The sequence below is a fragment of the Acanthochromis polyacanthus genome, chromosome 12 (assembly GCF_021347895.1).
Source record: "Acanthochromis polyacanthus isolate Apoly-LR-REF ecotype Palm Island chromosome 12, KAUST_Apoly_ChrSc, whole genome shotgun sequence".
Taxonomy (NCBI): Eukaryota; Metazoa; Chordata; class Actinopteri; family Pomacentridae; genus Acanthochromis; species Acanthochromis polyacanthus.
The window spans coordinates 36632618-36920975 of NC_067124.1; the positions used below are offsets into that span (position 1 = coordinate 36632618).

At 38.0% G+C, this 288358-nt stretch overlaps 12 protein-coding genes across 19 annotated transcripts in view; 7 read left to right on the forward strand and 5 right to left on the reverse strand.

The window, feature by feature from the left end:
* Positions 1-416: 416 nt before the first annotated feature.
* adam22 (ADAM metallopeptidase domain 22) lies at positions 417-104916 on the forward strand. 3 transcript variants are annotated; one of them, XM_051956303.1, is made up of 32 exons: positions 417-747; positions 980-1146; positions 12555-12631; positions 35475-35541; positions 43847-43926; positions 52119-52203; positions 69191-69257; positions 69377-69453; positions 70707-70781; positions 71807-71878; positions 74214-74380; positions 74460-74544; positions 75745-75835; positions 76376-76427; positions 81900-81999; positions 82087-82158; positions 83018-83110; positions 85520-85600; positions 85704-85754; positions 85836-85899; positions 85993-86098; positions 86175-86294; positions 87645-87813; positions 88327-88438; positions 89151-89241; positions 90208-90261; positions 92294-92401; positions 92838-92938; positions 93930-93996; positions 96939-97028; positions 101197-101320; positions 102625-104916. In XM_051956303.1, the coding sequence occupies exons 1-32, from the start codon at positions 651-653 to the stop codon at positions 102643-102645; spliced, it is 2883 nt and encodes a 960-aa protein (XP_051812263.1). In that variant the 5' UTR covers positions 417-650; the 3' UTR covers positions 102646-104916. The 3 variants fall into 3 exon arrangements, with proteins under 3 accessions (XP_051812263.1, XP_022051697.2, XP_051812264.1); XM_022196005.2 differs by lacking the exon at positions 96939-97028 and having other exon boundaries at positions 418-747; XM_051956304.1 differs by lacking the exons at positions 417-747; positions 980-1146; positions 12555-12631 and adding an exon at positions 31980-32120.
* On the reverse strand, positions 62282-68024 carry cldn12 (claudin 12). Its single transcript, XM_022196006.2, has 3 exons — positions 67866-68024; positions 65422-65655; positions 62282-65337 (listed from the first exon to the last, which is right to left on the reverse strand). The coding sequence occupies exons 2-3, from the start codon at positions 65638-65640 to the stop codon at positions 64489-64491; spliced, it is 1068 nt and encodes a 355-aa protein (XP_022051698.2). The 5' UTR covers positions 65641-65655; positions 67866-68024; the 3' UTR covers positions 62282-64488.
* Positions 104917-108931: 4015 nt separating the features above from the next.
* On the reverse strand, positions 108932-118784 carry gtpbp10 (GTP-binding protein 10 (putative)). The gene is made up of 10 exons (XM_022196007.2): positions 118641-118784; positions 116936-117129; positions 116736-116827; positions 115154-115298; positions 114983-115056; positions 114853-114905; positions 114645-114752; positions 113025-113102; positions 112810-112933; positions 108932-110290 (listed from the first exon to the last, which is right to left on the reverse strand). Exons 1-10 carry the CDS (start codon positions 118671-118673, stop codon positions 110079-110081), a joined length of 1113 nt encoding a protein of 370 aa, XP_022051699.1. The 5' UTR covers positions 118674-118784; the 3' UTR covers positions 108932-110078.
* A 4007-nt stretch (positions 118785-122791) lies between these two features.
* On the forward strand, positions 122792-132309 carry osgin2 (oxidative stress induced growth inhibitor family member 2). Its single transcript, XM_022196011.2, has 6 exons — positions 122792-123167; positions 126184-126276; positions 126360-126496; positions 126585-126776; positions 126870-126961; positions 128004-132309. Exons 2-6 carry the CDS (start codon positions 126210-126212, stop codon positions 129184-129186), a joined length of 1671 nt encoding a protein of 556 aa, XP_022051703.1. The 5' UTR covers positions 122792-123167; positions 126184-126209; the 3' UTR covers positions 129187-132309.
* nbn (nibrin) lies at positions 132216-154178 on the reverse strand. Of its 3 annotated transcripts, XM_022196008.2 has the most exons (18): positions 154018-154178; positions 152539-152660; positions 147813-147934; positions 146659-146818; positions 146460-146563; positions 144837-144954; positions 142442-142632; positions 142241-142341; positions 142021-142153; positions 141767-141945; positions 140002-140170; positions 138515-139130; positions 137642-137731; positions 137278-137367; positions 135882-136022; positions 135421-135534; positions 135295-135344; positions 132216-132514 (listed from the first exon to the last, which is right to left on the reverse strand). In XM_022196008.2, exons 1-18 carry the CDS (start codon positions 154046-154048, stop codon positions 132481-132483), a joined length of 2565 nt encoding a protein of 854 aa, XP_022051700.2. In that variant the 5' UTR covers positions 154049-154178; the 3' UTR covers positions 132216-132480. The 3 variants fall into 3 exon arrangements, with proteins under 3 accessions (XP_022051700.2, XP_022051701.2, XP_022051702.2); XM_022196009.2 differs by lacking the exon at positions 137642-137731; XM_022196010.2 differs by lacking the exon at positions 137278-137367.
* Positions 154179-155044: 866 nt separating this feature from the next.
* msmp2 (microseminoprotein, prostate associated 2) lies at positions 155045-157086 on the reverse strand. The gene is made up of 4 exons (XM_022195980.2): positions 156891-157086; positions 156705-156806; positions 155579-155687; positions 155045-155501 (listed from the first exon to the last, which is right to left on the reverse strand). The coding sequence occupies exons 2-4, from the start codon at positions 156802-156804 to the stop codon at positions 155327-155329; spliced, it is 384 nt and encodes a 127-aa protein (XP_022051672.1). The 5' UTR covers positions 156805-156806; positions 156891-157086; the 3' UTR covers positions 155045-155326.
* Positions 157087-169308: 12222 nt separating this feature from the next.
* Positions 169309-177561, reverse strand: zgc:174935 (uncharacterized protein LOC796019 homolog). The gene is given in 5 exon segments (XM_051956336.1): positions 169309-173112; positions 173114-173171; positions 174392-174509; positions 174620-174674; positions 177184-177561. Coding segments are annotated over 5 exon segments (681 nt in total). The 5' UTR covers positions 177478-177561; the 3' UTR covers positions 169309-172956.
* A 1603-nt stretch (positions 177562-179164) lies between these two features.
* si:dkey-87o1.2 (uncharacterized protein LOC796684 homolog) lies at positions 179165-186342 on the forward strand. Its single transcript, XM_051956333.1, has 4 exons — positions 179165-179677; positions 182595-182649; positions 183834-183951; positions 185828-186342. The coding sequence occupies exons 1-4, from the start codon at positions 179381-179383 to the stop codon at positions 185844-185846; spliced, it is 489 nt and encodes a 162-aa protein (XP_051812293.1). The 5' UTR covers positions 179165-179380; the 3' UTR covers positions 185847-186342.
* A 1663-nt stretch (positions 186343-188005) lies between these two features.
* Positions 188006-198369, forward strand: them4 (thioesterase superfamily member 4). The gene is made up of 6 exons (XM_022195982.2): positions 188006-188446; positions 191333-191522; positions 193030-193192; positions 195809-195919; positions 197691-197815; positions 197895-198369. The coding sequence occupies exons 1-6, from the start codon at positions 188318-188320 to the stop codon at positions 197936-197938; spliced, it is 762 nt and encodes a 253-aa protein (XP_022051674.1). The 5' UTR covers positions 188006-188317; the 3' UTR covers positions 197939-198369.
* Positions 198370-206353: 7984 nt separating this feature from the next.
* Positions 206354-248893, forward strand: rorc (RAR-related orphan receptor C). Of its 3 annotated transcripts, none has more exons than XM_022196013.2 (13): positions 206354-206760; positions 206851-206930; positions 219866-219895; positions 238051-238136; positions 239228-239369; positions 239457-239816; positions 241234-241335; positions 241416-241537; positions 243204-243336; positions 243426-243533; positions 243630-243740; positions 245749-245858; positions 245941-248893. In XM_022196013.2, exons 2-13 carry the CDS (start codon positions 206879-206881, stop codon positions 246103-246105), a joined length of 1521 nt encoding a protein of 506 aa, XP_022051705.1. In that variant the 5' UTR covers positions 206354-206760; positions 206851-206878; the 3' UTR covers positions 246106-248893. The 3 variants fall into 3 exon arrangements, with proteins under 3 accessions (XP_022051705.1, XP_022051704.1, XP_051812282.1); XM_022196012.2 differs by having other exon boundaries at positions 206355-206760; positions 206847-206930; XM_051956322.1 differs by lacking the exons at positions 206354-206760; positions 206851-206930; positions 219866-219895 and adding an exon at positions 222483-222640.
* Positions 248894-252364: 3471 nt separating this feature from the next.
* On the forward strand, positions 252365-266568 carry LOC110952464 (extracellular matrix protein 1-like). Its single transcript, XM_022196014.2, has 10 exons — positions 252365-252630; positions 254269-254325; positions 254778-254846; positions 255623-255679; positions 256934-257217; positions 258527-258732; positions 262801-263089; positions 264567-264757; positions 265847-265934; positions 266037-266568. Exons 1-10 carry the CDS (start codon positions 252561-252563, stop codon positions 266217-266219), a joined length of 1494 nt encoding a protein of 497 aa, XP_022051706.1. The 5' UTR covers positions 252365-252560; the 3' UTR covers positions 266220-266568.
* Positions 266569-268143: 1575 nt separating this feature from the next.
* LOC110952465 (phosphatidylinositol 4-phosphate 5-kinase type-1 alpha-like) overlaps positions 268144-288358 on the forward strand; it is a 24005-nt gene continuing 3790 nt past the window's right edge. For both annotated transcript variants that reach the window (XM_051956316.1, XM_051956317.1), the window contains exons 1-13: positions 268144-268261; positions 274793-274827; positions 275686-275778; positions 275988-276118; positions 276217-276334; positions 278013-278165; positions 278299-278598; positions 281057-281292; positions 281387-281470; positions 282646-282694; positions 282934-283018; positions 285473-285628; positions 286296-286428. In XM_051956316.1, coding sequence (XP_051812276.1) covers positions 268216-268261; positions 274793-274827; positions 275686-275778; positions 275988-276118; positions 276217-276334; positions 278013-278165; positions 278299-278598; positions 281057-281292; positions 281387-281470; positions 282646-282694; positions 282934-283018; positions 285473-285628; positions 286296-286428 — 1619 coding nt within the window. In that variant the 5' untranslated portion in view covers positions 268144-268215. The remainder of the gene's footprint in view (positions 268262-274792; positions 274828-275685; positions 275779-275987; positions 276119-276216; positions 276335-278012; positions 278166-278298; positions 278599-281056; positions 281293-281386; positions 281471-282645; positions 282695-282933; positions 283019-285472; positions 285629-286295; positions 286429-288358) is intronic.

Here is a 288358-nt window from a genome sequence, read left to right on the forward strand (position 1 = left end):
TTACCTGTTTGTGTCATTTCCAGCTTAAAGAAAGCTATTGAGGAAATAAAAATCTAATTTAGGCATAAATATGAATATGAACATTTGTGTTGTTTAAGACTCAATAAGGGGGGAAACAATCATATGTTTACAGTTAAATGTCCTTTTGTGGTATTTTCAGGGCGGATGTTGTGGTCCTGGTGGATGATGGAGAGACTAAGGAACCAGGATGGCGCTCCTGCGGTGCTTGGCAGTGGAGGAGGATTGTTCTGGTTCTGGTCCGGGTCAGGGCCCGCAGCTCTGCTCCATCCGGCTCATATTTATGCATCGGGCGTTTCTGCAGTGAGCCGCTGGACAGTGATGCGTTTTAAGGAGGTGTCCCCGGCCCTCCTCCTCCTCCTCTCTCCTCCCTCCCTCCCTCCCTCCCTCTCCGGCTCTCTCTCTCCCCTCCGCGCCTCCTCCGTGTCGCCGATCCGCGGGGTCTCGGTGCGCTCAGACGCGCTCGGCGTTCAGACTCGTACGCACCCCCAGATGGCCCCCCAGCAGCGGGACTGCGCTACCCAGACGACCAGCCCCGGCTCCAGGCGTCCCTAGCGAAGGCAGGACCCCCGCAGCCTCCTCCTGGAATACCGCATTGTTTAGATTTTTCCAGCCAGAGACACAGAGAGGTGATGATGCTGATGATGCGCCCGCGATGGTGGATTTCCCTTTTGTGCGTCTGTGGATTGATGCACGTCGGTCACCAGAGCAGCCCAGACGCCCCGAACGGTAACCGATCATATTTTGGATTTCACATCATTTACTGTTGAATCAGTGTTAAATCATCCCAAACAGGCCCCGTGTTTACTGCTTTAACCATCACATCCTGCCGCTCATGATGTGAAATCTGTCCGTCCGGAGCCGCTTATCAAAGGGAACCATTTCAGATGTGCTCGGTGTGTTTTCCATCAGGCGCCTCACGCTGCTGCTGCTACTGCTGCTGTTTTCCTCCTCTGTGCAGGAGACGCCTCGTCGAGCCTGAAGGCGCTTCGTGATGCGAGCAGGTTCGTGGGGAAGCAGGACACGGTGCCGCTCCGGCTGCTCTACAGCCGCCACAACCACAGCCAGATCAGCCAGGACGAGCTGAGCACCAGGGTGAAAGCCGCCTCCAGCAGCGGCTCGGCGCAGGTACGCGGTGTTTTCATGTGGGATGGAGGGAGGAGGTGTCCGCCTTTCTGGAGGCACCTCTCTGTTTACAGGGAGGATTCACGCTCACAGGGAAAACATTTACACAGCAGCAGGCCTCAGCTCTCTGTCTGCAGGTTCTATATGGGTCAATCAGAACCAAAAACACACCGTCCTACATGCAAACTGCTCCTAAACAGCTTCCACTTCACACCGTGCAAACCCCGCATCAATAATAGTGATCAGGTCAGCCTGGGTAATCAATAATGTGTCGACAACTTGCTTTTTGTTCGTCCCAGCAGCTACTCATATCATTAATTAATGCCTCGACCAGCTCCCTTTCAGCGCCTGATTGAACTTCCTTCCGCATAACATGCATCATATATAGTGTACATGTGCATCAGCATTCATGTTAATTGATAATTAGCAGTAAATGAAAGTATAAAAATGCTTCATAGACACACTTAAGGTCATCTGGAAACAGTGTCAGTATCATTTTTACAGTTTGTCCAGCAGAGGGCAGCGAAAATGTTTGTTTTTACCTGGAAAATGTCCCATTCACACTCTAAAAAATAACATTTAGGCTCAACAACAACAACAACTAAAATAACACACATCAGTCTTATGGCAGCTTCTATGGATATTATGTTCAACCAACAAAACATATTGAGTTAAGAGAATTAACATCTCACATCTGGACAGCATCTAAAAGTTGTCCAGATGTGTTTGAAAAAAAAAAGGAAATCCTGAACTCAAAGTGAAGAAAAATGAAGTTACGGAGCCAATTCCATTAGGTTAACACAATTTATATTCAGTTTTAAGTGAACCAACACAGAACATTAAGTTTAAATTACAGACAATATTAAGTTGATGTAATTACCAGTGATGCTATGTCAACCCAGTTTAGTTATATTGAGTTAGAAGAATTAACATCTCATAGCTAGACAACATCTCAGATTGTCCAGATGTGTTAAAATAAAGGAGCAAACTTGAAATCCTGAACTCAAGGTGAAGAAAAATGTACTTATCAAGCCAATTTTATGAAGTTACCTCATCATGAATTTAGTTTAAATCAACTAATGCAGAAATTTGAGTTTAAGTTACACAAAATATCAAGTTGATGCAATTATCAATGACATTATGTCCACACAACTCAGTTATATTAAGTTGAGGGAATTAGGTTTTTAATTATTAATATTAACCTTCAGATATTATCCAGGCATATTTAGTGGAAAAGAAGCAGACTTCAAATCCTGAACTCAAATAATCAAATCAATTCCATTAAGTTACGTCAACTCAAGTTTAGTTTTAAATCAGATAATGTGGTAATTTGAGTTTAAATTATGCAAAATATGAAGTTCACACAATTACAAATAACATTATGTCAATCCAACCCAATTATATTGAGTTGAAGGAATCTGGTTTTCTTCTACAATCAAAGGTAATCTCACAATCTCTAAAATCAAAAAGGTACTATTAATTGTCAGTATTTACCATCAGATATTATCTAGGCATGTTTAGTAGAAAAGAAGCAGACAAAATCTTGAACTAAAGTTCTCGAATCAATTTCATGAAGTTACTTCAACTCAAATTTAGTTTTAAATCAACTAATGCGGAAATTTGAGTTTAAATTACACAAAATGTTAAATTGACGCAATTCATCAAAGATTGTTTCAACTCAAATGTTCATCTGAACCAGTCAATTGGGAGTTTTTTTAGTTTCATTTTACAACCATGCATTTAATGATGTGGTGGAAATAAGTCTCTTGAATTACTTTTCAGAGTATAAAAGCTGCAAACCTTTTATCAGTGTGCTGTTTTTTTTCCCTTGATTAATTGTCTATAAAACATCAGAAAAACTAAATAAAACAGCAATAAAAATTGCCTGTTTGATCCAAGTAATGGTCCCAAACCCAAAGATATTAAGTTATTTAGATATAATTAGAACATATAGCAAAGTAAAGCACAAATTCTTAACATGTGCACTGTTGGGAACTGAGAATATTTGTCATTTTAAACTGTGTCAAATTTATATGCTAATTGCTTCAATAACCAAATTTAAGGACTCATTAAAACCAGCAGTTGTTTGTATTGTTAGTTTACCTATTAGTCTAAAAAAATGCAGTAAAAAACATTTTTTACTGCTCTAGTAGCTAAATATTTCAATATTTTCAGCAATAATTTGCAGGAAATTTGTTCAAAAGAGGGTGGAATCCCCTAAAATACTTCATTAATTTAAGAGTAAAAAGCAATTCTTAAAGAACCAAATTTCAGGACTCATTAATTAAAACGTATTTGTTGGTGTTGTTAGTTTACTAGTCTCTAATAAATGCACTAAAAACAACTTTTACTGATCTGGTAGCTGAATATTTCAATATTTATCACAATAATTTGCAAGGAATTTGTTCAAAAGATCTTTTGGTCCCCCAAATACCTCATGAATTAATTTTTGTTTTTCTACCATGCATTTAATTAAATGGTGGTAGCACCTGAAGTTTCCTTAAAGAGTTATAGCATTTCCTTAATAACCAAGTTTCAGGACCTGATAATTGAAACACATTTGTTGGTATGATTAGTTTTCTCAAAAATACAGTAAAAAAAAAAACTCCTTTTACTGCTCTGGTAGCTGAATGTTTCAATTTTTACTGCAATAATTTGTAGGAAATTTGTTTGAAAGAGGGTGGAATCCCCTAAAATACTTCACTTGTTTAAATAAACATAAGATAAGATGAAAACGTAATTAATTCTGAAGGAAAATCCTACTCAGGAAAAAACCTAAATTAGATAACGGGAGAAGAGATGCAGTTCCTAGTTGGAAATAAAGTAGATACATGACAGAAAGTAAAATAATGAGCTAAAATATGAGTTGAATAAAAAAGGTAAACGGTAACGATAAGTAATATTACACATAATGCTGAAATAATACACCAGAAAAATGAAATATTCCACGTTTCATTAACTAAATGACTAAAGCAATGAATGTAAACAAATATCTGCAGCTATTCTGGACAGTAGACTCGTCTTAGGATCAGAGTGTCTTCCGGTCACCAATCATCTGTGTACAGTAGGTCTTGCAGGGGTTGTTTTGCAGTATCATACAACTAAATTATGCAGGAAGCCTCCTGGAGCCCCTCGGATTGGCTGTAATAGCGGATCCAGTGCAGTAATAGTCGTAATCACTGAGTCAGTTCAGTGAAGCGGCATGTCTGCTGGGCTCCTTTCAAGGGATGAGTCAATTAGCATTGTGCAAACCTGTCATGCGTTTTTAATTTGTGTGGCTGAGGCTGGTGTAGGTTTGAGCGAGAGGAGAGGGCTACAGATGGTGGCAGGCAGGGAGGTGTTAACCCTTTGTCTGCGCCACACCTCAGACCGAGCTGAACCAGCTAACAGAAACCGTCTGCTGGCAGATATCGGTTTGATATTTAGCCTGTTTTTGAAGCTGATACTGATCTGATGGCAGGTTTTGTAGCTAAATGTAGAAGCACATCAGGGCAGTTTTAGACAGATGTTCTGAGGATGATTGCAGAAATCGTGTCGTGCATTGCCTCATGTTTCCCTGGAGTCATTTAACCCTCTGATCTTAATGGTGTTTTTTTTTTGCTCTTGTCTCATTTTTCGCTCACTGTGGGCTCATTTTTCTCTGCAACATGAAGTCTCTCGCCTCTGTGGAAACGGAACAACTATAGCTAAAAGTAGAGAGAACTCAGAAAGGTCTTCTTTGCAGTGTGACACAGTTATGATGCCATAAATCATAAAAAACGAGCCTTGAATTTCTGTTTGTTTTGCACAAATTGAAGAAAAACCTGAGTCAACACGTACAACATTTTTGCAAAGGCTGGAAAAACTGCTATAGATTTTTACTGTTTACTTTTTAGAACCTTTAGAAACTCACACATCAGCTCTAAATATTTATAAACATGTTTCATTGCGCTGAACTCAAAAATGTTTTTAATAATAATACATTTGATTTCAAACTCATTTTTCAGTCGTCTGGGTCTCAGAGTGCTACTGACTGAAAACAAAGACGATTTAAACTACGCTTAAAAACAATTCACTAATAAAATGTACGAATTCAGCAGTTTTAAACAGATAGCTCTTTAGTCCTGCTTTAAAAGTTTCCAGCTTTTTGCGGCAGTATTGCAATTTTAATGCCATAAATCACTAAAAAGGAGAAAAAATAGAGTTGAAATTCTTACATAAAGTGAAAAAAAACCCTGAATCAACATGTGTAACATTTTTCTCCACACGTGTAACCCATTCAGAAAAATTATAGTTTTACATTCTATAGATATTTTGCTACTTATATGTATATTTTAAAAATGTATTTCCATATTTGCCTCCTCTCAAACATGTCTTATGAACAGTCTGAGATGATTCTAATTGCTATAAACCATGTATAAAGAAAAAAAACTCTTTGATTTCTTGTTTTCCAAAATCAACAATGATTACTTTAGAAAGAATTTCTAGATATTTTACACAAATATATTTTTAGAATATAAATTGAGATTTAATTTTAGCCATAAATCCTAAAAAACAAAACAAAACATTGAAACAAAACATGGAGCCCACATGTACAATATTTTTGCAAACACTGGAATAAATGAGGCCTCCACATATTGTAGATATTTGCTGTTTACATTTCTAGAATCGTTAGAAACTGTATTTTTCACTCTCCTTTGCACATCATCACTAGATATTCCTATACATGCTAAACTCAAATATATTTTTGGTGCAGTGTGACACTGTTTTAATGCCATAAATGATTAAAAACAAGAAAAATAGAGTTGAGCTCCTTACAAAAAGTGGGGAAAAAAACTGGTCTCAACATGAACAACTCATTCACAAAACTTCTGATTCTACATTCTATAGATATTTCACTACTTTTACACGACCAGTCAAAAGTTTGGACACACTTTCTCATTCAATACTTTTTATTTATTTATATTATTTTCTACGTTGTAGATTAACACTGATGATTAGCACTTTTTTTTACAGCATATTTCTCAATGTATTCTTTTATAATTTTGATGTCTTCAGTATTAATCTACAATAAAAATAAACCATTGAATGAGAAGGTGTGTCCAAACTTTTGACTGGTAATACATGTACAGTCTATATTTTATTTAAAATGTATTTCCATACTTGTCTCCTCTCAAACCATTCTTATGAACAGTTTGAGATGGTTCTGATTGCCATAAATAATAAAAATATAATAATTTCTTTGATTACTTGTTTTCCAAAATTACAAATAATTACTCTAGAAAGATGCTTCACCGTGCTGAATGTGTCTTCCAGTAAATTGCTCCTCTCCTTACTGTTTTTGAGCCATGATGCAGATATTTTATGATTCTAGTATGTTTTATCCTCTCTGCTCTGTATAAACACACAGCCTGCGGTTCAAACGAAAACTCTCAGAATTTTTAACACGTGACTGTTGGTGGCAGCTGAGTCAGTCACGTCTTTGTGGTTGTGTCAAGGATCACAGAATTTTTTGTTTTTTACAGAATCTGGACAGACCAAACACCTATTTTTTGTGATTTTTTTTTAGAATGAAACATAGAAAAAAGATTTTTAATGAATAATTATGATTTTAAGCTGAGATTTGGTTGAGTTTTCTGAAAGAACGGCATGCTAGCACCTCAAAAATGTTAAATATCCAACGCTTGTTTCTATTTTTACAGTATCCTAATCCAATGAATTGTGTGATTTGAGCATTTTTCTAAAGATAACACGCCTTCTAGGTTCAGCCGGTTTACATAAGCGTGTAATTCCTGAGTTTCCAGCCCAGGAGATGCTTTTTTTGTGTGTGTGTATTGTTCCAGCTCATAGTCTTAAAAGCTCCTTGCATGCAGGCAGTCGTTAACAGCCTCAAAGTCCTAATAAAGCTATAATATGTACATTAGGAAGAAATCCAGGGTAGAGGGAGGAGACGGGCGACGGCATCTTTGATTTGATTTGTGCTCCGAGTCCTCGATCCTCCAGAGAGCCGAGCGTTGTGATGTCACTCAGGTTTGATCACTTATCGGCTGTTTTTAGATCAACAGCCTAAAAACAAATCTGTCAAACGCTTCTGAGAATGTGCGACACGCGGGAGGTTATTTATAGGCTTCTGTTGCGTCGCCTATTTTCAGTCTCAGACACAAACGGCGCTGAATGAGCAGTGGGGAGTTCAGCAAAGTGCTCGTGTTGTTTTGGTGGAAAAACAAAGGAGTGGGGGCAGATTGTGTGTTGTTTGTATGTTTACATGCCTCTGTAAAGAGTAGAGCTGCATGATAGTGGGAAAAATTACTTTTTTCTGTGAGATATATATATGAAAAAATACAGAAATTCTCACCTGAGGGCTTGAAGAACTATATTATGAAGGAATAAATCATTCTAGGAGGATTTGGATGATTTTGGAGAGGAGCGCCTCTGCATAGACCCGATTGTTTTTCAAAAACAAAGCAGAAAAAAATCTGTTTGGAGCCTTCTTCAACCGGTGTATCGCTGGTAGAGACATCCAGGATTGCTTTTTTATTTTTTTTAACATAGAATAACATTAAGAAATGGTTTTCCGTGTAATTTTTGGTCTCGTGCCTGCTGGGTTGCGGTAATTAAGTGGAGACTAGAAGCTTCTCTGTGCGCAGCTAGCTTCCACTGTTGCCTGCATGTGACGCGTTCAGGGAGCATCGGTAAATTGTAGAGTCAATCAATAAGTATATGCTCATTAAGTAAGGTGTTCTGGGTACAAAGATGCTCTGAATTCAGGTGAAAGTTATTTTAGATTTTATTTTGATGTTGATTTGAACATTAGCAGGAAAATAGCACAACATGAAAGTGAAAGCAGCGATCAGTTGGTTTAAATTCAGAAGTATCGCAGTGATAAATCAGATAATCTCACTCTCATATTGATTGAAATTACTGTGATTATCATTTTGGACATAAATGTATGGAGTTAGAACAGTCTCATAATTCACAAATGCACACAGAAGAATTCACAAATGTAAACTGCAATCCACAAATGCACACAGAAGAATTCACACATGTGAACTGGGATTCACAAATGTAAACTGCAATCCACAAATAAATTAAGAAAGTTCACAAATGCATTTCTGCATTCACAAACTGCTTTTGTGTGTGAATCTTTTTTGAGACTGCTCTGCCGTCAGCTCGATCCACAAATGCATTTTTTTCAACACGGAAGTTTCTGTAGCCAATCAGATGTCTCCCTCCTTTCAGCCAATCACAAAAACTCACCCCACGTGGGGGTGGGTGTACTGTTCAGCCAATCATATGAACGCGTCCGCACAGCGTTATACTTCACCGTGTCATTGGGCTGAAGAGTGAAGCTGCCCGTCGGAGAGACCATAGCTTCTGATGGGGACAATAGACCCTTTATTTGTTTAAAAACATTGTGGCGTTTTTTGTGGCCGGGGCTTATGCTGGAGGCAAAAGCTGAGCGAGAAGTCAAGCGGGACTGGGAGTATATAGTTTGCGCTGGGAGTTTGCAGCGCAAACTCGAGCATTTTTAACCCGTTAAACTTCAGTGTACCGCCGGCGGTACACTTACTAATTTGCATAGGAATTTAAAGAATGGCCGAAGGCTGCAAACGCGATTATATAAACATTATACGCGGATGGAAAGCTTAGATTCTCATGAATCCGCCGGTATAAACCACTTTCAGATGTGATTACCACAGCGGATAATATAAACACATTTGTCTGACAAACAACGAATATCCATCCATCATTTCTCTGTACACGGCTTTAACGTACACAGCGCGACTGACATTTCCGGGTTCATTATTACACACAGATGAAAATATTCCACAAAAAACGGCCATAATCTAACCTTGGACATCCAGACGACACAAGCCAGTAAACTATTTTGTCCAAAACATGTCTTGAAGTCGGTATATAATCCACGAATCGGTCGTTTTAAAGGAAATGCGCCTCGCGATGCGCGTCCAATATCCAATTATTTGTGAACTTTCTTAATTTATTTGTGGATTGCAGTTTACATTTGTGAATCCCAGTTCACATGTGTGAATTCTTCTGTGTGCATTTGTGGATTGCAGTTTACATTTGTGAGTTCTTCTGTGTGCATTTGTGAATTATGAGACTGTTCTAACTCCATATAAATGTGCCGCTACGGTTAATTGTATGGAAATATTCTGGCTGCAGAAAAGACGATGTTGACCAAAAGTGGAAATTATCGCCACCATAGGAGGCAAGAATTAGTTCAAATTTGCACCACAAAAGCTCTATAGGATGAGATTTGAATGGCATTTAAAGGAAAAATGGTAGTTTGGATGCTTTTTCCAGTGTTAAACTACATGAGAAAAGTCTCAGAGGTTTGGATTGAAAAAGAGAGTCTCCAGAAAAGTGATTTTTCCATTAAACCGTAAAAAACAGGCCAACGCAGTATTTTTACAAATGATGAGATGATATCACATTGTTTATCAATGGAAGGCTTTGTTCAAATATCTTTTAATGCTATCAGATATTATCAGACAGACTTCTCTTGTAGATGAATCTTGGAAAATGTGACCCATGCTTTCTTTTTGTATCATGCAGCAAAAATAGTTGTAGCATCGTGTTTTAGGTTAATTTACTTTTTTTCACATTGCAGTATTCATGTGTGTTTTTTTATAGTGCACTATATAATAATGACTTTTATTTATTTATTTAGCACTTTCAAGTCAAAGTGCAACAGATAAATTACAATACAATGATAGCTGATAGAAACAGTTACCAAAACAAACTAAAAAAAACCTGTTTAACTCATTTTTTATACAATTTACTGTTATTTACTGATTTATTCATCAAAATTACTAACTAGTAAAATCATAGAAAATAAGTATTCATTTATACGTTGACCATAAAATCAGGCCGATGCTATAAATAACGTCCACATCAAAGATCAGTATTTTTGCAAATGATGCAACAATGTACCTAATTTACTCCACACAGTTTATCATTAGCAGGTTTGCTTTTTTCATGTATTAACTGAACTCTTTTCCTACTCTTATGATGAATTCTTTTAGACGCTATCAGGCCAACGTTTCTTGATTCATGGGAAATGAGAATCCTGTGAGTTTTCTTTTTGAATCAAGCAGCAAAACTGATTTTATCCCGGTGACTTTGAGTTCTCGTCCTCCTTCATGCAGTCCTATCTGGTCCTTTCTGCAGAGCATCGACAGCACTGACAGTCATACTTCGGCGGTCATGAGTGGAAAATCAGGCGAGCTAGAAGTCAGAAATCAATGTGAGAAGAGTCGGTGGTGCTGCTAATGTTGGTCCAGCTCAGTAAAGCTGGGATGTGCTTTCATTAAGGACAATTACTGGTACCTCCTCCCACTGTGGGTCCAATCTGCCGGCTTGGATTTCATCGCTGTGGGGTTGTCGTTTCACACACGCCCTCTTCGCTGCTCATGTATGCATTGACCACGCGTAGACACACTCCTACAAACAAAAGAGTCCGTGGTCTTTGGGGAATCGGTGGGCCGAGGTCGTTCTCGGGTGACGGAGGGCCGAGGAAACACAGAAACTCCCCTCCTCCTCCTCCTCCTCCTCCTGGTTGTCATGCAGCATCCGGTTTATAATGAAGGGGGAGGGAGAGTCGTGTTTGAGACTCTCCTGGACATCCAGGAATTATTATGGGAGTTCTCATTGACCCAAAGGCTGCGTAATGAAACCTGCACCATATGTGACCAGCGCCCGGTTAGACCCTCCTCCATCCAGATCAATCGCACACAAACTCTTTTCATTTCTGTGATTGTGTTCTTTCTGCACACAAAAACATGACAACCAGAAAGATGGGTGGATTCAGGACTGCTGTAGGAATGAAAAATGCTAAATTTACTGTTAAAATTGCTTTTTTTTTAACCAGTGATTGAAAACAAATGGTCAAAAATCTATATTTTTACGCGATTATTCATTCTTTTACAATATTTAACCAATAAATTACATAGTTTTTACTTTTATTTATCATTACTTGAAAGAAAAAAATATATATTAAGGAATAAAAAATACTACATCAAGCTTAGTTTTGTTAAATTAGGGATAAACAGACACACTATGTGCAATAAGGAAGTGAGTTTACCATGACGCTCACTCGGTTGTGCACTGATTCTGTTTACATATTGATATCCTCTGAGTATTTTATTTGTATATAGTGTGCCTTTTTCTTTTTTTTATCTATAACTGGGAGTCACCAATCAAAATTTTCCTCTGTAAAAACATAATGACAATAAAGATTCTTTATTCTTGGTCATAGAGAAAAGCATTAATTTGCATGTTAACCATAAAAAACAGGCCCAAACTGTAATTCATTCTTTTACAGTGTTTAACTGTAAAATATAACTATTTTTACTGTATTAAAATCAACAAAACTGTCATTGTTTTACCGATATTTCTATTGTTCCAAAGGGGAAAAAAATACATTAAAGGTTGAAAATGTTAAATGAAGTTTTTAACAGTTGTTGTCCAGATTTCCCTGCTTTGTTAAATTACAGATAAAAGCATTAGTTTACAGGTTGACAGATTTCTTTTACAGTGAATGTTTAACTGTAATTTTTCAAATCATTTACTGTTATTTTACAGATTCTCTCTATTTTCCTTACACAGAGTAACTAGTAAAAATCTGAAAAAATTTATCGTAAAATAAACAATAAATAACTTTTTTCCATTTTTACAAATGCTAATTCATTCTTTTACAAGATTTAATGGTAAAATGACACTATTGTAATTTTTCTTTAAATGCGTGTTTTACGAGTAGTTTGTGTTTGCAAGAACAATTATGTATATTAAGGAAGAAAAATGCTTTTTAACTGTTATTTTACAGATTTTCTGTGTTCATTAAATAGCAGATAATATCAAATATAATCACAGGAAAAGTATTAATTTACATATGGAGTTTAAAAAGAAGTGACAAAAAGTGTAAATAATTTCCACTTAAAAAATGAGTATTTTACAGATTTGTTTACAGTGAGTGACTAAAATGAATGTGTTTAAATCGGCTAAAAGAATCATTATTTTGCAGTATTTTCTTTTATTTTCACCTTTTTCATACTTTTTAAACCTTACAGAAGTTTTTTAACCACTTTTTCAGGATTTTTTTTAATGCATTTTGAATGTTTCTTATATTTTTATTTTGTTTTTTATTTGGAGGGTTTTGTAAAATATGTGGTGTGTCACAGTAAACCAAATGTCTGATTTACAGCTGAAATGCTACTGTGAGATCTTTAGCAGAAGTTGACATTCAGACAAAGACCTTGATGTCTTATTCTCTCAGAAAAAGACAAAGCGGCGGTCCATCAGTGCAGATGAGAACTGATTTATGATAATGAATCGAACCATGAATATGTTAATGGTTGCCTTTAGTAATGATAAATAACTTCTCTTCCTTGCTGTCTTATTTTTTTCTTCAGATGAACCACGTGGCCCAAGTCAGCTTTCAGGTCGATGCTTTTGGGAGAAAATTCGTTTTGGATGTGGAACTGAATCAGTAAGTTTTAAATTTTTAGCGTCTGTCTGGTTATTTAACTCCAGCATGCAACAGAAGTGAGTAGAGCAGCATTAAAAATGATTTCTCCTTAAGTTAAACAGCAGGTATTTGCACTGATGTAAAATTTAAAACTAACAGTTTAGATTCACTATAATAAAAATACAGACCCCACAGTCAGAACTCAATGCAGCAAAAGTCAGAGTATCTTTCATTACAGATATTCTAATCTTTTATTTTTTCAGTCCGTCATATTTCCACCTTTATTTTGATGACTGTCTCAATCCTCAGCATGGAGGATACCAAATTTCTGTGGAGATGTTCTGACATTTTTCACTTTTCGGTTGTTCTTTGATACCTTTCTCTTTAAAATACCCCAAAAAATGTTCTGTTGGATTCAAGTCAGGCCCCATGCTTGTCCAAATCGTGGCTTTTACTTGATTTTTCTTTAGAAACCTTAGTTCTTTGGATGGTTCTCCTGCTGGGATGCTCCTCTTCTTCCAGCTTCTTTTTAGTCAGTATTTTGTGGAGTCCTTTTAGGAGGACGACCACTGCAGCCCTGATTAGTGCTACTGTGGCTCCTTCTATACCTCCTGATTATTACTGACACTGTGTTTCCAGTGATGTTTAGTTGATCTTCTTGTGTCCTTTTCTATCTTTGTGAAGTCTCACAATCGCATATTTCAGTCCCTTCATTCAATTCTTTGCCATGTGGAGCTATGATGCAGACATAGACAAAACTGAGAAAGCTCTTCTGTTCACAGCTCATTTTAGAACCATTTTCATGCAGTCGGACTGATTTAAAATCACAGATTTCAGTGATCGGAAGTGTATTTGCTTTTGCTTCTAATCTGGGGTGTAAATTTTTAATACAGGCTTCATAAAGTATTTGTTTTTGTTTGCTCGTAAGACGGAACGCTCTACTGCTCAACCTCGACATGATGCAGTAACTGAAACATGATCCAGTTTTGCATCATTTGACGTTGAAATACACGTCTGTTCTCACTTCTCTTGTATACTGTCTAAATGTGTCTTACTGGGGCTGTGGTTGTTCGCTTGAAGCTTTATTTCCTTTCTTAATGTTTAATTAACGTTGCGATTTGCTGTGATCATGAAACGACTTCAGCAGGAGTCTTTCTCTGAGGCCTGAATAACCGGTTTGAGTGCAAATTCACTCTATATTCTTGGGTATAATTCCCTAAACACACACATTGCACATTAAACCAGAGCTGACTACTTAATTGAAGCCGGTCATTGTGCTGCTGCTGCTGCTACACAGGCGTCACATTTTCCTGCTCACCGCCGGCCTGTTTATTGCCCGTTTCTGAGAATGCACATAAATGCCTGCTGCCGGTGTGTGCTGTGACTGAACGTATGCGTACCCGTGTGGTTGCATGTCTGCAGCAGGTCAGTTATTGTGTGTTTGTGTGTGATTTAGAGCTGCCATCATAATAGGAAGTGATTTACGGTAAAGGCTGGAGCGCTGCCCTGTCAGACACCGATATTGATCACAGCTGTGCTGATGGAAAGTGAGCTCCTCTCTCTGCTTATTTCACCCCCCTCCCTCTTACTCTCAATCTCTTTCTGCCTCCGGCTCTTTCACTTTTTTTTTTTGAAAATGACCCTTCTTGGCACCGTCCTGCTGTTTGTCGGGTTTGTTTCTGTTCGCCTCTGTCACTCCCTGAGACCATTTACTCAGACAGAAAATCTGGCGCACTCCTATAAGTGATGCTGCCTGCTGAAGTCGCTCTCCTGCTGAGTAAAACGTTACATCACAGGAGTTCCCAGGTTTGGAGGAGATGTTTCTGCAAAGCTCATGGCATGAAACCTCGGCCAGTCGTCTGTATAAATGTGCTGCTTACATGCGTGCACATTTCTTTAGCGCTTGGTTGGAGCATTTAATGTGGAGTAATTATTCATCTGTGAGACACTGTGGGATTAAAGCGTCCATCTCTATAGCAGCCAGCAGAATATCGAGTGAAAGAAAGCGCAAAATCCAGTTTTTAGTGCTTTTTTTTTTTTTTTTTTTTTAGCTCTTCAGAGATTGAACTAACTGATATATATGTGGACTGGCCTGTGTGACTTTTATCAAAAAAAATCTCATACTGTGATTAAAACTGAAATGATTACTTGATTATTGATTGGCCAATTAGAAGAAAGAATGAGCTGTTTTGAAAAGGGGTTGACCGATCGTTATTTTCCAGCGCGGACACAGATATTTAGTGATGAAGGTGGTCGATAACTGACATTTTGAGCTGATTTATGAACAAAAATTTTAAAAAATAACAAAGAAATGTCATTTTTTATTTATTTTTGATACATTTATGGCAAAAAAAAAACATACTTCAGTTTAGAAATGCTGATCTATTCCTGTGTTTGTGAAGTCACAGCATCAGATTTTTTTTTTTTAGTTCCTCTGGCATTTATGTAATTTTTCAACATCTGGAGCCATGATGCCGACATAGACACAGCTCTAGTTTCTATTTTCGGGCCTGAATTTTCAATATAGTCTTTCTAAACTATTTATTTTTAATTGTTCGTAAGACGAAATTTTCGATACACTTAGGAATAAGGCAGATATATTTTGAATCATTTGACATTTAGCGATCAGATTTTTTTTTTTGCTTGACTCGCAGTTCTTTTCCATGTGGAGCCATGATGCGGACAGACACAGCTGATTGGTCAAAAAACTGGCAAAGTTCTGGTATTCATGGCTCATTTTTTAACCCTGTCTATGTAGTTAGACTGTCTGGAAATCACAGGTTGACTCACTTTTGATACTGAACTACTTGTTTTTGATTGTTCATAAGACAACACACTCGACTGTTGAACTTAGAAATAGGATTTTTTAGTTCCTCTTGCAATTTTTCAACATGTGGAGCCATGATGGAAGTATAGATACAACTAATGGGTCCAAAACTGAGGAAGTTCCGATGTTCACAGCCCATTTTATATCCATGTTTATGCAGTTTGGCTGATTGGAAATCACAGGTGGATTCAGTTTTGATACCAAAGTGCTTGGTTTTGATTCCGATGTGGAGCCATGATGCAGACATAGACATGGCCCATAGGTCCAACACTGCATTTCTGCCTTCATCCCAGTTTTCCTTCCCTCAGATTCGCCCTCCTGCTGCCCTCGTCCCTCCTCGGTCTCGTCTCCTCTATAAACTGATCCTCCATTCGACAGCCACACTGATTTTGTTTACAGATAGCTTTCATTCCAGACAGAATAAACCCAGATGATGTGAGCGTGGGTGGAAGGAGTGGGAGGTGTTTTAGCTGAATGGGCCAGCATTGCTTTGTGGCTCTGAGTAAGACAAACCGAGCTTTCTCAGTCTGATCAATGAGCCTCTGCTGCTGCTGCTACTGCTTCTGTGCATTTTAGTGTGTTTAATTGTTGCCGTGAGCAGAGAAGGGAGGTGTGTTTTCCACTCCTCGGCTGTGTCTCAAGTGCTACATTACATATTATCTTCAGAATTTTCCCTTCTTCACCTGCAGTTAGAGTTTGCCCTCAGACTGTGAATATGGGAGTGTAGGCGTTTTGTTGCCGCCTTGTGCTTTCTGGACACATGTTGGCTGCTACATGTAAATTTTCCGTCTCTCTAGACACAGACTGTATAAGAAGACGGTGACGCCATTTATTGTTTAAAGGACTGCCATTTTAAAGTCTTGAGTTTGGCATTTCGCTGTCATTTTATTGGTGCTCTTGACATTTAGCAGGTTTGTCTGTGTGTCTCTAAGTGGCCCAACCAGGTAGATGAAATCACTTTGTTTCCAGCTTGGATAAATCTGACATTAGAGCATCTTCTTTCAGGCTTGTTATTGGTCATTACTGGCTGTCTAAGCTGCTGCATCAACTGGGTGGAGACTAGAAGCTTCTTTGAGCACGGGGGCATTTTATTGTAGCCTTGTGCTTTTTGGACATATGTTGATTATTGGATGTGAATTTTCAGTCTTTCAAAGACAGATTGTATAAAAAGACTAATGCCGCCTCAGGGACACCACTTATTCTTTTGAGGACTAACATTTTAAAATCTCAAGTTTGGCATTTTATTGGTGCTCTTGACATTTATTAGGTTTGTCTGTGTGTCTCGAAGTGGACCAACCAGGTAGATGAAATCACTTTGTTTCCATCTTGAATAAATCTGACATTAGAGCATCTTATTTCATTCCTTTCAGGCTTGTTTTTGGCCACACAGCTGTCTGACCTGCTGCAGCAACTGTGTGGAGACGAGAAGCTTCTCTGAGCACAGGGGCATTTTATTATAGCCTTGAGCTTTTTGGACACATGTTTGTTGTTACATGTGAATTTTCAATCTTTCAGAGACAGACTGAAAAGATTGCCGCCACAGGGACACCACTTACTTTTTGACAGCTAACATTTTAAAGCCTCAAGTTTGGCATTTTATTGGTGCTCTTGACATTCAGCAGGTTTTTCTGTGTGTCTCCAATAAATCTGACATTCGAGCATCTTATTAAACCCTCGTGTCGTCCTGCGGGTCAAATTGACCCGTTTTAAAGTTTGAAAAAGTGAAGAAAAATATATATTTTCACAGTGAAACTTCTGATGTCCACATTTTCAACATTTTTGGGAAATCTTTGAACATTTTTTGGTGGAAAAAAAGAAATATTAAGAATGTTTTTGCTGGATTTTGGTTGATTTTTTTGTGGATGTTCCTTAAAGAAAATATTAGAAGTTTTACTGATATATATGTAATCATTTTAGGTATTTCTAGGATTTTTTTTGAAGATTTTTCTTCATTTTTTTTGAAAATATTTACAAGAATTTTCTTGCCAAGTTTTTTTTTTCTTTTTATATTTAACTTCTAAGGGAATCTTTTAAGGAATTATTAGAATTTTCTTCCTGAAGGTTTTGCAAATTTTTAGATTTTTTTTTGCTGAATTTTTTGATTTTTTTCAGACAAGTAAACAATATTTTTTGGTGCCCGTAAATGAGGACAGCAGGAGAGTTAATTAAATCAGCCTGATAATTTTATTTTTCCTTCATGTTGAGTTCAGGATTTCAAGTCTTCTCCATCTAGTTAAGACTGGTAATTAAACCGTACATTTGATTGTAGAAGAAAAGCTAATTATTCTAACTCAGTATAGTTTGTTGGGTGAATTTAATTTGTTTGCATTAGTTGTCATAACTAGATATTGATGCATACTGTTGTGCTAATTCGTTTTCTTGAGCCAAAATGTGATCTTTTGAGACTATATTTGATGTTTTCCCCTCATTTTTGCTCATATTTTGTGCTGTTCCCATCCATGCATCCACCCTCTATAATATTCTCCCATCGTGCTCTGTGCAGAAGGGTTTGTTGTCTTTGCGCAGATGAGAAATTTCCCTTTATTGTTTGGTGCTATCCGTTAAGCATATATTTGTTTGTGTTGTAGCGTTTCATCAGTAACATGCTGCTGTATTGACATGTCTGAAGTGTGACAGTCTGCGGGGAGGAAGTGAGGAGGGGGTTGGAGGTTTTTATTCTTTGTCTTCTTCGACTCCTCCACCTCAGCAGCCGCCTCCAATTTGCCATTCATGGGGTTGGAGTGAGCAGAAAACGTGCTCCGGGTTGGGGGGTTGCCTCTCTCATTTTTTTTTTGTAATAATCCTCATCTCCAACACACACCAACAGACCTGCACACACACGCTCCGTTGCCCCACACCCACCCTCCATTCAGCCCCTGCTGCCCCCTCTTACCCCGCCCCCCCACCTGCTCCCGCTGAATAATAGATGGATGCTGGAACATTAAGGAGGAGCCGGCGTGATGGATTCTGGTCCATCATGTGGAGGACGGAAGGGAAGCGTTTGACCGGCGTACAGTACGTGCACTCGTGTACAACTGCGTTTGCACGGAAGTACACGTGCACACACACACACACACACACACACACACACACACACACACACACACACACACACGCATGCATGCACTCCTGCAGAAATAGACCAATTCCAGTCCAGATATTTACTCAGTCTGCACAACTTGTAGTTTCTGCTGTGGCAAAAGTGTAGTTCTGACCTCAATGAGGGAGATATTTTTCAGATTTTACATCATCACAACATCCCATGGGTGCAGTTTTTGTTTGAACACTGGTAGAGGCACATTAAATGGAGGTTTGGATGGTTGATTTAATATATTCTGGTGATTTTTTTGTTGTTGTTGTTGCTCCTTTTCTGCACCAGTCTGCATTGTTGCATCTATGATTGAGCATATTCTCAAAATGAAAGTCCTCTAATTCTTTCTTTTTTTAATTTTGAGTGGAGACCAAATGCAAATATTCTGAGTATTCAGGTAAATGCATCCCTCTATGCAATATCCTACATGATATAATCTAATTAATTAGGGATGAAGTGGCTTAAACGGTAAGTTAATTCACTAAAGCTGCAACCGATGATTATTTCTATTGTCAGTAAATCCCTGAATTATTTTCTCGATTATTCGATTTGTTGTCTGGTCTTTAAAACTGTCACAGAGGAGGAAAGAAAATATTCAAATTAAATAAGCTGCATTCAGAGCATGGATTTTTTTTCTTAGAGCATTATTGAAGCTGATGAACTGATTATCAAAAATGGTGGCGATTAATTTAATAGCTGAGAGAGCACAAATTAGAAATGTAAATGTCTATAGTAAGCAGAGCCAACATCTAATTTTGCAGTATCAGTAACACATATAGGCATTTGGAAAGATGTTGTCATGTTTATTCCAGGTTTTTAAATCAATTTTTGTAAACTAAACATCAAAGAAATTCAACTTTAGGTTTGTCTTTTTAAGGATTTATGTGTTTTTTTCCTTTTTATAGGTGAAAATGCAAAAATTCCCTGCTCTGAAAACATGTAGTTTAATTTACAGAACATAATTTTGCCATTATTAGTTGGAAGTATGGATAAATTTCTTTTTATATATAAACTTCGAGGAACTTTCTAGGGCCACAATGCCACCCTTGGTTGGAAATTTTGCACCTTTTTCCATTTTCAAGGGCCAATAATTTTTAAAAAATGGCCTCAACTGGAGCCATTACATCATTTGGATTTGCTGGAAACCATTTTGTCTGTATCCTCACCAAATTTCAGGGCTGTGGGAGTTTTATTTCTGGAGATATTGAATGCTTAAAAGAACTTCCAAGGTGAAAATACTAAAACAAATATATTCTGAGAGAGCACAAATGTAATTTCAGTATCTTCATTTATTCTGCACAGAAGACATTTCTGAGTTCATTTTTCTTCTACAGTTTGTTTTGTTTCCATAGAGGTGCAGGATTTTGTTAGGGCTGGCCCGAATAGTGGATTCTGGCCTCCGAATATTCGGGCCCTATTAAAGACGAATATCCGAATATTCGTTCCGCCCCGTAACGTCCGAAGGGAGGGGCGTTTGGGCGGGCGGGCTTGTGGCGTAGACGGCCCGAATATTCAGATCCGTTCGTCTGGTCTCCCGGGTCCAAATTTTGCCTTTGTTTTGTCCGAATATTTAGATACCAAAATTAATATCCGGATACCGCCGTAGCAAACGAATATTCGGATATTCGGGATATTCGGGTCCAGCCCTAGACTTTATATTGCAGTGAAAACGGTGACGGGAGCAGAAAATGTCTGGAAACTGTTCCAATTTCAAAGGGTTAATAACTAACTCTGATACAAAAAAAGGAAAAGGGAATCAAAGAACACAAGAAACAGGCAAAAATCCATAATGGCAACAAAAAATGAGGAACAAACTGAAGCAAAATAAAACTAAAAAGCTCAAAAACAAACCAGATTTGACATTAGGAACTGAGGCTGGAAAAAAAACATCAAACTGGCTGCTAAACCAGGGAGAAAAAGGACTGTAAATGGTCTGTAAATGTCTGTGCGATTTAGCATTCAGACGGTATGTAGGTTACGTATGCATGACAATGTGTGAGTGCAGACGGAGAGCAGAACAGGTGGGCAGGTCCAGCTGGGACTCAGAGTTTCATAACCTCGGCGCTGTTATGAAATCAGCGGCAGCATGAAGTTAAGAGGGCTTCTCCTGCTCCTCAGACAGCCTTTTTCACTCTCCACTACTGTCGCTGCTCAAACGCAGGCTCTTTATGCCAACACAGCCGCTCAGTTACAAGCAGCTGAGGACGGTTTAGACGAGGAGCTCACCAAACATCCGACGGTTCAGCGGTTTGATGAATGTGTGCTGGTGTTTGTGTGTCGTCTCGTCGGGTCTCAGGTGCACGAAAAGTGTTGTTTTAATTAGAGATAACAAGAATGGATCGAGAGAAACGAGGCCCAGACAGAAAGAGGGAGGATCAATACTCTGGAGAGCGAATTACTTGTTCGTGTCTTTGTTTTAATTTCACACGCTCGTGGCGGGGATGTTTAATTGAAGTTTCACCTTTAAAAAGTGCAGTAATGTTGCTGATAAATGTGGATGATGGTATAATCCTTATAAATTCAGACAGAATTTAGGAAATGCTGCATCATCTTACGATTTGTTCCGATTTGGGACCCAAAACTAAGATCTATAAGACGTTTTGGTTGAATTTTGAAAATTTCACGTTCTAAGATCTGGAATTTTTTTTTTTGTATTTTCACCTTGGAAGCACTTTTAAGCATTAAATATCTCCAGAAATAGAACTCCCACAGCCCTGAAATTTGGCGAGGATGCAGACAAAATGAGTTCCAGCAGTTCTAAATGATGTAATGACTCTAACACAGGCCAATTTTTTAAATTAGTGGCCTTTGAAAATGGAAAATGGTGCAAAATGTCCAATCATTGGTAGTATTGTGGACCTGGAAAGATTTCTTACCATGAGACTCGTTTTAAGGGTCTAATATGTCCAGAAATTAAACTCCCACAGCCCTGAAATTTGTTGAGGATACAGACAAAGTGGTTTCCAGCAGATCTAAATAATGTAATGGCTCCAGTAGAGGCCAAGGTTTTAGTTAGTGGCCTTTGAAAATGGACAAAAATGCAAAATTATCAATCGATGGTGGTATTGTGGCCCTAGAAAGACATCTTACCAGGGAGCTCATTTAAGGGTCTAATATATCCAGAAATAAGATTACCACAGCCGTGAAATTTGGTGGATGCACACAAAGTGGTATCCAGCAGATCTAAATAATGTAATGGCTCCAGTAGAGGCCAGTTTTTTTAGTTAGCGGCCTTTGAACATTGACAAAGGTGCAAAATTTCCAATCAAAGTGGTATTGTGGCTCTACAGACATACCAGGGAAGTCATTTTAAGGGGCCTTTATCGCCAGAAATAAAATTCTCACAGTGCTGAAAGTTGGTGGGGACACAGAGAAAGTAGCATCCAGTAGATCTAAATGATTGAACAGCTCCAACAAAGGCCAAAATGTTAAGTTATAGACCCTTCAAAATGGAAACAGGTGCAAAACTTCCAATCAAGAGTTATATTGTGGCCCAAGAAAAACATCTTACCAAGGTCATATAAAGGGTTCATTATGTCCAGAAAAAAAGTCTTAAAGTCCCAAAATTTGCTGAGGATACAGACAAAGTGGTATCCAGCAGATCTAAATAAGGTAATGGCTCCAGTGGCTCCAATTTTTCAGTTAGTGGCTCGTGACCATTGAACAAAGTTCAAAATTTCAAAGTTTTGCTAAATTTTGCTAGCTTGAAGTCTGTCCTCCTACAAATATGAGGCAAAACAATTACCCAATTAGAAATATTACCCAGGTCTAAAACTCCACAAAATATACATTTAATAGTCATTTAAAGTCTTGTAAATAACAAAAATAAAACACTAAATGCTGTTTTTTTGTTGTATTTTCTCCACTTTAAAGTTCAAATTCAAAGTTTTCATCATATTGTCAATGTTTTTTTTATATAAGTTTGTTCTTATAAAAATAAGAGTTTCTGGGATTATTTCACCTCATTAAATGGATCATACTGTGGCTGTAAGTTTAATTAATCTGATGTATGTTCTGAAAAATCTCTCTAAATACTCAATGGAATCAGAGCTGCTGCACTTATAAAATCTGTAATTCTGCTGTTTGAGTGCATATTGAAGGTCATTTCTAGCTTCTGTTTGCTGCTGTGGCTCAGCTGGTTGAGTGGATTGTCCTTTAATGTAGAGGTTGGTAGTTTAAAGCCCGGCATGCTGAAGCGTCTGTAGGCCAGACGCTGGTGTTCTGCTGCTGTTTGTGTCGGTGGATGAGACCCACTGTGGTTGTAGAGCTGATTCAAGGCTAAAAGGTGCTCCGTAGGTGCAGGATGTGGACGCACAATTCATCGTTTCAGCATCGCAAATGTGCACATGTGCAATAGTCGCATCACAGGAAATGCTTCATGCTACAACTTTTATTTTTTTGCTGCTTGATACTAAAAGTAAACTTGCACAGTTGACATTTCCCAGGACTAACCTGCAAAAGAAGTCTGATAAAGCAGATTTAAAGGTTCTTGGATATACTCAGGTCCTTATTTTTTTTTTTTAAACTTTATTTAAAAGACAGTTTGTTTACATGCAGGCTCCACATGTGAACGGCAAAATGAGCGAGAAAGAAAAGTTGCATAGAATTTTTTTGGTTAAATCGAGGAAAAACAGCTTCTCTGTCTGCAACAATAAGTTAAATCTGCACCAGAAAACCCAGATCTGAGTGCCATCCAGAGCAAAACCCTATTTTTAATGTCCTTGCCAGATTTCAAACAGCCTTTTTTAAAAACTTTTATTTAGTATTTTCAGTGCAGATGTTCTCCCCTACAAAACCGCCCCAATCTAAATCTTCCTAAACCGAGTTATTCAGGTCATCTGGTGGAAATTAGAGTAATTTTTCAATATAAATCACAGAAAGACACAATATCACTGCCAGGTTTTCCAATAATGTGCAGCTCCAGCATGGACAATTTACCATTGGTGATTGAATTTCTTTCCCTGGATGTTCCTGGAGGTGATTTCTCTCTTTTTTTTCTCAGTTTTTTTCTGTACACAGGCTTGAATCACCCCCTTTTTTCTTTTTTTTTCTTTTTTTAAATCACAGAACCACATATTTTCCAGCATCGTTGTTTGTGATTCAGCGGGAAGAATCTCTCGCTCATCCTCTGGGCCTTGGCAGCGCTCTAAATGCCACTCATCTAACAGCGTCTTTGTGCGACATGAATGGGATTTTACTTGTCTAGATTTCTAAAATATCTCACACGCATGTGGGAGGAGTCGCCGGCGCTTCGTGTGCATTTTACTCGACACTAATGACTTTCGGTTGATTCCTGAACTGTGACTCGGCGTGCAGCGGCAGCAGCTTTGGCGTTGCTGCTGCACGCATCTTCACATGTACATGATTTAGAGCTCTCTCATGTCCCATCCCTGCGTCGTTTATCATCGCTTCCCTGCATCCTGACATCGCTAAAACCCAGCTCCACTCTGCTCCTCCTTTCTCGCAGCTTCGTCTCTCCCTGTCTGTTCCCAGGTCTGTAATTTATTGCAGGGAGGCGTGATCTGATTTACTGTGAACCTAATGAGAAAAACACAGGGACGGGAGCGAAGAGGGACGAAGATGTGATGTCCTTCATGCACCCTTGAGTCCCGGTGGGTGGGTTGAACAGCAGATATAAAGTCACGCGTTTAGTTTCAGAAGAGCATCGTGAAAACAAGCCTCTCCTCTCCGACTTTTTCCTGTCTCGCCTCAGGCAGGGCTTCTCTCTGATCAGCTCCAGCTACCACACTGGGAGTTGTGTTTGCGTGTGAACTATCTGAAAAAATAAAAGTGTATTAGAGCTGGTGTTTGCTGAGAGGCTGACATCCAGGGCTGTTTGTGTACAGTCTTTTCTGGTGGAGGAAAAAAGGCAGCGAGTGTGTTTTTGCTGTGTGTGTCGTGTGTTCGGAGGTGAGCAGGGCGGATTTAGAAGAACAAATAGATGTTGGCTGTAATTGTTTGAAGGAGTTTGGAGGTTTTATTGGCTCTTAAGACGTCTTCATCGCACAATCCTAGTGGAAGTGATGTCTGATAAAGTCCTCATTCTGTGCACAAATGAAGGTAATATGAAGGAATCTGTTCATACCATTTATTAAATGCATGGTTACACATCTCTCTCACTGATTCTAGATTAATTATTTGGTTGCAAACATCATCTTGAGCCATTATGTTGATTTTAAATGTGTAATTTTAACTCTAATTTCTGCATCAGTTGACTTAAAACTGAATTTAAGTTGGGGTAACTTCAAGAAATTGACTTTAACTTAGTTTTTAATCACCTTGGGATTCAGGTTGGTTATTAAACACCTTTTATTGCAGAGGAGGAAGTTTGCTTTATCATATCACAGCTTTGTTTCTTTTTCTCTCTTCCTTCTTATTCCTCTGCCAAAGTGAGAGTTTAGATGCGATCAGTGACCTTGCTGTTGCTTTTTTCCTCACTGTGGGCTCAGTTTTTATTGCAATATGAAGTCCTGTACCTCTATGGACACAGAACAACCAGGGCTAGTAGTATAGAGAACTTAGAAATGTCTTAGCATAGTTAGAATGACAAATCATTTAAAAAAGGACAAAAAAGTTGAATTTCTTGGATTATTTGTTTTGCAAATATTGGAAAAAAGCGAAACTTAATGTGTACAGCATTGTTCTAAGTGCACACAGGTGTTATTAATAGTGAGAAAAAATGGCTTTACATACTACAGATGTTTTCCGGTTTGCATTTTTAATTTGTTTCCTTATTTGTCCATCTGCTCTTTGTAAACACAGCCTGCAGTTCAACCAAAAAGTCTCAGAATATTTATTAGGGGACTGTTGATCACAGTTGAATCAAACATAGGTTTTTGGTTGCGTCAAGGAGGCTGGAATTTTTTCCTTTTAACAGAATTTGTGTAGTGCAAATGCTTTATTTTTGCTTAATTTTTAAAGGGATATATAAAAAGTGTTTTTTTTTAATCATGGTTTTTAAGGTTAGACTTGATTAATTTTCCAGATGAAACTAAAACTCGCACGTGATAGGTTCAAGAACTGTCGGAAAGTTGAAAATCCTGTCAATTTTTCAGTTTTCACAGTTTCTACCTCTGATAAATTGTCATTTTGTTTTTTGAAAAACCCATCCGCAGATTTTGAGGTTCACAGGGTTAAATTGCAGTACAGATGTGGGTTTCTTTGTACCCTCCCAGTATTCCTTTTATTCTGTATTTCCCACCCTTTCATTCCCCCTCCATCCCTCTTCTACCGTCTCACTCTGTGTGGAGGATTATCTGACAAAGAGCTGGAGACAGGAACAGGAGGAAGGCTGTTGTTCTCTCAGCAGGAATAGATACTAATTCCTCTCTAAAGACTATTGTCTCTCGTAGCTTACTCCTTTCCCCTCTGTCATGCTGAATTTACAAAAAAATCACCTCGAAATATGGCTTACTGTCTGCAGATTAACTGTTTAATGATAATGTACCACCCAAACAGAGTCTGATGAGGATACTGGAAGGATTTACAATGAATTTAGGTCCATAAAACTGCTTTTTTTGTCTCCATTAACCCTGTTTACTTGCTGAGGAGTTCACATGTCACAGAGAGACGTCCTCGGTGCTTCGGCCGATACATAATTCAGGAGTTGGGACTGTGCGTTGCGTGTTACGGAGCTCCGTGTTTGATTCCTTCCTTTTTAAGCATCGGCGCTACATGTTTTGCGAGTATTCCCTCTTGGAATAAGCTTAGGGATCCCGGAGAGTGGAACCGCACGTCTGATAAGTGATTGGAGAGTGAATGAATTATAGCCTGGAGACCTTTAATGAGGCCTCAGTGGGAGGGATGAAGGGTGAGGAAAGGGGGTGAGGACTGGAGGAGGGGGAGAGATGGAAGGCAGGTGAAAGCAGCTCCTCCTCCACCTCTTCCTCCCCCCACAACTCTTCATTTCACATCTTTATTTCTGCGAGCCACCTTTCTTTTTCTTTTTTTTTTCCTTCCATGGTGCTCATGCTTTATCCGGTGCACTTATCCTCCCTCAGCACTCCCCCCCCTCTACCTCCACCACCACTACCAACCCTGTCCAACAATCCTCATTACGGAGGCCTGACACAGCACATGTTCAGCCCTTTGTGTGCCGGTGCCCCTTTTATTACCGGGTTAAATGGCAAATCCGTATATGGAGCAGAAGTCCATCTGATGGCTGCGGTTCCTGAGTGCAGATGTGTTCGGATGTATGAGTTGTTTTTTTATTTATTTTTTTGCTAATGTTTGTGTGCTTCCAGAACGTTATTAAGAGTCTTTAGAAAAGGGCCGTGTGAAAGCAGTGAAAAGCCTGCTAGGCCAACACCGGTGCCAATCCGCTCGCACATAAACATTAGTCCTGCCAATCCAGCCTCTCCTTTTTTTTTCTGCTCTTTTTCATCTCAGTGCCTGGCGACGCAGATCGTGAGAGGAATTTTTAGATCGCAGGGGAACTTGGTTGATGTGTTTGTGCATGATTCACCTCAGGAGATCGGACCGAGTTGCCACGGCGGATGTTCTTCGCCCGCAGCAACGCAAAACAAAATGCTTCATCGCCCGTCTAACGTGTTTTTCTGTGCTTTTTGAAGTAGGTTTGGACGATGGAGCGATGCATACAAACGCTTCATCAACAGCAATATGCAAATCTTTCAATAGAATATTCAGTAGTTTTGCTTAAATCCATCAGATCCCTTTCTGGATCATAACAGCCAATCATTTAACGGAGCCTCTTCGCCCTGTGGCTTTAACCCTTTTGGCCTTTTAATTACAGACCACCAGGCTTTAACTTGATATAAAACAAACTGTGTTGTGATTTTTTCTGTACATACAAAAAATAAAACTCACAAACCATATTGATTTAAATCTAGCCTCCATCCTTGCTGAAGTGACTCCTTGCGCAGCGATGCTCTGCTCCCAGTGCTCCTGCAACGCTTCAACAATTCAACTTGAATTTCAGACCAAATTGTGGCTCGTTTCAGATTGAACAGATGCTAGATAACACTAAACACCTGCTAGAGATGCACAGATCCCCTCAACACTGACTTGTAGAAAATAAATTCAAATATAGTTTTAAAAATCTAATAAATACTTAAGCATTTTTGAAGAAAAAACTGAAATATGTAAGATCTCCCAGGTTTGCAGCCTCCTAGTGTTGTGACATCAAAATAGTTTTCTCTGTACCTTGATAAATAAGCTAGGTTGATTAAATTCAAAGTACATTTCTTCTGCTGGTTGTTAGTTGAAATGAGTCATTTAAAAATTTTCACCGATATCAACTGCAATGAGACATTTTATCACGCCACGTTTTTCAGCTATATCTCCCAACCCTATTTTGAAATACTGCATTAGAAAAAGTTAATGGAAATGGCCAAAACTTAACTAAAAACTTTCCCAAGATCTTTATCCTCACTTGGATTGGTTTTTGACTTTTTCGTGAAAGAGTTAACACACCCATTTGGAGATAAAAACAACTTGTTTGAATACGTTTTGACATTATTTAACGCATATGTCTGATCAGCTGTTTTTGTTTATTTTTATTTTTCCTCTGGTCAGAATGAAACGTAACCGATACCAGCTGACATGTAAGAATAATCACATCTTTCTTGAGTAAAAACTATTTCTGAAGACTTATCACAGTTTTCTTTTGGATATATTAATATAAAACGTTTTTTTTTTCTTTAAGGTTATTTAGCAGCGGGCTAGCTTTTTTTTCAACTGTATTTATTGTAACCATGGAGCCTATAGCGCCACCATTGGGCCACACAAGGAAGCGTAGTCTGTTATAACCAAAGCAGTTAAGGGAGACAAGACTAAACCGCATTTATTTTCTGTTTCTGTGTTTTGTGACATTTCAAAAGTTTGTCATTTCTACCTTTTAGTAGACCCACTTAATGAAGTTGAATAAGGCTTTTTAGAGCAGCGTTTCCCAGCTGAAGTTGTATTAATGCTCTTAGCTTTCCACTGCTTGTGAGTGGGTTGGCTGACATTAAAATGTAGATGTAAGCGAGAGCAGGATGTGATTACTATGTAAATGGCTGTTCTGGGTTGGCTATGACACATTGTGAGCTGAAAGCCGAGCGTCTGTGGATCTACCTCCGAAATCTCCTCCAGGCCTGATTGACAGCTGGACGCTTGGCTCTCAAACAGATGTTGCTGCGGCAACAGAGCCAAGAAAACTCTCTTCCAGTACAGTGGAGGATAAGCAGGCTATTTTAAAAAGCAATGAGCCGAGAGGAGGAGTGTAAACAGACGCTGAATGAGACAGAAAATGAGCGAAAGCTGCAGGCGGTGTTTGTTTTGTCTCGGTTGCAGCTGCACATCTGGACTGAACAGAAACCTTGAGGTGACAGATGCTACACAAATGTGTCGGACTTCAGATAGATCACTTATAGGAGCATATAATAAACAACTGAAGTGAGTACACTACTGTGGAATATCACTGAAACCTCAAATGATTCCAATCTGTATCTCTTGCCAGTGGTTGAATCATTTCTAAAGTGAACTTGTATTTCCTGTTTATACTTTAGACAGGATATATTGAAAATTGCAGCCTCAAAGTAGAAACTTAATGCAACAAAATCACAGAAATCTTGTGATGACTGAAACTAAACTCAGAACACCTGTGATTTTAGGTTTATTTGGTTATAAAAAGAGCTGTGAGCAGCAGAACCTCCTCAGTTTTGGAACTATGAGCTTCGTCTGTGTCTGCATCATGGCTCCACATGGAATTAAATTGAGCATAGGAATTAAAAAATCAGATTGTGAGACTTCAAAAAGATGGAAAAGGATCCTGGAAGATCAGCTAAAATCAGGAACACAGTGTCAGCAGTAGTCAGGAGGTATAGAAGGAGTCATAGTAGCACTAATCATGGCTGCAGTGGTCGTCCTCCTAAAATGACTCCACAGACTGAACTACTTTCACAATCTAGCTGTGAAAAACAGATGGTAGCTGCTTCAGACTTGGTACAGGAGTTATCAATGGAAAAAAAAAGAGTTTCTGTAAAGCTCAAACCGTATGAAAGGCACTTCAGAACACCAACTTCTATTGACGATATCCAAGAACAAAACCTTTGCTTGTTTTCTGGCACAAAACTCCAAGATTGTTCCTAAAGAAGATCAAAATAAGCCTAATGAATGTTGGGAGAACATTCTTTGGTCAGATGAAGATAAATGAGTTGTTTTCAGGTGGAGTCCAGCATGTTTGGAGTGAACCTGACCAGGACTACCACAGTGGATGCATCGTCCTGACAGTGAAGCACGGAGGTGGAAGTATGATGATATTGAGCTGGATGAGAGCAGAAGGCGTTGAGGAGATGAGATTTATAGATTAATATCTGAGGGTAAACCAAAATACTGGCTGACAAGATGACTCTGAATCTGCAGAAGCTGGAAGAAGATGAATATTCCAGCATGAGAACCATCCAAAGAACTAAATCATAAGTGATTCTGATGAAGAACAAAGTGACCTGGACAAGCATGTGGCCTGACTTGAATCCAATCGAACACCTTTGGGGTATTTTAAAGAGAAAGATAGAGCAACACAACCCCTCCAGCAAAGAGAAGCTGAAGAAAATGGTCTCTAAAGAACATCTCTGCAGAAATTTGGAGTCCTGTCAGATTTGAATCTCAGAAATGAAAGATGTTCTGACGTTTGCTGCATTGAATTCCTACTGTGGGGCCTGTACTTTTACAACACTAAACTGGAACTGTTAGTCTTTAATGATAAACCTTCTGTTCAGCTTTCAAGTCATGAAGTTACTGTGAGGTGATGGTTAATGTGCCGTGTTTCGATTAAAGTTCTTGAATTTCCGGTTCTCTTTGCTCCAAAGTTAAGTTTAGAATCAAACTGCTGTTGGATATTATGATGATGTGCTAATTTATTGAGCATAATTGCCTCCATTTCTGTTTTCCCTCATCCCTCGTTTTCAGTAGTGAAGCTCCTCAGCTCCGTTTTACAAACCGCCTGCCTTTGATTTTCATTTATGCTGAAAGTCTCGTGTCCGCAGAGAGACGGATCGCATGCAAACGGCTCACGGATACGTTTATTCCTGTCACTTTCTGTGTGTGTCGGCGTACCAGAGTAAGGCTGCAGTTCTGCTTTAATACACGTTGATGTTAACAGGAGGGAGATTGGGGGGTTTCACTATGTAGGGGGATGGGGGTCGAGGCTGAGTTTGCGTCTTTGTCTGTCAAATAAATTATTTAAATCCCACCACAATTAAAGCTGAAATCTGTTATCAGCGTCCTCCATTAGAGGCCCGTGTGTCTGCCGTGCTGCCTCGGTGTTCTTCCCCCCCGTCTGGGCTCAGCGTGGGGCTGGATAAAGATCACAAGCTCTGAATCTTAAACACACACCCCGGCAGAACAAAGGCCAACGTCTTCATCATCACAGGGGCGTATGAATATCTCACTAGCGCTTCTTTTTTTGATGCAAAATGTTGATAAAATGTGTTTAATTTGCACTGCGGAGGCTTATCTGATGTGATCTGAGGTTTAAAGGAGGCCACGTGTTTTGTTCTTCCTCTAAAAAACACTTTATTTATTCATGATTTACACCTTGTTTACGGTTTCTTTAACCCTCCTGTTGGCTTCAATTACAGGTACCAAAAATATAGTTTCCTTGTCTGAAATTTTTTTTTAAAATTCAACAAAAAAATTCTCCAAATTTCTGAAAATTTGCAAAACCTTGAGGAAGAAAATTCCAGTAATTCCTTAAAATTTTCCCTTAAAAATATTATATAAAACAAATTTAGCAAGAAAATTCTTGTAAATATTTTCAAAAAAATCCTAAAAATATCTAAAATGATTACATTTGTCAGTAAAACTTCTAATATTTTCTTTAAGAAAATTTGGCAAAAAAATCAACAAAAATCCAGCAAATTTTGCTGGATTTTGGTTGATTTTTTTTTTTTGTGATTGTTCTTAAACATTTTTTTTTAAAATTTTGACCAAAAATGTTCAAAGATTTCCCAAAAATGTTGAAAATGTGGACATCAGAAGTTTCACTGTGAAAATGTATATTTTTTTCTCTATATTTCCAAACGGGTCAATTTTAACCCGCAGCACAACACGAGGATTAAATCTCGTTGTGTCTTGTCCCTCTTTCCCTTTCATCTCTCTCTCCTCTTTACTCAGATATGTCTTATTATTGCAGCAAACTGTCCATTAGTCATTGTAGAAAGCTGCCTCCTTCCCCTGTGGGTGAACATACTCTGTCAGAGCTTTAATTCCAATAATACATGAGGTTTCTTGGCTTTGGAAAAGTTTTGGATCATAAATGTACATCTGCCTTCGAAAAAGAAATAATTTCCTACCATCTGTCTCTTTTCTTATCATACTAATTTTATTTTATTTTTTTTAATTTTTTGCTGTTAATGCCACAGTCTGTGGGTTGTTTCTGTAATAGAGGATAAAAATAATGAACTAGCTGGATAAAATCGACTCGAAAAATGGACACCGTGAAACTCAAGTGGGTTTAAAAGCAGTGTTATCTCTATAAAAAAAAAGATTCCTGCCTTACTTCCTGGTTCTGTTTTCAGGTGTTGTGATGGGAGATTTCAATCATCTGTCATTCCACCAATCAGAAAAGACAAACAGCAAAAAACTCCACAGTAAGAATGAGACCTGCAAATGACGATAACAAATATTGTGATGTTGTCCTAAACCTAACCAAGTAGTTTTGGTGTCTAAACTTAGCCAAACTTCTAATGAGTAATCATTATTGTTGTCTGACTCGCTGGATGTCAGCTGCAGGTATAAACTTGTCTTTGGTTGCTCGTGTTTAACAGCTTCCTCCTTTAGTTCTGCTGTCTGAGTGTTACTGTTTTCAATCGATCTACTTCTCTTCAAGCAACCACCTTCGAACAGCAACCTACCATGCTCAAAAATTTGCAGAGTATTTGGATCGTGCAGTGAATTAGTCCTGCAAATTTGGAGTTATTTTTGGTGCATTTTTGTTTCACTGCATGCAAATGTTCCACCAAAACAACATTGAACATCACACATTCGATTTCTAGCTTCAGGCTCATCACTGGATCTGACACTCTTTTTACCTCCAGGACATTCCTAACAAACTCCTCCTTCAAGATAACTCCTACTCCATTTCTCTTCCTATCTACACCATGGTAGAACAACTTGAACCCTGCTCCTAAACTTCTAGCTTTACTACCTTTCCACCTGATCTCCTGGACACACAGTATGTCCACCTTCCTCCTCTGCATCATGTCAACCAGCTCTCTACCTTTTCCTGTCATAGTTCCAACATTCAAAGTCCCTACTCTGAGTCCTAGACTCTTGGTGTTCCTCTTCTCTCTCTCGTCCTCCAAACACACCTTCCTCCCCTCCTCCTTCGACCAACATTCGTCCATTTTCCACCGGCACCCTGTAGGTCGACAGCACCGATGGCGGTCGTTGTTAACCCGGGCCTCGACCAATCCGGTTTGGAGTCATACATTTGATTCGCATGTTTGATTTGGCCAAAGTTTTACGTCGGATGCCCTTCCTGACACAACCCTCTGTATTTATCCGGGCTTGGGACCGGCACAATAAGACACTGGCTTGTGTCCCCTTGCGGCTACATTACAATCCCACCTGTCATTATTATCAGGAAACACCGAAGCGTCATCCTTCGCTTAGCTCCGCCCATCACAACTGTGATTGCTGTAAGGAAATGCAAACAAGATGTAGCTGTCCAGTTTGAGATTTCGAGTGCGAGTCCATCCGTCCATTATCTATACACCGCTTATTCCCTCATTAGGGAGTCTGGAGTCTATCCCAGATGACTTGGGGTGAAGGCAGAGGACATCCTGCTACGATCACACTCACATTCACACCTACGGACAATTTAGAATCACCAGTTAACCTCAGCATGGTTTGGACTGTGGGAGAAGCCAGAATACCTGGAGAAAACCCACACATGCACAGGGAGAACATGGAAACTCGATGCAGAAAGATCCCAGGACAGGTTGTAAGCAAGGACCTTCTAGCTGTGCAGCCCATTAACGCAAGTTTGTTTTTATATTCTGTCACAATTTCATAAATGTTTGAATTCACACGGTCATCAAAAGTGATTAAAAATACAATAAATAAGATGTTGGAAAGATAACTTTGAAAACATACAACTCTTAAATGTGTGTAAGGAGTCCCACCTTATTATGGGTCAGATGCAGTACGGCTATAGAGGAAACCATACGGCCCAAACTCACTATTCTGCTTGGTTTGAGAGGCGCACACAGTAAATTGCGACTTTTAACTTCTGTTTGCTTCGTAATTGTTTGTGATATTAGTCAAACTTCCTGTTGTGGTGTTGCAAACTCATACATTTGGACCCGTCTGACTGAAACTAGCTGGACAAACTTACTGTTTAAGTCCATCTAAGTAGAGACGCTTTCTGGGAAACTTTAAAAAACAACTGAACAATGTGTAGTTGAAATGTTTGCTGTGTGGTCTTTACTTTTGTAGTTTTCATGGCATCTGCTGGCAAGACCCATAAAGGTGCAGCCAGACCATAATGTTCTACAGAATGGTCCGATAAATACAGATTTTTTTGGTGTCTAAACCAAACACTGAGCGAAAACCTAGAGTACGAAATGCTGAAAACAAAACTTAAGTCGAGGAATAATTGTCCCGCACGAGATTGGAATTTGTGGCTTTTGCACACTGGAAGGCTTTGCTGCTGTGTCACAGTTTTGGCCTTTCAGGAAGAAAAGGCATTTCTTTTAAATGATGGTGCAGTTTATTTGTACAGGAGCGTAATTATTAGGAGACAGAGATGCCATGGGTTAAATACTTTTTTTGGAATCTGGGTTAAAAACACAAATTAATGCTGACTTTTAATTTCTTTTTTACTGTCTTTGCACATCTGAAACTCAGAATAGAGACGGAAAAGCTGCAGAATCAGGCATGCATTTCCACATTTCTTCCTGCTGCAGCTTTAAAAACGTAATATAGACACTTAAGTAAATCTTAAAAGCAGATTACATCTTCAGTAGCATGTTACAGGCTTTAGGCACAGAGCTCTCATGTTAGTTTTAGCATTTTTTTAATGACACGTCCTGCAGGAAAAGGATATTTATCGGCAGATTTTTGCATTTGTGGGGAAAAACATGTTTTTACCTCCATATATTTTCACCTGAACGAGGTGACAATCTGACCCGCCTACTTGTCTCGAGTCTGGCTTTTCGACAGGACGTTGGAGTAGACTGATGGCTGCTGTTCAGATCCTGTTTCAGCTGCACTTTCATAATGAGAAAAACAACCGAGCTGCTTTGATTGAGCTGTTTTGGAGAAAGTCGCAGCAAAGAGTTCTCGGGTTTTTGTATCGCTGAACGCTTTCTCTTGTGCGTCCATGTTCAGGTCGCCTATCTGTGAGATGAGAGGCTCAAACTTTTCACGGCGTTGTGTAGTGAGATGGGCTGAATAAGGGGCAAACCTCCATTGATGTGCCGCATTCCTGATGCTGTGAGAGTGTGCATTAGAGCTCATTCATCTCTGTCTCTTACTGGCCTGCAGTGGGGATCTCCGCTGGGATTCTTGGGTCCGGCTCTGCTGAGAAAGCACACACAGACTGATTTCCTCTTATTTATGCCACTCTTTCCCTTTATTCCCCCTCCTGCTTTATTGCCTCCTTCCTGTTCTGCCTGTGCTGTTTCTTTTACTACTTACTGACCTTCGCTCGTCCTTCATCCGTCTGATCGACGCGCACACACTCGGCGAGACATTTGCTAGAAGGCTGGATTTGTATAATTGTGTTTGTGTGAGTTTGTGTGCTGGAAATAGCCTCGTCCCTGTACGCTGCTCATAATTAGCCGGGCTGATGCTCTGAAGCTCCGTGCAGCCGAGACGGAATAGTCGGCCCATAAAACAGGAGCCTGCGCCGCTAACTGACTGACACTTGAATGAGAATCACACGTTTTCTGACTTTACTTCCCCCTTTTTTTCCCTCTCCTCTCGTCTCTTTTTCGCAGTGATCTGCTGTCTTCGGGCTACGTGGAGAAGCATCTGTCAGAAAACGGGAAGACTGTCATCACCAACGTAAGATTCTGCAAATCATCTCCCCTCACATTCATGCTGTTGTTTCCTGTTCTAATGGAAGCTACGGCGATTTCACGCTCCTGGATTAAAACCCCAATAACTGCTGATATTAACACACAACCTGCTGCTGGTTATATGGATAATAGCAAGGATATTTATGCAATTAATGGATGTGCACAGCCCCATTTTAACCCCTTTCAGCTCAGCATTTTGGAATTATTACCCCAACTTTCCTTTTAGTATAAAAAAGACATAGAATTAGTAGCTGGTGAATGTGAAAAAACAAATAAATATTGGACTTAAATCCATCAAATCTTCAGAAACATGAATCCGAATGAATACAAATGTTGTAGAACCTTCTGGAGATCTAAGTAGCGGCTACATTTAGGCCCCAAATTACTCATCCCAATGCCAAAATTTGATTTGAAATGGATTTTTGTGTGGCTATAAGGATTCTCGTGGCTGTAAATGACATTGACAAATGACAGTAAGACATTGTGTTAGAGATGTTAATGTTGATTATTCTTACCACAAATACCAAATAAACGACCAAAATAAGTCATTCCACTTGACATTTTCACGATTTTCTTTTTTAAAAAAAGTCATTTTAACCCCTTTCAGCTCAGTATTTTGGATTTATTGCCCCAACTTTCCTTTGATTCTCACTGCAACCATCCACTTTTTTTTTGACAGTAGCTTGTTTTAGTCTAAAAAGGCAAAAAAAAAAAGTAGTTGGTGAATACAAAAAAAGCAATAAATCTATCAAATCTTCAGAATTATGAATACAAATGTTGTAGAATCTTCTAGAAGTCTAAACAGCAGCTACACTTAAGCACCAAGTTACTCATCCCAATACCAAAATTTGATTTTAAGTGGATTTTCGTGTGGCTAACAGCTTTCTTCTGGCTGGAAATGACATGAACAAGTGACAAATGGCAGTAAAACATTGTGTTCGAGATGTTAATGATAATTTTTCTTACCAAAACATGACCAGTATGAGTCACTCCACTTGATCTTGGTCATATCGGAGTGTTTAAGTTCCAGTGTCCACAATTTGAAGTATGATGAGAAAGTCCAAGGAGCTCCACACTGAAGCATGTCAAAGAGCTGCAAAGAGGACAGATGTGAGTCCTGCACTGGAAGAATGGTAGAGGACAAGAAGAATCCAAGGATCAGCACCAAGAGCATCCTGATGAATGTGAGCACTTCTGGTAGCAACATGTCCATCAGACACTCCAGCAGACCAACAACAAGGCTGGTCTCCATGGATCAGACCAAGGAGGACTCCACTTCTCCAATACAGACACACTAAAGCTCAGCTGGACCTGCAGCACTTCTCTACTCACTGACTGCTCAATTACAAGTCATGTCTGAAGGAAACGGCATCATGAGAAAAGAGGAAACATTGAGATTGTGGAGGAGAACATCAGACAGTCTGCAGAAAAACTGCTCCTTGGGCAGCATTGGAGCTTCCAATAAAATAATGATGTGAAACATGGAGCCAATGTGGTGAAGAAATGAAGAGAAAAGAATGAGACGATGTTGGAGCGGCCCAGGCAGAGTCCAGACCTGAATCCATCCAGAATGTGTGGAAGAAGTGAAGAGCAGAGTGATGGAAAGGAAGCCTTCATGGAGCTGGAGATGGACACTTGGAGGAACTAAATCCCAGTGGAGACCTGCAGGAACACTGTTAGACACTAGAACTACTGATGTGGAGGAAAATAAAGACTTTGGATGTGGATTTTTTTGATTAAAAATGAAAAATTAGGCTAGAAATAGAAAATATTGATTAGCATCTCTAAATCAATGTCTTCCTACTTTTATTTACTTATTTGTCATTTCCAGCCTGAAGAAACCTGTTGGTTGAATAAATCTGCCAGATATCGATATCAAAGTAACCACAGCAGCGGATTTGTTCACTTTCTTGAAGCCTCTGCTGCTTCTTTTACCTCCCTGATTCTTTTATTTGTTAATCAATGAGTTCACAGCCCGTCCAGGTCTCCTGGATATATCTTCTGGACTCTCATGGATCTGTGGTCTGAACCTTCAGCTAACGTGAGATTAGCATCGCTCTGATAATCCTCTAAAATCTGGACACCCGCTGAGGCGTCACATAAGTGGGGGGATTAAAATGTTCAGGATTTACTGAGCTAAGCAGCAGATTAATGAGATATAAGATACTTTACAGAGAATGATCCAGATTATTACACCGATGTGGTCACTTTGTAATTATAAAGCGATCCATGAATTAGCTGTAGACGAACATCCAGAACTGAGCTCCATCTGTAGCTTTCTGTCGTTCTAATTGCAGCGAGCAGCAGCTTCTTTCTTGTTATTAATGCTTCTGTTCAGGAGGTTAATAGGAGACGAGGCCCGGTTGCTGCTCTGTTCACTGCAGAGGTCAAAGTTAGAGCTGCTCTGATGGATTCAGGCCACAATCCTTCTGCTCACGAGTGTTCAGGACAAACTGCTAAATACGTGGGAGCAGCTTTAGGTTTCCATCCACGGTTTGGGTTCGGTGTAGTTCATGCAGGTCAAATCCAAAAACCTCCTTTCACTTCTGCATTCAGTTAAAGGCAGCATCAGATAGAATAAAATGAAACAAGCTTTTATTTATCCAACTATGGGGAAATTTGCAGCGTTTGTAACAGCAAAGATGACGATGCAAACATGTGGGGAACATAAAAATAAGCAAAGAAATGCACAAATACTCTTGATATTGTGCAGATTCTTTCAAATCCACAAATTCTGATATTGTGCAGATTTAGATGGATGCAAGAATTAACAATATTGCTCGCATCTTTATATTGAAAAACGATGATATTGCAGATTCTTCCATATCAGAAAAACACTTACCGTATATTGCACAGAAATTGATATGGTACAGTTCTATTTTTGTTTTAAATTAATGATTATTTCTGTGATTTTACAAAATTTTATATGTATTTTACAAAAGAGGAAACTCAGAGAATAATTATGGAAATATTTGCTATTTTTCACTGCCTGATCTTTTATTTTTTTTCAAATAATGGCAAATAAATTGAAAATTATGTTGGATTTTTTTTTTTTGGTGATTTGGTCAAACCAAGTATTTCAATACTCATTTGATTGGTTTAAGTAATTCTTTAAGGAAAAAAAGTCTATATTCTCTGTTTCCAGCTTCTTTAATGCAAATATTTTCTGGATTCTTTCCTCCTCTTTGACAGTAAACTAAAAATCTTTGTGTTGTGGACAGAACTTTAAGGTCAAAAAGTAACTTCAAATGTCAGTTTTCACCCAGATTCAGTTTAAATATCCCCAGAAGCAAACGAAATCTTAGTTTTCTCAAATTTTCCTGCAACCAAAAGTTGGTATTTTTCTTTTAACAGAGGATTTTGATCTGTGCAGCTCTCTATGAACTCAGTGTACAATGGAAAAATGGCAAGAAAACACAATTAGTTGCTTGCTATGTACTAGAGCTGTAATGGTAAATCAATGAATTTATCAAGACAAGTATTTCAATACTCATTTAATTGCTTTAAGTAATTCTTTAAGGAAAAAAAATCTAAATTGTCTGATTGCAGCTTCTTAAAAATGAATATTTTCTGGTTTCTTTCCTCCTCTGTGATGGTAAACTGAATATTTTTTTGACTGATTGAGATTTTTCATCATTTTCTGACATTTTATCGACCCAACGTCTCATCAGCTATTATTAAAAATAATCTAAAGATGAGAACAGCTGCAGCAGAAACTTTTCCTGCGTTCAGAGGGCAGAGCGTCCTACTTGTTTGCTCGATGTCCAGCCTCGACCCTTCATTGTGCATTGTGTTGTCCGGATTAGATGATTAATTACTGCTACGTGAGTCTGGGGAGATGGCAGCTCTCAGATTTAGCAGCGCACACGCTGAGGATGCACCGGAGCGCTGAGTTTTGGGTGTTTCTTGCTTCGATGGGAAGTGGAGCAGAAGGTTCAGGGCGGCAGGAGGAGAGTCGCTGGGATAGTAGAGCACAGCGACGCTTATAAATAGCCTCAGTGTCGCTTCGTTTCACTCTCTGTGTGTCTTTACCCAACCTGCCCCTGTTCATCTGAGGCTCCGCTCAGGTTTATCCAGCAAACATACAAACCTTTTAGAGGTTCCGCTAGTTTAAGTTTTGTTTTGTTTTTTTCACCCTTTCTTGCAAATAGTCAAACCTGTGACCCAAAAAGGTAAACTGCAATCTAATTTACACCTTTAAAGAAATGTGTTTTTGCACCAGAAGGTGAGACTGTAATGTACAAGGAAAGGCTTTTAATTTGAAAGAGGCTGCATGAGGAAGATGAACTTTTTTCTCATGTTTCATTTTTTTCTACACATCCCATTTGTTGTCGTTAACAGCTGAATTCATTCTAGTAGCACTGTGATGCATTTTAAAAGATGTGGTGTAACAAGGCTGGCCCTCGTTTGCATAGAAGTCTAAACTGTAAAATACATTCTATAAAATAGTGCAGCAATGATGCCAGAAAAAATATTTAAAATGATGGAATACTGTAAAAACTATTTTTTCAAACAAGTGAACATAACAGCAAATATCTGTAAAATAAACATTCTTTTTTCAATGATTTTACTAGATATGTGTAATCTAACAAAATATGGAAAACTTGTAAAAAAATACATTTTTTATAATCATTGTACATAACGTTCTTCCAAATAACAGCAAATATCTGTAAAATAAAGGCATTTTAGCTGATTTAAAAACAGTAAACAAACAAATTAGTGTTTGTAAAAATGCAGATTTTTGATGTGGATATTATTTACAATTTAGACCTGTTTTTTTTTTTTTTACAGTCTACGGATAATTTTTTTCAGTTATTTTACTAGGTGTAATTAAAAAAAAAAGGAAAACCTGTAAAAAAAGTATAAAAAATTTATTTTTTAATCTTTAATTTACATAATGTTCTTTCAAATAACAGCAAACATCTGTGAAATAAAGCCATTTTTGCTGATTTAAAAGACAGTAAAATAGTGTCATTTTATCATCACACAAATTAGTAAAAATACAGATGTTTATTGTGGATATTATTTACAATTTTGGCTTTTTTCCCCTCTTTTTTTTACAGTCTACTTATTTTTTCAATGATTTTGCTAGATGTGTAATTTGAAAAAAATATGGAAAACCTGTAAAAAAGGTTTTAAAAATCTTTATTTTTTAATCTTTAATATACATGATGTTCTTTTAAATGACAGCAAATATCCCAAATTATTATACTTTTGCTGATTTAAGATACAATAAAAAAATTATATATATATAAAAATATTATCAAAGAACAAATTACTACTTCTTTTTTTTATACAAGTAACAAACAAATTAATATTTTCATGCTGTTTATCACTTCCTTTGCAACAATAGATTTTTAAAAACATTTTTACTTGTTAACTCACTGAGAGCAGTGGTCAGCCTATCAAACAAAAACATGTATATTCTCTGAAAATAACCGTATAATTGATTTAAAGAAATATGAGTGACATATAAATAGATGCCGACCTAAAAGCTTTCAAGTTTGGCCCATCTAGTATATGATCGGTTGGCTGAAAAGGTCAGTAAAACGACAAAATACGTCACAAACAAACTTAACTTAGCAGAAAATCCATTTCCCTCAAAACATAATTAAGAATGCAGTTTAATATGGAGACATTTCTGAATCAGTTCTTGCTCTTATTGTGAAAACAGAGATTGAGAGAAGCAGACATTCATCTTATTTTCAGCTCTTCATCTTATAAGAATCAGACTGTAAAATGAAGTGTGACATAACTGGGACTGAGAGAGAAAATGTGCAAATTGACTTTCTAAAAAAGCAGAAAACATTCAATCTCGGCATGACTGATGCAATTTAACTCTGATTATTCAACGATGACAGTTTATGCAGATGAATTCCTCAAACTAAAAGCCACATCCAACCCCGATTTCCTCAAACTAGAATGCACTTCTAGGGAAACTAGTTGTATCTCTATACCTGTGAGATTGTATGGAAGTAAACAGTATGGCCAGAAGTGTGTGAATGTTTGCTTTTAAATGACTGTTTCTGTATTTTAGAAGCCCTCAGGTGTATTTCCAGCATGACAGAGCAGAATGACTGTGGTTTATGTACTGAGATCAGCCGATAACCTCCCTGCTGCAGCTCCTCACTTCAAACATGAGTAGCATCGATCCTCGGCTAACTCTCTGCAAGAAACAGAATCTGTGGCCATGAGAGTAAATGGAAAATAATCCTGCAGGAGGTTTTCTCTGTTCCACTGGCCTATGTTTATTATAAAGTAAAGAATGAAAGAAAAAAGCGGAGGAGTGTAGATTAAAAGCAGATGAATTGTGTTGATCTGTAAGTAGCACAGTGAACTTCTCAGAATGTAAAGTGATTCATTTAAGGGGAGTTTTGATGGGATGTGTTTCCATCTTTGCGGGAACTGACGTTTTTGACATGACAATGCTTCTGTGTACAAAACCAGGAAAATAAAGTGTCATCTTTTCAAGAATTTTACTGTAGGCCTGCAAACAAAAATCCTGATATCAACGTTTAAACCCAACAATGCCAATAGTTGCTGTTCAGGTTTTTACATATTCACTAATTGAAGTCAAAATTATTTATACCAAAGATGTTGGTTGCATATGTTTGATGGAGAAGTTGTAGATGGTGGAGCTAGATGTTGGTGTAGATGTGGGATGTATGTATTTGATGTAGATGCTGGATGCAGATGTTGGTAGTTGGATGCAGATGTTGGGTGTAGAAGTTAGATGAAGATGTTGGGTGTAGAAGTTGCATGTGGAAGTTAGATGCGTATGTTGAGTGTGGATTTTGGATGTAGATGTTGCTTGCTGGACGTGGATGTTGGATACAGATATTGAGTGTAGATTTTGGGTGCTGGATCAAGATGTTGGATCTAGATGCTGAATGCAGATGTTGGATCTATATGTTGGATACAAGTGTCCAATATAGATGTTGGATGCAAATCTTGGGTGTAAATGTTGAACACAGATGTTGAGTGTAGATATTGGATGCTGGATCCAGATGTTGGGTATAGACATTTGATCCTGGATGCACGTGACGGATACAGATGTTGGTGATGGATCTAGATGCTGGATACAGATGTTGGATGCAGATATTGATGTAGAAGTTGACGTAGATGCTGGATACAGATGTTTGTTGTAGTAGTTGGATGCTGGATCCAGATGTTGGTGCAGATGTTGGTGTAGAAGTGGACATAGATGTTGGATCTAAATGATGGATGCGGATGTTGGATGCTGGATGCAGATGTTGATGTAGATGTTGGATGCAGATGTTTGGTGTAGAAGTGGATCTAAAGGATGGATGCAGATGTTAATGTAGAAGTGTACGTAGATGTGCGTCGCAGCCTCAGACTGTAGAGCAGAAATTGATCCAGTGATAAAAGCTGCGTTTCCTCGGGGAGCCCGGCTTCCTGCCTAATGGCTGTTAGAGATGGAAGAGCTGCAGAGCACTTAGACATCATCCACGGCTGCAGACAGTAAGTGTGTTGAAGAGACACACAGATGATGGAGGTAGAGTGCAGACCGGGCATGAGTGGTTGATGGAGACGGAAAAATGTTCCCGGTGACCGATGGTGCAGCTCGGTCCTGTGGAGAAACTGGGATGGAGGAGGGTGATTCAGAGTTAGCACACAGATGGAGGACGGCTTAAGCTTAAAGTGCAACAAACGCACTGTTCACAGATCTGCAGTGCTGAAGGGAAAAGTGATGAAAATCTGGCAGCAAGAGGGCCAGAAAAATACGTTATGTTATTACTAATACTGCAATGTTCAAAGACGGACTGGAAATGTCTATAAAATAATTATTTACTGGTAAAATAATGATATATTGGAGGATTCAAATACAGTTAAACAGTGTAATTTTATGGTCTCATTTATGAAAATGTAGATTTTTGATGTGGACATTAGTTTTATTTACTTTAACAATAACAGCAAAAGTCTAAATATTTATATTTTTTTGCTGATTTAAAACATTAAAACAGTGTCATTTTATGGCCTCACATTGTAAAAGAACACATTATTTGTGAAAATGTTGATTTTTAACGTCTTCATTACAGTTTTAGCCTGTTTTTTATGATGAACACGCAACAGAAGATTTATCCCCTCTAATTTTACCAGTTATTATTTGTACAGTAAATTATAAAAACATATGTGGTTCTTTTTTTATTTTTTACCATGTTGGTGTGTATTAGTTGATTGATGGCTGTGGACTCATTTCCTGATGGACTACTGTGATGATGAATGTGGAATATTCCAGTAAACATTAAGTGGTTTTCTTTTGCCCACAGGCAGAGCACTGCTACTACCAGGGGAAGGTCCGAGACGTTCCTCACTCCTTTGTGGCTCTTTCCACCTGCCATGGACTGCAGTGAGTAAAAAACCCTGGTGATCTTTTTCTGTTTGTGCTGCAGGTCTGAGGCTTCGCTCCCATTTATTCATTAGGTCAACGTAATTAGTTTTAGCAGGCCCTCGCTGCCTGTCTGCATTTTACCTCACACAGGTTATCATTCACACAGACAGACAGACGTCTACTCTCCTTTTCTTCTTCTTCTGTCTTCTTCCTCTTCCTGCTCCTCGTCATCTTCCTCTGTCTTCTATCTCCTCATGGTCTTCTTCTGTCTTCTTTGTCTTCTTCTACTTCTTCTGTCTTCTACTTCTTTTTGTCTTCATCTTTGTCTTCGTTGTCATGTTCTATCTTTATCTTCTTCTTCAACTTCCTCTTCATTGTCTTCTTCTGTCTTCTTCTTCCTCTTCATTTTCTTCTGTCTTCTTCCTCCTCATCTTCTTCTTCAACTTCCTCCTCATCTTCTTCTGTCTTCTTCCTCTTCATCGTCTTTTGCTATCTTCTTCCTCCTCATCTGTCTTCTTTTCCTATCTTCTGCTTCTTCTTTTTTCTTCTTCCTCCTCTTCTTCTGTCTTCTTCTTCCTCATCTTCTTCTGTCTTCTTCTTCAACCTCATCTTCTTCTGTCTTTTTCTTCCTCATCTTCTTCTGTCTTCTTTTTCAACCTCATCTTCTTCTGTCTTCTTCTTCCTCATCTTCTTCTGTCTTCTTCTTCCTCCTCTTCTTCTGTCTTCTTCTTCCTCATCTTCTTCTGTCTTCTTCTTCCTCCTCTTCTTCTGTCTTTTTCTTCCTCATCTTCTTCTGTCTTCTTCTTCCTCCTCTTCTTCTGTCTTCTTCTTCCTCATCTTCTTCTGTCTTCTTCTTCAACCTCATCTTCTGTCTTTTTCTTCCTCATCTTCTTCTGTCTTCTTCTTCCTCCTCTTCTTCTGTCTTTTTCTTCCTCATCTTCTTCTGTCTTCTTTTTCAACCTCATCTTCTTCTGTCTTTTTTTCCTATCTTCTTCTGTCTTCTTCTTCCTCATCTTCTTCTGTCTTCTTCTTCCTCATCTTCTTCTGTCTTCTTCTTCCTCATCTTCTTCTGTCTTTTTCTTCCTCATCTTCTTCTGTCTTCTTCCTCCTCATCATCTTTTGCTATCTTCTTCCTCCTCATCTGTCTTCTTTTCCTATCTTCTTCTGTCTTCTTCTTCCTCCTCTTCTTCTGTCTTTTTCTTCCTCATCTTCTTCTGTCTTCTTCCTCCTCATCATCTTTTGCTATCTTCTGCCTCTATATCTGTCTTCTTTTCCTATCTTCTGCTTCTTCTTCTTCTTTCTCGTCTTTGTCTGCCTTCTTCTCTCCTGTCTTCTCGTCTTCCTTTTGTTGGTATTTTTAGTGTCTCTGCTTTAAAGCAGGACTTTGTCAGTGATTTAGGTAAGAAGAATGTTTTCTAGGAGCACACACATGAACATATGTTCGCTTCATATCTGACTCAGTGTTTGTATGTTATTGTATATAAAGTTCATCCCAAAATTCTGTGAATTTTTATTTTACCAAAAGCTTTCTTTGAGCTGGAAATAGCATGAACAAGTGGCAAAACACTTTGAGACACTGTGCTAGAGTGCGTTAAAATTAGCAAAGTTCTTCATATCTCTGAAAATTGTTGCAGACTTTTGAGAAAATGCAATTTTTTTTCTCATTCCCAGCGATGCTGCCGTGTTTCATAGTGTTCTAATACACTATTAACTGAAAACATCTGATGCAGCGGTTTTCTAGTCGGTTACAAGTCATGGCTGAAACCAGAAAGAAGCTGCATTTTCTCAAAAATTTGACCGATTTTAATAATTATATAATAATTATGGACATGAGATTTTCATTAAAAAAAATGTTTAAAATAAACCCAAAAAGTTGTTAAAATTAATTATTAGCACCCTTTGTCACTTGTTTCTGTCATTTTCTGCATAAAGAAATCTATTAATCAAATGAAAATCCCTGTTAGTCTGCTGGTTTCAATAATAAATCCTGTTTTTCGTTGTGATTCATGTTATTTAAGCTCTACATTTTTGCGCCTCTAAGTGTAAATCTTTAGGAAAATTATTTGACTGATTAACAAATTAACATTAGATTAACAAAAAGCTGCTAGTAGCCCTAAAAACAATCACTGTAAATCAGTGAATGAGTGAATAATTAACGGCGTATCGACGTTCTGAGTCAGTGTATTGTTGTTATTGTGTATTTATGTGTGAATAAAGGAGGCGAGTGTCCGTCCTGCAGGGCAGAAATGTAATGTGAGCTGCCGAATGCAGTCGTGTGCATAATAAAAGGGACGTATGAATAATTAAGCGTAAAAAATGTGCATGTATTACATTTTTTCACAGTTGCTTACACACATTTCCTGAATTTTTCCCAAACTGTGAACACAAGACGGAAAAACTCGCACTTCTTCAGTGGAATCTCTCAGCGCTACAGAGGATATTTTGCACTTTGTCGTTTGTTTTTCTTTAAAGCATTAATAATTTAGGCGTCTCACAAACTAAATCCAAAAAGAAATAAAAGAAGCGGGATTTCTTGCTGTGTGTCTGTAAACAAGGAAGGAAAACAGCAACAGGAGTTCAGTCTCACGGGGAATGAAGAGTTGAAGCCTCAGAACTGGAGCTGCATCCAAAAACAACCATTTTTCTGGCAGACTTTTTCTGGCAGAGCCATTTCTTTACAGCTGTGCAGGTTCCTTAGCTATATATGAATTCTTCTGTTCTTGCATGAAGAGCAGGCTTCTTTAGTTAAAGTGAGTCTGATTTGGCTCCAACTGTGGATTTAGCTGAGGCTCTCGTACCGACTCTTTAAGGCTGCAGGGATGAAACCTACTTTGGAGAAACAAACTGCTGATGTCTCGAGTGTCTTATTATCTCGCATAGTTTTAATTGTAATTATCCTAAGAGCTTTATCAACAAATTAAAAAAGCATGAGTTTAGCAACCGTTCTAGATTTTTTTTTTTAATCAATGGAGGGTTACGTAAAAAGCTTATAATAGTGTATGTGAGTTCTGAAGTCTGTGTGAGACTCTCCTGTCACATTTTAATCACTGTGGGTTCATTTTTTACTGCAGAATAAAGTCCTGCACCTCTATGGAAACAGAAAAGCTATGACTAAGAGCTCAGAAATGTCTTCTGTGCAGCTTGACCCCGTTACAATAACAAAAAAAGTTGGATTTTGTTGATTATTTTAGCAAAAAGTAGAAAAAAATCTGACAGCATATATCGGAAAATCTGCATACTGTGGAGATTTTACTACTTATTTTTTGCAACCTTAACAATCTCTGCCTTTTCACATTTTCTAATTTATTTCGAGACAAAGTTAGAGCAGTTTTGGTTCATTAAAATGCAAAATCTGAGTCTTTTGTTTTAAATCTTCACCCTTTATACCTCTGTAAAAGCCTGGGTTGAACAGCATTTCGAGCTTCGCCAGGCTTTTAGTGAGTTTTACTTTTCAGGTTGTGAATTTTAACCCTGACAAGCAGATTTAGGGTGTCTTCTGAACAATATCACAGTTATAATACCACAAATCGTATAAAAACAAAAAAAGTTGAATTTTGTTGATTACTTGTTTTGCAAAAAGTGGAAAAAAAAACCTTGAGTCAACTGCTAATACTCGAAAAATCTACAAACTATGGGGGTTTTCTTTAATTATTTGTTGAAACCGTAACAATCTCTGCATGTTTCGTACTTTTTAAATTAATTTCTATACTCGTCTCCCCTCTGTGCGTCAACACTGCCTGCAGTTCAGCCGACAACTCAGAATTTTTGTCATGTCATTGTTGGTCGCAGCTGAGTCACTTATACCTTTGTGGTTGCGTCACATAATGCAGAATTTTTTGTTTTTACAGATTCTGGTTAAAGAAAAGGCTTTAATTTTTTTGCAATTTTTTAAATTGGACGTGTAAAATTAAGTGATTATAATGAAATATGACAAATTTAGGCTTAAATTTTATTAATTTTCTCGAGTGAACCGCACACCATATGTGATGCATTCAAGAACTGTTGGGAAGCTGGAAAAAGTGAAAATTTTTCTGTTTTTACAGTTTCTGTCTCTGATAAATAGTTTAATTTTAGCTCGTTTTAGAAAAATGGTGACTGTTTTAACCGGTATCATTAATTTTAAGTAGAATAACTGCATCGTCTTCATGAAAACGCCACTTTTTGGAAGCAAATCTTTACTTTTGAGGAGTAAAAATGGAGATTTTACTTTTGATTTAAGCATGTAAGACATTTCACATCTGCACGCTGTTAACTATTTCCCCCCCATTGTCTCTGAAAACATCCTGATTTCCTCTTGATCCGCTGCGTGTGTGTTCCTTTTATCACTTCAGCTAATTAAACGGCTGACATCAGACTGATTCTTGCTCTATAAGTGAACCAACACTCAGGCTTTTTGATAATGCACGCTGCATTTTTCATGGGATTGTTGGGAAATTTGTCCAGCGCAGCAAAATAATGAAAAGAAAGGCATGAATTAATCACATCCAAACACTGTGGAAGTTTAACAGAGAGCTCACATTCTGATTGATCGTTTTTTCTGGTAGTTCTGCTGCTTTATATGTGGCAGCTAATAGGCCCAAATGCCGTGTTGTGGTGATTTTCTTTACTGTTTGTGACAGTAATATCATGTTATTAATAGAATTTGGCTGCAGCCTCAGTTAATATCTGACAGAACACACACTCTGACGTTCTAAAAGTGTGTTTGTAGGGATGGAGACGGCAAGTGTATCGTGGTGTCGACGGGTTTAGACATTAGAGGGAGAGTGTTTCCCTTCTGCTGAGTCAGGTGTTCAGCATAATAAACATCCTGCACACACACACACACACACTGCAGCAGGCCATTAGCTGTGTATGGAGAGATAATGCACGGTTACATCCATCATATGAGATCATGTCAGTTCCTTATTGACTCGTGTTCCCCATTAAAGCATCATTTCAGTTCTTAACTTCTGACTTCAATACAAATATTCATGCTGATTATTATTATTAATGAGTTTTGCCTTCAAGTTCCACAAAAATGTCTGAATTTTTGATGTGCATGATCTATAATTTCATCATTAAGATGTTTTAACCCTCCTGTTGTCCACATTTACGGGCACCAAAAAATATTTTCCTTGTCTGAAAAAAAATCTAAAAATTCAGCAAAAAATTCCCCAAATTTCGGAAATTTGCAAAAACTTCAGTAAAAAAAAATCCAATAACTCCTTAAAAGTTTTATTTAAAAATAATCCCCTTAATTTGGCAAGAAAATTCTTGTAAATATTTTTTAAAAATTAGTAAAATCTTCCAAAAAAATCTAAAAATATCTAACGTAATTACATATATCAGTAAAACTTCTAATATTTTCTTTAAGAACATTCACATAAAAATCAACCAAAATCCAGCGAATTTTGCTGGATTTTGGTTGATTTTTCTTTTTTTTTTGTGAATGGTCTTAAACATTTTTCACATTTCTTTTTTTTCACCCAAAAATGTTCAGATTTTCCGAAAATGTTGAAAATGTTGAAAATGTGGACATCAGAAGTTTAAGTGTGAAAATAATTTATATTTCTTCCACATTTTCAAACTTTAAACCGGGTCAGTTTGACCTGCAGGACGACACGAGGGTTAAAGCAAATTAATGCAAACATGTCAGACTATGACTTCTTTTTCTGATTGATTTCAAAACAAAAAGTCCATCTGATAGAACATAATTTATTTTATTTTAAGGTTTCTTGGATTTCTTAACTTTATAGTGTGTTGACAGGCAGATCTGGAAAAGGGTTTTGTAGAACGTGAAGGTCATTTAGCAGGAAATTCCTGATAATCCTCTCACATAAAATCAGCTGAATTTAGAGTTTTTTTTCATCGTAGACTCTAAAACGTCGTCATCAAACGCAGTGAGTTTATGGAACCAGGACAGTCAATCATTTTAAAAGTCAGAGATCAGTTCGTCTTTTAGCGGCCGGCTGAAGGTCACACACATCATCCGTTAATTAACTTTATCTGAAGCTTTTAGGGGATTGTTCAGGTCAAACTGTGAAGTCAGGAGGGTTAAACACTCCACGAACACACAATCCATCTTTCTCCGTCTGCTGTTTTTAGACGCCCCGGCCTTCAACTCCCAGACGTCACCTTCAGCACACACGATCCTGGTCCTGATCCACCGGAACACTTAGAGCAGAGTGGATTTCACTGTGCAAGCATGGAGCACAAATAAATGTGCATTATTATTTCAATTGTTCAATCTAAGGGCCTTGGATGACTTTATATCTTTTTTAAAACATTCTGCTGTTTTCTAAACTCTAAAAGCCTCTAAAAATCATTTTTCTGAGCCGGATTCGAACTCTAAGTGATTTAATCCCATGTAGATAAATACATTATCAGCTGAAGTCGGAACAATTTTGGTTAATTAAAAAGAAAAATGTGAGTCTTTTGCTGTAAATTGAGATTTTTCTTTTTGTTTTCAACTGATATTTGCCTTTTTCAAAGACAAATTATGATATTAAGGATATATAAATGGTAAATCATTTTTTAAAGTGTTTTTACCGATTTTTCCCAGTTTTGCGTTACAGATTTTAAAATAATGATACAAATAAGTAAAAAAGTAACGTCCTCAACAATAATCTGTATTGCTATGAATGATAATTCCTCCTTTAACAATGTTTGATCAAAAAATTACATATATTAAAATGTTAAAAGTATAATTTTGAAGATATTTGCCATCATTTGAAGGAAAAAGTATGTATATTAAGGATTGAAAACTGGCAAATCATTTGTTAAACTGTTATTTTACTGATTTTTTTCTCTGTTTTAAAATACATATTTAGATTACTAATAATTACACGAACACAGAAATAAAGTATTAAATTTGCATTTTGGCCCTAAAAAAGTCCAAACTGTAAGTAAAGTCCTCCTCAATAATCTATATTATGAATAATTCCTTCTTTTGCGGTGTTTGACCAAAACTATTTTGGTCAAAACAATTTTCACCACATTTAAATTGGTAAAAAAACAAAAACAAAGCATAATTTTTCAGAAATAATTTTCCATTATTGTAAAGAAATATTAAGTATATCATGATTTGAAAAATGGTAGATATTTTTTAAAATGTTATTTTACAAATTTCCCCTATTTTACATTAAAGGTTTTAAAAAGTAATAATAAAAAACAGTCATAAATTTACACGCTAGCCCAAAAAAGGCAAAAACTGTAAGTAATGTCATCAATCTGCAATTTTTAAAAAAAAAACTCGAGTTTTTACTGTATTTAAATTGGTAACAATATAAATTTTTAGATATTTGATTTTTTTATAAACATAAAAATTGTTTATGAAGGATTAGAATGTGTTAAACAAACTTTTTGAGCGTTACTTTACAGATTTTGCCTGTTTTGTTCAATTAAATCACAATGAAATCTAGTAAAATCACAGAAAAAATATAAAATTTTCATGCTGACTGTAAAAGCATCAACAAAATCAGGCCAAAACTGTAAATAATGTCCAAATCAATAATCTGTGCTTCTACAAATAAAATTTTGTTCTTATAGAGTGTGTGACTGTAAAATTACACCACTAAAAAGATCGTAACTTTACAGATATTTACTATTATTTTCACATTCCATTCATATCTGTTGTAAAAATCATTGCTTTAAATACGACTTCTTGATCATATTTGCCTTTTTTGTACTAAAAACTAACATTTCAGCGCAGAAATGTTATTTTTTGTACTAAAAACTAACATTTCAGCGCAGAAATGTTATTTTTTGTACTAAAAACTTATTTTTTGTACTAAAAACTAACATTTCAGAGCAGAAAAGCTGTGTTTTTTTTGTACAAAAACTAACATTTCTGTGCAGAAATGTTGTTTTTTTTGTACTAAAAACTAACATTTCAGAGCAGAAATGTTATTTTTTGTACAAAAACTAACATTTCAGAGCAGAAATGTTACTCCACTGTGGTACTTTTCCTCCATGAAGTATCTGAGTACTTCCAGCGTGGAGGGCCGCAGAGGATTCTGTCCAAAGCGTCACCTTGTGGGAGAGAATTACAGTTATTACTCCGACAAACGCTGCGATAATGCATTAAGGCCGGCGAGCACCAGCGGATGACTAATCTATCAGCCTGATAGCCGAGGAGGAGTTGAATTCAGATGCATTATTCCATTTGCTGATGAATAAAACAGCAGAAACCTGCGCTGATGTGAGCTCTCCCTCCTCTTTCTCTCTTTCAGTGGGATGTTTTTCGACGGCAATCACACCTACATGATTGAACCTGGAGGACAAGGCAGCAGCAGCAGCAGTAGCAGCAGCAGCAGCGTAAGTACAGATCTGTGAACCTGAAGGAGCCGCTGGTGGTTGATCTCAGCAGGGTTATCAGGACGTCTTTTCACGTCCAGCTGCTCCTCGTTGAGTTGAATAATCCGTCATGTTGCGTTTGATGTTCCCCCACAGCCCTCTGTGTCGGTTCCACCTGACGTCTTCATGCGTTCTCTTTTAGTGGATGTTATTTAACGGTTTTAATTATTTAGAATGAAGTTGCCCTTGAGTTTTGCATCTCTCTGGTCTGGTTAGTAGAAAATTTGCACCTCAAATCATCACCAGCTTGAGCTGTTCTCCACCGCAAGAACTTTCCATCATATGAGGAAGAACTCAGTGCATTTCCATCTCTAACTAAAGCTTTAGGGATATTTTCCATGATTGGTTGGACGAAAAGCAGCGACAGTTTAGCAATGAAATAAATAGCAAAGATGCGCTGATTAGAAATGTGTTTGAAGTTACATTTCCTTCAAAACCAAACTGACTGCAGTTTAGCTGTCTAATTTTTAGAAAACTTGCCTGAAGTAGTTCATTAGTTTAACCAGCTCCTACATAAAATGCTGCAGTAATTATTTAGAATGAAGTTACCCTTGAGTTTTAAATGCCCAGGCCTGGTTAGTCGGATTGTTTTCAAGCTGCAGGTGTCTCAACAAAAAGGTCTCTGTGTGGAATTCAGATTTCTAGTTTTATTTCTCATGTGCTCATAGAACAGGTGTTAGATCCAATAGCTACCATTTGAGTGTGCTGTTTTGCAGTCTCGGTTAACTTCTCAGTCAAAGTTGACGGATCCAACACTGGCATTGGAAACAGAAAGGCTATATAGGTAGATTAGAGCTAGTACTGTAAGCAATTAGCCACAGATGTTTCTCCAGAGACTAGGAACCTTTGAAAGAACTTGTCTGTGCAGGTTCTCATTCATCCAGGTCATGGTTATCCAAAGTAGTTTAAATCAATCCACTGGACTTTAAGAAAGTTCCTTGAAGACGTTTCACCTCTCATCCAAGAGGCTTCTTCAGTTCTGGTGGTGGTTGGTGTTGCCTCAGCTTTTAAACCTCTGTGAGGTGTGTTCAGGGATGTTATTCCAACGACCGATACCAAAACTCATCTGACTACTCAACGATGGTCGTTGTATCGGTGGGGGTCATTGAAATGCACAGAGGTTTAAAAGCTGAGGCAACACCAACCACCACCAGAACTGAAGAAGCCTCTTGGATGAGAGGTGAAACGTCTTTGGAGGAACTTGTTTCCACCTTTGAAATCAGGGTCAAGATCCTTGTTTTGGGGCAATGCTTTTCAAAAGTACAGAAACCTTCAAGTTGGGGTTGATTGCTAAACATTTATGGTCAGTTGAGTACTCACAGCATTTAAAATCAGCCACCATTTAAAAAAAAAAAAAACTTATAGCTGTAAACAGCTTTCCAATGAAAAGTAGCTTTAGGAAGAGTCTTTTTTTTTTTGTTTGTTTTGCTCATTCATCAAACAAAATAAGACACTTGGGTTTTAACCTGACTCAGTTCAGTGGACAGCATTATAAAAGGCACTTTATCTGTTTTTATGGTGATAAGGATGCCAGTAAACTCCATCGGAACTGCTTATTGGATCATTAAATAGCTTCAAGCATTATTTATCTGTTCTTTTTCTTTCATTCCTTCAGCCACGTCTCAGATACACACTGTATAGTTATTATTTCTTTTAAACAAACTCTATTTTCTACTTTTACCACTGGCTGCTACGGAGCTGATTTACGAGAACAATTTTTCTCGGCTTCACGAGTCAGTAACTGTCCTGAGACGAGGTCAGGGCGAACCAGAATCAGTTACGGAAGCCTGAGTGCAGCTCTGAGCGCTCAGCCGGCTAACAAAGGCAGCACAGAGGCCTAAAGCCAATTAGATAATAGAAACCCAGGCATTATGATCACAGAGAAAGGACTGATCTGAGATTGTCTAAAGACGCCTTAAGCAGGACAGCGAAGGAACAAGACGCCGATACTGAGAGTGTGATTCTGGTCTAATTAAAACCTCCAGAAGAAGAGTGTGTCTGGTGTTAATCAGGGAAAAGAAGACGAGATAACGGAGGTCAGGGACTCAAGTGTTTCTGTGTTGATGCAAAGCTGCTTAAGATTCATTCAAATATGAAGGTTTTAATGTTGAAAAAGCAAGTAGGAGAGAAAATAACGAGGACGGTCTCGCTGCTGGCAGAGGGAAAAAAAGGCATGAAACTGAGCGACAAAGCGAACAAATCTCTAAATGAAGCGTAATTAGATTGCTTGTGATGCCATAAACTGTAAAATAAGAGGAGATAATTGGTTTGTGATGCTATTTCATGAAAAATGTGAACTTTAATGAGGATTCTGAAAGTGAAAATGGAGGAAATATGAGAGAGGAGAGGAGTGATAACAATTCCTCCTTCGTGTCTCTTCTGCCTCCGTCACTCCTCTTCGACGTTTTCTGGAGATCCTGAATTATTAAAGCGACCAGAGAGAGGCTCAGATCTAAACTCAGAATACAGCTGCAGCACTCCTCTACAGAGATATACCGCCTCGGTCGCCTTTTTTTTGGGTCTCGATGACGTAAAATGCATAAAAATTGGAGGAGTTTCTCGACTATTTCAGTTTTTTATGTGCCAAACCTTCGGCCGAAATGCTGCTGTTTATCAAATATTAAAATACGGCATCTTTTAGTGTCACACGTGGAAGAATAAAAGAGAGACACCAAAGTTCTATAGAAGTGAAATTCACAGAACATGTTTGTGTCAAATAAAACAAACAGAAGAACTGTAGAAGGCTTTGATTATTTCATGTGTGAATAACAAAGTCAGCCATGTTTTAGAAATGTGTTTCTGCTTTTATCTAATAAAACAATAAACTCTGTGATTCCTGATAAAAAGGACCATGGAAAAACTAATTTAACCAAGATAACACATCGGCAATGGAATAAAAAAGTAATTAAAGAGTCCGACTCCTATTGTTGAATTAAAAAAGATCTAATTTACTCATTTAGATCAACCCTTTAGAGCTGCAGACTTTGCTTTAATTAGTTGGGTTGACTTAATAATGTCATTTAAACTCAAATTTCTGCTTTGAAACTAAATTCAAGTCGAGGTAACTTAATGAAAATGGCTTGAAAATGCATTTTTTCTTCATTGTAAAGTCAGGATTTAAACTTGGTTTGTTAAAATTTAAAAACTCCTGTCCCATAATTATGTTATTTAAATACGCAACACTTAAAAATGTATTCACAAAATGGAAATGCTAGTTGGAAATACTTCATTTTTTATGACTAATCTACTCAAAAACTCATGTTTATGCTGCTAATCATTGAGCAAGCAGTAATATTTCCCCTAATTCAGTATTTATTCAGTAATAGTTTGAACATAATTTCATAAAAATTGCAGAAATTCCAAAAAGTTGAGGCAAACTGTTATGTATTTTTTGAGCTCACATATTGTATTTTGAAGCATAATTTTCTTTCCTCGATTATTTTCATTTCATGCTACTTTATGCTTCCATATTTACCAACAGCTTTAGTCATCATTACTTAGCAGATGCAGCTTTTACACAGACAGCCTAAAGACCTATTTTAATTGATTTCATCAGTACATTTGTTAATATTACTTTTGTGCTTAAGTAACGATTGCAAAATGTGTCAGAGCTGCAAAATGTTTGGTTTCAGCCTCGACATTGTGATATGAAGTAAAGAAAAACGCATCAGACAGCACATTTTCTGCAGCTTGATACAAAAAGAAAACTAGCACAGTTCTTATTCTCCATTTACAACAGCAGCGTGTTAGCCTAGCCGCGCTAGACAACCCACGGCAACGAATTTAATTCTCTGCCAGGGTGGGTCTAGTTACCCTCCATAAGGCTCGAGGCTGGATGCTCCTAAAACTGGCCGGACCAATCACCATGAAGTGTAGAGTCAGAAGGCGGGCGTAACTAAGTGACGACAGAGGCGCAACGATTCTGACAGAAACAAACGGCGCACAATAAACAGTTATCTTTCCACTCGGCTTTGGCCACAGCCCTTAAAGATTTGAAGCTAAAATTCAACTTGAAAGATAAACAAAGGATGGCACTGAAGTGTTTCATTGAGAAGAAAGACGTATTTGGACTTATGCCGACGGGATATGGCAAATCCTTAATATACCAGTTGGCTCTGCTGGTTGGGCTCTAATGGGACTTAGCCACAATCCGCTCTAGGAACTACGTCAGCCTATTCGTTGCACTGATTGGTTGTATACCTACCCAATTGCTGCAGAGTGATTTGATAGACAACCTTTTAGCCCGCCTCCCTCCCTGTCGAGCGGCCCTAGGCCCTTGTGTCTTCAGAACATGGGTCTAGCGTGGCTAGGCTAGCAGCGTGTGGTTCCATCGGGAAAATTGACCAAATCTAAGCTTAAAATTGTGACGTTTCAGCAGAAATTGCACTAGTTTGGACCTAAAACGTTTCACTTTCAGCGTGGCGCAAATCTCAACCGCATTTAGCCACATTAACAACGCACTTTGTGTTTTGTGAAGCAGTTTGAGGAAGGAAAATGTGCCAGAAACAGACAAAAGCAAACGGTTTGTTGCTTCCGACTGTTTGTTGTTTCTCTTCTGAGTTCGTTAAACTCCTGCAGCAGCATCCATAGTAGTGACTCTAATGCACATTTCTGAGCGTAGAACAACAGAGATAACTGCAATAAATGCCACATAAAGTCTATTTGTAAGTGCTGACACATCTCTGACAGCTGGTTCGTATCTCTGTTGGCAGCGTTTGTTTTGTTAACTCGGTAACGCTGAGGACTGAATCTTCTTTCTCTATTTCGCTCTCGTTTCGTGTGTCTCCTGCGACGCTCTGTTTGGTGTGCAGGTCGACCTCAGACAAACAGACGTCTGGTCCGCTGTAAAAACCATGAATTTATCAGCCTGAATGTGGAGGCTGTTTGCCTTGCAGTGCTCTAACTGTGGCTCTTCTAATGTGGAGGGAAGTGAAAGGAAAGAGAGAACCTTGTCAGACGGGGGCCGTGATGAGATGGAGCCAGCGTGGCTCCTGTCGGCCATATGGTGAATCCATCTGCCCTTCTTCCGCCAAGGCACTAAAAGTTATGCAGGACATTAGTCCAACGTGTCCTGAACAAGCTCCTCACTGCAAAAACTCCAAATCCTACCAAGTTTATTTGTCCTATTTTTAATCAGAATGTCTCATCCTACTTGATTTAAGATCAATTCACTTAACAAGAGACATTTCAGCAAGATAGAGGGATTTCTTTTAAATATCTTAAGTCAAACAATCTTGAAATGATCTTGTTTTAACCCTCCTGTCATCCTGCGGGTCAAATTGACCTGTTTTACGTTTGTTTTACGTTTGGAAAAAGAAAACAAGAAATTTTCACATTTTCAACATTTTTTGGGAAATTTTTGGACATTTTTTGGTGGGAAAAAATGATTAAAAAAGCACGTTTCTTTACAAACATTCGGGGGGGGGATCAACCAAAATCCAGCCAAATTCACTGGATTTTGGTTGATTTTTTTTTTTCCCCCAAATGTTCATAAAGAAAATAATTGAACTTTTACTGATGTATATGGAATCACTTTAGACATTTTTAGGATTTTTCTTTTTGAAAGATTTGTATTCATTTTTTTGACAATATTTACAATTTTTAGATATTATTTTATTTTTTTAATTTTTATTTCTTTCCAAATTTGAAGATTTTTTTTAAATAAAACTTTTAAGGAATTTTCTTAATAAATATTATGTAGATTTGTATAAATTCGGTGATTTTTTTTTTTTGCTGAATTTTTGATTTTTTTTTTTTCAGGCAAGGCAACAATATTTTTTGATGAGGACAACGGGAGGATTAAGACACCTAAGCTTGACAATCCTGGTAAAATACAGCTTAGAATAACTTTCCCCAGCTAATTTTAAGATCTCAATATTCTACAGATCATATCTTATTTGAAGAAATTTTACCAAGCCATTTTTCATTTGTTCTATTGGCAGATTTTTTCACTTATGTCAAGGTAAAAATTCTTTGAAATAATTTTTTTTTTTGTCCTTGTTTTGAGAGGGGCATTTTCTCCAGTGCTCTTGTCGCTTTCTGTCTGGTCCCGTTTTGCAGCGGTGAGCAAACCGGATCGGCAAAACTAAAGTTCACAAGCTGAGGACGTGATGTTCTCGGGCGCTACGTGGCCGATAAATCTTGCACTCCTTCTCCGCTGTGAGTGTTTGTGCACAACTCGTTGCGAGGACGTGCGATGCTGACTCGAGTATGCAGAGAACGCCATATGTTTGATCCCTCCTGCTTTCTTGGACACCTTCGCAGCTCCACCTGCACCTCGGGGCCGCTGAGGTTCCACCCAAACAGATCTGAGGCTGTCGGGGAGAGAAAACACGGAGCTGTGTTTGTGTTGACGGTGCAGAGTTCAGTGTTGGAGCAACGTTTCAGCTACGAAGGCAGAAAAACCAAAGAGAGAGCAGTGATGTATTCTGTTATCTACTGTGGATTATAGAGCAGAAACCATTTGCTGTTTAACTGACCAGTAGAACAACAAAAGTGTCATACTCGCACCAAAATACAGGCAGATTTGCAGCTTTTCTCCGTCTCAGTGGCATGTAAATATAAATACAGTAAACTGGAGGTGCTGTTTTGCTTTTTGCATTTAAATATTGTCCACTATAAAGCAGATTAAGTCTCAGAAAATGATGCGTTAAATGCCCATTTCATTCATTTTTGGTCCAGCTGTTGGAAAATTGCATTTACTGTTAAGTGAATTTTAGCATTTCATCTCACTGAAGTTTAGTTATTTAGCACTAAACTAAACCGGGGACTAATGGAGATTGGGTTAGCTCTGCAGGTGTTCCAGAAAAAATTCAACTTTGGCCTGATTGTTAAAGGACTATAATAAATATTAAGTGATCAGTAAAGTTTTTGCAGTTTATTCTAAAGGTGCATCAATGTTTGGAGCAAAATTCATGACAAACTACCCCAAATTTTTGCAATATTTGGATCAAAAATGACAAATTTGAACGTCATGATGCCACTAGAAGGGAAGTAAAGAAAGTAATTAAAAGATGCAGGATGTTGGGGAAAACTGGGATTGCAATATATTGTTTTTCTGCTAAATATTTATATTACAATACAAAAAAGTACAGGAATTTTCACTAGATGACTTGAAAAAGTCTATTTGCAAAGAGGTAATCATTCTGGAGTAACCAGAGTGGTTTTGTAGGAGAGAATCTGCATCAAAAATCAAAATAACATTATTTAAAGGTTTATTTTTTTTAAAAACTGATTTTTTTGTCACGTGATTTTCTGTCTCATTTGTGTGCTTTTGTCAGTTTTTTTGTTGTTGTCAGGTTTGTTGTGTCATTTTGTGTCTAGTATTTCTCATTTTTGTTGATTTGCATCTCATTTTGTGTTATTTTTGAGTCATTTTTGTGTTTCAAAAACTCTTTAATGTGAGCAAATCTCATATCAGATTTCTCTCGTGGGTTAGTTCTGGAAAATCACAATTGTGCGAGTTTCTTTTTAGTATAAAGCTGAAAAAAAAACTTGCAATAAGATGTATTTGAGTTCCTTCACATTGCATTTCATACAGTAATGAAATAATATATGGTGCAGCTTGAGAGTCAATATTTGGGTCAAATTGCACAAAAAAACTTCAGTATTTTTGGAATATTCCACTTAAACCCATAAATGGTTACGACAGAAGCATTTATCCTCTTGGAGCATTAATATGTGCACAAAAACTAATCTTAATCCATCCAATCCGGCTTCTTGAGTGAGAATATTTGCGGCTTTTCTCCGTCTCAGTGCCGTTTAAATGTAAAGCAGTAGACTCTGGGGGCAGTTCTGCTTTATGCATTGAGTATTATCCACTGAAGAGCAGGTTGAGGTTTAGAAAATGAAATAATAAATGCTCATTTCACTCTAATCTTGAAATCTTTGGTAAAACTGCATTGTCATTTTGTCTCGAGGCTTATTGTGTTCGAGCAGGCAGGTTAAATCTTTAAAAATGAAATGTCAAAACGCACTTTTGATGAGGTCATGGAGCGGACACGATGAAATGCAAATTGGATTATTGCATTTTAGACTCTCAGTTTAAATAATTATTTGAACAAAGTCTGCTCTGGGCTTCCATAACTCAGTTTAAATACGTAAAATTGAATATTTCTCTTTCCGAACACGGTGACGTTTGTCTGGTTTGTGTTTTTGTTGCTGCAGATGTCAGATCCTGTGTGATGATTTGACCTGCAGGATGAAAATGAGGGAGGTTTTTTGGGGGGGGTTGGGAGGTGAAGGTTGAGGATGGGGGGTGGAGGAGGCAGGTTTTAGGGTTGGGGGTGTTTTCGTGAGGTGCCAAGAGGAGGATTTTTTTTATTTTTTTATTTTTTATCCCAAACAGCAGGGTTGATGCTGTGGAGGTTGATATGGGATTAAAATAAAAACCTGGAGTCTCCCTGTGGCCTGAAGCCAACTTCACGTTGCTGAACCTGGACCGGCTCCTTCACACATGCTCCCAGTGAAAAGCGTGTTATCCTCCCTGCTTTATATTCATGAGCCGGCGGTCTGAGGTACCATCTCCCCTGGCAACCACAAGCCCCGCCCCTCCTCCCGTCTCCCTCCGACATATGAAAGCCATCTGTGTGCAGCCTTAATCTCCCTGCCGAGTCTGAGATTATTAGCTGGGAGTGATGATGTGGCGAACAAAGAGGCCTCGGTCAAGGAAGAAAGAAAACGCTTTGCCGGAGCAGTTAATTCACCGGCAGCGTGTGTGAATGAGCTGCAAGTAAAACAAAAGCGGCCATTTAATCAGGCGCTTATTAATCAACAGCCACTAAACTCCGGAGTGTCGCATCAGAAGGAATCAGTTCCAATTAGGACTGCTGCAGCTCAGGCCGTTAATTCAGCCGCTCGGGTCACATCAAAGACGCGCTGCTTTTTTTTTTTAACAGAATGCACACTGCCGGTAATTGGCTTCAGTTTCTGTCTAACTTCAATATTTATCCACAGAGTAGATCACAGCTCAGGGCAGGGGTTGCTTTAAGCCTCTGAACCCCACTGTTGGGTTTTAAAAGGCCTGTTTTCTTTACAAAATCACCAAAATTACACCATTTCTCAAAGCTGGAAACTATAAAAATGGGGGAAAATCACTTGATTTACTCCAAAATGCAGTTCAGATTTGCGCCACGTTGAAACGGAAATGTTTTAGCTCCGACTTAGTGCGATTTCTGATGATTTTAAGCCTAGATTTGGTTCATTTACCCAATGGAACCAAATGTCACCCATAATAATTGATCAATGACTTTAAAAAAGGTGTAAATCTGAATACGTTTTCAATTTTTTCCGCTTTTTCAGCATCAAAATCACTTTATTCAACATCTTATTTAAAAATTCATCAAAAATCAATAGTTTGTGCTAACTAAATTCTGCAAAAAACAAAATATTCTGCACTTATTGATGTAAATATGAAGCCATGACTCACTCAGCTGTGACTAACAGTCAAGAGAAAAAATTCAGAGTTTTCAGGTGAACTGCAGGCAGTGTTCCTACAGAACAGCAGTCGGTGTGTAGGCTGAGCTAAAGGAAGACAAGCTCGTAAAGTTTAATTATTTTATTACATCTTATTATGTATTTCAGTGTAGTTTACTGAATTATTCTGCTGTCAACTATTAAGTCTAAATAAAGATGACAAACTTCGTCTAGTTCCTGCTTTTGAAATTAGAATGTATAAATTAAACGATGCAGAGTTGATATTAAAGCTGTGATGGATGCTTTCCATTATTTTCTGATAATTCATTTGTGAAAGATTTCTAAATAACTTTTCTAACACCACAGATGAGTGATTCTTCAAGCTATTTATCTAATAATTTGAAACCATCACCGGAGCAGATTCTTTATAAGTCAGTCCGACTAAAACGATGCTCAGTTTTTGCCTGTTTTTTTGTTGTTTTTTTTTGTGAGGATGAACAAATGACTTGCGTGACTTCTTGCAGTAAATCAGCCTGACAGGGTGTCAACTCCACTGATTACCATGAAGCAGTTATTAAATTGCTTTGTCATTCTCGTCCCTGCTGAAACAAACTCACACTTCTGATTCTGTGATTATGTTTTATTTAAAACAAAAAGGTAACAGTGTAAAAAAAAAAAAACAGCTTTCTTTAGACTATTTCATCGATTCCACGTTGCAGAAGATCAAAAGGCAGCGACACTTAATTTGGCTTAAACTTCACTGAACGACGTCACATTTCCAGCAAAGTTAGCGAAAACAAAACACCTCAGACCCTTTATCAGGATCTGATTAATCAGCTGAGAGGAGACAAAAAGTCACAACAATAATAGAATCAAACTGCTTTCATACATCAGATTTAACAGCTCACAGGGTTCATCGTTTTTGACACCAGATAAAGTGTTTGTTACAGTAAATTAGAAGCAATACAGTTAAAAAACAACAACACTCGGTACAGTGAGGGAGCAAAGGTGATGTAAACTGGCACAGTGTTCATACAATTAGTGCATTAAAAAATATATTTATATATAACAGCTGCTGTTATATATAACAACGACGAAAACACAAACAGGTGAGTCAGTAGCCGTGATTCCACTGAACTCTAAAGCGAGGCAAACGTCTGAAATGTGGCACAAAAAAGACAGAAACAAACAAATCTTTCTCCATCTATGCGAAAGAAAATGTTTTAGGGTGTCACAAAAGTCATTATGCGGATTAACCCTTTATAGAAAAAGTAAATAAAAACTATGTGAACTGAGCAAAATTAGCAATAAAAATAAATTACAGAAAGACGGCTTGGTAGTTAGTAGTTTCCCATTCAGGAGCACAGAATATAAAGTAAATAACAGTGTTAAGCTAGTGTTATATTTACCGTATAAAAGAGATGCTAGGATCCTACAGGGCCTGAGTAAATTCCTCTCTAAAGTCTTCATTCAGATGCTGGTGTACCCTCTGATTCTGGAATACATAGTTAGTGATCTAGTGTGTCCATATAGGACTAAAGTAGTAGAACAACCTGTCTGTGTGTCCATGTAGTAGTGATAACAGAAACACCTCCATACTGCAAGTTTGGAATGAGCAAAAGCACATGAAGGTAACATCTCCAACAAAAAATGTAACAGAAATAATAATTTTGCAGATGAGCTGCGTTTCTTTTCTTTAGTGGAATGTCAGGAATTTAACCCTCTGAACCCCAAAACCCGCCAGCAGGTTTAAAAGGCGTGTCGTTTTTTTAATTTTAAACTGACAAAATTAGATTAGACGGAAACAGTTGGCAGATTTTCAAACTTTCTAATGGTTCTTTAAATGCATCGTGTGACGTACGACTCAAATCTAAATTCAAAATCACTTCATTCTACATGTCTTATTTAAAAATATAAAACATTAATGGTTTGCAATTGTCAGATTCTGTAAAAAACAAAAAATTCTGTGTGCCTCACTAAAACTATTAAACTATTAGTGACTCGGCTGAGACCAACAGTAACGTGTCAAAAATTCCTAGACTTTTTGGCTGAACTGCAGGATGTGTTTACACGTAGCAGATAGAAGACCAGTCTGAAAAGAAATGAAAAATGGAAATATTCAAATGAAAACTAGCATTTAGAGCCAGCATTTTTTTTGCAGTATTTGTAAAAAGAAAAAGTATTTTTTTTCATTTTGATTCCAAGAGTTTTACATTTTTGTAAGATTAGATCAACAAAATTCAACTTTTTTTGTCCCTTTTTATGATTTATGTCATTCTGCACAGGAGACAATTCTGAGCTCTTTCTCCTTTATGGTTGTACACAAGTTTACATTGCATTTAAAAATGTGATCAGAGGTTTAAAAAAATGGCCCAGAAATTGCTTGGAGTTCAGAGTGTTAAACAACCTATTAAACGTCATTCACTGTAATTAGTAAGTTGCTTCATTGGCCACGTCAGCAAGTGTGGAATAATTATTTAGTGGTCCTGCTCTGCTGGTAAAATAGTGAAACAAACCAGCTGATCGAGGCATCTTTAGTGTATTTGGCTGTAAATAAAGTTTTTCCTTTCCTCAACAGTGAGCTGAACAGTGTCTGCACTTCAGTAATCAACACATAAAAGAAAATCTTGTCCTTCATAAAGCAGCTCCAGGGCACTTCTGACAGACTCTCATCCTCTGTATTCAGAGCTGATCTGCCTGAAAGAATTTCTGAAAGTATCACTCCGGAGGCTGCGAGTGGCTCCCATGTTATTAACGTTCATACATCACAGTGTATTAGTTTGATCAGTGTGGAGGTTCGTGGACAGAAGCCTTCAGTGTGCCGAGGTCATCTCACTGGGCCTGTGTCAGCACGGGAATGTCGATCTCTATGGCCGACATGCGGGAGCGGGTGGAGTAGCGGTGGCCGGCGTAGCTGGAGGCGTAACTCTGGGATGGAGCATAACTCTGGGATGGAGCATAACTCTGGGACGGAGCGTAGCTTTGAGAGGGAGCGTAACTCTGAGAGGGGGCGTAGCTGTAAGCCTGAGTCCCTCCGACCTCTGATCCGTACCCATCCGGAGCAGAAAGCTGAGACATGTAGACCTGTGTAGCAGCCGGGGCGACCACGCTCTGAGCGTAGCCCTGCGAGGGAACAAAAGGCTGAGTGTCGATCACCGTGGGAGGAAACGTCTGCGGGGGGAACGGCTGCGGTCCGTAAACCGGCGAAGGAGGAAACCCGTTGGCGGTTAGCGGCTGCGTGGACAGAGAGTTGGACATGGACGGTAGAGGCAACCAGAACGGCGACGGCAGCTTCTTACACATGCAGTACCACATGAACATCAGCAGCGCCGCTAGCATCAGGCCTCCAGAGCAGCCGATGGACACGTAAACAGCGAAGTCGTCGGAGAAAATGTGGTCGTACTTGATGTTCATCTCCTTGGTGCGGAACAGGAACCACACTGAGGGCGCCAAGGGGATGGCTCCGCCCAGGAACAGGAACATCCCAGCCACCAGGTGACATCCGGCGCTGTTCACCAGGAAGCGGATGGTTTTGATGTCTGGTTCGGGTTTGTCTGAGCAGCAGCAGGTCTTACACATCCCAGCCATGCACAGCAGCAGGGCGAAGGAGCCGAACATGATGCCGATAGGGAGGCAGAACTGCAGCAGCCGCAGGTCCAGCTGGTCCACTTTAGAATACCACTGGAGAATAAACAAAAACAGGATTTATTTGGATCATTTAGGACATAAAAGTGACAAAAAAACAGCAGATGAGAGGAAAAATACCTCTGAATCATAGTAGTAACATCCTGAATAGCCATCCTGCTTCACACATTTAGCCCACAGCCCATCATACACGCTGATATTCTTGGCGTTGCGATTGAAGGTGACGAGTCTGGTTACGCGCCACTGTGGGATTACCGCCGCCACAGCGAGCCCACCCACAGACACAAAGGCGATGATGAAGGAGAAAGCGTTGGTGGCGTGGATGTCCCGGCACGACATGGCTGAGGCTGTTTCCTGGATAAACACAGGAAGGCAGACAGAAAGCAGCGGCTGCTCAGTCCAAAGGGAACAAACAGTGAATAATTTCTTGCATGCAGAACTCCTGGAAGAAGAAGAGGAGGCCTGGCTGTAAAAGTTTATCTGAATGGCCCCATTACCATTGAAGTGAGCTAACTGTGCCACAGGCTGACCTAGCTGTGGGCTACCCCCCTGTATCTCTATTCACCACAGTGCAGTTGACCCAATATCTGCCGTCCCTGAGAAACAATGCTCTCATTTCATCAGCAAACAAAGTGGGAATGACTCGGTGGCTGAAGCAGCAGGGAGAGACTGTCTATGCAGCAGTGCATTACAGAGACTGCACAGCTCAACAATACGCAATTATATTAGAGGCTTGAACTTTCTGTAAATGACAGCGTGCAACGACGACTGACCACAGCAATGCAGCTTCACAGATACAAGCTGATACAGATGCTCTGCTTATTACTAATGTAAAAAGAAAAGATTATGTTCTAACGGCTCTTTGTTGGTTATCAGTCAGTTCTGCAGGTAATTTAAGTCTTATTTACTGTGTTTAAAGGGCTTTAAGGGCTAGTACTTCTGTCGCTTTTCCAATAATCGGTGTCAGTCATTTAAAAAATGATTCCCAATCATAATAATAATTCAAAAATGTGCTGTTTTAGCTCTATAACAGGTACCTCACCTATCTGTAGTAATTCTGTCGTCGTGAGCAAGTACAGCTGCAACGATTCTAGTTGTCAACTCCTAAATTAATCTTTTTCTGTGAGTGATTAATCAGATTGAGTCCAGCTTCTAAAATGTGAATTTTTTCTGGTTTCTTTCCTCCACTATGACAATAAACTGAATATCTTTGTCATCTTGGGGTTGGGGAGACACAAATGGACATTTTTTTAAACATTTTTGATGGAGCAGAGACAAAGCAACTGAGAAATTAATTAAGAAAACAATCAACAGTTTAATCAACTGTGGAAATAATCATTAATTGAAGCACTAGTCCAAACTGATAACAGCCAAATAACACTTAAGGATAACTGCTGAAATGTTCTCTTACTTTATTTAAAATGTTAAACATGAAGGCATTTCAACACCGCTTTGGATTGGACTTTGTTGTAAAGTTTCACAGCAAGTTTTTCATTTAAATGCAAACATGTATCAGTTCTAAATCTGTTATCAGTCTTTTTGATGCCTAATATTCAACATCAGCCCTGGGAAAAAATGAGTCCAGTTCTTCCACTAATATCATTTTGACAAGTTAATATTTGTGCATTTGTAATTAAGGCTAAATTCTATGCAAATAAAGTCATTATAATTCTATTATTTTTGACAGATATTGCAAAACGAGTCACTATTTTAGTGGTAATGGTCATTTAAGCATTTCTGTCTTCCTGACACAAACGTTAAAATTATGTAATTTTTTTGCTGCAGTCTGCACCAAACAGGCACCACGATGCTTCATTTTTAATGAAGCATTTTACCCTTTTAAAAAATTTACCTCCTGCAATTTGGATATTGCACTAGATGGATAATATTTAGAGTAAATGTTCCGCTCTGCTTCTAATGTCTTAACTTTACTTTGAGTATTTTCATGGCTTCAATTTAATCCACTGTTACAGCTGTGCATTTTATTCTGCTTCACTTTTAGTACTTTAAAGTTTTAGATATGATTGACTGTAACTCACATGTGAAAATGAGCTATTAAGTTGTTTTGTTTTTTTTAAACCAGCACTGGGAAATACAGAAGCAAAATAAAATACAATCAAACAAGCTGACTGCAGTAAAATAACCGTACAAACAGTAGACGAGCTGTAAGTTAAAGCCAGATTAGTGGGAGTGAATATTATGAAGAATAAGTGAGTAATAACAGGCCTTTAAACAACCGTTATTACATCCAAAACAACAGGTTGTCAGCTAGCATAGCAGCTAGCTAGGCTAACTATCGATAGTCTTGCTGGCTGTGACGGGTTGTTTGTGTTGGTACACTCAATTAAAATGTCGATAATCAATACCTGCGCGTATCAATATTTCAATTAGCTAAAATGTATAACCTGAATGTAATTAAATGATTCACAAATGTGATAAATTTAACGCTAACTACTTAGCCAGCTAGCTTATGGCTAACAGTTAGCATTACAGTAACCTGTTGCATCTCGATGTTTTTTTAAACTCAATCTGAAGCTGACTAAATCTAACAGAAGTCACAGTACCTGGTGTTTTCAGATGTTGTACCGGGTTTACAGTGAGGTTAGAGGCATTTTTCGGTTCTCCGGTACAGACTCTAACAGGAACCGGAGCTCGGTTACAGTAACTAACTGAAGGCCACGGAGAGTCTCCGCCCTCAGCGCTGCCTGACAGGATGTTTACCCGTCAGAGCTCCGGAGTCGCTCTTTCTCTTATTCTATTGAACATTTTTATTTATTTGTTTGTGTTTTACCATAAGAAATGCGTCGTTTATCTTAATTGATATTCATAAGTGTTTTTTTATTTTGTTGTTGTTTTTTTGTCTGCGTTTCCTCGAAAATGACGTCATTCGCCTTCAATATTATTAACGTTTCATTTATTTTTTTATTCCAAATGATCCCTAATACAAAGAAATGAGAATTAAATTTCTATATAATTGTAATATAATACATTTGCTGTATTATAATGCTATATTCAGCGTGAGGAAACGTATTGGTTTAAAAATAACTCTATTAATCATCATGTTTTATGGTAGAAATGATCTTTATGTATGTATATATGTAGTTTTTTAAACAATTTTCAGTGTGGAAGTCCTATTTTTTTTTCATAATGCTTTGCACTGTCACCGCTGGACTTTGAAAACACTTGGATATGACTTTATAGCCACAATGTGTAGCTCTCTTTCTGTGATGGACCCTGGATGTAACATTTTTAGTGAAAAGAAACAAAAAAAATAGTTAAAACTCAGCCATTCCTCAGTTTATACTGTATTGCAATTATCAAGGACATTCTAGAAACTGGCAACAGCATTTGGAATGATATAGAAGCTGTATTTTCTCAACGATGTATGACATTTTCAAGATGTACGAAGAATTTTAGACATTTTAATGCAATCTAGCACATAGTCTGACTGTGTTTTGTCATTTTTTTTCATTTCCAGCCAAAGAAAATTTGTTAATCAAATAAAATCTGTATAAATCAAAATTTCAGTATGAATCATGTGTATGATACAAGACATAAAGTGTAAACTGCAAAAATATAACTTTAAGAATCTGTCCTGGTATTATTTGTTTACTAGCTGTATAATAAACCCGTGTTTCTGTCCAGTTTATTTTATGTATTTTCAGGTTTCAGCTCAGGTGAATCGAGCTGCTTTCCTCCCAGATGAGCTCATTTGTTCTTACACGGATAAAATCAGATCTTTATTGTTTCTCTATTCATCTTCTCCAGGGATTCGCTCTTTGACCTGAATGCTGAAATCTTTCTCCTGGATAAATCAATTTGTCCACGATGCAGGAAAAGTCGGTGAAAATCAGAGTCTTGGCTGATCAAATTCTTTTGTGTCTTTCAGGGAGACGTTCGCATCCACATGATCTATAAATCTGCAGGTCAGGAGATCCTCAGCGATCTGCTCGGAGGTAAGGACTTAATGAGCAATGAATATTTATAGAGGGAAAACTGTACTTTAATTCACCTTAATGAAAGTGTGTTTCTGTGTTCCTGAATATCAATAATAATTAATATTCCTGTTTACCAGGTGATCTACCGGAGCCTCCATTTCCCAGCCCTCCATTTCCAGGATCCAGAGTCGTTCACAGGAGGAAAAAGAGACAAGTATGAGTCAGCTTTTACATCTTTATGCTTGTTTATTTATTTTAATATTCTGAATTACAAGCAGTATTTCTACAAGAGTGTTCTTTTCATTTGGCCTGCTTCAGCACATATTAATTGCCAGTTATGTTGGTTTACTGTGATATTTTTTCATATCTACTTATTTTTTGATTAGTTAATGATCTTTTATCTAAATTAAAATGCATATGTGAACAATTATGGATATTTTTCCTTCATAAATTCATGATTTAAACTTCAAAGCTTTCGCTGATTCATTACAGGCTGTTAGATAAGTTAAAACTTTATTCATCCCGAAGTAAATTATTGTGCCAGATATTTCTTGTTGTATGTATTTAGTATTTTTATTATTATTTAATTACTGAGAGAATTACCTTATATGTGAGATTTGTTTGTCTTAATATTTTTGGGCCAATTATTCAACTCAGTAGACTGTGATATTTTTGTTTTAATGCTGTTTTTTAAAATGTTTGTGGACAGTTGTTTATATTTTTTCCTTCATAAGTTTGATTTTTTTATTTTTTTTTATTTAGGCTAATTTATCTTAGGGTTTTTAAAAATTTTATGGCTTGTAAGATTAGATAAAATATGACAAAACCTTGATAATTCCAAAGGAAAATCTTGTGCCAGATCTTGCTTGTTTTTCCATTTTGTAAACATATGTTTAATTATTATCAGTATTTCCTAAAGAATATTCTTTAAAGTCACCCAGCTTTATCATGTCAAACTTTATCTGTATATTTGTTTTGTAATTTTTTTTTGATCAATTTAAGCATTTGTGTATTTATAATATTTTATTATAGTCTGTTTTTTGTACTTTAAGCCGTGTGCATTTATAAATCTTTAAATTTTATCCACATTATCACAGACCTGCTGATAAACTCCTCGCTGTTTGTCCAAACCTGCTGTTTCCTTCCCTCATGTTTTATATTAATTCACAAAGAAAGTGCAGTTTCCAGCTGTCCTCCTACACATCTCCTCCTCTTTTTCGTCTTCTTCTTCTTTTTTCATAAAATATTCATCTGCTGCTCTCAGACAGTCAGATGTCTGCAGCTGAATGTCTCTCACAGCTGCTTTTATTTTTATTTCCACCAGACTAACCTGGTTTAGCTTCGCGGAGTTCACATTTATCGATTTCTTTTATTTCCTTCGTGATGCAGGAGACATGAGTTGATCTTTGCGTTTACTGATATTTAGTGTTTGTCCGTCTTTATAATAAAACTTTTTTTTCTCTTCAGGCTCCACAAGCTTCGCGGAGTGTCGACGATGAGACCAAATACATCGAGCTGATGGTGATCAACGACCACCTAATGGTGAGAATGTGCATTTATTGCCTGCTGTATGTGGAAAATGAAAGGGGGAAAAAAGAAAATCTACTCTTTTTTTAAATAATTCACTGTTATTTCCCACTTTTGGCAAATTACAGATATCTAAATAAAAATCGAGACACAAAACAACCACAAAAACACACAATAAGCCTACAAAGGACACAAAATGGCTACACAGAGGCGCAAAGTTACCATAAAAACACATAAAATGGCTGCAAAATGACCACAAAAACACACAAAATGACTGTAAGAGACACAAAATGCCTACAAGAGACACTAAGCAGCTATAGACACAAAACAAGCACAAAACTCACAATTAGTCTACAACAGACATAAAATTCCCTGCACAAAGTTACCCAGAAGTGACCCAAAGTTAGTATGAAAACACACAAAATGACTGTAAGAGATACAAGAGACACTAAACAGCTATAGAGGCATATAACAACCACAAAAACACACAAAAGGCCTACAAGAGACATAAAACATCTACACGGAGACACAAAGTTACCCAGAAGTGACCCAAAGTTAGTATGAAAACACACAAAATGACTGGAAGAGATACAAGAGACTCTAAACAGCTATAGAGGCATATAACAACTACAAAACACACAAAAGGCCTACAAGAGACATAAAACATCTACACGGAGACACAAAGTTACCCCAAAAAACACACAAAAAGGGCTGCAAAAAGACACAAAACAACCACAAAAACACACAACAAGCCCGCCAGAGACACGAAATGTCTACACAGAGACGCACAATTTTAAAAAGAGCAAAATATAGAATATTAACGGGCTGATTCTGAAGATGATAAAGTGAGAATGTGTCTTTAAATGCCGCCTTTATTGTGAAGTTTTGGCCTAAATCTACCTGCCTAGCATCCACTGAGGCTGGATTTGTTTAGTTTTCTACACCGTAAAGGTGGCATTAGCAGTGAATGTGCAAACTTTTCCACATTGAAATGCGTTAAAGTGAATTTGCTCCATCCCTCTGTGTCTGCTTCTCTTCAGTACAAGAAACATCGGCTCTCCGTCGGCCACACGAACAACAAAGCGAAGACGGTGGTCAATATAGCCGACATGGTAAGAATCCTATCGATCCTCTTCTTGGAAACCTCGCCACCAGCTCTCCGAGGCATCTGCAGCTGATTTCTCATTTAACCGGCGTTGCTCTCTTGCGTTTAAAGCCTCTGCTGACCCACAGCGAGTCGCCACTGAGCGGCCAGTTAGGAGTTTTCAGGTTTCAGGGGCACCGGAGCTGCAGCCGCATCCCGGCGGTTATTTCCAAGTTTGATTATTTGTAGCCCCGTCTGTGTGCTGTGTTCCTGAAATGTGAGCGGCTGCAGGGTCACGTCTGTAAGCCGATAGGACGGTGGAGCCGGAGAAAAAGGTCACGCCGTTTGCTGTGCCCTTGAAGATGATCATATGAAGCAGGCTTGGTTTGGGAAGGACACATTGATTTCTACTGAGCATGCTCAATAAAACATCAGCACACATTATAGTCGGTAAAACATGGTGTTTTTTTGAAAATTGCTTGAGTTTAATGGCGTTTTAATGCACTTATTTGTTCTGCTAGCAAACAACAGGTTGTTATTACGCAAAGAGGAGGAGATATTTCAAGTTCCTGCAATAAAATTTCATGTATTTCTGCACAAAGACGCTGTTAGATGAGTGGCATTTAGCGACTGCCAAGGACTGGAGGGGCAAGAAATCCTTCCAGTTGAATCATCGATGCAAACAGTGAGCGATGTGTTAGAAAGTATGAAGATCTGGGATTTAAAAATAAGGAATGCTCAAGTCTGAGTGTATAAAAATACTTGCTGGAGTTCTTTCAATAAGAAATGCCCAATCATAAATGAGTTTACAGTATGTTTACAACATGAAAAATGACAGGAATTAGGAGCAGATGAACTGAAGAATTTTATTTGGAGCTCTTCAAAGCATCCACATCACAAATACACACTTTTATAAATGATTATTTGTTCTTTTACATTTGAAATTAAATACTGTATTTAAATTGGCAAAAAAATCTTTTTAATTATGTATTTTTTCAGATATTTGGTGTTGTCTTAAAGAAAAATTGTATTTATTCGGAACTGAAAATGTGGAATAATTGTATCTAGTGAACTGTAAAATTACGCTTTTCTTTTTTTCTGAACATTCAGTATATTTTCTCAGATTTTTCTTGGGGTTTTTTTTGTTGTTAATTTTGTATTGTTTTTGCAGTGTATTCTTACCAAAATGCACAAATATTACATTTCTGAGAAGGTAGCATATTAACTTTAGGTGCATAACGCTGGCATTACATGATAATAACTCAAATCACAGGAACCTTTAACCTTTAAAAACAGACAACAGCAATCTGTATTTTTAGAATTTATCCTTTTATATTTGACTTTAAAATGACAGTTTTGCTATATTTAAGTCTATAAATAATATATTATTATTTGAAAATGTATCTATAGATAATAATTTTTTGTTGTGTAGTTATTTAATGTATTTTCACTGTTTTGTAGCATCTTCTGTACCTAATGTATTTAAATTAACGCTGTCCCATTTTTACTGTTTTTTAGTTTATTATTTACATAAATTTTAAGGAAGGTAAAGATGGTAATTTGTTCTTTTACTATGTTAAAATTTTAAAATCACTCCATTTTTCTGTATTTTAATCTACAAAACTATTATTTTCAGACAAATTATAATATATTATTATCTATTCTGTCTGACATTAAAATTACACAATTTATTTCTGCATTTAAATCAGAAAAACATTTTATTTTTTCACATATTTGCCATCATTTCACAGAAAATATCAATACTAAGTACTGAAAAATAATAATTATAGACACTTTCTAGTAAGCCATAAAGTCACACCCTTTAACTGATTTTTTTCTGATACCCTTGCTGTCAATTTTTTTTTACAGTGTATTATTAACAGAATCTACCAAATTTTAATGACGCTAAAGCTGTAGTTTTATGTGCAGAGCAGTATAAAGCAGCACAGGTCTGGTGCACACTGACTGTCTGAAGGTGTCATTGTTCCTTTCACAGCCGTATTATTTATTATTTTTATTATTTATTCTAATCTCTCCACACAAACCGGGATTAAACCGATCATCTCTCTGACCGCTCTTGTCCTCTTTTGCTTCACATCATCGGCGTTGAGTTTTCCGTGTTGTTGCTCTGCTCTCCGGTGTTTGTCTGGCCTGCAGCCCCGACAGGTTTTCCGTCTTATGAAAGCAAACATTATTATTTGTTTGCAGCCGGTTCGTCCTTCAGACTGTAACCTGTGTTGACTGTCTGGTCTCTGGCGGCGGCTTCGCTCCGACTGACTGCTGCAGACGCTCCTGAAGCTTTCAGACGCTTTAACAAGACGCTTCCCTCCTAAAGATCAAGTTTGCTGTTCTGAATTCAACAGATTTTCAGGGAGCAGCTCAACACCCGGATCGTGCTGGTTGCCATGGAAACCTGGTCGGCCGACAACAAGTTCAACATCGACGACGACCCCATGGTGACCCTGAAGGAGTTCATGAAGTACAGGAAGGACTTCATCAAGGAGAAATGCGACTCCGTTCACCTCTTCTCGTAAGTGTGGGAATTAAAAATGTGTTTTACGTGATCGTAACTTTTTTATTAAACACATTTTTTTTTTGTTTTCCAACAGAGGGAATCGCTTTCATAGCAGCTGGGGTGGAGCGTCCTACATGGGGGGAGTTTGTTCTCTCACTAAAGGAGGTGGAGTCAATGAGGTGAGTCCTTATTTTAACCACAAATACTGACTTTAAGAACTCCAAGCTTGGGTTGGTTTTAGTACAGGAAATCCACAAATTTATCATCCTCGACTCCACGACATCCATGACTCATTTTTGGGTTTCTACTGAGGTTTTTCTTACTCATGGCAACATCAAAAGCAATGTGCGGTTATAAATCAGATTTAAAAACAGAAAGGAACAAAAAAAATTCTAAAAGCATAAAATAAACCCAAAAAAAGCTACAAGTTGACATCAAATGCCCACAAAAAGGTAAATAAAATACCTCAAGGAAAATCAAACTGACTACAAAGTGACTCAAAATTACCACAAAAACACAAGAAATGTCTACAAGAGACCAAACATATATACAAAAATACGCAAAATAAGCACAGAAGCAGACAAAATGACTATAAATGGATGCAAAAATGACCACAAAGACACTCAAAATGACTACAAGAGACAAAATGATGAAAAAATTATCACAAATATACAAAAACATGATCTGATACAGACACAAAATGACAACCTAAAGACGCAGAATGACTTCAATAACACACAAAAGGCCTACAAGAGACACAAAATGTCTTCAAAGGGACACAAAATAACCACAGAGACACACACAATTGCTACAAAAAGAATTAAAATGACCAAAAAGTACACAAAAGGGCCTACAAGAGACACGGAATGGCTACACGGAGATGCAAAATGATCCCAAAAACATGCAAAATGGCTGCAAAAGATGCAAAATGACCACACAAAATGACTGAAAGAGACATATGACTACAATGAGGCGCAAAATGACCACAGAACCATACAAAATAACCACAAGAGAGACAAAATTTCAACAAAAAGACCCAACATGACAACAAAAATACACACAAATGACTAAAAGAGACACAAAATGGCTGCAAAGTGAGATAAAAATGACCACAAAGAGACAAAGCGAAATGACAAAAATGTGTGTACAAAGCAGATTAATGAACATATTTTAAATACAGCCATCACTGTTCTAGGATTAGTACTGCAGATCATCCTCCTCTCTTTCAACACTGGTCCCTTAGCCCTTCATCTTAATGAATTAATTAGACTATTTTTTGTACTTTAAGCAGAAATGTCTTCATAACCTCCTTTTATTAAAGTTTCTTTTCTCTCAGCTCATCTAATATTCTGTTTATTCTCCCGTTGTTTCTCCACCAGTACGGGAAAACGGATGAGATGGCCATAACCCTCGCTCAGTCTCTGGGACAGAACATCGGCATTTTCTCTGACAAGAAGAGGATCCTCAACGGTACTCAGATGAACCTTAAAGGGGAACTTCGTTTTTTTTCAACCTGGGGTCTCTTTTCATATGTCATTTCATACATGTGAGTGATGGAGAAATGAATTTTCGACATAGCTCCAGTATCTCCAGAACGAGATTTGCTTTCTAGCGTCCTGAGATTTGGATACAGACCACAACAAAGAGCGATCGCCAGGTAATGTGGAGGTTTTCGTTCACTTCTCATCTCTAGTATGTTGTGGGACACTCGTTGAGACTATCCGAGCCGGTCAGTGTGGGGGAAAAAAAGCACGTTAGGGCGGACTTTGATGTGGGGGGGCCAGCTGCCCTATGCTTTTCGCTAGCCGAGCTGCTGGCTGAGCTGCTAAGCTGCCTGCCTGGCTAAATACTGGAGCTATGTTGAAAATTCATTTCTCCATCACTCACATGTATGAAATGACAAATGAAAACAGACCCCAGGTTGAAAAAAACCGAAGTTCCCCTTTAATGAGGACTTTGTGAATCACAAACTTACTTTATGAATCTCGTTTTCATTCATGTTTTTTCAAGGTGAATGCAAGTGTGATGACCGCTGGACCGGCTGCATCATGGACGACATTGGGTAAGTTAGTTTGAAAGTACATTTCCTCGTCGTGTCACAGATGACGGTGACTCGGTTTGTCATCGGAACAAAATCTGATCAGTTGGATGTTAGTCAGACTACGAGTTAAATTTGTCCACATTTGTCATAAATGTACTGAAATGATAAAAGCCTCATCCAGGCCTACTCAAAACCTGCGGACAGTTCTGCGTTTTAAAGCCATTAAATGTTATAGACTTTAAAAACTGAACAATTTACATCAGGTTTCTGAAATTTTCATCTGTTGACAGTCCAAATATACCGAAACCCGTAGGGCTCCAGAGTGTGACCAAAAATCTGTGCAGTGAGATAAAAAATGATCATTGGTTGCACTGGTACTTCTGACTTTTAGCAAGTCTCTCAATCATTTGTTCTCAAGTGGGATAAATTTGACATTAGAACGTCTTATTTCACTCTTTTCAAACTAGTCAAACACTCGTCTGAGTTGCAGAACTGCAGTATCTAAGTGGAGACTAGAAGCTTCTCATTGCACAGCCACCTATTAGTGTACACTCATGCATGTGATGTGTTCAGGGACAATCTGTAAATTGCAGTGTTGGAGAATAACCTAAGTTACACTCTCCCCATCTAAACTGAGGTAAAGCTGACATTGAAACAACTAATTTTACCATTTCCAAACAAATTTTGACCAAACACTTGTCTGAGTTGCTCTGCTGTGTTGCACTAATGGAGACTAGAGGCTTCTCAGTGCACAGCCACCTAATGGTGTCTACTGATGCATTGTAAAATTCTAGCATCTATTAATCCGTCCTTTATTTTGCATGTGAGGTGTTTAGGAAACCGATAAATTTCAGTGTTGACTGATGTATTCTTTTTTTTTTATTTTTTTTTTTAATCGGTACAATTATAGCATCTAACAATTCATGTGAGGCATTCGGGGTGCATTGCAGGTTTAGTGTAGTCTGCATGCGAACTATTTAGGGGACATCTGTAAATTGTAGTTTCAGAAAACTAACTGGGTTGCACTCTTGCCCTCTAAACTGCATGAGTCTCTTCAGGCAGGCACAGCTATCAAATGGCACAATTAAAATCTGAACCTTGGGGAACCACTGAGATTTCGTAAGACAGAAAATATTATGCATATTTTGCAAACGTGTGGCCAAAACGAGACTGGGAACAGAGCTTTTGCAGCATCGTTTCAGCATCAAGCAACTTACCAAAGTAGTGACGAGTCAGAAATGAGCGTAAAATACAACAGAGGAGGAGAAGAGCTACCTTTGACTAGATCATCCTCATGAAAAAGAATTAAACAGCCAAAACAACCTATATTCTTTTTGAGTTTCCAACCATGTACATAATGTGTATGAACCCTGATAAAGAAGCTAAGGAGCACCAGTGCAACCAATGTAAAAAAATATCTATCTGAAGCCCTGATCTGTTTCCATCCACTGGACTGTTATTGTAGTTTAATAATTCACCACTAGGAGTCAGTGCAGCTTTATTTTCCACATCTCTTGTTTATATAACTTCATTGAGCATCTCAGCAGTACTGTCTTATGTAATGTCTCTCCTGCTAAGATTAGAAAATAGGTTATAAGTCAGACTGTGTATGTTTGTCAGTTTCCTGTAGGAATCCTGCCGCTGCTCGTCTTTAAACGTGTTTGTTTACTGAACCTGCTTGCTTTGGCGTTGTGCCACTGCGAGCATATGGATGTGTGTTTGTGTGTTTGTGAGTGTGTACCCCTCTTCTGAAATACCTCTTGCGTTCCCCCTCTATCCCGAATGGGACAGCAGGTGAGCAGAAGCTTGCTCGAGCGTTGCTTGTGCTGGTTTTGATCCGACTGGCTGCCTCGGAGGGGGTTGTCAGTCACCACAACCTTTCCCATGTCATCCAACAGCACTACAGCCGGCTCTGTGGGCCCAGCTTCTCTTTTTGTTTCACCGATATGAACAAATACAGTTTGATGTCCTGTTTATTAACACACTGGCTGTATTTTTCATAACTTCACATGATGTGTATTCTTGAGTTTTTGGCCGATCCCACCGGCTGATCAAGCAAGAAAATGTTCTTAATTTCTCCTGACTGAAAGGCTCCTCCTCCTCCTCCGCTCTGCCCTTTAACCTCAGGATTTCCCATCACTTATTTTTATTCATGTCTAACCGATTGATACAGTCTGCAATGTCATTCTCATCTTAGCTCAGTATTTATTCGCCTCCTTTAACAACAGTACGCTCCTCTAACCTTCCCGCTCTATTTGGTTACCATAACAACCCTGCTCTGATGTCATGAGGTCACATGACAGAGGACAGGTGACTCTGTGCTTCCTCCACTTCCAATTTGCCTCCACTAAAACCAAGTCAATGGTATTTCAGACGTTTGTATTCAATGAGCGACCTCAGTCATGACGGGAGTTTACTTTTATCCCTCAGCACCTGCATGTCTGATCAATTTAACCGACTGCCACTAACTTTTTTCCACATTTTTTTCACAGGATCTAGTTACTGTGTGTGTGTTTGTGTGGACATGAATGAGTGGATTTGTCTGTTCACATAATAGTTCACAACAGAAGTGAGTATAATATCATCTAAATGTCAAATGTCTGAAAACGGTATCGCCTTACTGCAATTGCAGTACTTAAATAGTAGGTATTTGCTCTTATTTAAAATAAAAAACAAACACTTTAGACTTGGTAAAATTAAAAATAAAGGCCTATTGTGTCATTTTGTTCTTTGATGGTTCTCATGAGGGAATATTCCTCGTCTTCGAACTTCTTGTCAGCCAGTGTTTTGGTTTATCCTCAGACATTCATCTATAAATGTTGTCTCTGTCATCACACACCCACCTTCGTGCTTCACTGTCAGGACCATGCATCCACTGTGGTAGTCCTGGTCAGGTTCACACCAAACGTGCTGGACTTCATCTGAACTCAACAAATCTTAATCTGACAAAGAATGTTCTCCCAACATTCATCAGGCTTCTTTTTACGTTCTTGAGCGAAGTTCTATCTTGCAGTTTTGGGGCAAAGAACAAACAACAGTTTTGTTCTTGGATATCGTTTATAGAGGTTGATGTTCTGAAGTGTCCTTCACTGTCTGAACTTCTCAGAAACTCTCATTTCCATCGAGTTTTCCTCCCTCTTGCTTAACTTGGTGTCATAAATGACAACCACCTTGGCTCTTATAGCTCCTGTACCAAGTCTGAAGCAGCTGCCGCCTGTTTTTCACAGCTAGATTGTAAAAGTAGTTCACCGTCTGTGGAGTCATTTTAGGAGGACGACCACTGCAGCCATGATTAGTGGGACTATGACTCCTTCTAAACCTCCTGATTGCTGCCAACACCGAGCTTCATAGATTTGTGATCTTCCTGAATCCTTTTCCATCTTTATGAAGTCTCACAATCAGATTTTCTTTTCCATGTGGATCCATGATGAAGACATGCAGACAAACAGCGCTCAGAAGTCCAAAACTGAGAAAGTTCTACTGTTCATAGCTAATTTTAGAACCATGTTCATGCTGTTTGACTGAATTTCAGAGTTTCTGCTTTGGGGCTTGATTTTTAATTGTCTTTCTAAAATATCTGTTTTTGATTGTTGAAGAGGAAATACTCTACTGTTTAACTTTTCAATAATATTATTTAAAAAGGTGATACAGTTCAGAATGATTTGACATTAAAGTGATATTGCACAGGAGTGGACTCACTTCTGTTGCATGCTACAGTGCTTGTGTGGCAGCTTTTTGTCTTAAATCCTAACTAAACCTGGAATATGCTTGGTAAAAGGCACAGTCTTTAGAGAAATCAGAACATTTTATTGCATTAAGGTGAAGTTAGGATTTGGAAATGGTTACATTTTGTAGTTTTTTGGGTTTTTTAAAACTTTTTCTTACGGCTTTCTGTTTACTGTTCATTAAAGAATCAGCGTTGTGATGAACAAATCAGGACAAAATATGTATTTTATAGAGTGCAACATTAGAAAATTAAATATTGATATGATGCAAATGAGTACAAATAGTCATACATGTCATAGATTAGTCAGACTGCAGAGTTGAATGACTGTAATTTAGATGCTGCCAAACCTCCTAAGAGCCACCAGGGGGCGACATCGTAATGATGAACTTTTCTCTAGCACATTTTATGAAATAAATCTAGTCTGTAGTAAAGGTAAATAATTACATTAGAGCTGCAGATAATGATTATCTTCATTGGTGATGAATCTGTTGGGTATTTTCTCGATTAACTGATTAGTTGTTTGGTCACTAAAATGGTGAAAATGGTCAAAGTTTTGTCCACAACCCAAAGATATTCAATTTGCTGTCATAAAAGAGGAAGAAACCAAAATATATTCACTTTTAAGAAGCTGCAATCAAGGAAATTAGACTTAAAGTTAACATTTAATTTATTACCTGACAACTAATCGATTAATTAATTAATCATTGCAGCTGTAAACTGCAATAGTGCAGTTTTATTATCATAATGATACATATTTTGATCCTCTGGCTGTATACACTGTGAAATAAACAGTGTTTATCATATTACTACAATTCCACGTTATAATGATTGTGTTTCTTCTGTTTACTGGTGAATCATTGGAGCATGTTTCATCTTTGTTTCACCCCTTATTACTTTTTTTTTTTTTTTTTTAAGGGAATGAGAACTACAAGATTTTAATAAGATTGAGCACAAATTTAGAGTTCAAAGCTCCCACGTAACAAGCTGGGAGAACTTTAAACCTGATTAGTTTAGGAAATCTTTCTGAAATATTGTAGTGCGCTTCATCCATCGTCATTATAAAACCATCATCGTCACTGTAGGCGGCTTCATTTGGCCTCATTACATATGAAATAGGAAATCCCAGCCTCTCTGTGACTCTCACTGTTATTGCATTGTCCAAACTGTTCAAACTAGACAGAAAAATTCTAATCATTACTGCAGCATAATAACATCTCAGTAAATGAATGCGGCATTTAGTTTTGACTTTTTTTTTGCTATAAATGCGTTCAAAGCTTCATCAAACTGTCAGTAGATTATGATTTCTGTTAAATATTAATATGTATGAGTATCAAATGATAATGCAATAACTGCTTTAAAGTGGACCATTCACAATATTGAGGTTCGTTTTCAGGTCAAAGTATAAATAATGCATCCTAGGATCCATTTACATCCCATTTATCTCCACATTATCATCACACTGTTAGCTCTGCTGTGTATCTGTCCCCGTTTTATTATAAGGATCTCCTCTGAACTGTAAGTATGGTGAACCTGTGACAAAATCTTCAATATTTATGCTGTCTTTGGTGTAAAAATGCCATTTTAATTGAATACTATATGATTATTTGCCATGCTCATGTCTGGAAAAAGTGTAAAAATGAACGTGTAATTAAGTTAAAGGGTAAGAAATAGACAATTTTTATGGGTAAACAAGTATTTTTTCCTCACCAGTTGTTATCTTGTTTTACATCTGTGATAGCTGCATATTGTTGTGTTGTGTTGAACAGTTTCTACCTGCCCAAGAAGTTCTCCGACTGCAACGTGGAGGAGTACCACAACTTCCTGAACAGCGGCGGAGGAGCCTGTCTGTTCAACAAACCTCTGAAGGTGCATCACGCTCACACAAACGCCTCTTATGCATTTAAAATGTGCATATTTATACATTTCTTCTTGTTCTTTTTGGCTTTCTCGCAGCTGCTCGACCCTCCAGAATGTGGCAACGGCTTCGTGGAGCCTGGAGAAGAGTGCGACTGCGGCAGCCCAGCGGTGGGTTTAAGTACCGGGGATAAATGCGTGAAATGATGCAAATGAGGAGCTTTAATTTTATAATCATCCAAAGGCAGAGAGATGAGCTGATTACCCGACAACAAAACCACCTGCTGTGTCTCTAAACGCTAACAGGGGCTAATTGGAAGCAGCAACTGGGGAAATCAAAGCACTGATAACACAGTATGAACGTTACATGGATTATATGGCTCATTTTTCACTGCAACACGAAGTCCTGCGCCTGTATGGAGACAGCACAGCCATGACTAGAAGTGTTCTGTGCATCATATTAACCCTCCTGTTGTCCTCATTTACAGGCACCAAATAATATTGTTTCCTTTTCTGAAACAAATCCAAAAAAATCCCCAAAATTCTGAAAATTTGCAAAACCTTCAGGAAGCAAATTTCAATAATTCCTTAAAAAATTTCCCTTTAAAGATTTCCCAGAAATATCTTCCAACAACTTGCTCCTCTGTGTGCCATTTTGAGCTGTGCTGCATTTATTTTGGTAATCGATTAGGTTTTATCTTTCCTCTTTCTGTGGAAACACTGCCTGCAGTTCAACCGAATATTCACTGATCTTTTGTCACATACAAGATCCGGTGCAAACTATTTATGTTTGGCAAATCTGTAAATGAGATTTAGATTAAATAATTAGATTTTAAGCTTAGAATTGGTTGATTTTCCAGAAAGAACTGCACGTCACACACGATTAGTTCAAGGACTGTTGAAAATCCTACAAATTTTTCTGTTTTTACAGTTTGCGGCTCTGATAGATGTTGTAATTTTGATGATTTTTTTTAGGGTTAGGATCTTCACCAACTCAAAGCAGTGTCTGTTTTTCCCGTTCATCTTTTAGGAGTGTGCCAGAGAAGGCGATCAATGCTGTAAGAACTGCACCCTGACTCAAGGCTCCAACTGCAGCAACGGACTCTGCTGCAACAACTGCCAGGTACAAAGCTGCACATTTCAGGGTTAGGGTTCATTTTATTGCACTGTCAGAGGAGGTAAAACAGACGTAGCAGCTGTGGAGAGCACCAAACTGACAAACAAACATGCATCATTTGCTCTCCAAGTGTCACATGCCGTTAACGTTTCTATTAAGTCTAATATCTGTCTGATTTTGAAAGCTGGGAACAAAGAAAAATTGCTCCTAATTTGTGTAAAACTGGAACCAGGGGCGATAAGTTTCAAGTATTTTTTTTGCCTGAACATACAAAACCAAAGCTGCTCTGAGTATCAAAGCTATTCATCTGATCCTAAAAGACAAAATTGCGTACTCAGAATGAACCAGCTCATGAAAGTAGGCGTATTTTGACGAGAAAAAGGACTCGTGATGTGGCGTTTGAAAAGAAAAACTAGACGATGCGACTGAAAGACGGTGAACTGCTGAAATAAAAATGAGTCATTCCATCTCATTTCAACAAATCTGAGGAAATTTTGTTGCATGACCTCCTCTGATCATCTCCAAACTTTTTTTTTAACTATCCCAACATAAGAATAGATTACTTGCAAAGTTTTAACATCATATGATTGCTATTTGCTAAGTTATAAAATATTTAAATCCCTATTTTTCCACTCGGAAATTGATATGTTAGGTAGAAAGGCTTGATTTAGGAAGATAATACTGGGAACTGACTGATGATATAGACTTACAAGTGATCTGAAGGGTTCAAACACCTTAACAATAGAGCAGGAAAAAAAAATTTGGAATGAATATACCCATTTCTCTGTGGTACAGGGCAATTTAAAAATTTGGCGAAAATGGCATTTTTCAAGAATTTAGGCATTTTTTTCACAAATTTTAATAAGTAACAAGGTTCATATGTTATAAAAATCTCAAAGTACCTTAAAAGTTCTCTCTAACCTAAAAATATCCAAGAGCTAGCTAGTCTCCTTAGACCTCAAAACGATGCCTATTTATGAAACAGACTGAAAAACACCATACATATATTGGCACAGAAACCAATGTGGGACATGGAGTAGAAACATGAAACTTTGTCTGTATAACAATAAACATCCGAATAATTGATATCTGAAGTATCAACATTGTTTCTTGAATCCTTCATGGCCAATTTAACCAAGAAATGCACTATGTTTTATAGGCGTTTTTTTAGGAATTCTAACTAATATATTGCAGTTAAAATGAGTTATATTGCCTTAGGTCCCATGTAAAACATGTAATTTGTCCCCAACTTATCACACCACTATTTCTGTCCTTTGAACTGCTTGAATTTCTCTGAAATCAGGCCATCATCTGCACCAGATATGTGGTACTGTCCACCACGGCGTGTTGAAGGAGCAGTGATTGGACAGAGGATGTGGGCTGTAGGCACCCACACTACGTCATCCTTTCTAGGCCATGTGAACTTCTTGCTGGGACCTTTTGGGTGCATGAATTTCACTTGCAAATCTTCAAATTCAGCTGATAAGTCAAATACGATACCGAGGCTGTCCTGAGAATGCAGTCTGGGAGTGATGCCATTTCTTCTTATTCAGTTACTGTATGAAAGAAAAAACAATGTCTATATAATAATTAACTTCAGATATGCCCTTTGTAACTTATACTACGATGCTGATGCTTCAGATTCATCTTTCATCTTTAGTTGGTCATGTAAATGGTTCCTAAAAACAAAAACGAGGATCAAAATGTATAGTAAATTGATTCAGCAGTTGCTCATCTTTGGCACAAGAAACAAATATGAAAGTAAGTTCACACATACTTCACACATACTAGTTCCTCCAAAAAAAATTTGAACCGCGTACCATGTATCCCACATGCACTTTTTAATGCCTAAAGTTAGGCTATTTTGGGTCTACACCTGAGTTCAACAGCCTATAAATCAATAAATAAGCTTTATTTTAATGTTTTAAAACTTTTACCTTATGCAACTTTCATTAGTAAAGAAGAAAATTCATTCTTTCAATGTCTTTTCACAAGAATAAGTCCTAAAATAGAGGCATGAAAAACCCAAAATAAAGTCGCCCATGAAATAATAAGGATATTTTGGGAAATTCCACAGTCCAGTATTTTTTTATTTTCATTCATTTCTATACTTTTCTCACCAGAAGGGTAAAAGTTTTGGAAGGGGAAAAAATTCTGACCATGTAAAAGGAGTATAAATTGCTTTTTTTAGTAGTTTAAAACCCTAAAATCATAGGCGAGGATTAAGTTTGGACTGACTATGGGTATTAGATTAGATCATTACTGCTTATACTGTATGTTTATAACCATAATACTTTGCATTTGTTCATAAAATTACCCAAATAAAGCCCAAAAAAAATTTTGGGAGGATCTGAGAAAGTGGTGCAACAAGCATTTGTTGAATTGACATGGAATGACTCAAATGTGCTGCTGCAGATGGAGTACATGGGCGTCGTGTGCCGAGACGCGGTGAACGACTGCGACATCCCGGAAAACTGCACCGGAAATTCCAGCCAGGTGGGCGTCAGCTTCCCTAAATGCAATTATCTGGAGTTACAAACATTTATTATTAATCAGATTCACGTCACAGAGTTTTTAAGGCCGTGTCTGTTTCTTGCAGTGTCCGCCAAATGTGCACAAGATGGACGGTTACACGTGTGAAAAAGACCAAGTAAGATGTTGTGTTTTGGTATTTGACAGTGAAAACCCAGAGGTGTTTTCAGACTCTTTATTAAGATGTTTGTCTCTGCAGGGTCGCTGCTTTAACGGGAGGTGCAAAACCAAAGACAGACAGTGCAAGTACATCTGGGGAGAGAGTAAGTTGTTATCTCACATGCACGTCTGCAAAACGGATCCCTCACAAGTAAATATAGTTACGAAAGTCCTTGGTTGTGTTGTTTCTCCCTCAGAGGCGACGGCGGCCGACAAGTTCTGCTACGAGAAGCTCAACATCGAGGGGACAGAAAAAGGCAACTGTGGGAAGGACAAGGACACGTGGATCCAGTGCAACAAACAGTAAGTCGGCCCTCTTTGTGAATGCTGCAGTTTCTGGGTTCTATTCTCCAGCTGATCTGTATTTGTGTTCTTTTAGGGATGTTCATTGCGGATACCTGCTGTGCTCCAACATCTCGCCTGCCCCCCGACTGGGGGAGCTACAGGGAGGACTGACCTCCTTCTCAGTGGCCCGGCACAGCGCTTCTCTGGACTGCAGGTAAAAGGAACTCCCTAGAATACTCAAACTGATCTCGCATATCCAGATATATCTTCACAGGGCTGTGTTAGTGTTAGAAAACGATCTATCATTTTGCTTTCTGGCGAAAAAATGCATTTGTTTTGTATTTCTTTTAAACCATTCCCAATGGTCCTGGGCGGAACTAAGCCTGGGATGCAGTGATGGTGCCCCTTTTAGAATAGGTAGTGTCTACAGATACGGACCCGTATCCGTAGCCTGTACTTTCCATTTGCCAGACAGATACGGACCCGTACGCGAGTCTCGCGACTCAAGAAGCTGCTAACCACTGCAAACTGTTGAAAGGTAAGCAAAGGTTAAGGTTAGGGTTAGGTTTAGGGTCCGTACCGCTAGCGTCTACCAGGAGTCACGTGACCAGATCTCGCGTATCTGATTGGCAAATGGCAAGTGCCGTGTCCGTAGTCCACAGGCTACGGGTACGGGTCTGTACCTCTAGCAACAACCTTTAGAATATGTTGTAACAGGTGAAATTGTTTTGGTTGCATCTGCATGCAGGGAACGAGCACTGTCATAAAAATGAGAGAAGCCTTCATTAATCCAGCAGTGGTGACAATTTCAGTCTTATAGCCGCAAAGGAGGCTGTAAAAGGAAACATCAGTAGAAACCAAGAATAAACATAAAAATATACTTAAGTACTGATTCTTTCATATGTGGATATTCAGATTTTGCACAAGAAAACAAATCCTCTAGATGTGGAAATTAACATTGCACACATCAATAGCATATTACAGGTTCTTCCACACTGTTATAAGAAATACTGATATTACACAGATTTAATCTATATTGCACAATTCTTCCACAAGTAGAACAATACAGATTTTACATCGGATTCCTGTATGTGTAGAAGAATGTATATTGCAGAGTTATTGAGCTTGTAAAATTAAAATATCACATGCACTAAAATAAAAACAAGCAATCCTGCCTTATTGCTTAATCCAAGAAGGCGAAAGCTGCAATTTTCAGCATGTAGGTTGCTGCTTGGAGGTTGTTTCCTGTAGTTATGGGGGGGTTTAGGCATTGTAATCTGCTGACAGTGGGGAAAAAAACAATGATGAAAATGAACTTTTAGCTAAAATTATCCATTTTTGATTATTTCATCTGACTTCATACATAAATATGTCATCTGCATAGAAGCGGAGGTTTCTGCAGTGTTATCTGATAATTTTGCAATGGAAAAGAATAGGTCCCAGCACATGGCCTTGCGGAACTCCAGAATTATTTCTTGGATGCGCTGAAAGATCTCCTGCAATCTGACAGAATGAGTCTCATATGATGGGCTTTGTGACCGATTTGTTCATTTTTACCGTTCAGCGGCGCTCATGTTGTGATCGACGGAGACTCTGACCTGGGATACGTGGAGGATGGAACGGCCTGCGGAACCGACAGCATCTGCTTCAACCACAAATGCCTCCCGGTCCAACAGTTCAACTTCAGCACCTGCCCCGGAACCACGGACAAAAGCGTCTGCTCCGGACATGGGGTACGAAGCAACAGCCAACGCTAACATTTAGACGTTAAACTGAAACCGTTAACGGGTTTAGATCAAGGTTATCTTTATTTTTTGATGCAACAGCTTGCAGTTTTTTCTTGTACCAGCCATTTCTCCAGTCCTACTTTTATGTTACTTTTTAAACACTTTTTTTAAGGCAAAACTTGAACAAAAAAGGTGAACTGTCTTCTGCTGTAATAAAGTTTAAGCTGAGAAAATGACAATTCCATTTAGATCCCAAACATCTCGTGACCGCAATAGTTGATTGCTTTGTGAAAACAGTTTTGCAAGGTTCTTTAATTTAGTTTGTTGATTGGGCTTGTTGCACTTCATTCTTCAAATTGCAATTTTTATTCTAAATATTTCATTAACAAGGGTGTTCCTGTGTTTTCTTGTTCATTCCTTAATAACAGCATAATGTTTGGTGCCCAAGACCACAAACACCTGAGAATGAGGCCAAAATTACATGTTTTTACTTGTCTCTGTTGAATCTTCGTCCTGCAGGTGTGCAGCAATGAGCTGAAGTGTGTTTGCCACCTGGGCTGGGCAGGAGAGGACTGTAACTCCATGTCTCCTTTCAGCTATCCAGTGGTGGGACCTACTGCTTCAGTTTCAGGTAGATTTATCCAACGCTCGCTACCTCTTCATACCTCTGCATCCCATTTTCTGTTCTCCCTCCTTCAGGCCTCCACACCTGACCCTCTCCACTCTTTCCAGCCCACTTCGCCTCTTTCAGTTCTTCCTTTATTCTCCCTCCTTCCCCTCACCAACCCACAAATATCTTTTCTTTGTTTGCTGCGTTTCTCTTGGTTTTTAGCGCCTGTGTTCACGTCTGCTCATTGACGACCAGCTGCACTTTGTATTCACTGAACCATGCATGTCATTCTTTTTGTTTGTCATTATTTTCACACTCATTCTTTGTCGACAGGCCGATGTCTTTGACGGAGTGACTCGAGGTCAGATTTGAGTTCATTTTTCATTGTATTTGTCCTGTCTTTTGTGTGATTCCCGGTCCTCCTCCTCCTCTCTCACACCGACTTCAGCTCGCCGCAGTCGGTTGGTTTAGTCGTTTTAAACTGAAATGCTCAGGGTTTTTTGTTTTTTTTGGGTAGTTTTCCCCTCAGAGTAGAGCTCATTGGTGGAAGCAGTTTGGTGGTTCTCAGTTTACTCCCTCGTGTTGAACTCCTCCTGCTCAGTGTGCTGTGTTTTTGTGTTCTGCTGCAGTGTTTTGTGCTTTGTGTATCCCCATGTGTCTGGATCGCTCAGGATACCAGAGATCCAATTAACACACGTCTGTGTTCCCGCTGTGCTCTGCTCCTCTGTCTCAGGTATCACCAGCACCAACATCATCATCGGGGCCATCGCCGGCTCCATCCTCTTCCTCGCCCTGATCCTGGCCGTCACAGCCTGGTGCTTCAAGTAAGTACTTTATGTCACAGTTAAGGCCAAATATCATTCATATCCGAGACGAATTTAGATTCACATGGATCTTTTACTTGATCAGTAAGTTTCTTATTGCTGGAAACAAGTAACAGATGGCAGTAAAATACTGGTTCAGTGAGGTTAATTATGAACTTAAACAATTTAAATGTTTTTTCTATTTAAATTTTTTTTACTAAAAATACTGTGTCTAAAATTCATCACAGCCTTTTAAATCTTGATGAAAAAAAAATGAATTTGGGAATGTCCTGTTTCAATCTCAAATAGCAGGGATAGGAAGAGATAACCGTATTAATCCGAATGAAAGTTCTCCTTCAAAATAAAAATCAAAATAGCATGAGAAAAAAATACAGTTTATTCTGAACAAAGTTTGATAAGTTGCTAAAAAATAAAAACAAGAAAGCTAAAATAAGACTAGAATAGAAAAGTAAGTAGTAATTTTGGTAGTGACACTGAAGTAGTAAAGTACTATTGGACCTGGTGATGAAATACGCACATTAGAATTGTAATATTCACATGAAAAAGAAACGGATTAACAAAATATTGCAAATAAAAATGCAGTATTACACATGATAATTAATACATGGAATGAAAGTATTGCACCCAGAAAAAGATTAATATTCTACATTACATTAGCACGTTGTGCGTGAAAATGAAACGTTGCACATTAAATTGGAATATTGCACATGAAAATGAAACCATACACGCGATACCTGAACAAATACTGCACACCATAAGTCTAATCAGAACTTTCCCATCAGTAGTTAAAAGCATTTGTCGCTCGTTTGTCATTTATAGCCAGAAGAAACCTGTTTGTCAAATAAGAGTTTATTAAATTTGGCATCATTATGAATCAGTTGGGGCTTAGCTGTGTGTGTGATGATGTGACTTTTTACATGACGAACTCCTGATTGGACCATAATGAGGATTTTGTTTTCTTCACAGGAGCTACAAGCAGAAACGTTACGAAGAGTCTGAAGTTCATCGAAGATTCTGCCGGTTTGCTCACTTTAACTCCGTTTTTTTTTCACTCGTTGAATTTTAGACCCGGGACTCTAAAATTCTGTTTGTTTTCCTTGTTTGTTTCCAAGTGAAAAAAATGACTTCCGTAAAGCTTCAGTAGAATGATGGACAGACTGAAGACAGAAATGTAAAAATATGGTAGAATTTCCATTCTATAGAAGTGGAACATTGTAAAAGACAGGATCTATACCAGAGTTAGATAACTAGGCCAAAAAAAGCTATATACAGGTGTTATCATTTACCTGACTTTTAATTTTTTTTAAACATTTGTCTTGAACAGCTTGCTAGTAGTTTTACTGGTGAGAACCTTTTGTTATCTTTAATTGGAGCATCAATGCAGCAGCGGTCTCCAACCGTTTTTTGCACCACAGACTGGATGTAAGCAAGATAGTTTTCTATGGGCACAGGCGTGTGTTATCTATGGATACCGAATCATGTGACCTAAATATGTAGCAGGCGGCGGGAATTGATGGGACTCAGAAACACCCCCACAATTTAGTCGGTTGTTCCTTGTATCATTTCTGATGGATAAGTCCTGATAAGTCCTCAGAGGTGGATTTGTAGTAGGATCACAATCATGTGATCATCAGCAGGCAGCTGATGTAGTGTTCACTTGTTGTCATGGTTACAGTGACGCCATGCCGCTATCTCGCAATGATACGGAAATCTGTGGATCCAGACTATGAGCCGCATCACTGCTAAAATCTAATCACTTGGTCCTCGTGTCATTTCTGACCTTCCCTGAAAGTTTCATCCAAATCCGTCAGTCTGTTTTTGAGTGATGTTGCGCTCAGACAGACAAACGTACGCCGATTGTCACATAATTCTGTCGTGTTCCTTGGCGAAGTAATGATGTAATATCATTTTTTTAAAGAGTCCTAAATAAGTAAAATTGCTTGTTACTGCGACATATTTACTTACTTTTTCTTCTGTCAGCATCACGTCTCTCTTCTTTCAAAAGAAGATCTTCAAAAATGTTTGTTTTTCATTAATTTTGGCAGAATGACAGCTCCATTTAACATCAAGGGCAGGAAACAAGCACAGACGGACGCAACGGGAAGACGACGTAGTCATTTTTCAAAATAAAACACCTTTCACACTCCCCCAGAAATAAAATATAAAATAACTCAACTCAACTTTATTTATAAAGTGCTTTTAAAACAGCAGCTACTGAAACAAAGTGCTGTACAATAAGCAATAAATAATAAATTAAAACATTAAAAAAACAATAAATAAAACATACTCATATTAAAACAGCAGCACAATAAAACAAGAGCAGAGTCTGAAGCTGTGTTAAAAGCCAGTGAATAAAAATAGGTCTTAAGTTTAGTTTTAAAAACCAAAAGTGAGGGAGCCTCTCTGATGTGCAAAGGGAGATTATTCCATAATCTGGGAGCAGCAACAGAGAAGGCTCTATCTCCTCTGAGCTTCTGCCTAGACCTTGGAACCTCCAGAAGCAACTGATCTGAGGGTTCGTGAGGGGGTATTAGGATGGAGCAGCTCAGAGAGGTAAGGAGGGGCCAGATCATTTAAAGCTTTAAAAACAAATAAAAGAAGCTTAAAATCAACTCTAAAATGCATGGGGAGCCAATGAAGAGAGGCTAAAACGGGTGTAATGTGCTTATATTTTCTAGTGCTGGTTAAAAGACGAGCAGCAGCATTTTGAGCCAACTGGAGACGTGCTAGAGCAGACTGGCTGGCTCCACGGTACAATGAATTACAACAATCCAGTCTGGTGGTAATAAAAGCATGGATGACCATTTCAAAGTGCTCTTGTAAACCATTTTTATTCTCTCTATGTGGACCGGTACCAAATGACTCATGGACTGGTATCGGTCTGCAGCCCACTGGTTGGAGACCACTGCAATACAGCACATCTGAGCATAAGAACAAACATAATTTAACTGTAAATGACTGATAAATAGCGTCTTAGGAATACCGGCAGGCTTCTGCTTCCTCTGCTGGTGTTTAGCCGCTCATCATTTGAAAGCTTCTTCCGTATTTCCAGACAAATGCCTCCAGGCGACTACGTCACTAAGCCTGGAGACGCCGACTCGTTCTACAGCGACATGCCTCCAGGCGTCAGCACCAACTCCGGCTGCAGCTCCAAGAAGAGGTCAGCCTGCCTGTCCCACCTGCAGATATGCACCTTGTCCTTCACTCCCTCCATCCCATCCATTTCTCAGAACATCTCAGTGTTTGGCTTCAGGTGTGCCATCATCATCATCATCACTCATTCATCTGCTGGCTGTTTGTATGTTTGTGATTCTCTGAGCTCGACGCGTGTTCATGTCACGCTTTGTCGCTCTCACGGCTTTTATTAAATGCTGCTTTTTCTCGTGAATGTTTTGGAAATGAACCAAAAAGTTCTGAACATTATGAGTGTTTCTCATATCCTGTCGTATTCAGCTGCCATGATGCTGCATCATGGCTCATAATGTCGTTCCATCTTCTCAGTCATTCACCTCACAGCGTTTTCTTTGTCTCCGGCACCTCAGAGGAACGTTTCTGATCTGTTTTGTCTTTTGTTCATGGTGTAATTATATGTGCAGATCTAACGGACTTTCCCACTCATGGAGCGAGAGGATTCCAGACGCCAAACACATCTCTGACATCTGTGAAAATGGAAGACCGAGGAGCAACTCGTGGCAAGGTAACGCACAAATATCGAAACAGCTGAGCTTCTCCTGCATTGGATTTGATGTGAGGGGCATCATTTAAGAGTCTTCTTAGAGCTGTGTCTTCAGATCAGTCCTGACAGTGTGCCGATGTTGAATTTCTTAGAAAAAGCTGAGCACAAAAGATATAACGCTGACCTTAAATCCAGTTTATGGTTTCTGCATGAGCACAGTGCAGATAATCAGCTCAGTCACAGACAAGATAAACCTCACTGATCCTTCACCAGGGTTAGTCATAAATATCTGTGTCATTTCTATAAGCAAAGCCCTTGAACATTTTATATATAAAGCACAAGTGAGGGCTCAGTCGGAAAAAAGAGAAGAGCAAACTGTTTGGAAGATGAATTAACAGCGACTGCAGAGGAGACTGAAGCCAGGAACTGTGTATTATTTAATGAGCTAATTAGTGGGTTGACAAACAAAGTCAAACAGTTCTGGAGTGTATTCCTACCGTAGCAGAAAGACAGATCTGTGGCTGATAGAACGAAACGGTCTGACCTTAAGCTACAAAGAAAACAAGAGCGGCTATGAGTAACACTATTATTTATAGAACATCACATCCTGTTTTTAATCCAAAACACATGGCAATTATTTCCCTACATCTTTAATTGATAGCAACTGTTTTATTGTTCATAAGTTCTCTACAGGCTTGGACATAAACTGCAATAACTAATTATACATGGCTCATATTTAAGAAAAAAATAAATCTGTTTCAAAGCTGATAGAAAAGGACAATAGTGTCACAATGTGGTAAAGAGAAATAATTCACCACGTCTTGATTATTACATTGCATTCTATTTATACCCAACGTAGATAAAACATGGCATATTGTTTTGGGAGAACAAACCCATTGCATTCCTGCTCCTACATCTTCTCTCTTGCATTATCATCGTAGTAAATGTTGTCCATGTTATTTTACATAATATTACTTTAATCTGGGTGTTTTTCTGTCGCGTGTCTCTGCAGGAAACCTGAGCGGTAATCGTAAGAAACTGAAAGGAAAGAAGTTCCGCGCTCGTTCTAACTCCACAGAGTAAGTTCCTGTTTGGATGCTCATCGTGTTGTGAGATCAATGAACAATGTAGATGCAAGATAAACAGACGTTCTAGTGGAAAACAGAATCATGAGGATCTTTTAAAGGACAAAGCTGCTGTTATACTTTATTTTGCATCTCACAAAAAGACCAAAACAAACATTGTGTTAATCACATTCTCTTCACTTTACTACCTTTGCAGTACCATTGGTTCCTACTAAAATTGTTTATCTTTCAAGAAGGAATTTTTAGTTTGATTTGAAATAAAGGTGAAATAATCCCATAAAACTGCTGGGCACTGTAGTCTTTACAGGAGTAAGTGCTGTATTTATTAGGAACTATCTTCCTGTGAATTAGCATGTATAATGAGCTAGAAAGCATCTACAGCATTCACAAGAAAATACTTTAACAGTGCCAAATAAAGTACAGTTCATTATAAGAGCAAAACCGTTTTTAACCCTCTGAACCCCAAAATTTCTTTGCTGTTTTGTTTTTAAAAATCACCAAAGTGCACCCTTTATCAGAGCCAGAAACTGTAAAAATAGAAAAAAAATCATCAAGTTTTCAACTTTCTAACAGTCTTTAAACATATCATGTGTGACATCTGGTTCCACCTAGAAAAAAACAAATAAATTGAAGCTTTAAACTGCAATATTTCATCAGGAAAAGAAACCTCTATTTGCCTCATTTAATACTTTAACTAAAAATAAACCGTTTGCACGAGATTGTGTTAAATGTAAAATTCTGAGCTCACTGGCTCGACTCGGAAGTCATGACCAGCAGTAACATGGCAAAATTCAAAGAAGTTTTTAGGTAAAGTGCAGGCTGCCAGGAAGAAAAATGTTCCTGACCAATAAAATAAATGCAGCATGGCTCAAAAACAGTAAACAGAGGAGCTAGTCGTTGGAAGATACATTCAGCATGGTGAAACATCATCAGACTCAGAAAACCCTGAATTTGTACAGGGTGGGGAAGCAAAAACGTCCTGTCAGGTAAAAACAACTATAAATGGGTATAACGTTTTTATTCTTTGGAATTTTGAACTGATTTCTTGAAGAACACAAATTTAAAGCTTTCAGAACATGTTTATTCAATCTGTCCTCCATCAGCCATGATGAAGGCCTCAGTACTGCCTCTGAAAGAGGCACAGACCCTCCTGATATCCTCCTTGGGGTAGGCCTCCCATTCCCTGGAGAAAGCAGCCTTAAGTAAATCCATATTGGCATGAGGGGTGGAATTAGTCCTCAACTCAATTGTGCTCCATCAGAAAAAATCCAGGGGGTTTAGATCAGGTGAGCCTTTGGGCCAGAAGTTCTCCATATTCTACTCACAGAACTTTCGGACCTTGATTGATGTGTGAGCAGGAGCCCCATCTTGCTGCCACACATAGTTGTTGTCACGGTAGGTGGCCTTCAGCCAGGGCAAAACGATGTATCTCAGAACTTTGTAGTACACATCAGCCCCAATTTTCTGATCTGGCTTGAAGAAGTAGGGGGGCATCTTGTTGCCATCTGAGCCCAAGACTCCCAGGACCATCTGGAGATCTCTTGGTGCCCAAACTGGATTGTCTGGAATGCTGGATGCGGCGAATGGTCCTCTCACTGATGCCAACAATCTTGGCAATGTCCTTCTGAGGGATTTGGGCATCCAGGAGATTGCAAACCCTGTTGCGTTTTGCTAGTTGCTTGCTAACTTCACAATGCACTAAGGTCTGACAAATATTAAAAAGATTGGTTAAAGGTAAGGAACTTTGATTTTAATTCTTGCTTTGATTACCCTCACCGTTTGGGCAGGACATTCAAATTTGTCAATAGGACATTTTTGCTTCCCCACCCTGTAGAGGTTGTAGAAATCTAAATAGCTAAATATCTACAGTATGGTATCGTAGTATACTATTTTTCTCCAGTATTTGTAACATCTGTCTGCATTTTTTGCAAAATGAACTATCAAAGAATCTCTACTTTTTCTGCTTTATAGCATTCTAGCTGTGTTTTACTGCATAGAAGAAATTTCTAAGTTCTTTCTATTTCTAGTCAGGGTTGTGCTGTTTTCATAAAGGACAGGACTTTATATTGCAGTGAAAAATGAGCTGACGGCGAGGAAAAACATAACAGAAGTCATAAACACATTGGGTTAAATAGGAATACCTAACATCAGGTTCTGGCTGCACTAATCTTCCAGTAACATCAGTTTATTGTTGGCTTTGGTCTTTTTGTTAGATTCGCTGGAAAAATTCATAAAATAAAAAACTGTTCCTTGTCCTTTAAAGGTGAAGAAGCTGGAAAAAAAAACTTTTGAAATGCTGTCCTTAAGTCTTGTATCGGATAGAAAGAGGTCTAAATAGTACTGAGCCTTGAAAATCGCAAGACAGTGAGATCATGTCCTTCCTAAGCTCTTGTCTGGCTTGTGAGGCTGCACTGCACTTTTACATCTTTAACTCAGAGCCTGTGAACAAGTCCAGTGTTTGCATCTGTGCCTGTTGACTGTGAATGAGCATCGGCTGCCTCCCAGCCTGGCGTGTCGGTTCGTCTGTCTGTGGGTTCGACGGTCTTGGCGTATATGAAGTAGTGTGTAGTGCACCTGATTACCTCGTTATGAGCATGAAACTGACTGAGAAGCCGACTGCTTGGAATGATGTGACCAATATGCAACTGAGCCTGCGACACACCACACAGTTGTTTGTGATTGTCATGGTGCCGTTGTCGTCTGAGACCACGCACAGGTCTGTCTGCCATCTTCTCACCATTTTCTCAATTGCATCTTGTTCAGAATATCTTTGCTCTGCTCTGCTTTCCTAAAATATTTCCTCTTCCTCTCTCCCCTCCCCTCCACCACACTTGCTTATTTCTGGAGATTTTTCTGTCCTTTTCATTTACTTTTCTCTCTTCTCCCCCCTTCCTTGTGTTGTGTCCATTAACTCCCCCCTCCTCCCCCTCCCACAGGTATTTAACCCCTCGCTTCAAAACAGAGTTTTATGATGTAACTAAATGGGTAGAAGATGTGAATAGAAACACTCAAGGACCTTACCTTAGGTATTACCTCAGACCATGTCCTGTACCCCACACGCTTGTCTAAAACTCCCTCACCTTTGGTTTGGTTTGTGGTTTGGAAAGTAACGTTTAGTACCGATTGGATCTTCTTCTTTTTTTCCTAGAGAAGCTTTAACCTCTCAGAGAAAGTGTTACTGACAGCTGGCATGTTGGACTTTTTAAAAGGGGTCGCCATGAGCATTTTTCACTTATGTCATTGATGACAGTTTTATTCCTAAGTGCTTCACCAGAAGGTAACTAGACTCTTTGTTGGGTTCTTGAAGACCTTTCATCTCTTCATGAGGCTTCCTCAGTTCAGACTGATTGCTGGGGAGTTCCAGCAATTTATTTTCAATACCAAATCACATGGTTTGACTCACGTGCCCAAGTGTGAATGAATGAAAAACTACCATGGTGTTAATGGTGGTGAAACTTCCCATGGAGGGATGATTGGAACTGCAGCGATAGCAGGACTGACACCACTTATCAAGCACTTACAAGACAGTCTTGAGATTCCCCAAGTAGTTTCTCCATTATGAACACCATGGCTTATCCCTCACCAGGTATTTTCACCACATTTAACACCTTAAGATTCCTCCCCAGACAGTTTGAACACCAATAATCCTTGAGTCATCCTTCCCTAAGCAGTTTCTTCACTAGCAGCCCCTTGAACCATACCTCCCCGGACAGTTTACATCAATCCAGACCATCACCAGACCTGGGTGGTTTAGCCATCATTACCACCATGAACCATTATTAGCCAGACAGTTTAACTATCACTGTTAGTGATAGTTGAGATTTATGGGTTCTGCAAAGCATCTTGAGACAATTTGACCTGTAATTGGCACTATATAAATAAAATTGAATTGAATTGAAAATTGAAGTCATCCATTTTTAGGCAGTTTAATCATCATTAACCCCATGAATCATCCCTCCCCAGGCACTTTGCCACCATGGGTGCCATTGTTCACCCATCCCCAAGCAGTTTTACTATTATGATCACGAGTCATCCTTCACCAGGCAGTTTCACCAACATTCACCCATTAGGTCAACCGGTCCTAGGCAGTTTCACCATTATTAGCCTCATATATCCCCCAAACCTAGGTAGTTTCACCACCAGTAGCACCCGAAACTCCTCAACATTATAGGTCAATCCCCCTTGGGCAGTTTCTTCACCACTATCACCTTGAACCATCCCTCCCAAGGTGGTTTCTCCACCAGGGACACCTTGAAACATCACTCCCCAAGCAGTATTACCATGATTAACACCATGAGTCATCCCTCCTCAGGTAATTTCACCACCGTGCCTCCCTTGTGCCATTCCTCCCTAGGTAGTTTAACATCATTAACACCACAGATCATCCCTCCCCGGGCAGTTTTACTGCCATTCACACCTTGGGTCATTTGGGCATGACTTGTGATTTAGGAGTGAGACTAAACATCTCTAACTCCCCACCAGTTGGTTTAAACTGAGGAAGCCTCTTGTAGGAGAGGTAAAACATTTTCAAAAACCAAAGTCCATTTTCCTTCTACTGAAGTTCTTAGGATTACCATGACCTGGTTGACTGGGAATCTACACAGACAGCTGCCTTTTAATTTGCAGATTTTTGTTTTCTGCTTCATTGCGTTGATGCAACATGAATAAAGGCTATTGTAAGGCTATTAAGCAGTAATTTTATTCCTAATTTCTCTTTATTCCCTTCTTTGCTCCCCCTCCTCAGTCTGTCGTTACCTTTGCATGTTCAGTGTTTGTGTTTGTGTGTCGGCCTCGTCTCCCTCCCAGTGACCTCACGTGTCTTCGCGTCAGTGTGATGTCACTGCCGAGCCTGACGTTTCTGGGCGCTGCTGTGACATCATCACTGTGCTGTTGTGACAAACCGTAGACCAACTCTTTGATCGTGTCCAAGGTCTATAGATGATCACAGACACAAGGTTTCCTCAACGAGGAAGCTCAAGGGTGCACCGGTTCTGTAGAGCCCCGGTCCCATGCAAACACACCATAAGTTTCTTCACTTAAACCAAACCTTCAATTAGCACTGGAATCTATAGACCTTCACTGTGTCCAGGAGCACTTTCCTCGCCCTCTCCGTGTTACAATCGATTCAAGGATAGAAATGGTCCAAAAGAAGGGAGAGACGTGGAGCTTTAAATGAGGGAGCCCGGTTACAGAACAAGACTTTTGATTGTTTCCAGAACCTAAATCCCTACAGAGCACTCCTGATTGAACAGTTTATAGAAAAAAAACTGTGAAGCCCCTTTCAGACATGCACGTCCTTCCATTTATCTGATGGCATTTGAACATGTCACTTGATGTCTAAATGAGCACTCTGTTCACTTTTCGGCAGTCTTGGTAGATCAAACGAAGTAATATTTCACTTTTAGCATGGCACAAGTCTAGACTGCATGCTGCTATGCCAATGGACAGGCTTTCACAAGGGATATTTTCATATTTCAACACTACTATTGGTCCAAAAAACATCACAATAGGATAAAGACAAGTTAAAAATCATAACGCACCTTTCTTGTTCACATCTATCTGTAATTGGAATGTCCATAAAACACATGAATTGACGTTTAGTTTGTTGCTCCCAGCTGTTTAGGAGTCTTTCCTTTAATCCTCGCCAAAGAGAGAGATATGTACACATTTATGCACAATAATTAATGCAACTTAATTAATTACTAATAATTATAAATGATCCCTGACATGGGGACAGGATGAATCAGGATCTAACAGCAGGTCACACAGGTGTTGGAATATTTTTATTTTATTGTTGGTAAAGTAGTAGATTGTCATCACAAACTGAATTTTCACTGTTTATAAACTCAAAAATAAACCAAACGATGAGTTATTTGGACAGGTAAAATCTGTGATTTTACTAGACAACTGTAATTTAGCGAACCAGGGAAGATATGTAAGATAACGTTTATCTTTCAAAGAAGAGCAGCTAACTGTGAAATGACAATTATTTTTTTGCTGATCCATGTACAGTAGCTAGTGTCATTTTACAGTGAAATTTTATAAATAAACAAATTATAACTAGATGAGGACTTTTTTTGGTTGTTTGTTTGTTTTGGCCTCTTGTGTTTATTAGCCAATCCTTGAACATTGGTGTACTGTTAAATTTTGCGTTCATAACAAATATGTTACCATGTCTCCATAACTAGCTAGGTTTGTCTGAATAAAGTGATGAGGAACATAGTTACCTTTAGTTCCTGAATTGCAGAATGCCATTGCATTAACAGATTGATGGAGCAATGTTGCATTTCCCATGTCTGGAAAAGGCTTAATTAATAAAAAATGGCTGCAGACACAGTACAAAATGGCTGCATTAAATAAACGGCCAAACATGAAGCTGCAGACTGAATTTGAGCCTGATCAGACATCATCTTGGTGGAACTGAAATTAATCTATGCATCTAAAAATAAAACCTGACAAGACCATGGAGTTATTATACTGAAATGCCTGAAAGAAAACAATTCTAATATGGGAGTTTATTCTGAGGAAAAGACTCTTCTGGAACCAGCGGTCCACCTGCTCCACTCTCCACTTCTTTGACCGACCCAGGACTTTCCGACGCTGCACATGGGGCAGGTTTTCTGTGACTGTTTCACTGGACAGAACCAGAACTCCTTCTGACTCAGTATTTTGTTCTTGCTCAGCTCCGGTCCGGTTCGAGTCTCCTCATCACACTCACTGCTTCCAGTTATTTAAACTCATGCTGATCCAACCTGTCAAGATGACACCCCTGCTCAGCTCTGCAGAAGTTACTTTCAGCAGATTTCTGAGTTTCTGAAGGTATACTTCTGCAAATTCTGGCAAACGGTGTGTTGGTGTTTGTTAAAGATGCAGGGAGTAAGTTGCAGGAAACTATGACTGAGACCACATTGCAGCTGGGAACTTCTCTTTTCAGAAGTTGCCCTTAAAAGCTAAAGATCGGTCATTACTTTTTAATAGACAAGATGCTTTTAAGAGCAACTTCTCTCTTTCAAAAGGTGAAACCTGAAAAACCGGACCAGCTAAAGGAGGATGTTGCCCAAAGTCACAGATCTACCGCTAATCTTCTTGGATCTAACCTTATTTTTTCATCTGTGTCTTTGGCCAACTTAATCCTACGCCGACTTAAAAAAGAAGGGGGGATGGTTTATTAATGCTGCTTTCTGGTTTCCCCAGGACACTATCCCCTGCCAAGTCTCCCACCTCCTCTACAGGATCTATTGCATCCAGCAGGAGATACCCCTACCCCATGCCCCCTCTCCCCGATGACCAGAGGAAAGCCAACAGGCAGAGCGCCAGGGCAAGTATCAACCAAAAACGTACCATTTAAAGGCAGATTATAACACTAATTTGGCCACTTCAGTAGATTATCTACACTGTTTTCGCAAAGTGGGGCAGATCACTACAGGTCAATTGATGCTTTGTACATCCATGAGCGCTGACCGATACAGACCTTTTGAATTCCTACTATAATAGGTGTGCAATGCCCCTCACATGGAACACAAAAACACTCAGGGCTCCGTGGATGTTTCTGAAAGACTCTGACTTTGCACTTTTTATAGGATATAACAGCCGATAACAGATTGGACTGTAGTGCAGTGTCAGTCATTTATCCTTAGATGTGTTGAGCACAGTAGGTGAACGTAGCATAGGATATCTGGAGATCTTAGAACATCCCTCTGTGTTTGTGCACCAGCAATGGAAAGTATGAGCAAATCTTCAGCTACTTAATTATGGCTCTGTTCACAATGAATTCTAACATTTGTTTTAAGCACCATTTGTGTACAGTCACAAGTTTCAGGCTGTTGCAGACACACAGATGTGGAAAGCATGAATTGGCTTCTAGCTTAGAATACTGTCTGGCTGATACCGTGTAGTCCGATTACGGCATAAGACTTTCATGTTAATGAGTGCAAAACAGTGTGATGCCAAATCTTCATACTTGTTGAGGGTCAGTGTTGGGTAGTGTTTTCATAGATTTACTAAGACAAAACTATAAGTACTTCTAGCCAATTGATGGTTATGACGGATGCGCACTCTGAAAGCCAAAAATTGGACATGCAAGGAGTTCTATTCATAATATAACAGATGGTCGCTTTGCCCCTAATATCAATCATGTTTATGAAAGTCTCTGAATTTGCACTTTTGAAAGAGTAAAGCAGCTGGTTACAGATTGGTTTGTAGCACCACGTCAATGATTACCCTTGAATGTCTTGAGCACAGTAGGCGGCTAGAGCACGGGATTTCTGGAGAACTTATAACCTCATACAAATCAAAGCACCTTTGACAAGCAAGTCTTTATGCGACTACTTCAGTTTCAACTCTTTAATGACAGATTGTAAAGTTGTAGATGGGGCAGGCATTTGATGAAATGTAAAAGGTGTTGATGACCGAGAATCTCGAATGCACCCTTGTAGACATATCCATGTGGAACGCATCAACTGGCCTTTACAGTGGCTAAAACTTTACCTAAATGCTTTATAGGGGAAAGCTGGTGTTTCTTTGTTTTTTAACTATAGCATCCATGAAATATAAGTTCTGCTTGAAGTGTTTAAATGTCTTTTTCTTTCTCTTCTCTGTTCCCCATTTTTGTTCTCTCTGCAGCTGTGGGAGACCTCAATATAACAGCCCGCTCTGCAAAAAGACCTTAAAGAACTCCACTTGTCTCTCCTTTTCTATGAATGAAAAACACAAAAATGAAACACAATTGACTCTAAGCGACTAAAGAGAAAGCGAGAGAGCCCCCCACCTGGACAGGAAACAGGCAGAGGTGTGTCAGCGAGTCTCCGAGGTTGTCTTTCCAAGATGGCCGATCTTCTACGAGATGCTGCGGAGCGCCGGCGGAGAATCCAGCTCCACATCGGCTCCAGACCAGCTGGAGCTCGGACCGAGCTGTTCCTGAACCCCCCACCACCATTACCACCACCACCACTTCGCCCCCCCCCACCCCACCCAACCAACACTGTATGCATGTACGAGACGACCCTGTTTATCAGCAGCCTGACTAACAAGACGGTGTGATGTGAAAGGAAAGCATGTGAGGGGGTGGCCATTTTATACCTTCTGTAGGCTTCCTCTCCACCGACCCATAACCTATCACCAGTTATAACCCACAACCCTCCCCGGCCTCCTCGATTTGTTCGTGTGTGTGTGTAAATATGTACAGGGAAATACACACAGAGTATGTTTTTTTGCTTTTATTTTGAGAAGAGCAATGTCTTTTTTCCTGCTGCGTAAAAGGAAGCGGATCTCTGTAGATAAGTTTCTATTTTTTTGTCCTAATTATTTCTGTGACCTCTTTAGCTTTTCTCCATCCACAGCAGAATGTAATTGTGTTTTTTTTAATCTTCTAGCACTATCTTCATCCATCTTTGTGAAGAAACACACAGACGTCCGTCGATTGTGGCACACTACCGAGGTGGTTCTTGACAAGTATTATTTTAGCAAAGTTTTAAATAGTTTTCTGTGCCAATTCCATTACGTGAAATGAGAGACGTGTTTGGTGTAGTTATAGACCATGTGCCACTCGTGTGGTTTTGGAAATTTCCCCGACCAGATTGTGCTTAGTCTCCCCCCCACCCCGATTCATTTGGATTTTTGAGAGAGGTGAATGAGAGAAGCTGGCGAGCTGGAAATTGTGGTTGCATTTTGGATTTTAGCTGTGATGACTGAGATATTTAGCCTTGTAAATGATAAAAACTATGCTGTACAGTGCTTGCTGTTTGAGCTTGTGGAGACCAACAGCATGACAAGTTCTATATCAAATTAAGTTATTTCTCTGGTAGGCTACTTGTGAGACCATAACGGGAATCAAGCATGTCACTGAAAGACTTTTTCCCCTTTTGTTGCCTATTCCTGTTGTCTTAATGGATTTGTGTACAACAGGCTGCACTGGTTTAAAAACTACTGGAGGTTTTTGTGTTTTTTGACTAAAGTCGTGCCAGTGTAGCTATTTAAGATGGATTTCTTGGAATCCCCAACAGCAAGTTCTTTGTACAGTTCTGAAACTGTTGTCTTAAGGCCTCATGTTTGTCATTTTACTGTTGTTTAGCTTTCGTTCCAGTGTGGGCACTTTTACGTTTGTAATTCATGTATGCATTAGGACTGTATAGGTAATACGATCTTTACAATATTGGACTAATATTGCTACTAGTACCTTTTATTTTCAAATTTTATTTTACTAAGTACCTTTGTAACATTCACTTTTCTCCTCAGCGTTATGTACAGACACTATTCAGACAGTAATTAAGTGCATTATTGTAATGATGTGAGTTTGAATGGAGACTTTTTTATGTCCCGGGGCCAATAGCAGCTGTCGTTCCTTTGGCATGTGCTGATCTGTATGATCCTAAGGTTCGGACACATGTTGTAAAAATGTCTGGGCTCGTGATTTTGCCTTTCTGCCGGAGCTTTTTTGGTCTTCAGCGGTCCCGGTTCGTGTTCCTGGGCAACCCAAGGCCGAGGAGAGTGAATCTTTTTAACATCATGTGCTACAGTGGGATGTTCTTCTCAGACTTTGCACAATCTGAGGACTCTCCTTCGAGGACGGGGCTGCAGTAATTCCTGTGATTGTACAGCTGTATCCGCCTGGACCGACCAATCTGAACAGGACGGCGCTGTTCCGGTTCCGTCCGGCCAGAGACTTGAATGTATTTGTGTACCGGAGTGAACCAACTACCCGGTCTCAGCCCGACTCATCGGCACACTCCTCCAGGAACCTTAAAACTTTCCCTATATGTACTAATTCAAATACTGCAGTTGTTCATTTTTTATTTTCCAAGTTTGCCTGTATGCTGTACAGACTGACGATGCAAAAATCGATCCCCATATTTTTTCTCCCCTCTTAATCATTCAGTATTGTAGTATATTTAATATAAAATAAAACTTTCATCAACATGCCTGTCTGTGCTGACATTTTTTAAAGTATATCAAATGAATTTGGAATGCACCACAGCCACGCTGATCCACATTCACAATGACGTCTTAGTGAAATTTTGGACGACATACTAAACTATGATGATTTGGTCATATTTTGGAAGACATACTAAACTATGATGTTTCTGTGACATTTTGGACGACATACTAAACTATGAGGTTTCTGTGACATTTTGGACGACATACTAAACTATGATGTTTTTGTCACATTTTGGAAGACATACTAAACTATTGACGTTTTTGTCACATTTTCGACGACATACTAAATTATGATGTTTTTGGTCACATTTTGGACGACATACTAAACTATTGACGTTTTTGTCACATTTTCGACGACATACTAAAGTATGATGTTTTTGTCACATTTTGGATGACATACTAAAAAATTATGTTTTTGTCACATTTTGGACGATATACTAAACTATGACTTTTTTTCTAATTTTGGACGATATACTAAAGTATGACGTTTTTTGGTCACATTTTAGGACGACATACTAAACTATGACGTTATTGTCATATTTTGGACGACATCGTAAAGTATGACGTTTTTGGTCATATTTTGGACGAAATACTAAACAATGACGTTTTTGTCACATTTTGGAAGACATACTAAACTGTGACATTTTTGTTACATTTTGGATGACATACTAAACTATGATGTTTTTGTCATAATGTGGACGACATACTAAACTATGACGTTTTTGGTCACATTTTGGACGACATACTAAAGTATGACGTTTTTGGTCACATTTTGGACGACATACTAAAGTATGACGTTTTTGGTCACATTTTGAACGACATACTAAACTAAGACGTTTTTGTCACATTTTGGACGACATACTAAACCATGACGTTTTTGTCATATTTTGGACGACATACTAAAGTATGATGTTTTTGGTCCTATTTAGGATGACATACTAAACTATGATGTTTTTGTTATATTTTGGATGACATAGTAAAGTATGACGTTTTTGGTCATATTTTGGATGAAATACTAAACTAAGACGTTTTTGGTCACATTTTGGACGACATACTAAACCATGACGCTTTTGTCACATTTTGGACGACATACTAAAGTATGATGTTTTTGGTCACATTTTGGACTACATACTAAACTATAACGTTTTTGTCATATTTTGGATGACATACTAAACTATGACGTTTTTTTTCCACATTTTGGACGACATACTAAACTATGACGTTTTTGGTCACATTTTAGGACGACATACTAAACTATGACGTTTTTGTCACATTCTGGAAGACATACTAAACTATGACATTTTTTGACATATTTTGGACGACATACTAAACTAAGACATTTTTGGTCACATTTTGAACGACATACTAAACTATGACGTTTTTGGTCACATTTTGGACGACATACTAAACTATGACGTTTTTGTCATATTTTGGACGACATACTAAAGTATGACGTTTTTGGTCACATTTTAGGACGACATACTAAACTCAGACGTTTTTGTCATATTTTTGACGACATACTAAAGTATGATGTTATTGGTCACATTTTGGACTACATACGAAACTATGACGTTTTTGTCATATTTTGGACGACATACTAAAGTATGACATTTTTGGTCACATTTTAGGACGACATACTAAACTCAGACGTTTTTGTCATATTTTTGACGACATACTAAAGTTTGATGTTATTGGTCCTATTTAGGACTACATACGAAACTATGACGTTTTTGTCACATTTTGGACTACATACGAAACTATGACGTTTTTGTCACATTTTGGACGACATACTGAACTAAGACGTTTTTGGTCACATTTTGGACGACATACTAAACCATGACGTTTTTAGTCACATTTTGGACGACATACTAAACTATGACGTTTTTGTCACATTTTGGACGACATACTAAAGTATGATGTTTTTGGTCCTATTTAGGATGACATACTAAACTATGACGTTTTTGTCATATTTTGGACGACATACTAAACCATGACGTTTTTGGTCACATTTTGGACGACATGCTCAACTATGACGTTTTTGTCATATTTTGGACGACATACTCAACTATGACGTTTTTGATCACATTTTGGACGACATACTCAACTATGACGTTTTTGATCACATTTTGGACGACATACTAAACTAAGACGTTTTTGGTCACATTTTGGACGACATACTAAACTATGACGTTTTTGTCACATTTTGGACGACATACTCAACGATGACGTTTTTGTCATATTTTGGACGACATACTCAACTATGACGTTTTTGATCACATTTTGGACGACATACTCAACTATGACGTTTTTGTCACATTTTGGACGACATACTCAACTATGACGTTTTTGATCACATTTTGGACGACATACTAAACTATGACGTTTTTGTCACATTTTGGACGATATACTAAACTATGACGTTTTTGTCACATTTTGGACGACATGCTCAACTATGACGTTTTTGTCATATTTTGGACGACATACTCAACTATGACGTTTTTGATCACATTTTGGACGACATACTAAACTAAGACGTTTTTGGTCACATTTTGGACGACATACTAAACTATTGACGTTTTTGTCACATTTTCGACGACATACTAAAGTATGATGTTTTTGTCACATTTTGGATGACATACTAAAAAATTATGTTTTTGTCACATTTTGGACGATATACTAAACTATGACTTTTTTTCTAATTTTGGACGATATACTAAAGTATGACGTTTTTTGGTCACATTTTAGGACGACATACTAAACTATGACGTTATTGTCATATTTTGGACGACATCGTAAAGTATGACGTTTTTGGTCATATTTTGGACGAAATACTAAACAATGACGTTTTTGTCACATTTTGGAAGACATACTAAACTGTGACATTTTTGTCACATTTTGGATGACATACTAAACTATGATGTTTTTGTCATAATGTGGACGACATACTAAACTATGACGTTTTTGGTCACATTTTGGACGACATACTAAAGTATGACGTTTTTGGTCACATTTTGGACGACATACTAAAGTATGACGTTTTTGGTCACATTTTGAACGACATACTAAACTAAGACGTTTTTGTCACATTTTGGACGACATACTAAACCATGACGTTTTTGTCATATTTTGGACGACATACTAAACCATGACGTTTTTGTCATATTTTGGACGACATACTAAAGTATGATGTTTTTGGTCCTATTTAGGACGATATACTAAACTATGACGTTTTTGTCACATTTTGGACGACATACTCAACTATGACGTTTTTGTCACATTTTGGACGACATACTCAACTATGACGTTTTTGTCACATTTTGGACGACATACTCAACTATGACGTTTTTGTCACATTTTGGACGATATACTAAACTATGACGTTTTTGTCACATTTTGGACGACATATTCAACTATGACGTTTTTGTCATATTTTGGACGACATACTCAACTATGACGTTTTTGTCACATTTTGGACGACATACTAAACTATGACGTTTTTGTCACATTTTGGACGATATACTAAACTATGACGTTTTTGTCACATTTTGGACGACATACTCAACTATGACGTTTTTGTCATATTTTGGACGACATACTCAACTATGACGTTTTTGATCACATTTTGGACGACATACTAAACTAAGACGTTTTTGGTCACATTTTGGACGACATACTAAACTATGACGTTTTTGTCACATTTTGGACGATATACTAAACTATGACGTTTTTGTCACATTTTGGACGACATACTCAACTATGACGTTTTTGTCATATTTTGGACGACATACTCAACTATGACGTTTTTGATCACATTTTGGACGACACACTAAACTATGACGTTTCAGTTACATTTGGGACAACATACCAAACTTTGACTCAGAGAGCGCAGACCTCCGCCAACGATATTGACATTCCCATGGAACATTGTATTCACATACATTTATGTACGATTTAGAAATTGAAGTATTGTATTGTATTTTCATGGAAACATAAGACATATATTTTCATGAACGATTTTATTCCATTCTTAATTAATCAACAGGGAGAGAGGAAAACAGGAAACCCATACAGTAAATCATCATGAGCTGGAATTGAAACTGCATCTCTGACACAGTTCTGTTTACAAATTGCCTTCTTAACCAGTTGAGCTAATTGGACACCTTACTAACCTATGATGTTTTTGTCATATTTTGGACCACATACTAAAAAATTCAAAGTGATCCAGAATCCAGGATCCTTTCCGGATTGCCACCAAAATTAAATCAGCTCTTCCTCTTACCATAGTCTACATCCCCTGAAAATTTCATCTGGATCTGCCCAGGCGTTTTTGAGTTATCTTGCTAACAGACAGACAGACGGACGGACGGACGGACAGACAAACGCCGGGTGTCACATAACCTCCTTGGCGGAGGTAACTAAGATGTTTTTGTCACATTTTGGACGACATACTAAACTATGACGTTTTTTCCACAACGTCTACAAACACGCTGTAAATTATACATGATTAGATTTTGTAACTATACGATTTAATGATTTGCCATGTTTCTGAACTTTGGAACGAATTCTGAACTGGAACCAGTTCCTGATGCCCAACCCTAATGAGGACCTGCATCGAGATATTAGAATCAGTAACGGCGCATCCCCAATTCAATTGTATTTATAAATGCCAATTACATGTCAAACTGTCTCAAGACACTTTATAGAACCCATATGCCTAAAATACCAATAAATACAAATACATTGTTAATCTTCGTGAGTCAAACAGAAGAGAACTGGTTTATACAAAAGCACCTCTCCTCTTCTGCATCAGTGAACGGCACTACAGCCCCGTCCTTTAAGGAGAGGAACATGAAGCTGTTATTTAAATAGTTTCAGCAGTCTTGTAACTTCATATCATTTATTCAAACAAACAAGCCGACATTCGAAGCTCAGACTAACTCCTGCCAAACTCGCTGAGCTTCACTGAACTCTGTTTTGGCTGTGAAATCGTCCTTCGTCGCTTCTACAAAACTCTGTATGCTGACAGTTTCTGCAGGTGTTTCTCCAAGGACGTCGCACTTCAACAACCTTGCACTTTTCCTGGCAGCAAGACATCCTCGTGCACCATAGTTTCCACTGAAGGTTTCTTTCTGTGTCCCTGTGTGTCACTGATGCTGGTGCGAGTTGTGTCTCAGAGCCTGCAGCTTTTCCCGATGCACGGCTTTAGTCTCGGCGGCTGCGTCTTCATCGAGGGACTGACGGATGCAGCTCTTCAGGTGGTTGATGCCGAACCCAGTGACCGCAGAAACGGGAACAATGTGTCTGAAGGTCAAATAGTTCTTTGGTATCATGTCAGCAGGCAGCAGATCGGAGAATTCTGCAGGAGGAGAGAACATCAGAGTGAATTATTGTTCAGTTGGCACTATAAAGACAACACAAACGATTCTTTGTTTGTTCTCGATGGTCCTGATCATAACTCTTGCCCTCGGAGTGAACTTTTTCATCACTTTAGCTCATCAAAGTCATAGAAAATTACAAAAGTATCCCAAAAAAAGCACAATTTGTGAGCATTTAAGTCAGAACATTTCATATAGATTTGCATAATTTGATGCAAAATATTTTGATGGGATCAAAGACTGGATTTAAATCTCTATTTTCAATCTATGTACAGGACAGAGGTCCTTGTGAAATCAATTAAACTGTTTAGAAGGAGGTAAAAGATTCATTTTTTATGCCTGGGAAAAACTCTGATAAAAATGATCAGCTGTAAAGTTCACCAGCTAAACATCTGTGCACTGAGTCTGACAGTCACACTTTATAAATGGTTAAATCTTCAGCAGGACTCAGGCCTTTGAACCCCAAAAGTTTACAAAAATATGTAGTTAGTTCATTTAATTCACAGCACAGAGCATATAAATGCATAAAATCAGCAGTCCTCAAAGCCATTTTCAGTTTAATTCTACCACTGTTACTTGTAAGCTCTTATCTTGGTAATAATGGCAAAATTATTTGTTTAGACTTTTCATAAACAAATTGTTTTATTACACGAGCCAGCCACATGTTTTACAACAGTCCAGATATTCCATCATTTATACCGGGCGTTGCAAAAGTTCTGTTACACGGTTTCATGATCTTTAGAGACGTTTACATGTCGGAGTGAAAAATTCCATTAAATAAACTGAAAGTTCTACCTTATAGGCAGGTGTCCTTAATACAATTTTTTCTCCGGTGAAGTTGTATCAAGATGGAAGTCAAAAGAGTTGAGATATCTGTTCTCCTTCATGCTGGCCACAACAAGTCTGACAGAGCCAAGCAGCTGAACATCAGCCGGATGACCGTCCACAGAGTCGCGGAGAGGCTCAAGAATGGTGAAGATCTTTCAGTGATTTATCAAGAATGGTGAAGACCTGAAAGATCTTCACCATTCTTTAGCCTCTCCGCGACTCTGTGGACGGTCATCCGGCTGATGTTCAGCACAAAGGAGAGCAGATATCTCAACTCTTTTGACTTCCATCTTGATACAACTTCACCGGAGAAAAAAATTTGTATTAAGGACACCTGCCTATAAGGTAGAACTTTCAGTTTATTTCATGGAATTTTTCACTCCGACATGTAAACGTCTCTAAAGATCGTGAAACCGTGTAACAGAACTTTTGCAAAGCCCGGTATATAATAATACCTGCAGATTTTTTATATTAGCCTTTACATTATGGAAAAGAAACATGCATTATAAAATGTTTCCATGTATTTCACTGCAAAGTGCTGGCAATAGAGAGTTATTTTCATCATTATGTAGAAGGGATGTGAATTTGGACATCAAGTGCATCCAACTGGCTCTATGAGTTATGAGAAGATTTGCTTTACTTTTCAAAACTTTAGTAATTAGCTTATACAGAAAATAGCGGCCAACTTATGGAGTCACAGGAATGTCACATCAAAATATAAATAAATAAATGTGGAAATATAAAGAGAAATATATAAATAAATGTGGAAATATAAAGAGAAATAAATAAATAAATAAATAAATGTGGAAATATAAAGAGAAATAAATAAATAAATGTGGAAATATAAAGAGAAATAAATAAATAAATGTGGAAATATAAAGAGAAATAAATAAATAAATGTGGAAATATAAAGAGAAATAAATAAATAAATAAATAAATGTGGAAATATAAAGAGAAATAAATAAATAAATGTGGAAATATAAAGAGAAATAAATAAATAAATAAATAAATAAATAAATGTGGAAATATAAAGAGAAATAAATTAATTAATTAATAAAAGGAAAAACCAGAAAAGGTAAAAGCAAAGACAAAATTTTCCTTTTTATTTATTTATTTATATTTCCACATTTATTTATTTATTCATTTCTCTTTATATTTCCACATTTATTTATTTATTTATTCATATTTTGATGTGGCACTCCTGTGACTCCATACCAACTGAGTCTGACACACCTTTTGATTCCTTTAAAGCAGCCAACAAATGCAATATGATCTGGCATTACATTTTAACTTACATTGTGCTTCTCATTGTTTTCATAACAATGACAATAAAGAAGCTTTGAGCCTAAGTGCCTCAATAGAAAAAAAAAACATGTCGTTGTGCTTTTTTTTTTATTTACCTGGCTGATATGTTTACTCAAGCTAAATGTATGAATGGGTTTTTTTCCATGTGTGAAAAATAAAATAAAGATTTAAACACCTCAAGATGTCCAACAACTTCTCTCTCTTAAATATGACATTTTCTCTTCTAATGTCTCAAATCATATTACAAAGATTTTGCTTCAAAGTTGTGTGTCATAATATAAACTGTGTGCAGAGGTAAATTAATTAATTGGATTGAGAGATGCTGAAGTGCAGAACAGAGATCTGGCTCTATTTACATCATATTTACCTTCTGGGTTTTCTAGTTGCTCCTGCAGCTCTTCTAGTTTTTCCTCAGCATCAGGCAGGTCCATCTTATTCACCACCAACAATGCAGGTTTAGATACCAGCTCCTCTTTGTACAACTCCAACTCCTAAAGGAAAAGAATAAGACAAAGGATCAGAATGAACATCTGACAGTGGTTGTTACTGTGATTTTTTTCTTACATCTCAAATCAGACTCACCCTGGTGAGAAGCTGCACAGCTTCAAAGGCCGACCTGAACTGTGTTTTACTCGCCAGCTGGAAACCACAAACATCCACCTGCAGCCACAAAACACAACCAAACATCATCCTGAGAGGCAACAAGAGGCCGGCTGGGAACAGAAAACAGCCCGAGACTTTACAACAGTGTTGATTTGTATTGCTTGTTTCAGGCTAAATAACAATGAAAACCACTTTTTCAAGATTTTTCACTGATGTCTGCGGGTACAGAAAGCAAAAAAGTAACGTTGAATTTATGCAACAATCCCCTGACGCCTAACTTGACTAAAATAATCTGCTTTTATGATCAGAATTATGTAAAATACTGCAACACACGTCATTTATTCAGTTTATTAATGCAACAATAATGAATGAACTCGATCGTATGAACGGCGCATTGTTTTCTAATTTACTTCAGTTACACAGAATCCTCCTCGTTTTTTACCGTGTTCATGGGTTTTTAACAAATCACATATATTGCTCGACTGCCTATCAAATATTTTATCACTGAAAGGCTGTAAGATGAAAAAGAACTGATGAGCAATACAGAATAAAATGAGCAGATGTACATTTTTGTTTCACACATCCACAGTTATTAAGTATTAACTTTTTTTAAAGATGTTTTAGAGAAATTAATCTCCTCTAAACATTTTTGCACAGAGGCTGACAATTAAACCGTGAAAACGGTCAAACCTGTTGATGAACTAAAATCTTAAAGTTAACAAAACATTTCATTGGTTCATTTAATTCGTCACGGAGAACGTAAGCTGCTATTTCACTCTTCACCACCAGAGGAGCCTTTTTCTTTCACACCTTTTCTGCATTTTCAGCTGCCGGTTTTCTTTTTCTATTCGTGTTTCTGCAACTTGTACAACCATCTCTGCAGCTCAGATGACCTACTGAATATCTGTGCTTGGGTTTTATAGGGAATTAATGCTGAGGTTTGAAAAAAAAAAAAACACAGCAGCCCACCGGTGACCAGTCTGCACCTCTGGAGAATTTCCAGCTTGATGCCCTGACCACACTCTAGGGCTGGACCCGAATATCCCGAATGTCCAAATATCCGTTCGCTACGGTATCCGGATATTAATTTTGGTATCCGAATACCCCAGAATAACATATACACATATGTTTATGACATATAAACATATGTCTATGTGATCACCCCCTCCTCCCCCCAGACGAAAATATTCAGAGCTCGTCTCTTCCCTTCGCCTTCGGCCCATTTCGGCTCGTCCCGTCGTGTTCGGCTCATCTCTGCTCCTCCATTCGTGTTTCTTTCCACCACCTGAATGGCCGGGTTGCTGCCGACTCTGACGTCACGCTTCACTTTGTTGCATAAACACAAGACAAGATGCTGAAGACCTCCGCTGTTTGGGAATTCTTCCATTTAACTGAAGACAAAATTTGGACCCGGGAGACCAGGCGAACGGATCCGAATATTCGGGCCGTCTCCGCCGCCGTCGCCCCACGGGACGTTATGGGGCGGAATGAATATCCGGATATTCGTCTTTAATAGGGCCCGAATATTCAGAGGCCAGAAACCACTATTCGGGCCATCCCTAAGCTCATAAAAATGCAGGTTTTAGAGTTACCACTCACCACAAACAGCAGCTGCTTGGTCCTCTCCACGTGTTTTAGGAACTTGTGGCCCATCCCTTTGTTCATGTGGGCGCCTTCGATCAGCCCCGGGAGGTCAGCAACAGAGATCTACCGAAAGAACAGAGCAACAGTTAATGATGATAAACTACATCAATTAAACAGACAGTTAAAAATAAAAAGCAAAAAGCACCAACATGCATTCACACACCTGTTTGTAATCTTGATACATCAGTTTGCCGATCTCTGGCCTCAAAGTTGTAACTGAAATTTATCAAACAGATTTTAGAAAGAGCAGAAAAGCACATCAAAGAAAAGGGGATTGTTAATGAAGCTCTTACAGGCGTAGTTGGCGATCTGTGGTGTGGCGTTGGACAAGGCTGTCAGGAGAGAAGACTTCCCCGCATTTGGAAATCTGACGGTGATTGAACACAAGAAAAACCACATATTTAACTAAGCTTACAGGGTGTCAGGCAGCGTGTTCAGGTGTGTGTCTGAGAACAGAATCTCACCCCACGAGGCCGAGGTCAGCGATGAGTTTGAGGTCCAGCCTGATGTGTCTGGTCTGACCTTTACTGGGCTCAAAGCCAGAGTGCAAAGAGCCTCCGGAGCCTCCTCGAGCCACCAGCACACGATCACCATCAGCGTTCAGGTCACCTTGGACAGGAAATGAGTTTCAAGTTGAAGATTTAGATGCAGTTTAGAGAGAGAGTGTTCCAGGAGCACTGGGAGCAGAGCGTGGCTGCACAGGGATGGCAGACAAATGTAAGTCTGGTACTGTTTTGGATTTTTATAGGAACAGATTTAGAACTTTTTGGTAACACTTTGTAAGTTGTACGCCACAAATTACATATCTGATTATTATTAGGGATGCCCCAAATGATGCATCGATGCATCGTCTCAGCACGACACGTCATCAAAAGCGGAAGTGAGCGCGCAATGCAACAGAAATCACCGTCCGACTGGAGCGCGGAACACAGCCGGACGTCTGCGCTGCATCGTGCTTATATTATGTTTGCACGATGCAGCGCCGATGTCCGCGTTTAGATACAGCTGTATAGTAAACGCTGACATCCGCGTTTACGATAGATCACAGACATCCGCGCTGCATCTTGCATACATAATATATGCACGATGCAGCGCAGATGTCTGGCTGTGTTCCGCGCTCCAGTCGGACGGTGATTTCTGTTGCATTGCGCGCTCACTTCTGTTTTTGATGACGTGTCGTGCTCAGACGATGCATCGATGCATCATTTGGAGAATCCCTAATTATTATACAGGGTGTCCTTAAAGTGTGGACACACAGGAAATCTTATTAACTAGATTTGTTTTGTCTCCCCAGATTAAATATGGCTTTGTCAAAAGATTAAATTCATCTGCTATTTTTCAATATGTCCATCCTTCAGCTCTTTTTCTTGAACAAAACCATATTTAATTTGTGGAGGCAAAAAAATTAGTTAATGAGATTTCCTACGTGTCCAGACTTCAGAGATACCAAGTACAACGTCATGTGCATCATTTGTCTATATTTCATACACAGCTTTGGAGTTTCCCCCCCCCGAGTTTAAAGTTTTTGTTACTCTGGTGAAATAAATCTTTGTTCTTCATGGGCGAATCCAGCACATCTAAACACTATCGTTCAAAAATTTGGGGTCACCCAGACAATTCCATGTTTTCCATGAAAACTCACACTTTTATTCATGTGCTAACATAACTGCACAAGGGTTTTCTAATCATCAATGAGCCTTTCAACAGCATTAGCTAACACAATGTAGCATTAGAACACAGGAGTGATGGTTGCTGGAAATGTTCCTCTGTACCCCTATGGAGATATTCCATTAGAAATCAGCTGTTTCCAGCTAGAACAGTCATTTACCACATTGACAATGTCTACACTGGATTTATCATTAATTCAATGTTATCTTCATTGAAAAAAACACCTGCCTTTCTTTCAAAAATAGGGACATTTCTAAGTGACTCCAAACCTTTGAACGGTAGTATATCATGAGTCTCTATTCCAAAATTACATATCTGACTGTGCTGGTTCTGTTTTAAACAACATGAGGGACTTTCCATAAAAGGTTCCTGACGTACCGATCGTTCTGCCATCATCAGCAGTAACAGTGATACCGACAGGAGCCTGGACCTCCTCGTCTTTCCCCCTTTCTCCTTTCAGAGCTCGAACACTGTCAACAAATGAAACACAAGCAGCTCTGACTGACCCACAGCTACAACAAAACATCAGTAAGTGAGCAGTGGAATGTAAATAAAAGGCTGTATTTTCACAAACTAACCTGCTATTGGCTCCTGCTCCAGCTACAAAACGTTTCTGTGGGTATTTGTCCTTGATCCTCTTCAGGGTCATGTTTTTCGTCGCCACCACCCAAACGTCTCCTCCGTTTCCTCCCTGTCCGCCCAGACGAGGTAAACCCATCCCACCGCCGCCTCCACGGACGTACAGACGCAGGTTGTCCACAAAGTTTCCATACTGCAGAGACAAAAAAGAGAAATTAGACTGGTAAAATATTCACAAAGCCTTCAGGGAGAAAACCACTGAAAAATCACATTTTATTTATATTTAGAACACTTGTTGAAAAAAGTCCCGATGGGATCACAGACTGCAGATAAAGTGTGGATCTTCACATACAGAGGTAGACTGTTGCGCAGTACAACTGGATTTTTTGTGACTGAGAAGAGGTTTTTTTGATAAAACATTATGCTTAATGTTTAAGATTTGCTGTACATCCTCAAGACTTCAGTAACTATCGTATAAAAAAAATAGCGGGCAATCAAACCGGGAGCACGTTTTTCCCCATTAAAGCAGCTACAATTTTCTGTCTGATGTGACATCAAATTTAAACAGTTTAAAAGGTCTCATCCCAGAGCTAAATGCATCAATATGCATTTACAGAAAATCTGAAATAAACAGAACATAATAAATATAATTTGCATATATATTTATATTGTTTTTATTTTGCTGTTCATTTGGTGGATTTTATTTGTAAATTGCATTGTTTGTAGGGTTGATTTGTTGTTCTTATGATGTCCTGGATATGGAAACCTTTAGTCAATTTACTGCCCAGTTAATTGACCAAACATTGATGTGTAATTACTCTAAAAATAAATGTTTTGATTTACATTTTTACCCCTTTTTGTACATTTTAGATAAACAGCATTCTCAGATTTTTGCACTGTATTATCACTCTAGCAATAAGAATTTGCACTACTGTATTTATATATTCTTTCTAGATCTGAAAATATCTGTATATAAATGTTTTCTTATTTACTGTCTTGTGGAGCACAAGTGTCGAGTGTTTAAATTAACTCATTTTTAAATATATTTTTATTGAATTTTTTTAATTTATTTTTTCTCTTCTTTCTATACTTATTTTAAAATTCTCTTTCCTGATTTCTAGGGTGACACCAACAGCTAAAACCAAATTCCTTATATGTTGTGTGGCCATTAAAGCTGATTCTGAATTATTTTCATTGTCGATTATTCTATCGATTATTTTCTTGATGAAAAGATGAGTTGCTCAGATAACGGTGAAAAATGTTACCCAAAGCCTAACAAATGTCCTGTTTTGTCCACAATCCAAAAGTAATCAGGTTACTGTCATAGTGGAGGAAAGAACCCAGAAATCAGAGAACGCAACAGCTGACAACTAATCAATCGATCAATAAACAGTTACAGCTTAGTAACAGTCTAATAATCACAACGGTGCAAAAGAGACAAGTGTAGTCTAGATAGTATAGGTGGCAGAAAACTGCTGTCATTGCTAATGAATAATACATTTATGTATTTGACAAAGAGGCATAAAGACGTGACATGCTGTAAATATAAGTTCGCTGTTCGGCTGTGCATATAGCTGTTAGCATCTTACTGTTAGTTTAGCATCCTATTACAATTACAGTTAGCATTCCAGCTAACGTCAGGTGTTATAAAGCCGTCACTGCTCAATTATTTATCTCCACATCACAGTGTGCTACAGTTCTTACCTTCCGGAGGCAAATCCTAGTGAAGGTCACCATCTTCAGTGACGTTTATTGCCACTTTTCGTGTTTTGGCCGCAGCTAACTCCTAGCAAACATGTGCTTGTATGGACAGTATGGAGTTATTTCTCTCCGTTTATTGGAGGATAAGCAGGAAGAGCTGTGGAATCTCACCGCTGATTGGACGATAAGGCGGAAGATATTACAACGTATCATCGCTGATTGGACGACAAGGCTCGGAGGCGGGACTTTGCATGGCTGACCTGCTGCTGGGATATAACATGAAATATCCTGTTTTTTTTCTGCTTTTATGCAAGAAATAGCACCAAAAGAAATTTTAGTCCAAAAGTTAAACCCAAAAATACTCACAACTGTGCTAAATTTAGATTTATACTTTTTTAAAAAGCATAAACAATAACTTTATTCTGAAAATGACATAAACAAACAACAAAAGACAGTAAGACACTGAATTAGAGATGATACAAAGTATTAGAACACTCTGATATTATGGTAGAAATGACCAGGATTACTTACATGGTATAGAGTTTGCATTTTCCGCAAGAATTTTGAGGATGTGAATGATTTTTAGTGATGCATTGTGGTAAAAAGAATAAAGAAATAATAGAAACAGTTAAAAATTTACCATAATATTTTTTAGTATGATGTTTGACCATCTTTTGTCACTTGTTTTTGTAATTATGTATATAATTTTTTCATTTACAGCCAGAAAAAAGCTGAGGAAACCAAAGCGTGTCAGTCTGGAGAACTGGCTCAGACTAAGTTTAGAATCAGTGTTATAGGCTAGTTATTTAGGAGTTTAGTGGCCTCATAGAGACTTGATTCAGGTGATCGTTATATTTATTTAAACTTATTCAATCTTAGAATTTTATGCATTTATTGACACTATGCCAGCTCCCATAGATATTCTGTTGTTACTGATGCTTTTTATCTCATAATCTTAAAAAATCAAATATAATGAAACACTAATTGTTGCACCTATAAACCTACTGAGCCACCCTCCCCCTCTGGCAGCTATCACAGCTTGCAAAGAGTCTCTTTCTTCTTGACGGATGAGTTTGCAGCCACTCCTCCCTGCAGATCACTTGGAGCTCAGGTGTATTTTTAGCCCAGCATGTTCAAGATCTACCCACAGATTTTCAGTGATGTTTGAGTCCGAGGACTGTGGCAGCTGCTCCAAAAGCTTCGGCTCTCCAGGTGGATTCTGAGATCTGCTTTGGATCATCCGCCAGCTGTAGCTTCTTCTTAGCTCCAAGGCCTGCATGACAGCGGCATCTAGATTTTTCTGGTATTTAGTGGAGTCCATTCTTCTTCTCTGTCACAAGCCCAAAGCAGAATATTTCCAGTCACATGTTGGAAAGGAGTAGTTTTCATGAATATCTCCAGAATCATTTTTGGTGGATTGCAGCCAATGGGGTTAGTTTGAACCTCATCTGTCCACATCCAGATGTTGTTCTGGAGAGTTTGGGTGCCAACTTTTGAGATGCATGTTTCCTCATTCATAATGTTTGTGATCGTTGTCTTATTGGAAGCTTTTCCTACAGACTGCCTGATGTTTTCCTCCACAATGTCAATGTTTCCTCTGTTCTTATGATGCTGTTTCCTTTTGACACAACTTAATGGGCCTTTTTGAATTGAAATCACACATTTCTGCAGATTTCCATCAAGATTTTAAGTTATTTATACATCAGAGATAAAAAGTCGTACACAAAATAATCAAAGATGGATTTAAACTTCCTGTTTTATGTTGTTCCACTGTGGCCTTTTAATGTGATATAAACACCAAACACAATATTGTCCTAAACTGGCCTTGAAAAGCATGTTAATATTACAGGGAAACCGATATTTTATCTTCTTTAGACGTCTGAATTTCTAATGAAAACATGACAATAACAGGAAAGTAGAGCCTGATTTGAACACCTGTACATATATAAGAACCAAAATTATTCATCTCCCTTGTCAAATTTTGATTTAAAGTGATTTTTTATTTCGCCAACATGTTTTCTTTGTCACTGGAAATGACATGAACAAGTGTCTTTAACAGGTCTCCACTGGGATTTAGTTCCTCCAAGTGTCCATCTCCAGCTCTTTGAAGGCTTCCTCTCCATCACTCTGCTCTTCACTTCCTCCACACATTCTGGATGGATTCAGGTCTGGACTCTGGCTGGACTGCTCCAACATCTTCTCCTTGTTTTCTCTTCACCATTTCTTCACCACGTCGTCTCCATGTTTCACATCGTTGTCTTTTTGGAAGTGTAGGATCTGATCTGAGACACGTGTTACTTAATATTTTTAGTAGAATGGAATGTGCTTCGTCTGCTCTTGACTGTCTAGAATGGTTTGATGCCATGTTTAAATAGGGGCCCCAATCATCAGGAGGTTGATTGAAGGGGCCCTCTGCTTTCTGTTTTGGTCTTTTAGCAGGAACCATTTGTTGTGACCTCCCACTTCACCTGCATGTCCAAAGCATATAAAAGTGACCTCCGGTTGCTGTTCTGAGAGGATCATTTGCCCGAGTCCTTCCAGGCAGTGTCTGTCTGACCGATGCTGTTCTTCTTTATAATAAACTTTATTATTAAGCAAGTCAGTGTCAACGGATGTTTTCTTCAACATCTGCACATCCTCGATGTCTGAGAAACTACAGAAGCTCCAATGCTGCCCAAGGAGCAGTTTTTTTCTGCAGACTGCCTGATGTTCAGGTGTTCAAATCAGGCTCTACTTTCCTCTTATTGTCATGTTCTCCTCCACAATCTCAATGTTTCCTCTTTTCTCGTGATGCCGTTTCCTTCAGACATGACTTGTAATTGAGCAGTAAGTGAGTAGAGAAGTGCTGCAGGTCCAGCTGAGCTTTAGTGTGTCTGTGTTGGAGAAGTGGAGTCCTCCTTGGTCTGATCCATGGAGGCCAGCTTTGTTGTTGGTCTGCTGGAGTGTCTGATGGACATGTTGCTACCAGAAGTGCTCACATTGATCAGGATACTCTTGGTGCTGATCCTTGGATTCTTCTTGTCCTCTACCATTCTTCCAGTGTAGGGCTCACGTCTGTCTTCCTAGCATGATGAAAAAGTCCAAGGAGTTCCACACTGTGAAACACAGTGGAGGAACTGGACCTTGAAAAAACCTAGATAAGACTTTATAGACTTTAAATTTCTTGTGAGCAACAATAATGTGAAAGTACAGATTCTCACTGAGCTCTGTGGTTTCACGGTCATGACTTAGACATGACTGTGGAAGTTTATAGTGAGGAACTGTTCTGATTATTTTAAACGCATGTCTTCAAACCAAAGTGATTTTCTGTCTTTTATCACTTGTTTGTCATCTCCAGCCACAATAAACCCATGGATTTCCACAATACATTACATTTTTGCATTGGCGTTTTTTAAGTAAAAATGCAAAAAATAAACATAGGAATTGTATAAAATGTATCATTAACATCAGTTCTACACTGTGTTTCTGTCATTTATCACTTATTTTTTGTCATTTCCAGCCACAATGAACCCAGATTTCCACTATACATCACATTTTTGTACTGATATGAGTAATTTGGGGCTTTTTTTAGGGGAATACGTGGTTATTCTGATTATTTTGAACACACGTCTTCAAACCACAGTGATTTTCTGTTGTTGTTTATCACTTGGTTTTATTTTTTCCATCCACAATAAACTCACAGATTTCCACTGTACATTAAATTTTTCCAGTGGTATGAGTAATTTGGGGATATGTGGCTGTTCAGATTATTTTAAATGCATGACTTCAAGCCATAGTGAATTTCTGTCTTTTATCACGTATTTTTGTCATTTCTAGCTACAATAAACCAACAGATTTCCACTATATATTACATTTTGCCATTGATATTAATAATTTGGGGCTTTTTAAGGGGTAGCTATACGTGACTGTTCTGAAAATTACATATATTTAAAACACGTCATCCAACCACAATGATTTTCTGTCTTTTATCATTTGTTTGTGTAATTTCCAGCCCAAATAAACCAACAGATTTCCACTTTACATTAAATTTATACTGGCTTTTTTAGAGGATATGTGGCTGTTCTGATGATTCTAAACCCACGTCTTCTGACCACACTGTGCACTTTAACGGTGACGCTGTGAGGACGATGATGATGATGATGATGATGATGATGATGATGATGATGATGATGCTTGGAGATGCTCCGTCTCCCTCCGTGAACGCGCAGCCGGTGCGGAGCAGAGATGCGCATGTGACGACAAAAAGCGGACGCACGGAGCCGGTTTGGGTCTTTTTTTTCCACCGTGAAGACGTGGAGAAGATCTGCACTCCGCCGGGCCGACACCTCCGGTCTGCTCGGACCTGAACGCACCGGGTCCGCTCCGACTGAACCGACGCCGCGGCGAGTGACGCCAGGGAGGCCGGCTCATTAGCCAGCAGACGGCCGGGAAGGTCCTCCCACCCGCCAGGGGCTGCCTATTTATACGGTGACCGCCGCGGGTCGCGATAACAGGACGCCACTGGGACACGGAGACGTAAACCACAGCGCGGTAAGAGACTCTGCTAGCGGCCGAGTGTTGCGGATGTTGTATGTTTGACCTAAATTGCGCAATGATGTCGCCTGTGCGCCTTATTGGAGGCAGGAGTCTGGAGAGTGGTGGTGGTGGGAGGTTTGAGCCCGGACTGCTGCATCATGCACCGGATCCACGAGCTGCTGCAGCATCCACACACACTCACACACACACTTCTACATGCAGAATGAGTCCAAATCTAACCTCTTTTTGTCGCCTAGCTGCAGGATGCTTCGTGCACATGAGCTCAAGTTGCAAAGACGAGCAGGAAAGGCCAAAAGCAAACGCAGAAATCCCAATTAAAGCGCCTAAAATGTGATTTTTCTGTTCACTAAAAGTTGCACACCAACTGCCACACTGTGTCTGTAGCCCACATAACGCGCACCTATAGAGCGGCATGTTCTGGAACAGCTCAGTCCGTCCTACATGCTGCGAGAGAGCGCACATGTAGGCGCAAAACAAACCCAAAAAAAATCAACTAACATCTTTAGCTGGGGCGTTTCTATTCTTATCACATTTCAGCTGTGGATGTTCTCTGTGTGTTTGTGGTGTCTTACTCCTCAAGGTTTCAGCATGTTTCTGTCAGGATGATCTCCTCTGCGGTGTTTCAGTCAATATTCACACTTTTATCTTCATTATTTTTGCCCTAACGTGTCTCAGAAATGTGAAATGGAGCATTAAAAAGCACATGATGACACACAGCTGGTGTTGCATCATCTGTCAGAAGCATTTAAGGCAGCTGATGTGTTGTAAGGCTGATGGATAGAGCTGAAGTTTGCATGTTTGTCATCCATAACAAATGCTAAATACTGGAGCTGCTCTACGTAAATGATTAATCAATAAATTGTCAGCTGTGTTGATAATTAGTAATGCTTTAGGTGATTTTTTTCAATCAAGAAACTCTTAATTTCTGTAATTGCAGCTTCCAAAATGTGACTATTTTCTGTTTTCTTTTCTCCTCTGTGACAGTAAATTGAATGTTTTTTGGATTTGGGATAAAACAACACATTTTTTTCAACCATTTTCTAGAAAATGCAATGAAAATAAACATTATATTTGGCTGTAAGTACAATATAATACTATTATTTTGGTTGTGGAAGGAGGGACAGGTGTGTTTATTGCAATTTTTGTCTTGGTTTTTTTTACCTTAAGGGGTTAAAAATGAGAAAAACAACATTAAAAATGAATTTAGCTCAAATCCAAATCTTATTTACTTGCTTCTTTCTGCTTTGTATAAATAATATTGTTTTTATTACCACAGATAACAGTGCAGCTCAAAACAGATGGATTTCTTACACATAAAGTCTAAATTCTCAGATTGCAGCTTCTTAAATATAAATATTTTCTAGTTTCTTTCCTCCTCTCTGAGAGAAAACTGAATATATTTGGGTTGTGGACAAAACAAAACATTATTTATCTTGTGCTAATCCATATTTTACTCCATATTCAGATATAGTATAGACCAAACAACTAACTAATTAACCTAGAAAATAATCTAGACTGACAATAATCATGAGTTGCAGCTTTAATTGGTAATAATCCGGAAAAAATCTTTACTTTTGATGCTTTGCTGCTAAAACTTTAGCAAGCAAATATAAGATTTCAGTAGTTTCCCATCACTGGAGGAGATCTGCAAACTGAAATGTAATAACCTGAGTGTAGAAACAAGAAAAGATGCTGATAACCTTACATAATCATGATATAATTGACTTTTTTTTTTTTTTTTACCATTTTGTAACATTTAATTAGCTAATCAAGAAAACAATGGTAAATCAAAGCCCCACTTTGTGACTAAATCTTGTTAAGCCTAAATTCAAAGCACAGAGAGAAAGAACAAAGTCAAGGATCAAATTCCTGTTTCAACTGTAATTAAGGCTTTTAGTTTGTGCATTTTTATGTGCTTTCAGTGGAAACAATCAACTGAGAGATTACGTTACGGATTAGTCGAATAGAGTGCAAAGTGAAAGTTTCAGAGAGAGGGAAAAGTTTCTGACTGTAAACACGGTCGGGTTCTGGTAGAATTGACCAGTGGTGTGGAAATACCAGTATCGGCCTGCCAACTGGGGGCACGGCCGTGTGTGGAATCCCATTGCTTTCACTGAAAAGGGTAAACAAGCCGAAAGACAACCGGTTGGTCTACAGACACAGGTCAGACAGGGGGAGGCGGGGGAGGATGGTATCTGCAGCAGGGAGACATGGGAGTTTTTGGGGAACCGAGCCAGAGTTTTTTGGGGCGTAAGAGAAAGATGGCGTGGGCAGTGTTTTGGTTCGAATTGGGCTAAGTGGGCTATGGTGGCGGCCGATGGGCGATGTTTTTGGCGGGAGCGTCTGAGACGAGCTCTGGTCCTGACAGCGAGCCAGAACCGCATTCTCACCCCGCCGCCGCTCAAAGACATAAACAGGCCCAGTGGGATTAGGGCCCACTCGGAGGAGTGATCAGGGGGGATTTGCTGCCCAGCGGGCACACAATGGCACTGTCGCGTAACGCACAAACACACACCGCACATGCTCGACGACAACATTTCACAACAGGCCCGGGCCTACATAAATCTGATTAGAAGTCCCTTTTGTTTGGGGGAGCGGCACCGGGGTTAACAGAGGCTAGAGCCGCCGCGGGCCATGTGCGGCGGGACGTTGGCGGGACGGCGATAAAGACAAAAAGCTGGTCGTGTTGTGGCGGCGTGTTTCCACGTGTGTGAAGCCCCAGACAGACGGGGAGGCTGTGTGTGGAAGCACAATAACAGGATGAATGCAGGGTTTTTTTCTCCCCTCGGTGTGTGTTTGAGTCAGCTGATGATGGAGACAGGATCTAAGCTAACATGAGACAACAACAACACCGGCAGACACAAAGACAGAGAGCCGGTTTGAACCTGTTCGAATAATCTGACCCAGAAACATGGAGGGACAAAGCACAGACGAGCTTTCAGTCGGACGCTGAATGGGCAGAAACGTCTGGAAGTTCCTTCACATGTCTGTTTTTGTTTGCCCTCCTCAGTGCCGGCTCTGGCCCAGGCTGCAGCCATGCCTCTTCTGGAAGAGACCGCTCTGCCGACAGAGCACCCACCTACTGTCCCCGTGGTCATCATAGGTAAGCTTTCTGCAAGAGATCACACACATTTTGCAAACCCAGAAGCAGCCTTTTCGTCCTACGATAATCTCTTGTGTCCTCAGGAAACGGGCCTTCCGGTATTTGCCTGTCCTACCTGCTGAGTGGATACAAGCCCTACTTCGACACGGCGACTGTCCACCCAAACCCCATACTGTACAGAAAACTGCAGGAAACCAAGCACCTCCCCATCACAGAGCAGGTAGAAACATCTGCAGATTCTCATGTGCATGTACACACAGCCACTCGGGTTTGTTATGATGACTTTCTTTTGTATTTTTACTCTGCAGGATTTGGAATTTCTGAGCGAAGGCCTCGAGGGGAGGTCCAGTAATCCCGTCGCTGTGCTTTTCGACACCCTGCTGCACCCCAATGCTGACTTTGGCTACGAGTTCCCTCCTGTCCTGCAGTGGAGGAGGGACAAGCAGCAGCACATCCCACATCTGGTTCTGGGGAGGGCAACACCTGGAGGAGCCTGGCATGTAAGCAGCGCACACATTTTAACCACAAACAACCTTTTAATTGTTTGTAAAGTCTTTGTAAAGTCTCTGATGTTGCCTCTCTTTTCTCCTCAGGCGATGGAAGGCTCCATGCTGACTATCAGTCTCGGCATCTGGATGGAGCTTCCTGGGGTCAACTACAGAGACCTGACCAATGGGAAACGCAGGTAAACAGAGAAGATAAAGGGGACAGCAACAACATACTGTAGCTTCAGTTTCAGTTTAAAGAACATTTCAGACGTTCTTATGAATCTGACTTCATGTCTGAAGTTGGATAAAGCTGCCTTTTCCTTACAAGTGGTGATTGCAAACTCACTGAGTCAGATCTAGTTGCATCATTTCTATGTCACAACACAGCACAAATCGAAACCTTATGCAGTCACATTAGAAAACATGCACAAGTAACATACTCCAAGTTGTGTGAAGTGTTTCGGCGAAGGTTTTTTTTTTCCACATTTCAGCACCAGTATTCATCCATAAACATCACAGCGAGCAAAAGATATGGTTTAAAAGTCACCTAACAACTTTCTCATTCACTTTTCCTCCAATTTTACATCTATTACAAACTGAAATGTCCATAAAATACACTTTACTGCTATGAAAAGAGAGTCTGTAACAGGTCAGATCAATGAAACTCATCTGTAATAAATGTAATCCAGGTTTTGACAAACAGGAGCTTAGGTTTAGTTTGTTGCTTTGTAGGAGTTTTTCCACTGATTTTATACAAAACCTGCAGCAGGGTCCATGATGAAACAGCAGTAGCTCAGTAATTATGCATAATTATAAAGGATTCCTGACGTGGAGAGAGGAACTGTCACATAGAATCACAGTTTATCAGCTGCAAGTAAATAATTTTCAGGTTGAGTCCTTAATTCTGCTATTGGGTTATTGTATCTTACCTCTGGTAAAGTTGTTCTTAGATTATTATCACATATGGACTGAATTTTTTTTTTTTAGTGTTTAGGAAGTCATAAATACAGTAGACATAGGGAGAGAGTCTGATACGATGCTATTAGCTTAGATTAAGTACTTTGTTTATTGGCACTTGATTAACTCTGGTACTGTCTGAATTAAGGTGTTGGGTACATTAAAGTGACCTACGTCTTAATGACAAACACCATCACTTCAACAAGCAATGTAGCGCATCCCATGTCTGATAAGGACTTAATTCTGTGCTAATGTTCCTCAGTGCTTCTGTTCTCTCTTCAGGGATGTCACCAGCGACAGAGCCACCCCAGAGGAGATCTCTTCCTATTACCGCAACTATGTGAAGCTAAAGGGTCTCCAGAAGAATTTCGCTGACAACACCTACGTGACCTCTGTCCAGAAACTCTGCCGGGGGCACGAGGGGGAAGGTCTGCAAAACGGGCATGCCGATCAAGGAGACGAAGGGGTGGGAGATGGTGGGAATGAGGGCTTTGAGGGGAATGTAGTAGAGAGTGTAAACAGTGGAGGAGGTGGGGCTCTGTGGGAGGTGAGGGGATACCAGCAGGTGCAGAATGACACCCATGTTCCCTTTTCTCTGTTTGCGGAGAACGTAGTCCTGGCCACTGGGGCGTCCGACTCGCCTGTCCGATTAGGTGTAGAGGGGGAGGATCTTCCTTTCGTGTTCCACAGCATCTCAGACCTGGGCTTGGCCGTGAGCCGGAGGAAACTGGATGTGAACTCTGATCCGGTTCTGATCGTAGGCGCTGGTTTAAGTGCCGCTGATGCCGTTCTGTGCGCTTGTAGCAGCAACATCAGAGTGCTGCATGTGTTCCGTAAGAGCGTAGACGATCCAGACCTCATCTTCAAACAGCTGCCCAAGACCCTGTACCCAGAGTACCACAAAGTCTACAACATGATGTGCTCTCAGGCCTACACAAGTGTGGCTCCTTCTTCTGCCCCTAATAGACCCCAGGCAGTCAGCATCGCCTCCTCAGTATGTGCCAAGATGTGCCCAAAGCCCCAGCTTGCAGCGGGTAACGTGGCCGGTAACGCCAGCGTCGGCCTGTTTCCCGACTACACCAGTTTCCCTGAGCACTGCGTGGTGTCCTTCCAGTCCGATATGAAGTGTTTGCTGCAGGGGAACAACTCCCTCAAGGCATTCAAGATCTCCATGGCCCTGGTACTGATCGGGACCAACCCAAATCTGTTCTTCATGAAGGGGCAGGGCCAGTATCTCGGTCAGGATCCAACCAAACCCATCTCCTGCAAGCAAAACCCCATTGACATCCACCCTTACACTTTTGAGTGTACGAAGGAGCCAGGTCTGTTCGCCATGGGTCCGCTGGTGGGAGACAACTTTGTTCGCTTTTTGAAGGGTGGCGCTTTAGGCATCGCCTCCTGTCTGCTGAAGAGACTCAAGAATAAAGGGAAGCTCATCAGCAACGGGGGAAATAACTTCATCTGAAAGCAGGATGGTGGTCATGTTGCTGGTCTTAGGGCACAGATTGCAAACCGTTGATGTAGAAGGCAAAGTTTAATATGTTTTCCTCATTAATGCAGTGTTTTATCATCAAAGCTAAGGCATTTTTACAACTTTATGAGACCAAAAAGACAATGGATGTACACTAATTAGTTTCTAAAGAAACAAAAGACAGCTTTCTCGGGTGTTGTCTGGCTTCATAAGAAGTCCCCATAAGTCCAAGCTACCGTGTGCCAATGTTTTCTAGTCAATCTGTAACCTCATAACTGAATGGGACCTTCTTATTTTCATCAGGGTTATTTATTCATTCACCGTGTGTCTTTAATCCATCTACTAACAACACTTAACTTACCATTGCATCTTGCTTCAAGTCTCCTTTAGCTTCGGCTTCAGGAGATGGAACACTCCATTTCAATCCATGCAACTTTTACCTAAAGTTGTGTGTATGCTCGCAGAGCAACCTGTGGTCCCTCTTACAAAACCTATAAACTCAACAGAACACAATCGCAAGTGTTTGCAATATGACGTGTACACCAGATTTATCTCAGAACCTGTGACCCAACAAGAGAAGAAGCCTTAGCGGGCGGTTTTCTACTGCAGGAACTCGGAGCCTCGTGATCGGTAGTTCCAGTCTTTTTGTTTCCATTGTGGTGTGAGATCCAAAACTTCGACTGTGACGTTAAATTCGAGTTTACCAAGACAATGACAAAAATACCAGCTACTGGATGGAACACCAGTTCTATGAGTGTTTAGGAAATCGAGCAATGGAGGTTTGGTTTGTTAGTCTATATGAGTTTTATGATGTTGATAGCGATGTTAGAAAGGACAAAACTGCTCATTGAGGACATCAAGAGGGCTTTTTGTCCACTTTGAGTTAAACCAATCAGCATTGGTCTTCTCTTAGTTTAACAGCATTTTTACAGAGCCACTATAAAGAACCCACTCTGACTCGGTACTTTTCACACCAAAACAGTCCTGAAAGGGATTAATCTTGTGGTCAGAAGTTGCTCAAAGGTTCCTGCAGTGGAAAACGGCTTAGTGTTCCTGATTATTGAGCCTGCTTTTAAAAAAACGTATTCTCTTAGCTGCTATTGTAGGTGGTTGGAGCCATAGTCTACTAAATCTGATCTGTTGCTTTGATTATACGACTACTAAAAAGGATTTCTATGCAAATAATTACACTCACAGATCCCATTGCTAATGTAGATTAGCAATTTTGCCATTTAGATTCAAGCACCCCGACAAAAGATATGGTCATTAAAGGATCACTCTGGTGTTTTACATGTTAAAAACTTCAAAAAGAAACTAGTCTCAAATGCACACCCCAAACATTCTATCTGTCGCAATGGTGATGTTTGCTTATTTCCTTTTCAAGAAGAAACGTTTCAACTTTAAATTCAGAAACTTGTGTCTACCTATCCCATAATAACAGATTTAGACTAAAATAAAGATGGACACGGTGTTCACTGTGAGCGTTAAAACAAGAAACAGCAGTATGATCCGTAGCCCTTTAATTATAATTGCCAGTTAAGTGATGACTAGAGAAAAGTCGTCCATTTCTTGCCTTGGTGAACCATTAATCTCAACACTGCAGATTTTCTTGTCATTTTAGGCAGAATGACTGTTAAGTGCCAAATAAGTTTAGAAAGGTTACGAGGAGTGACAGTAGCGACCTTTTTTTCCCCCATTTCTACTATTTTATATTTTTCTTTTCAGTCATTTAAAACGTGTTTTGCAAAACTATGACGCCATATGCAGAATTCTTTGCTCATGCACAGCTCAGGCTTTGTTTACTGTGATGTGACATTTTGAACCTTGTGTAGGAAAATCTTCTTTTTTTAAACCCCCTTCTATAAAGTATGAGTCACTGATGGGGGTAAAGCATTACTGAATAACATGTTAGTCTTATTTTTTTCCCACTAACAACATAGTTTGACACATTACTGTTTAGGTTTCATATAACAGTTAACTAGTAAAAATGTTACTTGTGTTAACTACTTAAGTTCGGCTGAATTATACCTTGATGCTTTTTTCACTGACTTGTGTTTTTGATATAAATATTAAATATATGCATGCAGGCATGAAGTATTGCCTAGCAGCAGCTGCTGAGAGCATAAGAGATGTGAGTGAGGACGGTGAATTTGAGGACTGAACAGGGTGGCTCCAATGTGGACATAACTTTCTATTGTTGTTTTGGCTTTACTTAAAGATTAAAATACAAGGATGCTGCATCCAGGTGAGATGCACAGTTAGGACCAAAATTATTTACAGTCAGTGGAAACCTTTGATTTAAAGTGATTATTTTTTTTATTTTTTTACCAACAGGTTTCTTCTGGCTGGAAATGACAAAAACAAGTGACAGAAGATGGTAAGACATCATTTTAGAGATGTTTATGGTCAATTTGAACTATTTATATGCTTTAAATGTGGCATTTCTAAAAAAAAAAAAAAAAAAGTTAATCATTAACATCTCCAATGCAGTGTCCTAACATCTGTTGCCACTTGTTCATGTCATTTCCAAATAAGAGAAACCTACTGGTCAAATTAAACTTCAGCATAAATCACTATTTGGCTTTGCTGTGAATACTTTGGGCCTTGACTGTACCTGTTCTCTGCTTTAAACAACGATTCTTACTCTAATTTTGTGTCAGATCAGTAGACTTAACATCTTAGTTCAGCTAAATTTTAGAAAGCGGCTCAAGTCTTAATTAAAAGCCGCTCTGCAGCCTGTAATAAAACAGACTTCTGTTGCTGCACAATTCATGCTGAGCTAACGACACGCTGCACTTTCTGTGAACATGGTGGGCTTTAACTGTCTGCACAGAGGCCAGTAGATGCTTGGCATGACAACTACTTATCTGATCTGGTAAAAGTGCCTGAAGAGTTGGCTCGCCGGAGAGATCGCTTAAGAAAATGCTCGAGTCAAGTTTCTACAGTGGTTCTGCTAAAACCAGGGAACACTTTGGGTCTTAACTTTAAAAAAAAAAAGTGACAGAATAGCTGCTTTCAGCATGTAGAGTTTTCAAGCTCTCTTGTACAACTGAAGAGTTTTTAATGTTTTGTATGCCATATTTTTTATTATTGACAAATAAAAACCTTGAGAAAAACCTCGTGAGACTCATTTGTTACATTGCTTACTGTCAGCGACTTAATTAGACAAGAACAAGACAGAACAGAAAACTAAGTATTATGGCTGAAACGATTTTTCTTGAGTCCTTCTATGCAAACATACTTCCTTTGAAATGAATCCCCTCTGGAGGACATCTAGATGAAGGTATTTCATCTTCTCTTGGCCAGTTTGGTGGGGTTGTACCTAAAAAAACACACACAGACACACACGTCTCTCAGGTTTGTCCACGTCGGGCTTTTAACATTCCTCATGGATCATTCCTCAATGTCCTGAGAGGCATTTTGAACAAACAATAAAAACAGCCCAAATTAAGCGCTGTAAAACACGGTCGGTGTTTGAACAGCTTAAAGCAAACAGGCTTCCTATAAAACCACGTCTGGAAACTCCGTTTAGACCTACCAAAAAAATAGCGGATTGTTTTCTCAGCGGCAGAGTCTGTTCCCCGGCTACGCATGACTGACTGAGCATGACTCAGTGATCAAACAGCTCAGCCTCGACGCACACACACAAAATCAATCTCAGACTGTCTCTTTTCTGCTTAGTCAAAGAAAACACGACAGCGCCGGCTTACATCACCTCTGTCGCCCCGGCAACCGCTGTGACGAAAGAATCACTAGGCTCCGATTGGCCGAACCGAGGCTCCAGTGGCCCCATATCCATAATTCTCAGCTAATTATGTTGCACCTGATTGTTAAGACTGAGGCTGTACAGAAGGGATCTATTTCAGACGTACGTTCGCTGACGGAGCAAACGGTTTTCATTGAATTTTAATGTCCAGGAGATTAAAAAAAACAGTAACAGGAAGGCATTGTAGCTCCTTCTAGTCTCCTGGGAACTAAATCAGACACAGAGCTGCTAACAAAAACACAAAAAGGTGACATTTATAACTGTCTGACTCAACAATTAACATAAAACACGTTAAAAGAAGGGATGACGTTAACACTAAGTAAAAAACTGTTTCCGTCTGAAACCCTCTGAACCCAAACAGTTTCAGGGTTTATTCACTGTGATATAAAGTCTCGCATCTCCATGGAAACGCAACAACCACGACGAAAGAGAGAGAAACGTCGTCTGTGCAATGACACTTATAGCGTTATAAATCACAAAATCATGCACAGTGTGCTTCCAAATGTCCACAGCTGTTACCAATACTGGAAGAAAATGGCAGAGATATTTAACCATTTACATTTCTACAGCCAACTCATCATCTGTAGAAAGATGTTTCACCGTGCTGAATGTAACTCCAACAACTTCCTTCTCTGCTCACCTTTTCTGAGCCATGCTGCATTTATTTTATTGGTCTAGGAGGTTTGATTTTTCATTAATGATCATTTTGGATACATTTTTGATACTGTTTCAATGGTTTTCAACATTTTTCCTCCATTTTGGACAAATTTTGACTCACTTTGAAAGTTTTTCTCTTTACCCTGCTCATCAGCTGTAGAAAGATGTTTCACCATGCTGAATGTATCTCCAACAACTTCCTCCTCTGTTCACCTTTTTTGAGCCATGCTGCATTTATTTTATTGATCCAGTAGATTTTATTTTCCACTAATGATCATTTTGGATACATTTTTGACACAGTTTCAATGGTTTTGGACAATTTTTTCCCCCATTTTTGACAAATTTAGAGTCACTCTGAACCTCCAAAAACTTTCCGCTCTGCTCATCAGCTCTAGAAAGACATTTCACCATGCTGAATGTATCTTCCAACAACCTGCTCCTCTGTGTACTATTTCTGAGCCATGCTGCATTTATTTATTGATCCAGTAGGTTTTTATTTTCAGTCTGAAATAGTCTGAAACTTGTATTAAATTACTCAACATCGTTCTAAAGCAACAAAAAATGTCCAAAATGAGTCAAAAATTGTTGAAAAATACTTACTAAACTTACTTGAAGGTACCTGAAAATATCAGGAAATTTGGCATTTTAAACAAGATTAAACTCATTAAGGTGAATTTAAGTAATTCTGGACAAGTTTTAAGCCACATTTCAGTCTCTGCACATCAGCTGTAGAAAGCTGTTTCACCATGCTGGATGTATCTCCAGCAACTTGCTCCTCTGTTCACCGTTTCTGAGCCATGTTGCATTTATTTTACTGATCCATTAGGTTTAATTTTCCTTTCAGTCTTTCTCATTTGGTTTTATATTTGTCTGCTCTCTGTTCTGCATAAAGACAGGATGTAGATCAGCTAAATATTCACTATATTTTGGTCACATGGCTGTTGGTCACAGCTGAACTGTTCATGGCTTGTCAAGCCTGCTGAGGAATGAAAACGGTTTATTTTTGGCAAATTAAAAAAAAAGTGACATGTAGAATAAGTGATTTTGAAGCTTAGGTTTGGTTAACTTTCAAGATGAGAGCACACGTCACACATGATCCGTTCAAGGGCTGTGAAAAAGCTGAAAAATCCAACATTTTTGTCAGTTTTTATAATTTCTGCCTGATAAATGGTGTAATTTTGGCAATTTTTAAAACTGAAACATGCCTTTGAAACTAGGTACAACACAGTCTCGCAGATTAAAGTGTAAAAAGAAATACATTATGTTAAGAAATTCAAGAACTAAACTAATGACACCATTTCTTTCTTTGGCTGAAGAATACTGCAATTTTTCCAGTTATTTCTCTAAATTAGTTGGTAATTTCTGCATGACTTTATCTTCCTTCAGAGGACATTAATATTACTTTACAGTGTTTTGACTGCAGCTTCTTGTTGATTGACAGCAAATCATAATGCTGCTGAAATTGTACATGGAGTCCATCACTTTTTACTCATGAAGACTTCTTATCACCGAGAAATGACACTTTAGGACACTGGTGATAACATTAGGACCTCAATTTATTATTGGTCATAAATAAATAATGGGCCACTGTGTATGCAACTAAACAGAAACCTCACATGGAGTTTTTTTTTTTTTTTAAAGTTGTGAGAGGAAAACAAAGATAAGCTCCAGTTTCTCACCTGAACAGGTCGTCTCCCGCAGCCTCTTCCCTCCTGCTCTGACGCTCCTCCTGAAACAAAATTAAACATAAGCTCAAATTCAACGACCAAGAAGAAATAATAAACGAATCACAGAGGAGACAGTACCTCAGCTGTATCCTTCAGCCATTCATCCAGATCGGTATTCTTGCCCCTGTTGTGAACCAGCAGGTCGGATCCTCCGATGATGTGCTGGAATCCCTCTGAACCCGGCACACGGTTCTGTTAAAAACATTAAAGAAAAACGACACAGAAAAACACATTTCACACACGAGCATCTCTTAAAACTGGACTTTTAGCTTCTTTTTAGTTCATTTGCAAAAGGAAAATAAAACATCTTCAAGGGTTTTATCATAAATCAGTTCTAGGCCTTTTATTTTCTACTATCCACTTGAGAGCTATCAATAAATGCGGCATATTTTTGATGAAAACTGTCATTGCTGTCAGTGAAAAGACAAAATGGATGATACTTCTGTTGGCATACATGCAACTGCAGCACCACAAGGCCTTTGTAGAAGCTTTACAATTTACTTAAATACTGTTTCTGAATTTTAAATGAGCTGTCTGACCTTCCGGAAGCACTTGAAGTTCTTTGCGCAGCCGTTGGAGTGCGTCCGTTTCTGTTTGGTCGCTGGAGGAGTCGACACAGTGAGAGATCTGAACTCCACCAACACCTGATTACGAGGAAGGCTTTCATCCATCTCTGACTCCTGCAAAAACGCCACATGAATTACTCAACTGTTGTAGCATCGATTAATGTTGGACGACACCAATTAAACCGTAAAACCGGCCAGCAGGTTTGAAAGACGTGTCATGTACTTTTTTTAAATCATGAAAAGTACATTTAACAGAGGCAGAAACTATGAAAACAGAAAGAACTGTCAGATGTTCAACTGCCCTTGAATGAATCACGTGAGTGTGTGGTTGAGAAAATAAACCAAATCTAAGCTTAAAATCATAATATTTCATAAAAATCACTTTATTCTACATGTCCCATTTAAAAATTCATGAAAAAAAATAAGCAACCTGCAACAAATTCTGCCAAAAAATTAAAAATTAAACAAAAAAGCCAAAAAAAAGTAAAAAAATTCAGACAGTTTTAAGTTGAACTGCAGGCAGTGTAAGCACAAAACGGAAAGGAGACGAGTACTGAAACAAATTAAGGAGATATGTAGGAAAATAAGACAGATTTGATCAATAAAATAAATGCAGCATGGCTCAAAAACAGTAAACCGAGGAGCAAGTTGTTAGAAGACACATTCAGCATGGTGAAGCATCTTTCTGGGGTTGATGTGCAGAGCAGAGTGAAAAATGAGTTAACAGAAGTTGTAAAAATGAAAATAGTTAAATATTTATAGTATGTAGAGCCACTGTTGCTTTTCCAGTATTAGTAACACATGTGGGCACTTGGAAAAATGTTACACATGTTGACTTCAGTTTTGTTTTTTTTTGTAAAACAAACAATCATTCTGCTTTAGTTATATCATTTTTATGATCTAAGGAGACATTTCTGAGTTGTCTCTCCTCCATGGTTTCCACAGAGGTGCAGGACTTTATACTGCAGTAAAACCTGAGCTCACAGTTAGTGAAAATGTGACAGTAAGCAAAGAAAAACCCAGAAACTGTTCAGAGGGTTAAATGCTGCACAGACAGGAAACATCACAGACAGTGACAGACAGCACGAGTTTACACTGCAGACGGCAGATTTAAAGTGTCAAGACAGCACAACAAACACAGTGAGACTGCTGAACCTTTGAGCTGCTCAAACCTTTCTGCTATTTAACTCTTTGGAAAGAAAGCACATCTTTACAAGCTTTGATGCATTCAGCTTTTCTTATCTGTCAGAGGCTTTGAAGTTTGTAAAAAACTGAGGCGACCTACACTGACAAATATATAAAGAGCTTGAAAATACAGCATGTAGAAGGAGCTAGAAGGAAGAGGCAGAAAAGAAGACACAGGACTTACTTGGACCTCCTGCTTGATCCCGACAGGTTTCAGAGGAGTTTTAGCGTCGTCTTTAGGCTGGCTAATATCGGCTTCGATGAGCTCTAAATCCTACAGGACAAGAGAAAGTTCAAACTGCACTGAACCTCTGAGCTTAAGCTTGAAGCTGCTCAAACCTTTCTGCTATTTAACTCTTTGGAAATAAAACACATCTTTATAACCTTTGATGAAGTCGACTTTTCTTATCCAACAAAGGGTTTGAGGTTCACAAAAAACTGAGGCGACCTACGCTGACAAATGTATAAGAAGCTTGAAAATACAGCATGTAGATGGAGCTAGAGCGAGGAAAACAAAAAGGAGGCAGAAAAGAAAACACAGGACTTACTTGGACCTCCTGCTTAATCCTGACAGGTTTCAGAGGAGTTTTAGCGTCGTCTTTAGGCTGGCTAATATCGGCTTCGATGAGCTCTAAATCCTACAGGACAAGAGAAAGTTCAAACTGTGATGAACCTTTGAGCTGCTCAAACCTTTCTGCTGTTCAACTCTTTGGAAATAAAAGCCGTCTTTATAAACCTTGATGCATTCAAACTGCTCTAAATCCTACAGGACAAGAAAAAGTTAAAGCTGAGCAACAATAATCAAAGACAGTGGGATAAAATTTTTAAATTCTGGAGTAGGGCTGGGCGATATGGCCAAAAAATAAAATCTCGATTTTTTTAGTCATCTTGGACGATTACGATTTCAGTGGATTTTTGTTGTTTCTTTGCGGTCTGTTTGCTATGGCTAGTGCGAGCCATGCCGCACTCCTGTAGCTGCAGCACTCTTCCCATTCTTTAGGATGCCTCTGCTGGAGGTGCTGAAAGAGGTTAGTTGTGCTGCTACTCTTCGTTTTCACAGTACTTTTGCAAACCTTGCACATGACTGTAGTTTGCTCTGTGTCAGTCTTGTCAAAGCCGAACCACTTCCATATAATCGATGTAACATGAGGCCCTTTTCTCGCGACCAACTCTTCGTCTGCTGTTCTGTCCGCCATGACGGGGGTGTGGGTGTTTTGGCGGAAGGAGATGAGAGGCGAAAGCAATCGCCAGTGTACAAGTCGTGAAAGGCAGAAGAAGAATCTGTATTGTTATATATTTAAGCTCGCCTCGATTTTACGATTTGGCAAATTTTCAAATCGTCAGGTTTTAAAAAGGCGAATTAATCGAATTAATTCGATTTATCGCCCAGCCCTATTCTGGAGTAAATCTTCTTTCCTCACCTCCACAAAGGATGCATCATCATCATCATCATCCTGTACAGGTTTTATGTTTCTACTTGTGCTAGCAGTCGGTTTTTCACTCCTGGACTCTTTGTTAGTCGTCATGTGGTCTGTCGGGTGAAGCGGCTCCGTCTTCACAGAGACAACCTGCTGCTCAGGTCTCTGGCTGTGGTTGCTATGGACACTTGATTTCTTCTCCAGGCCAGTCTGCAGCTTTAGATGTCTGCTTGTTCCGTTTGCTGCTTCTTCTTCTCGCTGGACTCGCTGCCTCTTGCTCGAAGACTCCACTGCAGTCGAAGCTTGTTTCTGTGTGGCCGATTTGTGCGTCTGGTCATCTGAGAGCTGCTCGCCGAAGCCGTCCATATCTTCAGACATGATGGACTCCAGTTCCTCCATCCGTATCTCCTCCTCCATCTCCTTCCTGTTTCTCTTTCGTGGTTCTTCTCGCCGTCCCGTGAACAAATCAGCCTCCGACTCTGGTGGAGTCTCGGAAACGCATCGGAGTGAAGGCGAGGAGATTTCTTTAGCGGCGTTTGGTTTGTGAACGGTGACGGACGGTTCCAGAACGGGTCGCTTTGGCTCCGACATGACATCTGAGAATTCATCCTCCATAGGCCTTGATCAAGCACAGAGATATCAATCAATCAATAACACCTTTTTTTTTTAATATAAGATGCAACACAAGGCGCTTTACAGAAACAAAAAATGCAATAAAATGGTGCAAACAACCCTCCACACAGTCAATAAAGGACTCTGAAACATAGGGAATGAGGAAATGTCATCCTATAGAACACATGCAATGAGGAAACACCAGATGAGATAAAATGAAATAAAATAAATTAGATAAATGCAATAAAATATCTATGATTAAAGTAGAGATAGAAATAGAAGCAAAAGAAATTATTAAAACAGAACAAGAAATGAAAAATAAAGCAATAAAGTAAACATTAAGTAGATTACAACATGAAAATAGGTGAACAGAATGGGCCAAAATAGACTAAATCATGTTCATTTTTTCAGTAAATATCAAAATAACACCAGATAACAAAACAATCACATGACAGGTGGAAGTAAAATCAATTTTAAGTTCTTAGGGTATCATTTATTGATATGCCAATCATCTAATGGTTTATTAATGATAAACTGTTTCATAATTCTTCAGAGAAACTACATTGTCTGCTGCTTATAGTGATGTGGGATGTGTCTGTAGTATAACAAGAGTCAGATATAAAGATTATAGGTCCTGCTACGTTTGGAGTTTCAGTCTAAAGAGGCTGTTTGGTGAAATTAAGGAATATAACAGGGACAGAGATGCTTTAGTTTCCTCTGCAGGAAGAGGTTCTGTCTAGGAAAAGCCCTGTACTGTGTTCACATCGCGCTGTAACTGTTGTTCACACTGCCATGTAAATACTAAAACATTTACATCGTGCAGCCCTGACAGCAAAGTGCAGAAACACTGGTGTCGTCCTGAAGGAGCAGATGTTTACCTTTTCTTGCTGACCGGCTGGAAGAAGTTGATCAGAGTCGACTGTTTCTGTGGGGAAGCTTGTGCAGAAGTTTTAGGTTTCTGAGGAGATTGTCTGAAGAAGGAAGCCTTCGTTCCACCGCTGGACTTTGGAAAGGATGGCTGTGGTGTGACGTCAGTGGTGCCTGCATCTGAAACGGTGAAAACGCTGAGTTTAAAGGACGCCTGTTGCAGTGGTAGTTTGCACAGACTGAAAAAGCATGAAGGAATTAGTAAGGATGCTGAGCAATCTTCATAACATAATCACTTTGAGGTGTACAACAGTGTTCACAAGGTTCTCTGTCAAAAACGCAAACACAGAGACAATCAAGGCGACAAGGCAGAGCAGTCGAATAAATATACAGTAAAAATTATCATCAGTTAAATGAGATTAAGATGCATATCAAACAAACGAACTAGACAGTGTAAAAACTGAAGAATAAGACTAAAGATTAAAAGTAAGAAATTAAAAATAAAAAAATAGAGAATTACAGAATTAAAGATGACGTCACACCAAAGAACGAGGTAGCTAACATTAAAATAAAGCAAGAGAGAACGTGTAACACGCCCAATGACAAAGATCTGTTTCACTTTTTCTTGTAGTAAGATGTTGACATTAGGGCTGTCCTGAACAGTGGTTTCTGGCCTCTGAATATTCGGGCCCTATTAAAGACGAATATCCGAATATTCGTTCCGCCCCGTAACGTCCGACAGGGGGGGGGGCGAATATTCGGATACCAATTTTTTTTTTTCTCTTTTTCTTCTTTCTTTTTTTTTGTCTGCATATCCGCTCACAAATGACACCAACCACCCATGGCGTCACTACTTAAGCTTCATGTGCAATTTTTTTCTTCTTTGTGACTGTGACCATCACTTGCCCTCATGGCAAATTAACCTATCATGTTTATTTCAAGCCGTTTCCTACATTATGCCATTGAGGGCTGTGCACACCCAAGTGAAACATAAGACAAACACAGGACAGACAGAAAGGTGAGGCATAGACAGTGTTCTAAGAGAAAAGGTGCATTTTATTTGTTTGTGCTCTTTAATTCACACCTTAAAACCATTTACAAATCTAAAACCCTTCACAAACACCAGATACGACAGAATCCCAACTGGATCAATCATGAAGATGTCAGGAGACCACAAGAAGGATACCAAAATTAATATCCGCATACCACCATAGCGAACGAATATTCGGATATTCGGGTCCAGTCCTAGTTGACATATCTTTGCACAAATGTTAGCATTTATGCAACGACAATTCAAAGCAGACTTCATGGCTGTTGAGGTGGATGCACAGCTGAATGCGGGTTGCGACTGTGATTATATCTGATGTAAATTCAAGATTATTAAACATTTTGTTGCACAGACAAGGAACTAGCATCGGCGCAAAGGTCAAATTGTGCAGTTTTATTTGATATGTGCAGCACTTCACAGCATAAATATGAGAAATCGAGAACAACTTAACAGAGAAGAAAGGAGATTTAAGGGTTACATTACATCATCATCATAATACTGTTATTTAAAATAACCGAAAAGGCCAAAAAATACGTGTTGTCCGTCACTATAAAGTGTCCCATGTATGCAGAGTAACATTTAATAAGAAATAATGTGTAATGACAGTGAAGTTTCCCGTGTTGTCCATGCAGATTATAAACTACAAAAAGAAAACAGAGCTTTGATCCTGGACTGTTTTTTAGGACAGGGGGGAAAAAGATGTGTCTCTAATTTATTCATGCATCTACCTGTGGGTTTGGAGTCACGTTTCTTCTTCTGCGAGTTCTCCGTAGCGTTGAACGATGAGCTCATTGTATCGGCCACGACGTACTGAGCTGCTGTGTTCTGAGCTGCACGGAGCCGGTTTTGCTTCTTTTCTGGAGTTTCTCCCACCGCGGCCACTCCAGTCACCTCACACACCTCCATCCTGACAACAGAGGGGTTCAGGCTAAGTTTGGACAGTTTTAACACACAAAGGAGGTGTGTTTGTGTTTGTCTGTACCTCTGTGAAGTCTCTGTGTTGGCTGCATAAGCTGTGATGTTCTGGGTTGCTGCAGGTAAAACGGTCTCATCCACAGCTACGCTCTGAGACAGCGACGAGCTGGGAATCCTGGGCTTCACTTTAGGTGCAGAGTCTGAAACACAAAGAAGAAAAGAGCAAAATTATACAGAAGAAATAAAAATAAAGACAACCTTTAGTTCCTCTGTGTCCTGCCACCCACCTGAGTGTGGCATCAGGTTGGATGGGTTGCAGTATTTCTCACAGGAGGCGTAGATGGCAGCCAAACCGATTTCAGACTCTGTGATGACTCGAAGGCCTTTTCTGTGCCCAGAGAGAGACTTTTTAGAAACTCAGAACTCCCTCCAAGACAAGCGAACAGCCACTTTAAAGCGCTTTCCTACAGAAGAACAAGAATCTGAACCTTTGCACGATGCTCCTCACAGAGTCTGCCCACTCGGTGGTGGACGGAGGCAGCAGAGTTTGGGAGTTTCCTGTTATAACGTCGATCACGCAGCTCTGTGGAGACTCCAGCAGGTTTCTGAGCAGCGAACCTTCCTCCAGGAGCTGACTGCTGCCGCCTCCGAACTTCACCGCCGTGCTCAGACGCTTCAGCTGCAAACAACATAAAAAAACAGCATGTTAATTCGGATCTATGGTCCAGAAAGAGTCCGATTTTGCCCACTTTTCAGCTAATCCATCCTTTGGACCCCAAAATCTACTGGCAGGTTTGAAAGGCATGTTGTCTTTAGAAAATTCAGCAAAACTTTTACACCATAACAGAGCTAGAAATTGTAGAAACAAACAGAATTTGTCGGGTTTTCACCTTTCTAACAGTCCTTGAACTACTCAAACAGAAATTTTTATGCAGCACCTTTAAAAAACTGCTTTACAAATGGGCCAAAATACGAGAATACACGCCCTGTCAAAAGTTTTAGGACAGGTTCTACTTTATTTGAATGAGAAAGTGTCCTAAAACTTTTGACAGGGGGTGTACTTATTGAACAACCGCAGGCCAGTCAAGAAAGACAACAGAACAGAGAAGCAAAAGTGAGGAGATTAAAGCTTTTATGTTTATGGAAAAGTTCAAATGTTGCTTCTCGCTTTAATTTGGCGGTATAATAACTTTATTTATGTAGCAGAGAAGATCAGAGAAGCCAAAGTGTAAAAATAGAGTTAAACATGGCAGAAGATTTAGAGAATAGATCTGTACAACAACCACAGATAAAATAAGAAAAGCACCAAAAATGCCTTATCTAATTAAGTTTTAAATTGAAAATGCAGAGAAACCATAAAAACAAGGGTGGTAATAATAGTAGTAGCAGTAGTAATAGCAAATAAATAGAACAAATACATGATAAAAATGAATAAAAAGGTTAAAGGACAATAAAACAAACAAACAAAGTTAAAATAGTTTATAAAAATGTGTTTTAAGAACATAAATGATCTGACATGCCATCAAAATCATCTTTTTTCTGCATCTGTCATTTAAAAATTTGCTACAAAAAACTCAGCTACATCATCCAGATTCTGTAAAATAAATAAAAAGTCTGTGCACATGCTTACAACCATGAAGCGATCAGAGACTCAGCTGCAGCAAACAGTCGTGCAACAAAAAATCAGGATATTTCAGATGAACTGCAGTCACGCGTACAGAACACATTAGAGAAACAGAGGAAAATCAAACCTGCTGGATCTGTAAAATAAATGCAGCACGGCTCAGAAACAGAGCAGCAAGTTGTTGGAAGATGCATTCAGCGTGGTGAAGCATCTTTCTGCAGCTGATGTGCAGGTTAAGAGTAAAAAAAGCAGAGTGTGTAAACATGTAAATAGGTAAATATCTACAGCACGTAGAGGCACACTTTTTCCAGTGTTCGTAACACCTGTTGTTGACTCCTGCTTTATCAACATTTCTAAAACAATTACTCAAAGAAATTCCACTTTTTCTACAGAACGTATGCACAACAATATCCCAAAACCGCTTGGAGCTCAGAGGGTCAAACTGAAGCGTCGAGCCTCCGGATCTGCTCGAGGGAATATTCTCCTTTACTGTTGTGCTTAACCTGCAACTCCAAGCTTGGAAAATTGCAGAAAACACAATTATTTACACCTGAGCTGGCGTCTCGGAGCAGGAATGGAAACCGGTCGCGTCATGAGGCGACAAAAACATGTTAGACCTGGACAGATAAGACGGCTGTGTCAATAAAGCCGAGCAAAACGTCGGAGACAAGTTTGTGTTACCGATGACGCTGAATGATGCGAACACGGACGCATCTGGTTTGTTTTTCCACGTTTGATTCACAGCTGAGAGATTCAGTCATGAAGTGAGAAAAATTCATTTACTCACTTGTCAGTCAAATCTGTTAAGTGCTTTTTTTTCCATACTGGTACTAAATTAAGTATCATTTTGTTCATTTTTTTGCCAGCTCTGGAAGCTTGTCGTGGATATTTGTCATTATTTCGGGCATTTTAAAGACTAAAAAGTCCATAAAGTGATCTTAAAAATGCTTCACAGATCCCATAAAGATGAAAATGCTGAGCGGCTGCAGCTCTCAGAAGATCTCAGCCTGCCGACTGCCTGGCAACTGATACGTAGCCGGTAAACATGAAGATCACGTGACTCTCCATCATTTTTTTTTTTTTAAAGGAAGCAGGGCGATGACAGTTACATCACTGCAACAACATCTCTATAAATCTCCTGACTTTACACGCTCCACTGAAGAGGATAAATACAGTTATCACCTGCTATTTTATAACGTCCACCTGCAAATATGATCGGAGTGGTTACGTAAAGAAAATGTAAAACGATCACAACAAACCTGTTTGGCGCTCAGGAAAACGAAGGTCTTTCCGGTGAAAAGCCGCTGGCGAGCCGGCATCACTCCGAGGTTCACTTCCTCTTTATTCAGGCTGGGCTCATCGATTTCAGGAGTGAAACTTGAAGACAATAAGAGGAGAAAACGTTTGGTTCTGTGGGGTCAGGTTCAGTACTAATATATGTATGTTACGGCGTTTTATCGGCGTATAAAAACCAGGCATGTGAACAGAATACAAGTTCACAGAGGAGCATCTGCTGTGAACAAATGAAGCGCTCACAACTAACTTGCTCACTAAAGTTAATTTTTAGGTCATTTAGGACATGCTTCCAGTTATTTTGGACTATTCTGAGTCACTTTGGACAAATTTCTAATCTTTTTGGGCAAATTTGGAGTCAGTTCGGACGTCTTTTGAGTAATTTTGCACAAGTTTCAAGTCATTTGGGACAGTTTCTAAGTCATTTTGACAATTTTTAGGTCATTTAGGACATGTTTCCAGTTATTTTTGAACTATTTTGAGCCATTTTGAACACATTTCTAATCACTTGGGGCAAATTTTGATTCATTTTGAACATTTGTTGAGTCATTTTTACAATATTTGAGTCATTTTGCACACGTTACAAGTCATTTGGGACAATTTCTAAGTCATTTTGACAATTTCTAGGTCATTTAGGACATGTTTCCAGTTATTTTGGACTATTTTGAACAAATTTCGAATCACTTGGGGCAAATCTTGATTCATTTTGAACATTTGTTGAGTCATTTTTACAATATTTGAGTCATTTTAGGCAAGTTTCAAATCATTTTGGGCAAATTTGGAATCAGTTTGGACATTTTTTGAGTAATTTTGCACAAGTTTCAAGTCATTTGGGACAGTTTCTAAGTCATTTTGACAATTTTTAGGTTATTTAAGACATGTTTCCAGTTGTTTTGGACTACTTTGAGTAATTTTGGACAAATTTCTAATCACTTGGGGCAAATCTTGACTAGTTTTGAACATTCGTTGAGTCATTTTTACAATATATGAGTAATTTTGCACATGTTTCAAGTCATTTGGGACATTTTCTAAGTCATTTTGACAATTTTTAGGTCATTTAGGACATGTTTCCAGTTGTTTTGGACTATTTACGGTTATTTTGGACATATTTCTAATCACTTGGGGCAAATCTTGATTCATTTTGAACATCTGTTGAGTCATTTTTGCAATATTTGAGTCATTTTTTTGCACAAGTTTCAAGTCATATGGGAGGTTTTCTAAGTCATTTTGACAATTTTTTAGGTCATTTAGGACATGTTTCCAGTTGTTTTGGACTATTTACAGTCATTTTGGACAAATTTCTAATCATGCTGGGCAAACTTTAAGTCATTTTGGAAAGAAATGTGAATTTACACGTGTCTTTACACAGATATTTAATCATATTTTGACTTGTTTAATATTTTTCTATTATCTAAACTTAAAGTTAGCAGTGTTAAAGTCAGAATTTTTTCACTTGAGGCATCTTAAACCAGCTCCACCATATTGGACGCACAGTAACAAATAAAATAATAACTAATCACATGCTGTTTTTTATGGCTTTTAGACTAATTAAACACTACAACACACATGGACATGGGCTGTTTTTGTACCTCTCAGCTTTAGGAGGCGCTAACTTTTGCTGCACGGCTTTGTTGAGCTCCAAGAAGAACTCCGGCTTCACGACGGGACGGCAGCACAGCAGAGCAGAAATCGTCTAATCAGGGAGAGCAGAAAGCAGATCGACACGTTTAGGACACACGATCACATCACATGCAAGAAAAAAACAAAGACAGAGACCCTGGCTCTGACCTTGATGGTGACTTTAACAGAAGGCATGACCAGGTGAGTGCAGTCCTCGGTCCAGGTGTTCACCAGGTTTCCGCCCAAAGCCTGCAGAGCCTGAGAGAGCGACGCTTTGCCTTCGTTGTCCAGACATGATGAGCAAACCACGGGCTTCTGATGGCACACACTGAGGCAGAGACAAACAAAGGCACACAGGAAGCTTTCATATTCATTTCTATAGAACTGTATATTGGTTTTAATGCTTTTCTGGGCTTTAAGAGGAGAAAATTAATCTTTCCATCTTAATTTAACTGAAAAAAAATCCCCAAATTACACAATTTATCAGTCAGGAACCACAAAAACAAAGAACCATCAGATTTTCAACTTATTTTTCAACAAAATAACCACAAATAAGCTTCAAATTGTAATATTTCTTCAATTTTATTTGTTTCATTTTTCAAAAAGCACCAAAAATAAACTATTTGCACTAAACATCCCGTAAAAAAAACTAAAAATTCTGCACTTCTTGGCAGAACTGAGGAGCCATGAGTGATTCAACTACAACCATCTGTAAACAAAAAAATAAAGAAAAAAAGATCAGCAACGCAACAATAATGTCTTCAGAGAGGATATAAAATCATGCAGGAAGTGATTTATAGAACTAATTATACAAAATTCAGTACAGAAGACAGAAATTAAGTTAAATTTCTGTGATTTAAATGACATTAAATAATTCTCCATTTATAAACATAATCTTTCTGCATCTGCCCCAGTTTCTTTTTCATCTTTTCTTTTAAAATACTGCATATTATCTCTCTAAACGCAGTTTTAAAGTCATGTTTTCAGCAAAAAAATCTCCAAAATGAGACCGTTTATCTTTAACAACAAAATAATCATCAGAATTTCAGATTTCTGACGGTCTTTGAACAAACTGTGTGTGCTGTTCAATCAGGAAAAACAATCAAATCGAAGCTTAAAATCGAGATATTACATAAAAATCGCTTTATTATGCATGTGTAATTTTAAATTCTGCCGCAGGCTGAGAGGAAAAAATATATCGGTTAATATCGTATGCATTTAAAATACATAAATAGAGGTGCAGGACTTTATATTGCAGTGAAAAATGTGAGTAAAAATGTGACGTACACATATCTAACCAGGTTTTGTTTTCTGCTACAAACCTGAATTTGCTGTGAAAGACTCCAAACGTCACTTGGTCTCCTGACTTCAGGCTCACCGGTGCTGTGAGACGCTCGCTGTTGACGAACGTGCCGTACTTGGAGGTGTCTTTGACAGTCAGAGTCTAAAAGCAAAACATGTGAGAGCAAACCATTAGTCAAACTGTCTACCGTACATCTTTCTTTTTAATTATTTATGCGTCAATAAGAAACGCCTCCTTAAAAACACAAGAAGGAAATGTATCCCGAGTCCCAAAACAATCGATTACATTGTCAAGAACAACTGTTGGGCTTCCTGTTGTCATTTTACCGTCTGTGCATCCTGTTTTTGTTTGTCTGTCAGAAACACTTTGTAAAGTCTTGTTAATATAAATAGAGTTAGAATATAAATGGAGAGAACGCCAGCTTTGTTTTCTAACAGGTGGCATCAGACAAAAAAATGGGAAAAAATAAGTAAGAATTGTGAAAACAGACAAAAAATATATTTGATCGGCTCAGTTTAAGTCCCTGTATCAGCATTTATTTGTTTTTTTACATACTAACAACACATTGTCTTATCCTTTCTGGAATTTTTCTTTCTCTTTTTAACCCTTGTTAAGCCGCATTTCGTAATAACGGTGCATTTTGTAATAAACGTCCAAAATGTAATAACTTTGTCGTTTCATTTCGTAATAAACTGACCCAACGCATTTTGTAAAATTTTTTTGCCGCATTACGTAATAAGTTATTACATTTTGAGAGGGAGAGAGATACAGAGAAAGAGTGAGAGAGAGAGGGAGAGAGAGGCAGACAAAGAGGAAGAGAGAGAAAGAGGGAGAGGGGTAGAGAGAGAGAGAGAGAGAGAGAGAGCGGGAGAGAGAGAGAGAGATATGCATATGGATGCGTCTTAGAGCAGTGTGTTTACAGGCGCTACAAACAAAAGTTCTTTTCGATCCATAATGCTAAAACTTATCACGTAAAACGCACCAAAAGCATGAGTTAACTGAACTTAAGCGCTGTTGTGCAGTGAGATTTGTGTGCCATCCCAGGCTTTGGTTTCAGCTGTGCGTACACGGCTGCGCTTTAATTCTGTTCAGTATACAAGTAGTGCATTGACTTTGCACAAAGGTGGGGAGAAAAGTCAGATATTTATAAATATTTTGAATGTTTAACCTACAATAATAATACCTTATTACATATTGCACCATGTTATTACTTCTTCCAGAAAATCAAAAGATTGCAAGTGTATTTTGTAATAATTTTCTCAAAATGTAATAACTTATTACGTAATGCGGCAAAAAATTTTACAAAATGCGTTGGGTCAGTTTATTACAAAATGCGGCTTTATTACGAAATAAAACGACAAAGTTATTACATTTTGGACGTTTATTACAAAATGCACCGTTATTACGAAATGCGGCTTAACAACCCTTCAGTATTGAAATTCACATCATACCGCTTTCATTCAAACTGCAGCCGAGATGTCGCATCCATTCCCTCAACGCTGGTTTGTGCATATTCAGTATGTACCTAGGAACCTTTTGCAAGCACTGGTTTCTGGTCGGACCAATCGGAGTGGAAGCTACATTATTATATGGGTCAATAGTCCATGGGTTATAGCTTCCGTACGTTTTTATTAAAAAAAATAAAATAAATAAAACTTGTTTTTTATGTTCATTATGATCATGTCTTTACAAATTCTATAATTATTTATTATGGGAAAAATCACTTATTAATAAATAATGACTGGATATCACTAAAATGTCAACTAAATAACCGTATGAATTTAATAACAACCACCTTCGAATTAGCTTAACAATAATAAAATGAGCTTATTCAACAATAGTTTTAATCGTGTTCTTTTATTAAATTGAGATAATCATGACAGATATTTCTTCTCTGGCAATATATCAAATTTTATATAGAAAATAACAAATTGTATCTGTGTCTGAGAAATCACTTTCAACTAAGTTCCCCATTACAAAAACACCTCTCAATGAAGTGTGTTAATTCCAGATCACATGACCTGCTCCTCATGATGTCATTTCCTCCTGAAGAAAAGACTGGAAGACTCCAAGGCTTTCTGACTTATTTAATATAAAGTTGTGTGTGAGTCAAGTGTGGATTTATGGCATGTCAACAGGTTTACTACAATATCTTTATACATAACTTTCAATTTCAATTGTACTCGATTGTATATAGAAGAATCTTTGTGTAAAAATGCCATGTGGTGTCTGGTTGTAGGCGGCCATGTTGATTTTAGGCCTGAAAACTGAAAAAATGTCAACTATGATGCAAAAAGTCCCACAATTATATACTGACTCATATATATGTTATTATACACCTACTTTATGTGCTACAGACAAATTATCTCCACTTAATTTAGCATTGGATTGAAAGCAAAATCACAAATAATTCATTTTTTTAATAACATCGAAAACACATTCAGGCATCAAGGGGTTAAATATTCTTTTTATAATTAGCCTAGAGTCTTTTTTTTCCTTTTATTTATTTATCCTATACCTCAGACTGATGCACTTTACTGTTTGCACCTGAATACATTCATATGTAATTTAGCTGTACAAGTGTAATGACAAATAAAGATGTTCTACTGAAATTTTACCTGTTTGTTTTATTTTGTATTTGTATCACTCAGCAAATGCTGTAAAAACATATAAGTGGAGAAAGTAAATCTGTAAAAAAAAAGGCCTTATAAATGCAGCTGAGCAGTGTTTGACCACAGTTTAGTGGTTTTGTTTAGTTTTTGTGCAACAGCGCCACCTTCTGTGTCAAAGTGTCATCACACAGAAAAACATTTTCCAAAAATAAAGAAAAACAAAAATCCTGTTATACTTGCAGCATTATTGCTATTGCATGGAGAAACGGAAAAAATCATCTTGAAATAGCAAACATTTCCTACATAACTATTCAACATTGTATCCAAAACACTTAAACAAATACACACATTTCATCATTATAGGTACCAAAAATTCTAAACTTTTCAGTTTTAGTATTTCTCTATGACTTTAGTTGATATTTTCTCTTAAACAACTAAAACAGATCTTTATTCATCCAAAGAATTAATAATATTAAATCAGTACAAAGCTCAGGTTATTGTTGGTGACTTTGCTTTTCTACAGATTAAATCTGATGTAATAACAGAGAGTGAAGAGCAGACACACCTCTGTGAGTCGCACTGGAACGTTTTACGTCATTTGCTGTGTTCAGATGATAGCTGGGTAATTTACCTTAGAGAGAAGAATTATTCTGCCGCACTGCTATCAACAGATGTCTTCATTTTGTTTAGTTTTTCCCTCAAGTAAAAGTTGTTGCTCCCGGAATCAGTCGTGACTAAACTGACTTTATCTGTTTTAGTAATTAATAAGATTCAAGGTTACTTTATTTATACCTGTGGGTAGATTTGTTTTGCAGAAGCAATGCTTGCATTTGGAATTCTATTACAAAACAGACACTAAACCTGACAGGCAGGTATTTGATCGAGTGGCAAGACAAAAGGCAAGACATGCTCAGTGTTCCACCATTCACTAACATAGCAGCAAGGATGGGTAAAAAGAGAAATAAAAAACTAAATACAATAATAAAAAAAAGACTTAGGAAAATAAAATCAGTCTCTGGGATAAAAACCAGGATAAAACATTAAATTTAAAAGTCACAATAATAAATAGAGCTAAGAAATAAGATAAATAAAATAAAGTGCAAATGTCACTACTTTTTATTGAGCTCAGTGACAGCGACAGGAACAGAGCTGTTTTTATAACGCTTTGTTCTGCACTTTGGGACTAAATACTTCTGTCCAGAGGGAAGAAGAGGATGGGAGTCATTATTAAAAGCTAATAAAACCATCCTCTGTACCTGTTTAGTGAAAGGGAAGGCTGGACTAGACTGTGACTGACCAATCAGGCGACTGGATCATCTCACTATTTGGTTCAGTGAAAGTTTCTCTGTAACAGAGTTCTGACTGAACCAAGCCACCGAGCAAAAAGATAAAACAGACTCAATAAAAGAACGATAAAACAGAGTCAAGTTTGTTCTGTCAATGTGGAAATACGAAAGTTTTCTGAGGGAGTGAAGGCACTGACAGCTCTTTTTTTTAATAATAAAAGGGATTCATAGTAAATGATGAACGACAGATATTTAAATTTGCCATCAGTAAAATGTTAGATTTATATATCAAATGCTTTCCGAGATATAAAAAAATAATCTGTTGAACAAGTTTCAGCGTGTTTTGTTGCATTAGAGGCTGTTTGAACAACAATATCTCAGGAACTACTGAAGATAAAAACCAGAAGTTTTCACAATTATTTCTCATCCTGTCACTGATTTAAAATCTGTCATAATGGACAAGTGGATGAAATAATCTCATATTAATTAATGGATGAGTTGAAATATAAAAAAACCCGAATCCGTCATGAAAAGTCCCATCTTTTAGGACACATTAAGAAGAAATTGATCATACAGATGTTAAGTAGTGACATTTTCTGAACCACATGCAGTTATATGTCACAACAAAACATACAGAATACTTTTAATATTTTAATATTAATACATACTGACATTTAATATTAATTAATATTAAATACGTGGTCACAATGAACTTTCAGAACCGATTGAGCAGCTAGGACAAGATGTTTTTGTCTAAATTTTGAGCAGAGTTTTGCTTTAAAAATGTGATATTTGGAATTGAATAAGCCACACATTTATCAGTTCTCTGTTGACTTCTTCCTCTCACCTCATCAAAAGCAGTGAGCTGAGCGTGAGCCCTGCTGATGGACTGATCGCTGGGGAGGAGGATGTCACAGTTCTTACGTCCCACCACGTACTCTTTACCGGACAGGAGGTAGTGAGCTTCACCTGGGAGAGAGAAACACAGGGCTGGTTATTGTATTTACAGATAGACAACCTAAATGAGGTTCGAAAAACTCAACAACTCACATTAAAAGTTGAATTATGACAAGATTAAAAAAAAAAGATGGCTGTTTTCTTCTACTCTTACACATTATTTGCACCACACATAAAACACTTGAACATTTGTATATTCTTATTTCTCATAGGGCATTTTTTACTTAGACTGTCTTTTACACTTGTTGTGCATTTTTCTTACAGTTTATTTTTACTTACTGCATATTTTTGCTTATTTATCTGTATTTATGGTGTTGGAAATTGCACTCTTTCTGCTGTAACAACTGAATTTCCCCTCAGGGATTAATAAAATATTTATACTCTATTATATTCTAATCGATAAGATAAAATTTTTACGAACATAACAGAACAAATGCAGTGCCTAAAATGTAGAAAAGTGATAAGACATAATTAAGATGCAACACTGGAATATAATAATTAAGCTAAAATAACACTAGAATAGAACAGCAAAGCAATACCAGCCACTACTCTGGAAATTAGTAATATTACAAAAGATAAAACAATATTGCAAATGAAAAATGAGATGAGAACAAAATACTGCGCATTACACTGACAGTGTTGTTGCAGATATAATCAAAATGTCACACATGATAATAAAATATTACACATGAAACTGAAATGTTGCAAATTAAAATAAATGTTGCACATAATAAAGAGACACTAATATGGCCCTTTTTTTCACTGTTGAGAAAACTAATATTGCAAATTATATTGTCATTATTACTACATGTGACTTTATTGGTCTGCCAGTCTTCTGCATAAAGTTTTACACCATATTTCATCTACATTATTGGTTGGAGATGGATTATCTATTCACAGCTCAGACTCTGGTGAGAAAACAGATCATGATTGGTTGGATTTCTGGCTGAGATCTTCCCCGAGAAGGAAACGAAACTAAATCTGTATCTTTGCTGTTTTGCATGGCAGCTCCATTTGTCTGCTTGTGCGCATAAAATAATTAAGTGCATGTTTTTTGTTGTGCTTTCTGTGACTTCTTGAATAATTCCCCACCCAGTAGCAAGTTTAAACTACGCAGATAAGTTTAGTATCAAACTAAATCATTAATTTCTCTTCTTAATTTACAGTTAGCTATACTAAATGACACATAAGTAGTATATGTGCATCAAATTATGCCTGTATTTCATCAAAAGCACGCAGCTGGCCTTGAGAAACATCGTATTTTAACTGCAACTTTAATCTGAACACAGACTAGTTCTGTGTGGTTTTAACTAGCAGCTAACTTTACCAAAGCGCTAACTAGCATCTTTAAACCGACGTTATTGATTACCTCCGGGCTGCAGCGGCGTCAGAATCCACATGTTCCTGCCTTTTGTTGCCTTTTCGTCAGTTAAAGCCAAACGCGGAGCAGAAAATTTCCCACATTTTATGCTAAACACGACATTCACAAACAAGTTGGCCTCGGCGCGCCTCTACGTGACGTCAAAATCCCGCGCCGCATCTCGTTTTCAAAACAAAAGTTCCCTCATAGGTCTTATAAGTGAGTATTCCTCCATTTAATCCTTAATAATTAAATTAGTCAAGTAAGTTTACATAATAAATAATGTGAATTATATAAAATATATATTATTGTAGGGTTTTAACCCTAGCATTTAATATATTTCATAAATAATATTAGACATTATTAACCTCCTGATGGAGTTTGTCCTGGTGCATGAGGCCTTTTGTGTCATCCTTGTAAACAGTTAAATATTACTTTCTATTATTTTCCATTGCCCTTTAAGTGTTTTATCTTATGAAGAGCCATGTAGTGGTCATTCTGTACAGTTTTCACCTGAGAGTTTATTAGTTTCGTGTTCAGATGTGTACAACCACTCTGCAGCTTTTTATCCATTACAGAGGCATTTAAAACAACAACAACAACAAAAAATGTGGATATTCTGTTTCTTATTCTTGCTCTATTTTCCTCTTTTTCTATATTTCATACTGGGCAAGATTTTTAATTGTTTATTTTTATGGTTATTCCAGAAAACAGACATGAATTACTATGTGTTCATTAACAGGAGCAGCTTCCTGTTGTTTTTTCCTCCTTACATCTGTATTTGTACACTTTCTATTGTCTTAATGTTTTACAATGGTACAGACACTATGAGCGCATTTGGTCATGCAAGATCAACCACTGTATATACCACTTTTTCCTGAGCTACACCTTGCTCTGTCTTCTTCTCAGACAGACAGTACTGGTATAGTACATGTAGCAGGTCAGACAGGTATGTAATTTATGTTTATCATTGTTCAGGTATAGATGCTGTGGAATCCAGTTAGAGAGTTCTAATTAAACACCCCCAGCAAATAAACACAGTGTCAGTGTTTATTCAGGATATTTACATGTAGTAAGACCAGAAATTATATACAAAGCATAAATATTCTACAGGTTTAGACTGATGACAACAACAAACATCAACATTCATCAATTAAAATTAAAACTTGACGTGAAGGATATGAAGTTATTTGCAAATGTTGTTGGAAAATTCTGCAAAACTAGTCTCCCAAAACCCTCATGATGAAGTAAAACCCCTGAATGTATTCATTAAATCAAAAATAAACACCACACATTATCTATTGCTGTATATATTGGTTCAAAATAAAGGGTCGTTTTCAGATCTCCACGGCTGCTGTCCGGATGTTCGGAGGCGTCCTTGTCCCCAGAGGCAGGGCAGCTTGTGGTTGACCCTCATCACTGCCACGCTGGTACAGGAGTCGGGTTTACGGATGATCTCGCACCAGTCTGGGTAGTCGACGGGCTTTGATTGGCTGTTGGGAAGATTAGAGTGACGTTAGAGTGAGAATTTTACACCCAGATGTACTGAAATATGAGAAAACAGGCTCACTAGTCGCAGCATCCGACTCCAAAAGGCTCCATGCAGACACACTGGTAGCAGTCAGTGGTGATCCAGCTCTCTCCGATGCCGTACAGCTGACCCATGTATTCACAGCTCCCTGGAAATACAAATATTAATTAAAAACTGTTAATCAACACTCTGATCTACTGCCTGAGCACATGTAGAAAAAGTGTAAGTCCATTCCACTGCATTAAAAACCCTACTTAAGTACATTTTTGCATTATAAAGGGGAAAAAAGGGGGGAAAAAAATTATATTGGAGCTGCTGGGACACCAAAAAACACTATGAAATAACAGAAAATAAAATTTTATTTAAAAAATAGAGCAATTTTCATGTGGATTAGTGACAGTTTCTTGGTTCACTTCATTATTTTCAGTCAAATACTTGAGAAACTGACAAGGGTTTGTATAAAATACATCTGGATAAATGCATATATATGTAAAAAAAACTAAATGATAATAAAAATTATATTATATTGCTATCTCAATGGGATTTCTCCTCTCTAAATAAAGGTTAATAAATAATAAATTAATAAATAAATAGCAGTAATTGCATCTAATTTGAGAAATAGCTTAAGAGAATTTAACAGTTTCATATAATAGATAAAAAAGTGAATATTTTTAAAATTTTAATAAATTAATCATTTTATGCTTTAACAAATTGTACAAAATGAAAATCTTATGAAATTTATAGCTTATTTTACAATAGACATAACATATCAATATTTTCTGATTTTCAAGATGACTGCAAGAATGTGTAAAATAAAAAGCAAAAAAATCTCTAAAATTTCAGATTTTTAAAAAATAATATATTATTGGCAAAAATGTACAAAGTTACTAATAATGCAGAAAATTTTACTCATAATTATACATATAAATTCATATTTACTTATGCTTTATGGAACCACCTTAAGTTTGTTAATTTATTCCATTTTTGTGCATTTTAATTTTTAAACTGAACATGCTGTATGTTTTGGATCTAACAACAGTGAAATAAAGCTTCATCATATCACAAAAAATACAATATTCTCTCATTAAAAATACTTAAAGTACCTCAGAAAAGATCTTAAAGACTCTAATATATAAACTTCTAGTAAACATCGTGTTTTCTGTACCTTTAGTGTTGAAGAAGCATTCACCGCTGTTATAAACAGACAAACATGGAACACTGACACTCAGGAACAAGAGTAAAGCCAACAGAGCTCCTGCTGCCATTTCTGTGAATAAAAAGCATTAAAAAGGTCAAAAGAAAGAGTAAAACCTTGACACTGAGATGACAGAATTGACGTTTCTGGCCTCACCTGTTTAGAAGTTTCCAGCTCTGCGTGTTAAATGATCTCTCAGCTCTGCTCTTCTTCCTCTCATCCAGCTTCCTGTTTGTATTCCTTCTTCCTCGCTTCCTCTCCTGGACTGATTCTCTTTCTCCCTCTGCAGATATTTATACAGCAGCAGCACGTTTTGTACCGTCTTCGCTGCCGTGCGTCCTCCAACTCCCCCCCAACACTCTAATTACCGTCTGCACGCACAAATACACACATTATTAGGGCGATGTTTGTCATCCGGAGCCCAGAGTATACAGTGTGGCTCCTTCAGATAACATTTGTCTCAGAGCTGCCATTTGACCCCATCAGGCCTCTGGCAGCGTCCAGTGCTGCAGCAGCTGGTGGCCTATTGTTCAGTGCAGGAGCTGAGCGTGTGCACGAGTTTAAACAGGAACCTTTGTGCCCCAGAGCTCCAAAAATAATCCCAAAAAGGCCATGTTTGTGTTCTTATTGTCAAAATGTTTTACCGTTTTCAAACAGAGATCTGAAAGATGCTTCAGATAAATGTCTGAAGAATTTACCATTTCACTGATGCTTTTAGCTTCAGCTTAAATGAATCATCATGTAAACAACACGGGTCTGACTATGGTGTCAAATAATTATTGTGTGTTGTTCTTTGTGTTGGGATTTGTTTGAAGAAACCACCTTGAGTCCTCAGATAACATTCACTTAAATGCACGTACACAAACAAACACACACACGTGCACACAATCACAGGTTTGTTTGTCGGATTTCACAGCCTGCACCTTCACTTTTACCTCATCTCAGCTCAAACCTAAAGCAGCAACAAGTTCAGCGACGGCTAGTTAAAGACCTGCTGAACTCCAAGCAGTTTCTGAGCATTTTTTCAAAAAATCCTGTCACATTTTTTTTTTCTCCCCTGTGGGTTCATTTTTCTCTGCCATACAAAGTCCTGCACCTCTATGGAAACAGAACAGCCATGAAGAAGAAGAGAGAACATAAAAGAAAACATAAAAAACTAAATTCTCAAAAAAAGAGCTACAATAAATCATGAAAAAGACAAGAAACCCCTAAGAAGACACATTAAAACCAACAGTAAAATATTCACAAACGACAATAAAACGTTGCAAAACACAATAAAAGCACTACAAAGCAAACAGAAAACTTCAATAAATGACAATAAAATTGTAGAAAACACAACAAAACACTTAAAATAATGAGTAAAATATTAACAAAAAGACAATGAAACTTTAGTAAACCACAAAAAAACATTAAAAAGGTAGCAGAAAAATATTAAGAAAAGACAGTAAACAGTAAACCATGGGGGGGAAAGACAAGAAAACATGACAAAACAAATGTAATATTACAAACATAAACAATAAAATGTTAAGAAATACAATAAACACTAAAAAACGAGTAAAGCAGTTAAAAAAAGAACAATAAAATGTTGCAAAACACAAACAAATCATGCTAAAACTACTAGAAAACTTCAATAAATGAGAATAAAATGATAGAAAACACTAAAGCATTAATAAAAAAACACAATAAAATTTTAGTGCAACACAAAAAAGCATTAAAAAGCAACAATTAAACACTTAGAAAATGCAATATAAGGTGAGAAAACACAGTAAGATACTGAAAGGGAACCATGAAACATCAAGAAAAGACAATAAAACCTCAGTGGAGCACAAAAAACATTAAAAAAAACAACTGTGAAACATTAAGAAAAGACAAAAAAGCATTAAAAAGCAACAGTTTAACATTTAGATAAGTCAATACAAGGTTAGAAAACACAGTAAAACATTCAAAATGAACTCACTGACACCTTTCTTTGCAGCTTCTCTGTAGGAAAGGCCTACATGTTTAAGTGTTCTGATGGTCTGTCTGTGTTCTGTTGTTTATTGCCTTTTCCTCTCCATTTTTATAGCAGCACACTACTGTTCTAATAATGCTCTGTAGGGTCTGGTGTCACGGTGTGTTCAAACACTACTTAAATGCAGACAGAGGGGGTTGTAAATAATCAAGAAAAGTTGGGACACCTGTAGGATTTGGCGCTTGATCAACCTGCATTCCTGCAGAACAGATTTAACCCATTTCTTAGTCCCTGAAAAAGACCTTTTTGTTTAATTCTGGGTAACCGTACCTTTTTTTTTAACCTCTGACACTTCACTGCTTACCTTGTCCCATTTCAAGCCATTCATTGGTCTTGAACTGATTGAATTTCAGTAAAACACTTAAAAAATGACTATGTAATGTATGTCATTTGTCATCTGTTTTCCTCCTCAGACTGCAGATATTTAACTGTTTCCATGTTTCCAGCCTCTCCACATCTTTTCTCTCTACTCTGCACATCAACTGTAGAGAAATGTTTCACCATGCTGAATGTATCTTCCAACAACTTGCTCCTCTGTTCACCGTTTTTGAGCCACGCTACTTTTATTTTATTGATCCATTTTGTTTTATTTTCCTCTTTGCTTTGTAGAAACATTTCCTGCAGTTCAATCTGAAAATTCTCAGAATTTTTGTTGTAAGACTGTTGGTTATATCTGAGCCACTAATGGCTTTTTAATTGCAATGAGAAGCACAGAATTTTTTGCTTTTTACAGAATCTGATTCGTGCAAGCGGTTTGTTTGAGGGGATTTTTTTGAATGTGAAATGTAGAATAAAGTGATTTTGACGAAATGTAACAATTTTCAGCTCATTTTTGGCTGTTTCAGGCTTCAAAATCTGACAACTATATCTTTTTTTTCAGTTTTTTGCTCAGAAAGATGGTGTATTTTGGTAGATTTTTACATGCCTTTAAAATCTGTGGTGGATTTTGGGATTCAGAGTGTTAAAATCAAACCATAAATTTATTCTGAAATGAACCCGACACCCTGCAGTGCTGCAGCTCCATTCTGTTCTTAATGCTTTTCTTCATGCAGACCTCCAGATGTTTTCACATTTTACTCCCATGTGCCCACCGATGTCTATCCAGCTTCCTAATTATTGTCAGAATAGTGTTTTTGAAACATGGGAGGATCAAGGCAACGCTTCAGTGATCTGGAATCAACATCACAACGTAGTTCCACAGTTGATTACAAAGCAGATTATTCTTCACATCAGTGCTCCCACATCAGGACGGATTCTCTTGGAAATACACTGTTACATAATAATTAAAAAAAAATGCTCTTAGAAGAATTCATTGACTGCAAAGGAGGATGCTGAGGAGCTGAATGTCCAGAAGTACATTGTCACTGCTCTGGTAAAATATATACATGTAAATTTTCATATTTCTGCAGCGGTGGTGCCAAAACATACAAACATTTTCCTTAATTAAAACACATTTCCAAGCCTTAATGTTAGATAGCATCATGTGTAAAATATAAAGACTTTATTTCACAGTTTCAGATGTTATCACGCATCCATCATCCATCCTCTTATCTTCCAGCTTTGTATGATCAATAAAAAGAACGGAAAATAATAATGAAAAAATAAGTAGAACTTAATTGAGTAGTCAGTAGATAACCTAACATAATATACTATAATATAATATACTATCATGTGCTATAATATACTATACTAGAAGAGAATATAATGTAATATAATATAATATTATATTATACTTATATTATATAGAATAATATAATATAATGCACTATATTATAATATATAAGTCAATAGAATATACAATGCAATATATAAATATAGATTAATAGATAAAAAGATGAATTATATTATTATCAAAACTGTACTTTGACTTACAGATACACTGATAAAAATCTAACTCATTGAATTATTTTTGAAAACGTCTGTAATTACACCAGGTATCGCTCATATAACAAACAAATCTATGAAAATTACAGGACCAATGCACATTTTTTGAGTTAATTGCCACTAACGTACAGTAACATACTTAAATTTTACAGTTTAATCTTTTAAATAACAGAACATTTTTGTGAAATTACGATAAATTTGTATTTTAAAAGTCTTTTTTTACAGAGATTTTTGTAATTTAATTGATATTTTCATGTATTTCAAAAATATAACAAAGTGCAAGAAAATAAAAACAAACAAATTTGCATTTTGACATTCTTCTTACATAAAAAAAATCAATAAATTTCATTGTCATTCACAGTTGCAGGTCTGAAATGTTATTTCACTGTCGATTTCTGTCGATTTTTGTGCATTTCGAAAGTACAGAAAATGATCTATATCGCAAAAAAGGACTTTTTTAACATAGTTTTTACAGCACATGCAAGCTCAGTTAATTAAATCTTATTATTAACAGCTGAAGCACATCAGAGCTGACTGGATCTGATGCAGTAAGATGGCAATCAGTCGTGCAGAGACAATAACGAACCAGTCAATTAAACACAACGTCACACTTTATTTAAGGTCTTTCATGGATGAAAAAAATGCAATTATTTGTACATTTTCAATGAAAATGAAAGGAAAAAAAGCTCGTTAAGAGCAACAGAACTCATACCAATGAGAAAACTTTGCATTTAGAAGAAAATAAAGTGCAGATCTGACTTCTCTCTGCTCTCTTAAGGTAATATCTGTCAGTGTTTGTCTTTGCTGTGGCTCCTCCTGACACAGAAATGTGGCATCGGTTATGACGTCTGTTTGCATATGAAGCAGGATGTTCCTCCATCCCATAAAAACAACAAAAAAATACACTGGAAGGGTGTGTGTTGGAGAGAATGAAGGAGCAGATAAACCTAATATTCTGGGTCACATTTGTTTCATTTTTATTCAGAGCATTAACCCTGTACGACCCAAATATAGAAAAAAATGAATAAAAAAAGTAAAATAAACAAAAAATATAAAGCCAAATATAGAAAAAATACCAAAAAATAAAGGATAAAACAACAACAACAACAATAATAATAATAATAATAATAATAATAAAGCCAAAAAAGGAAAAATAAATATGTAAAACAAATGTAGAAAAATAAAGCAAAACAATATATATACATATATATATATATATGTAAACCCAAATATAGAAGAAAATGAGCAAATAAAGAGTTCATTTGCAAAAACAGATAACTCCGTTTTCAGAAAACTCATTTTTTATTGTTTACTTGAGACAATAATAATAATAATAATAATAACAACACTAATAATTAGTTTTTTCTCTATTTTGTCATGTATTTTTCTACTGAGTCAAATCCACTCAGCTTCAGTTTGATTGATATCATCTCAAGTAAAGAATTTTAAAAAAGTTTTCTGAAAATTTTTGCAAATGAACTCTTCAAATATATATATAAATATATATATATATAAATATATATATATATATTTATATATATATATAATAGAAAATATTTTTTAAAAATAAAACTGACGTATTTCTGCTGCAGTGCTTTTTACAGGTTTAAAAGAAAATGTTAACATTTAGCTACAAATTAGCTTTGATGCATTTATTTCTGTTTCTGTACTTCAGATGATGCTTGTTTTGTGCAGAAATTCCAACAAGCTCCAATAAATATCATCCAAAACCTTAACTTACCTGAACATATGAGCTCACAGGCCTTCATTTTTTATTTATGTTTTTAACTCAGGGGTCAGAAGTCAGTGCCAGACTCTGTAGGAATATGTCTGATATTTAGTTGACATGATAAAGAACAAGAACAACCGAATATCAAACATATCAAACAGCCTCTAGCCAAGCAGCGCGAGCCTGGGCGACTGGAAAAGCCTGCTGGAGAAGAAGAAGAAATAGAAGAATCAGGGAGGGGCAAAGATCACTTCACTGCTCGTTTAGGATTTAATGTACAGAACTAAGCAAGACCTGAACAAAAGGGGAATGACACGGGTCCCAGGGCAAGAGATTCCTTTGGTATTTGAGATGTGACATTTACAACAGCAGCAGCAGAAGAAGACACTCTAAACTCTCTGTGAAATCCCGTTAAATACAGAAATAATCATACTCACAGATTCTCTTCATCCACAAGGAGTCCTGAGAATAAAATCTTGGCGTTTTAATTTAAAAAATGTGTCTATTTTGAAGCTTTAAAGGTAGAAAAAAACTGTTGAAAGTGTTCGAATCCTGTGAGCTTTTTCCACTCTGGGGCTGCGTTTTTATACGTTCTGGGGGGAACCGACCCCCGCGTTCCCCTCTGTGGGTAATTAGAGGAGGTATTGATCAGCTGCCGTGGCCTGCAGCCTTTCCTCCCCACATTAACCTGATCAATACATGTGATGTTCACCCTGCTGTGAGGCCGAACGCACACACACAGTCAAATAACTTTCAGTTGTCGCCTGTAGGGAGGTGAAACATGACGGTCACTTGTTGGATCCTGTCACCGATAATTACTGTAAAAATTCTGATATATCAGAAGATAAACGTTGGAAATTCTGTCAAGGGATGTGTGTTTGTATTAGTTATGATAAGGACTTTTACTAATGATGTTCCTGCAGCTTTTGATTAAAATAAATAATGTAAAAGAAGGCATGCAAATCCGATATTTAATTATGATTACATGTTTTATACACGTTGAAGACTTTCTCTGAAATCCCAAAAATTCTGGCGAGATTCATATATGTTTAAAAAATTCTCAAAATTATGCAATGTATCAGAGCCACAAACCGTAAAAGCTAAAAAAATCCCTTCATTTTTAAATTCCATGTCGTACTTGAATGCATCGTGTCTAATGTGTGGCTCCATCAGAAAAATTAATCAAATCTAAGCTTAAAATTGTAATATTTCTGAAAAAAAATCACATCATTCTGTATGGTTTTTTTAAATGTTACTATTTTAAACTGTGTTCTATTTCTTTTAGGCTTTCAGGTTATTTAATTGTTTGCTTATTTATTACGGATTTATCTAAGATAATAAACAGCATGATGCCATTTATCCTGTAAACTGCTTCACCTGGCTTCGACTGTTTCAATGACAATAAATTGAACTGAACTGTGCTGTACGTCTCATCCTAAAAATTGCAAAAAAAAAATTGACCATTTGTACTTTAATGATTCTGTAAAAAACAAAAAATTCTGCGCTCTTTGTTACAACAGTGAAGCTTTTAGTGACTGAGCTGTGACCAACAGTGACATGGAAAAAAATTCAGGAATTTTTCAGTCAAATTGAGCCTAACTGCAGTCTGTTCAGCAAAATGTCAAAAATGTAAAGCACATAATCAAATTAAAAAAGCTCTTTAATGCTAAAATATAATTATTATTATTAGATAATTAACACAGTTGTTAAGCCCTGCATATATGTTGTTCATGTGGTAGTTCTTGGTCACAGCTACACCTTCTCAGATTTTTAATGTTTTTACGGAATCTGGTGCAAAAAGCTTATTTTCAAATGAGACGTAGAATAAAATGACTTTAAAGACAATTTAAAGCTCAGATTTGGTCGTTTTTCCGGACAGAACTTGTGAGAATCTGTTAAAAGGGACTCTAACGCTGCTTGTGTGTTTTGATTTATCTGATTTCCATTGTGAGACTGAGCTGATCGTGTTGGATTTATCGCATCGGGGCAGAAAAAAGACCAACTCCAAAGTCATGGTGACCTCTGGCTGTCACTGGTGACGCTGTTATCCGACTGTGGGACTCCAACATGCGGCTGAATTCACACCATCCGGCTGTTAGGACGGTTTGTTCAGACGCTAAAGGACATTTCACCTCCCTGTGAATGAGCTCTTCTGTCATTTAGACATATTTGTATACTGTGAGACTAATAATGTGTCTTCTTATAGCATCAAACCCACAGAAGAATCCAGCTCTTGGCAGTTTTAGAAACATTACGTAATTATTTTCCATTTAGAAGCATCAAAAGACGTCATCGGCGACTCAGAACTTCTATTTTTTACCACAGGTGCACGTTGTATTTTTACATTTCTGTGCATGCACGTTAAATTGCACATTCCACATCACGAGTGGAGGCTTTTTGTTTCCTCTCCTGGTCCGATGCTGACCTTGTGGGCCTACTGGGGCGGAATGATAGTCCTCTGATTGCCTAATTGTGAGCCCGAGGGGAGAGTTTTAATCTGCGGCAGATGGAGGGCAGCGATGGCAGTGTGATGTGGAGCAAAAATGATTCAAAAAGGAGACTACAAAATCCATTTAATGACAAAACGTTGCTTATATTCGGTGCAATAATTAGCCTTTCAGGTTCAAATACAGACATTTATGAAAAATAATCAAAGTTGTCTCGTGTTTCTCGACTCCAACACTTTATAATCTGGAAGAAGTGGCTGTTTTTAGGGCAGGTTTATGCATACATTTTGACATTTTGCTGCTTATAAGGATGCAGCACCAAAATATTAATTGAAATAAAATGAAATAAAATGTAAGTAAAGATGGAAAGAAGACTTTAAACCTTTTGTGTGATCAAGACTCACCACAAAGTGCAAATTCAGACCACATCATCGCACTAAATCACCATAAAAGCGATTTTTTTTTTGTTTTATTCAGCTGTTTTTTGTTTCCTTCCACACAGTTCATGATATTGTTGCTATTTCTCTGCTTGGAGAGTTTGGATTTCCCTTTGTTTTATTGTTTTTGTTTCATTTTTCTTCTTGTTCTTGTTGTTATTGTTTTGCTTTACTTTGCTTTTTTCTGTTTCTGTGTTTGTGTATGTTTTGTGCTCCTTTTTGTTCTTGTTGTGCTTTGTTTTGTGCTGCCTTTGCTTCGGTTTTGTTTGTTTTTATTTGTTTTTGCATTTTCTTGCTTTGTTTTGCTTTTCTTCTTGTTCTTAAATGTTGTTTTGGTTTGTTTTGTCCAAGTTTTGGGTTTGTTTTGCATTGCGTTGTTGTTAGTCTGGTTTTTCTTTGTCTTTCTTGTTTTTGTTTTGCTTGTTTTCAGGGGATATCACAGTTTGCAGTTAACTAAAACACAAAACTGTAACACAACACCACATGCACGTAAAATGCACATGTAAACGTGCAATCTGTGAATAAAATTTAGTTGCAACAAGACGCAATTATGTCAATTTAGTCACATCATAACAGCAACAAAATACTGAAAATGATCATTTTATGAAACACATCGATTCTCTTTTTCACTTTACTTTCAAAAAGTCCCCAGAAAACCTGCACAGCGATATGAAATGTAATAACATGGATCTTTACAGAGATCATAACATGTTTAATCATTGCTGAAAATGTTTCTTATGGACGAAAACATGCTGAAAAATGATTGTTTTTGTAATTAAAAATGTAGATTGCCTCTCTTTTTGTCTCTTCTGTCAAAAAATCTCCACAAAACCTTCATAATAATATCATATTTCATAATACAGTCCCTTATAGAGACCATAAGGTGGTTAATTATTGCTGAAAATGTTCCTTTTAGATGAAAACATGCTGAAAAATTGTTGTTTTTGTGATTAAAAACATAAATTGCTTCTCTTTTTGTCTCTCCTGTCAAAAAAAAAAACACCATGAAACCTTAATAATAATATAAAATTATAGATTTTAGATCCTTTTAGAGACCTTACGGTGTTTAGTTGTATTGAAAATGTTCTTTATGAGTAAAGGTAGATTGCTTCTCTTTATGTCTCTCCTGTCAGAAAGTCTACATAAAGCCTAAATAATAGAATATTTAATTATATAGATCCTTATAGAGACCCTAAGCTGTTAAGTTTTTATTGAAACTGTTCCTTATAGAAGAAAACATGCAGAAAAATAATTATTTTTGTGATTTGAAACATAGATTGTGTCTCTTTTTGTCTCTCCTTTCAAAATAGTCTCCATAAAGCCCTAATAATAATATAATATTTTACAATGTAGATCCTTGAAGTCTTTTATTATTGTTAAAAATGTTCCTTATGGATGAAAACGTGCTGAAATATCTCCAAGTATTGCTTTACAAAGCTGCCGTGTCATCATTGTCCTTTAAATAACTGCTTTTTCGTGCTTAAATGTCTTCTTTTTTTTTTACTGAAACACGTTTTCCAGACACACAAAGCTGCAGGAGGACAGAAAAAAAAACGAAGCTTCACCATCAGCGGAGCACAAACTGCACAGCCGGAGCTCCACCAGGATAAAACAGTAAATTTATTGGGAGTGACAGACCGAGGATTGGGCCGCTGGGATTGGTCGGTTTCTCTCTCAACAAACCCAGAGGTCACTGAGGAAAAAAAAAGGAGGCTCACAAGGTTAAAAATGATTATTTAATAGCCATATCTGAGGTGGACGAGTTATCTAACAGAGGAAAAGGCCAAAAAGTGGCAGACAAATGGACAGTGAGAAGAGACAGAGGAGGTTTGTCTGCTGCCATGTCTGCTTTGCATTTCCTGCCTCTTTTTATTTACATGTAGTCAAATGTAAAAACAAAAATACCCTGTCATCCAGCTGTAGAAAGGAAGACATTCTGTGTGTGCATGCATTAATCATTACCTGTGCAACCAGGATACAGGTGAGCTGCCGTTTCACAACCAGCCCCACTCCCTGTGTGCTCTGTGAGTCGATTCGCTCCAATAACGATGACGGGAAGACTCCAGTTCGGCTGCATTGTTCTCAAGGACTTACAGAGCCTCCTGCTGCCTTCCATCAAGGCGCCAGTTTATGAGACCCAACAATGAGGCAGTTAAGCCTTCATCAGTGAAGGTTAAAACAACCCAGTGACTACGATTTGATTTGATTGAGGTCATTTTAAAGTCTGCAGGTGATATAAACAGAACTGACTCAGTGGTAGAAATACAAACTGACCTTTAAGTAGGGTTAACATCTCTGCAAAATCACGTTTTTATGATGTATTTTTGGCCTTGGATGACAGCAGATAGGATGATAATCTGACTACAAGGTTCATGCAGCTGTTCTTGGGCTTCAGATGGCTCGTGATGAGTCGTCTGCACAGATATTGTATAAAATATTACATCACATTTTGCTAAATGTTGCAGGAAGAGAAAGTCTGAGGCCCTTGTTATGTGTATATTAAAATGCAGAGCTGCTTCCTTGTCCTGATTGATATCACTATAGGAATTTAACTGTATTTTGAATATTCTCTGAGCTGAAAATCATGTTTTGACCTTGTTAACATGTCAGTATATAGTGGTTTTAATCTGCTAGAAGACACGCAGTGAGATAAATAAGCAGTCAACACCTTAATCAACTTACATTATTTTGCTCTTACAGTTTTTATTTTTCTCTTTATATATTTTACAGTGTCTGCCTCTTTTCTTTTTTCTTTTATCCCTTGCATTGTGGTTATATTACTTGCTTTCTTTTATATTTTTGCTGTTTTTTTTGTCCACTTGTGCAGCAAAACAAAAATGAGATTTTACAAAGATGCTATAAAAATAAATCTTCATTATTAACACTAAAAAAGGTAACTATATTTTTACAGTATTTTTGCCAAACAATTTATTGTTATGTTACAGATTTTATTGTTTTAAATTACAGATAACTAGAAAAACTTGGGATAAAAAATATTTATTTTACATGTCACCAGTAAAAAAAAAAAAAAAAAATCAGGCTCAAACTGTAAATATTTTCCAGGTTACATATGTTTTTGTAAACATTTTTATTCAATTAATTGACTGTGAATTTTAAGTTATTATATATATTTTTTAATTTTACAATTTCTGACCATAAAATATTATATTTACTGCATATGATTAAGCTCAAAACATAATTATTCCACAGATATTGGAGTTAAATGTTGTCTATGAAATATGGCAAATATTCATTTGTTATTTTATAAATTTTCTCTATTTTGTCAAATTCTAGAAAATAAATTGTAAAATCACAGAAAAAAGTTTTAATTTTTATGTTGACTTTAGAAAAACAAAACAAACAAAAAGGCTGTACATAATGTGCACATCATAAATTAGTATTTTTTTTACGGCAATTCCTTCTTTTACAAGTTTAACTGTAAAATTACACTGATTTATTGTATTTAAATCCTCTAAAAATATCATTATTTTACAGATATTTGCCATAATTTATTGAGAATATCGGAGTGTTACAGTCTTCCACCATTTTTTTTTTGCATTCTTCTGACATCCTGGCTGCCAGTTTTGTTTTTGTTTTGACAGCACACCAATGACCATCTCAGATACACAGATAGAGCCTTTTAGAGTTTCTTTTATCACATACTGGAGGAACTGATGCTGTCAATTTGCAGTTTAGAATTTTCTACTTCAGAATCTCTTCAGTTCAGATTTGTACACCTGAATTATTCCAGTATTACAAAATGCCATCATAAAGCATTTCAAACTGTGAAACTCCTCCTGCTTCTGCAGGATGAATAACTGAATGATAATATAATACAAATAATGACATTGATAATCCCGTTTTACACATTAATCCATACAAGGTTAGAATAATAATCTGTAGCTATTCTCCTTTTGTAATAAACTATATTTGGCATGTAGGATTTATGTTCTTCTACCACTGAATTAAATAAAATGCTGCTGTGGAGACACATATGACAGAAATAATCAGTCATAGATTCCTGAAAAACTTGACAAACATAATGAAACACGTGTATACAACAATGTCATTGATAGTTTCGTTTATTTCTTTTTTTTTTTTAACTTAGACCGATCATTTAGAACATATTGCAGACATACAACCCCCGTGTTTAAACAAAGCCAGTGCACAGCCGGTGCCATAAATCAGCTGAATTACAGCAGACAAACCCTGCTGCTGCCCTGAGTTAGTGACTGACGGAGAACTTTTACTGTCAGTCCTGTTTAGTCAGTAACATTCTTCAGTTCTCACAATGATTTCTTTGTGAGCGTCAAAGCAAAACATGGTCGGTTAGTTCGAAAAAGTATTTTACACCAACATCAAAAACAAACAAACAAAAAAAATGTACGACCAACATCCCCAACTTAAACCTTTTTCATTCTGATGCACAAAAATAAATAACGCATAGAAATAAAATGATAATAGTGCGGTTAGTAAGTGCTTTAAAAGCTAGGTTGAGTGTGTTTGCATCGACAGTTTTGGAGCTTCCACCTTTGGTTCTTCCGCCTTTGGTCTTTTTATTTCGGGTTGGGTTCTTCCGACTTTCGTCATTCTACTTTGGGGTTCTTCCGACTTTCGTCATTCTACTTTGGGGTTCTTCCGACTTTCGTCATTCTACTTTGGGGTTCTTCCGACTTTCGTCATTCTACTTTGGGGTTCTTCCGACTTTCGTCATTCTACTTTGGGGTTCTTCCGCCTTTCGTCATTCTACTTTGGGGTTCTTCCGCCTTTCGTCATTCTACTTTGGGTTCTTCCGCCTTTCCTCATTCTACTTTTGGGTTCTTCCGCCTTTCCTCATTCTACTTTTGGGTTCTTCCGCCTTTCCTCATTCTACTTTTGGGTTCTTCCGCCTTTCGTCTTTTTACTTTTGGGTTCTTCCGCCTTTCCTCATTCTACTTTTGGGTTCTTCCGCCTTTCGTCTTTTTACTTTTGGGTTCTTCCGCCATTTGTCATTCTACTTTTGGGTTCTTCCGCCTTTTGTCATTCTACTTTTGGGTTCTTCCGCCTTTTGTCATTCTACTTTTGGGTTCTTCCGCCTTTGGGCATTCTACTTTTGGGTTCTTCCGCCTTTCTACTTTTGGGTTCTTCCGCCTTTTGTCTTTCTATTTTGGGTTCTTCCGCCTTTTGTCTTTCTATTTTTGGGTTCTTCCGCCTTTCTACTTTTGGGTTCTTCCGCCTTTTGTCTTTCTATTTTTGGGTTCTTCCACCTTTGGGCTTTCTACTTTTGGGTTCTTCCGCCTTTCGTCATTCTACTTTTGGGTTCTTCGGCCTTTTGTCATTCTACTTTTGGGTTCTTTCGCCTTCTGTCATTCTACTTTTGGGTTCTTTCGCCTTTTGTCATTCTACTTTTGGGTTCTTCCGCCTTTTGTCATTCTACTTTTGGGTTCTTCCGCCTTTGGGTATTCTATGTTTGGGTTCTTCCACCTTTGGGTATTCTATGTTTGGGTTCTTCTGGTTTAAGAGCTTCTGCCTTTGGTTCTTCTTTTTTTAACACAGTCAGCTTATTAGAGAAAGAATTTTACGCCAACATTGAAAACTAAAAAAATTAACATGACCAACACCAAAACACCCATAACTTCAACCTTTTTTCATTTGGATGCATAAAAATGAATAACACATGAAAATAGAAGAATAATTTACAGTTGTAAGTACTTTAGAAGCTAGGTTGAGTGTGTTTGCATGGACAGGAGCAGAAATTCAAGAAATTATCTCATCAGATTTCTTAAACCCAGATATGCTAGTTGGGTTTAGCTAGCATGCTAGCTTTGAACCCTTTAAGCATTTAGCATCGAGCTGGACTATACAGAACTAAAATTACAGATAATTCTAACCAGTCAGTTTGAGATCTCTGCAGCCGTTATTGTAGCTCAAACTGACTAATGTCATTATGACTAGACTGACTTGCTATGATGTTTCTTCATTGGATGTTTGTCCAGCAGCGGTAATGGTGGATGAGGTGGTTTGGTTAAAAAGCTATGAGTTTCTGGAGAACCAGAGCTATGTTCATTGAAATCTTGTCGTCCATATTTACCAGACCTTCGTCCTTAGCCTGCTCTGACATGGAGGTAAAACTGGTGCAGCTCGACGTAACTCTAGATATCTGCAACGTAATTTTGGCATCAAAGCTCTAACTAGAGTTAGCTGTAATTACATTCCAACTAATTGTGATTCAGTTTGAGGTTCTAGAGCATCATTCTGACCAGTTCTAACTTAATTTAAGAATCTAAACAGACAATGTAGATAGGTTTAATTGAGGAAAACTTCAACTAGTCGCAATTAAACTGCAGTTATCTGCAGCTGAACTCTATAATTCTATAATTGGAAACATGTGAACCATAAAAGTGACGTCAGTTGTCCTGAAAAAAAAGGAAAGGTCAAGATCTGAATAGCTCCTTTCGGCAAGCATGAATTAAATGACAGATTTCTGCAATACATATCTGGTCCAGCAGTGAAAGTGAAGCTGTATGACTCTCAAAGAAACCGGGATTCAGTTGCAGGTTTCTGTCTTAAGTCAGTGGAACAGAAACTCAAACAAAGCAGAGAAAATGTCTCTGCAGCTTTACGGGAAAGTTATTTAGACGAGAGAAAACATGCAGGTGTTGGCCTGTTTAAGTTTGGGAGGGAAACTCTGTCATTCATTTTATGGCCAACAGTTAAGGGAGTGTTCAGGAGTTTGCGAAAGCGTTCATTAATCAGTAACCAATCACAGATCTGTCAGACAACCAGATTCCTCAGCACTATGAAGCAAGTTTGAAAAAGCCAGGATATTTTTTGAGTTAGTCGGCTTAAAAAAAAAAAACTAAAATCCCAGTCAAAGATAATCAATTTTCTTTGCTAACCAGGTTTTTTTGCATTTGAAGTAATTAAAAGAGGAAAATTGGTGCAATTTTGGAGTCTTTTTTGCACAAAATCAGCAGATTTATTGCGGTAAAAAGTGCTGCTATTGCATAACATGCAATAGAGTAACAGCTATATTTATTTAACCACACAGTGACTCAATTCAGAGCTCTGAAACTTTAAATTTCATGGATTTAAGCATGATATTGAAGTGAATTCAGGTCTGATGCTGTTGTATAATGAAGAAATCACAATTTTTTGAGTGAAAATAATGTTAATAATTGACAATTCTTGCAGATAAGTACCAACAGAAAAAGCAGTTTTCCAATCTGTGGTCTATTAGCAGCAACATTAAATGGACTACTCACCAAACATAACAACATATTCATGTATTTTCTGTATTACCAGGTGAATGCATGTCAGTTTCCATTGCATTAAGGCATTATCTGCAGAAGAAAACTTCAATCTGTATCTGTCAGGATGATAACTGCTCAAAGGGAGACGCTTTTAAATGTCAACCTCATCACCTGCATCGGTTAAAATGGAGTTTTAGCAGGTTTAAAACACCCGTAAACTCTGGTTTTATGCTCAACGTGTCGCTTTAACCCATAGACTTCCTGTTGTAGACCTTCAGGATGCTCATGTCCAAATAAACACACTCAAGAATCCGACAAAAACAACAAGCTGGACTCTGGCTTCACTCAATCACAAACTGTCTTTCTTTAACAGATGTGGCAGTGAAAGTTCTGAAGAGGAGAAATTCACAAGAACCAATACCTCATCTCAACTTAAGAGCCTCTGCCTTGGGATGTTCTTGTTTAGGAGCTTCTCCGTTAGGTTATTCTTTTTTAGGTTCTTCCGCCTTTGGTTCTTCTTTTTTAGGTTCTTCTGCCTTTGGTTCTTCTTTTTTAGGTTCTTCAGCCTTTGGTTCTTCTTTTTTAGGTTCTTCAGCCTTTGGTTCTTCTTTTTTAGGTTCTTCAGCCTTTGGTTCTTCTTTTTAGGTTCTTCAGCCTTTGGTTCTTCTTTTTCTGGGCTTCACCAGCACACAAAGTTCTTTAAAGGAAAGTTTAAAGAAATGACAAATGTAGTAAGTGCATAGATACTGTACTGTTCCAGCAACATGCCCCTAAAAATGATCCTTCCATACAAATAAACTGCATTCTGATTTACATTTTGAGAACCAAAAGGTAAAACTAAAAAGACATTCAAAAGGCTTCCAGTTTGAAACATTCATAAAGTCCACTTTAGGCCAATTTTTGGTTTCTGCCTGATCGTTTTTCTGACTTTGAAAGCAGACAGCGGACATGAACGTGCTTCTATTCAGACAACAATAGATCTGCCGCATCGTCCTTCATATCAAATGCAGAAAAACATTCAGCGCTTCTGCAGATGTTTATGAAATTTTCTAACTTTGCTCTTTTTTCAAGATACAACAACTACTATCTTTAGATCTGGCTGCACAACTGAGACAGTTGTGATTATTACTGAGCACGGGATATCTGGAGATTTTAAAACTTCCTCCTTCCACTACAACTCTTTCAGTGATGAACTGCAAAGTTGTAGATGAACAAGACAACTCAGCAAGCATTTGTTTTAAGCCTTTTTTTGTTTCCCTGGCACTAGCAGATACATAAAATCAGTCTGTGTGAATCCCTGTAGACTTTGATGGATGATAAATGACAACACATGGATGCAGAAGGCATAAACTGGCCTTAAAGTTTTGATTACACTCCCGTGCAGACACCTACAGATGTGTGGTTGTTGCTTTTTACGTCTAATCTGTTCCATACATGCACAGAAGGTCGTATCTTCATATTCTTTACATGCACACTAATAATCTCCTAGCGTGATCGCCACAAATTTTGGGTTGGACAGCGTACGTTCTGCGAGAAAATGACAAAACTTATGCAACCAAGTCCTTCAAGACTGGTAGAAGTTAGCAACAAGACTTTAACCCAAGAGAGTGGACTTCATGTGCCATGTGGGGTCATAATTCTCAGTCTTTAGTTTTGTTTTAACTCAAAGTTTGGTTAGATTTAAACAGACAGCAGGGTTTGGGCTCAGAAATGACTCTTTCACAACATGTTTGAAGCGTCTCCTCCATTTTCTGGGTGATTAGAAAGACACCTGAGATATGTCACAAAGAAATGGAATCTGGCGGAAAATATATTTCTGTCAAATGCAGTTTAGTTGTGTAGAAATGTACTTTCTGGGAGGCAGGGTTAGATTCTGGATGCTCAGCAGATTCGAGTCCAGTAAAGTTTGACATGTACCTTGTTTGTGCTGCCGATTCTTCTTTCACATAGTTGCACACTGGACTCTGTTTTTCTAGCTGCTGCTTCAGTGCTTCTTGTTCTGTTTTCCAGCTGCTGCTCTCCTTCTCAAGTTCGCCTGCGAGAGTTTCATTTAAAGCGTCAAAATGTCACTGGATGAAACATTGAATGCATTCACAAAAACCAGCTTAAAAAAAAAAAAAGAGGCAAAATATCAGCATCTGTCACCTTTCAGCTTGTTTACTTCTGCCTCTGCTGCAGCCAGTTGATCCGTCTCAGTTTTCTACAAGAGAATAAAAGGAGAATCTCTCTTTAGTCATCAACTGAGTTAATCATTGAGCACGAGGATTCGCTTCCCGTTCTTCCTCTTTTTCACCTTTATTTTGCTGCACGGGATTATTTTTCCCACTTTCCTCCCAAAATTAAGTTGATCCACGTCCCAATTTTTAGCACTTTAAGAGACTAGTGTGAAGTTTTTTTTCTTACAAGTACACTGAGAAATCCTCTTAATCCTCTGAAAAGCAACTAGTTCAACTTTGTACAGATGAATAGGATAAATACGCAAACTCCAATCCCTTATAAATACATCATTAATCCACATTTTCATGCATTTATTGATATTGTAATACACTATAATACATTTTTATGGACAGAAATTAACATTTTCTTATATTCATAGTTTAATTCTAGTGATGGGAGTGAATCTAAGATCAAGGAGTCGACCGATCATTGGTTTTTGCATTGGATTTTAACCAATTTTTCAAATCAATTGGGAAGAAATTCATTATTTCACTGCACTAATTTGACTCTGCAACGTCCCGCCCACCGCACTCTCTGATTGGCTACCTGTCATAAGCAACAGCCAATCAACACCAAAGCGTAAATATTGAAAAGTTCTCATTTAATTAAATGTAGAAATTACAAAAAGCATTTTAGCAAAGTTTTGTATTGGAGTTTATATTCTAAAATTCAGGATTTTCATCAGTTTTTGACCCCTGGCGTACCTGTATACAAGCAGAGACTGAAGATTATTTTACATTTTACACAATAGTACCACAGGAAAATATCCAGTTTGATGAGTTTTTCTAATTTTCTGATGCTCAGAACATGATTCCTGACAGATTTTAAGTCTTCTGTTTGTGCAACCAGTTGTTCCTTCACAATAAAAGACTCACTTAAAGCCAGGTTCCACTTTCACTTGTTTCACTTGCAGTTGTCTTTAAAGCAGACACACCTGCTGCACGTCTCTGTGTATGAACTAAATCTAACAGAAATTCAGAATTTGTATGCTCTCTGCTTACATCTTTTGTTTTCTCCACACTAAAACTGGAATTTGATTAATCGGTTTGAGTAAGGTTTACACGAACTTCTCTGATTGCAGCTTCTTAAATGTGAATATTTTCTGTTTTCTTTCCTCTTCTATGACAGTAAACTGATTATATTTGGGTCGTGGACAAAATAAGACATTTGTCACCTTGAGCTTTGGGGAAAAAACTGATTTTTCAGCATTTTTTTGGACATTTTATAGCCAAAACAACTATTCAGTTATGCAAGGAAACAATCGACAATGACGAAATTGATCGTTGCAGACCTATAAGACACGGTAAAATTCTCAGTTAAGTTACAGCTTTAAAGAGAACTTGATCAACCAGTTAGTCAACTACTGCTATGAAAGGAGTCATTAAAATATTTCTAGAAGTGAGAACAAAAATTTCTCAGACTGCAGCTCCTTAAACATGAGTATTTTTCTCATTGCATGGACCAAATAACTAATCAATCGATTAAAAAACAAAATCTGCATAATAATGAATAATACTTTTAGTTTCAGCTCCACTGTGAACTATTGGAAATCTAACAACATTCACATGCTCTTGACTTGCATCCTTTATTTTCTCATCACTAAAACTGCAACAATTAATCGATCAGCTGCCAACTAATAAATCAATAACTGTACTGTGAATCAATTAATAGCTTTAAGGAAAAATAATTCTCTGACTGAGCTTTCTAAATGTGAATATTTTCTGGGTTCTTTCCTTCTCCGTGGTAGTGAACTGAATATTTTTGCACAACTATTGTCATCTTTTACTTTGAGAAACACTGATGGATATTTTTCGCTTTTTTCTGACATTTTTTCATAATTTTTTTTTTTTTTTACATTGTTCATCATTTTCTGACAGGTCTCGTGATTTTCTGACTTTTTCTCTCTATTTTCTGTCCATTTTCTGACATGTTTAACTATTTTCAGACATTTTTTGCATTTTTTTATTACATTTCCCCCCATTTTCTGACATTTGTCATCATTTTCTGTTTTTTTCTCACAATTTTTTGACAGGTCTCACTATTTTCTCCCATTTTCAATTATTTTCTGACCAATTTCACAATTTACTGACATTTTTTTCAGAATTTTTTGGACATTTTTCACCATGTTGTATCATTTTCTAACTTTTTTTCCTTACCATTTTCTGACCTTTTCACCATTTTCTGACATTTTTTAAAAAATCATTTCCTGACCATTTTTTGACATTTTTCACAATTTACTGATATTTTTTAAAAATCTTTTTTTGGGGACATTTTTCACTGTTTTCTGGCCATTTTCTGACATTTTACACTATTTTCTGATATTTTTATTGTAATTTTTTTATTTCTTTATTTTTTATTTTTTTTTACAATTTTATAAGCAGTTTCTGACATTTTTCTGACTATTTTCTGACACTTTACATCACTTTCTGACATTTTATAGACCAAACTACTCCGACTACTACGACCAGAAAACTCGCCATCTTGCTGCCTACCGTCTCTGCCTTGCAGATGTCCACATCCTTCGTGGCCTTCTCTTCTTTGGCCTTCAGGGCGTTCATCTGCTCCTCCAGGGTCCTCTGCTCCTCCTCGGCCTTCCGCAATCGCTGCTCCGTCTCGGCCTTCTCCTTCAGATACTCCTCCAGGACGTCGGCGCTCACCCGGACCTTGATCTCCTGGAACCGGGTGCGTTTTTCCTGCTTCACCTCCTCCTTCTTCAGCACCTTGAGGAACCCCAGCAGGGCGACGGACACGACTATGGTCAACGGCAACACGATGTGCACCTTCATCCTGACCCGCAGCTGTGCGCCTCCGGTTTGCGTCTTGGAGCGGATATCTGCGCCTACAGTGCGTCTCCTCCGGCTTCCATGCGGGAATCAGCGTCCTCAGGCTGAATGCAAAGCCGCAGTGGCGTCACACCTGTCACTGTGGGCCAATTAGAGGGAAGCAGATTGACTCGCCTGGACACCCACAGCCGGAACACGCCCTCTTCCTGAATGCCAGCTGCAGGAGGACAGGTTGGCCCGGTTCACCGGTTCTACTCTGACAGCTTTGGACAATCTCTGATACACTGTAAAAAATAAAATAAATGAAATAAAATCCTGTTAAGAATCATTTAAAAATAAAACCTGTGGAAATCAGCAATGATGAGTGAACATGTAAATAAATATTTATTTTCATGTAATTTAATTATTAACAATATTTAGCATGTTCTAATATTATACTTTATTTTATTTATAAAATATCTGCCAGAAAAAAATACTGTAAAAAATATTGTATTGTTTAAAAACTGTCAAAAAATTGCAAAATATAGCAGTAAACTGTAAAATAATTAAATAAAAATAACATACTCCTACTACTACTAATAATAAAATAAATAAATAAATAATAATAATAATAATAATAATAATAGTAATAATGGAAGAAAAGAATGAATTACAATTTACATTTTTATGTACTGTCAACATGTAAATTAATATTTTCTGTTATTTTACTGTTATGTTTTTGTAAGAAAAAAACTAATTAAAAATAACAACAATAAAAAAAGCAACTACCTGTAGAACAGTGATACTTTTTAGCCTTTTTAACCCTCCTGTTGTCTTCATTTACATGCATCAAAAAACATACTGTGTACTGATGACAATCTCCCCTTTTATTTTACTAATAATACAATAATTAGCAAAACCACAGGAGGAAAAATATTATTTTACATGCTGACTGTAGTAAAGAAACTGCAAGTAATGCCCATATCAAAAATTTGTATTCTTAAAAATAGCAATAAATTCTTTTACAATCTTTGGCCATAAAACCGCCCCGTTTAATGCATTTAAACCAGCTATAAATAGTATTATTTGACATATATGTGCTATTATTTTCACTTTTTTGAACCGTTTTTGAACGTTTTCCAGAATTCCAGTACTTTAACTTTTAATGTGACACCTCTGCTGTAAAATTTCCATCATATTTTAATGAAAGAGTTTTGATAGCGTACTTCTTAACATGGAAGTGTTGTTGGATAAGCAACTGTTTTATTTACAGTGTATCAATGAAAATCTCACCTTTTGTTTTACTAATGATACAATAACTAATAAAATGACTGAAAAAATATTAATTTGCATGTTGACTATCATAAAGAAACTGTAAATGATGTCCACATGAAAAATCTGTATTTGTAAAAGTAGTAATTAATTCTTTTACAGTGTATAACCATAAAATCACACTGCTTTAATGTATTTCAACCATTTATTTTACAGATATCTGCTGCAATTTTTTAAAACATCTTTGCTGTCATTTTTTTTACAGAATTACTGAAACAGTGTGCTTTTATATTTTTATGTCTTGCTGCATAAGCAAATGATAAGACAGTGAGTGACAAAAAAGACGAAAGATTTGCTGAAAAAAGAAGAGATAATTTTCCTCCCCTATAAGAAAAACTATCCATGATCCAAATGTGACTTCACATTCATTTGAAGCAGCAGATACACAAGAAATTCCAGAGAAACAACCTGATCAGGATGGAAATAGCTGTGTTTGTTTAAGTGGCTGTCAGGCGGAGGGAGGGTCACAGGTGGCTGGACACGCCCAGCAGGTTCAGCAGGTAGAGACACAGCAGCGCACCGAACCAGAAGATACATCCGGGGATGATCCAGTGATCCTCGGCGGCCTCCAGCAGCTCCTCGATCCGCTCCGAACATGAAGCTGCTAATACCTCTGGTCGGCCTCAGCGTGACCATCATGGTCTTCATGATCGCCCAGACTGTGCGTCAGGAGCTGGTTCTGCGCGACCTGAAATCGCGCATTTCGACGAGCGCCTCGGAGGTCAAGATGAAGGAGGAGGCGATCGTCGAGGTGAAAGTCAAACTCCAGGAGGTGAAGCTGTCGCTGAAGTCTCTGGAGACCAAGGTGGAAGAAGTGAAGAAGAAAAAGATAGAAACGGAAAAATCTGAGCAGGAATTTCTTAACGGTCTGCAGACCTGCAACACCCAGCGGGTAGGGCGCACGAATCAACACACACTTGAAGTTTTACGTACAAATCCAACACACACACACACACACATGCAGCTTCGCCCAAAACCAGCACACACCTGCGGGTTTGCTCACAGATCCTACGCACTCCTACATTTTTACGCAGTTTGTGTTATTAAAAGGTGGATCAATAAGGTTTATTCAAGCCTGATATGAATAATTAGTAGGCTCATAAAGCAGATCATTGTGATAAATCAGTACATCTGCAGTAAAAATAAAAATCTTGGCGTCTAAGTGGAAAAAAAAAAAAAAAGCCAACTCCGATACAAAACTTTATTGAAATGCTTGTTGGAGCAGCAGCAGTTTGTCAGTTAAGCAGTCAGTTGCCAGTTGATTGATTTATCTGAGTGATTTTTTTTATGGGAAAAAAGTTTAAATTGTGTGATTTCAGCTTCCTAAATGTAAATATTTTCAGATTTCTTTCCTCAGTCACAGCAGGAAGTGAAAGTGTTCAGTTTTTCTGAATAGTCACCATGAGTAATGTAATAATCACTTAGCTGTCAGCTGTTTTGATAATTGATTAATCAATTTAAAAGATTTTATAAGCAAAATAGTCTAAATGCTCTGATTGCAGCTTCTTAAAATATTCAATATTTGCTGGTTTCCTTCCTCCTCTGTGACAGTAGGATATGTCCTCTCAAAATCTATGTTAATCAAATAATTACAAATATTTTCAGCTTTCTAACCTCCTCTATGGCAATAAACTGAATATATTTGGACAAAGCACGGCATGCATCATCTTTGGGAATCACTGCTTTATATATATATATATATATATGTATGTATGTATATATATATATATATATATATATATATATATATATATATTATCATGATCTGATTTTCATAGACCAAACAAGTAATCAATAAATCAAGAAAACAATTTACACTGGAATGAGAACATTTAATTCATTTAATGGAAAGATTTTTTTTTCTAAAATGCATATGTTTTGTGCCATGTGAAGGCAAATGATAGCCTAGCCGCGCTAGACCCATGTTCTGAAGGCACAAGGGTCTAGGACCGCTTGACAGGGAGGGAGGCGGGCTAAAAGGTTGTCTATCAAATCATTCTGCAGCAATTGGGTAGGTATACAACCAATCAGCGCAACGAATAGCCTGATTGAGTTCCTAGAGCACCGGCGGATTGTGGCTAAGTCCCATTAGCTTCCCAACCAGCGGAGCCAACTGGTATATTAAGGATTTGCCATATCCCGTCGGCATAAGTCCAAATACGTCTTTCTTCTCAATGAAACACTTCAGTGCCGTCCTTTGTTTATCTTTCAAGTTGAATTTTAACTTCAAATCTTCAAATCACAACTGTTTATTGTGCGCCGGTGGTTTCTGTCAGAATCGTCGCGCCTCTGTCGTCACTTCGTGACGCCCGCCTTCTGACTCTACACTTCATGGTGATTGGTCCGGCCAGTTTTAGGAGAATCCAGCCTCGAGCCTTATGGAGGGTAACTAGACCCACCCTGGCAGAGAATTAAATTCGTTGCCGTGGGTTGTCTGGCGTGGCTAGGCTAGGCAAATGAGGCACTTTAAGTACACCAGACTAGATGTACGCTGAGGGATATACGCTGATTTTCTTTGACTTACTTGCTCCCTCTCAACAAAATATATACTTATAGCCACAAATAAAAACCGTATAATAAAAGTTCTCATTACTGTAGTGCCTGAAATCATGACATAAATTTGAATCTCAAGTTTTGGATGGATGGATGCTTTACATGTGTGTGAGACACCAAAGTAACTAGTCTGACTCACTGGACGTAGACTTTGGATGCTGGTTTTTGCATTTCTGCTGCACATTCATTCCTCCCCTTCTTGCTGTCTGCGCCTTGCCCTTTTCAAAAAAGCAACCTCCTATTAGCTAACAATGTGAATTGTAGCTGAAGATGTGGTTCTTCAGTAGGGCAGCACTGCTCATTTCTTGGTAAATTAACTCTTTGTCTGACAGTGAGCAGAAATCCTTCTCATCTTTACTTTGCAGGGCACCGTCACTGCATCCTGGGCTGAGCACCGCCCAGTATTATCACAGTTACTTCAAACACACACAAATACATCAGAGTGCTTTTATACGGCCTTTAAAAAGAATGATGATGAGCAGCAGACCGTTCTGCACAACTAAAATAACACTGAGGATAACAGAGCAATAAATAAAGTAAATGAATAAAAATTATTATCTATGCATGCACTGCAGCATTTTCTCCCAAGTTGCATACAGATGATTGACAAATTAAAGGAAAACCTCATCCTTTAATTCTGGGAATCCAGTGCTATGATATAGGTTTTATTTTTGGGGTTCACTCGTCATCTTTAGGAAAAAGTCCCTACAAATCAATACAAAGCTGTTTTAAATAATCACCTTTCTTCTTTATCACTTCTATCCTGATGGGAGTAGTCTCTTCCAGGATGCCTCCATCAAATGAAAATGCTAACTATCATATTTATAGGACTTCAGTGACCAGATCTCAACCCAAGTATTGCAGATCTAATGTAAACATTGGGGAGTCTAGCATCAAATTCATTTCCCCCTGCATTCTGGTGAATTTTTATGACCCACTTTACTCTTTTTCTGCATCTATTTATGGTGAAAACTATCTTTAGTTAACAAAAAAAAAACCCACAAAATTCAGGCACTATCAGGAAGTATCTTTTCGAAGAATGTTCATCTCTGAATCAGTGTTAATGAGCATTTCTGCTGTTCTGTTGTTGCCCAACACCTTAAAAAAGACACTTTATTCAGTTTTTTCCTTTAATTTGTCATGCCTGTCTGTCTGTGTGATATTGATTTGAGCTGCTTCCTCAAACATTTATTGCATGTTCCTGTTAAATCTTTCAGTTATCCTCCTTGACGCATGCTTTCTCCTGTTTTCTTTAGGAGCAGACCAAAGTGAAGAGTACAGAAATCACAGAATCCATGAACAAGCTGAAAGGTGAGGCAGCTTTTCTGTTTCATTCCTACTCAGGTGATATCAGCTCTGGACAGGTGGAATAGAAAAGATGCCAGATGGCTGACAATCCAGACTGACTCAGTGCGTTTCTAACCTGTCTGTTAACATTCTGGGAAAGCCAAAGGGTGGGACTCCAACCGCTGTTAGCAAAGCTGATGAGACTGTTGTCTTGTGGTAAACTGAGGACGACAAACCAGTGGAACCAGACGTTTGAACACATCAGAGCCTGAACTTTGTTCTGGTTTCAGTCACTGACCTGCAGATAAAAAACCCTCTGAGCCCAAAAAAACTGCCAGCAGGTTTGAAGGGCATTAATGTTTTTTTTAAAAAATCACCAAAATCAAACCGTTTATCCGAGCCACAGACTGTAAAAACAGCAAGAATCATCAGATTTTTAACTTTCAGAACTGATCATGCAATGTACAGTTTTGTTGGGAAAATAGTCCAAATCTGAACTTAAAGTTGTGATTTTTTGTCAAGGTTTGTCTCATTTAAAAATCAGCTAAAAATAAATAGTTTGCTTCAACTAGATTCTGTAAAAATACAAAAATTATGTAACCTTTTGCGTAACCATGAAGTCATTAGTGACTCAGCTGTGATCAACTGTCACAAGACAAAAATTCATGGACTTTTTTTGCCGAACTGCAGGCTGCGTTTACTCAAAGCAGGGAGGAGACAAGTGTGGAAACAGAAAAAAAAAAGTAAGAAGTCAAACACCGTGGGTTGTAGAGTCATCATTTATTCCTGTACTGGTAACAAATGTTGGACATGCTGATTCAGATTTTCTTAATGACATAATTAAAGAAATTCAACTTAAATTTTGTCTTTTTTTAAGTGATTTAGGGCATTAAAACTGTGATAAAGACATTTCAAATTTAGCTTAATTTTTTCTTTTTCTTTATTTTTTAACAGCTTTTGTCCTTCTAACTGTGTCATACTGTACAAGAGATATTTCTAAGTTCTCTCTACATCTTGTCATGGCTGTTCTGTTCCCATAGAGGTGCAGGACTTTATGTTGCGGTAAAAATTAGCCCACAGCGATTAAACATGAGACATGGTGTTCATGCTGACATTCTTTGTTTTTCTGCCCAAAGCCCCTGATTTCTACCAATAAATCCTCAGATTTCACCGTCATGTCTTCATGTTTCTCTCCTTTGTTTTCTCAGCTGACCATGAAGAGGCTAAATCTAGAGCTCAGCATGACATTCAGACTTTGAAGCAACAGATTCTGGACAGAGACAAGGCAATCTGTGCCTTCGCAGACACGACAAAGGACGAAGCACGGTAAGATCTGAAACACCTGCTGAATAAAGAGAGCGTAATCTGTCAGGATTAACCGCATCCCTTTACAAATAGAGTCATGGCTGTGATAGTCAAGGCTCAGGCTGCACAATATATTGTTTCAGCAACGACACTGCAATGTGAAACGATTGATTTTTAAGTTGTGAAGTTTCTTCTTTTTTTTTAAACTTTATTTCAAAGACACAGAGTTTGTTTGCTTTTAAGGAGAGGCAAGGCAGCTTTATTTCTACAGCACATTTCATACATGAGGGCAGCTCATTGTGCTTTACATTCAAACATTAAAAGCACTGGAACCATTCAGACGAGCATGAAAGAGCACAATGAATATAATAAAACACAAAAAAGAAAAGGAAAATTAGAAGTGTATTAGCAGGCTCCACATGTGCACATCGAAATGATCAAGAAACAGGACAAGGTTTATTTGCAAAACGAAGCACAAATCTGACATTGGAAGAGCTTATTCCACTCTTTTCAAGCGACTTTTTGGTCTCATTGCTGTCTGAACTGCAAAAACTAAAGTTGGCTTCAAATGTAACCTGCATGTGAGATGTTCAGGGAGCAATTTGACTCGTTTTAGCCTCTGGGAAGTGCATCGAGTTCAGGTGAAGATTATTTTTGAGTGTTGCTTTGACACAGGAATGTAGCACAACAAGGAAGTGAAACTAGAGATTTCTTTATTGAAATCCACATATTTTGGCTCTGACATCAATGAGAAAGTGTGGCAATTGCCATCTGAATATTGACTGAATTATTTATTATCATTTTTGGCTTTATTGTGCATCTCTAGTCAGTTGTATGAACATTTTTCAGATACAGGAACGATAATTTTGAGCAAAAAGTTAGTTTGATCATCACAATCAGCAGTACAAAGCCCCATAAGACAAGTGCAAAGCCAGATCTGAATATTATCCAAAGCAAATAAAGCCATTGTAGATGCCAGAAGGGTTCCAGTGATCTCATTTTCCTGTTTTTAAATATTGTTTTTTGCTTTCAATGCAGATCCATCCCCCTACAAAATTACCACAATCATTTTTGTAATGATTAATTCTTTTGAAATTGAGTTTTTCAAGTAATCTGGTGAAAATTTGTGCATTTTTCCAACATACACACTACCATTCAAATCTTTCAATTCAATTCAATTTTATTTATATCGCATCAATTACAGTCAAGTTGTCTCAAGACGCTTTACAGAACCCATATACCTGACCCCCAGAGCAAGCCCAAAGGCGACAGTGGCAAGGAAAACACCCTTTTAACAGGGAAGAAACCTCGAGCAGAACCCGGCTCTATATAGGGGGGACCCATCTGCCTGCTGGCCGGGCAGGTTGAGAAGGACAGAAGAGGGCAAGGGGGAGGGATGGGAGAAGAGGGAGGGGTGGGAAAGCAAGGAAAGCAAGGAAAACATAACATCCAGACAATCTCATGTTTTCCATGAAAACTCACACTTTTTCCATGTGCTAACATAACTGCACAAAGGTTTTCTAATCATCAATGAGCCTTTCAACACCATTAGCTAACACAATGTAGCACTAGAACACAGGAGTGACGGTTGCTGGAAATGTTCCTCTGTACCCCTATGGAGATATTCCATTAAAAATCAGCTAGAATAGTCATTTACCACATTAACAATGTCTAGACTGGATTTATGATTCATTTAATTTTATCTTCATTGATAAAAGCTACTTTTCTTTTAAAAACAAGGACATTTCTAAGTGACCCCAAACTTTTGAAAAATGGTGTATGTATCCCAAGAAAACTAAGTATTGCAGCATCATTCAGCCCCAGTAAAGACCAAGGTGGTATATTCTCATCTTCTTGCTGAATTAAAGTTATTTTTTTCTTTTCTTCCATTTTGCAGGAGGCTGTGTGGACTCTAATCGAATCAAAATGAAGAAACACTGACTGTGAACTGTTTCAGAAAAGATGCGTTCAAGTACATATTTTCACTGATGCTCTTATACTTCTGCTACTTTCTTATGAGATGTGGGTTGGTTAAAGAATGTCCGTGCATCCACTTATAGGACGCTGACGTGTGGGATGGAGAAACGGTTTCATGTCATTTTGTGCTCGAACCAGTTTGGCCTTTTGTCTCTGTAAAACACTTGTACATTATGGGATTCACAGCTAAATTAAGTCAAGTGGGCTTGTTGCCAACAATAGCTTCATGTGAGCCGCATGAGCCTTTATGCCCGAGGCGTTTAAACTGTGTTTGAAACCTGAGAGACTGCCACAGCCAGGAAAACACACGATCATCAAATTAATCTCTCACTGGAGTCACTTCTTAGTCTTTATGGAAATATGACTTATTTCAGGTGTTACAGTATGAAAATGTTGTTTGAATATGGAATAAATGGGACTATATCATCTTTCTAACTTTGGTTTCTGGCTTTAAATTGTGAACTCTCACCTGCCTTAAAAGCTTTCTGGTGTCATCTCCTGATTCAGAGGAACTCGATCGACTGGTCAAGCTGCAGAGACAAAACCAACAAACTTACCAGACAAACCTGCAGCAGCGTACAAAACAGTACCTCTAACTGACGAGTGTGAGAGGCTGAATAATACCAGCTGATGCTCCTCTCACTCCCCCTAGTGCACAAACAGGGATTAGGAGCTGCAACAAGTGCACTGAGAATTAATTTCTTGCATGAAGATGGAGATGTTTGGAGAAGAAATATTTGTGAATGCAGTGAATTTGTAACAAAGCTGCTGGAATAGTTAAAATCAAGAAAACATTCATTGTATTAGATACTCAGTTTTATTCCTTTATTTTGTTTCTGCCTAGAACTTATGTGGCTCTGTTATAAAAATGTTACAACAAATTTAGTTTAATAACTTGTAAAATTGCATGAATAAGTGCTCTTAGTCTGCAAATGTGATAAAGTCTGCATTTACCTTTAGTGTAACACTTTATAAATAGCAGTTTTAAATACATTTTGTATGAGTTGTTGAGCACCAGCTGGACCTCCTATGTACCTTCAGCGTGATAATTGTTGTTATTATTATTATTATTATTATTATTATTATTATTATTATTATTAACGTTTGGTGCACACAGTTACTACAATGCAGCTCCATGAAGCAGTTAATCTCACTTTCAGTGCTTCAACTTGAATGCACGTATGCTGTCATAATACTAGGTGATCATTTTTTTGCGCCCTTGTAACATTTTGTTCAGATTATTCAAGTGCTCTGTAACATCAACTATAAATGCAAGGTTCCGCAGCCATTGTGTGCTTTGTAATTCCACAACAGATTTACCTTTTTTCTCCGTGAACTGTCCGATGTCCCACGAAGCGCTTCAGCACAGCACCTCGGCTAAGCCACCTTCCTTCAGTGTGGTACGACAGGCCATGGGTGATGTTACTGTCACTGAGAAGGCAGTGAAACTGACGACGGTTCGGACCTCTGGCTAGGACGAAATTAACAGCGCTCTCATCTGTTGCAACAGAAAATGTCTAGTCTAGTTATATCACATAATATTGTATAGCCTCAACCTTAATATATAAATTAGTCAGGTAAATTTACATCATATATTATACTGTACGATCTAATCTAATTATACTAATACTATACTAATTATACTGTAAAATTTGATCAGTCAAGTAAATAGCTATAATTAATAATACGTGTCTTGGTGTTTTGTTTTGTTTTTAAATGGTAATAAACCTAATATTTAATTTGTCAGATTTTTAAACGCGTGCTTTTATATAATATTGCAGGCGAATTGACTGCAGTACTTGAATCACTTTCTATCAGTATTTTTCTGAATTATTTAAATGGTTCGTATACATTCAAGATTTAAGAATCAAAATTTCTACACATTTTTATAATTCTATTTATTTTATAGTAGTTTATTATAATTGTTTATTGTTTTATTGTTTTATTATAATTTCATATATATTTTTTAATATAATTTCATAATAAAAGTCGTATTTTCATGTTGGTTGTTATGGGAACATAATTATTACAGGAAGTCACGCCTCTCTACAGCCAATCATATTGCAAGCTGTATATCACATGATCCGAGTGACGTATGGCCGGAGAACCGCATGCCGGAAGTTGACAGTGGCTGAGGATAGTGACTCCTGAAAGTCACCGGTAAACGAACGGAGAGAGATTTACCGGGGCGGGTCGGTGTCTAAAGAGCTAACGGAACTCCAGCGGGTGTGAACCATGGTTTAGGGACGTTACAGAGCAGCTCCGGTTTTCTTTTAGTAGTAAAATAAGAAGTACAGTGCTTTTACGGTGCTAGCAGACGAGCTTGTAGCGGTGAACAGCGGTTGCATCAGTTTTTCTGACTCAACCAAAGCAGCTCTGACAGAAACAGGTTCCATTTAAATCTAGAACGATGGCAGCGAATCTGAGTAGAATATTCAGGGGCTTCCAGAGCCTCCGTTCAACCTCATTCATGAAGACTCAACTCATCCATCCGCCTGTCAGCTGCTCATTCAGGACCAGCTCTGTTTGCTCCATACTGGTAGGTGCAATAATCAACTGGATCCTTCTCAGAGGGGGGTTGTTTGGGTTCCTCACCCTTTTTCCGGGGGTTTCTTTTATGAAAATGTACAATAATTCATTAATCACTAATTATATTTCCAAACAAAACAATGTTTGTTTGTTTGAACCTGTTGGAGAGGCATTAATTTAACTGCATGTGTATTTTACAGCTGCTCTGCTTCACATTAAAATATCCAAATATTCACCACCTTACATGTGTTTAAATAGACCACACACTGGAAAACATCTCAATATAATGCTGTTCAACTTAACTACTTGTAGAATTAAATTTCTCTTTTGCAGTGGATTGTATTAGACTTTAAAGGTGTGCACCAAAAAGGTGCCACAATCAATATTACAATGTAAAATATCATTAAATGTGAGCTACAATTTTATATCCACACTTCTGCCACTTCAGTAAATAAAATGCAATTCAACATGACAACTCTGCCATAAATTCTATTCTACTTTTTTTAGTTTTTGTACTGTGATAACTCTACTTTATGTTTATTACAGAGGTTATAGTGGCCGTTGGTGGTGTTCTGCTGGACTGCTTTAGGTTTAAAAATGTTCCTAATATTTTGCCCTGCTCATGTATGTTAATATGGTGGACAAATATTAACAACACCTTTAAATATAAGTCAGTATAATGCACTTCAAGCTGACACTGTGACCTCAAAAATAAATATAAAGTAGAGTTATTGCCTTTATTACAGCATCAACAAAATGTGAATGTGTTAAAGCTTCATAAAAATGGAAGTAATGGTGGAGCTGTTGTGTTGATTGCATCAGATTTCATCAGATGTACCTAATAAAGTGGCCAGTGTGTGTATAGTTCACCCACCTATTCTTTTTGTTCGTTTAAAATGGCAGTTTATTCATGAGGACTGCACAAAGTCTGTTCCATATTAAGTTGTAGCAATATTTACGTTCGCATTCATGTTTGTAAAGGAATACACAAATACACCAGTGGTCATACTGCATGTAAAGTTCTTTGTTAACACTTAAATTAAAGCTTGAAGTCAGAAGTCTTTAATTCAGCATGTGCAGATGGACTTAGAATGATCTGAATGGAATAAGTAAAGAAAAAAGGAAAAACTAAATATTTTTACAGTCAAGGTTTTACTCAAGGAGACAAGTTACTTATCATCTCTACCTGACAGTTAAAACAGAGTATTTGAAGACCAAACAGCCTCCAGGGCCTCTCTTTAACTGTCTTTTAGCCTCGCATCAAAGTAGAGCAACGTTGACACATTTCAGCCGTTAAGAGGTGTGAGGGAAGGATCCTGGACAGGCTGGCAGAGGTCGAGAAGCTGAGCAATAACTGAACCAACTGGAGCATTTAAAGTGTAATTACTAGATGTAATCTGTGGTACTCAGTGTGTAGAAGTACATACACTACCAGTCAACAGTTCGGACACACCTTCTCGTTCATTGGTTTTCGTTTAATTATTTTGTACGTTGCCGATTAATACTGAAGACATCAAAACTATAAAATAATACACATGGAATTATGTTATAGAAAAAGTGTTAATCTTCAGTATTCATCTACAATGTAAAAAATAATACAAATAATTTTTTTTAAAAAGCATTGAATGAGAAGGTGTGTCCAAACTTTTGACAGACAATCTCTATGTAGTTTCTGGGAAGCAAGATGTAGAGTTATAAAAATAACGAGGTAAGAGTTCAAGATTTTACAAAGAGTTCATGCTTTTCTAAATGAAGTATCAAAATCTTTTCTATTATTAGAGCTTATAAATGACCTTCTGAGTGATAATCTGGATGTTTCCAAGGAATTTAGAGAAAATTTGCACTTTATTTGTACTTTTCTACTAAGGTGTAGCTGTTTTGTTACAAGTACTGTGTCACCGTAAAACAACAAAAACCTTCTGAGAGATTGTGCAAAGACTTGTGCATCATTTAATGATTCTGATGTGACTTTATCAGTTGCGTAAGAAGTAAAAAACACCAATACTTTTATGTACCAAGACGTTTCAGGACAATGAAAACACAAAGTAACAAATGCCGTACCAGCATTTTAAATGTGCAGCATCAAATGTCTTGTATGCGTGTTTTGTTGTGTTTTTCTTTTCTTTTCTTTTTGCAATCTTTCCTTCTCCTTTTAAATATTCTCTTTTAGGATAGCTTAGAATCATTCATTCATGTATTTATTTATTTACCTCTGACTTCATCCACTTTGCTGTTTTGCACTTGAAACAGGTTTGTATACAGAAATAAGATTTTATGTTCTATTCCATACAACAATGTAAAATGACACCATAGCAAATCAAAGTCCTGCACGAAAAGATCTACTCAAGTAACTGAACATAGCAATAAAATCTAGATAAAGTGCATTGGAAGTCCTGGTTTGGTGTTTTATTATTACACAACATCAGTAATTTATTAATAGTGAAGCATCAGGGTGTCAGCAGCAGGTTTAAGCTTCTTTATATTCAGTTTTATATTCAAGGACAGCAAATAAATCTGATTATTCTGAGACAAAAGAAGGGGAAAAATAAGTTCTGTTGCACAAATTTGTTTACATTTTTTGTCTACTCTCAGATTTTTTGCTGAGATATTGGAACTTTTATTGAAATGTGAGAAGTTTAAGGGGAAAATCAGTGTTTTATGGAGCTGTTAACAACTCCTGACATGTTAACCCAACTACACACTGCTTTACTGAAATAGCCAAAAAGGTATTTATTATAATTATGGGTTGTATTATAAAAGCTTATGTTATGCTTTTATTTCAGAAACTGATTACTAGCATGTGAGCTCAGATAAATTAGCTTTGCATACACTTTTTTAAAAATTATATTTCCTATGTCATGACACCTATAATATAAGGCGTCTTCCTGTTTTGCAGTCGCTGCCGTTGCCTTTTACCTCCAAGTCGCGGGACTTCAGCCTGCCGAACTCGTCGTGGAACTCCGAGATGAAGCGACTGTACGAACATTACAACAGCCAGTGTGAGGTGGAGTCGGAGGATGGAGAGAAGCAGAAGGGGCTGTGGAGGAGGCTGCCGAGCTACAACCGAACTCTGAAGTACGCTTCAGGTACAAAAAGCACACACTGAGGTGTTATAGAAGGTAAACATGGTGATGGGACTGCGCAGTAATAAAAGGCTCGGACTTGTAGGGTTGTTTTTGTGTAAATGATGTTCTCAGGCTCTTTTTTTTTTTTTTTTTTACATTTTTGATCACCTGATACTGTATACTGAGCTTGAACTAGTTGTAAAACTAGAGCAAATTTTAGGTTTTCTTACATTATTAATGCAAAACAGTTTGACTGTGAAGCTGAAATCATGAAGATTATGTGATTTTTGTTTTTAATCAACTGTTCTGTAAATAACCTAATTCTACACAAGTGCACTTTCGGGATTTCTAAGTTAGCATTTCGTTCGGCTTTAATTTGGCAGCTTTTACGTATACGAACATTTAAAAAAAACGTAAATATTTTTTGCTGGGACAAGAGCAGATGAAGTTGAAGTGATCAAATTTCTGTGTTTGTCTTGGCATTGTAAAATTATTGCACATAAAGTATATTTAATCAACACTGGAGTCGGAACAAGACTTATTTCAGTAAAGGGAAAATAACTTTAATGGTAGTTACAGTTTTTTTTTTACAAAGATGTACAAAGAAAACTACACATTTGTATGTTGATTTGATTAGATTCTGATTTGTTTTCTCACATGTGGAGACTTTTATTTTGTCATTTTTACTGTTGCTAGATTTTAAGATATGAAAATAATCCTGAAATAGTAAATGTTTAGTACTCAGGAACTTCCACCTGCACTGTTTTTTACTCTGACTCTCGTATTTACGTATTTTATAATGTATGTAGACCTTTTAACACTCTTGTTATTGTAAATTCCAGCACACTTTTGCTTCTTGTTTCTTCTACTAGCATTGATTCGTACATTGCTTTGCACATTAATTTCCATATTATTATATAAACTTCAGTGTCCCGCCGGCGGTACACTTACTAATTTGCATAGGAATTTAAAGAATGTCCGACGGCTGCAAACGCGATTATACAAACACTATACACCGATGGAAAGCTTAGATTCTCATGAATCCGCCGGTATAAACCACTTTCAGATGTGATTACCACAGCGGGTCATATAAACACATTTGTCCGACAAAAACGAATATCCATCCATCCGTTCTCTATACACGGCTTCAACGCACACAGCGCGACTCACATTTCCGGGTTCATTATTACACACAGATGAAAATATTCCACAAAAAACGGCCATAATCCAACCTTTTACATCCAGACGAAACAAGCCAGTAACATATTTTGTCCAAAACATGTCTTGAAGTCGGTATATACTCCACGAATCGGTCGTTTTCAAGGAAATGCACCTCGCGATGCGCGTCCAATATTCCCTGTATTTTTCGTCATTTTTAAAATTTTCAAATAGAATATCAGCGATTTTTTGTACTGAAAATGGCTGGAATTGACTGCAGCTTAATTAAATGTTACGTGTGTGAGCTACTAGACACCTTTAATTCCCCGTATTTGCTGCTGACTGTCCACTTGCATGTTTTTCCCACCAGGTGGCGTTTACCTCAGCAAGCTCATCCAGTCAAAAGCTCGTCTTTTCACCAGAAACATCAAGGAGCAGGGGGCAGCGTTCGAGTACGTTCTGTTTAACAACGAGGAGGAGCAGAGGTGTGTGTGCATCTTCCAGGCTGGACATCTGCTGGAGGGACCACCGGGGTGAGATCAGGGTTAAATTCATACCAGTTGCTGTTGTGGATCTCTGAGCTTGTTGGATTTGTGCATACAGGACTGCTGATACTTAACTGTACTGAAAACATCATAGTCGTTTTAACTTGAATACATTTTTACATTAAGATGAATGAGGTCATGGTCTGACATGTGTGAGCGCATCCATCAAATACTATTTACCTCAATACCAAATTTTGGTTTAGAAAGCTTTTTTAATGGGCAAATAGCTTTCTTCTGGCTGGAAATGACAAAAAAAAGTGACAAAATACAGAAAGCATTGTGTTAGAGGTGTTAATGATGAATTCGAACTGTTTTTATGCGATTTTCTTCAAGCATTTTTTAAAAAAGCAGCGTCTAAAAGTAGTCATACTCCTTGAAACTGTCGCAGATTTTCTAATTTCTTTGGAAATTTGTCAGAGACACTGTTGAGACTCAGATGACTTAGGTTGAGAATAAAGTTTACTGATATCAGGAGAGGCGATACAACGAGCAGCACGGTGGTGTGAGCGCTGACAGCATCAATTCTGAGGATTCTCTTTGACTTCGGGTACATAAGGAGTTGGGAGGAACGCCATATTTAAATTATGGCCCAGTATGGAGACAATTTTTCTGCTCATGAACGTCAACTACACAATATGTCATCTTAACCAGGGCATGTTTTTATCACACCAGCATCTGTTTTTCTCAGGGTCGTATTAGAGGCAGAAAAGGCCTGACTGAAGCAAATAGGAACAGGGTCCAAGGTGGTAGCCCCTAGCATAATTTGAGGGCACCTACATGATTTATGACTTGATTCAAGGTGACTGCAGCTGACAGATGCAACCTGCATGATATTCTGGGATGTCTTCAGCTACGATGAAGACATCCCAGAAATACCAGTGAGGAAATACCTTAGTCAGGGGAAAGAGTGATTTTTCCTTCACATAATTCCAAACGTTTCTGGTCATTTCTACCTTGCTTTACAGCATGCTTGATGTGATTATTTAAAGATATATACACACAGAAATTTTGTATATAGAAATTAGAAAAAGAAGCTATAATTCATTCATTTACATTTGTAAATACTTATTAGACATGAAAGATGAAGTCTAAATGTGACTTTTAGTGAAGTATGAAGATCTAAAACTAGTCTTGAATACTATTTTGCGACTACAGCTACAACTTCTACAGCTGTTTCCATTTTTACAGTGCATTAGAATGCTGTAGAACAGGGGTCGGCAACCCACGGCTCCGGAGCCGCATGAGGCTCTTTCATCCCTCTGTTGCAGCTCCCTGTAACTTTGGAAAATAAATAATCAGCAGACTATTTAATTAAAATTTCTTTTATTTTAGATTGTTAATTTTTAAAATTTAATTCTAAATTTGAAGATTATGGTGATCTTGTAACATCAAAATACAACGTCTTAATTTTTGTCTGTCAAAATATGCGTCCCAGCCGTCAGTCTCCGACACTCACCGGCCTGCGGGTATTCATTTGGAGTCCTGTTGATCTTTGGATCCCAGTGTTTGCTCTACATTCATTCAGCAGCGGCGGGCCACCATTCCTAAATCCTAGCCGTCGCTCCTTCAAATTTCTTTCTTTTTTATTGTCGCAAATACACCACTGCCGCACATCTCCACCTTCACAGCAGAGTCCTGCACTGTGTCGGGTACTCGTGAGTACTAAGGTAAACTACGGATGATTGTCTTGCTCAGTATCTACTCTTTGATATGTCAGGTTAATACGACGTTACTCGCGAGAACACGGCTCGATGTCACGTCCAGCATCCAGGCAGCAGGTCAGAGAGTCAGAGGAGTGTCGTCTTGGAAAACAGGGCAGCGACTTACCGGAGAAAAGTTATTAGCTTAAGATAAATAGATTTTACAAGTTAAATAGACAGTCGCAAAATATTGATTTCCAGCTAACATTACGTAACATATGAGGTCCAGGAGCAAAAATGACATTAACCAAGTAAGATACATATTAGTGGAAGGACACAATTAAAAAATGAATCTATCTAATTGGAGGCTTTGAAATTAATTAATCACGACTGATTAACAAGGGCATAGAGGTAAAAAAGCGATATTTGCAGTGTTGTCTTCATTTTAAATGCCAAAAGGATTTTGCGGCTCCCGGTGTTTTCTTTTGTGGGAAGCGGGTCGAAATGGCTCTTTGAGTGTTAAAGGTTGCCGACCCCTGCTCTAGAACATGCTAGAGACTATTAACATCATTTGAAATGATATAGAAGCTGCAATTTCAAGAAGTATGAGTTGATGGATTTTTGATAAAAATGTAAAAAAATGAACTATTCAAAGAGTTCAAATGTTTTATTAACACCACTAATACAATAACTTACTGTGTTTTGTCACTTGTTTATATCATTTCCTGTCAGAACAAACCTGTTACTGAAAGAAAAAAATCACTCAAATCAAACTGAGGTGTGATTATGATTAATTTGAGGCTTAACAACGCAAAGTCATCTCTATTATTAGTGCAAACAAACAGATCAATACATTGAAAATAAAGAATTCCTTGATAAATTTGACTGATTTTAGATCTTCAGACTTCACATAAACTTCACTTTTCACCTTGGAGATCTTAGCAGACTGTGCATGTGTTTCCAGAAACGTCCACGGGGGGGCGATAGCCACAATGATTGATACCGTGACGGGAATTCATGCGACTCTTCTGTCTGGAACCGTGATGACAGCAAACCTCAACATCAACTACCGCAGGTACGCAAATAGCAACACAACAACAGCAACAACTCTGTCAACAACTGATGAGCTGCATTAAAACATCCAGACAAACGTAGAAGCAGTGGCTCAGATTACCGACTGAAATATGGCAAACCTGACTGATACTGCTGGTTTATTCGGTTCTGAGGATGATAAACAAAGGCTGTCTGGATGCACAGTCTCACTTATTTATGTGGATAAGTTTAGCTGCATGCAGGCTTTAGGGAAAACGCTCGATTCCTCCTTAAGACTACGTTCAGTCACGCAGGGATCGCAGACTGACATTGATTGATGTCACATAGATAATTCATCGCACAAATTAAATATTCAGTCCAGTAATGTCTGTAGTCGCAACAACAGCATCACAAACTCAAACCGACGGTCTGGTTGGTCTACTGCAGTCAAATAAGGACCAATAGATCTGTGAGTTTGATGACTGCCAGATGCTGTCCTCAACCTAAACGTCCAAAAAACAAAAGAAAACAAAAAGTCACAGTGAGGCATCCTTTAGTTATTCTAGCAGCAGAGAGTGGTGACCTGCTTTTTCAATTTGTCTGTTAATTGATTAATTTAAATTATTATTATTTTGGTAGGTGGTGTTTGTTTTTATTTATTATGATTTATTTTTTAAGGTAAATGTGATTATTGTTCTGATTATTATTACCATTATTAATAATGTTTTATTGTTGTTGGTCATGTTTTTTTGTTTCACATTTTTATTTACATTTATTTAATTTATTTGTCGTTTTTATTTTGTATTAATTTTTTATCATTATAATTTTTTAATTTTTATTTTATTATTGTTGAGGCTAGTGTTTTTAATTTTTTAATAGTTTTTTAATTAAAAAAATCATTTTAACTAGATTATTATTGTTGTTATATAGTTTTTTTTAAAAGATGATTATTCTGATTATTATTACCACTATTAATAATGTTTTATTGCTGTTTGTTCTATTTTTTGTTTTACGTATTTTATTAAAATGTGTTAAATATATTTATAATTTTTTAACTAATGTCTCATTACTTTTTATTATTTATATTATTTTATTATTTTTGTGAGTGTTTTTATTTAATATTTTCATAGTTTTTAAAAAATTTTTTAAACTTATTTAATAAAATGTAAACAGATTAATTATTATTATAATTTTTGGGGGCTTTTACAATTTTATTTTAATTTATTTAATTTATTTTTTAAAATTACTTTCATGTTTTTTTTTCCACCTTTTTATTTTTTTGCACATTTCAGTCTATTTTGTCTGTCTTTTAATACCCGTTTTTTTGTATCATATATTAATATATATTTTTGACATGTGCCGTAGGACTGAACAATTAATCAAATAGCAAATGCCGCAATCACATATACATGATATACAGCATGTATGATCAAAGATTACAGCTGTCATGTCAGTGATTTTCAGCGTGTGACAGTTACACCTTTTTATGGTAGCTCATACAGAAATTCTCCTTTGCGTGTTAAAAATCTGTTACACAGTAAACATTGAACTTAAGCCTGACTTTACAAAAGTGATATTACAAATCAAATCGCTGTATTTGTCAGAAAAATGCTCAAAGAAGTTCCTAAGATCGCTCCACCCTCGTGCCGTGCCGCTTTTTTATGGTAACATTTGCATGAAAAGTTCTGCACAAATGCCGTCCGACTGATTGATTGATCAACTAATACTCAGAAAGACTCCATCAGACGTACCAGAAAGCAGCGTTTCATTCATTCTCGGACATTTTGCCCAAACAAACGTTGTCTCGCCCTCAGCCCGATCCCTCTGGGAGGAACAGTGCAGATCGAATCCTCTCTGGACAGGAAGGAAGGAAGGAAAACCTTCATGTCCTGCAGAGTGACGTCCACCGACGGCTCCAAGCTGCATACGGAAGCAACAGGTGACTTTTTAACACGTCAGAGCTTCTCGTCTGTCACGTCTTTCTGCTTCTTCACCGTCGTGTTCCTTCTCTCCTGCAGCTCTGTTCGTGTCCATCAACGTGAGCACGATGCTGCTGGGATGACGACGACGACAAATCGCCCAATTAAACGCCAAGAAGTGTGTGTGTGAGTGTGTCTGAATGTGTGAGTGTCACTGGGGGAGTAGAGGAAGACAAGCACTCCTCTTAAAATCATAGAATTTTATCCTGTATTCATATTAATCTGTCCTCGCTAACATCTCCGTCTGGTCCTTTCGCTCGTCTACCTCTTCTTACTGTTACTAACATGAACATATCTAAACCTTATTTATTGAGTTCAAGGTTATTTATTTATAGGTATAACTTTGGCAGTATTAATGGTTTTATGTTACTCTGGGGCCTTGAAGTGGAGTTTTTTTTTTTTTAAATGACTTGTACTTAAATATTTACTTTCATCAAATAATTATTGACAATTTGTTTGTTTGTCAGCAAATAAAAGAGGTTTGCAACGGGAAATATAACTGCATTGGTCTTCTGTTTTGGTTAATATTGTAGGTTTTTTTCTTGAATTTAATGCAGGATGATGTCTATAATTTTATTTAGATTTTAAAAAATTGATTACATTAGATTAGATTTGAAAATCTTGGGCAATTTGATTTGCAACAGCAGTCAACAACGAAATTCATACCATAAAAACAGTATAGTACGAAACATAGATGAAAATAAATATAGAAATTATGCACATGTATTTTCAAATTAATCCCTTGAACAAACACCATAATGCTAAATAACTGCATTTTTTAAAAAAACATATTAGATTTTTTCTATTATTCGTAGACTATAAACCATTTAAAAAATATTCCCTACAACAAGCACAATAATGTTAAATAAAACAGGATTATGTGTATATATATGTCAGGGTAGAGACTGCGATTTGGTAGAATTGGAGTTTCTACCAGTAGAGATTGCGATTGGAGTCTCTACCGGTAGAAACTCCAATCCTACCAGTAGAGATGGAACTTTAAATCTGACCCCTGCCCCTAACAAATGTCTACTGGTAGGATTGGAGTTTCTACTGGTAGAAACTCCAATTCTACCAAACTGCAGTCTCTACCATGACATATATATAGTAAATGGTCTGTATTTATATAGGGCTTTACTATACCTGCAAGGTACCCAAAGCGCTTTACAAGATACATCACATTCACCCATAGATGGCGGAAACTGCCATGCAAGGCGCTAACCACGACCCACCAGGAGCAATTAGGGGTTAGGTGTCTTGCTCAGGGACACCTCGAGCGAGGATTGAACCAGCAACCCTTCGGTTGCAAGACAGCCACTCCACCCACTGAGCTATGCCACCCCCTGTGGAAACAGAACAGCCATGACAAGAGGCAGAAGTTTATATATATATATATTATATATCATTCTATAAAAAATAGAAAAAATTCATGTACATTTATTTTTCTTTAGTGCATAGACTCCAAACAATTTTAAAAATTATTCCCTGCAAGTCTTTTGTTTGCAAAAGTAATACGAGCCCTAACATACTTTTTGGTTAGCAGTGGTTTTGGACATTTTTGCTCAGTCTCTTCCTTATCGTTCATGAACACTGACCTTAGCTGTGGAAAGGGAGGCCTGCAGCTCTTCAGATGTTCTCCTGGGTTCCTCTGTGGCCTCCTGGGTGAGTCGTCGCTGCTCTTGGGGTCATTTCGGTAGTGAAGCTTCATCGCTCTTCCATGTTTTCTCCATTTGTGGATAATGACTCTCACTGTGGTTCTCTGGAGTCCTGAAGCTTTAGAAATGGCTTTGTGGCCCTTTCCAGATCGATAGACGTCAGTTGTTCTTGAATTTCTTTGGATCGGGGCATTTTGTTGCAGCTTTTTGTGATCTTTTAGTCGGCTTCATTTTGTCAGACGGGTTCTATTTCAGTGATTTCTTGATCTGGAGGTAATCAGGCTTGGGTGTGGTCAGAGAAATTGAACTCACTCTAAAAAAAATGTGATTAGCCACAGTTAATTCATGATTTAACAAGGGGGGCAATTACTTTTTCACACAGGTTTGGATAGCTTTTTTCCCGTATAACATTAATCATTTAAAAACTGCATTTTGTCTTTACTTTGGTTATCTTTGTCTAATATTTTAATTTGTTTGATGATCTTAAACATTTAAGTGAGTAAATCTTCAAATACGCAAGAAATCGAGAAGGGGGCAAATACTTTTTCACCTCACTGTATAAATAATCTTTAGTCTGAGCGCTGAATTTCTGTTACACAGTAGTTTCGTGCTTCTTACAGTTTTTAGTTTTGATTTCCATGTGTGGGCTGTTAGCTGTTGCCCCGCTCTGTGGTGGCTGTGGTTGTATCTGAATATGATTTACATGCCATGAGAATTTTCTGACCTCTGATGGAAGCCTGAAGCATCACGGTGGCGGTTAGCGTCTTGTTTTTCGACCGGTTCGTCTACTTCACACTTTGTTTTCTGCCTTCAGACCTGACTGAGGCGCGCCACAGTGTGCCAGAATAAGTAACTCCATCCACATCACACAGATCTGAGCCGACCACGACGCTGAAAGTATACATTTATGATCAACACCTGAACATACGTGGAGCATTGTTTTAGAGACATTCAGGGCTGACTGTAGGTGGAAAACACCGTCTGCTGTGTGAGCCCATGTTTGATTCTGGTGTCACACTGTTCAGGGGTGCATTATGCTTGACTTGTCAGTTCAGAAATATGTGAGGTTTTTGTCAAAGAGGGTATGATTCCTCTGTGCAAACAGTTAAGCCTCAAGTCATGCATACACTTGCCAAATATAGTGATTTATAATGAATTTTTATGGGTGTTTTTTAGGTGTCTTCTGGCTGGAAATGACAAACAAATGACAAAAAACTGTAAAAACACAGAATTTCAACACTTTTTTTTTGCTTTTTTTAACCACTATATAGTCTTTAAACATCTTGTGAGCGGCCATAATGTGCAGCTTTCTGTCATGTGATGGATATAGTGCATTAGAAAATGGTATAAATTAACAGAAACATCTGGAATGGTGTACAAGCTGCATTTTCTGCAAAGATCTGAAACTTTTCAGGGTGATTTGCATCATTTTAAGCATGGTATTTTCAGCAAAAAAGGTACCAAAATACATAGGAATTGCTGAAATGTGTCATTTTACATGTGTAACACAATGCTTTATCGACTTTTTCTCGCTTGTTTATGTCATTTTTAGCAGAAATGAACAGGAACATCTAAAATACAGTAGTAGATGCAACGAGTTAAAGGTAATGTACATCTTTTTGAATGTGGCATTTTCACTAAAAAGATACAAGAACACATAGAAGTCGTTGAAATGCATCATTTTACGTCTGTAATACAATGTCTTACTGTCTTTTGTCACTTGTTTATGTTGTTTCCGGCAGAAATGAGCAGGAACATCTTAAATACAATGATAGATGCAACAACTTAAAGGCAATATGGATCATTTTAAGCATGGCATTTTCAGTCACAACATAGAAAAGCAACATAGAAATGGTTAAAATGAATCTTTAACGTCTCTAAGATGATACATTACTGTCTTTTATCACTTGTCTGTGTCATTCCTAACAGAAATTAAAAAGAATATGTTAAATACACGCGTAGCTGCAACAATTTCAAGGTGATATGCATCATTCTGGGTGTGGTATTTTTAATAAAACGGTGCAAAAATACATAGAAATCATTGAAATGCATCATTTTCCATCTCTAACCCATTGCTTTACTGGCTTTTGTCGCTTGTTTATTTAATTTCCAACAGAAATTAACAGGAACATCTTAAATACAATAGTAGCTGCAACAATTTCAAGCTGATATCCATCATTTTGGATGTGGTATTTTTTAGTAAAAAGGCAAAAGAACACCATAGAAAGGGTTGAAATTCATCTTTAACACGTCTAATATGATGGTTTACTGTCTTTTTCTCACCTGTTTATGTAATTCCAGCTCAATACAAATCAAAATCTGACCATTTCTTGCCTCGTTTCGCTAAACTGTGCGCCATCCAGCCAATAAAACCGTTCTACTTTTAGTTTTAGCTAAAACATCACATGGATGAAGCACATTTGTTGACACGGTGATTATTTAGCCAGCATTACAAATAATTCTGCTGCATTTAAGAAACATTTACTGAATGTTTCCTGCCACTCTGTGTCTCTGATGAATCCTTTCTGATGAAATCCTCTCGTGTCTTCGGCGTGCAGCTCTGCGGTGTTTATTACAGGAAATTAATGTGACAGCGTTTGCAAGTTTTTGTTTTCAGCAGTCAATTATTGGTCGCAGCTATGTGACCATGTGCGCCCTTTTAGCTGCATTAGCCTCGAGTTCTCACGCAGTTTGGTGTGATGTGTGGTTTCTGAGTGCATGGGGCTGATCACAGCGGAGGCCCGGTGGTCCTCTGAGGGCCCCTCACATCTTTAACCTCAGTCAAGTTGCAGATGGAAATGCTGCATTAGCTTTAAAAACACAGCCCGAGTGTGTGTTTTCTCCTTTCCCCCGAAGAGTCATGTGGTCAAGTCGGGTTTGAGGAAGCTGGTGGGAGGCGTCGTTTTCCACTTTCAGTTAAAACCGCCTGCATCAAGCTTCTGTCCACGGGCTCAGGGGTTTTTAATGAGAGGAACAGTTTCACAATGCTCTCATTTTGTGATGAAATAGGCCGAATTCGTCATAGAAATTTACCTTTAGCACCGAGGAGTCAAAAACCTCCATTACTGATCTGTTTGTTAAAGAAAGTGGAGACGTTTTTAAATCTTTTAATCGCTTTATTTACCTAGTAATGTAATTGTAGTTGTTGTGGGGTTGTTTTAAATTCCATTTAAATTCATTTTATTTATTTATTGTCAATTTATTTACACATTTTAGTCTAACGTGTCTGTCTTTAACATGTTACTTTAAATTTTTTTTCTATATATTTATTCTTTAGGGCTGAAATGCCTCAATTTAAAATAGCTGCAATCAGGCCTGTTTCAGGATTTATTTTTTTATGTTTTTATCACATTTTAGTCAAATTTTATTTTTTTTTACCATTTCCCTTATTACATTTTAAAAATATATATCCTGTGGGCCTGATTAAGGATTTTTTGTTGATTTTTGTGGGGGGGCATTTTAGTCTAATTTGTCTGCCTTTTTCCCCAAATATTTATCCTGTACGACCGAACTATTAATTCTAATAAAATCGATTTAAAATTAAAATGGCAAAAACTTGCAGTCATGCCTCATCGAGGATTTGTTTTCTATTTATTTACACATTTTAATCTTATTTGTCTTTTAATATTTCACTTTTAGCGATGTATTTATCCTGTAGAGCTGAATTATTGATCGATATTATTCATATTAAAATTGCAAAGGCTGCGGTCATGTCTGATCCAGGATTTATTGTTGATTTATTTACACATTTTAATCAAAGTTAACTGTCTTTTAGCACTTTTTTTCCTCTAAATATTTATCCTGTAGGACGGAACTGTTAATTCTAATAAAACTGATTTCAAATTAAAACAGCAAAGGCTGCAGTCCTGTCTGATCCAGGATTTATTGTCCATTTATTTACACATTTTAGTCTAATTTTGTCTTTTAACACTTTACTCTTTTTTTCTATATATTTATTCTGTAGGGCTGAAACAGTCGATCTCAATTTTAGGGTTAGGTTAGGGTTGCTATAGATCTTATACGTATTTTATTATTTGCATTTTAATTGGTTTCCATTCCACTGCCTGCAGTTCAGATGAAAAGTTTTAGAATTCTTGTTATGTGACTGTTGATCGCAGCTTAATCATTCATGATTTTTAAGTTGCACTAAAGATTGCAGAATTTTTTGTTTTTGACCGAATCTGAGTAATACAAGCAATTTATTTTTGACGATTTATTTTTTAGTAAATGTAGAATAATGTGATTTTGGACTTAGGTTTGGTGAAATTTACCAGATGGAAACATCACATCTCAGATTATTAGGTCAACATTTGGTGAAAAACTGAAAATGTGACAATTCTTTCAGTTTTTACAGTTTCTGGCTCTGATAATTAGTGTAATTTCTTTAAAAATAATATTCAGAGTTCATATATGTATGCATTGACGTATAGCTACTGTTTTTACTTAAACAGCTGAAATTTTCTGTTGTAAATTATTTAGCTTAGTGCTGCAGTGTTCATAAAAAACAATAAAATTAGCTGCTAAGAATAGCACATAGCATCAAGATACCACAAATTTTAATTATTTGTTTGTTGCTACAGCCGGTTTAAAAAGGAGAAATTCTGGAACTCTTAGTAATTTACACACTTATTAAGTCCTGCTGTTTTCATGGGTGATTTAGGTACAAAGATCTACAGCTGAAACCACAAAATATATGATTTTTACTTTAAATATCGGCTTGAAACTACAACTTCCGCTCAGAACGCTTATCAGCCTTTTGCTCTTATCATGGTCAAACAAAGAAACCTGACAGGATGGTGTCTGTAGGAGAATTATCTCATCACTTGCTTTTTCAATATGACTTTACATTAAATATTATCTTTTACACTTGTAGCAGAAACTAAAATAATGAAACACAGCTGCTGTTTTATGAGGATTTCGACGGTTGTTGAGACAGAAAGTGCAGGTTAGAGAGTCTGTTAACTTGCAAAGCACAGATTGTTTAAAGTATTTAGATTAAATGATTAACTGCTCAACACCGATGGTTTCACCCCAGCGAACATGCTGATCCTGCGACATAATAGCATTATTTTATTGATGACCTGCCTCATTGTTGTTCTGGAACACATATTAGATCCTTAAGTAGCAATGCAGCATGGTAAACACTCGAGAATGAAGCTTGGACATCAGGATAATGTGCTTAAAATGATGGCAGAACATATTATCTGATCCTTCAATGATGCTTTGTGTCTGATATCAAAGTTCAGTTAAGTCCGAAAAAGAAAAGTCCTAAAAATATTTTCCTTTTCCTTCATTTAAAAAGGCCAAATCTACAATATACACCCCCTGTCAAAGGTTTTGAGACGCTTTCTCATTCAAATAAATTAGAACCCGTCTCAAAACTTTTGACAGGGGGTGTATTTGTATTATTCCTTTTAGAGGTTTACAGCACCTCACTTTTGAGAAAAAGCACCTCCTATCTCTTTACAGAGGTTCCAGGTGATTTCTATCATGTTCCAGAGTGTTCTAATCCACTATGAAGACAGAACATGATGCAGTAGTTCTCTAGTCATGACTGAAACCAAAGAGCTCAGTGAGAACCTCCAGTTTCACGTTGTTGCTCCTCACAAGACGTTCAAAGTCTATAAAGTCATATCAGAGTGTTTACAAGATCCAGTGTCCACAGTTTGAAGCTTCATGAAAAAGTCCAAGGAGCTCCACACTGAAACATGTCAAAGAGCTGCTAGGAAGACAGACGTGAGCCCTGCACTGGAAGAATGGTAGAGGACAAGAAGAATCCAAGGAATCAAGAGCATCCTGATGAATGTGAGCACTTCTGGTAGCAACATGTCCATCAGACACTCCAGCAGACCAACAACAAGGCTGGTCTCCATGGATCAGACCAAGGAGGACTCCACTTCTCCAAGACAGACACACTAAAGCTCAGCTGGACCTGCAGCACTTCTCTACTCACTTACTGCTCAATTACAAGTCATGTCTGAAGGAAACGGCATCATGAGAAAAGAGGAAACATGGAGATTGTGGAGGAGAACATCAGACAGTCTGCAGAAAAACTGCTCCTTGGGCAGCATTGGAGCTTCCAACAAGATAATGATGTGAAACATGGAGATAATATGGTGAAGAAATGAAGAGAAAAGAATGAGAAGATGTTGGAGCGGCCCAGGCAGAGCCCAGACCTGAATCCATCCAGAATGTGTGGAGGAAGTGAAGAGCAGAGTGATGGAGAGGAAGCCTTCAAAGAGCTGGAGATGGACACTTGGAGGAACTAAATCCCAGTGGAGACCTGCAGGAACACTGTTAGACTAGAACTACTGTTGTGAGGGAAAATAAAGACTTTGATACTCATTACTGAGAGAGTGGATGTCTAATGTTGGACATTTTTAGCAAAAAACACAAGATTGAATCATCTAGTCATTTGTTAATGTCATTTTCAATCAAAAATGAACATGTATCTGAATAATTTTGGGCTTAAATATAAACACAGTGGATTCCGTTCAGTGTTTGGCTCCTAAATGTGAGGTTAAATAAGTGGCACACAGAGAAAAAAAACAAATTAGGAACTCAAACTTTAGTTTCTTCTCAGTTCTAACCTGCACTAACATGAACTGTCCAGCATGTGTGTCTGTCTTAGAGGAACATTCACCACAATGATGTAAACCGAGAAGACGTATCGATTATTCATCGTTTTCTTTGTGTCTTCCTGTCTCAGTTTAAATGAAGCATTGCATTAAATAATTCCTCGTGCTTATATTTATATATCGCATGTACAGGTGCCTTTAAAAAAGCCACTATCATAACCTTTAAAAATGTTTTTTATTATATTTAAACATGTTCCTGTTCGGCTCGGACCTCGCCGGAATCTCACGTCTCCACTCCGCGTTATTTCCTCGATTAGTGTGGCGGAAATTTGTGGCAGCAACACGGGATTATATTTCTCAACTGAGCACTTCAAAGCAAAACCCGATCCGCTGCTATTACGTAACAGCCGGTGACATAACTCCCTCCAGCCCCGGGACGGTCAGGGCGCACGGAGAGCGCACGGAGGGTCGCTCCAGCTGCACTCTCCGCGCTGCTGCCGCCGCCACGGAGGGGAACCGTCTTTATTCCAAAACAAGAGGAGGCGTTGAATAACCGGCGGAGAGGAGAAGGATGGAGCTCGCGCAGAAGTGAGGAGAAAGCGGGACGGAGCGGAGATGGCCGTGCATGTTTTCAAATGCCTGCGCCGGCCCGGGCGTTAAGGCGGCCAACAGGTAGTTTGTGCTGCTGCTGGTGATTCTGAATCGGTTTCAGGCGGAGTCGCGGCTGAATTAACGCCTTTCTCTGTGTGTTTTGTGAGCGAGGTGAAGCGAGAAAGTGTGCAGGAGAGTTATGGAATATGAGGAGCCCGACGCCCCCTCCGCTGACGCCCCCATCAGGAGAGGTGAGGCGCTTTTTACGCACCGCATCCACACGCCGATGCTGCTGCTGCTGCACAACTGCAGGAAAACGGGCAGCTCCTTGACTAGTTTACCTTTAAATTGTGTTGTTTTCTGTTTTCACGTCCCTCCTTCTGTCACCAGCCAGCCACAGTTTGCCCACCCCTTCCTGAAGCACTCTATGTTCACCTTTACTGCTCTGGTCCACCAGAGCTGCAGCTATTAATGGACTAATTAGCAAGCACAGAATTGGTCACCATCTATTCTGATAATCAGTAAAGTCATAGCTGTGTTTCTATGATATGCTTTTATTTGTATTTTGAAAAGAATGGCTGTTAGAACTGCAACAATTAGTGATTGATCGGTTAGTTGTCAGCTGTTAAACTGGTCAATTTGAGATTGGTTAGTTGGTAGCTGTGTTTCTGTAATTTTTAATTTTTTTTTCATTTTGAAGCAGCAAAAGCTTAAAAATGTTGACAAAAAATGTAGTATAATTCTTATACTATAAAACTAATTGATTAATTTTTACACTGGTTTGTAGAGTTGCATGGATTAATCGCTAGTTGTCAGCTATTTTGCTAATTGGCTAATCGATTCTTTACTTCTGGCTTCTTAAATTTGAATATTTTCTGGTTTCTTTCCTCCTCTGTGACAGTTTATCTTTGGATTGTGGAAATAATTCTTAGTTGCATCCCGATTAGATACAGCATTGCTGTTAAATGAAGCTAGAGGAATCTGAAAAGATTAGTTGATTAGTCGATAAGCGGATTAGAGCTGCAACAATTAATCGATTCATCACCTAGATGTCAACTATTAAACTGATAGTCAACTATTTTGATAATAATAATAATAATAATATAAATTTTATTTGTAATGCACTTTTCATTTTGACAAAAAATCTCTAATTTCTACATTTCAGATGACAATCATGCAATAAAAACAGAGCAATCAGATAAAATAACAATAGAAAATCAAGCTGTCCTTCCATTTTATGTTTTTATTTGCATTTTGAAAAGACTGGCTAGTACAATCAACCAATTAACCGACTGTCAGTTGTTAAACTGGTCAGTTTGTGATCAGTTAATCAATGACGATGTTTCTGCAATGGGACTTTTATTTTGAAGCAGCAAAAGCTTGAAAGAAAACTTCCCATGATGGCACAAATGTGAATTATTGATATACCAAGCAACTAATTGATTAACTGAGAAAACAAAGGAAAATAGTCATTACTTTTAACCCTCAAAACAGTTTCTATGCTGGCTAATAGAGCTGCATCAATTAATCAACTAATCGCTTAGTTATCAACTATTTTGGTAACGGTTTGATATTTATGTGGTTTGAATCGACCAAGAAGCTAATCAAATAAAATAATCAATGCCCAATGAAAAGATTCTAAGATTGCATCCCTAAAAATGTTCTTGTCGTGGCTTGTAGAGCTGCATCGATTAATCAATTAATCGCTTAGTTGTCAACTATTTCTCCAAACGGTTAATTTTTAACATGAATATTTTCTGGTTTCGTTCCTCCTGTGTCACAGTAAATCTTTCGATTGTGGTAATTTTTGTTAGTTGCATCCCTTTTAGATGCCGTTTAATTAAGTTAGAGAAATCTGAAAAGATTAGTTGATTAGTTGATAAGCAGATTAGAGCTGCAACAGATAATTGATTGATCAACTAGATGTCATTCATTGCATTAATCACCAGCGAACTTTGATAAAAAGTGCCCATTTGGACCAAAAAAAAAGCTTTACACTTGCTTGTAAAACTGCAACAATTAAAATTACATGTCAGTGAATCATTTTGAGAATATTTTTAAGAAGAAAAAAATCCAGATTCTGTTTTTCACTTTACAAACTGGCAGACGTGGCAGATTCGTATGAGAGTAAATTCACAGAGAACCAACACAATATTACAAGTAGGGCTTTAGACTCCAATTTTACTCTTTCTTTCGGTAAAAAGATGGAAATTTTAGATGATTTCCGTGTATTTTTCTGTGCAGTTTGAAGACTTGCATTAGAAAATGTTAATTACACAGCAGCATTTGAAAAAACGCCCCAAATATTGCAAAATTATTCTCCAACGATTAGTCCATTAACTGCTTAAAATCACTGTTTCATTAATCGGCGGCTTTTTTGACAATTAATTAGTTAGATTAAGTAATCTTTAATTGAAAAATGTCCAAATACTGTGGTTGCAGCTTCTAAAATGTGAATCTTTTTGGTTTCTTTCGTCCTATGTGACGGTAAACTGAGTTTTATCGGCCAATCAGCTGATTGATCAAAGCATCAAGCGGTGAAAATGACGGTTAGCCGACTGCTCCTGGCCGCCCCTTAGCTCTGATCCAACTTTACTCCTGTAACCCTCGTCATCCCGCTCACCGCGGTGGCTAAAGGTGCTGTGAGTGGGTAAGAATAACAGTAAGCCGGGCTAATCCGCGGGGATTAGCTCTTACTTTTGCGTCTGTTTCTGGTCAATGCTTTTCTATTCAGAGCCTCTGCCTGGCTATAATCAAACTGTTGGCCATCGCTGCAGATAAACCGTCTTGTCCCTCTGCCACACAGACCCACTGCTCAGCTTTCCTACTAACGCTCTGCACGGTTTGCTGGAGTTTATGCCGCTGCAGCAAATACAGGAACATCCCTGTCTGAAATGAACCATTTCAGGCTCAAAGTCACCACTTTAAGCTCTTATCTTGGTCATTTTAAAGAGGCTCTTGCTTTTTTTTTTTTAAATCAGAACAGCAGAAAGAGCATTAAAAGTTGTAGATATGCAATGGTGGCTTCATTTGAGACATTTATTTATTTAAAAAAGTCTAAATTCTCTGATTGCAACTTCTTAAATGTGGATATTTTCTAATTTCTTTCCTCTTCTATGAAATTAAAATTGAACAATATAAGCCAATATATCATTATCGGAATTTCTGGTTCCTTAAAATCAGGAGTAGTAGTCAGCTTTCACTTTGGAATTCACCTTTTCAAATATAAAAAAAATGACAAAAATCACGGCTAAATATTGAAGTGTTTGAGATTTAGTTGCCCACAATGTATAAATAAACTCAAATCATCATTAATAAAACTACAATATTTAACCGATTAATAGTAAAATGACTAAATTCTCTTATTGCAGCTTCTTAAATGTGTATTTTTTTTTAGTTTTCCTCCTCCTCTATGTCAGTAAACTTTGGGTTGTCATCGCCCATATATATCTGTTTTTTCTGATTCCCTAAAATCAGCACCAAAAACCCAGTGTCAGTCAGTTTCTACTTTGAAAATCTGTATTTTAGATACAAAAATAAGACAATGTCACGGCTAAATGTTGAATTCTTAGAGATTTAGTTGCCTAACAATGCATAAATAAGCTCAAAGCATCAGTAATGGAGCTGCAACAACTAACGGATTAATTGCAAATTGACTAAATTCTGCGATTGCAGCTTCTTAAATGTGATATTTTCTAGTTTCTTTGCTCCTCTATGACATTAAACTTTAGACTGTGGACAAAACAAGACACTTGTCATCATCACTCATCGACATTTTTCACTATTTTTTAAACAATATCGGCCGATATATCAGTAGAAGTTTTTCTGATTCCCTAAAATCAGCACCGAAAATCCAGTATCAGTCAATTTCTACTTTCAAAAATCTGTATTTTAGATACAAAAATAAGACAATGTCGTGGCTAAATGTTGGATTAATAGAGGTTTAGTTGTCCGACAATGTATGAATAAGCTCAAAGCATTAGTAATAGAACGACAACAACTAATTGATTAATTGTAAAATGAATAAATTCTGTGATTGTAGCTTCTTAGATTTGGATAATTTCTAGTTTCTTTCCTCCTCTATGACAGAAAAATGAATATTGTTAGATTAGTCGTGATCCCAGCCATTACTTTCTTGATTTAACGGTGATTCTGTTGTCTGTAAAATGTCAGGAAATAGTTTTAAAAGTTTATTTTGTCTTCAGATAGTGTTTTTCCTCATCAGCAGTCTAAAGATATTCAGTTTAATGTCATAACAACTAAGAAACCAGCAGATTTACGGCCCCGAGGCTAAAGCAGCAACGATTAACCGGATAAACGGTTTAAGTAATTCCTAGAAAACGCATTTCCAGCTTCTTAAATGTGAATATTTTCTGGTTTCTTTCCTCCTTTATGATGGTAAACTGAATATGTTTGAGTTCTTGTGGACGAAACAAGACATTTAGCATTTTGGATTTCAGGAAGAAATGATTGATATTTTATTAAACTGAACAACTAATCAGTTAGTTGCTCAGTTAAAAACATGTTCATGACACCGGGAAATATTTGGCCTCTCCAGCCTCCATTTACCCCAAAAACAAGCAACCCTCCAAAGACCGCTTTGCCCTGTTGCCCCAAAAGCTGCAAAGCTCATCCATCGGGCTCTGAAGGTTAAATCAGTTAAAGCTCACTGAGGTTTCTTTTTTATTCTAGAGGTGGGAGACGGATCCTTTTCTCTTCTTCTTTTTTAGCCCTTATACCAACAGTTCATATGATGAAATTGTCATGTTTTTGCACCTATTTCATCTCAAAATGTTGGCAGTTGGAATAGTTTTTTTTGTAATTTGTAGAGGAAACTATGTGAAATCTGGCAATATCAGAACTACGTTTGTTGGAAACTGTGTGTACTTACTGCTTAAAAGACATAAAAGTCACATGAAGTGCAAAACGTCACGCATGCACAGGTGGAAAAATATGTTACATAGAATGAACATACCACTTCCGACTTGTGCATGTCGATGCATTTTAAGCTTTTTGTGTGCCATTTATGTTAAAATAACTGGTGAAATGGTTATGATTCGGGCTAAATATTAAGATGTCCTCAAAGGCCACTTTGCCCTGTTGCCCCCAAGAGTCGCAAAGTTCGTCCGTCGGGCTCTGAGTAAAGCTCACTGAGGCTTTTTTTGTATTCTGGAGGTGGGAGAAGAACCCTTTTCTCCAGTTCATATAGGAGCATCACAGTCACACTTTGTCCTGTTCAACTTTAAATTATCATAATAGTTTATTTGCACATGTTCTGAGACAAAATCTTTAATTTATGTTGCACGTTAAACGGTAAAAAATGATGAAACTGTCCACAGGGAGGTTGTTTTTTTAAAGAGTAACTCATACAGAACCAAACTGTGTTCCCTCTCTGTGCATAAAGCGGTGCCTTTGTCTTTAATCGAGCGTTTTAATGGCGTTACGTAACCGTTAGAGAGAACAGAACGGACTGGAGAGGAAGCAGACACCATTGCGTCTTTATTCAAGGTGTATTTTTCATGCATATTTACATAAATTTGGTTTAGAATTTAATTAATAGAGAAAATTAGACTGTGTTAAACTACGTGTGCTGTAATATTTGTTGTCCCAGATGCAGGATTTTGTCTTGCACATAGCAAAATCTGCATTTTCTTTAAAAAACCTTTACGTTCTTTATAATTTTTCAGTTGTTCCGCTGTTCTCCACCAAAACATTAAATCCAAATCCTGGTCTGTGGGAATCTACTTCGCAATCAAACAGATTATCATTCTAATGAAGGTTTAAATTATCATCTTGCATGATATTTTTCTGCCTTTCTATCTTGGTTTCATGGCAGAAAAACATTTGATCCGCACTTAAAAATAGACTTAAACCTCACTGTCCTGCTTTCAAGCTCTGCGACCAAACACTGTTCACACCCAAAGAGGGTAAAATGTGCAAAAGCAAGACAAATATACCAAATATGGATGAAGTTTAGGGGAAACTTGGGTAGTCAGGCACTGTATTGATGATTCAAGAAACCAGCAGCATACTGCACATACAGAACATACAGAAATAAGTGGGGATATAGAGATAAAACAAAAATATAAAGGCATAATTATGTACAGAATGTTTAAACTAAAGCTAAAAGACTGTGTAGATGGTGTAAAAGTAGGCAGAAAAATAAAAAGTGTGCAATTAATAATGTACAAATAACCAAAGATGCCTAAAATTATGGATAATTTGGGGAAATTTTCACATAAATAACATTTAATGCCTTTAAAGCATGATCACAGATTGAATAATATTGTGAATACTGAATGAAGAGTGCAGTTTGTTGGATCATCCTACTTACAACAATTTGAAAAGCCATGTTTGAAGACAAAAAAAATGTAGTTTATTTCCCATTTTTGGCTGTAAAATAGGACAAAAAAAGTTGCTGATTGCACTACATTTGTATAGTAATAAGAAAATATACATGATAGTGACAATTTTAACAACCTTGAAGCAACTTAAGGCAGATTCAGATATAGAAACTGGTTGTGTAGAGGTTTAGGAAAAGACTAAGCAATCTGAAAGTGTTTCTTTACTCTGGTTAAAGTGTGACTTCGGTGCGTGGTCGGACGTTTTATCCTCCTGTTTAGTTTCACGCTGCTGACTTGACTCTTCTTAAGGTGACAAATGTCTTGGTTTTAGTGGCGGCTGTGGGTGTCTTCTCCATTTTCTCAGGCAGACATCTGCTCAGTCGGCTTTCCATCCTATTCAATATCGTCTGCCGGTGACGTCCCTCAGGGATCGATCGTGGGTCCCGTTTTCTTCTCCACGTGTCGCTCTGAAATAGGTTAAAGTTGTAGCTAAAAGTGACTCTCAGTAGCATTTTATCTGTGAGCTGAAGTGATTTCAAGCATCTTGACCTCAATACAGACAAATTTTGATATATTTTTCAAGAAGGAGGAATATTTTTTTGCTCTGTTTCTTCCCATTTATTCGATTAATTCTGCAACAAATGATTATTTTTACTGCTGATCAATCTGTTTACGTGTTGGTAAATCTATTAGTTGTTATTTATTAATTTTTTTATTTATTCATTTATTTTATCAGGGATCATGGAATTAACATAGAACACATCTGATGTATTACATATAGAGTGTATAGCATTAAGTTCATTTTCAACTCCCGTCCCTGGTTGGGCTTTTCATGTACAATGTCAGAAAATGGTGTTTCCAGTATCAGAGATGATCTTTTGTCTGTTTACGTTATGCATATTGTAATTTTTAGTGATTTCACACAACGTGAACCTTTAAAAACACACTTTCCTCCATGATTTGAGTTTGCTGGACTGTATAGATGGAGAAGCAGCTTATTGGCTTTCATGCAGGCGTTATTTTGTGTCGATGCTTTACATTCAGCCTCAGTATTCGGCCTTCTGTCTGGCTTCGCTGCTGTTATGTAACACGACGTTAGTGCCAGTTTTCTGATGGGAGCTGTTCATGTTTGTGCACCATCAGGGTCATGTTGGGTGGCGGCTTTAGGTGTGTCCACGCCGCGTAGCATTCACAGATGTTTGCGTTAGATTGTTTTTCCACCACCAAGCCGCCGACCACGAGGGTTTTTTTCCACTCTGCTGCGAAGGTCGCTGTAATAATCTAAAATCAGTCACTTCATGAATGGCAGCGGTGCAAAGTGTGTCACAGGTGGCTTCTAATCTGACTCATTTTTGAACTTTAGTCTTTTTGATGTGTGTGAATGTACAGTTTATCATCCAATTAAGAGCAAAACTTGCAAATTGCCTTTATTACAGGGCTGAGATTGCTGCGTCAGTCGTTTCACGGTCGATTAATCGAGACGTTCGCTGGTTGATTGATCTAGAAAATGTCAGAAAATGTCAGTTTACTGTCATGGAGGAGGAGATAAACCAGAAAATACTCACATTTAAGAAGCTGCAATCACATAATTTAGCCTTCTTTAGATTAAAAAACGACCCAAAGTTGGTGATTTATTGGATGTGTGAGAAATAGTTGCTGCAAAAATTAAATGTTCTCAACAAAGTGACAGAAAAACATGACTTTTAGCTATAGATCCTATTCATCCGTTAAGAGCATAAAGAGACATATTGATTTATTTATTAGTTGACAACTGATTGAATAATTGATTGATCGTTGCAGTTTTATGAATGAAAACTTCCTGTTAACTTTTTCTTATCTGGATAAAAATATGTTTTAGAACCATGGCTGCTGCAGTGATTAAGCTCAGATTTTTTGTGTTTGATCTTAATTCTGTGCGAATCTGTCGTGTTTATCATTTCTACAGTGATTTCTTTCTCTTTTAAAAGTTACTTAAACCGATGAATAAACTGTCAAAATCATCTGTGAAACATAAATCAGTTGTTTTATTATCTTTTTAGGAAAGTAGCTCTGTTTAACAGACTGGTTATTAGAAGAAAAAACAGTCGTCATTCCACTGAAACCACAAAACATAATAACTACGAGCTCCATAACCGTCACACCATTAAAACTGCAATGATTAATCAATTAGCTGTCAACTATTACATTAATTGTCAACTCATCTGGCAACCAATTCATCAGTTTGAGTAATTAAAAGGTCTAAATTCTCTGATTGCAGCTTCTTAAATGTGATTGTTTTTAGTTTCTTTCCTCCTCTGTGACAGTGAACTGAATATCTTCTTTTTCACCATTTTCTCACCAGGTCTCCCTCGGAAAAGAGATTTTTAATCTCAAGGGACTTCCTGGTAAATAAAAATAATAGACCAAACACCTTATCGATTCATAGATAAAGTCATTAATTAGCAGTGAAAATAATCAGCAGTTGCAGTTCTCTTCCAAATAAGTGAGAAAAAAGACCCAAAGTGTATTTGTGGTTTCACAAAAATAAATCTATAGATAGCTGAAGAGACCAGATGCTGAGGAAATGTGGCACCAAACCATTTTAATAATCAGTTTGAGTAGTTTTTAACAAATAAAAGGTGTAAATACTGTGATTCAAGAGTCTTAATTTGTATATTTCTGGGTTTTATTCCTACTCTATGACAGTAAGCTGAATATCTTGAAACAAAACAAGACATTTGTCATCTTTGGGAAACACTAATTGACGTTTTTCACCATTTTCTGACATTTAATAGACCAAACGACTAATCGATTAATAGATAAAGTCATCGATTTACAGTAAAGGTATTCACTAGTGGCAGCCGTGTTCTAAATAATTGAGAAGAAAGACTGAAAGTATATGAGGAAGATGAGTCACCAAACTGTTTAAATAATCAATTTCAGTAGTTTTTAAGAAGTAAAAGGTGTAAATTCTGTAATACCAGCTTATTAAATGGGAGATTTTCAGTTCTTTTCCTCCTCTGTGACAGTAAATTGAATATCTTTGAACAAAACAAGGCATTTTTCCACCATTTCCTTGCTTTTTATAGGCCAAACAACTAATTGGTTAATAGATAAAGTCACTGATTAACAACAAAAATATTCACTAGTTGCAGTTTTGTTCCAAATCAGTGAGAAGAAAGACTAAAGGTGTATTTGTGATTTCACAAAAAACTAATCAGGTAATCAAATTTAACAAGTAAAAGGTGCAAATTTACTAATTGCAGCTTCTAAAATGTGACATTTTCTGTTTTTTTTTCCTCCTTAATAACAGTAAACTGAAGATCTTTGGACAAAACAAGACATTTTGCTACCATTATCTGACCTTTTATTGAACAAACAACTAATCATCTGCAGCACCAAATGTCAAACTGCTTCACTCTCACTCTGGAAACGATGCTTTTATTTACAAACGTTCAGTCTTCATTCAGCTTCACCTTAAAAGCGGCTCGTCGTTTCTTTACTTTTTCCGCCCGTGCTGCGCTGCTCTGCTTTCCTTCCAGACTTTCTGCTTATGAAGCAAAACTGATTTGATGAGGGCAGGAAAACAGAGGAAACCACAGAGGGCCTGATCTGGCGCCAGACAAAGCCCGGCTAGCGCTGCGTCTTCATTGATACTTATCTGCTCTGCCTGCAGACCTCCTCAGCCTCGCACGCCGAAAAGCTCCAGAAATAAAACCCCCGGTCCGATACCGACCCTGCGAGCTTTTTACTCACACCGACTGCCATTCACACTTTCTCACAATTGCGGTCAAACAGGACAACAACAACAACAAAAAAGCAAGAAAAACAAAGCAGAGAGGACCTGTTGCTTCACAGACACCCACCTTCCTCTGCCTTTGTGAGCCGAAGCAAGCAGAGCAGAGGAATCCTCTAATTTAACCCGTCGCTGAAGCTTCTTTTCTGTTGTCCTCTGGGGGGAAAATACTTTTAAAAAAAGTGCTCCAAATCCTGCATTTAGGAGTAGAACGTGAGGACTTTCTCACTTTAGTTTTAACCCTTTAAATTCCTAACAATTTCTTTGTTCCTGTCACATTTTTTCTCGCTGTTTTCTCATTTTTCACTGCAAAATAAAGCCCTGCACCTCCATGGAAACAGAACAAGCATGTCTAGAAGTAGAGAAGATACAAAATACCTTCTGTACATGATGAAACACTTATAATGTCATATGTCAGGAAAATAAATAAGCAAAAGCTTCATTTTTTGGGTGATTTGTTTTCGAAAAAAAACTGGAATCAACATGTACGACATTTTTCTAAGTGCTACATGAGTTATCAATATTGGAAAATAATAGGGGCTCATTAGAATCAACATATTTAACTATTTACTCTTTTACAGACTGCTTTTTCTTTACTCTACTCTGCACATCTGTAGAAAGATGTTTCACCATGCTGGATGTATCTTCTAACAACCTGCTCCTCTGTATAGAATTTTTGAGCCATGCTGCTTTTATTTTTTAAAATACAGCTTTATTTTCTTTCATTCTCGCTAATTTGTTTCCAGTCAAAAAGTCCCTGAATTTTTCTCACGTGGCTGTTGCTCACAGCTGAGTCATTCATGGTTTTTGATTGCTCCAAGAAGCACCAAATTTCTTTTCTTTTTTAACAAAACCTGTTTAAAGCAATTGCTTTATTTTTTGTGAATTTTTTAATGAAACGACAATTTTAAGTTTAGATTTGGTCCATTTTAACAACAGAACTACATGTCACAGATGTTTACTTTCAGGACTGTTTGAAAGTCGTAAATCTGATCATTCTTTCCGTTTTTACAGTTTCTGTCTCTGGTTAATGGTGTAATTTTAACTTAAAAAAAAAGATCCCATGACCTGTACCACCCAGTGGTGGGTTTTGGGGTTTAGAGGGTTAAACCTGAGGTACTTTCTGTCACATTTAGTGCTGGTTCTGTTTAATTCCTTTGGTTAAACGCTTCAAATTTCCATTTTTCGTATCTGCTCTCATTTACATCAACTCCATATTTAACCCTCTGAACCTCAAAACCTACCGACAGATCTGAAAGGCTTTAAAACTTAAAAAATTGTAACCGTCCGACAGACTTTTCATCTCTGATGCGCTGTTTTGTCCGCAGAATGAACCAAATCAAAGCTTAAAGTTGCGATATTTCATTAAATCCCTTTTGTCTGCCTTTAGAAAATCATAAAAAATAAAATGTTTGCATGAATTAGATTCTGTAAACGGCAAAAAAATCTGCACTTTTTGGCGCAACAGTGAAGCCATTTCTGACTCAGATGTGACCAACAGTTACATGACAAAAAATCTGGGAATCTTTAGTTGAGCTGCAGTCGAGCACAGTAGAAAATATAAAAGAAAAATGTAAATAGTTAAAGATCTCTGTTTTATATAGAGCCTCCATTTTTTCCAGTATTGGTAACAGCTGTGGACACTTGGAAAATTATTGTACATGTTGATTTGAACTTTGTGTAAATTAAATGTTAATTTAAAAGAATCTATTTTTGTTTTGGATTTTTTTCAAGATTCACGACGTTGTAACTGAACATTACTGTGAAAGGAAACATTTCTGAGTTTCTGTTGTGCTGCTTTTGTAGACTTTATATTGCAGTGAAAAATGATCCCACAGTGAGGAAAAAATGTAACAGGAGCTAAAGAAAACCCAGAAACTGCTGCTTGAAGTTCACAGGATTAAACAGAATCTCTCTTGTCAGTGTGATATTATATTATTGAATCATTTGCATTGGTGTGTTATCAAATAAGCAGCACTTTTTTTCTATTGCAACTCCTCCTGTTGAAAAGATATAAATGTGTAAAATAGTAAATAAAAATGGACAACAGGGCCTTAGATTGAGTTATTTTACAATAAGTGCGAGGTCTTATGAGGAAAAAAAACAGATGATAGTAGGAACAAGTTGTGTAAATTTTAGTAGTTTTTAGTAATTTGCTGATATTGTTTAGTTTTTATTCACAAACTACTTTTGTTTTTTCCTTCACGAGGCTCCATATCATTTTCATGTCATAATTTTTACTCCTCCAAGGCTCCACTTCCTTGGCGGAGTTACATGAAGATTGGTGCACACTTGTCTGTTTGTCTGTCTGTCTGTGTGCAACATTACTCAAAAACAGATGAACGGATTTGGATGAAATTTTCAGTGAAGGTCAGAAATGCCACGAGGACCAAATGATTAGATTTTGGCTGTGATACGACTTATAGTCTGGATACACGGATTTGTTAAAGATTTCTGTATCACTGCCAGATAGCAGCACAGCGTCACTGTAACCATGACAACAAGTGAACACTACATCAGCTGCCGATCACATGATTGTGATCCTACTACAAATCCACCACTGTGGACTTATCCGTTGGAATTGGTACAAAGAAGAATTGATGAAATTGTGGGGGTGTTTCTGAGTCCCATCGATTCCTGTCGCTCTCTACATATTTACGTCACGTGATTCGGTATCCGCACATAACGTACACATGCATGACACACGCCTGTGCTCAGTGCAAGGTCATTTTGTTTGTGGGTACATCTACATTCAATGGCCACATTCGATGTTGCCGTGATTTCTGATTAGCAATAACTAATAAACAAATGCAGCATTTGTTGCAAAAAAAATGCTTAATTTCTGACAATGCCATATGGGGGAATGAGCAGCCTTGGAGGAGGACTGCATTCTCTGAGTGCTTTTCTGTTGAAACTGTACTTGTCGCAAAGATGTATCACAAGCAAAAAGAGATCAATTTTAAAAGAAAGAAAGGCGTGTGACGTTTAGTCCCGGGTTTTCTACCATTTTAACTTGATGATATTGCTTAGTTTTTAAGTCACTGACTGCTTTTGTTTTTCCCTTCAGGAGGCTCCGTGTCCAAGAAGCCCAATTTGAGTAAGTTATCTATAAAACACTGTGCGTATGAGTGTTTATTTAGTGTTTATTTAGTTAGCATTTGTGTGTTTGTGTGTGTCTGCATGCGGTATGCCATTGCTAGTGTTTGTGCTCGATATTGGTGCATGCATTGTGGTTGACTTCATAGTTAGTGAACATGCAACACCTGTAGGGCAACATACAAACAAACACACACACTGAGGTCGATGCCATTAGAGCGCAGTGTGTGTGTGTGTGTGTGTGTTGCACCTGTGCTGCCCGCCACTCACACACACACACACACACACACACACACACACACACACACACACACACACACACACACACGCTGAGGGGATGAAACCTCATTGGCAGATGACAGATAGCATCTCGTCTTTTTTTAACCCTGTTGGTTTAACACTTTCTGCCACAACTTTAGCACACCTGGGCGTGTTATCGAGTGTGAAGCGTAACACACAGCGCCAGCCCGGTGCCACGATAAACAAGCCGAGGCGGAATTATAGTGAATTCAACTGATTATTGCTTTCTGGCGGACAGACGTGTGTGTTTGCGGAAGCATTTAGACAGAAAAATGACTCAGATGGGAAGCAGTAAATGTCCTGGTGCAGCCGTGTAAAACTCATCTGGGTCCACGTTCAGCCCAGTTTCACCCCACGTGGGCCAGACCAGTAAAACCAGACCATTATGAATAACACCAAATCTCCCCCTTTGTTTTAGTGCAAAAAAGTTCACTCTGAAAATGTTCGCATTAAGGAAGTATTCTTTTGTAAAACATTATGAAGAAACTGAAATTTCTTAAGAAAAAAAAGTGAAATTTCAACAATATCATGCCTCAGTTTATCATTTAGACATTACAACTTACAGATTAGGCAGCGGTGAAATAACTCATGAGTAGCTCCCAGAACCGCTAGAAGTAAGAACATTACGGAGAAGTTTGTAACTAGACCTGCAACTTACCACTTTTGGAAGCACAAGTCAGAATTTTTTCAGCATTTTCTGACCTTTTATTGACCAAAAGACTTTGACATAACAATCAAAAATGAAAACAATAGTTAGCTGCAGCCCTAATTAGCAATAATCCAGTGCTATAATTAAACGTTTGACACTTTTTTGCTCATCTGCAGCATTAAATTAATAATTTTTAATATTTTTTTTAGTGTTATTGCTATTTACAGACCAAAACTATAAAATTAACCAAGAAAACACCTGCCTTATTGAAATTCTTTGGTTGCACCTCCTTAAATGTGGATATTTCTGCTTTCTTTCCTCCTCTATCGCAGTAAACTGAATGTATTTGGAGAACAAGGCATTTAAATTTTAAATATAATACACAATTGGAGCTTGGATTAACATTTCCCCCCATTTTCTGACCTTTTATTGACCAAAAAAACTTGGAGAAAATAATCAACAATGACAATAATAATTGGTTGGAGCCCTAATTCGCAATAATCCAGCAGTATCATAAAACGTTTGAGACTTTTTACTCATCTCTAGCATTAAATTAAAGTGTCGTTGGTACTTATCGACCAAAAAACTACTAAATTTATCTAGAAAATGCCTTCCTTCTTAAAATTCTGTGGTTGCAGCGCCTTAAATGTGAATATTTTCTGGTTTCATTCTTCCTTTATGACAGTAAACTGAATATATTTGGGTTGCATACAAAACAAGGCATTAATATTTTGAATTTGAGACATTTTTCACCATTTTCTGACCTTTTATAGACCAAAAAAATTGAGAAAATAATCAACAATGAAAATAACAGCTAGTTGCAGTCCTAATTAGCAATAATCCAGGAGAATAAGTAAACTTTTGACACTTTCTTGCTCATCTCTAGCATTATTTCTGTGCATAAATATTCTTTTGTAGATTTGTAAATATCTATCTATATATTTTTTCTGTAGTTGATTACTTTATTTTCCTTTATTTGTAGAGCGACACCAGCAGGTGAAACCAGATTCCTTGCATGTTGTGTACGTACTTGGCTTTTAAAGCTGATTCTAATTAAGTTAAATTCTAAATAATATTTTTAATCTTGTGTTATTGCTGGTTCTAAACGAGTCTCATCCCTGGAGCAGCAGATCTGCAAACTAAAATGTCAGAAAAATCAATTCCAAGAGAGAAACAAGCCAATTTAACTTCTAGATTTGTAAAGATAATCTCATGTGCATCTTGGGGAAACTTCAGGACACAAAAAAATCCAAACAAAACCGAGACGTTTGTGTGACTCACGTGTTTTGTTTTGTTTTGTTTTATCTACTCCATTGATTCCTGTTAATTGGTTTGATTTTTAATTCTCACTGAGAGTGCTGAAGGTGTCAGACGGCTGGTTTGAAGCAGGTCTTTTTTTGACGTGTGAGGGGGTGAAGGACAACAACAAAGGTATGAAAGAAGAAAAAAAAAGTACCTTGAGAGAAGAGAAGTTGTGTGCAGGGGACAGTCCCCCCCTTCTCTTTCTTCTGCCTCTCTCTCACACACACTCGCTCTAACGAGGAAGGTAAAGGCGGCGACTGAAAAACTCCAAAAGTGTGAATATGTGAAGCCGAAGCTGCAGTGAGCGATCGAGGCGGCTGGCTGGAGGACGAACAGAAAACAGGGAGGAAGAGATTAAAAGATAAAAACGAGGAAGCAAAAAAAGAGAGAGAGGCTGTTTGTGTGTCAAAAGAGAGACTTGTTGTTTGACAAAAAGTGAGATTGTGAAAGTGGGACAAACATCTGAGCCGAGTGGAGGAGTGAGGATGATGCGAGGTAGGGATGAAGATCATCGTATGTGTGTGTGTGTGTGGGCAGATATTTTATCAATTGCATCAAGCTTCGTCTCGTCATTAAGAATAATGTCGCCGCTGATGCTGCGCTGTAGCTGCTCGTGGCTTTCTCAGCTTTTATCGCCTCTTTCATGCACACACCTGCGGCTTCAAACAGCTCAGTCGCTTCACTTTTCTTGAAATTTCCCACTAAGTTGCAGCGAATTCTGTGCACACTCATGCTCGTTCGGTTCTTATTTGTTTTGAAACCTCCGTCGGGTTTCTCCAGAATTCTTTGTTGGTCGAGCGTACACACTGATTGATGCGTTTCAGTCTTATGCTTTGGTTTTGTGACTCAATTTTTACCTGCCTTTGATGAACCGTGTCTGATATTTCTACTCCTACTTGTACAGTGCGTCTCAGGTGAAGCTGATTTTAGCGGGTGAGGATACGCAGAAATACGTACGCTACCGTTTGAAAGTTTGGGTCACTTTGAAATGTCCTTATTTTTGAAAGAAGAGCAGTTTTTTCAATGAAGATTACATTAAATTAATCAAAAATACAGTCGAGACAATTCTAGCTGGAAACAGCTGATTTTTAATGGAATATCTACTCGGGGCATTTCCGGCAACCATCACTCCTGTGTTCTAATGCTACATTGTGTTAGCTAACAGTGTTGAAAGGCTAATGATGATTAGAAAACGTTTGTGCAATTATGTTTGCACATGAATTAAAGTGTTTTCATAGAAAACATTGAATTGCCTGAGTGACCCCAAATGTTTGAACGGTAGTGTAGGTCAACTTTAACTCATTTAGAGCAACTTTAACTAATAATATGAACTTTAGCTAATGTAGAGCAACTTTAGCTAACATAGAGCGTCTTTAATTCTTGTACACTACCACTGAAAAGTTTACGGTCACTTATTCATGAAAGAAAGCTGTTTTTTTCAGTGAAGATAACCTTAAATGAATCATAAATCCAGTGTAGACATTGTTAATGTGCTAATTGACTATTCTAGCTGGAAATTTTTAATGGAATATCCACGTAGGAGTACGGAGGAACATTTCCAGCAACCATCACTCCTGTGTTCTAATGCTACATTGTGTTAGCTAATGGTGTTGAAAGGCTCACTGATGATTAGAAAACCCTTGTAGAATTATGTTAGCACATGGATAAAAGTGTGAGTTTTTTATGAGAAACACAGAATTGTCTGGGTGACCCCAAACTTTTCAACAGTAGTGTATAATATTGAAAATAGTAATGTCTAAATGATAAACTAAGGCATAATGTGGTTGAAATTGAACGTATTTTTCTCAAGAAATTTCAGTTTCTTCATAATGTTTTACAAAAAGATAGTTCCTTAAATGCGAATATATTCAGAATGGACTCTTTTGCACTAAAACAAAGGCACAATTTGTCGTTATTTTTATGTTATCATGCTCTGGTTTTACTGGTCTGGCCCACTTGAGGTGAAACCGGGCTGAATGTGGACTCAGATGAGTTTGGCACAGCTGCTGGACCTTGAAATTTTCATTTTCCTGTCTAAATGCTTCCACAAACACACACGTCTGTTTGCCAGAAAGCGATAATCAGGTGCATTCATTATAATTCTGCCTCAGCTTGTTCATCGTAGCACCACTGTGTTCGCTAATCGTGTTGAAAGGCGAATTGATGATTAGAAAAGCGTTGTGCAATTGTGCCAGCACATAAATAAAACTGTGAGTTTTCATGGCCAAACTGTTGAACTTTAGTATATTTTTAAAAACTAATTTAACATGTCAAGCTGCACAGTTTCTTTCCTTAATAATTAACAGCTTACACATGATTTAAGACCCAAGAAACCAGTTTATAATGTGACATTTTGCATTTTTTTTGGCATTTGCTTCCACTAAATGCCAACCACCTGAAAGCAGGATGCTTCTCGACCGCAGTGCATCAGTTTGACAGGACTGACTCATTATGCATGAGCTGCAGAAAATGCATTAAATTTGCTTTTTAAACACCAATAACTTCCAATAGTTCATACCACATGGATTGTGGGAAGAAGCAGCATGCGAGTAGCTGACGTGCCGTTGCGGCATGCGAACATCCACAGCTGCTTCTTTAGATGGCGGCGAGATGCAGCGTAACGTCGCCCTGCAGCTGTGGATGCAGCGACGGGAGGAAACCCAACTGTAATTGATGAAAATGTAACTTTTTGTGTCTTCACCGCAGCCGGAAAAACAGCAAATTATCTCTTTGCGTGCTGTTACGAGCACAAGAAGCTTCGATTCCATCTGAATTTGACACGCATTTTGGTTTTGGGGGGGATTCCTGCTGCAGTTTCTTTATCAGAAAGGATTTCCTTGTTCCTCCGGGTGCAGAAAAACCTGCACAGCACTTCCAGAGCAGCAGCAGCAGCAGCAGCAGCAGTGAGCAGTTGGCTTCACATCAAAGCCAAGATCAAAAATCGCAGGTGACACATTCCCCCCCTGCCACCGAAATATGGTGAAGGAGCTGCAGCAGTGGAGCTGATTCATAGCTGCTGTCAGAACATCTCCTCCAAACACCTTCAGCTTAGACTTCAAAGTCACGTCTGGTGAATCCGATGCTAATTGTTTGCTCACGTCGCCTTTGATAATTTCTCTTTTTCAGTCCCGTCTGCAGTTTTTTCCCTCTTTTGTTGTCGTCGAATAATCGCCAAACTCGTGAAGTTTCTCACATTTAGTGTCGCAGTTTGAATTTGAAAAGACGCTTCACACGTGTAGGCCTGAAATATAATTAACCGGAACTGTTTTTACGAAATATTCAAGGGAAATTCTTCCGCTTAGTACAACGTTTGCTTCGTCTATTTTTGAATTCTGATTATTTTCAGCCCTAAATGACGAAGAAAATTCCCTCTGAAAGGCACGTTTCAATCAGCGTTTGTAGATCTTGCAAGCTGCTTTGTAAAATACACGCTAATTGTATTTATTACATTTTCAAATACAGATAAAATGCGTGCATTATTATTATTTATTTTGTAATAAATCAATCACAGTGTGCTTTTTTACACTAGTTTTGATACAATAGAAAACTTAGTGTGGAAATATTTCATAAAGTAACATCTGTATTTGAAATTATTGAGCATAATTAGTATGAATCAGGCATGATTATCACTTAAATTAAAAATACAGAATTAATAATAATGAGCTAGAAATATAAAGTTAGAAGTTATGTAGACATTTAAATATTTTGCACTGACGTTACAGAAAACAAAACCATCCTACATTGTGCGTAATCGTTCTCTCCTGGGTAATAATGTGTTTTCTTATTAACGGTAAGAAAACACATTATTGCATGTGTGTGTGTGTGTTTAGGTGTGTGTGTGTGTGTGTGTGTGTGTGTGTATACAAACACACACGCACTTTTTGTTGTTTGGCTCTCTTGCTTGCGTCTGTACCAAAGTTTAGCTTCCGTCAGAGGAAAGTTGAGGTTTTTTTGTCCGTTTACAGTGTAAAGAACAATAGACTGCTGACGAGGAGTTTTGATGCAGAGTGTGTGTGTGTGTGTGTGTGTGTGTGTGTGTGTGTGTGTGTGTGTGTGTGTGTGTGTGTGTGTGTGTGTGTGTGTGGTCCAGATGCACAAACACACACACACACAATAGTGTCGCGCAAAAAAAATCTTACAAATGACTGGAAAATTGAGCTAAAACCCTAATTTTTGTCTTTCTTTCTATAATTTCTCTAATGAATTTGCATTTTGCACCATTTGGCCTCATTTAGATAAAGTTGTTGGCAAAAGAATGTTAAAAATTACTAAAAAAAGAGATAAACCCCTAATTTTTTTTCTTGTTTCCTATAATTTCTTCATTGTTTTTGCATTTTACACCATTTGGCTTCCCTCTTTCACCACAATGTGATCTGTTTTTTGGCTTTTTTGGTGTGATTTACTGTTCACGCCATGAAAAAGTAAATAAACAAACCTGTTTCCACTGTTTCTTTAAATGCATCATTGCAATAAACATAAAAAGTCAAATTTACTGATTTAGATAAACTTGCAAGCTTCATTCTGATGCTTTAAATCGGCGTCATAATGCATTAACGTAACATTTTGTGTAATTTAAACTCAAATTTCTGCTTTAGTTGATTTAAAATTTCATTCAAGAACAGAAATTGGCTGAATAGCTGCATATTTTTCTCCTTGAGGTCAGGATTTCTTATTATCTTCACACATCTAGACAATTTCAGATGATTAAAACTCAAAAATGTCTTTAGATTATCGAAGAAAAGCTAATTTAGATAACTCAGTGTAATTTGTAAGTTGATTAATTTAACTGTAAGTTCACAAAACTGTAAAAGATCGATGCGTAGACGTCATAGCGTTCATAAGGTTTAAGAATCAAAACGTCCCGTGGAAAGACGTCAGGCTGATTTCGTAATCGTGTGATATAAATGGAAGCTTTATTTATAACTGAGATGAAGGAAAATAATCGATAGATGTGAGTTCTGTGCCGCGGCGTCTCGGTAAACCTGCGTGAGGAAGCGTGGGTGGTGGGACTCTTTTATTTTCTCCGACAAATCAGAATATTTCCATCACTGTACGTCTGCTGTACTCATCACTTAACAACACGTAGTAGAATAAAACAGCCACAGATGCATTTTCAACAAACCGTCTCAATTAAATGTACTAAATGATCTCATTTGGGTGTAAATATGCAGCTGCCGCTCTGTGTGGTTGGTTTCAGACTGTACAGAGCCAGCGCAGCGCAGCGGAAACATAAAAAGCTGAGAGTGTTTTAAAGATGCTTTAGAAACTGGGCTGCGAATGAAGATTATTTCCATCGTGGATCCATCTGTTTGGTCAGAAAATGGTGATAAAATGTCGACGAGTGATGACGAGCAACGCCTCGTTACTTCTACAACCCGACGATATTCCGTTTACTGTCGTAGGCGAGGAAAGAAACCAGAAAATATTCACATTTAAAGTGGAAACGGACTGATACGGGATTTTTGCGGCTGATTTTAGGGAATCATAAATACTTATATCGATATATTGGCCGATATTGTTTACATATATGCTAGAAAATAGTGAAAAATGTTATATATGTTCAGTTTACTGTCATAGAGGAGCAAAGAAACAGAAAATAATCACATTTAAGAAGCTGAAATCAGAGAATTTAATCAATTTACAATTAATCAGTTGATTTTTGCAGTTCTATTGCTGAGCTTATTTATACATTGTGAGCAAGTAAACCTCTAATAATTCAACATTCAGCCATGGCATTGTCAGATTTTTGTATTTAAAGTTGTGATTTTCAAAGTAGAAACTGACCGATACTCTCGATTTTAAGGAACCAGAAATTCCGATACCAATATACTGGCCGATATTTTTTACGTATATGTTAGAAAATAGTGAAAAATGCCAGCGAGTGATGATGACAAATGCCTTATTTTGTCCACAACCCAAAGATATTCAATTTGCTGTTATTAAGGAGGAAAGAAACCAGAAAATATTCACATTTAAGAAGCTGCGATCAGAGAATTCAGACTTTTTTTCTCTTTAAAAAACGACTCACGCTGGAATATCAAAGTAATTGGCAATAACTAATGAACACATTTCTATTTTTTATCATATTTCAGCTACAGTAAAGTTGTAATAACAGCAAAAACACCCACATATTCAGATTAAAGATGGGGTAAGCACTGTTTTATTAGCTCCACTGGATGAAAACTTCGTACTAAACTTTCACTTTTGCACATCAATATGTCTCCATTTTCAGCTATATTATTTTCTGGAATAATTGATGAGTTTTTTGGTCTTTAAAATGTCAGAAAATGGTGAGAAATGTTGAGTAGTGTTTTCAGAAGATGACAAATGTCTCCTTTTGTCCAAAGATGTTCAATTTGCCATCACAGAGGAGGAAGGAAACGAGAAAATATTCACATTTAAGAAGCTGCAATCACTAAATTTGGACAGTTTTTTCATTAATTTTCACTCTAACTGATTAATCGATACAATATTTACTGTTACATCTTATATTTGACAACTAAATTAATGCTAATTTGTTTTTAGCAGCTCCACAATTGAGTGAAATTGGGGATGTTTTTTAGTAGCTTTGCTTTTTCCGTCAACGTTTTCTTCACTGATGCTTCAAAAATGTGCAAAGAAATATGGAATGGAAACACGCTTAATGTGGTGAAGCTAAAATTCTGCTTTTTACAAACTAAACTTTAAAGAAAAATGTCATCATGTCGTGTGACAAAATGGCAACGAAGGGCAAACAGAGTTTCGTGATTTTGCGATGATGTGGGAGAATCTCTCGCTGGTGGAAAACGCGTAAAACTTCCAAAACATTTTGGTCTATATATGGCATTTTGAAGATTTTCAAATACTAAGCTGCAATAGTTATTTAATAATTATCCAAGGCAAGGCAAGGCAAATTTATTTATATAGCACATTTCAACAAGGAGGCGATTCAAAGTGCTTTACAAAGACACTGAGACAGAAGATGACAATTATTATTAAAAGAAAAACAAAATAAAACATTTATGAAATCATTAAAAAAAAGGTCAGAAAAGTAAAACAATCAAAAACAGAAGTCAGAAAACAAGGGCTGTTTAAAATAAGTGTCATAAAATAAGATTTAAAATAACTTAAAATAATTTAATCAAAAGCAGCTGAGAACAGGTACGTCTTCAGAATGGATTTAAATGTGCTGAGAGTTTCAGCTGATCTACAGTTTTCTGGGAGTTTGTTCCATATGGGGCATAGAAGCTGAATGCAGCTTCTCCGTGTTTGGTTTTTACTCTAGGAACTACTAGAAGATCTGATCCAGATGACCTGAGTGGTCTGGGTGGTTCATACTGAGTCAGGAGGTCTCTGATGTATTTTGGTCCTAGACCATTTAAAGCTTTGTAGATCAGCAGCTGGACTTTAAATCTACCCTCTGAGTGACAGGAGGCCAGTGTAAGGACTTTAAAACTGGAGTGATATGATCCTTTTCTTGGTCTTAGTGAGGACTCGAGCAGCAGAGTTTTGAATCTGCTGCAGTTGTTTGAGTGTTTTTTTAGGTAGACCTGTAAAGATACTGTTACAGTAATCAAGCTGACTGAAAATAAATGCATGGACTAGCTTTTCCAGGTCCTGCTGAGACATCAGCCCTTTAATTCTTGAGATATTTTTTAAGTGATTGTAAGCCGACTTTGTAACTGCTTTAATGCGTTTTCCAAAACTGAGTTCTGAGTCCATCACCACACCCAGATTTCTGGCCTGGTCTGCAGTTTTTAACTGTAGAGACTGAAGCTCTAGGCTCACTTTTAATCGCCCTTCCTTGGCTCAAAAAACCATTACCTCAGCTTTGTCTTTATTTAACTGAAGAAAGTTCTGACACAGCCACTCATTTATCTGTTCAATACACTTTCCCAGCAGCTGTATAGGGCCATGGTCATCTGGGGACATTGTAATGTAGATCTGCGTGTCATCTGCATAGCTATGGTAACTTACATTATTGTTTTTAATAATCTGAGCCAGTGGGAACATATAGATGTTAAACAGAAGAGGCCCCAGAATGGAACCTTGGGGAACTCCACATGTAATTACTGTCTGCTCAGACGTGAAGTTACATATAGACACAAAGTAATTCCTATTCTTTAGGTAAGATTTGAACCAGTTGAGTACTGTGCTGGATAGTCCCACCCAGTTCTCCAGTCGGTTAAGTAGTATATTGTGGTCAACTGTGTCAAACGCAGGACTCAGATCCAGCAGGACTAGGACCGACATCCTGCCGCTGTCTGTATTTAAGCGGATGCCATTAATTACCTTAATAAGAGCCGTCTCAGTGCTGTGGTGCTGTCGAAAACCTGACTGAAAAACACTGAAGCTGTTACTTTTTATTAGGTAATTGTTTAGCTGTTGAAAAACTGCTTTTTCAAGATATTGGCCTGTAATTAAACAGTTGTCAACTGTTATATTAGTCTCAGCTGTTTTGATAACTGAATAATCGGTTTTGAATAATTTTTTAAAGAAAAACACTGTAAATTCTCTGATTTTAGCTTCTTAAATGGGGATATTTCCTGGTTTCTTTCCTCCTTTCTGACAGTAAACGGAATATTTTCGAGTTTTAGATAAAATAAGACGTTTGTCGTCATCACTGATCGACATTTGTCACCATTTTCTCACATTTTATTGACTAGACAACAAATTAGTTAATCAATAAAGCCTTCCAAAGAGTAGTCACCTATAAAAACAATCATTAGTTGCAGCCCTGTTCAGGATAAGTGAGTGAGTTTTAAAACCGAAAGTATTTGCGGCGCTGCGAAAATGAATCAGTACTTTCCTGCATTCCGTTGCAAGAATTTAGAGAGAATTGCTGGCCGGATGCTGACGAAGATGTGTGTTACTAGTTCAGATTTTGTCATTTCTACGAGAGTAGAATGAGAGTAAGTTATGTTGTGTGGACGCCAGAAAGTAAAATAAATCCTCTTTTTATGGGTTATTAGTTAGCATTGTGCACATAAACAGACAATATCTAAGGAGAAAATGGCAAAAATCTGTATTAGTTTTCAGTCATTTCCTACACTTTGTTAACCTCCAAGACTCAATCACCTCTTCTGCTGTTACTGAAAAAGCCTGTAATGGAGGAATAAAGGCGGTTTGGAGTTTTATCTCTGAGAACATGCATGCACACAGCAGGAGATGCAGGGTTTGATCGCTGCAGGCCTGCGGCTGCAGATAACGCCTCGAGATAAAAAAAAAAAAGCCTGGTGACTGCTGCTGTTTGCAGACGATTCCTCAGTTTATCTGTCAGACTCTTGGAGGATTTTCTGCTTGGTAGCGGTGCAAAATAGTTCAATTTGCGCCGCTGAGTTGGTCTGAGAGTTATCAGATTTGCCGGGTGGAAAGTCGTTGGAGGGGTGAAGTGTGTGATTTGTGTGTGTGTGTGTGTGTGTGTGTGTGTGTGTGTGTGTGTGTGTGTGTGTGTGTGTGTGTGTGTGTGTGTGTGTGTGTGTGTGCGATTGCATGCGTGAACAGTGAAAGGTTGTGGGTCACGGTGGATTTCCTGTTGTTTGAGGTTGACAATCAGAACTGAAATAGCAAAAAAGAAAAAGAAAAAAAGCTGAGACCACTGATGTTCTCTCTCTTTGCCGGTCCTGCACGCTGGCACAAACTTTTAAAAGACACACACTGCAAAGCAGTGTGTATCTGCAGGGAAGTCACACCTTCATGCTGAAGTTTAAAACCAAAGTAAACCAGTAAAAACTTCAGTATTGCTGCATTTTGTTAAGTGTCACCTGTTGAGAAAAAGACTCTAATGTAATAAATGAAGGCAGTTTAATGTTTTGTCTCTAAAAACCTGCATAGAAACACCAGAAATGATTATTTCAGCTGTTAAAACCAGAGTAAACCGGTATAAACTTCAGTGTCTATGCATTTTGTGAACTGTCACCCGTTCTGCAGTTCTAGAAGAAGACGCTAATGAAAGAAATAAAGCCAATGGAGTGTTTTTATCTCTAAAAACCTGCATGGAAACACCAGAAATGTTTATTGAAGCTATTAAAACTAGAGTATACCAGTATAAATTGAAGTATTTCTGCATTTTATAAACTGGTAACCTGTTGTAATGATTCAAAAAATGACACTAATGGAAGAAATAAAGCTGATGTTTTTATCTCTAAAAACCTGCATAAAAAACACCAGAAATGTTTATTTTGACTCCCAACAAATAGAGTAAACCAGTATAAACTTCAGTGTCTATGCATTTTCTACGCTTTATTAACTTACTAGCCCCAATTACTTGTTCTAAAGTATCAGAAAAAGCCTCTAAAGGAAGAAATAAAGGAGCTGTGGTGTTTTTACATCTGAAAATTTGCATGCTCACAATAGTTTACCTGCAGTGCTGCACAATATTAGCAACAGCTGATGTTGTTTTCAGAATAGAATAGAAAAGAGCATAATAAATTTGCTTTATTGTCAACTAAATTTCCCGCGTCGTCTCTAAAAAACAATGCATTTGCAGTTACACAAACACACACACAGATATAGTGTACATCCATCCACATAAATAATAAAAAACAAACAATAAAAACATCACGAAAAGCCAGCAGAATCACGGTAATATGGAAAAGATTTTCTATGAATATTGTTTGTCAAGTTATTGTGAGGTGTTTGCACATAGTTAATAATGAGAAACTTTATTTCTGTGTCGTGTTTAAAAACCGGAGTTACAAGAACATTAAAATGGACAAAATATTAGATAAAACCTTAAAAGAAGACAGAAAGTATAGATGCAAGCTTAAAAAGAGCAGTAAATTGTCAGGTATCTTCTATTAGGCCCTTGTTATTTTCTGAATCTGAATTATATCTTTATTTTTACCCTCATTGTGATTTTTGTAATTATTATCTGTAATTAGCTGCTGTAACACTTAAATTTCAACAGTGAGGGATCAGTAAAGCTTATCTTATTAAATAATGGTGTTTTTAAAGCTGTTCTCACACTTTGGTTGGAACAAATAGTGAAAGTCTGGACTGTGGGATGTTGAACAGCCTCTAGTTTCCAGATCTGAGGGGCCGAGGTGCGCAATCAGGTGTCAAAAGTTCAGAGATGAATCTCGAACTGAATTCTGTGATGAATAGGAAACTGCTGTAATTCTGTGAGATGTGAGGTTATGTTTCCTCTGAACCCAGTCTTTGTAAGGCGTCTTATTTCAGTAGTTTTGGCAGTATTAGTATTTGTAGTCTTGTAATGTTTTCCAAAGTCTTGCAATGCTTCTGAAGTTTTCAAACTGTGATTTCACATCTGTGATGTGAAATCTTGTGGCGATGCAGAGGTGGCGGCAGGTTTTTTCTGTGATTTTTTTCGTCTGGAGAACAGAACTTTTAAGTCTGTTGCACCAGCATGTTTTATTTTTCACAGTACGTTACAATAGATTTGACCTTTTGGCCAAAAACTGCAGCTGCTTAGGTTTGCATATTGTAGTTAACAAATACAAATACTGCTGTTTTTGGGGCTAAAATAATAGAAAAATACCAAAGCAGGGAGACATATTTTTCGTCCTTCTTATTTACACTCTTGTTTAATGTTGCACATACAGCCATAAAGCATCTATAAACACATCTAAATCAGCTCAAAACTACATTTTAACCCGTTACGCTTCAGTGTCCCGCCCGCGGTACACTTTGAGATCTGCATAAGCAATTTGCTAAATGTCTGAAACTGCAAACGTGATTATACAAACACTATACACCGATGGAAAGCTTAGATTCTCATGAATCTGCCGGTATAAACCACTTTCAGATGCGATTACCACAGCGGGTGAGAAAAACACATTTGTCCGACAAACAACGAATATCCATCCATCCGTTCTCTATACACGGCGGTTTGTGACACAGCGCGACTCACATTTCCGGGTTCATTATTACACACAGATGAAAATATTCCACAAAAAACGGCCATAATCCAACCTTGGACATCCAGACGACACAAGCCAGTAACATATTTTGTCCAAAACATGTCCTGAAGTCGGTATAAAATCCACGAATAAGTCGTTTTCGAGGAAATGCACCTCGCGATGCCCGTCCAATATTCCCTGTATTTCTCGTCATATTTTTATTTACAAATAGAATATTAGCGATTTTTTGTACTGAAAACGGCTGGAATTGACTGCAGCTTAAAGGGCTACAATACTGCTGCCGTGTATAGCTGCACAACGTTGGGGGGAAAATAGCTAATATTGCAAGAAATTGTTCAATTTCCTTTTGGAAAAGTGCAATATTTTCTCTGTTTGGAAAGAGTTAATCACTCAAGAATGATTGAGGTGATTTTATAAGGAAGTGCATCTGTGTCAGATTTAAAGCAGATTTTAAAAAAGCTTTCTAATGTGGTGCAACACAGGTGACGGAATCGAAATTGTCTTTTCAGATCTGGCTTCACACTCGTCATTCTGAGCTTTTAATGGTCAAGGTGCAAGACAAAGTTGACATCATCTAATGTAGCTAAAGTATTTATGTAAAACTCATTTCCTTTTGTCACAAAATCTTTTTTTTTTTAGTGTTGTTTGCTCATTTTGTTGTGCACATGTGGAACCAGCAGGTCAAGAAACTCTATTTGTCTTTAAATAAAGTTAAAATAAACTCATGAGACCTTAAATCCTGCAGCAGGACAGACTTTTCTTGCAGGTTAGTTCTGTCATAAAAGCAGCAAACTTCACACAGCAATGTCAGTGATGAAACATAAACCAAATCTTCCTTTTTGGAGTGTTTCTAGCTCATTTTTCTGTGCATATGTGGAGTCTGCAGGTCAACAAACTGTGGGTCTTTTAAATAAAGTAAAAATAAAATCAGGAGGTCTTAAATTCTGCAGACTTTCTTGCAGGTTAGTTCTGGAAAAACACCTAATCTGCATGCAGCAAACTTTACACTGCAGTATCAGCGATGAAATATCAACCAAATCTTCCTTTTTAAGTCTTTTCTTCCTTTCTTCTTTCTTTTTGCTGTGCATATATGTGCAAAATGCAGGTCAACAAACTCTATTTGTCTTTAAATATAGTGCAAATAAACTGATGAGGCCTTAAATTCTGCAGGAAGACAGACTTTTCTTGCAGGTTAGTTATGGAAAAATACCTCATCTGCATGCAGCAAACATCACATTTCAGTATCAGTGGTGAAATATGAACCACATCTTCCCTTTATAAAGTGTTTTTCTTCCCTTCTGCATTCTTTTTGCTGTGCATATGTGCAGCATGCAGGTCAACAAACTCTATATGTCTTTAAATAAAGTTAAAATAAACTCATGAGACCTTAAATTCTGCAGGAAGATAGAGTTTTCTTGTAGGCTAGTTATGGAAAAACCGCCTAATCTGCATGCAGCAAATGTCACATTTCAGTATCAGTGGTGAAATTTCAACCAAATCTTCCTTTTTTTTAAAAAGTGTTTCTCACCCGTTAAGCACACATTTTTCTGTGCACATGCAGAGACGGCACCTCAACAAACTCTACATGTCTTTAAATACAGTTGAACATTAGATTACACTACTTTAAATATAATTAAAATACTCTCAGTGCATCTGAGAAACTTTAAATCAGGCTGCAAGAGGAGACATCTCTTGCAGGTTAGTGACGGGGAAAAAAAAGCAGCAAACTTCACACTGATAACAAGTCTAAGAAATCCTCCAAGTGCGACTTCCAGTGTCGCTATCTGCACTGGTGAGATCTTCTAAATCCTTATCACGGTCAATCTTGAGGTTAATCAGTCGCCGCCATTAACATCAGCTGTGATTTTATCAGCTGTGTGGTTCATTTTTCACGCTTGTGTATTTATTTCACCTCAGGTCGTCCTCAGAAAAGCCTTCAAGTGATCCCTGTGGCACACGCTGACACACTAACACACACTTTGACAGACAATCTGACACAGTTATGCACGGAAATACTACTGTACTCGAACGCACCGTCGGCTTGCAGAACGGCAGTCGGTGCGTTTGTGGAAGGAAGACGGGACTAGATGACAGAATGGCTCGCTTGGTGCCATTCGTGCTTCCTGGGTGCTGCAAAACAAACATGAACATGTGTCAGGTGTGAGTTTGAAGCCCCGCATCGGCTTGTTTTTCCCAGACAGGTCTTCAGATGACAGTTTTTTTGGTGCTTTTGTGAATCAAATGGCGACAAAAAATGCAGATGTGTGAGAGTCTTTAGAGTTCAGGGGGACGGTGGGGGAAGGTGAGAGGGGGATGGCCGTTACTGGCAGTGATGGAGGAGAAGAGAGAGCATTACTGGCAGCGATGTCCTTTATGAGCGAGACAGAGAAGGATTCACAAAGACAGAAGAGACATGAAAGAGGGACAGTCAGAGCGAAAGAGAAGCCAGGCAACCACTTGAAAGGACTCTGAGGTTGACACCTTAACACTCACCGCCTTTCTCCATCTGAAAATATTCCATGTCCTCAGAAGTCTTCTATAGCATTTGATGTCGCTTTTCTTGATTGTTATTAAGGCAGCAGGAAAATACCTTTGGTTTGGCCTGGTCACACGGCAACTGACGGATGTCTGAGGGGGGAAAGTACAGCAGAAGACTCACTGTGGGAATCATGAAAATGTGCAGAATGCCACAAAAATATGACACCAGTTGGCATGTTTGACTTATGCAGCATCAAACAGACTAACTCGTATCACATTTGCAATGATTTACAGATTATATATGTGGTCGATTAATCGATTTAAGTAATTTTTTAATGAAAAAAGTCTCTAAATGCAACTTCTTAAATGTGAATATTTCAATTTTTTCCTTTTTTATGACAGCAAACTTGATGTTTTTGTCGACAAAACGTCCCGAGTTCCACCAATATTTTTCACCATTTTCTGACATTTTATAGAACAAACAACGAATCGATTAGTAGGTTTGAGTAGATGAAGCCTAAAATCTATCAGTAAAGGCTCTATTTTTTTGGTGATTTTATTCTGATACGATGCAAGAAAACTGTATTTTCACCTCTTGTCTTCTCTTGTCTTCACTCTTCTAGCGTTTTATAAACCAAACAACTAATCAGTTAATCAGTTTGCGTAGTTGAAACCTAAAATCTAGCAATAAAAGCTTTATTTTTCTTGTAATATTGTCCTTACATGGTGCTTGGTTTGAAGAAAACTGTATTTTCCAGTAGCTTGGCGGCTGTTTACTGCATGTTTAAGTGAATTATTGACATGCACAGTGTGTAGTGTGCGTTTATTTGTGGATTATCTTCAGAGAGCAGAAGCAACAGAAGGCCCCAAAATCAGAAAATACAAAAATGCAACTATTATAATAACATTTTATTGCTGCTGGAGGTGCAGTGATTATTTGATGCATTCAGTTTTTTCGCCAGTTGGTCTGAGTAATTTTTTAATTCAAACGGTCTAATTTCTTTGATTGTGGCTTCTTAAATGTGAATATTTCTCATTTTTTTCTTCCTTTATGACAGTAAACTGAATATCTTTGGACAACGCAAGGCATTCGCCATCTTTGAAGAACACTAATCAACATTTTTTATAATTTTCTGACTTTTTATAAACCAAATTAAATAGACAACAATAAAAATAATCATTGGCCCCCACATAAGCTGTTTGCTATAAATTCATATATATACGTTTTATCTTTTTACATAGATTTTCTTTGATATTAATCATGGACTCATGTCATTTTATTGCAATTATGTGTGTTTATGAGCATGTGTGTGATATTATTTCTACAATATATGCATGTAATTCATCTGCATCTGGTCTGATTATTCAGCTGCTGCATGAAGAGCAGTTAAAATACACAAAAACCCAATATCACCGCATTCTCTGATAATTGTAAACGTACCTTATGCCTTCCACGTTGACGTTGGGCTCTGCTGTTGTGCGTCTGTTTGTGTGGAAAACAGAGAAAAGAAAAGCTCTGCATTTGAAAATGTTAATGTGTCTTCTTGTCCCCGTGTGTTCCTGCAGCCCAGATTGAAGTTATCCCCTGTAAGATCTGCGGTGATAAGTCCTCTGGAGTCCACTATGGAGTCATCACCTGTGAGGGCTGCAAGGTGAGACACAGCAAACAAACAAACACACTCACAAACAAACAAACATGACACTGCTTTTAGCTTGGCACTGCATAAAGGCTGGAATTAGCAAAAAAAGTTGTTGGATGGGCCTAAAGGTGAGTTAAAAAAATCCATTTTGTCTTGCTTGTTTAATCTCCTGAACTCTAAAACCCCCAAATTACCCCATTTGTCAACCAGAAACCCTAAAGACTGCAAGACTTTCCGCTTTCCCACAGCACATGAATGTATCATGTGCTGCATGTGGCTCAATGCGGAAAATTTAACAAATCTTAGTTTAAATTTGTGATATTTATTCTCTATGTCTCACTGAAAAAATACAAAAAAACAAACACCGGAATCTGCATAAAACAAAAAATAAATAAAAACTGATAAGCCATGATTCACTCAGCTGCAACCAACAGTCACATGAGAAAATGTTGAGATTTTTCAGTTGAACTGCAGGCAGTGTTTCCACAGAGAGACTGAGAGGAAAAACAATTCTACTGGATCAATAAAATAAAAGCAGCATGACTAAAAAAACAGAGAACTGAGGAGTTGCTGGAAGACACATCCAGCATGGTGAAACATCTTTCTACAGCTAATGAGCAGAGTAGAGAGTAAAAAGTGAAGTTAGTGGAGGTTGTAAATAAGTAAAAGGTTAAATATCTATAGTATGTAGAATCACCTCTTTCCCAGTGTGGGTAACACCTGTAGACACTTGGAAAAAATTGAACATGTTGCTTCCAGGTTTTTGAAGTTTTTATAAAACAAAGAAATTCAATATTTTTCCTCCCACAGTGAGGAAAATGTGACAGAACAAAAAAAGTCCCGAAACTGATGGAGTTCAGAGAGTTTATGGAGTGTCATTAAAGTGTAAAAGGGATGCATTATGATTTTATACAGGTTAGACACTTATATTGGATATGTTGAGGTAATTTAGAAATAGTTTGTTTTTCAGTTGTCCCACTTCAGAAACATCACGTTTTATCCAAATTGTCCTGCATTTATGTACAAACACTTCATCTGACTCTGCTAATGTTACCTTTTTAAATCCTGTGCTTATTTCCTGCTCTTTTTAACGCCTCCTTTAGGGATTTTTCCGTCGCAGCCAGCTGCCAACGGTCTCCTACTCCTGCTCCAGGCAAAGCAACTGTCAGATCGACCGAGCGAGTCGCAACCGCTGCCAACACTGTCGCCTGCAGAAGTGTCTGGCTCAGGGCATGAGCAGAGATGGTGAGAAACCGACACACCTAGACAAGAAAATCCGTTTTATTTTGCATTCTGTTGCTTATTCCTGCTTTCCTTTCCTATTCTTCCCAGCGGTGAAGTTCGGTCGGATGTCTAAACGTCAGCGGGACTCTCTGATCGCTGAGGTGGAGCGACACCGACAGCAGCAGCAGCAGCAGCAGCAGCAGCTGCAGGGAGACGTCCAGTCGGTGTTGTCTTTCCCCACCAAGAACCGGCAGGACCGCTCCCCCCAGCTGCTCCAGCCCATGCCCTCGGCCTACCCCTACGCCGGAGACGCCGAGCTGCTGCCGTACACCACAGAGGTCCATCCCTACCTGGTCTGCTCCCCCACCGACTCACAGGTGTCTGGGATGATCTACCGGAGCTCCGGTGTCTCTCCAACTTCCAGATCCCAGAGCAGGGGGGACAACGGTGGACATCCTGATATCAGAGGTGAGACACACACTTTTCTTCTTCATCCCTATCATGAATCATAATCTTGATTTAGAGAGCACTTTTTAAAAAAAAGTTAGTAACAAAGTGCTTCAGTAGGCAGCAAAATTAAACAGACAAGTAATGAGGTCACATTTAAATTTTCAATAGACAGACCAATGCAGTGGTCAGAAAGGTAAAAACATGATTAACAGACCTAAAAGACAGGTAAAAGAAATATAAAACACAGTTCAAACAGGTTGAAACTTAATGGGAGTCACTTTAAAGAGACTAAAACTTACTAGAAGCCACTGTAAACTGACTCTAACGTACTGGGAACCAGTGTAGAAAGGTAAAAACATACTGGGAGTTTCCATAAAGAAGCTATAACACACTGTTAGCCACTGTAACGTGGCTGTAGCATAATGGAAGCCAGCGTAAAGATACTGAAACATACTGTGAACCAATTTAAAGAGGCTGAAATGTGGTGGGAGACAGTGAAAACAGACTGAAACAAAGAAAGTGTAAAGAAACTAGGAGCCGACATAGAACATAGTGGGAACCAGTTTAAACAGGCTGGAACTTACTGGGTGTTAGCATAAAGAAGCCAAAATATACTGTTAGCCAGTGTAATGTGGCTGTAACATACTGGGAGCCAATGTGTAAAGGGTTAAACATACTGGAAGCATCTGTAAAGTGGCTGAAACATATTGGGAACCAGTATAGAAAGCTGAAACACACTGGGAGCTAATGTAAAGAGGTTGAAACAGACTGAGAACTTGCTTAAAGAGGCTAAAGCATACTGGAAACTAGCCTACAGAAGCTGAAACATGTTGTTAGCCTCTGTAAAGTGGACGAAACATACAGGGAGAAAGTGTAAAAAGATGAAATATGCAAACAAACTAACAAATGGCTGTTATAGTAATGCAGTCGTGATGAGATAAATCTTGTAAAATGATCCTTGTGTCTTCAAATGTTGAATAGAGGATGTTTTTGAAGTATTTCTAAGAAGTTAAAAAAATAGTGCAATCTTTGTGTTGCAGCGATCAAAACGTGCATTACTTTATAGCCAGATGTTGAGAATCTTTGCAACAGGCTTGATTTGACTTAAAAGGATCAATTTTTTCTTGTGCTGTGACCCATTAGCAGTTTATTCTGATGAAAGGAGGATGTAACACTCAGGTACAGCTGTGTGTCATCAGCATAAACTGAAAAGAGATGCTATGTTTAAGGAAGAACAAGCAGAAAGCATAAATAGAAAAAATAAAAGTGGCTCCAAAATCGAACCCTGTGGTACACCATGTCAAACATAAGGATACATGGCTGTTCATAGAGACTCCTATAAGACATATATGATGAAAACCAGCAGACTGTTGCATCAGATCAACTTGCACTTGTTTGTTGTTTTTCCTTGTTTCTTATTTGTCTATTTTCATAGGATTCGACTCCAGGCAGCCGACTCACGATCTGATGGCGATTCATCCCTACAACCCTCTGGAGGATCCTTACAGCCTCTATCCTCACTCTCTGCGAAACATAGGTGAGCAAACTGCACAAAGACATAAAAAATGACCAAGGATTGATGTTTATATTCTTAATATTATTCTGCTTTTTCCTCAGACGAGCTGTGTGCCAACATCGTACGCTCCCACAGAGAAACCAGCCAGTACCGGGTGGAGGAGCTTCATGCTCTCAGATGGAAACTGTTTAACCGAGAGGAGATCCAGGCCTACCAGAGCAAAGTATGCCAACCAGCCCTCTGCTTCCTCCTCCTCTTGTTTTACTTCTCAGGCTTCCTCTCGCATGCAACCCTACCGAGACAGTCTCAAAACAAAACATGCCATTTCACATGGCCTGAGGCTACCTTTGGTTGATGAATCAAACAGAAAACTGAGAAAACTTGGTTGTTCAATTTCCCCCTCCTCTTCTCTCTTTGATCACCAGTGTGATCAAAGAGAGAAGAGGAGGGTAAATAAAGCGATAAGACACTGAAACCTGAGCAGCAGCTTGAATGGTCGGGACAGTGAGGATCAGTTCGTGTGGGATGACTGAGATGTTTTGCCCTTTGTGATTTATTTTAGCTTCATAGTGCACAACAGAAGTGAGTACAGCCCTTTGTGACATCCCTTAAATGTCAGATGATTCAAAACGGCACCACCTCTCCAGAAATGCGTCACTTTTAAGTTGAACAGTGGCGTATTTGCTTTGATGTCAAATTACAAACACAACAGTTTGGAATTTACAATTTTAAAATTACAGCCTCCACAGTAGGAAGTCAATGAAACAAAAGTCAGTACTTCTTTCATCAATGATTCTTATTACATGGGAGTTAGGGTTATTTCTGCAGAGATGTTCTCACATTCTTCAGAGACTAGTTTTTTTCAGCAGCTTTTTCCTTGAAGGATTGTGTTGCTTTAACTTTCTCTTTAAAATACCACAATGTTAGCTCAAGTCAGACCACATGCTTGTCATCTCTATTCACTATTCCTCTTAGAAACTCCTGATTTCTATTGAGAAGCCCTGTGAAAAATCTGAAGCAGCTGCTGTCTGTTTTTCCACGTTTAGATTGTGAAAGTAGTTCACTGTTTATGGAGTCATTTTAGGAGGACGACCACTGCAGCCCTGATTAGTGGTACTATGGATCCTTCTATACCTCCTGATTACTGCTGTAACTGTGTCTCCACTGATTTTAGTCGATCTTACGGGATCCTTTTCCATCTTTGTGGAGTCTCACAATGACATTTTTCAGTTCCTGTGTACAATTCTTCTCCACATGGAGCCATGATACAGATATAGATGCAGCTCTTAAGTCCGAAACTGAGAAGTTTCTGCTGTTTGCAACTCGTTTTAGAACCATGTTGCACTTAATTTGTACTTTGGCGCCTGAATTTTCAATATATTCATCCTAAAGCATGATATTAAGTGTGGGGTCACTTAGAAATGTCCTTATTTTTGAAAGAAAAGCATTTTTTTTCATTGAAAATAGCATTAAATTCACAGTGTAGACATTGTTAATGTGGTAAATGACTATTCTAGCTGGAAACAGCTGATGTTTAGTGGAATATCTCCATAGGGGTACAGAGGAACATTTCCAGCAACCATCACTCCTGTGTTCTAATGCTACATTGTGTTAGCTAATGGTGTTGAAAGGCTCATTGATGATTAATGTATTGTGGAAATGGTAATTAGGTTTGCTAATTGTGTTAAAAGGCTCATTGATGATTAGAAAACCCTTGTGCAGTTATGTTAGCACATGAATGAAAGTGTGAGTTTTCTTGGATAACATGAAATTGCCTGGTTGACCCCAAACTTCAACAGTAGCGTTTTACTGTATGTTACAAAAGGAGATCTGTTCGCATAAACAGCTTCTAATCTTGTACCTCTTCTCCCTTTTGCTCTTGTTTGCAGTCGGTGGATGAGATGTGGCAGCACTGTGCCATCCGACTGACCGAAGCCGTCCAGTATGTGGTGGAGTTTGCGAAACACATCCCAGGTTTCCGGATGCTGAGCCAGAACGACCAGATCGCCCTCCTAAAGACCGGTGACTTTCCCTTCCCTTTGAAACGTGAGCTTTATCCACAACTAAAACGTTTGCTCTTCTGTTTCTAATCCATTTTTCTTACCTTCAAGGCTCCATGGAGGTAGTTCTTGTCCGGATGAGTCGCTTCTTCAACACGGAGAACAACACTGTGTTCTTCGATGGGAAATTTGCTGGAACTGAAGTCTTCAAGTCTTTGGGTGGGTATTTCAGTAAAGGGGTGAAACCATTTGTGAACAACCTCACTGCACGTCTACGACGACTTATCAGCTCTCTGTGGTTCTTTTTTGTCGCAGCGTGTGGAGATTTAATCACGGCGGTGTTCGACTTCGCTCATGGAATGTGTGCTCTGAAGCTGACTGAGCAGCAGATCGCTCTGTTCAGCGCTCTGGTGCTGATTAATGCAGGTAAGATCAACTCACACACTTTATTCTTCGCTTTATTCACGTTACAATGAAGTGGGAGGATGCTGACATTCAGTGGGGACGGTTAAAACAGGAGGTAAACATGCCCTGGCTTCAATTATTCGGTTTTATTTACATTTTGGAACCTGACTTGTCTTTATTTGTCCTTCAGGATTCACCTAGCATTTAGTTTTGTGAAGATTAGATCGTCTTTCAACCGATAAGTTCACACTTTGACCATATAGTTTGTTGCATTTTGACCAAATTTTTCTGACAAAATCATGTTTTTGTCTCTAAATATCAGATTTTTTCATCTGTTCCATCACATCTGTGGTTTTCTTTATTCATTCATTTAGGCATTTATTAATATACACACAATAAACACACACATAACAGTAATTTTTCCACATTTCACCTCAAATATTGGTCCAAAAACATCACACAGACACAGTTTGGGACAAAAATCACCAAATCTTCAGATTGCGCCTTCTTAAATGTGAACATTATCTGGTTTCTTTTGTCCTCGCGTTTATAATTAATCAGTTGCAGCGTTTTAACAGTATAAATTATGATTATGTGTCACACAATAGGAAGTGGCTTCTCTACAAAATTTCAATTTAAACGGATTTTCTGGATTAAACCGCCGCGATTAATCGATTAATCAATGAGTTGTTGGCAATTAAATTACCAAAACTAAACAATTTGATCAACTCATTAATGATTAAAAGTTTTTTTTAATGAAAAATACACTAAATTCTTTTACAGCAGCTTCTTAAGTGTGAATATTTTCCTCCTTTATGACAGTAAATTCAATAGTTGTGGACAAAACAAGACCATTTTCAGCATCACTGATCAGTATTTTTATTTTTTTACCATCTAACAACTAATTGAGAGATTAATTGTTGATAAAAATGATTGATGAAGTAGTTGCCGCCCTATAATATAGATCATTCATGAGATTTTTTTCTATTTGGTTAATAAAATTGACATACATACACATTAAAATGATTAAATATATATTTTATTATGTACATTTCACCTGTGACACAATTTGTCGTTTAAGAAAACAATCTACAAATGAATTGTCAATGAAAATAAAATAATATTGTTATTATGAAGCGAAGTGAGAGAGAGAGGCATGTTTATTTTAACTTTACCTTGTTTTTTTTGTGTTTTTTAGTCGAGTTAGTATAATAGAAGATCAAAACGGTTAAATAAACTGTATTAAAAAAATGATTTAGGTTAACTTCAGCTCTTATATACACCTTCATCTCTGCTTTTGCATCAGTAATATTTTACCTTTATTATCACAGCTCTCATATTTAGTTAATGGAGGTGCAACAATTAAACAATTATAATGATAACTGGTTAATCAGTTAGAGTATTTTGAAAAGAAAAAGTCTGAATTCTGTGATTGCAGCTTCTTAAATGTGAATATTTTCTGGTTTCTTTCCTCCTCTATGACAGTAAACTGAATATCTTTGGACAAAGCAAGACAATTTTTTTTTTTTAGCATTTTCTGACATTTTTAGACAAAACAACTCATTAATTAATCAAAATTGAAAACTAGTCAACGGATAATGGATTAGTTACAGCCCTAGTTAGAAAACAATGTAACTATTAAAGGGTGGAGGGAGGGAGAGGTGTTTATTACCATCTTGGTTTGACTTTATTGTAATTTTATTGCAAGTTGCTACAAAAAGGGATTACAACAAAAGTAAACAGCATTAAAAAGCTAAGCGTCAACTATTTTGATAAGTGATTAATCAGTTTAAGTCATTTTATATAAGAAAAACTGTCTAAATTCTGTGATTTCAGCTTCTTAACTGTGAATATTTTCTGGTTTATTTTGTCCTCTATGACAATAAACTGAATATCTTTGGAGAAAACAAGACATTTGCAGAACAAAGCTGAAGATGACAGGCAAAATAAAAGGATATATAGCTAAGTGATTAATGGAGAAGATAACCGACAGATTAATCAGCAAAATAAACTTTTTTTTTATGTGCAGACCGTCCATGTCTGGAGGACAAAGGCAGAGTTCAACGAGTGCAGAGAAGCGTTGAGTTTGGACTCACACATATTCTACACCGAGACAACCAGGAGAGTCTGATGCACAAGGTACACGTTTCCCCATTTTCATTACTTTTTCTGTGAGCATCCTCATGTTTTCCTCGTCTGACAGTGTGTGTCTGTTGTGCAGCTCTACCAGAGGGTGGCGGTGTTGCGTTCGCTGTGCAGCCTCCACATGGAGAAGCTGCGCTGGTTCAGCCAGAGATACCCGCTGACCGCCCACTCCCTGTTCCCTCCGCTCTACAAGGAGCTGTTCGCATCCGAGGCCGAGCTGCTGCCGGGGACCAATCACTGATCAATCGCCGATCAATCACACATGCGTAGATATTTTACTTCCTGACAGAATTTATTTTTCTAATAATGAAATTGAGCTCAGTTAATCATAGCGTGTTAAACATTACGTGACGTCCAGCAGAGATTCTTCTTCTTCTTTTTTTTTTGGTAGATCATGTCAAAGATAAATCTGAATGTTTTGATAGTCTAAAATGATTTGTGATTATTCCAGACATTTTGACGGAGAGTTTTCAGTGAAGCGCAGGATTCTTTCTTCTCTCTCAGGATGTGCTGTTGTGATTCTGTCCGGTTGTACTTACTGTGTGTCAGATATACAGAGTCAAAGAGGCAGAACTCAGAATCCCATCGAATTAAAATGGGACTTTAAAAGGTTTGGAGCTTAACTCTTTATAGATGTCAGTTTAAGTTCACATTTGAGTCCAACAGAACAAATGGAGAACTGCAGTACAAGACGTAAAGTCATATTCAAACCGGTTAGAACACAAAGAAAGACAATAACAGCTAATGTGCAAGAAGAACCAGAGACACTCACAGTATCGACTATAGTTCAGCCCTAAACTATTCACAGCCATACTGCATTTGATTTAAAGTAATTTTTCTGGCTGTAAATGACATAAAAGATGACAAAGACTGTAAGACATTGTGTTAGAGATGTAAATGAATCAGCATCAAAGTCTTTATTTTCCTCCACATCAGTAGTTCCAGTGTCTAACAGTGTTTCTGCAGGTCTCCACTGGGATTTAGTTCCTCCAAGTGTCCATCTCCAGCTCATTGAAGGCTTCCTCTCCATCACTCTGCTCTTCACTTCCTCCACACATTCTGGATGGATTCAGGTCTGGACTCTGGCTGGTCCGCTCCATCATCTTCTCGTTCTTTTCTTTTCATTTCTTCACCATATTATCTCCATGTTTCACATCATTGTCTTGTTGGAAGCTCCAATGCTGCCCAAGGAGCAGTTTTTCTGCAGACTGTCTGATGTTCTCCTCCACAATCTCCATGTTTCCTCTTTTCCCATGATGCCGTTTCCTTCAGACATGACTTGTAATTGAGCAGTAAGTGAGTAGAGAAGTGCTGCAGGTCCAGCTGAGCTTTAGTGTGTCTGTCTTGGAGAAGTGGAGTCCTCCTTGGTCTGATCCATGGAGACCAGCCTTGTTGTTGGTCTGCTGGAGTGTCTGATGGACATGTTGCTACCAGAAGTGCTCACATTCATCAGGATGCTCTTGGTGCTGATCCTTGGATTCTTCTTGTCCTCTACCATTCTTCCAGTGCAGGGCTCACGTCTGTCTTCCTAGCAGCTCTTTGACATGTTTCAGTGTGGAGCTCCTTGGACTTTTTCATCAAGCTTCAAACTGTGGACACTGGACCATGAAAACACTCTGATATGACTTTATAGACTTTGAACATCTCGTGAGCAGCAACAATATGAAACTGAAGGTTCCTCACTGAGCTCTTTGGTTTCAGTCATGACTTGGAAGTTTGTAGTGCAATAGAACGCTTTAGAACATGGTAGGAATGACCAGAAACATTTGAAATGTGTCAAGGAGTATGGCTGTTTCTAGACATTTCTCTCACTGGCACTAGATGTTTCCACGTATCCTGATGACATAGTTCTATACATTGATAAAAAAAAAAATTTTCTTTTGCTCTCTCGTTCTTCACATGTTTTGGAGACATTTACAGAATTTATGCATTTTTCCAGCATAAAAGTCACCCCTGCACAGCTCTTGAACATTTGAAATGACATAGAAGCTGCATTTTGTCATGAATTTGCATCAATTTCATGGAGTATAAATCATTTTGACCATGTATCTTTTGGTATGGACCTTGGATATGACTTTATAGCCTTTAAACGTCTTGTGAGCAGCAGCAATGTGAAACTGGAGGTCCTCAATGAGCTCTTTGGTTTAAACCATGACTAGTTCCTGGAGAAGTGACCACTGCATCAGCTGTTCTGACTTTATCGTGTAATAGAACAGCATAGAACATGGTAGAAAATAGCAGGGGCCTCTGGAGTCGTATAGAAGCTGCATTTTCTTTAAAAAATTGTCAAGGAATATGAATAATTTTGGACATTAAATTTTGAGTAAACATGTCAAATAAACCATAGAAATAGTTAGAATTTATCTTCAACACCTCTAACAGAATGTCTTATTGTCTTTGGCCACTTGTTTATGCCAGATAAACCACTTTAGAAGCAAATGTAACGGAAAAATAGGAATATCAAGCAATAAAACCAGCACTTCTGCTGATTAATACAGGCAAAGCGTCAAAAGTTTTGTCTTCTAGCAAACTATCTCAGCAGCCTCAGTAAACCTGCTGTCCACTAAACTCTGAATGTATCAGGTACTTTATGCTAAAAACACCCATTTAAATGTGAAACAATGCTTCTTTGTCTCTGTATGTCTTTAGTGTTTCTCCTCAGGCCGACCAATAAATCCTACAGCAAAATGTTTTCCTTTTGTTCAAAGAAATCCTCACAGACTTTTGTATCTTTTCAGCTCTTCTCCTTGAGAAAGACGTTGCATTAAATGTAGAAATGATATGCAGTTAAAATGTGGAAAAACGGTAGAAATCTTTTCCTCTGTGTGCTGACTTTTCCTTATTTTGTTTTTTCCAGATTATCTTGTTTTGTCCTTCTCCACGTATCTTTGAATAAAGCCATGAACAAAGAAGGTTTCAGCATTAAATACTGTATGTAGAGTCCTCTCTGTTCCTGGAACAGCTGCGATTTTGACGAAGATTAATCCATGTAAACCTTCGAATAAACTGCTGGAGGATGTGACACCAAGCGCATGTGGTTACCTCATCAGACTGTTTATTTAAACTATAGAAGAAAATGTGTAATATAAACAGCTCAGACAAGCAAGTAAAAGGGATCCTGTTATGGTATGATAAGAAAAATCCCTATTAAGTCAACATTTATTCATAGCAGGCTGCTCTGAAGTGATGATTCATCTGTTACATGTCGAACATCCAGACTCAGTCTCAGCACCGTTTGTAGAGTCGAAGCTGCAGCACTTATCACGTAGGAAGAATTAGTCATTGTGGCAGAGGTCCGTGCAAAGTTGTCATCCGGTTGTCAAACACAAAAAACTGTTGCTAACCAAGTTAAGAGGAAGCAAATTAGAAGCTTCTGAGTCAGCTGGATGTGGTTCATATTTTCCTGGAAGAAAACATTAAGAATTAAAGCTGAACGCACATATTTGCCTTTTCATCTCCTGTGTGCAAGTTTTGGTTAAAAAAATTGCTTCCTAAACATGTTTCACATGCAGTGGTTTGTGGTTTCATGTCTTCTTTGTTTGATGTCAGGTAAACAGTTCCTGTAATTTGAATAAGAATACAACCCCAGTGCAACTTTCTGCTCATCTAATTATTGTTTGCCCATTTTCTTGCTCATGTACATGACGTCATATGTGGTTTTACCAAACAGCAGCGAGTACGCCTCGATGCAATCTCACGTAAACGTCAAAATGATTCCAAATTTTGTTGCTATTAGTTGAATAGTAGGTAGTTTCTCATCTGGAAAATATAAAACTAGCAGTTTAGATTTAGATATAGGCCCCACAGTAGGAACACAATGCAACAAAAGTCATTACTGACATTACATACATTATGTTCACCTCTATTTTGATAGTAGACTAAATCCTCAATCTTAAATCCTTTCATTTGAAGTGTTTGTTTTTGATCATGCAGATGAGGCAATACTTGATTGTTCAACTTCGAAGTAAAGCAGTTATTGACATTTTGCATCATTTATTATTGCAGGGGTGTGTATGCACCACTACCTTGTACTGTAGTTTCACAAGAAAACCAGTTTCCAGCAGTGTTGCAGCCCGACGGCATGACAAAATGTTGCATTTGGTTATCTTGAAGCTTTCACAACACACGGACCACCAGAGTACGAGCAGGGAGCATTTTCAGCCTTGCCTCGGTTTGTTTATGATTCCTTGCTCTCAGTGGAATTCCAACACTTTTGTTGCAGCTTCTGGATCAGCACCAAAGAAAGTCTTTGATGCTGATATCTACTGTAGATGATGGAAAAACGCTGCCGGCTGCCGGCTCTATAGAGGGCAAACAGAGAAAACTCATCTAACTGCAGCCTACAACTGCAAAGGGAGTTGTGTTTTGGTGGAAGAAGTGTCGAGGTCATGACAGGAGGTCACAGTAACCCTGGATTCAAAGTAAGGCTGAGATAACAAGGAATTTAAGGCCTTTGATATGTCTGTCACAATGAAGGAAACAATAAATTACAACCATCCCTTCAAGGTTGCCAAATTGGAACAAGCTGTTCAGTTGACTTTACTTAATAAAACAACAAAACCCTTCATCAAACATGCCTGTCTTAAAGTATTTAAAGGAGTACTTTGCGTATTTTACACGGAATCATCACAGTGAGTGAGCAGAGTGGATCTGGATGGACCTTTCTATGACCTGAAAAAGCAACATTCACCCAAATTATGTCCAAAAAACCCCACAAAGCAGCAGAAATATAACGACAAAAGCAAAACTGCACAGGCTTAAATTAAAACCCTGCAGAACAGATCTCACCTCAGTATGCATTCATACAAGCAAATACAAAAGGCACGAATCTGCAACTTAAATGCAAACAAGTAGGAAATAAAGCAAAAGAAAGATTATTTAATGCATTGATTAATGTGATTAGGATGCACGTGCTTGAAGATATTGTGAATGTGTGTGCAAATGTGTTTATTTCTGCTTTTTTCTCAGCTGTTTGAATTATTTCAGATATGCCACAGCATCATGAAGACAAAAATAGAAGGAAACAAAACACAAAGCTAAAATAATGCCAAAAAAAGTTTAACATATTAGTAGTTCTAGAAATGCTAATAATGTGTTCATTCAACGACTGAAGAAAGCAGCTTGGGCTTTCGGAAAGTTCATTTTCAGCACCAAGTTTGCACAATTTGGAGAACAAAATATGGATGAAATAGAAATGACACAGATAAAAAAAAATAGAAAGAAGAACAGAAACCTATGAGCCAGTGAGTGACAGAATCTGTGACTCGCATAAAAGGGAAATGAAGGTTCCTGTTTGATCCTGGCCTAATTTGACGACAATAAGGATAAGTGATGATGTGCTGCTCTCTTTCTAAACATCCCTCTTTAGTTCCCCAAACTTATGATGATGCTGGACTGAATCACACAGCTCAAGACAGACTTTTTTTTTTATATCTATCATCTACGTATATACATTATAGCAGATTCTAAGGGGATGCAAAGATTATACCCTCTGAATATTTGGAACACATGCATACACTACAGGACAAAAGTTTGGAAGTGAGATCAAATTGGAACAAAAAACTTTCATAGTTTCATTGGTGTACTTTGCAACAAAATAAAAACTTTTCATTAAAAAGATACAGCAAGAAAACCACCTCACCGGGTCATTGTTGACCCACTTATGCATCTAAGGGTTAAGAAAATAAAAGTATTTTTTCTCAGTCTTTTTCCTGCCTTATATTTCTGGCATAATATGAAATGAGAGGAGACATTTGAAAGCAATACAGAATGTCTGAGACTCTTACTGCCTTATTTTTCATTATAGTCTGTGCAATATTAATTCTTATGTAAATATTTTGTGCAAAAATATATGCAATACCACTGGCATGTGCAAGAATGGCATTTCTGTTAGGTACTTCTGTATATCTTGGTTTATTTTGGATATTTATTTTTGTAAGTTTGCACTTCATGTCCTTAATTTTTGCTGCTGTTACACTGTAAATGTCCCCACTGTGGGATTCTGATTTTGGACTTTTGTGGGGTTTTATACATAAAACAAGAAGTTTTACCAAGCTTGGACCGCCCGGCGACAAAGATGACCCCTGTGACCTTGAAAATGAGGTCACGGTCACCAAATTCGAACTTGACCTGTGTGTTATTATGGTACACCTGTGTACCAAATATGGTGAGGTTACATCAATATTTTATCCAGTTATCGTGCGGAAACCAAAGTGTTACAGACAAACACGCAAGCAAGACCATGCAGGTGAAAGCAATACCTTCCGGCAAACGCAGTTTTGCCGGGCGGTAAAAAAAATAATGTCCACCATAAAATAATGCAGAAAGTGGTTAAATGGGTGCATACAAATCACCAGAATGCAGGAAATAAAGTGACTAAATCTAAACCCATGAAGCTCAACCTTGTAGAACTTTTCCATCCAGCAGCACCCAGGATTTAAAGTCATCCACCATGAGTCATGGACAAAAACTTCCCTCCCTCCCTGTTTTCCTCACTCCGCCTCTCCTCCCTTTAAACCCTCAGCAGCCATAAAATCTGTTTGCAGGTTTTGTCTTTTTTTAACGCTCCTCGGACGGACAGCGCAGCCTCTCCTCGTGGACCAATAACCGGCTCCGGTCTGCGCTCTGCCCCCGATCAGTAACGCGAGTTCCGGGGAACAAACCGAAGCGGACAGCGGACACTCGAACGCGACCACCATGAGCTCGTCCCCGGGTTTGTTCTGCTGCTCGGTGCTGGTGTTGGTCTGCCTGGGTTCAGAAGCCAAAGGTCGGTTGGGTTTATTCTGCTCTGTTTGCTGCTGAAGAGGCAGAAATGTTGTTTGTGTTTCGGCTGGAGGCTCCATGTTTGTTCCAGTCAGCTGCTGTGCCTTAATCTAAGCCTGCTGTAACTTTATTTAGAATGTGATACTTCTGCTTCATGCTGGAGTCAATTTACAGTTAATAATTGCAGATTTTAGTTGTTGTGATGCATTTTTATTGATTATATTCACAGACAGTAGAAGTTAACTCCACCTCCTACAATAATTATATAATATTGTTATTTTTTTCTCTTATAAGTAGCTTTATTTGTAGGTTTTGATATATATTTATATATTGCAGTATTTTGCATGATAGTGATTGGTGAGGAATCTACAATATCTATCCGGAGTGACGGTGCAGTATCACTTAAATGTCAAATGACTCAACCCTGTGTCACCTCACAGTAACTGCACCACTCCTGAGTTGAACAGCAGGTATTTGCTCTTATGTAAAATATAAAACTAACAGTTTAGATTTGCTATTTTAAACAACACAGACCCCAACAGTTGGAACTCAATGCAACAAAAGGTTCAGAACACTTATGTGATTTTCTTTAGATGGTTCTCCTGCTGGAATATTCCTCTTCTTCCGGCTTCTCATTTATCCACAGATATTCATCTGTAAATGTCGTCTCTCCAAGACCTTCTGATCTCATTCAGCTCCATGTCATCACACTCCCACCTCCATGCTTGCACTGTGGTAGTCCTGGTCAGGTTCACACCAAACATGCTGGACTCCATCTGAGCCCAACAAATTTATCTTCATCTGACCAAATAATGTTCTCCAACATTCATCAGGCTCATTTTAAAGTTTTTAATAAGGCTTCATCTTGTAGTTTCTTACCAAACGGCAAGTAAAAGTGTTTTTTCTTCTCCTCCGTACATAGAGGTTGATGTTCTAAAGTGTCTTTCACTTCACGTAAACTCTGATTTCCATTGATAACCCCTGCATCAAGCAGCTGCCGTCTGTTTTTCACAGCTAGATTGTCAAACTAGTTCACCGTCTGTGTAGTCATTTTAGGAGGATGACCACTGCAGCCATGATTAGTGGTACTATGACTCCTTCCATACCTCCTGATTACTGCTGAGTTCCACTGATTTTTAGTTGATCTTCCTGCATCCTTTTCCACCTTTGTGAAGTCTCACAATCAGATTTTTCAGCTCCTCTAATTAATTCTTTTCCGTGTGAAGCCATGATGCAAGCACAGACCAAATTTTTGGTCCAGAACAGCCGTTCTTCTGTTCACAGCTCATTTTAAAACCATGTGTATGCAGGTGAAGCTTGTGTGTTTGTGATCGCAGGTGGACTGAGTTTTGTTGCATTGAGTTTCTACTTTGGGGCCTGATGTTTCAATAAGTGTTTGTTTTTGATTGTTCCCACTATACTCTGCTGTTCAACTTGGATATAATGTAAATATTGAGAATTATCCCTAAGTAGACTGGTTCAACTACTTTTATTCAGGTAACTCTGACTTGTTCTGTATTTTGTACTCTTATCTTACTCCTCTTCCTTCCCTGGCAGCCTCTCGGTATAATTTGTGAATATCAAAACAATGTCCAGTTGCGTAACTTTGTCTCGCTGTCTTTGTCTGTCTGCAACGTTCCAGAGAAGGACTTCCTCGGGCAGCGAGAAGTCACTTTCGACCTCGACCAGATCATGCAAGGTGTGTCTTTGTGCATTCACGTCGTAGAGCAGCATCTCCTTTAATCTCAGAGTTTGTTCAGCTCACTGTACTTCTGTTGATGTGTCGGGACATGAAGCTTAAGTAGTGCTCCACTGATTATAGATCAGTTTGCCTGACAGAAGGAGTACTACTTAATCCTTCAAAATGGTTGTATAATGTCTGCAGTGACTCTGGAGAGAGCGTTCCAGAGTTTGTCCTGTTTTTCTTGGCTTTCTTCTCTACGGAAGTAATTCACTTGAGTTTTCTGCCCCTAAGTTTAAATGTTTTGGTTTATAGGAGAGCTGTGTTCATGCCTTTAGTTAATGTGGGTCAGATTTAAATACAGCAGAAACATGCCTGTCTGTATGTCTGGTGTTTGACTTTGTAAAGAGAATTTAGCATGTTCTGCTTCTTACACATCACTGCTTTTAAAATTAAAATGTGTCTTTCAGAGATGCAGCAACCAGAATCTCTGGTCCCGCAGGAAGAGATTGACCCGTCAAAGCTCTTTGATCCTAAAGGTACCGTTTGTTTTCTTACTTTAGGCGTTAACTGACCTGCCAGCGCTGGAAAATATAAGCAAAATGTCTTGTTGCAATTTTTCTGACCAATATTGCAATTTTATTTGTGATAAAATATGTGTAAGTGGAGCTTCAGTCCAATAATCACTGTGAAATAGATTCAAAAGATGTGATTTAAATCTGCACAACATAATGTTAGGAAGGCAAATCCACTCAGACACATCAAATCACAACTTTTTAAGCTGCTTCATACGAAAAGAAAACTTGCACGTTTTTCATTTTTCTTGACAAACAACAGAAGTCTGTCTGCTGGAACATCATTTATTCTGATTTAAGGGTTCTTGGATGCACTTGGATGAGTTTTATTTCACTTTATTTACAAGGCACAGATGTTGTTGACATGCAGACTCCAGATGTGCACGGCAAAAATGAGTGAAAAACAAGTGAGAAATACTGAAAAGGAAGATTTGGTTGCAAAACAAATTAGTCGTCTGGAAATGTTTTGACGACAGAAGGAAGATGTTGAACAAAAACACATGAGGCAGCACAACTTATTTATTAGAGCATTTAAATCAGCAGCACAAAGCCAAGACTGCAAAGCCAGATGTGAATGCCATCCAAAGCAAAACAATAAATGAATAAATTGAATGTCTTTGCCAGTGTTACACCATAGGAGATAAGTTCCAAGCATCTTTTTTCCTCAACATATCTTGCAGAAGAACAAAATTATGAATTATAAATGATTTGATAATGACGTTGTTCTTCTGTTTTCATAGAGTTACCCATAGAGCAGATGATGGTGTCTCCACCACATATTAACTGGGGGGAAAGAGGTAAGACAACTATCTATCTATCTATCTATCTATCTATCTATCTATCTATCTATCTATCTATCTATCTATCTATCTATCTATCTATCTATCTATCTATCTATCTATCTATCTATCTGTCTGTCTATCTGTTAAGCTAACAATGTTGTGCTATATTAGATATTAGCTTGCTGTTGCACTAGCTAACAAATTAGCTAATTTTATGGTTCAGTTAATATTGTTTTGCGATATTAGCCTGCTGTAGCACTAGCTAACAAAGTCGTTGATTTTAGGGCAAGCTAATAATGTTATGCGATATCAGCTTGCTGTAGCACAAATAAACAAATACAGTCAATGAAACAAAGTAGCTGATTTTAGGTGAAGCTAATAATGCTCTAGCTTGCTATAGCACTAGGTAACTAGCTGATTTTTGTAATATTCTAATATTGTTAAGCTATATTAGCACTAGCTAAGTAGTTCACTTTATGTCGGACTAACAATGATCTGCTGTATTAACTTGCTGTAGCACTAGTTAACTAGCTGACTTTTGTCATATTCTAATATTGTTATGCTATTTTAGCTTGCTATAGCACTAGCTAATAAAGAAGTGGATTTTAGGCCAAGCTAGTAATGTTTTGCAATGCTAGCTTGCTGTAGCACTAGCTAACTAACTTACTTTTGTCATATTCTAATATTATTAAGCTATATTTCCTTGCTGTAACATTAGCTACCAAACTAACTGATTTTAGGCCAAGCTAATAATTTTTTTGCTGTATTACCTTGCTGGATCACTAAACAAAGCAGCTGACCTGATGTTATGCTAAAAATGTTTTGCCATATTACCTTGCTGCAGCACTAGCTAACAAATTAGCTGAATTTAAGCCAAACTAGTAGGGTTTTGGTAGATTACTTTGCTGCAGCACTAGCTAACAAACTAGCTGAATTTAGGCCAAACTAGTCGTGTTTTGCTATATAACCTTGCTGCAGCACTAGCTAACAAACTAGCTGAATTTAGGCCAAACTAGTAGTGTTTTGCTATATTACCTTGCTGCTGCACTACCTAACAAACTAGCTGACCTTTTGTCAGGCTATATTAGCTTGCTGTTGCACTGCCTAACAAGCGAGCTGATTTTAGGCCAAGCTAATGTTTAGTTAGAATTACCTTTCTTTTTTATTGAATAATTGTCCCCAAAAGCAGTTGACAATAAATCAGGCCTGATAATTAAGATGATCAATGATGATTTCTGTATCTATCTGATTCCTGTCTTTTTGTTACAGGTCGCCCCAGTTTTGGGCCTCGTTCTTTTGGTGGTCCTCCTATGTTGGAGTACCCCGTTCAGTTTCCTCTCGCCCGGCCAACATCCAACAACCTCCAAGCCATCTGTCTTCATGGAGACCATCGTCCTCGTTACGCGATAGACTCTTACTTTCCTCCCTCTGGTTTTGGTCAGCTGAAGCGTCAAGCCGAAGCTGTCAATAACGTGGAGTCCTGGTTCGACGTTTGCTGCAAAGGAAACCAGACGTGGGAGACGGAGGTGACTCTGTGTTGCGCCACGCAGGCGGTGAGTTTTCACAACAGCTCCTACTGTCAATTCAGCACATTTTTACTATGTATAAAGGTAAAACGACAACATCCAGTAACTGCTTGGCCTCATTCTTCTTCACTTGAGTCATTCCATTTTCCTGTTGATGTTTTTGCTTTTAGAATTATGAAGCTCAAACAGTTCATAACATCATCCTCTGTGGAAAACATCCAAGAAAAAATATCTTTGCCTGCTTGTGCTGTAGAAAATTACAAGATTAATATTTGCTAAAGAGCATGAAAAGAATCCTAGTTAATAGTGGGAAAACATTCCTTGGTCAGATAAGATGAATTAGTTTGGCTCAGATGGAGTCCAGCATGTTTGGTGTGAACCTAACCAGGACTACCACAGTGGATGTATAGTCCTGACAGTGAAGCACGGAGGTAGGAGTGTGAGGATATGGGGATATGGCATTTATAAATGAATGTCTGGATAAACCAAAATACTGTCTGACAAGAAGCTGGAAGAAGAGGGATATTCCAGCATGAAAAATTGTGAATCCTTGGACGTTTAATTGATAAAAGGTTTAGTAAGGACGAGAAATAAGAGGGACCTCTTTCCAAAACATCCATCTCCAAGACACAGATTGCATGATATGAGGGGTTGAGATGTAGAATAACGGGTTAACAGCCAAACTGTGTAGATTTAAAAGTAATCAACACAATCTTAATTTAAAATCCAATGACAAATGGGGAGCCGTGTGTTCCCCGTGCAGAGAGTCACATGTTCCACAACAAATGCAACATGATTAAAAACCCAATATGTGGTGGAGATAAAACTGGATCCCAAACCAATATTATTTCATATTAAAAACCAACATGCAATAAAGTTCATCCCCCTAATCCCTCACGTGGAAACAGACTGTCACATTATTGGCAGCCTCATATTGTGCGATGTAGCGGCAGACCAAGCACAGTGTCCTTTTTCTGCATGTTTTTAATTCACCCTGATTATTAAAAGGCCGCGAAACATTCTTCGCATTGCAGAGATGGTGGTGCTTGCTTTTCTCAAACAAAAGTCCAAGGCCTTGGGCGGTTTCGGTTGATAAGCTTATTTAATGCGGTGCAGCCAGACATAACAGACAGGCCTTGGCATGAGCACAAGCGGAGCAACAAACCTGAACTAAATTCTTCAGTGAGTTGGTGAAGAACTACATTTAATCTCCTTCTAAGTTTGTTTATGGTTTTGGATAAAGAGCAGCTGGTTTATTTTACTCAGCGTTAATTATAGATTTGATTCATGCGCCTTGACTGTCTGTGTTGCTGTGTTTTTCCTGTGTTTTCGGCAGTGGGAGCTGTTTGTGGAAACGTTCTGTACTGCAGACTCATCAGTCAAGGATCGCCTGTACGACTGCTGCAAGCACAGCGGCTCTGATAGACTAAACTGCTTCGACATGGACGCTCAGAACAAAAACTATGAGGCAAAAGAGGAGCTGCCAGTGACGGCGATTCCTTCTACCGTCAACTTTGACTTTGACCAAAACACCTGTCAGAGGTACGAAAGAAAATATTTAAAATTACTGAAATTAAAGAGGGTGATGCGATTTTTTTCTCTCAAATGAAACTCAAACACTATCTTTGATCTATTGCAAAGGAAAAAGAACAGAAACTATTTGCTATAGAAGTAGAACAGTTAATCGATCAATCATCAGTCTTTAGTGCATCACCAACGACCAATGGGTGTGAGTCATCGTTTAAAGAAAAAAATTCTCTGATTGAAGCTTCTTAAATGAATTTTCTGTTGTTTTTTTCCCCCTCCTCTTTGAGAGCAAACTGAATATCTTGGGGATAAATACAAAACAAGACATTTGTCATCTTGGACTTTAGAAAACTCTGCTTCACATTAATGAGCATTTCTGATTTTATTGAGCAAACAGCCACTCAATTAATAAAGAGTATAATCAACAGATTGATCAGCGATTTAAAAATGTGAAAATTGCAGCCCTACATATAAGATAGTGAAGTCAATGCCTTAAAGGAGGTGCTTTGAAATATAAACCCCATAAAAAGACAGAAAGCCAACAATAAACAGATGCTACTACAATGTTGCGCTTTATTATTTTCTAATCATCAATGAGCCTTTCAACACCGTTAGCTAACACAATGTAGCATTAGAACACAGGAGTGATGGTTGCTGGAAATGTTCCTCTGTACCCCTATGGAGATATTCCATTAAAAATCAGCTGTTTCCAGCTACAATAGTCATTTAGCACATTAACAATGTCTAGACTGGATTTATGATTCATTTATTGGTGTCTTCATTTTAAAAAACAACTGCTTCTCTTTCAAACATAAGGACATATAGATAGATCGAAAGATTAAACCTTTATTGACCCCACAGTGGGGAAATTTATGGAATTTCTAAGTGACCCCAAACTTTTGAACGCTAGTGTATGTTTTCAGTAGGAATTTAAAAGGACTGCGTGAGTGAATGCTGCTTTATTTACCAGTGAAACCGTAAAAAACAATCCAATAATGCCTTCAGACCACTTCACAGCACTTTACAACATTAGAAGGAAGGCTTTGCGGAAAGTTGTCATCGCAATAGTCATTTTCATGCCGTGTCCTCACACCAGTGGCACAGACCAGCAGTTTTTATTGCTGAAATCATTACTCATACTGTAAAGGCAGAATCGTTGTTGTGTTTGTGGTCACTCACTTTATTATTATTAACCACGCCCGACGGGGTTATTGCATTCGGTGCGGTATCTGGCTGGGTATATATCTATGTATGTATGAATGTGGCTATGTCCGGTCCGATATCTCTGCAACCGCTGAAGTCAGGATAATCAAACTTGGCACTGAAGATCAGTCTAAGGTCCTCTGCTCAGTTGTGGAGTTACAGGTCAGCAGATCAAGTAGGAAGGGATATACGTAGGATGATCAAAATTGATACATATTGCATCAGTTGTATATGGAGGAGAGGGTTTCCGCCAGCAGAGGGCGTGGTTCTGCTCTCTACTGAGGGCTCATCCAGTTGTTTTATTCAGTCAAGACTGCCACGTAGAAGAACGTGAGAGTTCTTGAGAATTAACACCAACAATTTGAAAAGTGTTTTACGGTCATTGCAAACAAAGAAAAGACCACTGAACGGCAGAAGACTGGTCAGTCCAAACGTGATAAAAGTTCCTCAAAATTAATTAGTACAGCAAGACCAGATCAAATGATTAAATGCAGCGTCCAACTATGGGAAGGATCAAGTGGAATAAAAGAAAATAGGGATTAAAACTGTAAATACAAGGTTAAAAATTCTGATATTAATAGTGATAATGGTGAATAAATAAAAAGAATGCATAAATAAATAAAGGATAAAAGAGAAAACAATAAATAATGAAATAAATACATTTTTAAAAAATAGATGGAAAAAAGTAACAATGAAAGATAAAAGTAGAAATAGATGGCAAGTAAAACTGTAAATAGTCAAATCTGTAATAAGTGGAGGCGTCATGTATGTTTGGAGGGATTGTAATTTTTATTTTCAATTTTTATTATTATTGTTAATTTATTTTTGTTTATTATTATTATTATTATTATAAATGACTCCTGGCATTATAACTGTGTTAACCTGCACAAAAGACATTTCTGAGTTCTCTCTCCTTTTTCACGGTTGTTGTTGTTTCCACAGAGGTGCACTTTAGAGGGGCATCTACTAAAAACTCGGACAAACAGATGGATTTTTACACTTTCCATTGACAATAGTACAAAATCTTTGAGTTGCTACAAAGTTAGCGCAGACTTTTTCCAGTTTGTCAGGACTTCTTGGTTGAATGGAGGACGGCCGTGCTGTTTAAATGCGTCTGTGTGGGAACAGCAGCTGTAGAGGAATGGTTCCAGTGGTAACAGAGACAGGTGCAAAGGCTGAGCCGGTTTCAGCTGCTCTGAATAATAAAGCTGTTCTGTTTTTGCTGGAACCCACTTTGTTAAACTGACTGGTTTCATTCTGATGAGTAACCGCAGCTGTGTCCTTTAACACATCCTTCTGTGAGTTATGAATATTTTGCACTTTAAAAACCCAGTGCAAAATCTATTTTTCTGCATACACTCCAATACATGCCATTTCCTTTTTGCACATGCTATTTAATGTACACTACAGGCCAAAAGTTTGGAAGCAGCTTCAAATTTCTGTTTACAATGTCTTTCTTAAAAACCAATAGGTGCTATGGATTTTGGGATTTATTTGCCATATTGCTCAATTTCCCTTTGGGTATACATTGACGTTACCAGAGAAAGGCTGAATTACATGTCAATTATAGATTAAAAAAAAAAAAAAAAAAGAGCCACAACTTCAGTACAAAAGTAAAAAACAAGAAGTTTTACCAAACTTGGACCGCCCTGCGACAAAGATGACCCCTGTGACCTTGAAAATGAGGTCATGGTCACCAAATTCGAACTTGACCTGTGTGTTATTATGGTACACCTGTGTGCCAAATATGGTGAGGCTACATCAATATTTTATTGAGTTATTGCGCGGAAAGCAAATTGTTACAGACAAACAAGCAACCAACCAACCAACCAAGCAAGACCATGCAGCTCAAAACAATACCTTCCGGAAAACGCAGTTTTGCCGGGCGGTAACAAATCACAATTTGCTTTATACACTTTAGCTCTTTGGTTTTCGAGAGTTTGCATACAAAAATCCCAATAAATCTCAACTGTGTCCATATCCAGAAAGAAACAGCTGAGTAAAGAAACAGGAGTCCAGATACAAATACATGATAATTCGAGTAAAAATCTATTCTGATTAGTGACTCTATATATAATAATCATGCTTATTTTCGTGCAAACTGTGATCATCTATTGTACAAATCTGATCTTGCTTCCAAACTTGTTGCCTGTAGTGTACAATCTGTGCAAAAAAAGTACTCTGTCAGTATTTCTATTCATCAGGAATCCAGGGAATACCACAGATATGTGTAATAATGCTATTTTAGAACTCATACTTTTGTCTATTTTGGTTTATTTTTCAATGTTATGCTACATTACTTAAATGTTTGCACCATCTTTGCTGCTGTGGCATTGCAAATTGCCAAACTGTGGGATTAGTAAAAGGGTTATCTTATCATATCTTGTAATCTGGATGAGCCACAGCAAAAACAGTCAAGATGCAACAGTAATTCTAATTTAGTAAAGAATAAAAGGAATAATAAAGAAGCAAAATGCAGGGTGAATATTGCAGCTAAAGGGCAACTTTAGAAGAAGCAAACTTATAATGGCATCAGTCCTTGAAACAACACAGCTTCACCTTTCTCATGAAGACTAACAGAGACTCCACAGCTGAGATGTTTCCTGTTTTTGGTGTTATTAGACCTTGGTGGTTGAGGCTGCTCACAGCATCATCGCATAACATGACAAAGTAGTAGAAAACACATTCAGGGTCAGGTTTGTTATGTGCTTGGTTGTGATCGTCACATTACAAATAAAATACATGCAAGTACAAATGAAATTTTGCCACAGCGATCTTATCTTCTCTTGTCCTAAATGAAGAGAAGGTGACTGAAAAGGGAAATTTTTCAATTGAAATCAAATGAAAAAGCTCGCTGACCTTCTGCCTCGTACATCACAGGGCCAAGATGGCTCCTTACAGAGCCAGAGCAGACAGAAAAAAGAAGGAGAAGAAAGTGTCCACTTCCGAGAACGTCGACATCAGCTTCCCTCCCGGTCGGCCGTCCGCCGACGCCATGGAGTCGCTGTGCGGCCACCAGAAGCTCCGCCCCCTCTACCACACCAGGTGTCTTCCACGTTCAGGCTTCGAGTGGCTGGCTCGGCAGGCCAAGACGGTGAACCGCATTGAGAAGGGATACAGGCAGTGCTGCAAGAAGAAGCAGGGCGTGCTGAGCTGTGTCGACCAGAAGGTAGAGCGAGAAACCTGCAAAAATAATCCTGGATAAAAAAGCAGCTTCTTTGGTTTCTAAAGAACTCTTAGGATTACCTGAATATCTGCATTTTCTCATATGTGTGCAGCAATTTCTGGGGTTGGAAGGGATGCTTTTGCATATATAAGCCCCGAAATTAGTATAAAAGCTGCATTTTCTCCCAAATGTGCAACAATTTCTGGGGTTGCAAGTGACGTGTTTGCATAAATAAGCCCAAAAATTAATAAAATAGCTGCATTTTCTCCCAAATTTCCAAGCATTTCTGGGGATTTAAGTGGCATTTTTGCATATATAAGCCCCAAAATTATTATAATAGCTGCATTTTCTCCCATATTTGCGACAATTTCTGGGGTTGTAAATGATGCGTTTGCATATATAAGTCCCAAAATTATTAGAATAGTTGCATTTTCTACCAAATTTTCAATAATTTCTGAGGTTCTAAGTGATGTTTTGCATATAATAACCCCAAAATTATTATAATAGCTGCATTTTCTCCCATATTTGCGACAATTTCTGGGGTTGTAAATGATGCGTTTGCATATATAAGTCCCAAAATTATTAGAATAGTTGCATTTTCTACCAAATTTTCAATAATTTCTGAGGTTCTAAGTGATGTTTTGCATATAATAACCCCAAAATTATTATAATAGCTGCATTTTCTCCCATATTTGCGACAATTTCTGGGGTTGTAAATGATGCTTTTGTATATATAAGTCCCAAAATTATTATCAGAGTTGCATTTTCTACCAAATTTTAAATAATTTTTGAGGTTCTAAGTGACGTTTTTGCATATAAAAACCTCAAAATTATTATAATAGCTGCATTTTCTATCAAATTTGTAACAATTTCTGGTTATGTAAGTGATATTTTTGCATATAAAAATCTCAAAATTATTAGAATAGCTGCATTTTCTCCCAGATTTGCAACAATTTCTGGGGTTGTAAGTGACACTTTTTGCTGAATGAAGAGATTATGAGGAAATATTCCATATAACAATCTGTTTTTATGCCATTTTTGTCATTTTGGTAAGAATGGTAATTAGTTTTATTGTTTGTATTATATTTTGATCCACACAAGAATGATTTCGTGTTTGAAATATGTTTATTTTTCACTTTATAATAGATTAACATAACATTTTGATAACTGAAAAAGAAGAATAATACACAGAATAGCAGTAGATAACATCCTTTTTGTTGACATTTTTCCACTCTTTTCCTCCAGCTGTTGCTGCTCTTTGTCCTTCCAAGTTTGTGCATCACCTTTTGTATGATATTATCAGTGACAAAGAGCTTGGAGTAGTAATACACATATTACAATTTCTTTAAAAGTATAAAAGGGAACTTAAAAATGTAAACATTGTGATATCAAAATCCAGCTGTTGGAGGACTAGCTGGAATATGAAATGATAACTTACGCATCTAAGAGTTAGCTGAGTGAGTCTTGCTTCTCGTTTTAGTGGAGCGATGAGATCGACAGGTTCTGCTCGACCGACGGCCTCAGTTTCAGCTGCTGTTCCAGCCAAAGTCCAGCTGATCGATACAGCTGCTTCCACTCGATGTCTCCAGACCCACATTACAACAAGACCTCTGCCCCCGAGGAGCTGTCGCTTAACAGCATTTGTGACACTCACAAAATCATCGACAGGCGGTAGAAGGCGATTCCTGCATCTGTCCTCGAATATTTTGTTTCTTTTCTCTTCTTCTGTACAGTTTCTGTTAGTTTTTTTTGTCATTTATATCACAAAAAAAGCGAATCTCAAACTTCTCAGCACACTGACATATCCTAAAATGTGCCACTTGCTCTGCTTAGTTTTTGCCATCAGTATTGTCATGAACATATAGCATCAAGCTGCAAGTTGTCGATTATTAAATTATAATCCTTTAATCATTTCAAGAAGAAAAAGTTTCGAGAAACAGTCTTGCACACTGTTAATCTCTCAAAAACATATTTATTCAGGACGTTTCAGCGCTAAAACTTCATCGTGCAAATGGTGTTTTACTGATCCCAAAGCAGGGCCGGCCCTAGGACTTTGGTGGCCCTAAGCAAGATTTTTTTGTGGCCCCAAAACATGCACAGGGCAACTACCAAATCACGTGCACAGCTTGTAATTGGGTTAAAACACACATGCACATGATTAACAGCAAATATTTATTTTTTTTAAAAATGTATCCTTGACAGGGACAAAATGCAAATCACACACTTATTGTGGTGTGGCCCCCTCTAGTGGATGTGGCTATAAACAACGGCATAGAGTGTTTATGCCAGGCCAGCCCTGTCCCAAAGCCTCCTTCTGCTGAATGACAATTTCAAAATAATAACATATATAAAGTTAGAAAGACTTTATATAGTAGTGATCATAAATGTATCTCAAAATAGTGTTATTTAAAACTTCTATGTTACAAACTGAATTCCCAAAAATCTCCAAAATCCTACAGGTTCCTTAGAAATGGATGAACTTGCAAAGAACACATTTACATGAAAATGGGACAAAAGAACACCAGTGAATTAACAGAACACAAACTAAATGTGAAGAATTCTGTGATGGCAGCTTCTTAAATGTGAATATTTCCGGTTTTCTTTCTGCCTTTATAACAGTTAACCGATTGTCTTTGGGAATATGTGGGCCTTTGAGACACACTGAGGACATTTTTCACCAATTCCTGACATTTTATAAACCAAACGACTAATGTATCATTCCAGAAAAATAACAGACAATTTAAATCACGTGTGTTTTAGATTCCCTGTTGGCTTCCCGCTGAAGCTCTTTGTGAAACAATGCTGCCCCCTGGCTGAAGAAGAGAGGACTACTTGTTCTGTGCAAAAGGTGAGTTGGCCTGTGCATTAGAACACCCATTTTTATCATGGTTTATCTGCTCTTAAATGTCTGTTTTGACCTGTTTTTGCCTTTCTCACTGTATGAAATCAGGTGGAGGAAATGTCAAGGAAGCTGTGTTCATCGGGCGGCCGTTCTCCTCCGACTGTCCGTCAGTGCTGCAAGCTGCCTTCACAGGAAACGCCGCAGTGTGTCTCCAAAATCATCATGAACGCCGTCAGCAAAGCCGCCAGCGTCTTACGTCAGAAGCACAGGAAGAAGTGCCCCCTCTCCTAAACGCTGCTGACCTTCAGCTGCTCAGCTGACGGGGAATTAAAGGTCCGTGAGATGAGAAGAATATTCAGAATATGGACCACGTTCCAGTGTTATTTACCGTCATCTGAGATCACACGCACTGCTGCCGTTTATAGTTAAACAAATATATTGTGAAATGCAGAGTTTTTATCGCAGACTGCTGTCTGTGTCACTGTACCACTATTTTTTTATAGGCTGCTCCCTGCGTTTTTGATTATCGATGCGTTTTGTAGATTCCTTCGGGGCTTCAAGATTAGTCTTCTTCTTTTTATATAGTTTTATAGTTTAAGATCATGTATGCAACAGTTCTAATAAAACTTTGTAAAATGTCTCTTTTGTGTGGTTTACTGTGTGTGACCTCACATCCAAAGCAAATATTCAAGAAAATGTTCTCTTTTAGTTGGAAAACCACATTAGAGACGCACATTTTTGCAGTTTAGCAGAAGTTATAAGGTCACATGAACAGATTTCCATTCAGATTTAGTGTTATTTAAAAAGCAGTAATAAAATCTTCGATCAGAACACTTAATTTTGCATTAAAACTGATTTTAATGTTGTTCTAGTGTGTACTTTTCATGTGATATGAACAGAACACACAATGTCATCCTAAAGTGACCCCAAAAAGTAAGTTAACAGTGCAGTAAACTGATGTTTTTTCTACTTCAGACATTTGAATTTGAGATCAAAACCTCACAAAGTAAAGTAGAGCCTGACTTTGCACACTTTAATAAAATAAATGTAAATAAAAATCAATACAAAATGTACATAAGATGCTAAAATGGTCCAGAGATTCAAAGTACGTGATTTTAGCAGTATGCTTAAATAAGGAACAGAATTACAGTATTTATGTGAGGTGTGTTTTTATTTTTTACATGAGGTATATATATTTTTGTTGTTATTAATAAAAGAAGAAAAAGAATTCAAAGATTATATGCCCTGAATATGGAAAGTGAGGAGGATACTCTGATGCTTTTGCTTATATAAGCCCCAGAATGATTATAATAGCTGCATTCTCTCCCCAGTTGGCAACAATATCTAAGGAGGGAAGTGACACTTTCATGTAAGCCCCACAGTTATTACCGCAGTTGCATTTTCTTCCAAATTTGCAACAATTTCTGGGGATGTTAGGAAAGATTTTGCATGTATAAGGCCCAAAATTATTAAAATTGTTGCATTTTCTCCCAAATTGGCAAGAATTTCTGGAGTTGTGATGCTTTATCATATATAAACCCCAGAATTATTAGAAAAAGAATTTGCAACAATTTCTGGAGTTGTGATCCTTTTGCATACCGTATATATAAGCCCCAAAATGATCACAATAGCTGCATTTTCTCCTTAATTTTCAATAATTTCTGGGTTTGATGCAAGTCCCAAAATAGTTATAATTGCTGCATTTTGTGCCAAATTTACAGCAAATTCTCAGGTTGTAAGTGATGCTTTTGCATAGGTAAGCCCAAACATTTTTATAAAAACTTAATTTTCTTCAAAATTTGTCAGAATTTCTGGGGATGTAAGTGATTTTGGACATGTTAAATGCAAAAAACAAAAAAGCAACCCAGTAACTACTGACTGTATGGTGACAAATTGAGGCTTTGCTGATGAGAAATGATGTGGATATTTGTAACTCATAAATAGTACAACAACAAAGAAACTAAATAAAACAGAAAACTTTAAATGTAACACAACATTATGTTGTTTTTGCCACTTTTTTGTTGTTTCCAGTGAAAAAAATGTAAATTTGCAATATGCATGAAAAAATCTGGGCTTAACCATGAAACTATCTTTATTTATAGGCCTTTTGCATATAAGTAGAGTGAATGATTGTCTTTTGGAGGCACTGTTGCTGCGCCGCAGTAAAACTGAAACTGAAACCGTTCCCCGTCCGGCCGCTGGGGGCGCTGTGGCGCTGCGGCGCTGCTGCTGCAGCATCATCAGGATTCAAGTGTCGGCTGTCGGTGATGTGAACAGTCAAATCGTAATGGCGACTGCTGGAATAGCAGAGTCGGGATCGACAGCCCTGACAGGTACACAGCTGATAAAGCTTCCTCCTTTGTCGCCTTGAAACGAGACTTTAAGCAGACCGGTTTAGCTTTTTTGCAGCGGTGAAAACGGCGAGATGTGGCCGCAGTGGCTTCATCTAGCACCGGTTAGCCTTTTAGCTTGTTAGCATCGAGGCTTCCAACCTAACAAATGAGCCGAGCGGTGGTTAGCGTGTATAGCGGTGTAATTAATGAACCTCACTGTTATTGCTGTTGTTAAGCAAACAAACCGATAGCTAGCATTCTGTTTGTATTGATACCTAGCTGTATATTGGTTTTCCTAACGTGTTATAAAGTATTTCCAGGGACCACGATCACTAAAGTGTTTCTTATCAAGCTGGCAGCCTCGTTACCGTTATTCGGTGTTTGTAAAAATGAAGCAGCTGTGTGGAAAATAAAAAGGTTCAGTTTATTTATCAGTGAATTAACATTCAGTAGGTGCTGTTTCCATCCATGAGAAGTTAACGGTCGCTCCCCCGTCGCCTTCCTCCCCTGTTACATCCCTCCTCTTCCTCCTCCGTCTGATTCTGTCCACGTTTTTTTCGTGTTAAAGACGGCAAACAAATTCACTTTACATCAGTTCCCTTTCCCACAGGTGAGATGAAAAGAATATTCAGAATATCTAATTGATTTCCTACATTCCTTTAACACACCGTGCTGATTTGGTTAACGACCAGGCTTCACTCATTTAACCGGCTGTCTGATGAAAACTGTGTTCAGGATGACTAATTTTTCACATCTGAATTGCTCATGAACTTTCCAGTAGCCTCAGACATGCTGCTGGTTGGCAGTGCCTTCTGTGGTTTCTTATATCCTGAATGTAGATAGAAACTAGGGCTGCACCACATAGGGAAAAAAACCCAACTGGTACTGTGACATTTTGTTTGTCTGCAGTGTGGAAAAATAGAGGAATTTTGTGTGGATGTCTCCATTTGGGAAAAAGTAATCATTGTATGATTGGGGTGATTTTTGTAGAGGAGTTTGCATCGAAAATAAGAAATAATAATTAGAAAAATAGCTAAAAGACATCCATAAAAGATATACATATTGCTTTGGGTTGTGTTGAGATGTGGCTTTGCACACAAACTGCCTCAATTGGTAGCAGCAATTGCAAGACACATCAGATTAAGTACATGTTTTTGGTCAATATCATCACTTTTTTGGCCAAAATATTTCCATATAACTGATACTTGTCTTCCTTTTCAGACTCAGATTCAGGCTCCTTTATTATCATTTAGTACTTAACATCGCAGGAGGAAAATACACGGATAAAAACACAGAAAAAAAGATGTGTAGAAGGAAGCCTATAAGCAACTAGAAGCAGATGTTAGCAGTGATATCTACACAATAAACAATGGATGTTCCACGTATGGTAATTTTACAGGATTTTACAGTATACTGCAATAACTATCTCTGTATTTCATCAGAATTTTTAGTGGTTCTCCCCTGTTCCTCCCTCATTTTTCCACCTGCATGTCAACAAACTGTGTGTCTTGCATGTACATTTTAAAAGAAACACGGACTTTTATCAGTTTTCTTGTATCAGACAGACCTTGTACATTTGCCATTAAAACAGATAACCGTGCGTGTTTCTGCTGCGTCAAGGGGCTATCGAAGTTGTCGCATGATGTGCTTGAGTTATTTTAGATTGCTCCACGTTGCGCTTTCTTTGCACACTCACTGCTGAAACAATATATTGCGCAGCCCTAGTTCTTGTCAAGCCTCGTCCAGGATCTCTGATTTCGGACCTGAATTGCTCATGAACTTTCCACTGGCCACCCAGACGGCGGCAGTTGGCAGCGCTTTCAGACGTTTCTTGTTCTCTGAGCGCAGGGGCAGAGCAGGACAGATGATGAGGACGATGCATCCCGCTAATCCATTTAGCTGTGCGTCATTTATTAGCTTCCCCGTGGGCAGAGGAGTTGCTCTTCCCTCGGTAACCAGCCGGTCTGAATCAGTGAATAAAAATAGGGGCTTTAAAGCGCTCTTGTGGCTCCCGCGTGGCCGAGAGCCAGAGACTGTACAAATACAAGATAGAGCATTCTGTGAAGCACACGCTCACAGCCACTTGAGTGACAGTAACATAATGTGGTTTCTGTACTGGCCCTTATTGGCCTTGTTTCCTAATCGGGCCAAGAACCAGTATATTTATGGACTCTTCTTTGGCAGAAAATCATCTTAAGCGTGTGCGTGTCCCATATTGGCGCGTGCAGGCTGCAGGCTACGTGCAAATAAGCCTGGCAGGCACTTGTTTAGTATACAGAGAGGAGCAGATGGTTGCCCTATTGTCCTAAGGTCTGCCCCTGACTGGCTAAAGTCATTGTTAAGTGATTGGGTTAGTCTAATTCCTCTCCTGAATCCGCTGCCCAGTGTGTGTCATTAAGTAGCCTCATGTTAAAGTGATGAAGCGAGAACTGCAATTATGATGATTTTTGTTATTGATTCGTAGTTTCTGGGTGTGTTTTTTTTTTTTTTTTACACTCCTGTCACACTTATCCTCACCGTAGGCTCATTTTTCACTGCAGTATAAAGTCCTGTACCTCTATGGAAACAGCACAGCCATGACTCAACAACATTCTCACTATTTGCACCTCTGTATGCTCCTTTTTATGGATAGATGTTTTTTCCTCGCTGTTTTTATTATCTCCTTTCTACTCTGTAAACACCTGAAAACTCTCAGAATTTTAGTCGCGTGACTGTTGCTTGTAGCTGAGTGATTCTTGGCTCCCCAGTTGCACCAAAGAGTGCAGAATTTTTAGTTTTAAACAGATTTGTTTTCATTTTTGGTGATTTTATTAAATGAGACATGTAGCATGAAGTCATTTGATGAAATATCACAATTTTAAGCACAGAATTAATTTATTTTTCTTTGCAGAGATGCACGTTATACATGATGCATTCGTGTACTGTGCTGATTCTTTTGCTAATTTTGGTGGCTTTCCAACTAAAACGTGCCTTTCACACCTGCCAGCTGATTTTTTTCCAGGGTCTGGTGCAAGCTATTGTTAAATGAGCATTTAAAAATGAAGTGATTTTGATGAAATATCACAATTTTAAGCTAAGAATTGTTTTATTTTTTCTTTGCGGATATGCATGTCACACATGGTACGTTCACATACTATCAGAAAGTAGAAATTGTGGCGATTCTTCTGTTAATTTTGGTGATTTTTCAACTAAAACATGCCTTCTAAACCTGCCAGTTGGCTTTTAACAGGATCTGCTGCAAACTGCCTTTGAATGAGATTTTAAAAAATGAAGTGATTTGGATGAAATATCACAGTTTTAAGGTTAGAAATTATTTATTTCTTCATTATGGAAATGCATGTACATTCATGTACTGTCAGAAAGTGGACATTTGGACGATTCTTTCTTCAAATTGTGGTGATTTTTTTTTAGCTAAAATATGCCTTTCAAACCTGCCAGTTGTTTTTACGGGATCTGGTGTAAAGAAATTTTGAATGACGTATCTAAAAATGAAGTGATTTTGATGAAATATCATCTGTTTTTTATCCTGAATTTGCTGCATGATGCACACTGTATGTTTATAAGTCGTGAGAAAGTTGAAAATATGTACATTTTTTCCATTTGTACAATTTCTTATTCAGATAAATGGTGTCATTTTGGCATTTATTTTACGTACACACAAAAATCAAATGAAAAAAATTCCCATCTGTGCGTTTTGGATGTTTAATCTGGGAAGTAATTAATGATTAACTGATAAGCTTTCTTTGCCTGAAACAAAACAGAAAATAGTACATTAAATAGTGCAATTATAATGTGTCAGCTCACTTATTTTTTTTAGAACCAATGTGTTATTTGCTATGTCCTCCTGAGAACCGAAGGGGACAAACCTATCTTTCAATTTAACTTGTTTTTGTGGTTTTCTGCCTTTTTGGAGCTAAAGCAGCAACTCACAATTTTATTGAAAAAAACCCACAAATATCAGCGAGAAAGAAAACAAGAATGGCAATCCTTTTTGTAATGAAACTTTGAGACACTAAATGAAATAGAACGTGAACATAAATTAAACTCTCAACAGTCAGGAGGCTTTGCTGCAGTCTCCATCTTCTCTAAGCATGAAAACAAACTTCCCCTCATTCCACCCAATCACATGAGATATCGTTTAGATATGAGGCCAGAATGTCCTCTATTGAGCACATGAGGATTTAGAAGGGTAGCTCCAATGAGTCAAAAACAAACGTCCAGTACAGAGGACATGAATGAAAGGGTCTCAGGAGGATCTAATAAATGACAATGCAGCAAAATGTCACACCAGATAATGTCCTCTAAAATGCTTCATCGCCCGGTCGTTTCAGATAAAACTCAATTATTGCACCTGTGTGTTTGTAAATGTGTTCAGTGTTGCGTATTTATCGGGTAAAGCCAGCCAGGCTGACTGTGTCCTGCTCCACAGATATCAGGACTCAGTTCTGGAGGAGAGCGTTGCAGCGAGGTATCGGCATGGGTGTGCGTGACTCGTTTCTGAGCGTGTGGTGTGTTTGAGCAGAAACTGCATGAGTCGCAGAGATATAGTGTGTAGTTTTACATAATGAGAGGGAATGTGGGCAGAATGCTGCTCATTGTTTCCCGGTGGATTGCGGTGTGTCCCTGCTAACTGAGAGGAGAGATGCATGGCGTTCAGCGACTCTGCCTCGTTATTAACCCGCTCAGGTTGAAATGTCCTCTCACTCTGCATCACCTGGGTGGAAATATGCTTTTTTTGGGGGGGGGATTAATTTTTCAGGATCGCTACTCCAGGTGTACAATCCTCTCCAGCCATGGATCCTTTAGCGTGTATTGACCTGTGGTACTGCAGTATTGGAGTACATGTTGCCATTGGTTACAGGCTAGAGGTGATTGCAGAGTGGGCGAGGTAGTAAGTTTGTACAGCAAGTTTATGTAAGGACACAAGAAATCGGCTTTCTTTTATTTCGCTTGCGTACCTTTTCTTACAAAATGCCTGTGTGCTGGAATTTCTCTTCTTATCTTTGGTGCATTTCACTCGCATCCAGACGTCTTTGCTTGGTGTTGGTGTGTACAGTCGTCCCTCGCCATATTCTCACTGGATCACAGATTTTTAAATTGTATATATAAGGTTTTGACCCGAAAACCCACACATTCGGTCGTTAAGGTGGTGTCCGGACATTGATTTTGAGATCCCTTCATCTCCATTCTCTCCTTCCGTCAGACGATCCGTGAATATTCCGATTTTCGTCTTTAATCGGGCCGAATATCAGGAACCCAGAAATTGCTTTTCATGCCAGCCGGAGTATATATCTGATTTTGTGTTGCAAATTTGTCGCTATATCACTGGATTTTGCGGTGGACAGGAGGTCCTCAGTTTAAGACGTCCTCGACCTACGGCGTTTTGTCGTTATGTGGAACTAGTTGACGAGCGGAGCAGACGAATACGTCGTCACGCAGCGCTATCAGACGACTTTGTTTACATTCTCCGGTTGTACCTTGGATTGTGCTGCATTCGCTAACTTTTTGCCCTTTATTATGACTTCCAAGCACAAGTCAGACTCTTCTGATGGCTGTATGTAAATAATAAAATAAATACAGTGGTGGGAAAAAAAGTTTTCTGACAGTCTTAAAATTGTACACAATGTCAAATATTATCATGAAATATTTGTGGAAAAGTCTTTCTTGTGTGGCTGCATTAGACAGACACAAACAAAAACCAATGATGTTTGTTTAATTTGTTGTTTACCAGAAAAACTAACAAAACTAAATTGTACCAAAATGAAGCAATGCCCAAAATTTGTCCTTTTTATGAAACCAATGAATTTTAAGTTTTTCGTGGCTATTTTTGAGGATTTGTTTAGTATTCTGGCTGCGATTGTACTAAAAGAAATTACACTTAGAGACCTAAGAGTGATTCTTAATGCAGTATTTCACACATATATAGGATGTCTGAAAACTTCTTTCCACCACTATATCAGGTCGCTACTTTGCGAATGTTCACCTATCACGAGGGATTCTGAAACCTAATCCCCGTGATAGACGAAGGACTACTGTACTTTGGACGTCTTTCCTTATCTAAACGACAAATGCAAAGTTCCTCTGAGTCACAAAGTAGGCTGTGATGGAAAAAGCTAGACGTTGCAGAGGCTTTTTTTTTTTTTTTTGTGAAAGGAGGTGGCGATGTTGACTCGCTTCCTCGGGGAGCAGATGAATGTGGAGCAGTCGGCTCGGGGGAGAAGCAGTTCCAGTTCACGTAGAGCTGCCACGTTATTGAGTGCTGCAGTTAATAACCGCCGCCACATTTAGGTTTTGGGCTCATCATCGGGCCTCCTAGTCATCAGCCGCTTTTGGAAATAGCCCCGCTAATTAACCAGCGCAGGGTTTCGCAAACACTCATTAACAAATTCTTCCTCGGTTGAAGCATCAAACTCTTACAGATTATTTCTCCCACTGCATGGGTTGATTTCTGTGTGATCTACTTTCCACGTGGAGAGACGTTTTCCTTGCAGGTTCTGACGTCATTGTTTAACCTGTTTTTTCTGTCTTTAGGGACCAGCAGCATTCGGAAAATGGCCCCAGCAGAGGTAAGGAGCTGCTTCTAAACACCTTTACGTTATTTACACCCCCGAGCCGTGTAAATGCTGCATCTGTCAACTCAGAGGAGGGAAGATGGAACAAGTTTAGAGTTCAAACCTGCATTCACACGGCAGCTTCAGACGTCAGTCAACAAAGGTTTATTGCAAAGCTGAGAGAATGGAACTATTGCACTGCCGAATAAATGGCAAAAGAGACGCTGGTTTTAAATATAGTGGTGGAAAAAGGCTGAGCAGTGAATCAAAATGTGATCAAAATCACAATCTGGCTGAGATAAAATCGTAACGGGAAAATGTGTCAGAACATGCCATTTTAACGACATCATATCAGTAAAACATCTAATATTTTCTTTAAGAACATTCCCAAAAAAATCAACCAAAATCCAGCGAAATTCGCTGGATTTTGGTTGATTTTTTTTGGGAATGTTCTTAAAGAAACATTTTTAACATTTCTTTTTTCCACCAAAAAAATGTTCAAAAATTTCCCAAAAATGTTAAAAATGTGAACACCAGAAGTTTCACCATGAAAATATATATTTTTTCCACATTTTCAAACTTTGAACCGGGTCAATTTTGACCCGCAGGACGACACGAGGGTTAAAGTAAAGGTAGCAAATTCACCCTGAAAACTGACCAGCTAGCTTTCCATGAATTCCGTTCACATTCTTGAGCTCCACAGAGAGTTCAGTTGTACTGTTCTGGTTGCAGCAGCGTAAATCTGTCATGTGGAGATGTTTGTCCTGAAGCTGATGCTGTACAGGCAGCTCTTTGTCTCCTCTGTTTACCAGCACAAAAACGCACACACACCACACCACGTTTGATTTAGACTTTTGCCGTCTCGTCCCTCAGATGCCCGGCTCTTCAGGCACGACTCAGAGCATGAAGAAGACCATCGGACACCGGGGCGTCGAGACCACCACAGGAGAGACCACCTACAAAAAGGTTAGAGCCGGCTGAGGGTCGGCAGCAGCGGCGCTGGGTGGAAACAGCGCAGCGTGTAGGCCCGCATGTTTACCGTTCGTATTCTAAAGTTAGTTTGGAAGTTCCTCCTGCTGCAGCCCAAGAATAGCGAGTGAAACGGCAGAAGTCACCGGGGGGGAAAATACTGTTTGTTCCACCGCTCACTCTCTTTTCCTCCCTGACCTCTCCAGACGACGTCATCTGCCCTCAAAGGGGCAATCCAATTGGGCATCACCCACACAGTTGGCAGCTTAAGCCAGAAGGCTGAGAGGGACGTTCTCATGCAGGACTTTGTGGTGGTCGAAAGCATCTTTTTCCCCAGGTGGGTATTAGCAGTTATAGTGTTAAAGAAAACGGGGTTAATTTCCATTTTCCTCTCTCTGTGTATTCTAACGCCTCGTCTGCTTCTTGTGTTTCCAGTGAAGGCAGTAATCTGACTCCTGCTCATCACTACAGCGACTTCCGCTTTAAGACCTACGCTCCTATCGCCTTCCGTTACTTCAGAGAGCTGTTTGGCATCCGTCCAGATGACTACCTGGTCAGCGCTTACACCAAGCACACACTGCCATGTTCACAACAACTTCCCTTATTATACATTGTGTTTACGTATTTTCTACACGCACACACCCTTCCGAGGATGAAGGATAATGAACAAGGCCCGAGGCTTTCTCATTCGCTGCAGCAAGCTGATTTTTGAGCGTGCAGCTTCTGCAGTTTTTCTTAAAAAGTGGCTTTTGTCGCCACATTTGTTGGCTCTGTGGACGTGGATGAGCGCCAGCACAGTCTGAATGTGAAGCCTCAGTCCAAGTACTATTTGTCATTTTTCTTGCTTTTGGCTTCGTTTTTCTCGTGATTTCTCTGCTGTCTGTTTTTTTCTCTAATGTCAGCATTAGAAGAGCCGCCACCAATCAGAAATCACGCCTCTGTAGTCCGACTACACAAATACAATAACAATGAAGTGTCAGGAGTCAGGATGTGTTTAATGTCAAGTGGCTTGTTTTATCTGAACCCTCTGAACTCGCTGTGGGCTATAATTATATTTATATATAATTATAATGTCATAAAGTACAAAAAAGAAAAAACCTGAAGTGGAATTTCTTTTATTGTGTATTTTACAAAAAAATCCAAAAATGTGGAATCAACATGTGTGCCATTTTTTAGCTCCCACAGGTGTTACCATTACTGTAAAAAAACTGGTGGCTCCATATATTATACATATTTTACTATTTACTATTTACAAACTAGGCGATTTTCCAGCCTGCTTTGCTCATCAGCTCTCGATGTTTCGCCATGCTGAATGTATCCTCCAACAACCTGCTCCTCTTTTTACGGTTCATGAACCATGCTGCATTCATTTTTTAAATCAAAAATGCTTTATTTTGCTCTTAATCTCTACTTTATTTAATCATACATGTGTGTTCTGCTTGTGTAAACACAGCCTGCAATTCAGCCGAACAGTTTTTGAATTTTTGCCACACGACTGTAGATCGTAGCCCGCTCACTAGTGGTTCCTCCGTTGTGCAGAGAAGTGCAGAATTTTATTTTATTTTTATTTGTTTGTTTAGAACAGTATAGAATAGATATAATTAATTGTCAGTGCACAGTTTACAGTGAAATTAAACAGCAATCCTGTGAGGATTTTCACCTGATCAGACATTTTTAAAGGCACAATAATATAAAATACAAACATCTAATACAGATACTATTTCCAAATGTATCTATGAAAACAATGAGAGAGTTTATTTTTAAGGTATATTTGGTATAATAAGAATTATAAAAAGAGTAGTGCAGCTGACCACTTCTGGAAATTATATATTATTGAACATATAAGGAAAGATAACGGATTAAAATAGTGTTAAATACTGCATCCTATTAATTTAACATATTTTTTTTTGCAAAATCTGCATTCAAGTGGTTCCTTTTTGACTTAAAAATATGTAGAATTAGGTGATTCTTTAAAAATACAATAATTTTAGGCTTAAATCATGTTAATGTTGCTGCACATTGTGTGATTAGTTCTTTAAAATCCAACAATAATTTGATTTATGGATTTTTTTTTTTTAAATTTTTCACACTTTCAGTCTCTGATAAATTGCTTAATTTTTTCTATTTTTTTTAAAATTTTGATTTTTTAAAAATAATGTCATACTTTGAAATCTTCTTTTGGGTTTTGAGCGTTTACAGTTTCAGCGCCGACTCTTTGTTTCCTCCTGCAGTATTCTCTGTGTAACGAGCCGCTGATCGAGCTGTCCAACCCCGGAGCCAGCGGGTCGCTCTTCTACGTCTCCAGCGACGACGAGTTCATCATCAAGACCGTTCAGCACAAAGAGGCAGAGTTCCTCCAAAAACTGCTGCCCGGATACTTCATGGTGAGTCTGGACGCAGTGGAAAGTGGGAGTGCGTTCTTATTTTTGCAGCGACTACGATTATCAAGAGAGTGGGAGGTTTGGTAATTTCTTTAAGTGTGTCAGATGTCCGATTTGTTTTCCTTCTCCCTTCCAGAACATAAACCAAAACAAGCGCACCCTGCTGCCCAAGTTCTACGGACTGTACTGTGTTCAGGCGGGAGGCAAGAACATCCGCATCGTCGTGATGAACAATCTGCTTCCGCGGATCATCCCCATGCACCTCAAATACGACCTGAAGGGCTCCACCTATAAGAGACGAGCCTCCCCGAAGGAGAGAGAAAAGGCTGTTCCCATTTACAAAGACCTGGACTTCATCCAAGACCTGCCTGACGGCCTGCTGCTGGAAGCCGACAACTTCAATGCCCTGTGCAAGACCATACAGAGGGACTGCTTGGTGAGTTCGTTTTTTATTCAAGCATCGTACAGTAAGTGCATTAAAATTCCAAAACGAGCTCAGATAGCACACAAGATGAATGCGTTATCATAATAGAAGCATGGAGTAGAATCTGACTTTCTGAACATTCAGTTCTTTTTTTTATTACATATAGATGTTAAAATGTTTACCTTAATCCTGTGGTAATGATCCCTCACAATATGAACATATATATTAAAAAATGATCTAAAAATTACAATTAGACATTTCCCTCAAATCATTTGGCTCCAGCTGGGTGTCGTAATGCTTTTCCTTTAAACTATTTTGAAAAATATTGATTGAAATTAACGGCAATGGTCAAAATGATGCCACAGAAAACATAAAGGATGACAAACAAGTATATCATACTACCAAAAAATATGGTTGGTAAGTTTGTTTAATAATATTGATTAAAAGAGGATACACAAAAGGGCTGAAAAATCAATTTGAAACATGAAAGAAGAATGCAATTAAACCATTAAAGCTGCAGTTTAGAATAAAATGAGTAAAAGTAAATAACTTCTTTTAAATGTATTTGTTTAGCTTGATTTCAAAATATTTCAATGCTGCTCCTGAGCTGTAAATGACCGAGCTGCTTACAGAAAGGTCCTGTTGCATTATTCAAATTATTATTATGTTTTATTAAAATTAGTTTATTCCTTTAACTTAACACAGTTTTGTGTGAAATCTTCTATCCTCTATGCCATTTAAAAATGATAAAATGCATGTTGGAAGCATTTTACATCATCAGGTTTTCTTTAAATTCTCATCCTTTCTTCAGAGAAATAGAACACTTATTGTTGTCTTGTGTGTTCATGATCTGTCACTTGTTTTCAATCCATTACACAATATAAATATATGTTGTAAGATATCAGTATTTATTAGAAAAATCCCACTAAGATTGTCCAGCCCTGCTTGTTTTTAGTTGATTTGCTAGCAGAGTTATTTTTTGCAGATCTTCACCTGGTTTGCCTCTCTACAGCTGGGCTACTGTCTGTGAACAAAATAAGGATGTTTATTTCTTTTAGGCACTTGTCTTTTTTTAAAAAATTCACACAGTATCCCACTTTCATGGTTTGGATCTCAGCACAATCCAGACAGATCTCTCTACTGCCAGCATTTTAAGGTTATGTGAGTGTGAAACTAACAGTTCCATAATATGAAATACTTCTTTTCCTTGATATAAAACCTCGTTTAGCAATAATTAACATTATAAAATAGGTGCATTGAATCCCACAACAGGCCCAGACAGCACAGGAGTTGAATCCATGAACAGAAACGTCTCGTAGAATCAGACTTTCTGTACATTCAGTTCTTCTTTATTATGCTTATATGTATTCAGATGCTTAGACAGACTGAGCAGCAGATGCGGTTTTCTTCCTGTAATGCTGGGTTTCTCCTGCGGTTCATTAGACGCTGTGTGTTTGTTGCTTTCGGCTGCCGGTTGAAGGATCATCAGCAGTCGAGTGTCTTGTGTAGAGGAGATGACTCAAGCTTGCATGACACTGCAAACTAATACCTTGTTTACTTTGAGGGCCGATGCCGGGAACAGACCGGTGGCATTTTTCATCAGTTAGCTCAGAACACCAGCATGAAGTCTGCTTTGGCCCTTCACTTGTCTGCCATGCTGTCCTGGTGCTGTAACCTAATCAGAAGCAGAAATACTTTATTTATCTGTGAGGGCAATTTGCTTTCAGTTGCTCTCCTTCACAATCTTGAAAATTTAAGCTGTGAAAAAAATCTTAAAAATATAAACATGAGTAGAAAAGTATTACCACAAAATGCAAAAATGTACGTTATACTACAAAGATAAAAATCTAAATATACAGTGTCATAAATAATAGCAGAATTATATTGTTTTTGCACAGAGAAATAATATTGTGCAACTCAAATGCAGACCAGATGCATCATTTGGTTCCGTCACTGAGATGTTTCAGTTTTTTTGGAGTAATTGCACATTTTTTTTTACTGGCTTGTGTGTTTTAAAATAGTAAAATTCTGATCAAGCAGAAGCAGACACGTCAGCAGAAGATGTAAACTACCATTCAAAAGCTCTGTTTTCCACGTGAACTAACACTTTTATTCCTGTGCTAACATAATTCTACAAGGGTTTTCTAATCATCAATTAGCCTTTCAACACCATTAGCTAACACAATGTAGCATTAGAACACAGGAGTGATGGTTGCTGGAAATGTTCCTTTGTACCCCTATGGAGATATTCCATTAAACATTTCCAGCTGGAATAGTCATTTACCACATTAGCAATGTCTAGACTGGATTTTTGATTCATTTAATGGTATTTTCATTGGGGAAAAAACTGCTTTTCTTTCAAAAATAAAGACATTTCTAAGTGGCTTTTGACTGGTATTGTACATTGTCTGAATTTGTGACCATTGATGGTCACGTCTGTCGTTCATTGTTTCTTTTTTTTCTTCTGCAGCTCCTGCAGAGTTTCAAGATCATGGATTACAGCCTGTTGATGGGCATCCACAACATGGACCAGGCCAGTCGGGAGCGTGAACGAGGGGTGAGCAACTCTGGGGACAGCGCCGGGTCGGAGGGAGCGGTAACCCCCGACCAGCGGCGGCCACAAGCCCAGAAGAGCCTCTACTGCACGGCCATGGAGTCCATCCAGGGCGAGGCTCGAGGGAAAGGAGCTCTGGATTCAGAAGACCAGTGAGTGTGACCGACCGGTGCTTCAGCTGCTCTCTGTTTGTGCTCCGATCTGCGATGACGATTAACTGATGCAGCCTGTTTTCTGTCCGTCCAGCATGGGGGGTATTCCAGCTCGCAATAATAAAGGAGAGAGGCTGCTCATCTACATCGGCATCATCGACATTCTCCAGTCCTACAGGTAGAGCAATCATTTACTCATGACTTTTAGCCGGTTTTTTTTAGCAGTTTGTGGCTCCTGGTGCGTTTTTCTTCACTGTGGGCTCATTTTTCACTGCAGTATAAAGTCCTGCACTTCTATGGAGAGAAAATGAGTAAAATCATAAAAAAGGGCAAAGAAAAACTGATTTTTTTAAAAATTATTTGTTTTACAAAAATGCAGCCATGGCCATAAGTTTGGACACAAGTACCATGACGCTTGTGAATCTTAGAAAATACCACAAAATTGTCACTTACAATCCAGTACACAACTCCTGAGAACTATATTAAGTTTCATATTTAAAAAAAAACATCAAAAGAGTTTGGTGTCATTTTGTTATTCTTACCAAATTCGGTTGTGAAAGTACTGCATTTTTTTGTTATTTTCTTTTAAAATTATGTTTTGGGAACAAAGTTGTTCCAATTGTTGGAATTTATTGATAATATTATATCCCTTGTTGATTTGTTGACTAATTAAACTGGTGCTGTCAAAAAATATTAGTTATGTTCTGTCATAGACATCAAAACAGACATAGGAAGTCATGCTGTGTCCAAACTTATGGCCATGGCTGTACAGATAGTTGCTCTTAATTTTACAGATATTTTACTATTTCCTTTTCTAATTTGTTTCCCTCTTTGTCTCCTGTCTGCTCTGTGTAAACACTGCCCACAGTTCATCCTAGCTCGGCTGAAAAGTTCCCTAATTTTTGTAAAATGACTGTTGGTTGCTGCTCAGTCACTAATGGATTCTCTGTTGCACCAGCAAGGGCAGATATTTTCTGTTTTTTATGGAATAATCGCTGCAAACGCTGTGTTTTCTGTCAATTTTTAATGCGAGACATGCAGGATGAAGTGGTTTTTATTAATATCCAAATTGTTCAATTTAGATTTGGTTGTTTTTCCCGTCTAAAACCGAAAGTCGTACATGATCGATGATAGGACTGCTGTAAAATTTGATATCCAGTAATTAGTCCAGTTTTCACGGTTTCTTGCTTGGATAAATGTAGTAATCTCTGTGATTTAAATAAATAGCATGCTTTTCACAGCAGCCTGCTTGTTTTGGTGTTCAGAGGGGTTAATTCATGAGCAAACGTCACACCTACGTTATCCCTTTCTGTAAATTGCACTAAATAGTTCTATTTTTGCCATATTTTTTAGGTTTATTAAGAAGTTGGAGCACTCCTGGAAGGCCTTGGTCCATGATGGGGTAAGAGTGTGCTCACTAAATGTTCTGTAAAGCCGAACAAAACATCAGTAGAACTTAGCAGACTGGATGAAAGTACTGTGTGTTTCCATCTAATCTAGAAGTGGAATGATCAGTGACCTGTGGACGTTTTTCTCTAATCGGTGGATTCGTTGATAATGTAGCGCAGTTTTGATTCCACAGAGTCTGGATGAATGTCTCTGTCAGTTTGTAACAGTCTTGTTTGTGTTTTTCTCCTTCAGGACACAGTTTCGGTTCACAGACCCGGCTTCTATGCAGAACGTTTCCAGCAATTCATGTGCAACACGGTGTTCAAGAAAATTCCACGTAAGTGCACATATGCAGGCTTTTTTAAGTATGCAGAGGGTAATGCTGTGTTTATTCTGTCCCAAAACGTGTGTGCATGAAAAACAGACGCTTACATGTGATACAAGCATGAAGAAGAAAAAAACAACCTTGTGAGAGAGCATTTCATCTCATTTACATACAAGTATGTGAGCACGTAGAAGGAGTTTGACTCTGGTGTTTACTGTGCTGTCATAACAGCAGATTATGGAAGGAAACTGAGTGTTAAAGTTTTAAGTTCGACTACACATTAGTGTCAAAGAGCATGTTTAAAGTGAACTCGAGGTTTAGTGGAAAATTACAGTGAACCAAATAGTTTATCATGCAAGTACAGTTAATAAGCATCAATACAAAGTCAAAGTTATTGACTCCTTATTGTTGAGGACAATGCAATGAATGAAAATACAGAGAGCCGCATTTCTGTGTGAGTGAGTTTGTCCGTTTTCTGTAGCTTTCTACATCTGCTCCACTACAATTCAGAGGCAAATATTAGGCTTTTTTTTGTATCACTTAAATTTTTATTGGTTTTTCAAAAATCTCAACATATAATGTACATGAATTAAATTCATTTATAAGTAAACAGTAAAACAAAACAAAGCAAAAACAGAAAATATTTAAACAGAAGACAGCAACCGTTTTTCCAAAGAAATAGTTATAGATCAATTTGCTTCGTCTGTTGACTTTTTATATACAGTCCATTTGTCGCATTTGTCATCGAATTCCACCATTTGCAATCTTAGTCCAAAGGCAATCCTTCCCATTCTGAATATTTCTTCCACAATATTTATCCATTGAGTGTGGTTGGGTGGCTCAGATTGGAGCCATCTTCTTGTGATTGCTTTTCTCCCAGCTATCAATAATATTTTTGTTAAATACTGGTCATCCTTGTTTACAATTTCAGATAACAGGCCCAGGTACAAAGTCTTGAAAGTCATTGAGACACTATATTTCAGTATCTTGCAGATAGAATAGTGAACGGAGACCCAGAAGGGTTTAGTCTGTGGGCAATCCCAGAACATATGGGTATGATTAGCGTCAGTGCTACCACATTGCCTCCAGCACACTTGTTGGGAGGACAGTTGTTTGTTTTTAATTAATGGAGTAATAAAAAATCGAATAAGATTTTTCCAATTAAAAACCCTCCATTTTTGTGAATTTGTAGATGTCTGAGATAGCCGGCAGATTTGCAGAGGTGGACAGAGTAGCCAAAAAATCGTACTCAAGTAAGAGTAATGTTACTTCAGAATAATATTGCTCAAGTAGAAGTAAAAAGTAGTCTTTCAAAAAATTACTCAAGTAAGAGTAAAAAAGTATTTGGTGGAAAGACTACTCAAGTACTGAAAGTACTGAGTAACTGTTTGACTGTAATGTCTGATTTATATCTTTAGAAATGTTGTGATCAGACAGACAAAAATGTAAAATAATGTGCAAATTCTGGTATTTCCAAATAATAAAATAAAAAATAGCAAAATTAAATAGTATCTTTAAAAAATGACGACTTCAGGCACAAGAAACACAAATTTCCAAATCTTGGTTTTTCATAGCATACAGCCAGTCAAACAGTTACTCAGTACTTTCAGTACTTGAGTAGTCTTTCCACCAAATACTTTTTTACTCTTACTTGAGTAATTTTTGAATGACTACTTTTTACTTCTACTTGAGCAATATTATTCTGAAGTAACATTACTCTGACTTGAGTACGATTTTTTTGGCTCCTCTGTCCACCTCTGCAGATTTGATACTTTTTACTTCACTAACTGACTTTAATAACTTTAGGCACTTTGACTGTTCAGACTAATAATAAAAATGTAATCAACAAATATATAGAAATGATGTATTATTGTTGGAAAATCATGCAGTGACGCCTTGTTATTAGATTAAAATATTTCTTGATCCAAATGCAGAGGGATATTTACAAACCACCCATCAGTAAATGTTAATTAGGTTTCATTTTTACCTTCTGCACCATCAACACTCACAGGAATCCATCAGTAATATAATACACATTAGTCTGAAATGGATCGTGCTGCATTTTTAGCACTTTTTACTTTTGATACTTTGTCATGCTTTGATGTTGATAATTTTGCACTTTCATTGAAGTAACTTTTAATGCAACATCTCACTAGAGTATTTATACTCTTTGATACTGTTAATTTTACTCGACTTCTTTCACCTCTGAGTGAAAAAAATGTAGAATTTGTGAGCACATAAGGACAGTCAAGCTTGAATTCATCACAATATATGTGGAGCAGAAATTCTCCCCTGTTTGCTCAGGTTTCTGCTCACATAAACAGTCCTGTGAGCTTTTGTCTGATTCACACACCGGGTTTTCATGTGCACATGTTTTGGAACTAATTAAACGTCATAACCTGATGGTAGAGGTGTGAAAACTTATGGCGTCTGAACTGATGAGTTCCGTTATTCTGTCCTCTCCAGTGAAGCCGTCGCCCTCTAAGAAGAGTCGTGGTGGAGGTCAGGGAGGCCTCCGCAGGGCTCCGACCCTGGGAGCTCCCACCCCGCTCTCTCACGCCGGAGACTCCAGATTCGTCTACCACAGCCATTTCAGGAGCACGGAGTCGGAGGCCGACAGCGGTAAGAACTGATTTGACCGAGCTGAATAGATGTGTGATTAACTGAAGGCTTAAGTTTGACAAACCCACATAAATTGAGGTTTTTAACGAGTCATATAACTTATTTTCTGCACAAAGTGTCTCACCTACTTCAGTCAACAGGTTGTTTCACTGTAGAAACACAATAATTTGTGACGTTAAAAAGCGCTGCTGCCAGAAATGACACAAGATAGGAATACTATAAGAAAACTGTATTAATATATTTAATTTAATGATGATTGAAGCTGCTTATTTCTAACATTATAGCAGCATTAAAACATATTTATGCGATTTCTGCTTAATCTGCTGAACACTCTGAGCTTTGTGGCAAATCAGCACAAAAACTGCAGCTGCACGGCTTCATTCAGTGATAATAGTAATAAGCAGAGGAGGAAGTTTACAGATGACACACATTCCCTCAGCTGAGACTCAGAGAATCAGCAGGAGATTATTTGGTTGAAGGGAGAGCCTTGTTTCAGCCTCCAGAACCTCCTCCAGACCAGATCAGTTAAAAGAGATGTGCATTCCTGACGCTGAAACCTCTTGACTATAAGCTCCACATACCTGTTAGCCCACTGATCTGTCTCCTTAGTGCAGCCCTCTGTGTCGTAGCTGCTGTATTCAGATCGAATGTATGTTTTCGTTGTCAGGCGTGCAGTCGGACAGACCGGATCTGGTTCCTCGGACGCCTCCGCTGGTGGACAACGCCGGTGACTGCGAGGCCAATCTGTCCACCTCATCGCTCGGCAGCACAGGGATCGCCTCCACCTCTCCCCCGCTGAGGTAAAACCCTCAGTCCACCGTGTCACTTTCACACAGCGTTTGATACGGATGTTAATGATGAACCGTTAATCGATCAATCCTCTGAACTCTGAGCGGTTTCAGTGTGTTTTTTGCACCTCTACGGAAACAGAACTGCAGTTAGGAATAGAGAGCTCTGAAATGTGCAGTACAACACAGTTAGAATGTCAGTAAAAGTGCACACAGGTGTTTCCAGTTCTAGGGGAAAACAATGGTGGCTCTACGTACTATGGATGTTTTACTCTCCATTTTTACAACTTCAACATACTAGATTTTCTTCTCCTGACTCTGTGCGTCTGCTCGCGAAAGATGTTTCACCGTGCTGAATGTATCTTCCAACTTCCTTCTCTGTTCACTGTTTTTGAGCCATCCAGTAGCTTTGATTTTCCTTTCGGTCTGAAATCATCCAAAAATAACTTGAAAACCATCCAAAATTACTTCCAGCTTGTTCAAACTGACTCAAAATTCATGAAAAACGACAATTTAAAAGCACTTTTAACACATTTTTTTTAATCATTTGGGTCTTTTTGAGTCACACAGGTGTTACCAACACTGTAAATACTTCAGATATTTTACTGTCTCCATGCTTCCAGCCTCTCCAGACTTTCTCTTTCTACTCTGCTCATCAGATGTAGAAAGATGTTTCACCTTGCTGAAAGTATTTTCCCCCTACTTGCTCCTCTGTTCACTGTTTTTGAGTCTCGCTGCATTTTTTATTATTGATCCAGTAGCTTTGATTTTCCTCTCACAGTCATTTTGGATGACTTTTATGTAATTTTTGAACAGGTTTTGGGTCATTTTGGACAATTTTTCAATCGTTTTATGCAAGTTTATGAGCCTAGCCGCGCTAGACAACCCACGGCAACGAATTTAATTCTCTGCCAGGGTGGATCTAGTTACCCTCGGTAAGCCTCGAGGTTAGATGCTCCTAAAACTGGCCGGACCAATCACCATGAAGTGTAGAGTCAGAAGGCGGGCGTAACTAAGTGACGACAGAGGCGCGACGATTCTGACAGAAACACCCGGAAACAACTAGCCTAGCCGCGCTAGACAACCCACGGCAACGAATTTAATTCTCTGCCAGGGTGGATCTAGTTACCCTCGGTAAGCCTCGAGGTTAGATGCTCCTAAAACTGGCCGGACCAATCACCATGAAGTGTAGAGTCAGAAGGCGGGCGTAACTAAGTGACGACAGAGGCGCGACGATTCTGACAGAAACACCCGGAAACAACTAGCCTAGCCGCGCTAGACAACCCACGGCAACGAATTTAATTCTCTGCCAGGGTCGACAACAGTCGTTGAGCTCCATTAGCACCGACTCTGAATAATCTTTCTGTTAACATGTCTGTAATATACTTGAGCTTCACCCATTGACTGTATAAATAAGGCTTCACCGAACTACCGCATCCTCTGATTTCCGGCGCTCTAGGAGCCTATTCGTTGCGCTGATTGGTTGTATACCTACCCAATTGCTACAGAGTGATTTGAAAGACAATCTTTTAGCCCGCCTCCCTCCCTGTCGAGAGTTCCTACACCCTTGCGTCTTCAGACCTGGGTCTAGCGCGGCTAGGCTTCAAGTTTCTGCCATTTTTATCAAATTTTGAGTAACGTTAACTATAAGCTTTCTCATTTTTGCAGCCTCTAAAAACTGTACTTTTCCACACTATTCTGCACGTCATCTGTAGAAAGATGTTTCACCATGCTGAATGTAACAACTTGCTCTGCTGTTTGCTGTTTTTGAGCCGTGTTGCATTCATTTTATTGATCCAGTAGCTTTGATTTTGCTCTCAGCCTCCCTCATTTGTTTCCGTACTCGCTCGTCATAAACACCGCCTGCAGTTCAGCCAAAAACTCTCAGGATTTTTGTCACATAAGTTTTGGCTGCAGCTTCACCACCCATGGCTTCTCAGTT

Bases quoted from the DNA above. Each gene is read 5' to 3' on its own strand.
- adam22 (XM_051956303.1), top strand. From the start codon at position 651: ATGATGCTGATGATGCGCCCGCGATGGTGGATTTCCCTTTTGTGCGTC. The intron at 35,542-43,846 runs GTAAGATTCTGC...TTTTGCCCACAG, and splicing joins GGAAGACTGTCATCACCAAC to GCAGAGCACTGCTACTACCA. The intron at 82,000-82,086 runs GTGCATCACGCT...GCTTTCTCGCAG, and splicing joins TGTTCAACAAACCTCTGAAG to CTGCTCGACCCTCCAGAATG.
- cldn12 (XM_022196006.2), bottom strand. From the start codon at position 65,640: ATGTCGTGCCGGGACATCCACGCCACCAACGCTTTCTCCTTCATCATC. The intron at 65,338-65,421 runs GTATTTTTCCTC...TTTATTCTCCAG, and splicing joins GTTACTACTATGATTCAGAG to TGGTATTCTAAAGTGGACCA.
- gtpbp10 (XM_022196007.2), bottom strand. From the start codon at position 118,673: ATGGTGACCTTCACTAGGATTTGCCTCCGGAAG. The intron at 115,057-115,153 runs GTGAGATTCTGT...AATCACCGTCAG, and splicing joins GCTGACCTCGGCCTCGTGGG to ATTTCCAAATGCGGGGAAGT. The intron at 113,103-114,644 runs GTGAGTGGTAAC...TTGTGGCTGCAG, and splicing joins CCAAGCAGCTGCTGTTTGTG to GTGGATGTTTGTGGTTTCCA.
- osgin2 (XM_022196011.2), top strand. From the start codon at position 126,210: ATGCCTCTTCTGGAAGAGACCGCTCTGCCGACAGAGCACCCACCTACT. The intron at 126,497-126,584 runs GTAGAAACATCT...TTTACTCTGCAG, and splicing joins ACCTCCCCATCACAGAGCAG to GATTTGGAATTTCTGAGCGA. The intron at 126,962-128,003 runs GTAAACAGAGAA...TTCTCTCTTCAG, and splicing joins CTGACCAATGGGAAACGCAG to GGATGTCACCAGCGACAGAG.
- nbn (XM_022196008.2), bottom strand. From the start codon at position 154,048: ATGTGGATTCTGACGCCGCTGCAGCCCGGAG. The intron at 140,171-141,766 runs GTAGATGCATGA...TCACCGTTTCAG, and splicing joins ACGTGACTCCAAACCCACAG to ATGCAGGCACCACTGACGTC. The intron at 139,131-140,001 runs GTAAACATCTGC...TGCTTGATCAAG, and splicing joins CAGCCGGTCAGCAAGAAAAG to GCCTATGGAGGATGAATTCT.
- msmp2 (XM_022195980.2), bottom strand. From the start codon at position 156,804: ATGGCAGCAGGAGCTCTGTTGGCTTTACTCTTGTTCCTGAGTGTCAGT. The intron at 155,688-156,704 runs GTACAGAAAACA...TTGTATTTCCAG, and splicing joins ATGCTTCTTCAACACTAAAG to GGAGCTGTGAATACATGGGT. The intron at 155,502-155,578 runs GTGAGCCTGTTT...TCTTCCCAACAG, and splicing joins GGAGTCGGATGCTGCGACTA to CCAATCAAAGCCCGTCGACT.
- si:dkey-87o1.2 (XM_051956333.1), top strand. From the start codon at position 179,381: ATGAAGCTGCTAATACCTCTGGTCGGCCTCAGCGTGACCATCATGGTC. The intron at 179,678-182,594 runs GTAGGGCGCACG...TGTTTTCTTTAG, and splicing joins AGACCTGCAACACCCAGCGG to GAGCAGACCAAAGTGAAGAG. The intron at 182,650-183,833 runs GTGAGGCAGCTT...TTGTTTTCTCAG, and splicing joins ATCCATGAACAAGCTGAAAG to CTGACCATGAAGAGGCTAAA.
- them4 (XM_022195982.2), top strand. From the start codon at position 188,318: ATGGCAGCGAATCTGAGTAGAATATTCAGGGGCTTCCAGAGCCTCCGT. The intron at 188,447-191,332 runs GTAGGTGCAATA...CCTGTTTTGCAG, and splicing joins GCTCTGTTTGCTCCATACTG to TCGCTGCCGTTGCCTTTTAC. The intron at 195,920-197,690 runs GTACGCAAATAG...TCTCGCCCTCAG, and splicing joins CTCAACATCAACTACCGCAG to CCCGATCCCTCTGGGAGGAA.
- rorc (XM_022196013.2), top strand. From the start codon at position 206,879: ATGGAATATGAGGAGCCCGACGCCCCCTCCGCTGACGCCCCCATCAGG. The intron at 219,896-238,050 runs GTAAGTTATCTA...GTGTTCCTGCAG, and splicing joins GTCCAAGAAGCCCAATTTGA to CCCAGATTGAAGTTATCCCC. The intron at 241,336-241,415 runs GTGAGCAAACTG...CTTTTTCCTCAG, and splicing joins TCACTCTCTGCGAAACATAG to ACGAGCTGTGTGCCAACATC.
- LOC110952464 (XM_022196014.2), top strand. From the start codon at position 252,561: ATGAGCTCGTCCCCGGGTTTGTTCTGCTGCTCGGTGCTGGTGTTGGTC. The intron at 254,847-255,622 runs GTACCGTTTGTT...CTGTTTTCATAG, and splicing joins AAAGCTCTTTGATCCTAAAG to AGTTACCCATAGAGCAGATG. The intron at 255,680-256,933 runs GTAAGACAACTA...TTTTTGTTACAG, and splicing joins TATTAACTGGGGGGAAAGAG to GTCGCCCCAGTTTTGGGCCT.